The 288358-nt window shown below is 43.8% G+C and overlaps 1 protein-coding gene, 2 long non-coding RNA genes, 1 other non-coding gene and 1 pseudogene across 7 annotated transcripts; 3 read left to right on the top strand and 2 right to left on the bottom strand.

Annotated features, from left to right (window-relative positions):
* Positions 1-87020: 87020 nt before the first annotated feature.
* Positions 87021-205682, bottom strand: Sgk1 (serum/glucocorticoid regulated kinase 1). Of its 4 annotated transcripts, XM_021640308.2 has the most exons (14): positions 205162-205682; positions 162343-162555; positions 118199-118274; positions 92005-92080; positions 91511-91586; positions 91200-91304; positions 91009-91092; positions 90763-90894; positions 90416-90528; positions 89983-90106; positions 89598-89693; positions 88946-89101; positions 88757-88846; positions 87021-88205 (listed from the first exon to the last, which is right to left on the bottom strand). In XM_021640308.2, exons 1-14 carry the CDS (start codon positions 205228-205230, stop codon positions 88038-88040), a joined length of 1578 nt encoding a protein of 525 aa, XP_021495983.1. In that variant the 5' UTR covers positions 205231-205682; the 3' UTR covers positions 87021-88037. The 4 variants fall into 4 exon arrangements, with proteins under 4 accessions (XP_021495983.1, XP_060229563.1, XP_021495981.1 ...); XM_060373580.1 differs by lacking the exons at positions 118199-118274; positions 162343-162555; positions 205162-205682 and adding an exon at positions 94604-94774; XM_021640306.2 differs by lacking the exons at positions 118199-118274; positions 162343-162555; positions 205162-205682 and adding an exon at positions 92879-93170.
* LOC110550415 (inorganic pyrophosphatase-like) lies at positions 142915-143887 on the bottom strand (annotated as a pseudogene).
* LOC132649550 (uncharacterized) lies at positions 189098-192308 on the top strand. Its single transcript, XR_009588050.1, has 3 exons — positions 189098-189360; positions 190147-190306; positions 192169-192308. It is a non-coding gene; the product is annotated as an uncharacterized LOC132649550 (long non-coding RNA).
* A 2182-nt stretch (positions 205683-207864) lies between the features above and the next one.
* On the top strand, positions 207865-213867 carry LOC132649544 (uncharacterized). Its single transcript, XR_009588041.1, has 3 exons — positions 207865-207985; positions 211905-212537; positions 213322-213867. It is a non-coding gene; the product is annotated as an uncharacterized LOC132649544 (long non-coding RNA).
* Positions 209187-209297, top strand: LOC132649613 (small nucleolar RNA SNORD23). The gene has a single exon (XR_009588103.1). It is a non-coding gene; the product is annotated as a small nucleolar RNA SNORD23 (small nucleolar RNA).
* Positions 213868-288358: the final 74491 nt, after the last annotated feature.

Genomic DNA, 288358 nt, shown 5'->3' with positions numbered 1-288358 from the left:
AGATTGATATCAAAAATATAGAAAGACTATAACACACACGCACACAAAAGAAATAACCCCAACCATAAATGGACAAATTAACTAGACAGGCAAGTCTCAAAAGAAGTACAAAATCTGAACAATAACTACACGAAAAATGTTCAACGTCATTACTCATCTAGAAGATGGAGTTCAAAACTGCATTGCAGGGAATGGAGCTGGCTCAGAGGTTAAGAGCATTGGCTGCTTACCCAGAAGACCCAGGGTTTGATTCCCAGTACTCACGTGGCAGCTCACAACCATCTGTAACTCCAGTTCTGGAGCACACAGTCAAATATGCACACAAACTATCCATTCATATAAAACAAACAAACAAGTAAACCTTTGGAAAAGAAATTCATTGCAATTTCACTTCAGAAGGGCAATCATCAAAAACAAAAAGTGAGAGATGATGGGCAGGTGGCAGTGTGGGAGGGGCCTTACACCATACATCAGAAAGTAAACTCATCCAGCCACCACAGAAGTTGCTACAGAGGCTTCTCAACTACAAATATGTACTTATTTCATTCCCATTTACATACCTGAAGGAATCTACTTAGCAAACCACAGAATTGCTGCCTTTAAATCATCAGTGAACTAAGGTTTACTGATGTGCTAGTTGTAACAGCAATCTATAGAACCAGCCTATATTCCCATCAGTGCATAAATGCATAGCGAATGGTGTGTCTATACAATGAAGCTTTATTCTGCTATCGAGAAGAACAAAAATCACATAATCTGCACAAAATGGGTGGAATAGAAGATTACCATGTTAAGTGAAATGATAAATAATTCCTGACCCAACAAGAGAAATATTTCACCTTTTTGCTACAATCCAAATCTAAAAAACCTACCTAAATATAAATATAGACGTTTTTTTTTTTTTAAAAAAAAACTACTTGGCAATAGTAGGGGAAATAATTGGGACCAGAAGAAAAAGGGGAGAGGAAACAAGAGAAGATAACAGGAAAATGAATGTGGTGAGTATGTTGTATTCATTTACAAAACTGTGATAATAAAGTCAATTTTTGAGCATACACTTTTTAATAAAAAAAAAATACTGGTGATGGAGAGATGTCTCAGAGATTAAGTGCACTGGCTGTTCTTCCAAATGTTCTGAGTTCAATTCCCAGCAACCACATGGTGGCTCATAACCATCTATAGTGAGATCTGGTGCCCTCTTCTGGCATGCAGGTGTACATGCAGATACTGTATAACTAACAGTCTTAAAAAACATACCAAGATGGGCTTCGTGATACATGACTGTAACAGTATCACCAATGATGCTAACACACATGAATTTTACTAGTTTGAGGCCAATCTGGGCTACATAGTGAGATGCAAAAGCAAAAGTAAAAAGAAGAAGAAACAAAAACATCTCAAGTGGAATTATCTTTGCCAACTCAATAGAAGAAAATCACATTTAGGATACTATTATGTAACCTAGTGACTGCAATTAATATATTATCTGTATTTATTTTTCTCCTTTCTTGCTTGTTTGCTTTCTGAGATAGGCTCTAATACAACTAGACTGGCTTCCAATAAGGTTCTTAGGTGGAGATGACCTTGAACCACCCGTTTCTTTTTTTTAAACAGGGTTTCCTATGCAGGCCTGCCTGGTTAGGAACTCACTACATAGACCAGGATGGCTTCAAACTGTCAGAGCTCCATCTGCCTTTGCCTTGTGAGTGCTAAGGCAAGGTGGGCACCATGAGCCTTGAGCTCAGTCCTTTGGCCTCCCCATCTCAGTGCTGAGATTACAGGCACACAGAGTCTGCATTCTTGAAAATCACTGAGAAAGTAGGTCTGTAGGGTTCTCACCACAAAAAAAAAAAAAATCAGAATGTGAGTTATCCACATACCAAATGATTTAGCCATTTTAACGCATTTGTGTGTTTCAAAACATCATGTGGTACATAGTAAAATGTACCATTTTATTTGTTCATTATAAGTGATTATGTGTTCCGCTTTCATTCCATTGCTCTGACAGATGCCATGACCAAAAACCATTTAGGTGAGGAAAGAGTTTATTTCGGCGTACAGGTCACAGATACTTGAGATCTTCTCAGATGGCTTTAGGCTGGGTCAAATTGACAGTTAAAGCTAATTAGAACAACATGTAAATAAATGAATAAATAAATTTGCAGACCCAGCTCATATTCAAAAGTGTTATATAAGAGTGTAACTACCAAGAAAGTAATAATTGGGACAGCACCCCAGAGCCTGTCCTTAAATCCCAAGTTACTTCCTCTCCCCTCAGCCTCTCTCCTACGCATACAGTTTTCTTTTCTAAAAAAATGTTTCTCCTGGGGTAGGCAAGAATGCTCAGTGGGTAAAAATGTTTGTTCCCAAGTCTGACAGTCTGAGTTCAACTCCTTGGATCCACATGATAGAAGAGAACTCACTCCCACAATCTATTCTCTGACCTCTACAATTGCTCCATACACATAAATCAATGTAGTAATTTTGTTATATTCCTTCTTCGTCCATATTCTGGAAAACTTCCTGTTCTTTTTCAGTAGTAGAAGAATGTCAACAGTGTGATATCCTGGGATGTGAAAAACGACACATTTCAAGGGGGGGGGGATGAAAAAAAGCATTAAAACTGCTGTATTTGATGAATGGGGTTGAGGGGGAAGGCAAGAAAGATGAGGACTGAGATTTCACCACTGGATTTAGTAGCATGGGATCATTGTGACTATGTAAAGTGTGATGATTCCTTATCTTTGTCAACTTGACAGATCCTAGATGCAACATGGAAACACACCTCTATATGTATCTATGTGTGTGATTCCAGAAACATTTAAATGAGGAGACAAATCTGACCGTAAATGTGGTGACACTATCCCATGGGCTAGGTCCTTTACTGAATAAAAAGGGGAAAAGCTAAGAACCAGCATTCATCTCTCTCTAGTTCTTGCTGCGGGTGTCATGGACCAGTGATTACAAACCCCTTCTTTGCTGTGATAGACAGTAAGTCAAACTGTGAGGCAAAACAAACCCTTCCTCCCTTAAGTTACCTTTGATGGGTACTTTGCCAAAGCCAGGGGAAGATTAACTAATGTGGGCAAGGATTTCTACTGTACTTTTCAAGCCTAGTTTGGGTGTGATCAATAGAAAAAGATGAGAGAGAAACAGCGTGGGAAATTACAGATAATCCTATGAAGTTGTCCTACTAAGAAAAACAAGAAATGGGATAAGAGTTGGGTGCAGAATGAAGGAAAGGATTATTTTAGCTGGGAGAAACTATTGCTTCCTGGCGTTCTGGAGGGTGTGGAACTGGGAGAGAAAGGGGACAAAAAACATAGCCTTGACCTTCAATAACTAAGAGAGGAAGGATAGAGTTCGGTGCACAAATGGAGAAACTGGCCACATACAAATTATTGTTTCTATTCAGCTAATTTACTATCTAGTTTTATTTTTTATTTGTTTATTTTTGCTTTGTCTTCAGCAATCCTCTATGACAAACCAACTAACTCGATGTTCTACAGGTCAACCCAACATCTTCCTGTGGTTGGGTGTGGCCCCCACAGCTGGAGGGCTCAGTCCCATCCTGTTACCCTGTCATTTCTTCTCTGTACCTCTCCATCACTGCTGTGAAATGGTTCCCATGACTCCCTCTGCTGGTTTGATTCTTTGCCAGAACAGCTCAGCGAACCAAGAGAAACAATTTACTTAGTAGATTATTACTAGTTTGTTTTTAAAAGGAAACAATTTGAGAATAGTCTAATGGAAGAAATGAGCCAGTCACAGTATATGGGAAGGCACTACCAGGTCCTCAGAGAGCAAACCACAGGCCTCCAGCATTAACATGTGCTTGGCAAAACCCTTCCTTTGGAGTTTTATGGAGGCTTTATGACATAGTATGATTACAAAAAAACACTGCCCAGGTTATTAAGTCAGTATCCACCGGCCCTATTTCATTTCCTATTAGAGTTAAGCTCAAAGTTATCTTCTGCGGTGTTATCCTCTTCAGGGTCCCATCAAGGTTTTGCAAAAATCACCTCACTAGTTTAAACTCAGACATGTTTGGTAGGGTTTTACGGTGGTGTCTTAATTATCACTGTGATAAAGACCGTGACCCAAGAGCAATTCAGGAAGGGAATGGTTTATTTTGCTTGCAGGGTACACTTCATCACCAGGTGAAGCCAAGGCAGGGATCAAAACAGAAACCTGAAGGCAGGAACTGAAGTAGAGACTACAGGGGAAACTTCTTACTATCCTGCTCCCTATGTCTTACTCATCCTGCGTTTTTATATATCCCAGAACCATCTGTCCCAGGGTAACATTTCCCACAGAGAGATGGGCCATCCACACACCAATCATCGACCAAGAAAATGTGCCATTAACTTCCCTACATACAGTCAATGCTACATAATGGAAACATTCTCTCCACTGAGCTTCCCTCTCCCCGGATGACCCTAGGTTGTGTCAAGCTGACAAAAAATGAACCATCACAGGTGGATAAAGAAGGATAAAGATCAAACTACATGTTTCTTATATCACAATGTTTTCACAGCCCAGAGGATTCCATTCTCCCTCCTTTTGACAGGTATATTAAGGCTATATTACAGCAAAGCTGAAAATGAGTACAAAGAAGAAGGTAGGAGATCCAAGATGTCGGCAAACAGCACACACATAACTGAGAGGGGGAGGATCTGACACTCTGAAATTGGTGAGTGGAGGGGCAGCTGAAGCCAGAACATCACCATTGAGGCTTCCTGGGCAAGAGGGGACAACATGTATGCTGAGACCATTTAGATCCAGGTCACTCATGGACTTCTCTGGGGACAGAAAGTGGCAAACATTCGATCTCCCTGCACTTACCCTTGTCAGGCCTCCCTCTTCCTCAGCAGAGGCGGCCCACAGTGCCTGTGGCTCAAAGCACAGATGCTCTGCCTGCTCCGAGACTGAGAGAGCAGAGGTTGGCCACCTCGATCCTCTGCTGCGGCTGCCAGCTGTACCAGCCTTCTGGATCCTGGGTCCATGAGCAACTGTACAGCTCCACAGGGCCTCCCAGTCAGCCACTGTACTGCCCACCCAGTACCTCAGTGGTGGGCAGTCTGCGGTTCAGGCCACCCAGGTCCACCAGGCTACCCAGATTCATGGACCACTGCAGGCCCAAATATGAGAGTAGAAAACAGGGGGTACCCATGTCCTTTCCAATTAGACCTGCTAGAGAGTGAGTGCACCTTCAAGTGAGTGCCTGCAGAGCTCCAGATCCAGGGTCCCTCTATACTAGCAGCCAGACATCAGATCCCTCCCACCCCGACCCCCACTGTGGGCAACATAGGGATCCTTGGGACAGCGTCCTCAACATTGAAGCCCCTGTCCTGTGGGTCTACCAGTCTATTCCAGGCAAACAACTCCTGGAGTCCACACAGAGCTGAATGCCAGTGGCCTGTAGGCCACCGAGGTATTCAGGGAATCTGTACATATGCATTGCACCTGAAAACAGCACCTGTGCCCACAACCCCTCCTGTGCCTGCACCACTCCCTGCCCCACGTTCCAAGCATCTACACTCTCTAGCACCCTGTCCTTTAAGGCACACTTACACACACACACACACACATGCTTGCTTGCCTGCATTTGTGCTTCTGCCTGAAGATCTTCCTCTCTTAGGTACAGCTGAAACACCAATGGACACTCCCAAACCAGTGGACCTCTTTCATCTTCCTGAAGAATACTCCAGACACCAGAAAAAGATGGACCCAGTCTGAACTACAGACTCCGTGAACAAACAGTGAAGGTTACGGATAAATAGATGGTCAGAGGTTAGCATAAGAACACATCCAACAAAAATAAGGACATTATGGCTTCACCAGCAATCCCCCAAATCAATGGATACTCCAATTCATCGGAAACACAGGAAAATGATTTTAAAGATATGCCTATCCAGTTATTAGAGGCACATGAGAGGAAACGAACACATCTCTCAAAGAAATAGCCACACAAATGGAGGCTAATAAAGAGGAAATGAACAAAGCTCTCAAAGAAATAGCCACATAAATGGAGGCACAATAAGAGGTACAATTAGTGACATATAGAGAGGAAATGAACCAAAAAATAGAGACCATCATGAAAAGACAGGAATCCACATTCAAACAGATGAAGGAAATGGTGCAAGGTATGAAAACAGAATTAGAATCAAGAAAGAAAACACAAAGAAAGAAAACCATGGAGCTGGAGAACTTAGAGAAAAGATTAGGAACCACAAAGTTAAGCATCATCAATTAAATACAAGAGATGGAAGAGAATCTCGGTTGCTGAAGATACACTTTGAGAAACCAAAGGATTAAAAATTAGTGGGTATTGTTTAAAGTTTAAAGCATGAGCCTGAACAGAGGCCAGAAAATGGAGATATTTCCAGCAGCCTGTGGGGAAAAAAAAGTCATCCTTAATGCATTCTTTCCCCGCCCACAAATTATACAGTTGCTAGGAAACTGGCCCATATGACCAGGCCAGAACTGTTTGTGGTCTTGGCACCTAAAGTGGACCAATCATTTCAAAAGTCAATTTCCCTTACCCAATCATGTAATGTCAAAGCATGCAAGGCCCTGCTTGTGGTTGTGCCTTATAAAAACCTTGTTTCCCCTAGACTGCAGGGCCGAATTCCTTTCCTGTTTCCACAGGGGGGTTGTGTCTAGTGTTCAAACACATATACAATTAAAAAAAAAAAACTCATGTGTTTACAGCAGAGTCTATTCCTGGTCTTTTAGGGTTTGCAAACTGGGTATAACATTTTTGGGGGCTCGTCTGGGATCTTGACCTGTAAGTTGCTGCCTGGGATCTTGACCTGGAAGTGTTTATGCCAGCGGTGTTGAGTCTACGTGTCTCTGTGCAGTGTCCCTGTGTGCATGCACCTTCTGACCTCTGAAATTCCCAGGGGTGTCTGTATCTGGGCAGCATGTGATTTAGGCAGCATATGTGCTGTAGAATCACAGTCGCCGAAGTCAGAAAGACATTTCTGGCTTCACCAGTATCCTCTGGAGCTTCTGAGGCAGGGAACCAGAGCAGGAATCGAAAGAAATCTCTTCGGGTCAAAATCCCAGACGAGCTCCCGTTGTGCCTTTCCTGTTAAAGAAATCCGTCTCCGAGCGCATTTGTCTGTCCATTTTGTTTCTGTCCGTTTTCTTCCCTTCCCTTCCCTTCCCTTCCCTTCCCTTCCCTTCCCTTCCCTTCCCTTCCCTTCCCTTCCCTTCCCTTCCCCTTCCCCTTCCCCTTCCCCTTCCCCTTCCTCTTCCCCTTCCCCTTCCCCTTCCCACTAACCACCCAGGCAGGTGGGAGCTATGGGAGCTTGGAGGCACAGGCGGGGGCGTGTGCTCCTCTTCCCTTGGGGCTCCAATCAATGGCTCGAATTCTGTGTCAGGTCCCACTTGCAGGGGCCTAGCTGTGGGGAAGCTGGCTGGCAATGCATGCAGCCACGATGGAGCAGCTGCAGGACTGGCCGCCTGGCGTCCCGTTGGCCAGTTTGCCATAGTGCCATTCCCCAGTGTGCTCACCACCAGGCAGAACATTTGGGCCGAGGAGCATGCATGGGGACTGGGAACGAGGGGCATGAGCTCTGGAACTGTGGCTGCAGGAGCAGTGGGCCACTTTTGGCTTTGGCCAAAAAGCCATGTGGAACGACTCCTGGCTAGCTAGAATCCGTGGCTGAGTAAAAAAAAAAAAAAAAAAAGACTGCTTGAAATTCCAACTGGATGCAGTAAGAAAAGTTTTGTCTGTATGGTCATTATATGTTTGTTTTTGATCAATCTTAAATGGTTAATATGCTCTGTACGTCTTGGTTGTAGATTAAGAGTTATTGGATATGTTTAAAGGTTAAATTCAAACTCTTGTTCAGAACAAATATGTGTGCCTATGTGTTTATAGTATCTATGAGAGCATAGAGGTGTTTAAATAGCAACTGTGTGGCTCACCGTGCCATGTGATGTGACTCTGCCATCTTTGCCATGTGGTATGTGTGGGGCAGAGCAAAGAAAGATTATAGAACCTCTTAGTCGAAACGAATATTGTTTCCTTTTAGACTGAGAAGACAAGTCTCATTTTAAATTGGTAGTGGTTTTAGAGATCGGATTGTTTGCACTGGTGAATTATGGTTTTAAAATTTGATTTTGACTTTAAAAATTATGTTTATGCTTTATGACTTCACTCCTAAAAAGGTACTTTGTTTTGATATCGCAAAAACAGGTTTTGGAGAATATTTAAATGTTTAAGGGTATAAAACATTTTAAAGTCTATCAATCATTTTAAATAATGACCTTGGGCAGTCTAACAAAGAGCTTGGAATAGTTTCTCAATCCTTTGGGGGAGGAGAAAAGACTTTGGTATTTACTTTATTAATTTTACCAAATGAAACCAAGCCGTACTGTTTCAGCCAATTGAAAAAATGCAGTTTTAACAGTGTATCATGTGGAGAGCTGCTTTGTTTAACAAAAAAAACATGTTTTCACCCTGGCCTTCACCTTGAGATGGAGAAAAGAGAAAGTTTTGCCAAGTTCCTTAAAACTTGTTCCAAGTTCCTTAAAGCTTCTTTGTATGACCTTGGACCATATCTGCTATAGGGAAGAAATTTTTAAAAAGTTTGGCAGTTTCATGAACTTCTTTTTGTATTGATGTGACTTATTTTTTCTTTGCCTATAAAAAATGAATCATGGAATAAACCCATGAGGGGCTCTGGCAGTATCATGTCAGGACAAAAAAAGTTTTTGATGGGAGTTTTTATGGTGTCTGAAAAGCAAGAAAAAAAGCAACAGACTGGGGGAAAAAAAAAGAGGAAAGAATAGCTTGTCTAAAGTGAGATTGTCTGGTTAAACCAGAAGAACAGAGCCAGGAAAAGCCTAACCTGAAGGTATATAGAATGTTAAGGAATATTGAACTGACCTCCAGTTCCTGATTGAACAGATTAATGCTGTTTCTTTCTGGCCGAAAGGTTTGATACGGCCAGAATAGTCTAAGAACAGTTTTAAAATTGTTCTATACTGTTCTGTTATGCAGTTGGTTCTCAAGCTTATTTGATGACAATGTTAGAACTTTTGGTTATGGGAAATTATGAATGTTCCACAGAACTTGCTGTACCACGAGAGGTAGCAATGCCATCAGTGACACCTAATGGCTATGTTTTAAATTGCTGGCCACAGCCTCTAGCAACATGTGTCTAGCCACCATGTTGGTTCAGAGATAAAGAGGGTGAAGCCATGATTTTATCACTGTCTTTGTTTAGGGCTGTCAGCTATGTTTAGTTCTTCGTTTAGTGCTAAGTAAAACTTTTGTCCCTTAAGCTTTTTGCTGTTCAGTTTTAATGCAATATGGTAGGAGCAACAAGGTTTGCTAGCCCCTTTATGTGCTGTATCTGATTGAAAGTTTTGCTTTGATTTTAGTTTGGAAAGACACTTAAAGTTATGCTAACGACTGCAGTTGGTTACAATGTTGAACTTTACTAGTCTTTCATTTATATTTTTAAGGTTAAGCCTGGGATAGGTAACTATGAAGTTTGCCTATGTACTTGAAATATAGTCCTAAAACACACTTCTAAGGAATATGCCAGAATTAGAGATTATAGCATTCTGTTTTATAGAATGCAGATTACAGCAGATGATAAAGATAAAAAAAGAGTAACTCATATGCTGGCCCTCAAGCTTGTCAGAGATCTGATGAATATGGCATTTTAATATGTATAAGCTTATTATGATAGAGAGTCCCAAAATCCTGGCAGTAGCTCCCTCAAGATCTTTGAGAAGATTTGGGCACAACGACAGATGACTGCGGCTCTGGATTGTGGTATGCTAACCACTGGGCAAGACCAACTGGACCACTGCTAGGACCCAGCCTAAACTATAGACAAAACTGTGGACACACGGAGAGTCATTGTTTCACATTGCTGGAGGCAAGGTGAAGTCAATCTCTTTCTCCACAGAAACAGTCTCTCATCTTCTGTGCCTGGTGACTGGACTGCCTCTGCTCATGGTGCCATGAGATCACAGGAACCAGGGACACTGCCTAGGTGATGGATTAACTAGTCATCTCTGTCATTTTGATTGGTACATTTATTTGGCTTTTATTTATCCTCAGATCTCTGATCACACTGATGGCTAAGCTAAGCTAATAGTAACTTTGCAGCTAAAGAGCAGACAATTAGATCCACTATTAGGTCATCGGTCAGTTCATTAGCTAGTTAGAACTACTAGGAATGAGATCTTTTACTTAGAAAGGCAAACAGGTTTGCCTTGCTCACATGCTTCATCTTGGTTGCCCGTGTCTTATGATAAATAACTGGATAGAAAGATGTGGAATTTATGTAGGGTCTGAGGATATAGGAGTTTAGGTTGTGAAATAGATTAGGTTGTGAGAATGTTGTTTAATGGTCTGGGAAAATGTTTTAGGGTTGATAAATGCAAGAAAGATTAGAGGGTCTAAGTAGGTGTTTTAAGGTATGTAAATGTGAGTTGTGATAACATAGGAAAGTAATTTAAGGCATATTGAAAATGGGAGATATTTCAGATTTCTCCCTCCTCTCTGCTATGTTGTTATAAGATTTCAGAAGTTCAGAGTTTTGACATTGATCAATAGAGTTCTGATAAGCTGATGGAGCGCTGGCTGCTTATTATTCAGTCACAAGCTTGAGATTTTAATTACATCCAAGAAACACACCTCTGCAACAAAGATAAACACTACCTCAGAGTAAAGGGCTGGAAAAATATTTTTCAAGCAAACAGACCCAAAAAACAAGCTGGGGTAATTATCCTAATAACTAATAAAGTAGACTTTCAACCAAAATTAATCAAAAAAAGATGAGGAGGGGTACTTCATTCTCATCAAAGAAAAAATCCACCAGGAGGACATCACAATTCTGAACATCTATGCCCCAAATACAAGAGCACCTACATTTATAAATAAAATATTATTAAAGCTGAAATCACACATCGATCCCAACACTGTAATAGAGGGAGACTTCAATCCTCCACTCTCACGAAGGGCTAGATCATCCAGACAGAAGCTAAACAGGGCAATAAGGGCACTTACAGAGGCCCTAAATCAAATGGACCCTATAGATGTCTACAGAACTTTTCACCCAAAATCAAAAAAGTATACCTTTTCAGCACCTCATGGAACCTTCTCCAAAATAGACCATATACTTGATCACAAAACAAGCCTCAACAGATACAAGAAGATTGAAATAATCCCTTGTATCCTATATGACCACCATGAACTAAAGCTGGACTTCAACAACAACGGAAATAGCAAAAGCCTACACACACTTAGAAACTGAACCACTCGATACTCAGTGACAGCTGGGTTAAGGAAGAAATAAAGAAAGAAATTATAGACTTCCTAGAATTCAATGAAAAGGAAAGCACAACATATCCAAACTTATGGGACACAATGAAAGCAGTGCTAAGAGGAAAATTCATAGCACTAAGTACCTTCAAGAAGAAACTTGAAACATCTCATACAAGCAACTTAATGGCTCACCTGAAAACCATAGAAAAAAAAATAAGTAGACACACCCAAGAGGAATAGATGGCTGGAAATACTCAAGCTCAGGGATGAAAAAAATAAGTTAGAAACAAATAAAACAATTCAGAGAATCAATGAAATCAAGAGCTGGTTCTTTGAGAAAATCAACAAGACAGACAAACCCTTAAACAAACTAACTAAAAGGCAGAAAGAAACTATCCAAATCAGCAAAATCAGAAACGAAAAGGGAGACATAACAACAGATACTGAGGAAATCCAAACAATCATTAGGTCTTACTACAAATGCCTATATGCCACAAATTTGAAAATCTAAGTGAAATGTACAATTTTCTTGATAGATACCATTTGCCAAAATTATATCAAGATCAGGTTAATAGATTGAATAGTCCTATATCCCCCGAGGAAATAGAAGCAGTCATCAAAAGTCTCCCTTCCAAAAAAAGCCCAGGGCCAGATGGTTTCAGCACAGAATTCTACCAGACCTTCAAAGAAGAGCTAACTCCAATTCTTTTCAAACTGTTCCACAAAACAGAAATAGAAGGATCATTACCAAACTCATTCTATGAAGCCACAGTCACCTTGATACCTAAACCTCACAAAGACCCAACAACAACAACAAAAAAAAGAGAACGTCAGATCTGTCTCTCTTATGAACATTGATACAAGAATACTTAATAAAATACTTGCAAACTGAATCCAAAAACATATAAAAGATATCATCCACCATGACCAAGTAGGCTTCATCCCAGGCATGCAGGGGTGGTTCAATATATGGAAATCCATCAATGTAATCCACAATATAAAAAATCTGAAGGAGAAAAACCACATGATCATCTCTTTAGATGCTGAAAAAACATTTGACAAAATCCAACCACCCATTCATGTTTAAAGTGTTGGAAAAATCAGGGATATAAGGCACATACCTAAACATAGTAAAGACAACATACAGCAAGCCTATAGCCAACATCAAACTAAACAGAGAAAAACTTAAATCAATTCCACTGAAATCAGGGACAATACAAGGCTACCCACTCTCTTCATATCTCTTCAACATAGTATTTGAAGTCCTAGCTAGAACAATAAGACAACTAAAGGAGATCGAGGGGATACAAATCAGAGAAGAAGAAGTCAAAGTATCACTATTCACAGATGATATGACAGTATACATGACTGACCCCAAAAATTCAACCAGAGAACTCCTTCAGCTGAGAAACACCTTCAGCAAAGTGGCTGGATCCAAAATTAACTCACAAAAAAAAAAAAAAAAAAGAAAAAGAAAAATCAGGCCCTCCTGTATAGCAAAGACAAAAGAAAGGGCTGGAAAGAAATTAGGTGAACAACACCCTTCACAATAGCCACTAATAACATAAAGTATCTTCGGGGTGACTCTAACCAAGCAAGTGAAAGACCTGTTTGAAAAAAAACTTCAAGTCTCTGAAGAAAGAAATTGAAGAAGATATCAGAAGATGGAAAGATCTTCTATGCTCATGGATCAGTAGGATTAACAAAGTGAAAATGGCCATCCTGCCAAAAGCAATCTGCAGAGTCAAAGCAATTCCCATCAAAATGCCAACACAATTCTTTACAGAACTTCAAAGAACAATTCTCAATTTTATATGAAAAAAAAACAAAAAACAAAACCCAGAATTGTCAAAAGGATCCTGTACAACAACAGATCATCTGGAGGTATCTCCATCCCTGATCTCAAGCTATACTATAGAGCAATAGTAATAAAAAGTGCGTGGTACTGGCATAGAAACAGAATGGTGGATCAATGGAATCAAATAGAAGATCCAGAAATAAAACCACACACTTACGGATACTTGATTTTTGACAAAGAAGCCAAAACCATATTATGGAAAAAAGACAGCATCTTCAACAAATGGTGCTGGTCTAACTGGATGTCTACATGCAGGAAAATGCAAATAGATCCATATTTATCACCCTGCACAAAACTAAAGTCTAAGCGGATCAAAGACCTCAACATAAAACCAGACACACCAAACCTGTTAGAAGAAAAATTGGGGAAGACCCTAGAACTCATTGGCACAGGAGACAACTTCCTCAACAGAACACCAACAGCACAGGCTCTAAGATCAACAATTAATAAATAGGACCTCATGAAACTGAAAAGCTTCTGTAAAGCAAAGAACACTGTTGTCAGAACAAAACGACAGCCTACAGACTGGGAAAGGATCTTCGCCAACCCACATCTGACATAGGGCTAATATCCAGAATATATAAAGAACTACAAGAAGTTAAACAACAACAAATCAAATATTCCAATTTAAAGATGGGGGTACAGAGCTAAACAGAGAATTCTCAATTGAGCAATATCATATGGCAGAGAAACACTTAAAGACATGCTCAAAGTCCTGAGTCATCAGGGAAATGTAAATCAAAATGACCCTGAGATTCCACCTTACACCCATCAGAATGGCTAAGATAAAAAACTCAAATGACAACACATGCTGGAGAGGATGTGGAGAAAGGTGAACCCTCCTCCATTGCTAGTGAGAATGTAAACTTGTACAACCACTTTGGAAATCAATCTGGTGCTTTCTTAGACAATTAGGAATAGCGCTTCCTCAAGATCCAGCCATGCCACTCCTAGGCATATATCCAAAATATGTTCAAGTACACAACAAGGACATTTGCTCAACTATGTTTGTAGCAGCTTTATTTGTAATAGCCAGAATCTAGAAACAACCCAGATGTCCCTCAACTGAGGAATGGATACAGAAATTGTGGTATATGTACACAATGGAATACTACTCAGCAATTAGAAACAAGGAAATCATGAAATTTGCAGGCAAATGGTAGGAACTAGAAAAGATCATCCTGAGTGAGGTGTCCCAGAAGGAGAAAGACACACATGGTATATACTCACTTATAAGTGGATATTAGACATACAATATAGGATAATCATACTAAAATCTGTACACCTAAAGAAGCTAATCAAGAAAGAAGACCCTGTGTAAGATGATCAATCCTCACACAGAAAGACAAATGGGATGGACATCAGGAGAGAAAGAAAACAGGGAACAGGACAGGAGCCTACCACAGAGGGCCTCTGAAAGATTCTATCTAGCAGGGTATCAAAGCAGATGTTTAGACTCATAGCCAAACTTTGGGTGGAGTGCAGGGAATCCTTTTTTGATATATTTTTTATTTTTTATATTAATTACAGGTTATTTACTTTGTATGCCAGCTATAGCCCTTTCCCTCATTCCCTCACAATCCCACCCTCTCTTCCTCATCTCCTCCCTGCCCCTTTCTATGTCCACTGATAGGGGAGGTCCTTCTCCCCTTCCATCTGACCCTAGTTTCTCAGGTCTCTTCAGGACGGCTGCATTGTCCTCCCCTGTGGCCTAGCAAGGCTGCTCCTCCCTCGGGGGGGGGGGTTGGGGAGGGTGGTCAAAGAGCCTACCACTGGAGTTCATGTCAGAGATAATCCCTGTTTCCCTTACTAGTGGAACCCACTTGGATGCTGAGCTGCCATGGGCTACATCCGAGCAGTGGATCTAGGTTATCTCCATGCACGGTCCTTGGTTGGAGAATCAGTCTCAGAAAAGACCCCTGTGCCCAGACATATTTGGTCCTGTGGCACTCCCGTCCTCTCCAGGTCTTACTAACTCCCCCTTCTTTCATATAATTCCCTACACTCTGCTCAAGGATTGGTTATGAGTCTTAGCATCTGTTCTGATAACACTGCTAGGTAGTCTTTCAGAGGCCCTCTATGATAGTCTCCTGTCCTGTTTCTTATTTTCTCCTACTTCCAATGTCCATCCCATTTGTCTTTCTAAATGAGGCTTGATCATCTTACCCCAGAACCTCCTTCTTGTTTAGCTTCTTTAGGTGTACAGATTTTAGTATGTTTATCCTATATTAATAGGTCTAGTATCCACTTATAAGTGAGTATGTACCATGTGTGTCTTTCTCCTTCTGAGACACCTCACTCAGGATGATCTTTTGAGTGCAGGGAATCTTATGAGAGAAGAGGGAGATAAAAAGACCTGGAGGGGACTGGAGCTCCACAAGGAGAGCAATAGAACCAAAAAATCTGGGCCCAGGTGTCTTTTCTGAGACTGATACTCCAACCAAGGACTATTCATGGAGATAACCTAGAACCCCTGCACAGATGTAGCCCATGGCACCTCAGTATCCAAGTGTGTTCCCTAGTAATGGGAACAGGGACTGTCTCTGATATCAACTCAGTGGCTGCTCTTTGATCACCTCCCCCTGAGGGGGAGCAGCCTTACCAGACCACAGAGGAAGACAATGCAACCAGTCCTTATGAGACCTGATAGGCTAGGGTCAGATGGAAGGGGAGGAGGACCTCCCCATCAATGGACTGGGGGAGAGGCATGGGTGGAGAAGAGGGAGGGACGGTGAGATTGGGAGGGGATGAGGGAAGGGGCTACAGCTGGGATACAGAGTGAAAAAATTGTAAGAAATTAAAAAAATTTAAAAAGATAAAAAGAAAGTGGAGGCTGAGAAGCCTGTGCTTCTCCCAGGAGAAATTCCACCTCTGCACCCAGTTGTCTGTGATCTCTGATTGTCCGTGGTTGTGTCTGAGCAGCACTGAGTGACAGCTATGACTCGTGTGCTCTTCTCTGGCAGTTCAGCCCTTTTCCTGCACCGGGTGAGTGGGCAGCATGACTGGGGAAGGGGTGTGTGCCCAGCATCTCCTTGACGTTCGCTGTTGTTAATTCTCTTTCGCTCCCTGAGAAAATATCGATGTCTCCGGAATTAGTCATTCGGTCTATTCCTCCTGGTCCGTCTCAGTCGTTCTCTAATTTGGGAAGACAGTTCTTGGTAACTTGGCAACCAGCTAGCTGGGACTGTTGGCCCAGACGTCCTAGAAGAGTCTGAGTATTTCCCATGAAATCAAGAGCTCCACTCAAGATTGAATACCAGTTTAACCTCCCACGGTAGCAGGACCTCTCGCGTAATCCAGATGTGGCTAGCTGGCATTTCCCATGAGGTTGCTGGCACCTGAACTCAGATGCCCTGGCGACCAAAGGCCAATGTCTACTTTCATATTCAGGCTTCCTGTATAGGAACATTGAGCAACAGGAACTCAGAGTCACCCCTGTGCCACTGTGCTCACTTCCGCACGCACACATTGAACACACCCTCTGTAGGGTGTGAGCCACTGGGCCACCGGGGTCCCGAATATTCTCTGACCTCGACTTTTACCGTTTGTGTGGTGTGTGTGTCAGGGGTGGGGGGTGCTGGTGTTTGCCTCTCAGCCAATGGTGAGGTGATCTTTAATTGTCCTTTTCTTTCTCCCTGAAGGGCTAGATCAACTAATGAATGCAAGAGGCTGACATTTTTTCCAAAGCAACTTTGAGGTCTGTGCCACCAACCTAGCTTTTCCTGAGACAGGCTTGCTGTCTGGAAGGTGTGATGTACACAGGAGAGAAATACGCTAACTGTGGGCAGGGAACAGAGGCCGGTTTTGTTGATTAAAAGCCTAGGGGTTTGCTCTGGTATGGCCGCGTCTACTATCAGCTCATCAGCCAAGTATGACAGGTACTTGGATTCCTCCAGAGACCAAGTCTCCCTGGGGACTCTTCTCCAGGTCTAAACACACCACTGGCCATGTGGTCAGCACAGGGTGAGGAAATGCAAATGAGAAGATAGCCACTATTGCTGCCGATTGATAAAAATCTGTTCTAACAAATGCTTGCTTCCCCCATCGTGTGAAGTGGAGAGCCGAGCACACCCCTTCCTGCTGTCTTTCCCTGAGGCTTGTTCACCACACTTAACTACCACTGTGGTAGTTAAGTGTCGGTGGAAATCTGCTGCCCTCTTCTTGTCTGCGTTGGAGACAGGAGTGAACTCAAGGATGCTTGACCATGTGTTGGAGCAACAGGCCATGATCGTGACTGCTCCACTGACTAGGAACCCTACCTGGAAGCAGTGAAGTGCGGGGATTTTGTCGGAACACAGGGACACCTGGCTGCAGAGGTGAGTGTGCCCTGTGACTCCAGCAGAAGCGTATCACCCATGGGAGGGCCCTTCCCATCAGAGGAAGGCTTCAGCGAGGACAGCTTTCCTCTCCCTAGGAATCACTCAGGAACACCAAACACACCGGTCTGCTGGAGAGTCCCAGGGCAGCTGGGGAGACATTTAAGGAAACCCTCCAGGCTCTCTTTTCCATGGCTACTCTCTAGACCAAAGGAGGCCTGGCTGGATGAAGAAGTCTCCAAGTTTTACTTTCCATGGAAATAGTTATTTTAATGAATGAGATAAACCTGACCAGAAATAACTCCACCATATGGAAAGGCTTTTATGCAGCATTTATTTTCCATACAGAGGAAAGTTTCTTGAGGTTTATCTCAGAGTCTGTCCAGCTGACATAGGAGGATTCTCTCACAGGCGGGTAAGGAAGAGGAAGAATACAGGTACAGCATTCCGCTAGAAGCCCTGCTCCCACTCTGGGCTCCATTCTGCTTACTCACATCCAGCTGTGAAGGAGAAAAGGTGAATATGAATTATAGGGAGCAAAGACGAATGAGTCAGAGCCTAGACTCTAAGAGTGCTGCCCAAGCTGGGCAGTGGTGGCAGAGGCAGGCGGATCTCTGTGAATTTGAGGTCAGCCTGGTCTACAGAAAGAGTTCCAGGACTGCCAGGGTTGCACAAAGAAACCTTGTCTCAAAAACAAACAAACAAACAAACAAAACAAAACAAAAAACAGAAACAACAACAGCAAATAAAGAATGCTGACCTATCCATGATACGCATTTAGTCAGCATTAACGAGTCAAAAATAAATTGCTTGGAGCCAGGCACGGTGATGCTTACCTATCATCTGAGCACTGGAAGGGAGAGGCAGGAAGATCAGAGAAATTCAAAATCAGCCTCAGCTAGGTAGTGAGTTCAAGGCCAGCCTGGGTTACAGGTTCTTTCTCTCTTTAAAAGAAAAAGAAGAGGAGGAGGAAGACAGACAGACAGATGACAGATAAAAAAGTTCTTTGCTACTGTGTGCTGTGCCTGACGTGGGCATGACAGATGTGAATGAGAGAACCCATGCTGTCCAAATCAGTCTGGCAGAGAGTGCGGCAATGAGGAGACAAACCACAGGCCACGTCACAGTGGAGTGGAACACACAGAACCAAAATGAAGCATTTCCACACCTCATTTGTTCAAAGTGCATTTCCTTAAATTAGAGCGGACATTGCTATGCCTAGTTCAGAGGTTCCTACGGGAGAGACAAGTAGATCATGACGGGATGCGGTCTCGGCGAGGGGCCTAGGCTGTAAGTCTGAGTCTGATCCACCCAAAGCCAACTTACCTGTCATCCAGAGCTGCTGACAAGAAATGAGCTTTGCAATGGTTTTCATGTAAATTATATTCAACATTCAGTGATTAAAGCACAGTAAAAAAAAAAAAAAAAAAAAAAAAAAAAAAAAAAAAAAAAAAAAATTGGCACAGCAGTAGACTACAGCTATTCTCACGGTACCTTCAAATATGGCAAACATCACAGCAAATGGGAAGAAACCAAAACAGTTTCCACATGCTCTTTGGCCATCTACGTCATAACTGTGAGCTGACACTGAGGATGATAGAGGCTTGGTCTCTTTTCCCTCAGGGTTTTTGAAATCACCGAGGTACGAGGTGCAGGGCTGCAAATCACCCTCCCCAGCACCGTCTTCATCTCTTGTAACCAGACTTCGTGTTCATTGTTATTTTGTCATATTAGGCAGCATTACCCTTCCTACAGATAGGGCCATTTGGGGACACTTCACATCTGACACAATTCCATCAACATATTTGTATCCCTCTCCAGAATAATTTTAAGAATACTTTATAGAGAGAACAGAAAGTCACATTTTAGGCTTCCATTTAGTTGAAAAAAAAAATACTGTTTTCTTCATGGTGAACAGAATTTATTCAGGGTTAGGATTTCCTTCCATATGATAGAGCAATTCTGTGCAGAAAAAGAAAGATGGGTGTTTACATTGTTCTGCTGTTTCAGGGAAAGCCTCTCTTTCTTTCTTACTCCACCTTCTACATCCTTCATTTAGTTGACAATTACTCCTTCAAAATAAATTTAAGTTGTTAGCAGCAGCCATGAACTTGATGTACATGAGAAATGTCTCATTGCCTACTCTAAAGGAAACAAATCAGTCATGTTTGCAGGGAATCATGAAGGATCTGAGACTGTCCCCCATTGTCCCTGTGTATAGCATAGGACCTGGTGATAGTTACTCAGATGGTAACACAGATAAAGTGAGGAAGCGAAGGCAAACATTCATCTCTCTATACTTCCTGACTGTGAACAAAGTGTGACCAGCTGTACCACATCCTCATTCTAACGCCTTTACTGCCAGGGTGGGTTATAGTCCTTCCTAGCTAGCATGATGGCATACTCCTGTAACCCCAGACAGGAGAGGAGACAGAGGCAGGTGGATGTCTGTGAATTTGAGGCCAGCCTGGTCTACAAAGAGAGTCCAGGACAGCCAAGGCTACACAGAGAAACCCTGTCCCAAAAAAACAAACAGCAATAATAACAATAATTCTTCCTTTTTTAAAGTTGCTTTTGTCACAGCACAGGTATTCTGACACATCAGTGGAAAAAGTGAATAAGGCTTTTGATGCCGATGTAGTTACATTTGTTTGTGATGGTAGACCAGCTCACCCACTCTGTCTGAGCTGGCGGCCACCTAAGAGAAGACTGGGGTAAAAGATGGCCAGAGACATGGGGCTGTGAGGCTCAAACAATGTCCCATGCCCCGCAGCACTGGCAGTGGTGGGTAAAGAGAGGTCAGGCACATGGTGTCATCTACCTACCTGGGAGGAAAGGGGAATGCCTGCCTGTGAGACATACCATCGCCAGTCATGAGCCACTTCATAGTAGAGGTCTGTCTTCTTAGGATACAAACCCTTGCCTTACACCCCATCACCTCCTGAGGCATTAGCCACCACCCCTGCGTTCTTGCTCCTTCAGTTTCTCCGCCCCTCCACTCACGCCATCCCCTTTTCCTCCGCAGAGCGATTTTCAGAGCACAAAAGCTGAGCATGATATTTGTGGCACAAAGAAACGCTTATTTTGAGCAGCCTCCGGGTGTCTTCTTTTCTGGAACCCCACACAGTGCGTCTGAATTTGGTTTTGCAGGTATGAACGGAGAAAGGACAACTCCGTTTGTTTTATTTTGTCTACAGAATTAGGAATACAATGCTACCATTCCAATAATTTATTCTGATTCCCTTGTTAAAATTGCATTTGTGATTCAAATGATTGGGTTTGTAGTGGATTGCTTTGCAATTCGACATTGATAAGGGAGAGGAAAGACAACATAGATTTTATCTCTTCTTTTCATGCTTCCTCAACTTAGCACCAGAGCTCAGTATCTACACCATGGCAATGTCTTGGAAAGGTGGTATTCCAGCCAGTTATGAAATAGTTGGTCTACCCAACAGAGCCAACTAACCAGGGCCCAGAGGGGCTTCCTGGAACTAGAGCATCAACCAAGCATGAACTGGACCTAGGCCCCCTATACAGATGCAGCAGATGAGCAGCCTAGGCCTCATCTGGGTCCCCTAGTAAGGGAAGTGGGGACTGCATTGGACAAGGACTCACTTGCCAGCTTTTTGATTACTTTACCCTGGTGGCACTGCCTTGCCATGCCACAGGGGAAGAGGGCGGGTTCAATCCTGATGCAACTTGATGAGCTGGGGTGGATGGGAAAGGGAGCTCTCCTTTTTTGAGGAAAAGGGGAGGGAGGAGGGAAAGAGGATGGGCCTGGGAAGGGAGGAGGTATGGGGCTACAACAAGGATGTAAAATGAATAAAACAAAATCGAGCAGGACACCAATGACCCTACCAAGCTGGAAGAAATAAAGAGGTCTATGGAAAAGAAGAAGGAGGAGGAGAAGGAGAAGGAAAAGAAGAAATAGTTGGTCTGGACAGGAAAGATAGCTCATTGGCCATGAGAAGGTACTAGTCCTCCAGAGGTCCTGAGTCCATTCTCAGCACCAAGTCGCATGCTCATGCTAGCCCTGCAACCCCAGCTACAGAGGATTCAATGCTTTTTGGTCTCAGCAAGCACCAACATTCATGTGCACATACCTCACACAAACACGCATATTCACACATACACACACACTGCACATATACACATAAATTTTTATACAGTGCAAATATTAAAATAAAGTTTAAAATATTCCCTGTGAATGGGAGTCCTCTGCCGGCATAAGCAACTACCTCCTGAAAGATGCCTGGCAATACGATTTTAGACCAAAAATCTAAATCTAAATCTAAATCTAAATCTAAATCATGTTCTCTATCATGGCTGGCTAGAAGATCTAGATCACCTGTCATCCCAGCATTCAGGAGGTAGAGTCAGGAGGAAAGCAAGTTCAAGACCAGCCTCAGCTTCATGGTGAAATCATGTTTCAAAAAATGGGGGGAGGATATTCATTGGTAAAGCACTTTACCAGTATGCACAAGGCCCTGGGTTCGTTATAGCATTGGGGAAAAAAACCCTTCTTACCAGAAAGGCCAGCATCACCAATATAGAGTTATAAATATGACTTTGGACAGATGGTCAGGCTAGACTAATTCCCTGGATAAGGAAATGAGTTACACAGATATTGTTTCCCATAACCTTTTTATATCAAGGTGGGGAGAAAGATTTATGCAGTTCGAACAAGTGACAAAGGCTTTATTTGGTGGGAGTGATGGCTCACATCGGCAATCCTATACTTGGGAGATGATGGCAGGAATGCAAAGTGATTATCAACTCTATTTAGAATTTGAGGCCAGCTGGGCATACGTGAGATCTAGTTTCAAAGAACAAAACGAGGCCGAGATGCAGCTCAGTTGGTGGAGCACTTGCCTAGTGAGCACAGCAGCTCTGGATGCAATGCCCAGAACCACATAAGCCATGGTTGTACAGGCCTCTAATACCAGAACTCAGGAAGACGAGGCAGCATATCAGAAGTTTAAGGTCATCCTTTGCTACCTAAAAAATGAGAAGGCAGGATTCCGTGAGCTACAGGAGTAAGATACAGATCTTAGGACCTACTACAACAGGCTTCCAGACGTGCTTTCTGTTGTCAGAGTAGTAGAACTATTTTATGTCATGTCATAGAAGAAAAAAAATAAAGAAGAAATCTAATGTTTAATGTCTGCTGTGCATTAATTCACTGCATTCCCATTCTACAAAGGGGGGGTGTGAGTATTTGAAGAGATACCGGGAGCCCGGAGCTCACAAAAACGAGATCTTGTTCATAAAGAACTTACTTAGAGGCATGGTGAGAAGGGAAGGCAGAGGAGGAGGGTGAACTCACAAGACCACACAATTGGTGGGCATCTTATACCCAGGCAGCTGTAAAATAGAAGGAATCCAAAGCTGTGAGGACCTGAAAATGATTTCAAGCTCACACTAGCGACACACTTTGTGGAAATGCTGAAAACATGAGGAAAAGAAAAGAGAAGAGGAGAGGGGAGGAGAGCAGGGGAGGGGAGGGGAGGAGAGAAGAGGGGAGAGAAAAAAGAAAAGAGAAGAAGAGAAGAGAATAAGAGAAGAGAAGAGAAGAGAAGAGAAAAGAAAAGAAAAGAAAAGAAAAGAAAAGAAAAGAAAAGAAAAGAAAAGAAAAGAAAAGAAAAGAAAAGAAAAGGTACTCATCACAGTAGTTCATGCCTATAATCACAGCACTGGAAACTGAGGCAAGATGACAAAAGTGAATTTGAGCCTGGGCTACACAGTGAAATCCAGGCTATCCTGGGTGACAGAGCATGGACCTTTCTCAGTTTTTTTCTCTCTCTCCCTCTCTCTCTCGCTCTCTCTCTCACACATACACAAACCCCATAAATGTAATTTCCTCTAGAAACGGTTATGTTTTCTTTAATCTTAACCTTTGCCATTGTTCATAAAAATGTCAGCATCTCTCATAATCAAAACAGACAATTCCTGTCAGAAATTTTAGTTTTGAGGATAAGGAGAGATAAGTAGATTGCTTACCTATCATCCATAAAACCATAGATTCAACGTTTATTGCAAGAAAAGAGACCATGTTTTTATCTAATGGATAGTTGATGCAATTACCATTAAAGTAAAACTCAACCCCCTCACGCCCCGTTTAAGCTGGATATGTATGTTATTTGGTCCCTGGAATGTCTGGATTTTGGTGCCACGTTAAATGTTTGTTAACAGCGACTCCACTCAGAATCTCTCCGGTGGCCCCTTGTAGAGCACTGGAGAGCAGCTGTGCCTGGTAGTTCAGGGTCACTGGGCATTCCCAGTTCTAACCAGCCACTCCATGAACAGGTCTCTGCCTTGACGCTGAATGGCCTGCCCTCAGCCTTCCTTCTCCACTAAACTCCAAAATTGAACACCTCATCTCTTTTGAAAGTACATTTCCTAGTTTATCTCCCTAGTGGTGAGGTGAAGTTGGCATTTGTTCTAAAGACACGGGAAAGAACTTCACGCTGCACCGTGGAGGTTTGTATGAGTGCATTTGGCAACTGTTCTAGTTTGCCTTGTTGCTGGGATAAAACACGGCTAAAAGCAGCCTGGGGAGGAAGGGTTTATTTCTTCTTACACTTCCAGAGAACAGTTGTCTATCACTGAGGGAAATCAAGGCAGGCACCTGGAGCCAGGAGCCTGAAGGCAGGAGTTAAAGTGGACGCCATGGAGGAATTCTCTTTATCAACTTGCTCTTTATACAACCGGAGACCACCTGCTCAGGGGTGGCCCTGCCCACAGTGGGCTGGACATCCTCATGTGAATCACTAATCAGGACGATGTTCCCGCAGTCTTGACTGCAGGTCGTTCTGAATGAGGCACTTTCTCTTAGGTTTCCTCTTCCCAGACGACCCTAGCTGCTGTCAGCCAGCACAACATTGAAAGAGTTCAAGCACAGAAATACAGACAGCAGTCTCTGAGGCAGCATTCCAGCAAGGGTGTCCATCTGGCATGTACACTTATGACCCTGTGCTTTGCTGTCCCCTGCCTGGATTATGGTGGGTGGCTGGGAATAAGGAAGGCAAGTCATAGAGCTGAAAGCAGGGCTAGCTCGGGACATCAATTAGTCCTTATTTTTGTTAGCACCGGTAGCTAGTACTCATTACCAAACGTCACTTTTCTATTGAATGAAAACAATCTCACAGAGTAAACATGGCAGAGTAAAGAAGCCATCCTGTGAATAGGACGGACCATGACAAATACATCACACACACACACATGACACAGGAGTTGTGTGGCTAAGGGCTAGGAGCTTCCAGAAGAGACAAGAAAGACCTGAAACCATTTCTTCCCTCTAGGGCTTTTGGAGGGGGCCTGGCTTCTCTGGTACATGCTTCACTAGCATGCTGCAAATGCTGGGTTGGACCCCCAACACTGCATCAGACAGACATGGTGGTAAATGCCAGTAACCCTAGAAGGGTCAGGGGTTCAAGGTCATCCTTGGCTATAGGATGAACTTGGTTAAAGGCCAGCCTGGAATCTGTGAGAATCTTTCCACTGAAAACAACGAACAAGGAAATAAGAAGGAGAGTGACCCAGCAGATACCTGAACTGAAACTGGACTTCTAGCTTCTAGAAATGTTTGCCAATAAATAGCTGGGGACCAAGCATTTTTTTTAACCATCTAAAAAGCAGGGAATGACTGTTGTTCTGCTGACATCAATTCCAGGGAAAAGGTATTCTTGCTTGAACTCTCTGTGAAATCACTTGACTCTGACACAGGTCATTTGAGACCCCCTCAGTCTCTAACTGACCTGCCCTCACAGTTCTACCAGGAGCCTGGTGAGTAAAACCACATTTGTTTAATCAATAAATGTATCCCTGGTTGCCTTGGTTAAAGCACAATGACATAATTTGAAACATTTTTTTCAATAACATGTATTTTTCTTTTAAACAATTGTCTTCAGGAAATGGTAGAGATCATATCTTGAAAGTTTGTTCCTGTATATGATCTCTTCTTTATCAAATGGCTTCTAAACCACACTGGCTAGATTTTTACAGAAGTGACAGACCACTCTCCATGACTCTGTGTCAGTTTTTACCCTCATTTCTTCATTCTTTCACTCTTTATTTCATTTGGTCTTAATTATCTTCCTACTTTCATTGTTTATTATAATTATTCAGTGAATTTGGGCCTTTTCCCTGATGACTTTCTACTCTAATTTCACATAGCCAATGTAATCTGAGTCTTTTCTTTTCCTTCCTTCCTTTTTCTTTTTTTTAAGACAGGGTTTCTCTGTGTAGCCCCTAGCTGTCCTGAAACTCCATTTGTAGACCAGGCTGGCCTCAAACTGACAGAGATCTGCCTCCCTCTGCCTCCTGAGATTAAATGTGCACCCCACACCTGGCTGTGATCTAAGTCTTATTTAAAAAATCAAAGAGGGCTGGAGATGGCTCAGCAGATGAAAGTATTAGGTATGCAAGCTTGATGATCCATTGTGGTCTCTGGAACCCACAGGGAAGGCCAGAAGAGTTTCACACAGCTGTAATCTCAGCGCTTGGAATCATGAGACAGGAGGTAGAGACAGCAGGATCTCCCAAGAACCTCTGGGCCATCTATCGTGGAGGAGGCAGCAGAGAAGCAGAGAGGGACAGGGGAGACCTTGCCTCAAAAAAGGGGAAGGCCAGAACCAACTCCCATAACTTACCCTCTGACATCATGTATATGCAGTCCATATCCATATATATGTGTGTGCGTGTGTGTATGTGTGTATATATATATAAATAAGTTTGATAAATAATTTTTAGGATTTTCTTGTTTTGTTTGTTTGGGTTTTCAATATCCTGAGTCCCTCGCTCTGGTCCACATCATTTTTGCTGGCATATATAGTAAACTATGTTATTATAAACATATATTGCCTCGTGGGGGGGCAGCTATGCTTTACTGATTTCAGCCTGGGTCAGCCAGTCCCTCGCTGACCTTGGAAGCCAATGCTGACCGTGACAATGTCACTAGGTTTTGTGGTTGTTCTTTACGGGTGAGTTGCTAATGGTAAACAAGTTTTCACTCCCTTGTTCATTCACAGTCCAATGAGACTGCGAGTAAGTCTCTAGAGCCCAAATTTGTCAAAAAGGACCAACAGAGACATCGACTTCCCTTGGTCACAATTGGGGGCTGGTGGGTTGGTGTATTCATCTGCTACCCCAAATTCTGGTGACTACCACATATTTTCATCTGTGGCACCGGCAGAGAGAAGCCTAGGTGTTTGCTCTGTTTCTGCGCGAGGAACACAGGCTTGGGGGCATCCGGGCTGTTCAGTGTCCCTTCTCACTTCAGGGGCAGGACTTGTCACTGACAGGAAAGTTCTCTTTCCTTCTGGCCTATCCATCGTCTTGAGTGTGTGTTTCTTATGAGAAGGGATTCATTCTACAGATCTTAGTGATTACAGCATAGTGTTTTAGAGTGTATTCCTGGACACAGCACCATGCTCTCAGCTCTTCAGTAAACTCACTGTAACGGGCGGAATCATTTTGGTCTAAGCTGTTGGCAACCCCTCATGATCCAAATGATATTTCTTGGCAACGAAGAAAGAAATGTCACATCATCCCCAAGGGCAAGCCATCCCGCTGCTAAGATCCTGAGCCAAGCCTCCACTCACTTGATTAAACCAGCACCAACCTCATGACCTCACTGTGAAGATGAAGTAAGTGTCCCTCACAGCGGTCGGCACAGTGCCAGGGCGACAGCCCCCTGTCCGGAGGGTCGCTCACATTCGAGCTTGTGCTACAAGCTATGCAGAATGAAGGGGTTTGTTTGTTTGTTTGTTTTTGTTTTTGTTTTTAGTAGGGTTTTAACATTTTTCTTCATCCTATCTTGTTACTATCCAGGGACTTAAACAGACAATTATTAAATGAACACGTGAAGTAATGAATAAATAAATTTAGGCACGCCTAAAGCGGCTCACCGACTCTTTCTACCTGTATTACAAATTAGCTACAAACAAGCTTGTCATTTGCTGGCATCAACATAAGTCATGATGAAAGAGCCCAGAATGATTTGTCTAAAAGCAGGCGCAATTGATAAGAAATGTCATCAAGGCACTGGGTTTTTCCTTGTCCTCTCCTGCGGCGTTGACAGCTAGCCAGTGATAGCACGCTCTGTGTTTAAGCCCTAAATAAAACTGCCGAGGATCATGTCCTTCGATTGCGGTGCAGTGTCTCCTGAAATATTCAATATTTATGGCATATATTGATATTTGTTTATTATAAAGGGCTTTTAGCTACTTTTAGTGGGAAATATAGGTTGAATAAAATTGGACACCTCAGGAAAATGAGGAAAATAAAAACCTGTGAGCAATATTTAGATAAATGACGTAAAAGGGTTTGTTACACTTCCTTATTTGATTTCATCCTGCTTCTATAAATTCAGTCGATCTGCAATATGAGGTTTAAAGAGTTAAATTTACTCACGGGTTATTTCAGGCTTTGGAAGTGGCATGTAAGTGATTTCGATTCTCGTTAGTAACACAAGGGAAAACATTTTGTGTGATTTGTGTGCGTATGTCCTAACTGCTGGGCGCCTCACAGCACTCGACCTCTGAGAAAACGAGTCTAACAAGAGTGACTTTCAGATTGCTGAACTTTGTTGCTGGGTTTTTTTTGTTTGTTTGTTTGTTTTGTTTTTTGCTTCATTTCTAACTTTAATGTTTTAAGACAGAAAAGAAATAACAAAGTTGTAAGCAACAGCATAACTAGAAGCAAAATCTCTCTTTTTCAAAGGGTCGCAAACAGTCCTCCTCGCTCCAGTAGCAGGATGTTCTGAGGAGCTGGCGCGGGTGTGGCCTGCTTTTCTGAGCCAACACTGCCATCTAGTGGTGAGGTCAGCACAGTGCTCTAGAAAATGAAGTTGGGGATAAGTGAATCCGGAAACCTTCGGCTTGGCTTTGGTTTGCTTTTGGGTCTTTTTACTTTTTTAGGAGCTCTGCTTACGGCTACAAGTGTTTCACCTGCGTGCATGTGTGCGCACCACGTGTGTGCCTGGTTCCCGAAGAGGTCAGAAGATCCCTTGGACCAGGAGTAGTGAGTCACCCACAGTGGGACCTGGGGACCGAACCTGGCTTGGCCACAAGAGCGCCAAGAAGCCACTCACTGTTCTAGTCCTAAGTTTCACCATCTAAAAAAAGAAGAAAAGAAAAACTTACACAGAATATTTGTTGTTGTTTGTTTTCCTTCTGAAAAATTTTACGACGCGGTGCAGTGACTCAGAACCCTGATGCTCCCCAGTGCTCCTTTTTCCCCGTGTGATTTTGGGGGTCGCTTACGCTCTCTGTGCCCTGGTTGCCTCACGCGTAAGACGGACAGTCTTATATGCACTTAGCAAATATTTGCCCGTGTCGTTGTTATCATTACCACTATTGTGAGTTCCTTCTCGAGGCAGATCTGAAAGCACATTGATTATTGTCTGGAAGGGTCGCTGAGAGCTAAGATAGTCACTGTTTTCATTTGCTTAATAATTTTACAGTGGGATGCGAATGAAGAGTCTAAAATTTCACTAACGGCCTTTTAAAAAGCTCCACCTCTTGAAATTATTCAGAGACCTTAGCATATATGAAACTGAATGTCATGTCATGTTTTTTGAAGGGACATGTTTTTATTTGGAATTTTTGCATTTTTCAATACACGGGATTTATTAAGGTGATATAATTTTTTTAAAGGCGATTGTAATGAAATAAAAATAAATATGCTTCTGGAAGTGCAGCGCAGATCTTGTTAAAGGTTCCTAGAACAAGGACGAGAAGACTGCCTCTCTGTGGTCTTGGGTTTGCTAGTCACTCAAACCGTGGAAATTGGCCTTTTCTGGGGTCTAACAGACTTTACTGAAGGCTAGCGGGGCCTCCTGACTCTCCTCTGTCATCTAAGCATTCCAGAGCTAGAGGCAAAAGGATCTATTCAAATGGAGGCCAGCCTGTGCTACGGAGACTCTAGAGAAGACGCTAAGAAAACAAAACGAACCTCAAAACAAAAGCCCCAGGAGTATAGGAGAGCCCTCCACAGCCTCAGAAACTTCTGCAAGTTGGGGAGCAGCCGCTCCTGTTGTCTGCGCCCCAGTGTCCACACACTGTAGAAATCACAACAGGTGCGGTTCAAATAACGACCCATCTCCTTCCCCTGGAGGCTTAATCCCGCTCAGGTCCAGTTCTCTGGTCATTTTATTTCCGCATCGCCTTTATGGGAGTTGAACTCAGGTCCTTTGTAAGATCAGTACCTGTGCTCAGTTTCGGAGCCATCACTCCAGCTGCTCTTACCGGATCAGTGAGGCCATTTTCTTGCAAACCTTTTCTTCTATGCCAATTGCAGGGGGCTCCTTCGGCAGTGTGAAGCCGCTGCCTGTGTTTCCCGACCCCTCAACCCCCCAACGCCGCCGCCCTAGTCTTCTTCTTCCTGTCAGGGATGGGCAGACTTCCCATCTCATCAAGGAGGTCCTTAACAGATGGTGTGGCCTTTCATCCCACCGACCAGGGTCAAAACCAGGAGACAAGGTCTCACACCTCGAATTCAGCCCCACAGACAACGAATCCGCTGTCCTTTAAAGGGTCCTTTCTTTATCCTTCCTTTCGGCCCACCCTCATGGGGCCCTTTAACACCCCCAACCCACCCGGTGCCCCACTTTCTTCCTGCCACGCCTCTTCTGGAACTGCGGAAACGCCATCCGACATTTCCTTGGAAATGCAAGCCAGATCCAGACCCTTCTTTGTCATCAGCCCTTACAGCGGCTCCCAGACTGCCCAGAGGGGGCCACGGCCTCTTTCTTCCCTCTTTTGCCTTCCGGGGGGCTCCCTGGCCATTTCAGAAGCCTTCCCCTTCGCCTCCGTGGCTGTGTCCACCTAGACTCCCTCCACTCGGGGTGAGCGAGGACTTGTATCTCGTGTCCTTTCAACCCCCACTCAACGTGATTCCCACGGAGAAGCCCCGCACCTCAAACAAGCCAACTAAAGCGCCTGCCCCTTCCGGGTCTGAGCCGGTTCTTTTTCCTAAAGCACCTGTATGTTTACCTTTACTGAGATCACGCCCCTGCGTGGGGCTGCACATGCTCTTCATCCAGTCGGTCATCTTTGCTACTCCACCCTCTCACCTTGGAGCGTCTGCTTCCTTCTTACGAAAGTAAAGACGGAGCGAGCAGAGGCTGGGAAGATGGTGCAGACATTGAATGGTGACCTGAGTTTGCCGCCAAGTGGCGGTGTGTGCTTCTACTCCAAGCACTGAGGAGGCAAAGAAAGCCAGAGAGCTGGGGCTCCCTGGCCAGTCAGCCAAACCTTATCCATGAACCCCACGTCCTAGTGAGATGACATCTCGGATAACAAGGTGGACGGATCCCGAGGAATGACCTGTGGAAAGTAAAAGTTATCTGTTCAGATCGTGCTATAAGGAGGCTTCCACCAACACGTACAACTTGGGCTTTGTACTGGAAACCAGGGAAGGCTTTCAGTACGTCCTGGTTAGATGTAGGTGACTTGGGGGGAGGGTGAGAAGTGGGACCCGTCCTGGACATGATGCTTCAGGGTGTGAGAGTTTTACCTTTGACTAAGGCTGGTTGCTCTGTGTAGACTCAGTGTCCTGGAGCCGGCAGAGAGTGGATCAGGAGGGCTACCAGATCTGAGCCTTTACCAGCTTAGCACCCCCTGAGGCTATGGATGGGGGAACCACCAGACACCCCAAGAAGAACACACTCTTCTCTGCCGATTTTGTCTCTCTTGTCCATGTCTATTTTGGTTTGCAGGTTCCCTTCACTGTGCATTTTGCCAGTAAATGCCCATCTGTCACTCTCTTAGGAATCCTCTGAAATGTCTGTCCCATGGGTGGCACCATTCTTTGGCTACCTTGTTAGCGCTTTTCTATCCTGTTGATAATATTTGACAGGAAAAATGGCTTGAACAGTTTTGCTGCAGCGGGGAAAAACAGAAAAAACACAAACCAAAAAGGACATCAAGTGAAGTTCATATTTCTGGCATTGAAATATGTATACATAATTCTTCATTTGATTGTAAGAGTTCGTCTATGAAGCATCTTTTGTATATAAGTTGATGCGCATGTGTAACGGAATCATCGACGTCATCATCCACCTGCTTGGTTACTCTATTTCTGCCTCTGGGACACCTGAAACGGGTGCCCTTGGGCAATGGCCAGAGTGAGGCACCCCCATACTCTTTACATTAGGGATGGGTGGGTTGTCTATTTACACCTAGCAGTGAACCACACCGTTCCAGGCCCTCAGGTCGTACTGCACAGACATCAAGTTTAACAGGGTGAGTGTATTTTTGTAGTTGGGTTATGAAGATCAGTTACCATGACTGGTTGGGGAGCAGAATATGTTTTCGTGGTCAGTGCCACGCTAAAGTCACTGACCCTGGTACTTGAGCAGGTTTTCTTGCTCATAAATACTTTGTGTGTGTTCTAGCAGCTCACTATGTCTCCTCAGATGAGAAAGGACTCAGCCCTTCCTGGCCTCTCTCTTTCCTACCTCTCTGTGTCCTCTGTGTTCACTGCAGTAAGAAACCTTAAATACGAATATATGTAGTGAAAAATAATATTCTTTTTTATATTGTCCTTGAAACACTCATGTTTTTATAAATCAGTTTAGTTTAATATATATATACCAGTATAATCAAAGTCTTATGAAAAAAAATTTCAGTTTCAGTTTTTTATTTCTGGTGTTTCAAGACAGTTTGTGTGTGTCTGTGTGTGTGTGTGTGTGTGTGTGTGTGTGTGGCTCCGGATGTTCTAGAACTAGCTCTGTAGACTAGGCCAGCCTTGAACTCAGAGAGATCCACCTGCATCTGCCTCCTAAGTGCTGGGGTTTCATGCCCAGCTAGATTTCTTTTCTATTGCTGGGAAACAAATACAGCAGACTTCCTGACATTCTGTAGGTCAGTCAGGTGTCCAGGCACAGCCCAGGAGGCCCTTCCCATCCAGGGTGTCTCTATTATATGAATTCAACCTACCCCAGATCAAAGGCAGAAAAAAAATGTCATGTGAAGGTTTTTAACATGAATAGATTTTTGTTGTCATTGTTCTATAAATAATACAACACAAAAGACATTTATCCTGCATTAGGAATTATAACCAAGCTGGAGCTAACTTAGAATTCATAGGTGAAGCCCAAATTCCAGGCTGGAATACACAAATGACTTCAGCATCCTTCGATTTTGACATCCAAGCTCCTTGGACCAAACTCCTGCATTTGCCCATGGCTGATGTACAACTGAGCTCTCTACTCCAGTTCCCACAAGGCTGGAGTCCGGACCCCATCTGGGTGGGTAGTCCCCTGAGGCTTACTGTGTCCTTTCAACTTGGCTTGTATCAGATTTCAATCCCTTTTATTTATAAGACTGAGGTCTTCCGTGAGTGCTCCCCAGCATCCTGAACACTGGGCGTGTTACCACCCCAACACTTGAGGTAGGAGCAGAACAGTCAGAAGTTCAAGGTCATCCTTGACTACATAATGATTTCAAGGCCACAGGAGCTTCTGAAAACGAGTAATTAACAAAAACCAGGGTGCCTGCTCGGTGGCTGGCTGTCAATCAAGGGCACATGTGGCCTCTCGGGGTCACTCTCGGTACCTCCATTGCCCTGTTGCTTCCTTGGCCTTTAAAGAGCCACGGAACTGTGTTTTCAAATGGTTGTGAGTCCCTGGTCTTATGGAAAAGCAAGTGCTTTAAACCACTAAGCCATCTCTCCAAGGCCACCAAAAATATCAATCTTTAAAGAAACGGGATAGCAATAAGAAGTGACTATAATGCAGTTTATTAGCAAATAAAAATGATGCAATCATTGATCTTTAATTTTTCACTAAATTTCCTTTGCTCATTGTTAATAATCAATAATTCACCTTTCTCACCACTCATGATGAAAATACTTGTATGTTTAGAAAGAACTCAGCAATGAAATTTTGGAACAGCAAACAATAGCAGATTCTATGGATTCCATGATGAAATGACAAAGTTAGCTTATATATGAGTCTAGGGTTATAGCTCATCCTCTTTTTTTTTCCCAGCATATTTTTATTGACTGTATGGGAATTGCCCACAATGACATAATGCACTCCATCACATTCACTTCCCAGTCCTCCGACGTCCACTCCCCAACCTTTGTGCCCTCCCCCAAGAAAAAGAACAGAAGAAAAAATAGAGCGGGGGGGGACCTCAAGGCCAATTTGGGTTGCCTGTATACTCACGGAGCATGCTCAAACTCCCAGCGGCCGGCCCCTTAAAGAAAACCGAGTCCTTCCCCGCTCCCATCTCTGCCAGAAGCCGTCAGCTTTAAAAGGCTACGCTTCAGCCTTCCTGTCTATACTGTTGCTTTTGTCGGGGGGGTGGGGGGAAGGGGGTGCCACAGAAGCCTTCTATGCCTCTTATTCTCAACTGTGAATCTGCAGCAAGAGAAGCTTCCTTGCCCTTTACAGTCGGTAGCAGCACGGCTGCTGGACGTCTGCCGGCCTCAGAGTCATCCTGGACCGCCGACCTCAGCACAGCCTGCAAACATCAACGTGGCCTCCTGAGGGAGCGCGACCATGAGCCTGTGCGCAGCCTCTGGCAGCAGCAAGGACCACGGCCGTCGGTGGTAACAGGCGCCATGGACATCAACAGGACCGACCCCCAACTGCAGTAGGACCATGGCCCCAGACATGGCTTCAGACATGGCCCTCGGAGGCAGCCCGCCCCCCCCCCCCCCATCAACGTGGCCTCCAGCAGTAGCACGGACCACGGACATGCACGTGGCCTCTGGTGCAAGGTTTCTGGTTTCTGAAGCATCATAAATGCCGGTGGCGCTCTCCTGTGACCCCAGCACTCTGGGAGGCAGAAGCAGGCGGATCTCTGTGAGTTCGAGGCCAGCCTGGTCCACAAAGCGAGTCCAGGAGAGCCAAGGCTACACAGAGAGACCCTGTCTCGGGGAAAAAAATTACTGGACCATAGCCGAGGCTTGTCTTCCTATCTTGTTGTTACCCAAAGTCAGGGTGACTTTGCAGCTAGGCAGGGCATCCAGGGGCAGGATCCCTGCTCGCTTCGGGCAGGGCAAGCAGTGTGGGCTGCAGCTGTGGGCGCTCTGTGCTGCAGGCCGGCCTGCAAGCTCTGTTCAGTACATTCTGCTCCTTTGTCCTCTGCGGCGTTCCCACATCGCTCCCGTACCCTTCGCCACCACTGAGCCTCCACTATGACAGCTGCAGGGCTGACAGTGGGGTGGGATGGGGCACCCCCGCCACAGCGGGACCTGGCCCAGCATGTCCTCTGCGGGTGGTCAGCTGCGGCCTGGTGCGGGATACCCAGAAGTATAAAATTATTTTACAGAGGGTCATCATAGCATCAGCTGACGGAAAGAGGGTGACACCTCACAGACGCACTGGCATTTTAATATTGCTCAGTGAGCGAGGTCAAATGGTGACCGCCTCTCTGAGTCCCAGGGTCTGTCCCTTGCTCACTGCATTCCCAGGGTCTCTTCCTTAAGCCTCCATTACCACCTGCGTTTCTCCGGTGACCTCTCACTGGGACATCTTCGGGCTCCAGTCTACCTTAAATATCGTCGTCAGTTTAATTTTCCTAAAGCCAAGTTCTGATCTTGTCACCCATAAGTCAAAGCTTTTTAATGAGCTTCCAGGCTGCAGCTCGCAAATGTTGCCGAGCGCTGGAATCGATGGGAGAGCTTTCCACAATTCATCTTTTAGAAATACTAATGCCAGAGCCTCACTCCAGCTTAATTAAATCACGAGTGTGGGCTTGGGTGGAGTGGATGGGATGAGGGCCAGGCGTCAGTAGTTTTAATTCTTTCCAGATGAGGCACATGCAAAGTTGAGGTTGGGGAGCTCGCCTGAGAGGAACATTAACCCCATCTGTGCCTCTGTAGGTGGCTGGGAGAAAGGCTGCTTCCGCTTGCCTCTTGTCCAGAGCCGAGCCGGGAGACAATGGGTCTTACAGGCCGCAGCTCGGCAGGGAGTCATGTCCTATACCTACAATGAAGCACTCGGGCAGTGGAGGAAGAAGAATCAGGAGTTCAAGGTCGCCTTCTCCTACCCTGAGTCTCAAGCTAGCCTGGGCAATATGTGAGCCAGACACCAGCTGATATAAACAGACAGGCGCAATAAACAGACAGAGGAGCACAGGACTTTGGGATGCCTTCCGGTGACCTCTAACCCACACTGATTAAAAACAGCAGAATTCAATAAAGATACAGCGCTTTTTGGCTGTGGCAACATAGTCAGCAGTGAACCAGGAACAAATGAAAAAACAACAGACACTATCATTAACATTGATGCCCTTACTTTTAGAAACCCAGGCAAAACCAGCCCTGCCCTAAGCTTCCCAGATGATCATAATTTCCTTCACTCCCTGTCTAGGTAGCATTGGAGCCCCTCCCCCGCAACCCCAAGTAAGATGCACAGCCTTCTTTTCCACACCCTGGGGAGATGGGTCCATCTCAGAAGACCCGCCACAGCAGGTAACTCACTCAGCACTGCTTCCTCACAGAGCAGGGCAGTGTTCGCTTCGAAGCGTATTGAAAAGTATACTCAAAAGTTACTTGATGAGTGAGGAGATGCAATTTCTAGTCAGTCACCTGTCTTCAAAGACGAGGAGGAGCTGGCCACTCCTACATCCTTCCTCTCACTGATGTCCTTGTTTAGCACAGGCCCTGCATTAGAGCCCACAGTGTTATGGCCTGAGGCATGCTGTTAAGAAGTACCCCTCTGCAGGCCATGGCTGTGCCCCAACTTTCCTAGGGCAGCCATTAAAATGGACCACAAACTCAGTGGTTTATGGAAGCAGAAAGTTATTCTCACAGATCTAGAGGCTAAGCTTCTGAAACCCAGATAGTGACAGACCAGGTTTCCTCTGGTTTCTGAGGAACAACTTGTCCCACGCCTGGGCACTCCTTGGCTTGTGATGGTGAAACTCTAGTCTTTACATGTCAGGGTTCCTCACTTGAACCTATGTACCTGTGTTCTGCCGAGTCAGATCAGGAGCCTGCCCTACCCAGCATGACTTCAAGTGATTACCTATGGAGCCACTCCATTAACTAATAAGGTCCTGTGTTGTGGAGTGAGGTGTGAGAACTTGAGTTGATCTTGGGGTGATACAATGCAACTCACACAGGCTCTGAGGAGCATCCTAGGGCCATTCTTGTTCTGTTAAACATCCTAAAGTCCAGAGCGGCTGCCATGCCAAAGCTGAGCCACAGCTCTCGGTCCCACTGCTGACACTAGGCAAAGCTTTCCCCCAAACACTTGTTCCTATGCAGGACCCTTGGCAACCTTCCCATGCCAGGAGATCACCTTGAGAAACAGCCTTAACTTACAGTCTGACTAGAGGGAGCTGTCATCCTTTATTTTTCTTTCTGGAGCCCTCGATATCCTTTTGCAAATTGTTCCATTTGCTGTGGATGAAGTACCTGACAGGTAAACATCCCAGTCATGGTACTGTGAAAAATTGCTTGCTGCCGAGCCAGAAGTTCAAGTGAGCCAGAGCTGGTTTGAATTTGGGCAAGAGATAGTGTCTCCTTTCTCTGACCCCAAGGTTCAGGGTATTTAAACTACACATGGAACATCTCTGCATACCAGTAATGTCCTGGGGCTGGAGAAATCGCCCAGCAGTTAAGGGCACTGGCTGCTCTTCCAGAGGACCTGGGTCCCTGCTCTCGGCACCCACATGGTGGCTCCAAAGCATGTTCTAAGGAACCTGCTGCCCTCTTCTGGCAGCTACAGGAACTGCATGCACATGGTACACAGACACACATATAGGCCGTGTAAAAATAAATTTAAAATTAGAAAAAAGAACTATGTCAACATAGCTAGAAGCAGAGAACAGGGTTAGAAAAAGTCTGAGCCTTTGGGCATTTTGTTTTAAACCTCTCGAGCAAAGCTGCCTGACCACCTTTCTGGGTAATAGCCATGTTTGTTTTCTTTGATCTCCCTCCTAGTTAAAACTATTTTGTATTTGATTTCTAAGGACACTTGAAAGAATGACAGTGGACTGGTGAATTCCTGGCAACCGGGGAGATCTCTCACCTCCTAACTTCCCTTCTCTTGGCTTCTATCTTAAGTGCTCCTGAAAGGATGATATAATCTGTTTGGTTGGCATTTCTGTGGAAAAACTAGTCTCTCTCATCCAGTCGGGAAGTGTTGGCATTCCAAAGTGCTGAGGAGTCTTGTGGACACGAAGAACAGCATGAAAGGCTGAGAGGCCTTTAAAGCTAGCAGAAAATGCTTATGCGCAACGCGTAAAATTGACAAGAGATTTTTTCCTGGAAATATTCACTTGTCTTAAAATGGTTAAACAGATTGGAGTATAGAAGAAGATAAAATTGATTATGAGTGGGTATTTTTTTTTTTTGTCTTACTATATTGCCTTGGCTGGCCTGGAACTCACTATGTAGACCAGGTTTACCTCAAACTCACTTCCTGCCTCACCTCCCAAGTGCTGGGATTAAATGTGTGCTCTACCATACCCAGCCTCTAAAGTCCCTTTTTATTGTTCATCAGGTTTTGTGTCGCCTGAATGGTCTTGAACTCTTGACTCTCCTGCCTCCTCCCAAATGTTCACTACCATGAAGAGCTAAAATCTTAATTGAGAAATAAAAATGGCTCACCAAGAACAAATCTGTTGACTGTTATTAAACAGATTTAAATGGGAGTCAGAAAACTCCCATTTAAAATGACAGCACTAGGGAATCATAAGAAAGAAAGTGGAGTGAGTAAGACCTGGAGAGGGCAGGAGCTCCACAAGAACCAAATATATCTGGGTACAGGGATCTTTTATGAGAATGAGTCTCCAACCAAGGACCATGAATGGATATAACCTAGAACCCCTGCCCAGATATAGCCCATTGCAGCTCAGTATCCAAGTGGGTTCCCTATTTAGGGGAACAGGGACTGTCTGACATGAACTCAATGGCTGGCTCTTTGACCCTCCCCCCCAGGGAAGAGCAGCCTTGCTAGGCCACAGAAGAGGACACTGTGGCCAGCCCTGAAGAGACCTGATAAGCTACGGTCAGATGGAAGGGGAGGAGGACCTCCCCCATCAGTGGGCTTAGAGAGAGGCAGGAAGGAGATGAGGGAGGGAGGGTGGGATTGGGAGGAATGAGGGAGGGGCTACAGCTGGGATACAAAGTAAATAAACTGTAATTAATATAAAAAATAATGAAGAAAAAACACTAAAAATACTAAAGTACTTTAAATCTTTGTAACTCTGCATTAATTTTTCAAAAAAGTACCCAAAAACCACACACACACACAAAATGACAGCACTGCTTATTTTAAAAAATTATTTTAAAAAATGCCCCTACTCAGATCTCAGGAGGAATCAGAGAAAGAAGAAAGTAAACAGGAGAAGCTGGAAATATGAAACTTCAAAGCCACGGTGACAGAGGGCGCTCTCGAGCTTTGCCATGAGAACTGAGTTGAAATTTTAGTTCCATGAACTTAAGCCAACTATTTAATCTTTTGGAGACACTCTTCACCAGCAAAGGCCTTTTATTTATTTCGGTTATGGCAATGAAAGACGAACACATTTGAAGTGTGCAGTGTAGTGGGTACACAATTGAAGACAGTGGGCTCTGGGGGCTGGAGAGGTGGCTCAGCAAGTAATAGCACCTGCTGCTCTTGTAGAGAAACCACACAGCCACAGTAACTCCAGATCCACGATTCAGGAAGGATGAGTAGGTTCTAGTCTCTGGCTTCCCCAGGCACCTGCACCCATGTCCTTGTGGCCACCCACAGGGAACACGTGCATACATGATTTAGAAAAAAGTCTTTAAAAAGCATCGCTTTTAACAAAGACTGGATAGGATGCTCATATTGAAACATAACACGTAAAGTTGTAAATCTATACAATATGGATCGAGTCAGTACAGAATTCCACTAAAGACCCTTAGCGTAAAGTCATTTCTTTCTGCACTCCCAGCACCGGGGCCTCACACAGCAGCTGTAATCACTCAGTCTGCTTCACAGGAACCCTGAACGGGCAGAACTCCCAGAGATGGCAGCTTACATAATCAGCCTTCCTTTGAGGGTTCCTGAACCGGAGGTATTCAGGAACGGACACTGTAATGACACAGAAGTTGGGAGGTACAGGAGGATTTGCTGGAAGGAGAAACCAAGAGGCTGAGAGCACGGGAGTAGAAAGACTCTGGCTTCTCAGAAGCGGTAGGGCACGTCAGAAACTGAAAGCGCTGAGATGATGCTGACACCAAAGGCCAGGCTGGATGCAGCTGACTCCTGCCCCTGGCTGGGCATCTTCCGTGCTTTCAGTCTTTGATCACAAAGACTGCCTGGCCTCTGCAGCTCTGCTCCGTGCTTCTGATGGTTTTTCTCTTTTTGGCTGTGTAACTCTTACAACACATACTTTCTGTCTGCCTCTCTGTCTCGGTATGTCTCTGTCCTGAAAACTTAAGAGTTGAGACTTTTTTTCAGTGTGCCTCTGGCTCTAACATAGTGGAAGGGTGTTATACATTCTCCCATGAGCATCAGGGAAAGAGAAAGGGAGCTGTTTAGGTGAAATGATGTAGGTACATTCACTCCTCTTCTTTGTAAACACAGGCTCAGCAGCCTCAACCAAACGCTGCTCCAGACAAGCACCCCAAGTCCCACCACTCGCGTTTCCCACTACTGCTAAGCAGCATCCCCTGATGTAACAATACAGTTTGGTGACAAACTGCTTCTACAGTCCTGATTATGTTTAGTTTTCATGATTATTTTGAAAAATTCTGGGGAGTACTAATCTTACACCTATTGCCCCAGTAGTTGAGAGGCAGAGACAGGAGGATCAGGGCAGGTTCAAGGCCAGCTTGATCTACACTGTGAGCTCCAGGTTATAACCCAACTCAAAACAGCAACAAATTTGAGGAACAAAGCAATGAGCAGTTCCCCTGACTGAGGTATGACTGGTGATGTGACCAAGGCCAGACTTACCATTTCCTAAGCTGTGTAGTCTAGTAAACACTCGAAGGTGGAAAAAAAACAAATACCAAGCAGGAGGACCTGGAGGGTGGAGCAACCAACTAAAGATGTCGGCTGAGGGTGACAAAGTCTCAGCCCCAAAGTGTGTCTTTGTCTCTGGTTGCCAGATCTCATCAATAATAGCTTCTCGCCCCAGTCATTTCATGAGCATGTGAAACCCATGGATTTAGAGGTCGTGTGATGAAAGTATAACATCCAATGAAAGGTAAAGTGCTGTGGTTTATTAATGTTTACTGTTGATATGTCTTTTAGTTAAGCAGCGGTTATTCCTAAACCAGCTGTATACCCAAATCACAGCACAGAATCTAAGATTTATTTAATTAACCTAGAGCACAATGCTGGACAATGATTACTCCATCCTAAACCTCCAAGCCCACATAGTTTCCTACCATTCAGATTCACCTATTATACTTGCTTTTAGTGATATCTTAGGTCTGGTTCATTTCATCAGGTGGTTCCAAGACCTCCCTTCCAGATTTTCCTCCTCCCCTCTCTCCCACTCGCTACCTTCTCCTCCCCTCTCCAGGCCAGGATGTCCCACCCTATATTCTCCATTGTGCAGCATTGGCTGGTTGGATGTTTAATTGACAGAGAACAAATGGTGGCATGTTTACACAAACTTGAGACAAGTGATGCTTGTCTCAAAAAGCATCACAATGCAAGGTCCTGATTGAAAGCAGTTAGTAGGATAGAGAAATCAGCATTTGAATGAACAAGGGTAAATTGTATACATTCCAACATTATACCAACATTTCCCCCTTTAAGTCCAATGAAAGGCTCCTTTTCTTTCAATACAATAATAATTATAAAATTATGAAAACTATTAGGTAAAATCTACATGTACAATGTCCAGTCAATGTGTATTTAGGAACTTAGGGGGAAGTATCTGATTATCCTATCTATCTTGACAAGTTTAGAGTTCTATACCTAAATTAACTTTTATCTTTATTGGTATTATCTACATGAAAGCATTTTCTTAAATTTTAAACAACTTAAGCTTAATTGTGGAACTATAACTATTCAGTCTTCAACCCCATCAGAGACTTGAAAAGAAATAAAATTAGTTACTGGAGTAAATAGTAAGTGTATGTTAGCAGTTTCCAAAAAATAAAAAAATTGACAGGGACAGTTTGCTGCCTGAACAGTTACCCATAACTCTCTATAACGTTGGAGCATCATCTTCAGCCTTCTGGCTCAGAATATTTGACAGACATAAATGTGAAGCAGGAACTATTTAGGACTTGCTTACCCTGTCTTGGCAGAGTTCAGCAGTCAACTTGTCCTGCATTTAAGCTTGCCCATTTTAGGCAGAATTTGTCTGTCGTGAAGCTAAGGTTTTTTTCTTTACCCGAGTGGCTCATTTGCCACATTTGAAGCCATCTCCATGTGGAGGTTGTTTGATGCTCATTATCTTCTTTGAGGTAGGCAGGGTGCTGCCAGGAGATGACCTGTCTCATTGTCAAAGAATCTTTAAAATAATAAAGACATTTTTAAATGTTATATTCTGTAGGTCTCTGAAGATTTTGAAGACTACCTATCTTTATGTAATTGATCTTTCTACAAAATCGTATCTATCTGTTAAACCTAGGATGTATACTCCTGTGATAAATTAGACTAGTGTCTGACATGACTATGAGTTGATTAACTAGCAATTAACTTGCATTACCTAATATCCTAACTAGTTTTTAATAACAGTTTAAAAATATTGGAGGTAACCTTGAATTTGTATCAATATACTAAAGTTTATATCAATGTATCAAAAATAGATTTAACTTTTGTATCAATATACAAAATCCTATCAGAGTTAAAATTAACCTTATTTGAGAATAAGTTGAATAGATTTAATAATCTACCTTTTGTCTTATTGTTCCTATAAGATATCCCTGTATTCCCCTTTCTTTCTTTTCAACCCCTTTTCTCCTTATCTAAGAAAGAGAAAAGAAAAAGGAAGAGAGAGAAATCCCAGAGTCTAACCTTGTTTCACTGAATAAGACCATTAATAATTTATAAACATCTCCCAATGACAATAAACATTCATAGCCACAGAAAACAACCAAAACCCCACCCATCCCCCCTTAAGGAAAATTGGACGTCGTTCTCATGGATTTCTTCTAGCTGACATTTTGGACACGCAGAATTCCTGTTGGGGGGGGCAAAGAAAATTGGGGAAAAATGGTTAATTAAGGAAGCATTAACATTTATGGTCCAGTCTTTGAATGTTGAGAAATTTCAGGCTTAATAGAAGTCCTGTTTGGAACCGTCTAAAATGCTGGACCAGTTGAGATTAGCAGCTTTCTTCAAAGCACTTTGGGAGCAGGCTTTGATGAGAACTAGCAATTGAAGCAGTTGAGGCAGGAACAAGCAGAATGCTGGAAAACACAAGATGCTGGAACAGATGTGTCAATGTCTCAGCATGCTGGAAGGATGAATTCTGTCAGGTTTGAGCCAGTGTCTCTGGTGTCCAGTCCTTTTGTTCTGAAAACATAAAACTTCTCACAAGCATTATATAGTTCTAAAGTTATAAACCTATGAGATGTTCAGGGTGAAACTAAACCACAAACCAATTTTATCTATGCCAACCAAAAAAATGGCATAATAAATTTTGAGGATATTGTAGCCAAGGATTTATTGGCATGTATTGTTTGAGTTCTGGCTGAAGACATATTTTGTGTCTCAGTCAGTTGTAGAATTACTTCCATGTAAAGGGATCAGCAATATAAGTTATCATTATTATTGAACATACAATCATCATGTTGAAATCAAAACAAGTTTGTACAGATCAAAATATCTTTTTTGGGCTCTTGCACACCTGTTGTATAGGCCACACTGCTATCTATCTCCTGAGAGAAAGCCTCCCATTAGCGAGACAAGCTGGTTTCCTTGAGCAACAGAAAAGGTGTATTTTAAGTAAACTTTATATAAACTCCTTTTTAATTTAGAATTTAAGCATACCCTAGGCATTTTGTACCTGTTTTAGAGGTTTAAGCCTAGGTTATTGTATATGTTGTAGCTATTTTTGTCCTATCCTCTTTTTTATACAGAATGGGCAGTTATGCCTTTATAGCCAAATTTTATCTAAACTCTCTTTTACTTTTAGCATTTAAGCAACCTTATGCATCTTGTACCTGGGTTTTTCAATTGTTTTGGCTATCTTTGGCTTGCCCCCTTTTTGATATGGGATGGACAATTTGTCTATTTAACATATGAATTATAATTTTGAGTTTTTAGGACTTATTTAGGCTGATGTGTACTTTGCCACCTGTAAGCCTCCTTTGACTTTTTTGCATCAGGCATGACCAATATTTGTCCCCTGTGAAAGTGTCTCACGTTCAATAGGATAAGCCAGCTTCCAGAGCAGTGTGACATCATCTCTCTCTACATAAACCTAAAAACTGATGTGAATCCAACCTTTAGATCAGTAAGGACATAACATTTATTATTAAGAAAAAAGAATACATATGGTAACCTTAAGGAAAATTTTGTCATTTTGAATCTTAGACTAACTTTACAAGTGAGGTTGCTATCCTGGCTTTTATTATGTAAATTAGGTTAATGGGGGAACTTAGAGATTTGCCTGTTTTGTTTGTGTGTGTGTGTGTGTGTGTTGGGATTAAAGGCATCTGCCTTCACCAACTTGTTCAAAATTTTTTTTCCTCAAATCCATATTATTGTAACTCAAAGCCTTTAAATGAAAATCAAGCAATGAGACAAGAAAATTTTAAGTTTTGGGTCAGTTGTGCCAATTTATGCTGTAACAAGCAAAGCCCAGTTGGTTATTTTTTGGAATTTAGTTAATGTTTTACTGAATTGGCGGACCCTCATCAGAAAAGAGCTGACAAGTATCTTGCAGCCAGACAGCTTTGCCTTTTAGCCGTTATTAATCTAATTATTAGGAAGAGAGCCCTTTTTATTGTCTGTAACTTAGTATTCCAATCCTTGGCTTTTTCTCCATTTTCTCCTTGAACTTTCTTGGAGAAGTATGGAGAAGAGCCATCACCATTAACCATGTTGTAACTGGATCCATGACTATGACACCAAAACAAAGCCAAAAGGGATTAAAACACCCTCTGCCATGGCATTTTTTACTTTAGAGGCACTTTTATGCCAAGCTCTGTCTAGAGGTCTGTCTGCCTCCAGGTCCTGTCTTTCCTGCCATGGCTGTTGAGCTGAGCCAACCACAGTATAAGGTTGCTCCTGTACCTCTCCAGTTAGACTGTAGTGGCAGACAGTTTTGTTATGTTAAATTTCAGGTCTGCCCACAGTAAGCTGACTTCCCCTCCTGGGCCTGTTTAAGAGTCTCTCTTAAAGAGACAGTAACTGACCTGAGGAGTTTTTAGGTTTTAAGTTTGGGTTGTTTCACTGGGAGCTTACTCCCCTACCACCCACCAAATTATGTTTTAAAGGGTGTGGATACATAGATTAGTTGGGTACCATTTGTTGTGGGTAATTAATATTTATTATTGACTTATCTTTTAATTAGGCAGCGGTTATTCCTAAACCAGCTGTATATCCAAGTCACCACACAGAGACTAGGATTTATTTAACTAACCTAGAGCACAATGTTGGACAATAGTTACTCCATCCTAAACCTCCAAGCCCACATAGTTTCCTACCATTCAGATTCACCTATTATACTTGCTTTTAGTGATATCTTAGGTCTGGTTCATTTCATCAGGTGGTTCCAAGACCTCCCTTCCAGATTTTCCTCCTCCCCTCTCTCCCACTCGCTACCTTCTCCTCCCCTCTCCAGGCCAGGATGTCCCACCCTATATTCTCCATTGTGCAGCATTGGCTGGTTGGATGTTTAATTGACAGAGAACAAATGGTGGCATGTTTACACAAACTTGAGACAAGTGATGCTTGTCTCAAAAAGCATCACAATGCAAGGTCCTGATTGAAAGCAGTTAGTAGGATAGAGAAATCAGCATTTGAATGAACAAGGGTAAATTGTATACATTCCAACATTATACCAACATTTCCCCCTTTAAGTCCAATGAAAGGCTCCTTTTCTTTCAATACAATAATAATTATAAAATTATGAAAACTATTAGGTAAAATCTACATGTACAATGTCCAGTCAATGTGTATTTAGGAACTTAGGGGGAAGTATCTGATTATCCTATCTATCTTGACAAGTTTAGAGTTCTATACCTAAATTAACTTTTATCTTTATTGGTATTATCTACATGAAAGCATTTTCTTAAATTTTAAACAACTTAAGCTTAATTGTGGAACTATAACTATTCAGTCTTCAACCCCATCAGAGACTTGAAAAGAAATAAAATTAGTTACTGGAGTAAATAGTAAGTGTATGTTAGCAGTTTCCAAAAAATAAAAAAATTGACAGGGACAGTTTGCTGCCTGAACAGTTACCCATAACTCTCTATAACGTTGGAGCATCATCTTCAGCCTTCTGGCTCAGAATATTTGACAGACATAAATGTGAAGCAGGAACTATTTAGGACTTGCTTACCCTGTCTTGGCAGAGTTCAGCAGTCAACTTGTCCTGCATTTAAGCTTGCCCATTTTAGGCAGAATTTGTCTGTCGTGAAGCTAAGGTTTTTTTCTTTACCCGAGTGGCTCATTTGCCACATTTGAAGCCATCTCCATGTGGAGGTTGTTTGATGCTCATTATCTTCTTTGAGGTAGGCAGGGTGCTGCCAGGAGATGACCTGTCTCATTGTCAAAGAATCTTTAAAATAATAAAGACATTTTTAAATGTTATATTCTGTAGGTCTCTGAAGATTTTGAAGACTACCTATCTTTATGTAATTGATCTTTCTACAAAATCGTATCTATCTGTTAAACCTAGGATGTATACTCCTGTGATAAATTAGACTAGTGTCTGACATGACTATGAGTTGATTAACTAGCAATTAACTTGCATTACCTAATATCCTAACTAGTTTTTAATAACAGTTTAAAAATATTGGAGGTAACCTTGAATTTGTATCAATATACTAAAGTTTATATCAATGTATCAAAAATAGATTTAACTTTTGTATCAATATACAAAATCCTATCAGAGTTAAAATTAACCTTATTTGAGAATAAGTTGAATAGATTTAATAATCTACCTTTTGTCTTATTGTTCCTATAAGATATCCCTGTATTCCCCTTTCTTTCTTTTCAACCCCTTTTCTCCTTATCTAAGAAAGAGAAAAGAAAAAGGAAGAGAGAGAAATCCCAGAGTCTAACCTTGTTTCACTGAATAAGACCATTAATAATTTATAAACATCTCCCAATGACAATAAACATTCATAGCCACAGAAAACAACCAAAACCCCACCCATCCCCCCTTAAGGAAAATTGGACGTCGTTCTCATGGATTTCTTCTAGCTGACATTTTGGACACGCAGAATTCCTGTTGGGGGGGGCAAAGAAAATTGGGGAAAAATGGTTAATTAAGGAAGCATTAACATTTATGGTCCAGTCTTTGAATGTTGAGAAATTTCAGGCTTAATAGAAGTCCTGTTTGGAACCGTCTAAAATGCTGGACCAGTTGAGATTAGCAGCTTTCTTCAAAGCACTTTGGGAGCAGGCTTTGATGAGAACTAGCAATTGAAGCAGTTGAGGCAGGAACAAGCAGAATGCTGGAAAACACAAGATGCTGGAACAGATGTGTCAATGTCTCAGCATGCTGGAAGGATGAATTCTGTCAGGTTTGAGCCAGTGTCTCTGGTGTCCAGTCCTTTTGTTCTGAAAACATAAAACTTCTCACAAGCATTATATAGTTCTAAAGTTATAAACCTATGAGATGTTCAGGGTGAAACTAAACCACAAACCAATTTTATCTATGCCAACCAAAAAAATGGCATAATAAATTTTGAGGATATTGTAGCCAAGGATTTATTGGCATGTATTGTTTGAGTTCTGGCTGAAGACATATTTTGTGTCTCAGTCAGTTGTAGAATTACTTCCATGTAAAGGGATCAGCAATATAAGTTATCATTATTATTGAACATACAATCATCATGTTGAAATCAAAACAAGTTTGTACAGATCAAAATATCTTTTTTGGGCTCTTGCACACCTGTTGTATAGGCCACACTGCTATCTATCTCCTGAGAGAAAGCCTCCCATTAGCGAGACAAGCTGGTTTCCTTGAGCAACAGAAAAGGTGTATTTTAAGTAAACTTTATATAAACTCCTTTTTAATTTAGAATTTAAGCATACCCTAGGCATTTTGTACCTGTTTTAGAGGTTTAAGCCTAGGTTATTGTATATGTTGTAGCTATTTTTGTCCTATCCTCTTTTTTATACAGAATGGGCAGTTATGCCTTTATAGCCAAATTTTATCTAAACTCTCTTTTACTTTTAGCATTTAAGCAACCTTATGCATCTTGTACCTGGGTTTTTCAATTGTTTTGGCTATCTTTGGCTTGCCCCCTTTTTGATATGGGATGGACAATTTGTCTATTTAACATATGAATTATAATTTTGAGTTTTTAGGACTTATTTAGGCTGATGTGTACTTTGCCACCTGTAAGCCTCCTTTGACTTTTTTGCATCAGGCATGACCAATATTTGTCCCCTGTGAAAGTGTCTCACGTTCAATAGGATAAGCCAGCTTCCAGAGCAGTGTGACATCATCTCTCTCTACATAAACCTAAAAACTGATGTGAATCCAACCTTTAGATCAGTAAGGACATAACATTTATTATTAAGAAAAAAGAATACATATGGTAACCTTAAGGAAAATTTTGTCATTTTGAATCTTAGACTAACTTTACAAGTGAGGTTGCTATCCTGGCTTTTATTATGTAAATTAGGTTAATGGGGGAACTTAGAGATTTGCCTGTTTTGTTTGTGTGTGTGTGTGTGTGTGTTGGGATTAAAGGCATCTGCCTTCACCAACTTGTTCAAAATTTTTTTTCCTCAAATCCATATTATTGTAACTCAAAGCCTTTAAATGAAAATCAAGCAATGAGACAAGAAAATTTTAAGTTTTGGGTCAGTTGTGCCAATTTATGCTGTAACAAGCAAAGCCCAGTTGGTTATTTTTTGGAATTTAGTTAATGTTTTACTGAATTGGCGGACCCTCATCAGAAAAGAGCTGACAAGTATCTTGCAGCCAGACAGCTTTGCCTTTTAGCCGTTATTAATCTAATTATTAGGAAGAGAGCCCTTTTTATTGTCTGTAACTTAGTATTCCAATCCTTGGCTTTTTCTCCATTTTCTCCTTGAACTTTCTTGGAGAAGTATGGAGAAGAGCCATCACCATTAACCATGTTGTAACTGGATCCATGACTATGACACCAAAACAAAGCCAAAAGGGATTAAAACACCCTCTGCCATGGCATTTTTTACTTTAGAGGCACTTTTATGCCAAGCTCTGTCTAGAGGTCTGTCTGCCTCCAGGTCCTGTCTTTCCTGCCATGGCTGTTGAGCTGAGCCAACCACAGTATAAGGTTGCTCCTGTACCTCTCCAGTTAGACTGTAGTGGCAGACAGTTTTGTTATGTTAAATTTCAGGTCTGCCCACAGTAAGCTGACTTCCCCTCCTGGGCCTGTTTAAGAGTCTCTCTTAAAGAGACAGTAACTGACCTGAGGAGTTTTTAGGTTTTAAGTTTGGGTTGTTTCACTGGGAGCTTACTCCCCTACCACCCACCAAATTATGTTTTAAAGGGTGTGGATACATAGATTAGTTGGGTACCATTTGTTGTGGGTAATTAATATTTATTATTGACTTATCTTTTAATTAGGCAGCGGTTATTCCTAAACCAGCTGTATATCCAAGTCACCACACAGAGACTAGGATTTATTTAACTAACCTAGAGCACAATGTTGGACAATAGTTACTCCATCCTAAACCTCCAAGCCCACATAGTTTCCTACCATTCAGATTCACCTATTATACTTGCTTAGGTCTGGTTCATTTCTCCACATGGTTCTAAGACCTCTCTTCCAGATTCTTCTCCTCTCCTGTCCAGACTAGGATGTCTCACTATATATTCTCCATTGTGCAGCATTGGCTGGTTGGTTGTTTAACTGACAGAGAAAAAATGGTGGCATGTTTACACAAACTTGAGACAGGTGATGCTTAGAATAAACATCAAAATACAATGTCCAGATTCAACCCAGGTAGTGGGGGAGAGAAATCAGCATTTGAATGAACAAGGCTAAATTGTATACATTCCAAAAGAACATTAAACCAACACTAAAGGCTAAGATTTGAATAGGTCTCCAAAAGTCAGGCTTTAACCATGAAGTGTCTACAATAACTGTGAAAGGACTGAGTTTGTGTCTGACTGGCTGAGTATTGATGTTTTTAACAAAAGCTCAACCCATGAAGACTGAAGAGCCAAAGCTGGGTGAAAGTCTGATAGCTCAGAAAGACAGAGAAAGCACCCAGCTGACCTTCCTCCTCAGCCAATGTCCTGACGCCTCCTACCCCACACCATCTTCAAAAACCCTCAAACTGAATGTCCCTCCCTTCTACTTCCTGTGTCTCTCTTTATCCATCCTCCTGACTTCCTCTTACTCTCTATGTTGTTGTTTTTTTTCCTATGTTCACTCCCTGGTTGCTTGCTCTGCCTCTTGACCTATGGTTGATTTTATTTAATTGAAGCAGAAAGCTCTTTGATTAAAGGTGAGTGAGGGCTGAGCCACACTGCAACGAGAAACAGGTTTTTCCAGTAAACAACACAATTCTGGGGTTCACAGTGTGATCAAATCACCTGTAACAGTATTTACAGGTTTTAAAAGATGGAACACCAGGAGGGGCACAGAAGCCCCCACCCCCAATGCTGAGTTCTGTGCATCTCTTCCATGGGGCTGCTCATCTGTACCCTTTTGTACCATCCTTTATGACAGTGGGTAATTGTGAGTGAATGATTCCTGGAAGATCTATAGGGAGCCCTAAGAAATTAGTCAAACCCAAGGGAAGCACTGGGAGAATCTAGGTATATCATCAATTGGTCAGAAGTACAGGCAGCATCTTGGAGCCTGTGGTTAGCATCTGAAGTGGCAGAAAGGCTTGAGATCAGAGGGTTCAGCATGTGGGGTCTAACGATGCCACCGGTAGATAGAACAAGAGCAGCACTGAATGGTGGAACTCCCTGCCGAGGTCTGTGGTGCACGCCTGACGTTAGTGCAACAGTGGTTCTCAAGCTTTCTAATTCTGTAACTCTAAGTTCTGCATGTTGTGGTGACCCCAACCATCAAACTGTTTTGGTTGCTATTTCATAACTGTAATTTTGCTATCATTGTGAACCATAATGTAAATATCTGTGCTTTCCAAATCCTGTTTTAGTTGACCCCCCCCCCCCGAAAGGGTCATTTCATCCCTCAAAGAGGTCATGATGGACAGGTTGAGAACCACTGTGTTTTGAGAACCACGTAGAGGCATTCTGGATTACAAGAGTGTAATAGGGAATTGTCACTTTTAGATAAAAATGTTTCTGTTTAGTGTCTTTATATTTTCTCTTTTTGTGGCTACTTTGTTTGTAGATTCCTTGTGGGCTCTTCTCCTAACTCTCTCCCTAACAGCATCTTCCTTGTCTCAGCTTAGCTTCTCCTGGATCAACTGTCTTCTCACTCTGCTAGCTCAATCCACTCTCACCTGTCTCTAATCTTTCTTCTGCTCAATCTCTTTTCTTCTTCTGTCTAGCCCTGCTCAGTCTTCTTTCTTGCATCAACTGCCTTCACTGACCCCACTTTTCTGTCTCTAGAAACCTACTCCTGTCTTTTTCTCTCTCTCTTTCTTTCCATTTTCAGCCCTTCTGGCTTTCTTATCCTTTCCTGTTCCCAGAACTCCCAAGAACCAACTGACACTGAAGGGCATAGGGTCATTTAAAGGGCCAGGCACATAAAATACTTCATACTATGCTCAGGAAGCTGAAGCAGGCAGATCTCTATGAGTTTGAGGCCAGCCTGGTTTACAGAGAAACTTGTCTCAAAAAAAAAAAAAAAAGTTGCTTTTGGTCACTGTGTTTTATCACAGCAACAGAAAAATAATTAAGATGGGGGTCAATCTTTTATAGCTACATAAAATTCAACTAAGCTACATGAAATTAAACATTATCAACAAAGCATCTTTATTAAAACTAAACATTATGCATACATACACATAAGTACGTCAGAACTGTTTGACTGATTTAAGAAGAAAACCTGTTACACTGAGTACCTTTGAGGTTAGAACCTGAAGGGTCAGGAAAGGAAGAGCTTCTCAATGCTATCATTATTAGTCAACAGAGAAACACAAATAGAAACACTGACATTTGGACTTTATGCTTCCTAAAGTGACTAAAAGAAAAATACGGATAACAATCACCAAGAATATGGGAAAAATAAACTCCAAAACATCGCTGGTGCAAAGGCAAAATGTTGCAGCTCTTGCGGAAAACAATTCAACAGGTCCTTAAAAGAGTCACAGGGTTATTATACGAGCCAACGATTCCTCGATGCATACTTACCAAGAAAACCCTTCTGTCTTTGGTATTGCTCCTGCTGTTGGAATAAGGTACAACAAGGAACAACTTCAGGGAGTGAGGGCTCATTTCCACCCTAGTTGGAGAGGATACATTCATTGTGGCAGAAAGGCTCTGCAGCAAAAGCAGGAGGCAGCTTACCACACTTGCCAGTGGGAAGGCGGCAGTGATGAATGCTAGTGCTCAGCTGGCTAACTTTCCCTTTTGTATTTGGTCCTAGCTGGGATAGCTCTTCAATTAACCTGAGCTAGAAAATCCAATATGGACATGCCTAAGCGATTGGTCTCTAAATAAGGTGGCTATAAATCTCATTGAGTTGACAAGATTAAGCAGACTGTGCCAATTCAATGACCCGTAAGTGTTATTACTTAAAGAAACATTTTTTTTTATAACAGCTGCAGATGAAATAGGAGCAACCAGAAGTCTATCTAAGCAGGGGATGACTCCACAGGAAAACAGCATCTCTGGAGCCCAGCCCAGGACTGGCCAGGACAGGGAAGCATCCCCGCTTTCTGGAATTAAGACTCCTCATCCATGAGCCTACCTGTGGGCCCACTAACTGTCTTTGCCTCTGCTTATCAATAGGCTTGGCTCCTCCTGGAATGAGCCTTTCTGCCAGTAATTAAAAGTCTGCCTCTCCTGGACTAAGCCCTGAAAATATAGTTGCTACAGAGTAGCCATTTTTTTTTCCCCTGCAGAACATCTTGTAAAACTGTGTATTATGTAAGCATTTCATTCTCTTCTTGGTGTTAATTATAGTTAATAACAAATGCATGTCACTAGATAATTTGTAATTAAAAATCAGTTTTAAAATAACACAGGAAGTAAAAATAATAAAATGCCCATCAACTGTTGAACAGTTACAGAAACTGTGCCTCCGCAGAGTGGTACAAGAGTGGAGTCTTGCCAGGAAAGGAATGAAATACTAGCCAGGGTACGTGGGAGAGCTTTGAAAACATGATAAATGAGGGAAGTTTGCCACAAGGGATTGGGTAATGTATGGTGTCATTTACCGGAAAATGCTGGCAATATGCAAATGCATTGAGTCAGAAATCAAGTTAGTGGCTGCCAGGGTCTAGCAAAAAGCAATGGGGACTGACTTTTGATGGATGGAATTTCTTCCCTAGGGGATTGGAAAGAAATTTAAATTAGGCTGTGGTGACCGTGGCACAACTTGGTAAATAAATTAAAACCTGAGTTGCTCCCTTTAAATGGCTGTGAAATACTTAACGATATGTATGTAAATCCCATTAAAGAAAAGGCCACAGGGCTGGGAATATACCTCAGGTGACAGAGTGCTTTCCCGATACAAACAAACCCTAGGTTCCAACACACCATAAACTATATGTGGTGGCACACTCCCATAATGCATTGCAACCACAACACCCAGGATGTGGAAGCAGGAAGTACAAGGACATCATTGGCTATAAAATCAATTTCTAGCCAGCCTAAGCTCCACCAGACCTTAGCTCATCAACAAGAAAAGAAAAATTCCAATTTTTTTTTTCAAAGAGCATGTTTGGAACTGGAGAGATGGCTCAGCAAGTTCAGAGCCCTGGCTGCTCTTTCAGAGAACCTGGGTTCAATTCCCATTACCCATGTGTAACTCCAGTTCCAGGGGATCAGATACCTCCCACAGACATAAATGCAGGTAAAACACCAATGCATATAAAATGAAAAATACGGATAAATAGATCATTTAAAATTTATTTGTTAAAAGGAGCATGTTTGCTCACAAACCACATTTTTAAAAAATTTATTTATTTATTTATTTATTTATTTATTTATTTATTTATTTGCCTATGTGTCCACAGAGACTGAAAAAAAGATCCAAGGGAACTGGAGTTACAGGTGGTGGTGAGCCATCTGACTTGGATGCTGAGATCCAAACTCCAGTTACCATGAGAACGTAGTGTGTACCCCTAAACACTGAGCCATCTGCCCAGCCCCACAAACAACATTTATAAAAATCGGAACCTTAATCTAAGATGGGCAAATTAACTTCATCCTCTTTCCCTTTTGTATCCCTTTCTCTCATTTTGCTCTCCTGAGAGCTTGGAGATTATGAGGGGATCAGTCTCTCAGTTTTTATTTCTCCAAGATGTATTTACATTTATAAGTATTCTCTGGTTAAACTACAGAAAAGAGTCAAGCAACAAGACCCAAACAAAGTTAGGATGGAAAAGAACCTGCTGTCTCAACTGGTCCTCAGGACCAGATTCTTGCTGCAAAACTGGTTCTTTCTGTGGCATTGAAGCCATTACTCTCTCCTCCAATGTGACTGAGGAGCTGACATGAAGCTTTTGAATGGACGTTCTGTCTGTTTGTGCTCATCAGCTCTCTTCCATTCTTGGAAATGTATTTTTTTTTTCCTTTTTGGTTTGTCAAGACAGGTTTCTCTGTGTAGCCTTGGCCATCCTGGAAGATCAGGAGACAGAGGCACGTGGAACTCTGCGAGTTTGAGGCCATCAGGTCTATACGGCAAGTTCTAGCCTAGCCCATTGTACAGAGTGAGACTCTGCCTCAAAATACAAAACCAAACAAACATGGAACACGATGCCCTTCTCTCTACAATGGACCCTTTGAGAGTCACGTGTCTAAAGAGTGATGACGGTATAGTGTCACCTGTGCTGCCAAGAGCAAGGCGAGAATGAATGTGTGAAGAGAGCATTGCTTTAGAAATTGACAGTGTGCACCCGAACGGAATAGATACAGACCTTATGCTCCAGAAGTGACCAAAACTGTTCACACACAAATGTAAGCTACGCATATGTTCTCCACATGGGCAGCAATTCCATTGTAAGTGCATAGCCATGAAAAATGAGGACAAACGAACAACAACAACAAAAACATTCAGGGCAGCTTGAGCTGGAAATGACAGCAATATCTACCGATATCCCGCTGGAGGAGTAAGCTGAGCAGAAAGATGCATTGCATTAGTATTCAGAAATAAAATGGGCTGTACAGATGGCTCAGTGGTTAAGAGCACTGTCTGCTCTTCCAGGGGTCCTGAGTCCGATTCCCAGCAACCACATGGTGGCTCATAACCGTCTATACTGGGATCTGATGCCCTCTTCTGGTGTACAGGAGTACATGCAGATAGAGCACTCATTACATAAATAAAATAAGTAAATCTTTAAAGAAAGAAAGAAAAAGATAAGACCGTGTTATTATGTGCAACATTGATGAACCTCATAGAAATAATACTGAATGAAGCAAGCCAGGTAGAGAGAACCTTAGTTGTTGGGACTCAGTGATCAGTAACACTGGCTGTTTTTACAAAAGACCAGGGTTTGGTTCCCAGCACCTACCTGGCAGCTCCCAACCATCTGTGTCCCCTGCTCCTGAAAACCTGATGCCTTCTTCTGGGCTCTGCAGGCACAAGGCATATATGTACATGGTGCACATACATACATGTAGGCATGAAACTCATTCACATAAAATAAATAAATCTTAAAATGAAAAAGAAGAGCACATATCTTGGGTTGTGGTTTCCTATCAGCAGACAAAACAAAACAAAAACCAACAAAAACCCTAAACAACAACAACCACAAAAACCAGGGGTAGAGGTGAGTCTCAGTGGAAGAAGAAAAAAAAAAAAAAGGAACTGATCATAATTGTTCATGCCCCAACACTTAGCAAAGGAATACCAGACTGGTTCACAGACACCCAAAAGACATGAGAAATCTTCAGAGCATTTGGGAAAGAAAACCCCCAGGCTAGGTTGACTAATTAAACAGGTCAAAACCCAAAGTGTCAGGGTTTGCCCTCAGTATTGATGCCAACTGACCTCATTTGTAGAAACTTGCCAGTCATAGATCTATCTGAGTCAATTGAGGATTAGAACCATGTTGGAATGTATCCAGCTTAGAGTAGAACTATCTCATGCCTTACTGATCTCTGTCTCTGTCTTTTCTGTGTCTGTCTGTCTGTCTGTCTCTCCCTCTTTCTTTTGAGACAGGGTTTCTTAGTGTAGCCCTAGCTAACTCTCTTTGTAGACCAGGCTGGCTTCAAACTCAGAGAGCCACCTGCCTCTATCTCTCAAGTGCTGGGATTAAGTGGCCATCCTTGCCTGGCCACTTTCCTGGCTTCTGAAAAGCTTTAAGAGGACTTACAGGCCAAATGCTTTCCCATGCTCAGAAAAACTGACAGAGAAATAGTTTGATTTGTGTGTCCCGTAAAATGTGTTATGTCTGCCTCTGATTGGTCTTTTATGTGTACCTCATGTTGTTGTGACCACCAAAGACACTCAGGTTTGAAGCCAATGAGCTTAATTAAAAGGGTATCATAAATGAATTATGGTGGCTCACACCTATAATCCCAGCACTTGGAAGACAGAATTCAGAGGATTGCTGGGAGCCTGAGTCCAGCCCAGGATGGACTATATCATGAGTTCTGAGCCAGCCTGGACTACAGAGTTCAACAGTCTTAGCCCAACTGTGTTGCTTTTGATGAAATGCTTCTGCATTTTCTAATAACACATCTGTACCTACAGCTGCTAGGGGCTTTGTCGTCTTTAATGTATAGAAACTGGTTGACCTTAACCATCCATGGAATAAAAACAGTAACCGCCACTTTAGCTGCAAAGGGTTATCTTCAAAGTGTCATTTAAGGAAGCAAGGCTTGCTCTTCTAGGGAAGGACATAGCTTCCAAATCTATGCATTCCAGTTTCGGGTCCACCATGGATTTGTTGGTTGTATGGCCTTGAGCAAATCACTAAATTTCCTCAGCCTCTTTCTTTTCATCTTTAAAGTGAAGACATCCCAGCCAGCAAGGGTGTTATGAGCTGGAAACACCTTCACACTGTGGGAAAGTCTGCAGTGTAGCTGGCAACAAACAGAAGGCCACTGGGACATGTTTCCTTTTCAGGCGACATGCAGTGTTTCACCGTGTCTTTCACGGGGTGACCTCAGATCCTTTCAGGCTCCTGTGAACTCCTGCACAGGTGTGTGTTTGTCCTTACGTGAACTTGCACATGGACTCCTTACAACCAGCTTGTAGAGCAAAGTGATTAAACTCCTAAAACTAATTTATTGTCTCAGACCTCATTGTTTTATAACTTAGTTGGAGAACAAAAATGTGGAGATAAGGAAATCTATCTGTAGACAAAAAGGGATGGGTTCTTTTAAATAATATACTTGAAATAGATAAAAAGCACCTGACCAAAAGGTGCGATACTAGTTCTGAAAAGGTCACCATTGATTTTTGGTAGTCCATTCGTGAATGAAAAGAAAAGTAAAGGACATTTACAAACTGCTAGACATTCATCTCTGTATGTGAAGACAAAGTAAAAAGTTATTTTTAAGGTTTCAGGAAATAGCCTTCTACATATGAAGAACTGGCTCTATCACTCCCCCTCTTTCTCATCTATCTATCTATCTATCTATCTATCTATCTATCTATCTATCATCCATCATGTCTCTCTCTATATATATCCATCATCTATCTATAAAGCTATCATCTATCATCCATCTATCATATATATATCTATCCATCTATCAATCATCTATCTATCATGCATCTCTACCTATCATGTATCAATCGATCTATCATCTATCTACTATGGGCTCAAAGGTTTCTTCAACTTTACTTTGGGTCCCATTTAAAGCAAGACTCATAGCATTTTACTATCCCCAGTGGCCACTGTGACCTGAACTCAGGTAGGTGGCAGCCACTCTCCTTCCTCCACCACATCACCCTCTGGTCTTCTTCCCAATCCTGTAGCAGACTGCTTGCAGAGGCCTCTCCTCCCCTCCTCCATTCCCTGGGGGGCTCCACAAAAATCAGTGTACCCAGCTTTCCTCGTTCTGCCCAATCCTATGTGTCAGACACCTGTACCTAAAAACACTCTGCACCTGAAGCCCCCTACTAGACTCGGCAGAGACTTGGGTAGGTGAGTCACATTAGCCTTCTGTCCTCCTTTATAATTCTGTCCTCCTCTATTCTCACCCAGTGTCTACAACAGGCTGTTTACAGGACCCTCCCTTCCACCTCAGCTCCATTCACTCAAGACTCTTGGTTCAGATATAGGGTCCCCTTAGGCCTTTTATTCTTATCTCTCCAGACAATTAATTCGTTGCCTTACTGCAATCTACTTGCAGGCTCCCCTCTTCCTGTCACACCCCAACCCACCCCGATGTATGGCAGGATCCTCTTAGCTCTGTCCATCTCTGCTCTGCTACCCATCTGCAGAAGCTCTCCCTACCAAGCAACCCACAGCAACCACACTTTCTTATGCTCAGAGAAAGCAATAGAAAACAAGGACTGGAACACCCACCCAAAAAGCAAAACCAGATATGGACAACTAGAATCACTTCAATCTCCTGAACCCCTAATGCTGAGAAACCAGTGTAAAGATATAGTCATTAATGGCAAGGACAATGTCTCCTCCAGGACCCAGTGACCATGCTATAATAGACCCTTAGGAATGTAATAACTGAAGCACAAGACAAGGATTTAAAAATAGCAATTATATTTGTTCAAAGAACTTAAAGAGGGCATGAATAAATCCCTTAATAAAGTATGTGAAAATACAAACAGTGAAATAAAATGATGGAAACCATTCAAAACATGGAAATAGAAATAGAAACACTAAGAAAAACCCAAAATGAGATTAAAACAAGAAATTAAAAATTTAGGAAGTCAAACAAACAAACAAACAAACAAAACCCACAGAACTAAGACTCACCAACAAGACCTGAAAGAGAGAATCTCAGGTACTGAAGACAAGGTAGAAGAAAATGGATACCCAAGTTAGAGAAAATGCCAAATCTCTAAAAAAAATAATAAAAAATTTAGACACAAAACATCCAGGAAATCTCGGACACCATGAAAAGACCAAATTTATAAATACTAGAAATATTGGAGGAAGAAACCCAGGTCAGAGTCACAGAAAGTATTCTCAACGAAATCATAGGAGAAAATTTCCCTAACCTAGAGAGGGAGGTAGCTCTCAAAGTATAAGAAGCATACAGAATACCAAATAGCCAGGATCAGAAAAGAAATTCCCCCAACAAATGATAATCGAAGCAATAAATGTACAGAATGAAGAAAGTATTAAAAGCTGTAGGAGGGAAAGACCAAGTACCATACAAAGGCGGACTCGTTTGAATAACACTCACCTTCTCAGTGGAAACTATAGAAGCCAGCAGGGCTTGAACAGATGTCCTACAAACTCTAGGAGACCACAGATGCCAATCTAGACTATATCCAGCAGAACTATCAGTGATAATAGATGGAGAAAGAAAAACCAAATTAAACACTATCTGCCTATCAGTCCAGCTCAACAGAAGGCTCTAGAAGGAAAATTTCAATCTGAAGAGGTTAATCAAACCCAAATAAAACAAACAAATAATCCCGGGCCAGCAAATCCAAAGAGGGGAAAAAAAACCCAAACCATAATAACAAAATTAACAGGAATCAATAAACACCACTCATTGATAACACACAATATTATTAGCCTCAATTTCCTAGTAAAATGACACAAACTAATAGATTGAAGTAAGAAACAGGATCTATCTTTCTGCTGCATCTAAGAAACAGATCTTAACAGCAAGGATAGATATCATCTCAGGGTAAAAGGGTAGAAAATAATATTCTAAGCAAATGGACGTAAGAAGTAAGCTGCAGCCATTTTAATACCAGTGAAAACAGATTTCAAACAAACAAACAAAAAAAACTAATGAAAAACAGAAGGAAGACTGTCTTTCTCTGATCAGCAGGGACCTGGATTCTGGCTGGGGTGCTGGAGTTTGGCTTCTGTTTCTCTCAGGGGTATTAGAGCACCTTGGGGTGAAGTCAGAGAGCTCTAATCCAGGGTGTGGAAAAGGTTTCCCAGAGTGTTACAGTTTAGCTCTTTTAGCATGAGATCGCTGATGGCAATGGAAGTTTAGGTGTTCCAAAGCCTCTGGCAATACCAAAATATTACAGCTCTTGATCAAGCTGCTGTGCTGAACACGGCACATGGGCCAGCCAAGGCCCATTGCCTGCTTGGCTTGCAGCCAAGACACAGGCTGGGCAGGGCCCAGTCCCAGTGGCTGGTGGGCAGGCCCCAAGATGTGGCCCGACCCAGTAGGAGATAACCTCAGACAGTCTTGAAGTGAGAAAGATCAAACCTTTTCCTGTGAAATCAAGGCCAATATAAACCTTGGGCAGAGGGAGGGATTTCAAGGATGAATGTGTTTGATTTGCTGGAGTCAGGGATACTTTTTGGTCCTAACACAGGAAGGAAAATATAGTACTTAATTATCCTATGGGGTGGAAGGTAGGGGGAATCTCCAAGTACAATTGAAAGTCACTGCTAGACCAAGATCCTTAGCAGGGTGGGAGTTTCCTTATCAGGGAAGGATCTGGCCTGTATCTGCTATGAGACTCTCCTTATAAGAACTGGGGTCACCCAGATCAGGGGAACTCCACTGAGAAAAGGGAGTCTTATCATTATAGACTGTTAGTGTATAGGCAGCCTGCTTCTGGGTTGCCTGGTCACCTATGATGTCATCATGCATTCTTGTGTGCCACACCAAGTGTGTGGCAGGTGCTGTCAGCTGGGCATGTACGAGCTATGGACCAACCTGCCCCTTTGTCTCTCTCTTACCTTCCTCGCTTTCCTTCCTTCCTTGTTTTTTCCACCTCGACTTCTTTCCTGCCTCCCCACATCTCTCTCTTTCCTTTTTCTCTCTTTCTCTCCACCTCCATCCAATAATCTTTCATATAATATCTTGTATATACATAATATTCTGTAGAGTATTTATTTTAAAATAAATACTAACATAGACTGAGCACAAATAATGGGCTATCCAGAGATAACCAACTTCAACCGTATCCAGCAGTCACCCCTCCCCCTCAAGAAACAACACATCCATTAAAGGATACAAAACATCCAGAGAGAATATTGCAGTTCTAAACATTTATGCACTGTCTAACTCACTGTTCTGTTGCTGTAAAGAGACACCATGGCCAATTAATTGCTTTTGATAAAAATCTAACATTCCTTCATGATAAAAGTGCCAGAGAGACTAGAGATACAAGGGGCACGAACACAATACAGGCAATTTAGAGCAAGTTCACAGCTAACATCAACCGAAATGGAGAGAAACTCAAGCCTTTCCAGTAAAATCAGGAACAAGTCAGGGAAGTCTAATTTCTCCATATCTACTCAGTATCGTACTTGAAGTCTTAGCTAGAGCTATAAGGCAGGAGTATTGTGTTCACTTAAAGGAGTTCAAGGGGATAAAAATAGTGTCTTAGTTAAGGTTTACGATTGCCACGATGAAACACCATGACTAGAAAGCAAGCTGGGGAGGAAAGGGTTTATTTGGCTTACACTTCCAGATCATAGTCCATCACTGGAGAAAGTCAGGACAGAGCTTAAGCAGGGTAGGCTCCTGGAGGCAGAAGCTGATGCAGAGGTCATGGAGGGGCACTGCTTACTGGCTTGCTTTCCATGGTTTTCTTTTTTATTATTATTAATAATTTTTTATATTAAGCACAGGTTATTTACTGTAACCCAGCTGTAGCCCCCTCCTTCATTCCCTCTCAATCCCACCCTCCCTTCCTCATCTCCTCCCTGCCCCTTTCCAAGTCCACTGCTAGGGGAGGTCCTCCTCCCCTTCCATCTGACCCTAGCTTATTAGGTATCTTCAGGACTGGCTGCAATGTCCTCCTCTGTGGCCTAGCAAGACTCTTCCTCCCTGGGGGTGGAGGGGAGGTAAAGGAGCCAGTCGTTGGGTTCATGTCAGAAATAGTTGCTGTTCTGCTTACTAGGGAAACCCATTTGGTTACTGAGCTACCATGGGCTACATCCGAGCAGGGATTTCTCCATGGTTTTCTCAACCTGCTTTCTTATAGAACCCAGGATCACTAGCCCAGGGTTGGCTACACTCACAACGGGCTGGGTCCTCCCCAACTGACCACTAATTGAGAAAATACCTTACAGCTGGATCTCATGGAGACATTTCCTCAACTGAGGCTCCTTTCTCACTGATGACTTGAACTCATAGAGGTCCACCTGATTCTGCCTCCCAAGTGCTGGGATTAAAGGCATGCACCACCACGGCTCGGTGGGCTGATATCTTGTTAATCACAGCTGATTCTTCAGCCCCAGCTAACCAGAACCACAGAAACTTAAAACAGTAATGCCCCGTTAGAGTCTTTAATCTTCTCTCTGAAATTTCACAAGTCAGCCCTCCATCCTCTGCATTGCTCTCAATGTTCTTATATTCCAAGCTTACACAGAACATTGCACTGAGCTCTCAACACTCAGTGGCTTTTCTAGCCCAAAGTTCCTAAATCCTTCCACAATCCTCCCCCAGACATGGTCAGGTCTGTCACAGCAGTACCCCACTGTGCTCGAACCAACTTGTCTTAGTCAGGGTTTCTATTGCTGTGACAAAACACCATGAGCAATGAGCAAGTTGGAAGGAAGAGAGGTTATTTGGCTTACAGTTCCACATCATGGTCCATCATTGGAGGAAGTCAGGACAGGAACTCAAGCAGGGCTGGCACCTGAAAACACGAGCTAATGCAAAGGCTGTGGAGGGGTGCTGCTTTGCTTCTACGTGGCTTGCTCAGCTTGCTTTCTTATAGAATCCAGGTCTCCCTGCCCAGGGATGGCACCACCCACCATGGGGCCCTTCCTCATTGATCACTAATTGAGAAAACACCTTACAGCTGGATCTCATGGAGGCATTTCTTCAACCGAGGCTCCTTCCTCTCTGATGTTACACACAAAACCAGTCAGTACAAATAGGAAAGAAAGAAATCAAAATATCTTTAGTTGCAGATGATACAATTTTACACATAATGACTCTTAAAAACTCCACCAAGAACCTTTTATAGCTGATAAACACTTCCAGCAAAGCAACAGAATACAAAATTAATCACAAAACTTAGTAGCTCTTTTATATGAAAATTACAAATGGACTGAGAAAGAAATCAGAGAAACAATACCTTCCATGATATTCTTAAATATTCTATCTCAGGAGCAACTCTAAACAAGCAAGTGAAAGAATTGTATGTTAAAAACTTTAAGACATTGAGAAAGAAATCAAAGAAGATGTCAGAAGATGAAAAGATCTCCCACGCTCAGAGATTGATAGGGTTAATACAGTAAGAATGGTCATTCTACCCAACGCAACTTACAAATTCAAAGTAAGCACCATCAAAATACCAACACAATTCTTCACAGATCTTGAGAGCACATTTTTTTTTGCCTTCAAGTGGAAACATATTAAAAAGAGAGGATAGCTGAAACGACCTTGAATAATAAAAGATGTACTATAGGTGTCACCATCTATTGCATGGTATTGGTATGCATAAAATATTGAGTTATCACCTCAAATTGTATAACAGAGCTAGAGTAATAAAAATTGCATTGCAGAGCTGGAGAAATGGTTAATTGGTTAAGAGCACTGCCTGTTCTTCCAGAGGTCCTGAGTTCAATTCCTAGCAGCCAAATGGTGGTTCACAACTCACTATACTGAGATCTGATGCCCTCTTCTGGCATGCAGGTGTACATGCAGACAGAGCATTCATAGACATAAATAGATAGATAGATAGATAGATAGATAATTCGATAAAAAATAGCATTGTATGGCATGAAAACAGACATATTGATCAATGGAATAAAACTGAAGACCCAAACATAAACCCACACACTGTGGACACCTAATTTTTTTTTTTAATAAAGAAGCTAAAAATATACATTGGGAAAAAAAAAAGACAGCCACTTCAACAAATAGTTCTGGTCAAACTAGATGTCTACATGTAGAAGAAACCAGAAGATCCATACTTACCCACCCTGCACAAAACTCAACTCCAAATGGATCAAAGACCTCTACAAAAGGCAACGTAACCTGAATTTGGTTGAGAAAAAGTAGGAAACAGTCTTGAACTTCTTAGCACAGGACAAAGACTTTCTGAACAGAACACTGATCACACAGGCATGAAGATCAACAATTAATAAACGGGACCTCATGAAACTGAAAAGCTTCTTATGACAAAGGACAACATCATTTGGACAAAGTATTGGGCTGCAGAATGGGGAAAGAATTTAACCAATTACATTAGATATAGGACACACACATAGATAAAGAACTTAAAAAAAAAAAACAACTCAAAACTGGATATCAAGAAAACAGACAACCCAATTTTTAAAATGGGGTATGAAAACCAAATAATGGCTGAGAAACACTTAAAGAAATGTTCAGCATCCTTAGCCACCAGGGAACTGAAAATCAAAACTACTTTGGGATGTCATCTTGTACCCATCAGAATGGCCAATAAAGCGGTTCCTTATGTTTGTTTGTTTGTCCATTTTGTTTTATTCTGGTTTGTCTTTTTTTTCTGCTTGTTTCTTTCGGAGAGAAAGAAGGCCTGGAGTTGGAAAAGTGGCAATGTGGGGACGACCTAGGAGGAGATGAGGGAGGGGAAACAGTGATTAGAATATATTGTATGAAAATAACTTTATTTTCAGTAAAACCAAGTTTAAAAATAATACAAATATACTGTTTTTTAAAAGCAAAAATAAAATAAGCAAAAAAAATCACTAGGGGCCTGGTTCTGTTAGGGGACCCAGCAGGTCTCTCTAAAAGCAGATGAGTCCACTTGCCAGTGGAAGTTTCCACAGCAGTCTCCTGCTGCAGCTCTCTCGCAGACAAAGGTCACATTCTTTTCTGCCTGGTAGAACAGGGCAATAGCCTAAAAGGGAAATCTAAGCGGATTTAGATGAATTATGTGGACTTCTCCAAGTGCAAAAGTCAAATCCTCTTAGAACAGCTGAATCATCTCACGGGAAAGTTACTGCCACCTTTGTTACTGTAGGGAATATGAAAGCTTGCCGGGGCGGGGCGGGGGGGGGAGCTCTGCAGAGGCCAGGGACAGACCGAGGGACGTGAAAATGCCCTGCGTGTTGGAATGAAGCCCTGGAAACATTCCAACCGGCGGCAGGTACTCAGGATGAGAAGGAACAAGTGAACTTGAACACGCTCACAGAAAGTGCGACTTGAGCAGAGCAGCAGTCGCTGGATGCAAGAGAGCACACACCTTCCCCTCCACCTTCCCCGAGGTGCAGCCGTCCTCCTCTGTCCAGCAGGGCCTTAGCCACCCCGTTTCCCTTCTTCTTTCTCTGCCCCGCCTCAATACTGACACACACATCAGCCCTTCACAGAGAAAGTGATTCCCGAGCTAATCGTTTCCAAAGCATGGCGCTCTTCTAATAGCCTCCTCCGCACCCTGAGATTTCTGTTCTCCACCACCACTGAGCCCTGCACAGATTCCTGTCTGCACCTGAGAGCCTTCGCGCTTCCTCCCGGTCCAGATGAGACTCTCCGCTTCCACAGGCTCCAGTTGCTTTAACAGACTCAGTCCTTGGCCACGGTCTTGGTTTTAAGAAAAGCAACAGCAAGTGACGTGAAAATCCCCTGCGTTTCTGTCTGGTTTTCTGTTCTTCTGTAGACATGAGTATTTCCGGCGTGGAGGAAAAACCCAGTTCTCTGTTTCTACCAGAAGCTGCTCATTCGTGTCTCGGGCTGAGCGCTCCCAGTGATGATCAGCGTAACTCAAACGCAGGCCGAAGGCTCCAAGCTGAGCACTCCGTGACTGGTTGTCAGCCCTCACACCTGCCTGCTCCCTTGTGCTGTGGATTCTAGGCAGACACTGACCTGAGCTGATAGATGGCTTCTCTGCAAGAAGGTGAAAGATGTCCAGCCTGTCTGAGACCGTCTCTCACTTATGAAGAGTGTCTAGATGACTCTCCTGCCCACCAGCCAATTAGGGGTATGAATGACCTACATTTTCTCAGTCATCCCCAAACCACTGCAATTGGCTTTAAAAAAAAACATTAATGAAAAAAAAATCAAAATATACAAACTAGAAATGATTCCTAAGTAAATAGAGCCATCTGAATGTGCTAACATAGCCTGCATTTCTTTGCACTTGAGAGATGGAGGCAGGAGAATCAAGAGTTCAAGATCACCCTGGGCTACTTGGTAATTCCAAAGCCAGCCTGGGCTCTATAGTGAGTTCAAGACTATCCTGGGGAGCACAGTGAGTTCCCGACCAGCTTGGGATGCACACACAGGCCCTATCTTAAAAGCGAGCAAACGAAGCAAGCAAGCAGACAGACAAAGACAAGGTGAGAGGAGGCAGGGATGGTCCTGGAGGATGACTACTCGAGGAATAGGTGAGTTGGTGTGGATTTTGAGGTGAGCTGCTGTGGATTTTGCAGCCTATGTGAGGGACAAGATTGTCTTGTAGGGAGACAGCCAGCTTGAGTATGGAGCTTGAGGAAGGTGGGAATCCCGCCCACAGAGAGGAGGGGTGATGGGAACAGGACATGAGCCACAGAGAGGATGCTTCATCAGACAGCTGAGTAAGGGAAAAACAGCAGGTTTCCCATTGCTGGGAAAGGAGTTTAAGTTACAGATGTGGATAAAGCAAGAGTGAATTGAATTAGGCACTTGGGGGCTGGAGAAATGGCTCAGCCATCAAGAGCATTGATTGTTCTTCCAGAGGACCAGGGTTCAATTCCCAGAACCCACATGGCAGTTCACAAGTTTAAAGTTCATGAGGGAGGGAAGAGAGAGAGAAAGAAAAAGACAGGGAGGGAGGAAGAGATGGGGGAGAGAATTTGGGGGACACTCTCATTGTAGTCACGAGCAAATGATGGACTCAGTAGCTCACATAGACCCAATCTTGGTCTTTAAATTCTCCTCACCACTGAAAGGAACCAGTGCTTCTTGAAGAAATGTTGGATTCCAAGTCTAGGTTTGTTTATTATTTATTTATGTATTTATTTATATTTTTACCAGAAAGTAAAAAAAATCATTAAAGACTGAGGAGGTATTTCAAAAATATATACATCAAATGGCCTCAAGTATACCCATTTATTTATTAACGGGGTAATTCAAGCAAATGAATAGATAATGATAACAGATTAATACTTAGCAAATGAAATAGGATGATGAATATAGGTTAAAATTAGTGAATGGATATATTGGAAGTTGGAAGAGAAACGGGGGTAATTCATAATCTCAACCTCTCCCCCCATACTTGTCAAGTATAAGGAACAAAGAAGAATGATTTTATAGTCAGGAATCCTACTGGACCTCCTAACAAGGACCACAGTCATGGTAGCAGGTGCCATTACAGGCCAGAAGAGTACATCCGATCCCCTGGAGCTGGAGTTACGGGCAGTTGTGAGCCATTGACATAGGTGCTGAAAACTTATCTTCAGGTACTGTATGTATGTGCTCTTAACCACTGAGCCATCTTTCCAGTCCCTAAAAACATTTTCTTCAAGACAGGACCTTGTGCAGCTGCTGCTGGACATGAATTATATAGCTGATCATGACCTCTTGATCCTCCTGCCTCCACTTCCCAAGTGTTGGAGCTACAGACATATACCCTCACACCTGATGAGTACCTGGTTTTAAAAGCTGCTTGGCAATCAGGGGTAACAGAGCTTGCTCAGTGTCTGGCTTGTCTTGGGCTCCTGTCTCTGCAAAGTTTTTCAAGTTTTTGTCTCCTTACTGTGTTCTGTTTCATGCTGGTGACAGTAATGGAACTGCTTCTCTTCCCTTTCCTTTGTAACACTATGACAGCTGCTTTGTCAAGGTTGGACTGTGACCACTAATTAGTCTGTAACACTATGAACTCTGCTCTGTCAAGGTCAGGCTCTGACCACACTAATTAACATGGAAATCACTTTTCTTTTTATTTTCTTTTTTTCTTTTTTAAAGATTTATTTATTTATTATGTATACAATGTTCTGTCTGCATGTACACCTGCATGCCCAAAGAGGGCACCAGATCTCATTATAGGTGGTTGGGAGCCACCATGTGGTTGCTGGGACTCAGGACCTCTGAAAGAGCAGTCGTTGCTCTTAACCTCTGAGCCATCTCTTCATAGGTAACAAGGACAAATAGGTTTCCAAAGAATGAAGACCATGAGACAGACACTGGTGTGTCAGGGCCAAGAAAGGGCCCAGAGAGTAGAAGAAAACCTTCAGAGAGGGAGAGAGAGAGCTCTCTCTCCTGGCTCTGCCCCTTTCTAGCTCGTGTCCTGGGGCACATACTCTACTTGTTTCAGCATTTCTCATTTTTTAAACAGGTATAAAGGCTTAAAGCCAGGTGTCCTAGCACATGCTGGTACTCACAGGACCTGGGATGCAGGCAGGAGGATTGCAATTTTGAAGATAGGCTGGCCCACACACTGACTTCCAGTCCAGGCTGTGTGACATAGTAAGACTATGTCTTTTTTAAAAAAAGTCAAACTTGAAAGTGCTTAAAGTAGCTCTGGAGGGCTGGCCAGATGTCTCAGTAGTGCACCTCTGGTCAAGCCTGAGGACCTGAGTTCCATCCCTGGGACCTATGTGCTAGAAAGAGAGAACCAAACAAACGAAAGTTTGACCTCTGAATGCCCTGGTATGCCCATGCGTGTCACATGTGTGTGCACACACACACACATGCATAATTTAATAAAATAGATTAATAAAATATTTTTTAAAACAGCTCTGGAGACATGGCTGTTTTTGTTTTGCTTTGGTTAAATACACACTGAACTTACAAAGGACCTGAGCTCAGTTTCTAGTGTCCTCACTCAGGACCTCCCAACCTCCTCTAACTCCAGCTCCAGTGAATCCAGTGCCCTCTTCTGGACTCCACTGGTACCTGCACTCATGTGCCTGGTCATTACACATAGACACATACATACAAAGTTTAAAAAGCAATAAAGATAAATATTACCAGCTGCAACGTCATTTTCCTTTTCTACTGGAAAGACAAGGAGTGATTTTTGTTTCTGCGAAGCAGAAAGGCAAGTTGGCATACAAATTGTGATAGAATTTATGTAGAAAAGTATACAAAAAACTATTGCATTTATTTTGACGACTTCACGAAAATACATGTAATGCTTATAAAAAGTATCTGGAAAACTAAACAAACAGAGAGAATGGTTATCACTAGTTACCTTTGGGAGAAGCGTGGGCACGCTTTGGGGGGCTACTTTATTAGGCTTTTATATCTACTACCCTCCCAACCCTTATTCCACCCTAAAGCCCCCAACACTAGGTAGTAGAGAAAAGTTAGAGGAGAAAGGTGGGGTGAACCCCTTTAGATTGCTTCCTGCTGGTTAGGTGCATCGAGTTCCTTGGGGCAAGTCCAATCTTCGTTATCAGGATTTCCAGTTCTGATCTCTTTGCTCACGGCTACTTGACAAACTGCAGCAGCAGGGGCAGCAAGGCCAGCAGGAGCTGCCACAGGCCCTCACGGGACTCCCCAACTCAAGAGTGCGCAGAGTTCCAAACATAAACTATCTGCAGCTGGCAACATTTCGTCCCTCTGAGAGCACAAGACAAGCCGTAGTTAGCAGCTGTGGACAATCTGAAGCAGCCCCATATCCTACACCTGGGACTGTAACAAAAACATTTTCACATAGGGCTGCAGAGATGGCTCAGCAGGTAAGAGGGCAGGCTGCCCTTTCAGAGGATCCCGGTTCAATTCTCAGCACCCACATGGCAGCTCACAACAGCCTGTAGCTGCTGTTCTAGGGGATCTGACACCTTCACACACAGACATAACAACAATACATGCAAAAAAAAAAAAAAAAGAAGAAATAAATCATTAAAAAATCTACATAATGATACCGGGTTTTTACAGAACCCAAAATTCTCACTACAAAGAAGGGATAGGCTAGACATAGCCTGTCATCTCTCCACAATGAAAGATTTGTAGTAAAGATAGTAAAAGCCATGTTGAAGTATGTCCATGCTGTCTATATGACTTTTAGAAGATTATTTTATTTTACTTTATTTTATACGTGTGTTTTGCTTGCACATGGATGTGAGCTCTGCGTGCCTGCCTGATGCTCTCAGAGGTCAGGGAAGGCACCAGTTCTCCTCGAACTAGAGTTACAGGGCAGATGTGAGCCATCATTTGGGTGCTGGGAACCAAGCCTAGGTCCTTTGCAAGGTCGGTGAGTTTTTGTTGTTTTGCTTGTTTGTTTGTTTGTTTTAATCACAGAGCCAGCTCTGAAGCCTCCAGCCTCAATATAAAAAATTTGAGGACAGTTAATTTTTGGTGAGTGTCAGAAAAGAGAAAAAAAATGCTTCAATTCAAAATAATTGAGTTAGATGGGAAATTCACATTTTATTTTACTTTATTTTATTTTTTTCCAGACAAGGTTTCTTTGTTTAGCCTTGGCTGTCCTGGAGTTACTTTATGGACCAGGCTGGCCTTGAACTCATAGTGATCCACCTGCCTCTGCCTCCTGGAGGGCTGGGACTACAAGAATGTGCCACCATGCCCTGGTCACACTTTATTTTGGGAATTAGTGCTCAGCTTTCTGCTTATAAAGACTACGGCTACACTGCCCTGAACTTGTCGAGTCTTGGGACCTAAAGTCAGGCCTCGTTGCTACTTGGCTTGGAAACCAAGGTTAACAGCTATCTTCCTTGACTAACCACAAGCCCATTGATGAACTCTGTCACTGCTGGGATCTGATACTAATCTAGAGGGTGACAGGTGTGTTCCACTCATCTATAGGATATGGCTGAAAGGTCGCAGTGTCATTCTCGGGCCCTGTCCCACCACCTAGGGAGCACACAGCAGCCTGCCTTTTTTTTTTTTAAGATATACAGTTTTCTGCCTGTAAGCCAGAAGAGGACACCAGATCTCATTATAAATGGTTGTGAGCCACCACATAGTTGCTGGAATTGAACTCAGGACCATTGGAAGAACAGCCAGTGCTCTTAACCTCTGAGCCATCTCTCCAGCTCCGAGCAGCCTGCCTTTTGCAAGACCTTCTACTACAGAAGCTCAGTGTCCTATAGGTAGGCCACACAGAGCCACACACTGAAAGGCCTCACATCCTGGAACCGCCAGGAATGGAAGCAAATGCCTGTATTCCTACCATTTAGGAGGCTGAGACAGGATGATTACCATAAATTCTAGGCTGGCCTGGGCTATGCATAGTAACATACTGTCTCGGTGGGGAAAAAAATTCTGGTTGAGAGATATTTTTCCCATTACTCCCATTACTGTCACTATCTCCCTTACTTGTGAAATAAGAATGAAGACAGCACCAGAGACTGGAACACAATGCCACAGCAACACAGCGACAGAGAAAAGAAAAGAAAAAAAGAACAAAAAACGCTTTAGACAGTGTTTCTACTTTATTCATAGGATAATGGGCCAGGACTGGATTCCTCTGGAAAACTTAATAGCATCTTTACTGGTTACTCAAAATCTGTGCCAAGTGCAATGGCCAAAGCACAGTTTTATACACTGCTTACATTTTTATTTCAGAAGTCAAACTGCTTCCTATTTTTGGAGATGGAGGAGAGAAACATAAAAGGGTTGTTGAGGCCGCTGGGGAGATGGCTCGGAAGATAAAATGCTTGATTCATAAGTACAAGGGCCTAAGTTTGAAGCCCCAGCAGTCATGTAAAAGCCAGGCATTGTACTGAGTATCTGCAGCCCCAGCCCTGGGAGACAGAGACAGAGACACAGATGGATCATGGAGGCTGCCTGGCCAGTCAAGACAAAAAGGCACATTCTAGGTTTAGTGACAGACCCTTTCTCAAAAAAAAAAAAAAAAAAAAAAAATCAGGTGGAGACTGATAGAACAGGACATTTGTAAGTCAGCCTCTGGCCCCCACATGCCCCTGCCACTGCACATGTGACCCCCAAAAAAACAGACATACACCCCCTCAAGCACCCTAAAGGAACACTGGTTTAAAGGACTTGAAGTTAAGTAATTGACAGAGAGCTGGGAATGTCAGAATTCCTGGTGGGCTGCAGGAAGAAATAGATGAAGAAGCCAGAGCTAAGGCTTCCATGTGAATAAGACAGGATCCGGTCCACTGCACTCTCAGATTCAGCTGGGGGTGGGAGCAGGGCTCAACGATGGTCTGAACTTCTCTATGTAAGAGCTGCTGGCCCTGCCTGGCCCCAGGAAATTATTCTAGACTCCTTGGAGTTCCCAATGGAAGTGTGCTCCAGATTGGAGTTTGAAAGTTTCATCAGCTAAGAGTTACAAATGGCTGTCTTTTTCATCCCTAGGATTTTGGGTGTACCCCATCTGTAGCTTATATGCCTTATATGCCTTATATACAAAGCTGTGTATTTGGCGTGCATTCCTCCGAGGACCTGGCCTCCACTGAGTCTAGGACAAGTCTAGGAGCTACTGCATCTCAGCTGCAGCAAAGATTTGCAACCACAATGATTCCTTTTTGTGACAGAATGACCCTGCACTTTCGTATTGTTTTGTTTTGTTTTTCAAGACAGGGTTTCAAGCCTGGTAGCCCTGGCTGTCATGGGTGAACTGGATGGTTTTATGTCTGTGTGACATAAGCAGAGTCATCAGAGAGGAAGGAGCCTCAGCTGAGAAAATCCCTCTATATGGTTGGGCTGTGGGCAAGCCTGTTAGGCATTTTCTTAATTAGTGATTGATGAGAGAGGGTGCAGCCCATTGTGGATGGAGCATTCCCGGGCCGGTGGTCCTGGGCTTTCTAAGAAAGCAGGCTGAGCGAGCCATGGGGAGCAAGCCAGTAAGCAGCAGCCCGCCATGGCTTCTGTCTCCAGGTTCCTGCTCTGCTTGAGTTCCTGTCCTAACTTCCTTTGATGACGAACTGTGATGTGGAAGTGTAAGCCAAATAAACCCTTTCCTCCTCAGGTTGCTTTTGTCATGGTGCTTCATCGCTGCAATAGTAACCAAGCTAAGACAGTAGGACTATGCCACCTTACAGCCCATAGCAAGTAACCATTACACTCCATGTCTTCCATCCTTTCTCTGGCTAGATGTCACCCCAAACTCCCCTCCCTTCTTCAGACCAGACAGCCATACTTTCTGCCTTTGGAATGTGGCTTCAGAACCTTTCTCGTTCATCTCATTTTAATCGGAATGGCCTTTATCAAGTATCGGGTACGGAGGGAGGTGGGTGGCACTGGGAAGATGGCTCAGTGGTTAAGAGTACTTGTTCCCACCATCAGTGGAGGAGGGGGTCCCGTTTCTCCACATCCTCTCTGGCATGTGTTGTCAGTTGAGCTTTTGATCTTAGCTATTCTGATGGATGTAAGGTGAGATCTCAGGGTCATTTTGATTTGCATTTCCCTGATGACTAAGGACACTGAGTATTTCTTTAAGTGTTTCCTCTGCCGTTCCATATTCCTCTATTGAAAATTCTCTCTTTAGCTCTGTACCCCATTTTTTAACTGGATTACTTGATTTGTTGCTTTTAAACTTCTTCAGTTCTTTATATATTCTGGTATTAGCCCTCTGTCAGGTATAAAGTTGGTAAAGATCCTTTCCCTGTCTGTAGGCTGCCCTTTTGTTCTGATAACAGTGTCCTTTGATTTACAGAAGCTTTTCGGTTTCATGAGGTCCCATTTATTAATTGTTGATCTTAGAGCCTGTGCTGTTGGTGTTCTGTTCAGGAAGTTGTCTCCTGTGCCAATGAGTTCAAGGGTCTTCCCCACTTTTTATTCTAACAGATTTAGTGTATCTAGTTTTATGTTAAGGGGGATATAAAAGACCTGGAGGGGACAGGAGTTCCACAAGGAGAGTAACAGAACCAAAAAATCTGGCCACAAGGGTCTTTTCTGAGACTGATATTCCAACCAAGGACCATTCATGGAGATAACCTAGAACCCCTGCACGAATGTAGCCCATGGCAGTTCAATCTCCAAGTGGGTTCCCTAGTAAGGGGAACAGGGACTGTCTCTGACATGAACTCAGTGACCTGCTCTTTGATCACCTCAGGAGCAGCCTGCCCAGGCCACAGAAGATGACAATGCAGCTACTCCTGATGAGACCTGATAGGGTAGGGTCAGATGGAAGGGGAGGAAGACCTCCTCTATCAGTGGACTAGGGGAGGGGAATATGAGGAGAAGAGGAAGGGAGAGGGAGATTGGGTAGGGACAAGGGAAGGGGCTACAGCTGGGATAAAAGTGAATAAATTGAATAAATTTTAAAAAGTTAAAAAAAGAAAGAGTACTTGTGCCTGCAGAGGACCTGGGTTGGGTTCCCAACACCTATAAGGTGAATAACAGCTATCAGTCCTAGGGGATCCCACCCATTTTTTGGCTTCTGTAGGCAAGTGGAGTACATATATACATGAAAAACCCACACACAATATAAATAAATTTCTTTTAAAATGTGGGGTTTTGTCAGGTTTGCTGGTACATGCTTTTAATCCCAGCACCCAGGAAGCAGAGGCAGGTGGATCTCTGTGAGTTCCAGGCTAGTCTGGTCTACATAGTGAGTTCCAGGACACCCAGAACTGCACAGTGAGACTCTGTCTCCAAAAACAGAAACAAAAGAAAACATTGTTGTGGTACTGAGGATCCTTTAACTGTAGATCCCCACCCCCTGAGCAGCCTGCCAGGAACTGAGCCTTGATCTGTTGGCATGACCTCAGTAGGAATGTGGTCCTGTTTGCTTTGGGCAGAGCAGTCAGGTTAAGAGCTCATAAGATTTTTGGAAAGTATTTGTTACTGTTGTATATAGTTGCTTGAGACAAAGCCTCATGTAGCTTAGGCTGGCTTTGCACTCAGTGTGTAGCCTGGTCTTAAATGATTAGTGGAAACTTCATTTGTTCTCCACTCACAGTGAGATGGTAATTTTATGGTATAATTTTCTTTCATGCTGTTAACCCCAACATTGTAAAGCTGTGAAGGTGATTGTCTGGACTTTGAAAGCCATATTTATTATCAATTTTCATGTGTTTCATATTTATTTGCCAGTGTTCATGTGTTTGTGTCTCTCAATTATCTCTGGATCCTGGCTCTGTTGTGTGTCATAATACAGCCCTTGTTTTCCAGTGTTCTGTCTGCATGTACACCTGCATACCAGAAGAGGGCATCAGATCTCATTATAGATGGTTGGGAGCCACCATGTAGTTTCTGGGAATTGAAGTCAGACCTCTAGAAGAGCAGCCCGTGCTCTTAACCTCTGAGCCATCTCTTCAGCCCCCTTGTTTTCTTTTTAAAAACGTCTCAGGTTTTTATGTCAATCTATTGAGAGTTTCTTCCCCATTGATTGCTAATTGAGAAAATGCCTTACAGCTGGATCTCATGGAGGAATTTTTCAACTGAGGCTCCTTCCTCTCTGATGATTCTAACTTGTGTCGAGTTGACACACAAAACCACCCAGTATGCTGACTTGGTGCCCTAATAGAGCCCAGAGAGAAAGATGCCTTCTGGAGTCCCAAGGCAGCACATCTAGAGACAGAGAGCCTTTAACAGACCAGTAAATTTGCATTGATTGTCCTCACACACATATACCAAGTCACACACATACATATGTGTCAGTCAGAGGACAACTTACAGAACTTGATTGTGAGACACCAGCAAGCACCTTTACCCACTGAATCACCTTGCTGGCCCAAGACTTTCATTTTAAAGGGCCCAGAGCCAGGAATCACAAGCTGGGTAATCAGGGACATTGGTCTCAGATCTATACCCCACTGTGGACACTAAATCCACAAGCTCCATCCGTTATATAAAATGGCATAACAGTTGCAGATGACGTGTGCACATTTCTCATGTACTATAAGCATCTGTGGCTAACTTGGAATGTCTAGTACGAGTAACGGCTATGAGAGTGGCAGGCACACTATATTCATTTGTTAGAAACAAATCTATCCATGCAAATCCAACACAGGCACAGAATTTTTCCTCAGAAATATTTCCAATCCCTGATTGTTGATGCAGAATCCAAGGCTGTGATTCTGACTGTTGTCCCTTCCGAAGGGTCCCAGTTGCGGCAGGGGCTCCACGTTGTCGCTGGATATGAGCACGTGAGCCACGCGCTTGGCCCCAAATGGCATTTCCCTGCTAGCCTTGCCTCCAATTTTCAATCTCCTAATGTCACACATCCTCTGGAAATCAGATCTTCCTTCTAGTGACAGGTGCCTCTTACTCTGGCGTGCACGTTTGTTCCCTCTGTCCTAAAGCCTATTTATGAGCAGCCAGCCAAGGAGGAGGCGCCCAGTGGGCCCCCTGCGAAGTCCCTGGTGTGGAGAGAGAAAAGGAAAGTGACAAGCCCACAGCCAGGTTAAGTAGAGAGAAATAACAGTACAAGCATAGTGCTCAGGCACTTCCCCAGGGTAGACAATGTTAACAGGCCTGCTTAGATTCAAGGAGGAGCCTGAGGAGAACACTCACCCTTGCAGCCTTACTGTAGCGGAAATCTGAGGCCAGCAGCCTCTGTCTTTAAGCGCTTGGGACAAGCACTTACCTGTCTCACCGTCGTTGTCCCCTGTACCACCCCCAGGTGGCAGCCCTCCAGGACCTACTGCTTGAGTGCGGCCGAAGCCATGAAGCGCTTTAACCTCGCTGTTCCTTCTGGGATATTTTGGGCTGTATGTGTAAACCTGTATAAGCTTAATTTAAAAACCAAATAAACAAACTCTATTATAAGGATTGGGGGTGTGAATCATTTGGTAGACTACTTTCTTGGAAGGCGTGAAGCTAAAGACTCCGGTAGAGCCAAGCAGGTAGGGGAGGGGAAGTCAGGACTGCAAGGTCATACATAGTCAGCTACGTAGAGAGTTCAAGGCCAGCCTAGGCTGCATGAGACCCTGTTTTAAAAAGCAAAACAAGGGGTTGGGGATTTAGCTCAGTGGTAGAGCGCTTGCCTAGCAAGCGCAAGGCCCTGGGTTCGGTCCTCAGCTCTGGAAAAAAAAAAAAAAAAAAAAGACAAAATAACAAAAAGACCAAAAAAAAAAAAAAACAAGGTAACTAAAAAGCAAAACAAAAACAAAGAGCCCAAACACACACGCACAGCCAGAAAACCATATACATGCTCCTATTTGCACATACATTCACACACATAGTTAATAGGCTTTCGCACACATACACTCTCACATAGTCACACTCACAGCCACTCACATTCACAACACAGTCTTAGAAATTCTCACTCACCCCCCCAACACACACACAGTCAACTTGCTCACACTCATGCTGGCTCTCGCACACTCATATACACTCATGCTCTCATAACACACACATGACTGGAACAATATTTGGCACATTCCCTCTTCTCAGAGGAAGACAGGAAAGTGATCTGAAAGTCTGTGTGGCAAGACAGGATGAGTCTGAAGTGTGCGTGAGTCTGAAGTGGACCAGTTTAGACAGAGGTCAAGTCCAGGTTCATGTCCCCTGCTAAGAGCACTAACCTACATTTCTTCCCACAGCTGAACAACAGATTTTATAACGTTTGCCTCAGCTCAGCTGCTGGGGCCACTGAACACTTAGTTGTAGTCACAGAGCACCTTCTAAAAGCAAGTAACTTGTGTTTGTATTCGAAGGCAAGGCTCAGGAGATGGCTCAGTGAACAGAGTGTTTGCATGCAAGCCTGAGGTCCAGAGTTCGATCCCTGGAACCCACATAAATGCCAGGTGAGTGCTGTGGGCTGCCTGCAGTTTTAGCACAAAGACCTCAGAGCAACTGACCAGATTAGTCAGTGTGAGCGAGCTCTAATTCAGTTGGCAGATCCTGCCTCCAAAAATAAGCTTGAGAGCAACTGAGAAAGATCTCCAGTGTCAACCTCAGGCCTTCACATTTGCATTCATACATGTTGTTATGCTATATATTACATACATGTAAACTCACACATACATACATATAAGAAAACCCCAACTATATACTATACTCTCAAGATTTCTATGTAGTATTAATATTAATTTTAAGTTTTTATTCATTTTTCTATTTTTATAATCATTTTCAACTTTTATATACAGTTGGAGAGGTAAACTAAATATCATGTGGTCTTGGATCCTTTAGGAAAAATATTTACTTATTTAGTTGGTACACATGATGTGATATGACAGTTGTCTCTGGGCGTTCCTCTTCAGAACAGTTACAATATTTACATTTCACAGAAAATAGCGGCATTGGGGAGAGAATTGTGTTACTTGTCATAAAACAGCAAGTGGCCACAGGCTTTAGACCTGGGTGTTTTAGGTTCTGAACTCCTGTTTCTCCTGTAAAACGGCAATGGTGGGGTGGAGACCCTCTCTCCTTCTGGTGCTGATTTCAACAGGAGCGCTTCCAGCTTTTACAGCCTCAGCTGCCCTCAGCAGTGTGCACAGGGGGAGTTAGACTTCCGCGGCGTTGCAGGAGACAAAGTATTCTCATTTCCGGATCCAAGTGAGGCAAGGACATTGCTGTGCTCACTTGATTTCCACTCTTCTCTCTGGCTGGACCAAAGCGTCTCTGAAGATGCATCTCACACTCCGTTTTACACAGTATTGTGTTCCTAGCCACATGGCAGGATCCGTCCTTCAAAGGCACTCACTAGACTTATTTTGATATTGATCTGGAAAGAACAGGAGAGGCTTCAAGCGTGGGAGTGGTGATCTGAGTACCCTCAAAAAAGATCGAGAGGTAAACAGAGATCTTCAAGTATTAAATGTTAGATGATCTATAACACTAAACCCCCAAATTGAAATTCATATAGAGTAAGCTAGGCTTTCGATAGCATGGACAGGCTAGGCTAGGCTAGGATGGATAGGACAGGATAGGAGGCAGGAAAGGGGAGGAGAGGGAGAGGTGAGGAGAGGAGGATGGAATAGATGAAGCATTCCAGGTAGAATATGGATTCTTGTTATAAAATTGTCTTCTGCCTTTGGGTCATGCCTTACAAAAATAACAGCAATATTGAAAATGGTTTTGTGCATAAAAAAACTTATATTTGTGCGGACAAAAACATATATAATAGTGTCTACATATGTGCCCAATTGAACCTAAGATTATACCTCTTTGTTCAGTAGGTGGCGCTGAAGACTGACTGGTAACCAATTTAATTCCCCAATGTTGCCAAAATAACTTAAAACAGTTATTCTGTTTAGTTATTTGTTCATTCATTTGAATTTTTATTAGAAGATTTAAACTAAACACTAATTCTTCCCATGTGAAGGTTGTTATTTCATTTGATTTCATCTTGTTTCTTTGACACAGGGTCACAGTGATGTGACCAGCTAAATGCCAGCTAGGTATACAATTGGTGCATCCAGGAGGGGATTTCCTGCACATCAAACAATATCAGGGGCTGAGAAAATCCCTCAGGTGAATTCCATGGTTGCAGCATTGAATTGTGGGAAGAATTTTAGGGAGCCCAGAGGAGGCTGTCAAGGAGGAAAGGTGATGTCCAATAACTCATGATATGGAGACCCGGCTGGATTCGACCTTGCCACTCTCCTCCTTAATGGAGACTCGGTCTCCTGAATAGTAGGATTACAGCCCAGTGCTACCATGCCAACCCCATCTGATTCTTATAGCAGCCGTGTGTGAAATGCTGTGTGTGTTCCTAACCCTTAAAGACAGACCTTGAACACCATCAAACAGTAGAAGCTAAGTCCCTGGAGATTCGCAGCAAGCCTTAATAGTGCTGTTCACTTTGAAATGGCCCGTTCATGCCTGAGCTACAAGCTCTAACGTTACTAACTCCCGACCTTTGGTTCCTTTCTCAGGTTTCAAGATTCCGCCTCATAAAAAGGCAATCTCTGTGGCAGGGAGCCTAAAACAGTCAGTGGCTTGATAGCCTCTGCTCACTGCTCAGTAATGCTCGAGCCGTGCCATGCCAAGAGAAAGACTTAGAAACTTGACCACCCCCTCACACATTCCCTAAAACCCTTCCCATCATCCAGTGCTCCAACCGTGGGGCTCATCCAGAGGATGTTCTCAGTTCCTGATATGGGTGGCTGTATGAAAAAGTACCCCTCAACTTGATGTACCCATTGGGCACCTTACTAGCAACGAACCGATCATAGGACTTGGATCACATACTTAGTATTCTTGAGCGTTTTTGTTTGTTTGTTTTTCTACTCAAATCACATTTCACTCTGCCTACTCAGGGCTTCCATTATCTAGTGTTTATTTTAAAATGTAAACATTTTGAAATAAAGATTCGACTTGCTAGTCCTCACTTCCAAAGATTTTTTTTTTTTTTAAATAATCCACTTACTTACTCGATGTGGAATTAGACTATGCTCATAGTTCACCGATTGCTTGATTCGATGACCTTGAATATCTGCTCTTTCTGCTTCTACCTCCCACATGCTGGTACTACAGGCCTGTGGCACCACCGCAGGCTCAGAGATAAGTGCTACATGAAATACTGGTGCGTGGCACTCCTTCATAAGTACTTGATTGTTGGTTTTTTTATCAATTCCCTTCAAAAGTCCATTTAGGGTTTTCATGGGAAATTTACAGAAACCAGTAGAAAACCGTTTGAAAACTTGGGTCTATGAAAGTTTTGACACCTTAGTACATGTTTTTGTAACATAGCTTCCACTTGTTTATTTCCAGACAAGGTCTCATAAGCCTAGGCTGGCCTCTTGCTACATGGCGGAGAATGACTCCAAGTACCGAGATTACAAGCCTAAGCAACCAAGACAACATCCCTAGCCTGGTCCTCATTAGGTCAGCTTCAGAATGTTTGTGTGTGCTAGGTTAATCTCCTGACACTTTATATTCCTGATGTATCTATAAACAAATTGTTTTCCATCTTCCACCTACACTCTCATAAACAAGCTTATTGGGTCTTACACACACAGAGTAGGGGTTGGGGGTAGGAGAGAGAGAGAAACAGGAGGGTCTAGTTGGGAAGAAAGGTCTAACAAGGAGAGGGGGACAAGAAAGACTAAGGAAAATAATATGGTCAAAATCGATTGTGTACTTGTGTGAAAATGATATAATGAACCCCATTATTACATACAACTAACATAGGCCAGTAAACACAATGATGTTTTCACACTCTTCCTTTTTTAACTGCTGCTTAGAGGGGCGCTATTGGATCTTGGTGGTAGACAATGTAGGAGTCTCCCCTGCTAAACCCCTTCATTTAGGACTTAAATCTTTTTTTTTTTTTTTTTTTTTTTTTCATTTCACCTTTGAGACAAAGTCTCATGGAATCTAGGATGGCTTGGAGCTGCTTGTGTAGCTAAGGGTGACCTTGAACTCCCAATCTCCTGTACCTCTCAAATGCTTGGATTACAGGCACATGTCATTTGGTCCACCTGTCTTGGTTTCTGATACTGTGTTTCCATATACATGAATCATGTGACCTGCCCCAATGACAAATTTGTCTCTACTCATAAAAATTTTATGATCTCTTAAAATTTTATGATCTCTCTTTAGTTTTTGAGATCTTAGATCTTATGATCTCAAAAACTAAAACAGCAATGTGCTGCCTGTCTTTTGTTGAAAGAAAGGCAAACTTGTCTGTGACTTTGTCTTATTCTGATGTGACTTAGAAGGCATTATTATTATCCCTGGACCACTAGATCTCCCATTTTGACATTTTTATGGTTCCATGTAGTTGAAAAGGACAGGACAATTTGGACAGTGACTCATGGGAATATAGACATGATTGGGAGGAAGAAGATTCCTTAATTAGGACGATTTGCATGTTGGAGGATGAGGTGTTGTCCAACTGCAGAGAGCTACCCTGTAAGCCAATATTCACATCTCAGGGCATCTACGACTTTTATTCATCTCTTTTCTTTTAGCAGAAAGTCCAGCTCTCTGCTCTTACATTCAGCTGAGAGAGAAAGAGAGATGTTTATAAAACCAGCACCCAAATTCCACCATGTTGTTATTTAACATGGATGTACTTTCTATGTATAAACTTTAAAAATAAAACAGCTCATTAACACCCTCTCCCCCTAGCTCATCTTTTGTTTTGCTCTATGTTTTTATAATAACATGTAGTTTTGATCTGAAGAAAGACGTTTTCTCTTATTTCCCCAAAGTGTTCACTATCAGGAAAGTTATAATTTAATTTAAGTGTGAGGTAATTTCGGTTTGTCTCCTTTTCTGATGATCTTTCAGAAGAAGACACAATCATTGCTTTTCCAATTTTGATCCCAAGTCATTTTGAGCTAAGTTCCAGTTTATCCAGTGAAATCAACTGTAGGTTGATTCTTGCCCACATGATAGACTGGTGCAGGCCATGCTAACAACACTGCCATGCACCCAGAATCTGGTGCTGTAGGTTAAGATTAGCTTGTGACTTTGGCCTCTAGAATTCTACGGTAAGAGTCATAAATGACTAAGGAAAAACAACAGCAGGAGAACCCCTACCTATCTGAGAAGCTATTAGCGGCTGCAGAGGTTAGGGGTCACAGCCACCAGCAGGCTCATGTTCCAGATGATGGCCACGTGACCACACTCATATAGACAGCTATAATTGGACTCAGGGCCTTATTAATAACAGTAAGAGGACAAGCATTTGGGAGGAAGATGGGATGGTTGTGCTTGGGCAAGGTAGAGAGAGATGGTGTTGGATGGACACAATCAACACTGTGACATTGTATATTTCCAAAGAATCAATAACATCATTTAAAAGACAGAAAAATAGCATTTATCAGAAACCACTTTAAAATCCAGATATGAGGAACCAACTGGCAGCCACTCACCCTTTCTATTAAAAAAAAAAAAAAAAAGTGTACGTGCAATGCCCTGCCTTCAGGCCCGTGACCCTTGGCCTACGCATCACAAAAACTTCCCGTCTGCATTTATGTCTTCTAGTGAACAGACTGTACTTTGTTTATTGTCAAGATACATCACCAAGCCTGCCAGAACAAACCAGGTGGGGCTCAGGACAGAGGACACAGAAGAAAGGAAAGCGAGAACCCTGCCCATCAGACACTGTGGTTTCCAAGGTGTCCAGATACACAGACATCTGCCTGAACACTATGTAACAGATAAACCTTAGTAAATACTGACATTACTCCCCGGCTTGTGCAGGCATGGAAAGCAGGGTCTCATGTGCAAGTTAGCAATCTAAAGACTGTGTCGTGGCCACATTACCCATGCACAGAACACGTTGAAGCCACAATAGAGTCCAAACAATTGCTTGGTTTGGGGTTTAGATAACTAGTTAACAATTTTCCTGCAGGCCAGACCATGGCCACTTTAATAATCTATCAGATCGGGCTAAACAGATCCCAGTTTCTTTTATTGTTCTGATAATCTCCTGAAAATATGTGACCATCATTATGTCCCCCCACCCAAAAAAAAAATTTCACTCTGGATACAAAAGATTTTTAGGGACTTTTGGTTGAAGACAACCAGGGTAAGGTAGAGATAGACTGCATTGTAACCTTTTTCCTTTTTTCCAATAACTTGATTGGTTATTGATCAGCTGGGTGGCACATTTCATTCAGGAAATAATAAATATGTTTTGCTTTGGAGTCATCCTTCTCCCTCTGTCTCCAAGGCTCCTGTTGATTTGGGACCTTCAGGATATCTGTTCTTTTTTGTTTCAGTCTCCACCATCACTGAGATGGCTGTGTCAAGGCTCCACGTGGCTTCCATTAGAGCATCGTCCTCTACCTCTCCCTTCAGTTATCTTCCTCTTAGCAAGAAGCATCTTCCCCCCCCCCCCCACTTCCCTCGAGGTAAAGCTGTACTCTCCTTTGCTCCCTCTGGAATCCCAGCTTCTCCTTCATGTACTTTCCAAGAACACAAAGGATACAGTCCACGTCCTGGTGGAAACTTATTTCCTATTACTTTTAGATCCTCCCCTAAATTCTCACAAAGAGGGAAAATTGGAAAAGGCAATGGTGGAGAGGGTGACCGACAGAACCCTGATCCCTCCTGGCCTTACCTTCCTCCACAGCACAGCTGCATTTCCCTTCCTGGAAAAGCAAGTTAGAAGAGGTTGACCCCAGTTGCTGCTTGCCTCGAGATAGGAAGCTGGCCAGTAGAACAGATTAGGATCCGGCTCTGCCAGAGTTCCTTCCCCTGGCAAAGGTCCTGATGATTCTACTCAGCACCACCTACCATCACCACCACCCCTGTCAGCACTGCTAGCCAGCACCCAGAATGCCCTTCTTTCTGCCTCACTTTCACAAGCTCCCCTGCCTCAAGTTCCCACTGAGCCTCCAGTGTTCCAAGCCTCAGGTTCCTGAAGAGTCTGAATTTAACCCCAAGGCCTGACCCCTGGATTGGGTAAGGTGTCCTAACAGCTCTTTTCCTGTCTTATTAACATCTTTGTTGTTATATAGCAGATGCAAAGGAAAGTGTGTGGTGGTGCACTCCTATAATTCCAGCACTTGGGAAGCTAAGACAGGAGAATTGCCGCGAGGTCAAGGCCAGCCTAGGCTATATAGTGAATTCCAGAACACTTGTGGTGCAGATTGGAACTCCGTCCCAAAAAAACAAACAACTAACTAACCAATCAATCAAACAAACAAACATGTGTGTGGCAGGGCTGAGAGATGGCACAGTGGTTAAGAACGTTGGCTGATCTTCCAGAGAACCCAGGTTCAATTCCCAGCATCCACATGGCAGCTTATAACTGACTGTAATTTCAGCCCCAGGGGATCTGATACCCTCCTTTGGCCTCCATTCTTACTAGCAATGCACATGGTCCACAGGCATATATACAGGGGATCTCCTGTACACATAAAATAACAGAAAGTGCACATGCTAGAAGTATACAGCCTGACCTTGACAAAATACCAATAGCAAAGCCATCCTGCAGATTGAGGAATTAGTGGTCCCCAAAGACTGTCCTCAGTCAATAGATGCTTTCTCCAAGAATGATCACATCCTCACTTCCAAGTCAATTCACCTTGTTTTCCTGTGTATATAAAATTTTATAAATGTTGGATGAACGAATCTAAGCTCGCACAGGGTCAGAGTTCAGTGGAACTAGCATGTGGCTAGTACTATCTCACCCCAAACCCCACATCCCAGGAAAGTCTCCAGAACCAGTGTCGGTTAGTAAGACTCTTAGGGAGCCCCTGGTTCCAGAGTCCACAGGGGCCTCTGGACTTCCACAATTCCCTTGACCCCACACCCACCACCTCTCATATATCTTTATGGGCAAATGTCAAGGAGCACTCTCTTCATGGTAGTGGAGGATTAATTCACATTGAAGCTTAGCGGGTCAGCTGAATACATTGCCCCAAATCCACAGCTGAGCAGACACATAGCTGAGGTGCTCTGAAGAGGTAAGTTGTCCCCCCTGCTCCTTCCTTTCCTTTACTGCATCCTCCATTCTCTCTTGAAACATGGCATCTCCGTCTCCGTAGCCCAGATTCCTTTCTCCTGCCTCCAGAGCACTAGGATGAGGAGCTTGTTCTGCCACGCCCCGAACTAGCTGTCCCCTTTCTACCTCAGCAGCTGGGCCTCTGGGAACATGTTGGCAGGGACATGCCCCACTCCCTTAGATAAGGGAGACCTCGGCACATGTGTAATTTGGCATCACAGTACTTAGCAAATATTTGCCATTCGTCTATTGATCTCTTGTTTCTTCTTGACTGCCTTGCTCCTGTCTTGTTCCCTTCCTACACGATTGTGCTGATCCAGTCTCTCGCTTGAGTCTCCTCTGGTACCAGTAAGTTTCTGATAAATTCGTATCTCTACGAAGTATTTGACTATCTCCCCCCCCCCCCAAAAAAATATCAGATTTCCAACTAAAGAAAACGAAAGAAAACAAAATAACCCAAAAGACAACCAAAACCCCTGCAAGTCAGGCATGATGCCACAGACCTATAACCCCAGCACTCAAGTGGTGGAGACAGAAGGATCAAGGTCATCCTCAGCAAATGTCCTGTTTGAGTCCATCATGGACTATGTAAGGTCTCATCTTTCAAAAGGCAAGAGAGGCCAGGCTTTCTGGAGCAGGCCTTTAATCCCAGCACTCAGAGACATGTTTGGATCTCTGTGAGTTGGAGGCCAGCTTGGTCCATGTAGAAAGTTCCGGAGCAGCCAGGGTTACAGACCTTATTTCAGAATCAAACAGAAAATAAAAACCAAATGCCAAAAACAAAGTAAAACACCCAAGCAAAAGACACTCTCTAATTCACAACTTAGCCCTCTGGGAAACCTGTGAGATTATAGATGTTGGCTCCTGAGGAAAGTATAATCATTTTTGTTGTCGCCAGGGAGAATGAGTGAGCCGGCTGCCCACCAAAGCAGAGTCTAGGATTCTTGTTGTTTGGGTTTGGTAGGGAATTTAATAGGTAGCTAGTGCCTAGTACTACTGCACTAGTATAGGTAGTGCCATAATCTGTGGGCACTGGGAGCTGGGGGGCCATCTTCTCATTTTAATCCTTCAGTGCACTCCATGAAAAAAATATACATGACGGATAGCAAATTTAGAAGCCTAGAAGCCTTCTAGACTCTAGAAATGCTGTGGGGGTGGGGGTGGGGAGGAGGCAGGGGCCAAGTGGAGGCCTTCAGAGTCAGAAGGGAAATGGCACAGCTTCCCCTGTGAGAACCATATGCAAATGGATTTGGATGGAGCCTAGTTTTTAATGGAAAGGTGCAGCTAGATCCACTGGGGATCCCTGGCATGCTAGGGATTTGTGTTAAGTGTTGAAAAGTCCAGAGGATTGGAGCTTGAGGCTCCCCTAACAGTGTAATTCCCAATGGCACAGACCTCAGAGGAGGGTTCTGCTGGGCAGAACCCACAGCCAGCCACCCTGAAGATGACAACTCCCACTGATTTAAACAGGAACTGTGTTTTTTCTCCGAAGCTGCTCCGGGTACTCCTGAGGAAGTAGGATAGCTTGTTGGGAACATGGGCATCTGTTAACATGAATATGCGATTGCTGGTGGCACTCTCAGACTGTCATCCCGGTTACGCCTTTCAGCAAACAGCAGACAATGACCTGTCTTGCTCACAATACCTCTAGCACTCAGACTAGATAGAGCCCAACCCAAGTACTCCAGTTTGTTAAAAGAATTACCTGTCACTTAAGATAAGGCAAATGTGAGGACAAGCAGTCCACAGGACTTCATGGGACAGTCAATCAACACAGGGAACATTACTTTATATACAAAGTTATTTTATAGCATCGTTTGGATGGATTAATGACCAGCAGCACAAAATACTGGGAATATAGGTTCTCAGTGTTGGAGGTTCAACCCAGGCCTTCACATGTTACGGAAAGTCCTGCACCAGAAGCTGTGACAGTAGCCTCAGTAAACTACAGCCTCGCCTTGGCGGCCCTTAACACCCGATCCTCCCTGAGTAAAAGGAAGCAAATTGTCTTACTTTTTTGCCAGGCTGACAGTAATCCTCTTACCTCAGCCTCCAAGTACTGGTGTATTCCATTGAGTTTACCCAAGTATTTTTAAACTGCTCCATTATCCCCCCTCCCCCGGCCAAGTCCAGTTTATCAAAATACACAAACACATGACACCATTTATGCAAATGTTTTTCAAGATTTTTATTGCAAACCAAAATTGGTTTATCGCACACAAAAAAAGTTGTGTGGTAGGGAGAAGGAATTATACATATTATAACCATGTTAATTACAGTACATCAAAATGATGGTTTACAAATAAGCCTGTAAGTTTTAAATATACTAGTGTCGTAACTCAATGTACAGACTGTCTTTACACAATACATAATCAGGAATGCAAAAGGAAACAAAAACATAAATAATGCCCATTTTACAGGTGACATTTTAAACAATGAAAACACCAGCGGCATTGACTGACAACTGGGGCATTGGTCCATAAAAACCCTTTCTGAAAATAGAAATATTTGTAGCAGCAATGCTTTCATTAAGCATCTGGATGCCTGTCATCGCAAGACCGTGTCAAGAGATTTTAGTTATTAACTATATCTTACAAAGAACAGTCTACACGTAAATTTATCTTCCAAATATGGAAGAAACAAACAATGTCCCACATTGTAGCGTCCTGCAAGTGTCACATTGATGCTTATAACAAAACCATCTGTGATCGGGCTCAGCACACTCACACCACACCGTTCACATGGGGAACCCACAAGGTAAAAACAAAACAAAACAACAACAACAACAAATAGAACTGAACACTCTGCGATGATGGGAAAAGCTTTGGAGCTAACACGATCTCAGAAAAGGCACGTTGCAGAATATTCGCGATCACAGCTCAGACAGACCTGCAGAGATCCCTCTCAGACCTGCATCTTCCTCCTAACGGGCCCGAGGTGTCTGTCTAAGGCGGCCCTCTGATGCTCCGTTAGAGCTAGCACCACGTTGGAAGGAAGGAAGAAAATGGAAACCTCACGAGCTCACTGAGAGGAGGCTGTGCTCTTCGGAAAGCGTCCATCAAGCAGTGTGCACTGGGGCTGCCCAGCTTCCAGGTGTGCAAATTCTCTCTTCGGAAGTGCTGTCAGCTGGCAACACCACCAAAGGCTAACCCAAACACTTTAGAAAACACTAAGGGAATCCCACGAGCGCTCAGAGGAAAGAGTCCATGGGAGGCGCATAGGAGAAGCCCAGGAAGGCCTCTGCAGCCTCCTTCACGCTGGCCGTGACAAGTATGCTGTCAGGGGACCTGCCGATGGAGCTGGGGACAGGCTCTTCAGTAAACTCAGGATCAAAGTGCCGAAGGTCACTGGGTCCACTCTGTTACAAGAAGAGGAAACACACTCAGCACACGGGGCAAAGGGCAGAGAATGCTTAAGCCTAAAGGCTCCAAAGTTGAGGAGGTCATCTTTGATTACAAGGTATCACTATGCAGCCTAGCCTGGCCTCAAACCCCATCCTGCTTTAGTCTCCTGAGACTTTGCTGGGATTAAAAACAAAAAGAACCAAATCCCAAAATTTTTCCCCTGGGATAATGAGTCTGTGGATAGTATCTGCTATTTACTTCTTTAAGATTTTGATGTAAAAGAAACCTTCCAGGTCTCACTTATATTAAAGTTAAATTAATTTATTTATTCATTTAATGTGCACAGATGTTTTGCCTGTATAAACCTGTATAAACTGTCTACGTAAGGATGTTGTATCCCTCTCAAATTGGAGTTAGACAGCTGTGAGCTGCCATGTTCGTGCTGGGAATTGAACCCAGCTCCTCTGGAAGAGCAGCCAGTGCTCCTAACCGCTGAGCCATCTTATCACTCCAGCCCCTGACTCTTCTCACTGTTCTTAGAGACCATAAACACAGAGATACTTACCACATTTGGGTTAAATGGGGGTGTAATCTTCTTATTAATGAGATCATCCCAGTTAATTAGAGAGAAGAAAATATGATTCTTAATCTCCATCTGTTGGAAATAAACGGAGATTCATTTAGACGGGCAGAGCTCAACGTGAGGCCGTGAACTCAGTGCTCCTCCCCAAGGTCCCAGGAGAGCAAGACTCACAAAGTCATCCTTGGCTCCCAGCCTCTTTGTCCGGTCCTTCTGCAGGAGGCCCTCCAGGAGGTGCCTTGCTGAGTTTGTGATATTTGGTTTCAACTGGAGGGGCTTGTTCAGAATATTGTCGTACATCTCAGCTGTGTTCCGGCTGTAAAACGGAGGCTGGAAAAGGAAGGGAATTCCTTCAGAGTCAACTCAAGTTTTAGCTAGCACACATTAGATATAAAGAAAGTGATGAACTTGAGATGGTCCCATCCCTGGGTGCTGAAATATCTGTAATTTAAATGTCTATTTTACAACCCCTACTGGGGTGTGAGCATGTGGTGTGTGTGTGTGTGTGTGTGTGTGTGTGTGTGTGTGATGGGGCTTAGGCTAGGACTACACAGGTCAAGCGTAGTCCTCCATAGTAAACTGTATAAAAGAAACTAAACACTTGGGGGCGCTGCTCAGTATAAAACCTTCAGTACCCTGCCTTAAGATTCAAGCATAACTACTGAAGAAAATAATGCCCAGAAGACACTGCACACGTAAGACAGCCAGTGTCCCCTTCACTAGCTTCCTGCCACTGGTAAGGATGGGCTGTGGCAGAGTCACCCACACCCGAGGGCATCCACAAATGCTTTCCAGTGACATGAGCATGATTCTGTGGGTCACTCACCAGGCCATAGAGCATCTCGTAGAGGACAGCCCCGAGGCACCACCAGTCCACTGTCCTGTCGTACGGCTGCTTGTGGAGCACCTCCGGTGCCAGATACTGAAATGACACCAGGGAGAGAGGTTAACTCTCAAAACCAGGCAATCCTGATAGCAAGCATCCTCTGCACTTTCTGAGGCTAACTGGTCTCCTGTGTGTACACATATATTTAGGGAGCAAGCTGGTACCTACTGGTACCATGAGGCTCTCTTATGACGTTTGTATTTGACTTGCACTGAACTGTGCTTTTAAGTGAGGAACTGCTCCCTCCCTCCCTCCGCCTTCATATTTAAAAGCGTCGCTGCATGTGTCTCCTGAGTAGATCAGGCGCCAGGCCAAGAGCACCCACCTCAGGTGTGCCACAGAAGGTGGATGTCGTGCCGTTGGGCTCAATGTTCTCCTTGCAGAGGCCAAAGTCGGTGAGGACAATGTGTCCCTGGGAGTCCAGGAGGATATTCTCCGGTTTTAAGTCTCTGTGGGGAAAATGAATAGTTGCAGAGGTTAATTTCACTTCGGGACAAATCCTCTGTGAAGACCGCTGGCGGTATTAGCGATTTTAATCCTTTTCTGTTCCATAGCCAATCACAGAAAGGAGTCTTTGTTGGGCCATTCGGGATTAGGCACAAAGTCTGACATGCTGGGGAACTTTTAGAAGTGACCGAATTGCACAAAATACCACCTAATGTTATGCCTCTGAATGTTGGGCCTGGCCTCCCTCCTTTCCCTGAGTGCTGGGCCTGGCCTCCCTCCTTCCCAGCAAGGAGGCGCTGACTCTGACTCACCTATAAACGATGTTCAGGGAGTGCAGATAACCCAAGGCACTAGCTATTTCAGCAGCGTAGAAGCGAGCCCGCGGTTCCAGGAAGCAGCGCTCCCTCTGGAGATGGTAGAACAGCTACAAGAGGGAAAACAAAGCAAGGCTGAGTTGGTACCATTTAATCAGGCCTGAAGAGAAAGGTTGCAGAAAGGGTCCTGAAACAGGTTAACTCTGAAAGCTGGCAAGTTCGTGAAAGTCCTAATTCCGGCAACTCCCCACCCCCTTAAATCTTAACACTCATCTCAAGCCCCAAACAAGCAAGCTAAGCAGAGAAACCGCACCACCACCAAGAGGTTCCCCCACCCAGCTCACCTCTCCACCGTTAATGTAGTCGAGGACAAAGTACAGCTTGTCGGCAGTCTGGAAGGAGAAGTGAAGGCCCACCAGGAAAGGGTGCTTCACATTCTTCAGTAGAACATTTCTCTCTGACATAATGTGCTTCTCCTAACAAAAAAAGGTGAGATTCAGCGGCAAGGTCAGATTTCAACCTGGCACCAAATCACAGGGTAAAACTTAATTCGCTAGGCCCGAGCCCCCGCCAGCAGGTGGCGCTCGTACCTCCTTCTTTTTCAGGATAGCTTTCTTCTGTAAAACTTTGACTGCATAGAACGCTTCCTCTGCCTTGTGTCTTGCAAGCAGAACCTGAAATGTCAATCAAACGGTCAACTCTTTAAATCTTCATCCAGGGGGAATATAAAAATGAACACACGAAAGAGCATAAAACTCTAAATTTTCAGGTTAGAAATTACCTTTCCAAAACTGCCCTTGCCAATCACTTTCAAGAAGTGAAAGTCAGACGGCTTGGCATGAGGGTTGGAGGATGGACCAAGGTTGATTTGCTGAGAAGGACTCGGCTAGAAAACAGAACATCGTCTTTTAAGGCGCTGGCTGCACACAGCCTTGCTGCTACCAGATAAAAGTTAGGAGGTACGCCGTCAAGACATTCCAGTGACTCAATACTGATGCCACTTGGGATGTTTTGAACAGTCATTCCTCACTTGATCATCATTTTACACCGAATCATTTACGATTTTCTTTTTACAGCCAAGAGGGTGCTTACCGGAGGAGAGGGGTTGGCGTTCATAAGCTCGGGCTCCTGAGGCTGGGAGATTTTCAAAATGGACTGCACCTCAGGGCTGCGGAGATTAAAGAGCCGGTTTAGAAACTCTTAACTCGCCAGAGGGCACACAGACATAAGCTCTGTTTCTGACTCAACCGTTCCGGCATTTAAACCGAAAACACCCCAACGAATTACAGAAACGGTAGGTCAAGAAAACAAACCCGGTTAAGTACAAATTAAGATCTGTCCACCGAGAGGGGACGTCTATTTGGTAAACACGAGAATTAATCTTACATATCCAGGCCAAGCTCGAGCCATAATTAACGTTTAAAATGTTTCAAATAAGCCAAACACTCCAAGACAAGGAGAGACCTCTCTACCCCAGAGGAAAAAAAAAAAAACTTCAGCTTCCCCGGATGAACAAGTAGTAATAAGCCTTGAATGCCGGTAGATTTAAACGATTCTTTTTATTTCCCCCAATAACCCAAACTTACTGTTTGCATGCATAGGAGTTGTTGGCAATCTTCTGAATAAAATCGTTCAGGCCCATCCTTCTCTGTTTCATGAAAGCTGTAAATCAAAAGGGGAGAGAGAAAAAAAAAATAGGTTTAGGCGGCTCGGTAACGTCCAACGCCACACGCTAATCTGATCCTCGCTCCTTCAAAACCCTCGAACGGATCCACGCCGTCTCTGCCCGACAAGTCCGTGCTTTTCCAGCACTCACCGATGAGAATCGCCACCATTCCCCTCATCCTGGAGTAGGTGAGGGTGCTTCGAGCAGCCTCGGTTTTCACAGTCATCGCCCCAAAAAAGCCCAGGGAGACACAAGTAGGAGCAGCGAGAGCGACTCAGCCAACTACTGCGCGCCCGCTCCGGCCGCGCGGGCGGCTTTATAAGTCCTGAGCCGCCGGGGGCGTGGCCGGAGGGGCGGGGAGGAGCCGTTCGCCCCGCCCACCGCGAGGCCACGCCCCCGGCCGCCGCTCCCGCTGCAGACTGAGCTGCAGGCGGATGCGGGCTGCCGGCGGCCGGGTCCGGGCGAGCTAGGCCGGCCGCCCCGGGGCAGGGCCGAGGGTTCCGGGGGCTGTGCGAGCAGGACCCCGCGCGGGGCTGCCCTCGGCCTCCGGTCGGCCGGCCCGGAGGAGGGGACCGCGGGGGCGCAGAGCCCCGGGGACTCTCCTTTTCCTCTCCGGGACCGCTCGAGCGGAGGAGCACCGCGTCCACCGCGCGCACCGCCCAGCGAGCTCCCGGCCCCGGCCCGCCACGCAGCCGCCGGGTCCCCGCGCCGCACCCGGTCGCCACCCGCCCTCCACCCCCACCCAGGCCCCTCCGGAGCCCAGGGTCCCCGCGGGGCCGGGCGGCGGCGCTTACCCAGGCCGCTCAGCAGGACCGACTCGCTCCTTTTCTGCGCCTCCGCCCGCTTCTTGTGGCGGGGCCGGAGCAGGGACTCGAGCCGGGCCCGAGCCAGCGCGCCCTGCATCTCCCCCATGGCCGCGGAGCGAGGGGCGCGCAGCGGGCGACGGCGACCGGCGAACACTGATGTTTCCCTGAAGGAGCCGCCGTGACTCAGGCCGGCTAGATTTCCTGCCCCGGGTCCCAAAACAAACAAATGGCCCTTGTGCACGGCCGAGTCGCTTCCGAAAACGCCTTTTTTGTGCTTTTAGCCAAAACCAAGCAAGGCTGAAAAATCCCAGAACTTGGAAGAGGAGGAAGGAAGGAAAGAGCGGGGGGGGGGGTCGGGGGGGGGGTCAGGAATGTGTAGGGGAGGGGGAGGAAATAAGTCTGCGCTACAAGAAAAAAAAAAAGTACAATCTTCATTTCACTTTTTTTTTTCCCCAACTAATCTCCGAGAACATTCTGTCCTTTCCGCCTATAAATTTGGAGCCTTGCAAATTTTAATCCTAGCCATGCCGAGAACACGTGAGGAGGTGGCACAGCAGGGGGAGCAGGGGTTTCTCCCCGGGGCCGACCCGGAGTGACCCCAGCCTTGGCGCCTGCCCCTCTCACAAGAAAACTGCAAGAGTGCGTTGCATTGACTTCGACCCCGTTTTTCCTCATCTCCCCCATTCCTTACCTCGTGGCTGGCTGGGGTAGTCTTAATTTTGTCACCTCCTTTTTTTTTTTTTTTTTTTTTTTTTTTTGCAAGTTCACATATACCTGAAACCCGTTAACTGCTTAAATATTAGTGAGAACCTCGTCCCTGAAGGCTGGGTACGGAGCGACGAGGTGCCTTACGGTAACCCCGCCGCTGGGGGATGCCTGGCGCTGTAGCTCGACCGCCGAGGCGGGGACGCGCGCCAGCGCTGGCTAGGAAGCCCGGAGCACCCGGGCTGGGCCAGGGGCGGGAAGGCGGCTGCAAGGAAGCAGGGCCAGAACCTGGCGCTGGCTGGTGCGGTCTGCGGTGACTGCCCTGCCGTGACCCCTCGCTGCCAAGGCCTAGCATTTTAGAGCTGACACACTCCAAAATACCAGTTGTCAGGTCAGGAAAGGCATGCGAGGCGCTCTTCCCTCCGTCTTGGGCAGGAGTTTGTTTTGCAGCTGCGGCTACCGCGAGTCACCTAACGTGATCTCTAAGACACAGCTGCTCCTTGATTTGCTCACTTTGGACAGGCAGAGACCAGGGAGAAGGGGACGCACGCTTTCTCTCTGGAGGCAGAATTTTGCAATTCAAAATGCACCTAGGGCGCCTGGGGTTGGCACTCCGAACTAAAACAAGGTGTGGGCGAGTCCAAATCACAGCAGCCAGCGCGCGCTGCTTTTCTGTGCTTGAATTCTGCATAAACTACGGAATGTTACTGCCAGTGAGTGCCAGTGCCCCCACAAACCATGTGGCACCCATCATTTATTTAGCCTAGTCCCGCCCTGTCCCCCCCCCCCACACCTGCCTGCCAACTTGCCCTCTAGAAAACGTTTGCTAAGAAAAGCCAATCTCCACAAAGATGTTTGCTTACTTGTTTTAAAACATTAAATCGGGATGCCTACCGTCAGAAACCCTCTCCAGTATGTCACCTAACGTTCCGGCTTCCCCAAGCCTCTCCCAGGTATTTATTTTACCTTTATCCATCCCATCCAACCTATGGTACTCAAAACACGAACCTTTCCAAGGGGATCTTAAGGCCTCCTCTTTCATTCTTCACTGTGCTGGGGTGTGAAGGCTGGGATGCAGGAGGTCGGAGAAAGAGCTAGCTACCGGCGGAGTTAGCCTCTAGGCTATGAGCTAGCGAAGCACTGGATGACAAGGGAGCGACGGCCAGAGGCTGCTGCCGCTGTTCTGAGCCCCACTTTATATCTAAAGGGAATTTACATACAGGAAGGGAGCTAGCTGCAAAGTTCAACACTGGGCTATTTATTCCGCCGTTGCAACATCATCCAGAAAATTACAGTCATCAGCGTCCTAGGCTTATTTCACCAGCAAGACACACAAGAAATGTAACTTAACTGATTATCACCACCAATCAGTGCAGGGGAAAAATTCGAAACACACGCACGGGGTTTGGTCTCTCAGGGAAGCTCTCTGGGGTGCATTCCAGAAGGAACAAGGAATTCAAGCAAGGGGCCTCCGAGTGCAGCAGAGAAAAGACACAACCATATATTTGTGGTTGGAAGAGAAAAGGGCCGCCTTGGATGTGCCCCTTTCTCCCCCTGCCCGGAATAGTCAGCGATTGGAGACGGTCGGTCTGCTAACCTTATCATTTAACAGAGGGGGAGTCAAGTTGTTGAGACTGGCTTTTCTTCCAACCGGATACCTGATGGGTGGAGCAGGCGCCCCCACTTCTGTCCCAGCAACCTACTAAGACTTCCGAACAGGAAGGTGACACACGGCCCTGGAGGGAGGAGGGAGACTGGGGGACTGTGCGATGCTCCCGCTAACGGCGCACAGGCTTGAGGCTGCCCCGTGGCAGCTATTCAGTTACTTGATCTATTCTTCCTTCCTTGGTCCAGACAGTCCTCCTGCGAGGAGGTTGCCCTCCCCCTTCACAGTTCCTCCGTGGTTGCTTAGCTGCCAGCCTTGCCAGAAAGAAAGACTCAGCTGATGACTGCAGCCTAGAGGGCGATCGAGTTCTCCCCGAGAACTCCAGAAGGTCGGATTGCTTCATTTACCCTGAAATTCCTCCTGCAGCCACAAAGAACAGAGCTTTGATGGGTGACTGGTTAATTACCTAATCTACACTCCCCAAGCCAATGGTCTCACAAGTCTGCGTCAGTATGGATAAAAAAACCAAAACTCTAATGGAAGTGGTCTACCAAGATGTAAACTGAAGCAAAACATCTTCCGGTGCACATGCCTGTTACTACTTTAGCAAACTGCTTTGTTCTTATTGCTGCTGAGAAAATGGACTAGTTGCTGCAGAGATGGCTCATTGCTCTTCCAAAGGACCTAGGTTCAATTCCCAGCACCTACATGGCAATTCACAACTGTCTTTAACTCCATTTCCAAGGGATCTGACATCTTCACACTAATGCACATAAAATAAAATTATAAAAAGAAATAAAAGTGGACCATCCAAACACTGAAACATGACCGTTTAAAATAACTTACCACTTAATTCAAAGCCTCACAAATGAGGCTTTCTCCATGTATTAGAGGAAATGGTTTGAAATGCCACATCTACTCTTAGACTCCCTTAGGTCAACTCTGTTAGTCTTGACTACCTAGATATTTCATTGATAACAAGAAAACATTTTGTGTTGTTCAAGGTGTTATAAACTCCAGAACAAACATGTGTGTGGTATAAGCTCCCCCTCTCCACAACCCCCCCGTGCCTTTTTTATACTCAAAGCGGTGTAGGTATAAACCTTTCCTTGGGGCATCCTCAAAACACACAGAAATACCAGAAAATGCAATTATTACTGTAGAGAGCAACTGGATTGATGAGTTTCTGCTGGAGGCTGTCACTAAGAATATGTCTTTTTATTAAAATAGTAATCCCAAGAGAAAATAATGACAAATGAGTTGATTCATGACAGCTATTATGGACAAGTGGTGGCTAAGCATCTATTTTTGGAGCACAGTTTCCATCATAATTATTACCATACATATTTGTAACTGTCAAGAGTGACGTGCATAAAGATGAGAGCGATAAAGCAGGAAACTAAGAAGTATACATTATCCACAATAATGTTGTTAAGAGTCATCAAAACCTACACTGCCACATGCTTTATTTATTATGGAGCTCCTCGCCCCAAGAAATGACACCAATGTTCTACAAACATTCTTTCCTGCAAGAGGAGTTTTAAATGTTAATTAAGGAAGACAGTGGAAGAATGAAAATCTAGATAGCAACAAGCAGGTAAGTCTGTGACAGGCTGAAAACTCATCTTCACTCCATCTTTGGAATGTTGCCGGGGACTGATTTAGCATCGTACAATGAACAAATAAAAAGCTTAAAAAACATCAACAGCTTACCAGCCAGACTACGTGTTTGACAGCCTTGTGTTTAACTCTTTAGATTTAGCTGATTAAATACTGTGTATGACCTAACATCAAGAGGACAGAGGCCTCAAGGAAAGCCTTACGCACTGTTGACATAGCTTGATGGCCATTCATTTACATTTTAAAAGGCCATTTATTATCTCATACAAACTAAATCCAAATGATGAACTGTGTTGAGGAGCCCATGCTCCGTGCCCCCTCCCTCTTGAATTGCTCCAGGGTGAATGCACTTGAGCAGTTCTACAGCCCTTCAAATCTCAAAACCTGGTCTTGGGCACCAGGAGCACACAGAGCCTGGTGCTTCTTTTGCAGGTGCACTCCTTGAGACCTGCTTATGAAAGTTAGAACCAAGAGGGAGATGGTAAAAAAAAAAGGGGGGGCTCTTTTTTTTATTACCCCTCTTGATTTGCAAAGTGCTCATAGAAAGAAAATACCCCTCAATTTCTGACAGATATATCTGTCTGTCAAACTGAAGTGAAACCTAGAAGCCTTAATGGCTCAGTAGAAGTCTCTCTTCAAATATTTCCCATTCCGACTCTGTAACTGCTCTAGGAAGAAGCTAGAACAGTTGAAGCCACCCGTACGGACGGTGCTCTACAAATCCTAACCACGGACAGCCGAAAGAAGCCAGCATAATAATAATTAGTATTGTAGGCGTAGGGAGGGCTGGAGAATTGGTTAGTGTCTTTTCGTGTGCTCAGAACAACCCTTTTATCCTGACCCTTCATATTTTTTGTCATTTTCACCAGCTCAGGTGTGACAGTGCCTGCTTCCATACTTGGCTCTGCTCTATCTGCATGAATTTACACAAGGCGTTCTCCACACCTTAATCTTGTCATCTGTAGAGCAAGGTTACTAATATTTCCATCCCATATATTATGAAAATAAAGAACTTATTATGTGCCTCTCTCAAGGTGGGCTTTCATATGAAAAATATGATTATCTCTGTTGGCTATATTCACACCCTATAGCCATTACAACTTCATATAAAAGGCATCAAAGGGTTAATCCGTGGGTGTATTGTGGTTTAACCATTTGCACAGTGGAAGTCCCTTCATCTGGGCCCTGCGTGGTAGGAAGTCCATGATAAAGAGCTGAACGATTGTCTGCTTTGTTCTCTACCTTCCCCTTTCACGGCTGTCCCACCCACACAATGCTCCCAAAGACGTCTTATCAAGGAACTGAATGAATGCCTGGATAACTGCTTATATACTTATTTACCAAGTGTTTGAAGTAAAGGCTGCAGCTGAGAGTCCAAATGCAGAGTAAGTGAAAAGTGAGGCAGAGGGGGTTTTAATTGTTCACTGTGGTTGAGGTAGACTGAATGCCAATAGAGACCTGCTGGGTGGGGCGGAGTCTGGAAGGTCAAGGAAGGCCTGTGTGTCCCCAGGAGCTCTTATAGATCATTCCCACTGCTCTGCATTTTCAGTGGCACTGAAAACAGGTTTAATGTAATAACACACATGCAGGACAGCATTGCTGCACACAAGGAGGCCACGAACGGTAGTTTGTTAACTTGAATACCACTTATCCAAATGCTTAGGAGAATTTCCAGGTCTAGCTATGCTTTTTAAGACCCAGCTTTACCCTGATGTCACTAAAATATGACCCGATAAGAGGTCTGACCCTTAGAAATATCTACTTTTCTTTCTGCCTTTCTTTCTTCTTCTTTTGGGACAGGGTCTCATGTAGCCCCTCCTGGCTAACTTAGTGTTAGCCAAGAATGACTTTGAACTTCTGGTCCTTTTGTTTCCACTGCCTAAATTCTGAGATTGCAAGGGCGTACCATCATGTTTGGTGCTGGGATCAAACACAAGCAATCTCGATTTATGACATCAAAGACAAGAACTGAATGGTATAGATGGGTGGGGGGTATAAATGAGATTCACCTTTTCTCTTTGTTTTCTTCAGGCCCCCAGCCCACAACAGGTAGACACACTCCTCACTCACATGCCATCTCTTGAAATTTCTCTCTCTCACACACACACCAGCCCTTTAGCTACGCCTTCATTCAGAGAATGTGGTAACTCCAATTAACCATAAGAAATCAACCTGTTGTCAACCTAAAGACTACACCGAGCTCTTTAAACTATGCTTAATTTCCAAATTAAAGACAACATGATATATCTATCCTGCGCCTAACCAAAAATGCAGTAACCCCTTCTCCGAGAGGAATGCTCTCTACTCTTCCTGATAGCTCAAGTCTTAAATAAGAGATGAAGTGAATACATCTTAGGTTACCTGAAGATGGAATAAGGAGGGGCAAAAACAGCCTTTGGTCAACATGCCCACTGTATATGCACAGGGGTAGTTTTAATAAAACGTAAAGATTACTTCACAGCAACAGCTCTTTCTGCAACTGCTCACAGAAGTATAGCTGGAGTGTACAACCACTTTCAGATCCCCGATCTATATTCCTCCTTTCCGCAGTAAACTCTAAACTAGGTTGTTTGTTCTTTAAACTGGGAGGGTGAGACAGCCTTCACTACTGAAGGGTCTAAGCCCTTCATATTCCCCCTGAATTGGGTTCTTGTGATTTCCTATTGACTTGAACCAGGAAATAAAACACAGAGAGGTAGGAGCTCCTTCCTGTACAAAGATACATGCTTCCATGCCTCCTGTGGAGTACCAGTCCAGTTTCCCCTTGTTGGGCCAGATCAGTCACCCCCATCAATACTGTAACCCTCTCCTTACCATGTCGATTTAGACACATGATGGGTCCAAAGTGGTCAACCATCTGTTTTAACTCCCAGTTCAATGGAATTTTTTATTGTGTCTCCTGGTGAAAACATTTTCCCTCTGGAACTAACATATCTAGGCCAACAGAGCATGAAGTTATAGAGGCGAGAAGTAAAACTTTTGTTAGTTGAGTCATTAGGGATATAATGAGTGGTGCCATTTCCACTTCCAACCCTTCATCCCTTGGGCAGATAACCATGAACTCTGGCTATGGGGGGAAATCATATGGGAGAAAATGCACAAGATGTCTATTCCAAACACTCATAGTGTCTTAATCTTCTGTTGCTGTGAGGAGACACCATGGCCAAGCCAATCTATAAAATAAAACATTTCTCTGGGGGCTGGCTTACAGTATCAGAGGGCCAGGCCATGAACATTATGACAGGAAGCAGGCAGGCAGGTAGGCAGGCATGCCACTGAAACAGTAGCTGAGAGCTTTATATTCTGGTCTGCAAGGAGGAGAGGGAGAGAGAGAGACAGAGAGAGAACCTGGGCCCAAACCTCAAAGCCAATACGGAGAGACAGACTACATCCAAGAAGGTCACACTTTTTAATCTTCCCTAAACAGTTTCACTAACTGGGGACCAAGCATTCAAACCTATGAGCCTATGGGGGCCATTCTCATTCTAACTACCACACACAGCCATCCGAAGAAGCTTGCTCCAGCCTGCTGAGCATTGTCAGTGTAACTGAGATTTCAGAAGGAGTGTTCTGTGACTAAATCATCTGCCACAGGGTGATGGGAAACACAGGAAGGTCACTAGATCCCATACACACAAGCTCAGTGTTGTAGCTCTTCAGCTATGATGTGACGTTCCCGGGCAGATGAGCAGGACAGCGCGTACGGTGTTGTGTGATCTGTATTGTGGAGCATTAGCAGAAGCAGCATGTGAAAGGATGCACCCAGAATGACTGTTCCAACTAGGACAAAACACCGCCTTGTCTACGGGAAAAGTGATCAAATAGCATCGACTTGCTGGATTATTATTATAGAAAATGGTGTCATGTCGGGGATTCAATTTGGTCTTTTCTGCTGATACTCTACCATCATAGACAATAGTGAGCAATGTCAGAGACTTTGGTGAGTAAAAACTTACAATGTTAGCTCATTATACAATCTCTTGGTTTGAATAAGGGTGGCTTATATAGGTTTATGTAGTATATTTGAATACTCAGTCCCCTATTGATAGAACTGTTTGGGAAGGATTAAGCAGCCAAGGGGATGCCTTTAATCCCAGAACTCAGAAGGCAGAGGAGGACAAATCTGAGTCCGAGGCCAGTCTGGTCTACAGAACAAGTTCCAGAAAACAGCCAAGGCTATATAGAAAGACCATGTCGGAAAATGAACAACAACAATGAAGTCTTGCTGGCCTTGTTAGAGGTTTGTCGGTGGAAGTAGGCTTTAGGATGTTAAAAGCCCAGGTCATTGCCGGTTAAGCTCCTCCACCCCCAACCCCTGCTTTGTGCCCATGGGTCAGAACGAAAGCCCTCAGCTACCAGTCCGGGGCCATGCCTGTTGCCACGCTTCCTGCCATGATGACTGGCCATGGACTCACCCTCGGAAACTGTAGGTCCCCCCTGCACTTTCTTGTGGAAGTTGACTTGGTCACGGTATCTTAACACAGCAAAAGAAATGCATCCAAGACAACCCCCACGCCTGCAACCACGGCCACTTTGTTTATAACTCCACCGAAAACTGAGCAAAGCATGGAACAGCCTTGGCTGAGTGCCATCTGTCTACCTAATGAGTCATCTTATCCACTCACTCTTTTTTTTTGAGAGTCTCAAGGTAGCCTTGAACTTCTGATCCTACTACCCCCTTGCTCCAAGCACTAGGACTATAAGAATATACCATCAACCCACTGAAGTTTTAAAGGCCTTCTCTGCTGAGACCACCTTTTGTTTAGCCTTCACAGGGCACGTGAAAATATCTTCCCATCTTTTGCCAAGTCCAGAGACACTCTCAGCCTACGTACCTCTTCCCCACATTTCCCTGTTACCCTATTGCTGACTGTGTCCCTTCCAGTATGTCCACTCCCTGACCCAGCGGCCACAGCCCATGCATTGATACACAGGAATACTTCTGGCCATTTTGCTTACAATCAGTGTGTGGGGCCAGATGCCCCCTCTTAAGTTCTGTCCACTGAGAAGTCTCTTCACTACTGTCCTTTCGAGATATCCTGTAGGACACAGCGCTGTGGGGAATCTATTCATTTCTGTGACCGTACATACTTGAATGACAGTATCAGTGACGTGTTGGTGTTACCCACAGGCTTCATATCACAGATATGAAAATGCAATATAGCCCTGGTTTCCTACTGAGCAATTAAAAACATGAGATGTTGTATGCTGAGACTGGGGTATTAGGGTTCAGCATTTTCGGAACGTTTCCTACCTAGTGTTGGTACAGGATGTCTGTCCATCCAATAGGACTGTCTATCCAGTCAGTCAATATGTGTGAAAATGTCAGTGACTGAAAGTACAAACGCTACTTCACCCCAGTTTTGTGCCTCACAAGCATTCCCATGACCTGGGAGATCAAGAGTCTCTGGATGCCAGGGCACAGCTACTTAATTCCCATGACCAAAAATCTCTGAAAAGCTGTGGCTTGTGGCTTCTTCATCCTTTGTAGGAGATGCTCATTAATGCTTCTGGAATGGGCTACCCTGTATCTACAGGAGATGTGTAAGGCTGCCTGCCCATTTCCCACAGTTTTTGTTTTTAATGACTTGAAATACACCTTGTTCGCTTGCCTCCAGTCAACTGAAGCGGGAGGTTAGGAATACATACATGTTTACATTTCGCTAACATTCTGAAACACAATAAAAGCAGATTGTCTAGTCAATTGCTTTCCCCACCTACGTATGCCTTTCACTAAGTGATGCCGAATAAATACTGGCGGTGTCTAATGAACAAGTCTCTTCTCTCCCAGGCCCACCAAAATTTCTCCTACTCATCTCTATTTCTTAAGTTTTAAAAGTCTAAGACAAATTTTGATGGGAATTATTTATTATGGAAGAGTTCCTGAGGGTAAGCTGATTGTTTTTACCTTTATATCTATGTAAGTTTTTATAATCACCAGAACTTCCACGCTAAAGCTTCATAGCCTAACTGTAAGAGCACATCTACGTAAGATCAAGGGTTTAAATATCTGGGTTTTTTTTTTTTTTGTTTTGTTTGTTTGTTTGTTTAATTTGATTTTTAAGACAGGCTGCCATGCAGCACAGGCTAGCCCAGAATTCCCCAACGTAGCTGAGGTCACCTTGAAGTCATCTTTCTGCCTGAACCATCCAATTGCTGAGATTATAAGCAAACAACCTCATGCCTGGCCTCAATAAATAAATTTTTTATCATAAATAATTAAAGGGCAGAAATGTAAACGACAAGCATAGTTTTTATATAACTCCTACTTGATATCCCTACATCCCGTGGTCTTAAATTTTTCAATTCTTGGAGATTACAGGTTTCTAAAAGTTTGAAAGGGACTATTATTCCCTCCTATCTCTTTTAAAAACAGCATTATAGCTGGGCAGGGATGGCACAAGTGTTTAATCCCAGACTCGGGAGGCAGAGGCAGGTGAATCTCCATGAGCTCAAAATTAGCCTGGTATACAAAGCAAGTTCCAGGACGGCCAGGGCTACACAGTGAAACCTTGTCTTGAAAACCCAACCAACCAACCAATCAAACTAACAAACAAAAACAAAACCCCCAAATAATCAAACAAACAAAACAACCCACCAGCATTATAGAATTATTTTTAACTTTTTGTTGATTCTTTGTAAATTTCACACCGTGCACCCCAATCCTACTCATCTCCCAGTCCCTTGATATCTACCTCCTTCCCTTAAACCCCAAAACAAAAAAATAAATTAAAATTAAAAAATAATGAAAAAAAAATCTTGCTGTAGTATGTCACAGGGTGTCACACGTGTACCCTTTTGCCCAAACAGCTTTACTTGCAAATGCTCATTGCAATGAATCATTAGGCTCATTCAAGGTCTCTGGCTTCTGCCATATAGGACTCCTCTCAGATATCCTGTTGATGCCCTGTGTCATGGAGATCCCGTAGCTTTGGCTCTGCAGGACTGGCCCCTTCATGTGCCCCAGCTCATAAAAGGGATAGATGTTGGGATGGGCCAACTCACTCAGGTGAGCCTTGGCTCTTGGCCTGGGTGGTAGCTGAGTTGATCAATCTTCTAGCTCTTCCTCATTCAAGCCTCCAGGGCAAGCTCTCCTGCTTATAAGAGGGACAGGACCAGGTCTTCCTAAGGCCACAGAGTAGCCTTAGGTACACAGCAAGGTAGCAGAGTTGGTCCTCATAGCATTAATATTATGTTCTTATAAGGCTGTTGTAGCCATGTGTGATGTTAATTATAACTCTAGCTATTTGTAAAGGTTTTGTCTAATTTTTCTCATTTTTAAGATTTTTATTGTATGGGTGTTTTACCTTCATATGTGTCTATGAACTAAGTGTATGCCTTGTGCCTAAGGAAGCCAGATGTCAAACCTCCCAAAACTGGAGTTACATATGATTGTGAGCCACCATGTGGGTACTGGGACCCAAACCCCAAGACCTCTGGGAGAGTAGCCAGAGCTCTCAACCACTGAGACATCTCTCTCCAGCCTTATCTTATCTGATTTCCCTTGGAGTAATCTTCATTCCAAAAGCCTGTCTCCACCCTAATCAGCTGGCACCAAGTGTTCTTTGTTAGGCCAGGCTCTACTATCCTTATGTAGGTTATCAAGGGAAAGCTCTTCTTCACGTTCTAAGGTCCTAAGGAGGCTAAGGATGTACTGATATGCGGAAATGAAGTGATTCTCTCTGTAGCTTCTGCAGTTTCACCGTCCATTGTAAGTGCATTTGTTGAATGGCTTTTAATAAGTGCCAGACACTATGCAGAACATGCTCTATGCGATTCCTCACGCAATTCCCATGACTGAAAAACTGTTTACTCCTATCTCTTGAGATCTGCAACTTTCGGACAGAGCCAGAAAGCAAATCTAGATGCTCCTGATGCTAAAAGCCCAGTTTTAAACCAATAAACATAATTCCAACACTCGTGGTGGTAGAGGTAAGGTAGAAGGAACTTGAATTTCAGGGCAGCACAGGATAGCTAGTGAGACTCTGTTTCAACAGAATGATACGAAACACAAAAGCTATGGAAAACATCTAAGCTATGGGACATCCCTGCTGAGTCCATTTTACCTTAAACATACTCAAGCTACATCGACCCACAGTGGGGCATCACGGACAGCAGCCTATCTCTTGACTCACAGAGATTATCTGTAGTCTAAACCCTTATCTGACCCTTACAGCCCTTCAACTATGCATAGATAGCCGTAACTATTTTAAACATGCATTTTCAGCATTTTATTCATATTACAGTTCTACCCATGTTTTTACAGGCTGAGCTTTCCAGGGTGTAAACTTGTCTGTTTCTCCAAAGAACTCCGGACAGCACTGGGCTGACAACACATTTCATCCTGCACTTTGGCTCTGGCTTCTGTCGCCAGTTCCTTGGGTTTACTGGCAAGATTACATCTTAGTTTGAATTGTCCTTTCCCCAAACACCTGTGTGCGTGTTCAGGCTTCTGCCACAGTTCTGCCATTGCTGAAGCAGTAAAGCAGAGCTGGCAGGGTATCCAGAAACTCTGGCACTCCAGTTCTGTTCAGCATTTAGGATTCCTCATTAGGCTGAGGAAAGTCCTTCACAGTTAACAGCCATTTTGCCAACCCCAGGGATGATGGGAGAGACAGATGAGATTAGGCAGGTGAACAATCTGAGGACTCAAGTAGGTTACGCCATTTAATATTCACAAGGACAGTACAACCACGCTATTAGCACAAAATTCTCCCCTAAGCAACTAAACTCTCATCAGTGGAAACAGCTGATGGCCATGCATTTCTGAAAACGGAAGATTAGGGAGTCACATGGTTCATGGATCCATATTCCAGGGCCCCGAAGCCACCCCGAGACTATCTTTTCCTAAGTCTTCTTGCATTTTCTATTTTCTGTCAGTCAACACCATAAAAAAACCCAGAGTTTTAACTGGGAGCAATGTTTTGTTTTGTATGAATTCTCTTCGCTAATGTCTAATTCTATTCTCATTTCTAATTTCCCCTATTGTACACACCTCCAACCCATTCTCTCCATTCATTTTATTAAGAAGCAAAGTCCACATCTGGCTGTGGTGGCACATGCCTTTAATCTCAGTACTTGGAAGGCACAACTGAGTTCAAGGCTACCCTGGTCTACAAAGTGAGTTCAAGGACAGCCAGAGTTACACCTTGTAAACAAACTAACTTGGAAAAAGCTCTGTCCTTACCTGCCCTTTAATGAACCATTTTCATTCCTGGGATAACTATTGGTTATTGGCTAACTTCCCTCGTATGTACAGTTTTTTAAAGTTACAAAATAGTTTTTAAATGTTGAAAGTGTATTTTGCCACATGTGCCATTACATGCTTGTAATTCCAACACTTTGGAGGAAAGGGCAGAAGAAACAAGAGTTCATGGTCAGTGGTGACACACACCCTTAATTCCAGCACTTGGGAGGCAAAGGCAGGAGGCAGGTAGATCTCAGCATTCAAGGCCAGCCTGGTCTACAGTGAGTTCCAGGACAGGTGAGGCTGCAAAGAAACCCTGGCTCAAACAACTTGAGAAGAAAAAAAAAAAGAAAGAAAGAAAGAGAGAGAGAGAGAGAGAGAGAGAGAGAGAGAGAAAGGAAGGAAGGAAGGAAGGAAGGAAGGAAGGAAGGAAGGAAGGAAGGAAAGAGTTCATGGTCATCATGGCTACATTATAAATTCCATACCATCCTGAAATATAGGATATCTTGTCTCAAAAATCTGTATTTTATCTAACAAAATATAGTACTGTTATTAAGGACAAAAACTGCGAAAACCATTTCTTCATTAAATTTTTCTTATATTGCCTTATATATTTATATTTGTAATGTATGTATATGTCAGCACAAATATACACATATACATATGGAGCAGATAATTTGAATCAAAATAGCTCCTCACCCAAATGCTTCTTTTGCCCAAAATAGTTCTGTCTTGTGTAGCCCTGGCTGTCCTGGAACTAGCTTTGAAGATCAGCATCGCCATGAACTCAAGAGATCCACCTGCCTCTACCTCCTGAGTGCTGGGCATGCACCATCACTAATCAGTAATAAATCTCTTTTCTAATTAGGTCTGTCATTTTGTTTGTGACCTGGTTCCACTATGTAGCACAGGGTGGCCTTGAACTCATGACCTTCTTTTCCTTTACCTCCCTAATGCCCATCATAGGCTTGCCCACCATTCCTGATCCTGAATCTCCTTTGATTCTGAAAAGCTTAGAAGATTATAGAATCTTTTGCTTGACCTAAGGCCAGTTAATTTCGGAGTTTGAGGCCAGCCTGGTCTACAATGTTCAAGGACAGCTGGGTTACACTGAGCAAACACTGTCCTGAAAAACAAACAAACAAAAAATAATCCTTTACTTGAGTAAATCCAAATTGAATTTGCTGAAAGCTCCCCTCTGAATGATTTCTATATATTAGGTATTATAAAATATCCTTCTTGAGCAAAAAGAAAGCTACCAGAGATTGATATTTCAGCACATTAATCAAATACATTAGAACTTTAAAAAAGAAAAGAAAAAAGAACTTAAAAATAAGATCCTAGGGCTGGATGTGGTGGTGCATTGGCATGTCTTTATCCCCAGCACGCCTGAGGCAGAGGCAGGTAGATCTCTGTCAGTTCAAGGCCACTCTGGTCTTGAACAGCCAGGACTCTATTAAACAGAGAAACCTTGTCCCAAAAAATTAATAATAGTAATGACAAATAAAATAAGATCTAGGCTGGCTTCAGATTTATTTGTTGCAGATTGACCTTTCGCTGCTCTGTGGCTGAGTGTGCCCTTGAGCTCCTGACCCCTTATCTTTACTGCCCAAGAGGTGGCTTATATGGTACTGGGGATGGAGCCCAGGGCTTTGAGCATGTAAGGTACAGTCACCCCACCTCCTGAACTGTAGCCCCAGCACATTAGAACATTTTCACATTAGCTGCAACTAACATCACTAGGTAGTTTTGAACCATTATCTTGAGATAAAAAAATAAAGTGAGGGAAAATTTGTTGAAATAGGAGAAAGGTAACTTTCCTAAAAGCATGAATTGCCTTCAATCCATTTATCTTTCATTTTTTTAAATGACAAAATGTATTATTCAGGTTTCTCTAGAACAGCACTTTTCAACCTGCGGGTCATGACCCCCCTTGAAGGAACATATCTGCTCTCCTGCATACCAAATACTTCATTATGATTTGCGGCAGTTATGAAAGTAGCAACAAAAGTAATTTTGTGGTTGGGGGTCACCACACAACTGTATTAAAGGGTTGCGGTCTTAGGAAGGTGGAGAACAAGTGCTCTAGAGTAAAAACAGAACTTACAGAATGAGTCTCTTTATAGACAGAAAGGAGACTTATTGGAATGACTTACAGGCTGCAGCCCAGCTAGTCCAACAACAGCTGGCTGTGGATGGAAAGTCCAAGAACACTGTAGTTGCTTGCCCGGGAGGCTGGGTATGTCAGCTGCTGGAATCCCAGAGAAGGAGGCTCTACTTCGAGGGAGGGAATGGACTTGGTAGCAAGGTGAGGACAGGCAGGCAAAGAGCAAAAGCACCCTTCTTGCATGTTCTTATATAGACTTCACTTCCAGCAGAAGGTGTGGCCCCGATTAAAGGTGTGTCCTCCCACCTCAAGATCTGAGTTAAAGGCATATCTCCTTCCAGTTCAAATAATCTGGATTAAAGATTATTATGGTCATCATGGCTACATTATAAATTCCATACCATCCTGAAATATAGGATATCTTGTCTCAAAAATCTGTATTTTATCTAACAAAATATAGTACTGTTATTAAGGACAAAAATTGCGAAAACCATTTCTTCATCAAATTTTTCTTATATTGCCTTATATATTTATATTTGTAATGTGTGTATATGTCAGCACAAATATACACATATACATATGGAGCAGATAATTTGAATCAAAATAGCTCCTCGCCCAAATGCTTCTTTTGCCCAAAATAGTTCTGTCTTGTGTAGCCCTGGCTGTCCTGGAACTAGCTTTGAAGATCAGCATCGCCATGAACTCAAGAGATCCACCTGCCTCTACCTCCTGAGTGCTTCCTGTCTCAAGATCTGGGTTAGAAGTGGATCTTCCTGCTCCAAAAGAAGCAAAGCTTCCTCACAGGTGTGCCCTCCATTTTTGGGTTTTGTTCTGGATGTAGTCAAGGGGGCAAGCAAGCACAGCCATCCTCATTCAAAATTTCCTGATATAATTTTAGCAGAGAAAAAAACAAAAACAAAAACAAAACTCTCCTAATGCTATGAAAACCAAGTGCCTGTCATTCTAGCACTCCAGAGGCAGAAGCAGAGGCAGGAAGATCTGCACAAGTTCAACAACAGCCTGGTCTTCAATGTGAGTTCCAGGCCAGTCCCTATTTCAAACAGGATGGCAGACAGACAGACAGACAGACAGAAAAAGACTTTGAAAAAGTTCTTAAGTGTGAAATAAGTAATTTGAATAAGATAGGCACAAGGAGGTAGAAAGGGTGACTAATTTACAATTGTCCAATTTACAGGTTTTTAAAAAAAAATAGTTCAGTGGGTTTTATTACCTTGTTTGGTGTGTGTGTGTGTGTGTGTGTGTGTGTGTGTCTGTGAGTGTGTGTACACGTGCAGGGGGTGGGTAGGTCACAATGTGAATGTGCAGCTCAGAGGTCAGTTCGAGGAACTCGATTTTTCTCCTTCCACCACGGCGATCCTGGGGCCAGCAGCCAGGTTGGTGGCAAGCAACCTTTTACCTACTGAGCCTTCGTAAGCACAGGAGAGCGCTGGGGTTTTTGATGTGATTGTGCTAGAGTAATGTGTCTTCCACAGAGGTTGCACCTTCTAAAAAGCTTGATCGGTGATATACGGGCAGATTCTTCCTCACAGCAGTCTACTGTGGGCGTGGGCGGACGGGAATGTCCCGAGCAAAAACTAAGCTATCACGTTCGGTGGGTTGCGTGTGCTAAACGCTTTTTCGGCTGTATGTTTTCACATTGCCACGAGTTTGGTGGGATATAAATTCATTGCAAGTGGAATAGCATCTGCCCGATGTGAAGACGTTCGCAGAGAATCCTGGGAACCAGGAAAACCAGACGGTGTAGAATACTCTCAGTTTATCCTCCAGTCAAATGGCAGAAATGAGAGGTCATTTTAGTCAGAACAAGGAGGAAGCTACGTTTCTGAGCCTCGCAAAGGCAGAGACAGATCTCGCTCCATTTGTAAAGCCGCAGAAGGCCCAACCCTTAATTTACTGGGCACGAGGGGCTCCTCCCTGATGAGCTAAATTGGGTCTGTGGTCACACACGCATTTGACGGAGGGACAGTCATGAGGCGGGGACTTGACAAACCCTGGTGCCAAACATAACTCAAATGCTACGTAAGCGTGGCTCTTTGCATGTCCCAGCACAGGGGTCTCAAAGGACAGTCACTGCTGCCTCCATTTACCACTGCTGTAAATGCCGTGGGTGCTGAAACACAGCAAATTTTTCCTGTGTCCCTGGCTCTTCTGAGATAGGGTCTCACAGAGCCCAGGCTGCTCTCAAGCCCACTCTATAGGATAGGATGGTTTTGACCTCCTGCTCTTGCTGCTTTCGCCTTCCCAGCGCTAGGAAAACACAAACACGCCACCGCGTCTAGAAGAGAATTCAACGCTCTCTGTTTAGGATTCTATAGATTCAAGAAAAACTTGCTTCTCTCTTTCTCTCTTTAGCCGAGACTAAACGGAAGCACACAGAATAAAGCCCACGGAGAAGAATAATGTGGACAAGTTTGTTTCGGCCCAAAGAAAGACCTGAAATCTCTTTACAACCTTACCTTGTCAGTCACCTGCTAAACAGCTTAAAGATTAAAGGCAGTTAAGAGCCAAAACAAGAAATAAAGGGAGCTATTTAATCTAAACGAGCAGGCAATGCCTTGTGTTATCTCCGGCTGCAGGAGGCCGAGGCCATAGTGTGCAGGAAGCCTGTCAGTCTTGGTCTGGGCCCTAGATAATAAGGTTCAATAAATGATGCGGCTTTAAAGTTCAGGGAAAATGGAAGCTGCCAAAGGTCCAGCAAGGCACAAAATAGTAAAAGTAATAATAAACCAAAACATGCTGTTCCTTCAACCCACAGCAAATGTAAATGTGTAAAATGTCCTATAAAAACAGAATTCTTCCTCCAAAAAGAGCTAACACACACTGCCCACTAACAACATGTTACACCAATAACTCGGCTGCATTATCTCCTTGAACACAAACGGAAGCTCGCGCTGTGTTATTATGGTTCCATTTGTGCTGGTGGAAGAAATGAAGTCACCCTGGGGGAACGTCGTTCGCAGGAAGCCACGGCAGCTAGTGTCCTGACACCTGCTGCAGACACAGGAGTCCTCACTCTTAGTTCGCCACACTAACCACAGCAGACTGCCAAGCTGGGCAGCTCCCCACTACCCCAGACACGACCCACTGAGAAAGACATGGTTCCGGAAACAGAGAGTGCCTGTGGCCAGCAGGTTCTGGGTGCAGGTATGGTAGCTCGTGACTGTAACCCCAGTACTTGGAAGACTGGGGCAGGAGATTGACATGAGTTTGGCTCAGTCTGAGACCTTAGGTCACAGTGGGACCTTGTCTTAAACACACACACACACACACACACACACACACACACGGACATGACCACACACGTACACACAAGTTTGAGTCATAGAAATAGATGCAGTAGGAAGTAGTAAATGAGGCAGAAAACACCTCTGTCCTTCTGATGGGTTTTCTTCCATAAAACCTTCGAAATGGAACACACTCCACCTTTAAGTTTTGGTGAGAGCTAATTATACTCATTTGTCCAACACATGTTTAACTGTGCCTGTGCCATATGAAAGGACTTTGAGGAACCGAATGTCCTGGGAATTATTTTAAGGAGCTGTGTGAGATGGCTAAGGACTTGGTGGTTCCAACTTACGGTGTCCATTTTTCCTGTCCTGGTTTTTCACGGTGATGGTTATGCTTTGTTGTACTTGGCAAAGGGAAAACTGAGTTCACAAGAAGCCTGTCCTTTGTCAATGTAAAGGACTGTGTGTGTGTGTGACCCAATAAGCTAATCAGTCAAGAGTATCAGCAGCTATTGTCACACCAAGGTCACCAGCGATCAAATTTCAACTTCTAAAAAGCTAGATGGTCTGAATCCAGAGTTGACAGCAGAACTGATTGCAGAAGCCGCTCCGCCTCCTTTGACAAGGCGTTGACAGGTCCCAGAGTGTGGCCCTCATACAGGAAATCACACCTGCTGAGAGCTCTAGGGTGCCACAGCCATGTCGTGGCAGAGTTCCACACTGCTGCCCGCCCCACCTTTCTCTGATCTTACCTGCTTTCTGCCCCATCTTCTACAAGGTTCCTTGAACGGTGAGGGGAATGTTGGAGATAGCCCATTTACGACTGGGCAGCCAACACTCATCTATTACATGTACTTTGACCAGTTACAAGTCTTTGCAGTCGCTGCAGCTCACTGCACAATGAAGCCTCGCTGAGCAAAGCTGATGGAATGCAGCAGCGTTCAATGGATGTAAACAGTTATTTAGAAGGTAATTTGGTGGTCACATCATGTCCACTTAGAAAAAAAAAAAAACTATAGAAACTTTCTCACTAGGGCACATGATCTCAACAGCCACAGGCTTTTGGCTCGGTTTACAATACTGGAGGATAATTTTCTCTTATGGATCCAGCACCAAATCCAATCAGAGAGTGGTTGGTTGCCCCCATAACAAGTTTGTCAAATTGTGCCAGAAGGCTCACCTTGAACAACATGTCCACAGCTGAGTAAGACTTAATGAGAATTCTCCCTAAGCAGCCTACATAGCACCTTCTGGAATTCCCAGGGCTGGCCAACAAGGAGAAAGCTTCCACTCCAGTTCCAGCTTTGAACTTCCTCTGTCCTGTGACCAAGGCATGTGGTACTTTCATCCATAGGGTCTTACCATGTAGTTCTGGTGGGCAGATAACAGCTTGGACAGTTGCCTACATTATTGTGGGCTCTGCAAGATCCTCCCTAGCTAACAACCTATAGAGAGGGAGCCCATACCTGGCCCTAAGAATTTGATTTAATAGTACATGACTTTTTATCCATCTATCCAAAGTAACTCCATCCTTTCTTTCTAAAAACTTCATTATTTGATTATCTTACCAAGCGTATTTCCTCTTTTACACATCACTACGGCAGATGATTGATGCTATTCGCTGCATTCCTCCCCATCCCCATCTCCTTGGATCACCTTCCCCACGTGTTCCTTTCCTCCCCGGTGTTCCCCCTTCCACTTTCATGTCACATTTATTCTACAACAAACACACACAAATACAGACATACACACACACCATCACACATATTAACATACATACACAATCTAGAGAAGACACACAGGCATAGAAACACACACAAACTATACACACAAAAATCTGAGACATGGAGGGTGTTAACTTGTCTCCTCAGGGGAAAAAATGACTTCGGTTGTGATTATGGCTCTCTAATTTTCCCCTCAGAATAATCTAGTTGGGCCTGGTAGTTTATGCCCCTAACCCCAGAGGCTGGGAATCGACGACAGGAGAAATGCCAAGAGTTTGAAAGTAGCCTGGATTACACAGCCCGACTGTCTGGAAAGGGAAACAAATGATCAAACAGAACTAAGCCTAGACATTTTGACAATGTAGGGGTTAAAGTAACTTGAGATATAAGCAGACTTGAAGAAATCCAGGAAGAGCTTCAAGGAGCCATTCTCTTACCTGGCAGGCAAGTGCCTGGATAAAACAATGGCCCTCAAGAGAAATCTGTTGTTGGACCACTCACCACCTGGCCTCTTTTGCCAGAGAATGGTACTGCCAGTAACAGCAATGGGAAAAACACACGGTGAAAGTGTGAGGAGACTCATTCTATGGTCAAATTCTAATTTAAAGGATATTTCAGGACAACACAGGGCCAGCAGCTGCAAACAAAGCTGTATGAAGAGCCAACAGCTCACATTTCAGCCTGAAAGGATAGCAGAAATGAGCTTGCACTTGCCTGGCCTGTTTGCGTAGTGTCTGAGTGCACGCTGGGAAAGCCCAGGAGACTCTAACTCCAGTGAGAAGGATAGACTTGAAAACGGGCTGATTAGTTTTCATCTTTTATTTTACTCTTCTCTCTCCCTCTCCGTACCACTATCTTCTTCCCTTCCTTCCTTCATCTTTCTGCCTGAGATGATTTGGTCTTACTGTGTGCTCAGGCTGCTCTCAAACTGTAGTGATTGGTCCTCTTGCCTGCTGGGACTACGTACATGCCCATCAAAACCTGCTTCTCTTCCTTACACTCCATGTTAAGCATCAGGAACCCTTACACTTATTTTAAACCCTAAATGTGAAAACGAGACCTAATAACACATTTTGTGTCTCTACCAGCATCTGTGTATAGCAGGTGAGCTTGCCGGCCTTCCTATCGCAAAGGACAATGGGAATGAAAATCTTACCAGACTGCAGGGGGAACTGATCTTCAGAACTTCCTTATTCTTAATAAAATAATATTTGGCTGAGTGTGGTGGTGCATGCCTTTAATACCAGCACTCAGGAGGCAGAGTCAGATGGATCTCTGAGTTGGAAGTAAGCCTGGTCTACAGAGCCATTTCCAGGGCAGCCAGGGCTATGCAGAGAAACTCTGTCTGGATGAACCAACAAAAGACTGTATAGTCTACTTAGGCTTATTGTATTTGTGATGGCTATTCTTGGTTGTCAACTTGACTACATCTGAAATGAACTGTGATCCAGAAATGGAGGGCACACTAGTGAAATATTGTTGCTTGGTTTGAAGTGGTTGGCTCAACTTCTTGTCTGGACCTTTGAGGTGAGAAAACACACACCTTTTGTCCAGATCTTGAGGCCAGAAGGCACATCTGGACCACATCTTCTGCTAGGAGCCTATATAAAGACATGGAAAAAAAAGGCAGCTTTTGCTCTTTGCCTGTTTGCTCCTGCCTTTCTAGCAAGCCCATTCCTTCACTGGCATTAGAGTCTACTTCTTTGAGATTCCAGCATCTCCGGAAAAACAGCTGAGACATCCAGCCTCGTGGGCTGAGCAATTTCTGGGTTCTTGGATTTCCTGCTCACTAGTTCTGCTGTTGTACAGCATCCTGACTAACACAGTACTGGGAGAAATATAAAGATCAAAAATAAGTAGGTGAATAAATAAATAAATATCACTGGGGATATGATGTAAGAACATTTAAGGGGCATACACAAGGCACTAAAGTTCAGTCCCTAGCATTGGGAGAGAGAAAGAAAGAGAGAGAGAGAGAGAGAGAGAGAAACTAGTTAAAATGGTTGTCAGACATGGTAGTTCATACCTTTAATTCTAGCACTCAGGAGGTAGAAGCAGGTGGGTCTCTGTGAGCTCAAGGCCAGCCTGGTCTACAAGGTGAGGCCTGGACAGCCAAGGTTACACAGAGAAACCCTGTCTTGAAAAACAAAACAAACAAAACAAAACAAAACACATGGCATTCAGAAGACTTGAACTCTGCTGAAGACACAGTGAAAGTGATGGAAGATACTACTACCAAGACCAGCTGTCTACAAGAACAAAATGAGCCAGATGTGGTCAACAGTACCTGAGATCCTAGCCCTTGGCTGAACAGAAACAGGAGGAACAACCATGAGTTCATGGCCATCCTGAATTCATACTGAATTCGAGGCCACTTAGTGAGATCCTGTCTCAGACACACACACACACACATACACACAGCACTTGGGGAGGCAGAGGCAGGATTGCTGTGAGGTCAAAGCCATCCTGGTCTACAAAGTCAGTTGAGGACAGCCAAGGCTACACAGAGAAATCCTGTCTCCTGTCTTGAAAACACTAAAATTAATTAATTAATTAATTAAAATAAAATTTAAAAAACAAAACAAAGAAATTTAAAAAAACAAAAGAAAGAAAAGTCATGTGGTGTCTCATATCTGTAATCTCAGTATCCTGGAAGCTGAGGCAGGAGGTTTTCTACTAGCTGGCGACTAGACTCTATAGATAGTCCTAGGCCAGCTTGAGCTACAGAACAAGGTTTTCATTCTCTCCCTCTCCATAAATAAATAAATAAATAAATCACTACAATCACACACACACACACAAAATCTATGTCCCTAACAACAAAACTTTAAAATACATGTGGCAAGGAGTCAGGGGAGATACTCAGTTGGCAAAGGGTGTGCCTTGTGGGCATGAGGATGTGCTGTCAGTCCTTGGGATTCACACTGAAGCCAAGTGTGGTGCTGATGTCCTTGTGAACCCACTGTGAGGGACTCAGACAGGTGGATGGATCCTTGGTTACCCTGCCAACCCTCCTTGATAAATTCTAGGCCACAGAGAGACCTTGTCTCAAGAAAAATTTGGATGGTGTCTGAGGAATGTCACCCAATGTATCATCTGTACTCAGAAAGCACCCAAATATACATGCCTGACACACATAAGCACATACGTGTATGTGTGACAAAAACTGACTGACTGGGACATTGATGGAACAATCCCACCACTAGACATGAAGATTTTAAAGCAGTAATTGGGTGAATAACCACACCAGGAAGGGGAAGGTACTGTAAGAGGGATCCCGTTATAACCCCAAAATCACAAACATCTTTTCCAAGTGAGTAGATGTGACAGACTTCTGTTTTTATCACTATACATTTAATTTTTGACACAGAGCCTAACCCTGTAGACCCCAGCTTACACAATTCCCCTGTCTCAGAGATGTTCTGCCTTCAGTGTTCTTAATTTCTCTACCTCCTAAAAGCACCCCAAGCTCTTCAGGCCTGTCCAGGTAAGGTCTCTTCTCATGCCATTCTCTTTACATCACATCAAAAATTGTCCCCTCTCCAGGCTTCCTTCTGCCTTGTTCCTTCATGATTTGTGCTGTAGATCTTAGCAGTCTGAGCCAGCAGATTGCTTGTTTATTGAGGCATTGTTCTGCTAATGGACTGAAATGATGGCATAAATAGGCCACAGCACTTTCATGTTTCCTCATCTTTCTTCAGAAGACATATATAATGCAAAACAGAAAAAAAAATGGTAGATAAAATTAAGAAGTTTAGACTGTAAACTTGTTCTTTCGAACAAAAGAAACCTCTCCGAGAGTTTTACACACACACACACACACACACACCCTTCCCAAGTCCTGGCTTCTGTTAGTACACACGGTCTTTTACTCTGTTTTATGAAGAAAAGACTGAGGCAGGCTGTTAGCCCCCGCTGCTCCTCATGAGATAGCTGCTCTCCCCGGGTAGTGGAGTACAGCAGCTGTGCTGGCCTCTGCCTTGGGCTGTTCTGGCCTTGGGCTTTGGATGATATCAGACTCCTGTTCCATCCTGTCACCTTTTTTCCAGTCTCCTGGGGTTAGATGGCCCCTCCTATTTCACAGGCCTGCTGTAGACACTGAATTAAATTTCCGTGAGCACACTTCATAAATGTGTGAGGCAAACATACATATTAAGGATGGGTGCGGGTTTTCTATTTAATTAGACCCTCCTTAATGAGAGAAGGTGAAAGGCCCCACTTTCACCACTCTCCTCCTTGTTTTGGCTCCTTCCTGCTTCAGCCCTGCCCCTTGCCTTTTCTAGTGTCTACTTGGTGCTTTTTGGCTTTATGACTCATAGAAAAAGTCTTCTCTCTCCTAGAACACACTTTACCCTCTGTCTGATTTTGTTCTCAATCCTACACATTGAACCTAGGCCTGAAATATGATCGGTAAACCTTCTACCACAGAACGTCAATCCCAGCCCAAATCCAAGGGCTCCTTCATTTTGCTTAGCTTTTGATTTATTTTCAGTGCTGGGAAACAAGCCCAGGACCATGAACACTCCAGGTATGTTCTGCCTGTGTGTTCTGTCCCCGACTGATAGTGTATGAGTCAGAGCATAGTGTCTCATCTCCCAGAGCAGTGTCCATAGCGTCTGACCATTGAATCTTATAGCACAGCCGTTGTCTGTTCTCCCATTAGGAGTTTAATATATGGCTTATTTTAGGTCTTTAGGTTCTTTGAATATCTTTTCCTTTCCATATAGCCCAGGCTGGCCTTAAACTCTTGGCCTTGATCATGTTGGCTCAGCCTCCTGAGTGCTGAGAACAGAAATATGAACCATCATGTTCCCTAAGAAATTTGAGCTAACGTACTTGCCTAAGTCATTCCTCTGTCTCCTCATCACTCTAAGAAATAGACCCACCCTCAGTTCCCCAGCACTGGAAGATACCTTGAAATCCACAAAGCTATACCATACGGAGTATATACCTCAGATACGGAAGCAGAGAAATAAAATGAAAAGATGTTTATGAAAATAAAATTGATGGCGAACTGTGTTCATGTGTTAGGCTAGGCACAAGCAAGCAATTAAACAGTGCATAATGTACCCAGCATGCCCCAGGACCCAAGTACATGGATCTAATAATACCTGAATCATCATTAGTCCAGAAGGTTCTTGGATCTGGCTTGGTCAGGATGTTGGCATGGTTACACGATTCTTTTGCCTTGAAAACATAAGGGGAAAACAACTGATGTAAAAATAAAGTCACCGTGTCACTGGTGCCAGGCCTACTGTCCTAGAGTAGGGATCACAGAGTTAAGGCTTATACATACAGCGTGCTATGCCCTAAACACATACTGGGGTGTTTAGGACTGCTGGTTACCCCAGGCCTAGAGGTGATAGTTCTAGGCTATCAGGCTGATAGCTATGTAAGCAATTGGGGGATAGAGTTTAATTTTTTCTCTCTCCCTCTGCCAGTACTATGCACAACTGTTGCAGCGGACCATAATGATGACATAAAAACTGCTTAAGATCTTTGCATAACAGAAATCATAATTTTAGTAAACACTGCCTGTGAAAATGAGTATTAATGAGAACTTCAAAAGAAATTCTTCTAGCCTAGCATGGTGGCACATGCTTTTAATCAAAGCACTCAGGAGGCAGAAGTAGGAGGATCTCTGTGAGTCTGAAGCCAGCTTGGTCTACATAGTGAATTCCAGGCTAGGCAGGAGTACACAGTGAGACACTGTCTTTAACAATAATTAGTAAACAACAATAAAATGAAAGAATTCTTCTTTTGTAATTTGTGAATGTTAACCTTAGATGTTCCTTTGGTGACTAGAATCAGCTGGGAGATGAGCCTCTGAGAATACTTGCCAGGATATCTCTATTCAGTTTCTTGAAGTGTGAAGATCTGCCCACTGTGGGTAGGGTCATCCCCAGGGTTGGGATTCTGGTCTTCCAAAAACGAGAAAGTGAGCACAGGCAATTTTTTTGTCTCTGCTTCTCCACTGGATACAATGTGGCCAGCTGCCCTCAACTGGATACAGTGTGACCAACTGTTCCTGCTGCTCTGGTTTTCCCACCGTGCTGGACTATTCTTTCAAACTCTGAGCCTAAATAATCCCTTCCTCTCCCAAACAGCTTTTGTCTGACACTTTCTTATAGTAACAACAACAAAGAGTAACTAAGACATAATTGCAGTAGAATCTTTGTATCCTTAAGTGATTTGTATTGGTATATGTAATGCCTGCTATTTAATTTAGAGACTCTAGTACCGATTGGATTAATATAATCCTAAATGTTTCCAAGTCTGTTTTTTTTTTGAGACAGAGACTCACTAGTAGCTCACCCTTGCAGTTATCCTTCTGCCTTGGTTCTCCATTGCTTACAATATTTTCCAAGGAGCAGCAGTGATGCATTTTCGGAAGCAATTTCATCCTATCACGATGTGTAGATTTCAAATGTGTTTTTCCTTAATGGGATAGATCTTAATGGTAAAATCAACTTTCCACTTCTATGTATTTTGTAGTGTGGTCATCTAATTGCCACGGGAAGTCTCTAGCCTCATTAAATACCCAACAGACAGATTGGTTCCATTGCAATAATAAAGTTCTCAGCAGTGTCACTGAGGATATTGTTCAATTCTTCAGACTTTTTTCTGTAAGAAGAGTTACTTGGGTCAGCAAGATGGCTCCGTGGGCCCCCGGATGCACAAACCACACAGTGTAAGAAGAAAGCTGGCTCCTGGAAGTTGTCCTCTCATCTCTAAGAAGGGATGCAGCATGTGCACACACACTCACATATGCATCATCCTAATAAATAAATATTTAAAAAGAAGGTTCTTTGATGAAGGAGGCGATATACTAATGTGTCATGTAGAGCGCGTTCCTTCTCGGAGGACTCACAGTAAGTCGCATGGAAATCAGGATGTGGGAGTCTTTGTGCTCTGCCCTCTGTCACTGCAACACTTCACGGCAGTCAAGGTGGCAAATAAACCCAGTGTCTGTGAATGGATGAATGGATAAAGGGCACGGAGTGTATACTTACAATGGGATATTATTTGGCCTTTGAAAACAAGGAAATCCTGTCAGAGGCAACACTATAAATGAGCCTTAAGGACTTTGTGCTGAGTGAAATAAGGCTCAGAAGTGCACCCTGTTCATAAACCTGCTTCTATGAGGTGACCACATTGTGAGTCAAACACACAGAATCAGGGAGCAGAATTGTGGTTTCTGAGGCTGGGGAGATTGGGAAACAAGGGATGCAAACTTTCAGCTGTTCAAGATGGTTAGATTTTAGAGAACTTTTGTAGCACACTATGCTTGCAGTTAATATTGCTGTATTATTGTACACCGCACACTTAAATATCTCTCTTATTACAGTTTTCAAAAGTCTGAAAAATCCAGTACAGCCAGAACTACACAGAAAAACCCTGTCTCAAAAAGCCAAAAAAAAAAAAAAATCTGAAAAAAGATTACTATGCTATATCTCTGAACATATCAGATATGATGCATATTTGATTTATTTGATGGATAAGTATTCTAAATAAAGGTATGGAAATACCCAGTAACTGTAATACAGTTTTTCATTTTTAGGAAACATGATCTTAGATATGAAAATGTTATTAAAATTTAAACAGTGAGACTCGGGGGTCCAGGGCCTGACTAAAATGTCGCATGAGATGCTAGGATTAAGCTTCAGTACTGAATGAGGGAGGAACAATTTCAAGAAAAAGAAGAAAGCATGGACTAGAACCTTCCCATGCCCACATTTTGAGGTGCATACAACATCCCTCACATAAAGCAAACTGTTCCTTGTGAGAGGCTTCCTACCTTTAGAGCACTCTTTACAGGGTGCACTGAGATCTGGGGCTTCGAAGATTTGCTTCCCGGTTCAGATCACAGTTCTTTGCTTTGTTTGTTTGTGTCAGCCTCTTGCTGTGTTGCTCAGGCTGGCCTTGAACTCCTGCCTCCACCTCTTTAAAGTGCTTGGGTTACGGGTGCACACTGCCCACACCACAGCCTGTGTCCCCCTGAGCTGCACAGCATCTACTTCTTTCTCTTCCATGTAGCAAACACCTCCAATATTTGAAATTCATTGTTCTACCCCATGATAGCCTAATGTTTCCGGGTTGATAGGCCCTCTTCCTTTCATAGCTCCCAGTAAATGGTGCTAAGTCCCTTAGTGAGGTCACTGCCTTAGAAGATATCCTTTCTGCAGTATGAACTTGTCCTTGAGAGCACCCGATTAAGGGCCAAATAGTCCCTGAAATAAGGTGGTTAATTTTGAAGGAAAGCTCTCAGGTAAGACCACCTACATTCTATCTGTCCATGAGTAATTAAAATAGTCTAATGGACAGATAAACTTTAAAAGAGTAAAGAAAAATAGTCTATGATTTTTGCCACCTTTTATACCTTTTAATTGTAAAAAGTTCTCATTCTTTAAAAAAACTATATCATGATGAAAAAATACCATATACACACTGTCTTTCTACGCTGAAACTTATGCCTACCTGTGGCCTGGGCGACCTTTATACAAGAATGCAACTCTTTGGGAGCTCACTTGCTTATGAGCGAGCGACTCCACATCACTATTTGCTTTTATGTGGGAGCACTTCCTGTTCGTGTCAGAGCCATCAAGATTCCCTTGTTCTTGTGGTTGGCCCGTGAGTGTGAGGGGCCATTCTTCAGGACGCCTACTAGTGCTGTGTAAGGATGAATTCATGAATCATTACAGCCTCTGTCAGGGTTAACCGGCCGTGCTCTGCGGCTGTAGATCCTTCACAGAGGTGAGAGAGTTCTTTATTGTGGATCCTGCTGAGTGTTCCCAGGATACCTGTCTCTGAAGTCAAGTCAAAACCAAAGACATGCACAGTGCCTGGGACTTCAGTCCTCTAAGGGGCAATTTGGTTCTTTTGAATAAATATTTAAGAAGATTTCCTCAGTAAGATTTCCACTCTGAGGGTGGCAAAGAGGGGAATATTACTACAGCATAGAATTCTTCAATGTGCTATTGAGAAAACTTGCAAAGATATCTCTACATTAGTTTTCTAACCCCGTATTTACCAACCACCCAGTTTAAACAGTTATCAACACCTAGCCATCGATGTAATCTCTGCTGCCAGTTATTTATCCAGTCGGTTAGTTGTTAATTAGTTGTTGTATAGCCCAAGCTGTCCTTGAACTCATGATCCTCTTCTCGAGGCCTGGGACTGCCTGCAACCATGCCCAGTTGATGTGGTGCTAGGAATCAAACCAAAGATCTCAAAGCATGCTAGGTAGGCCTTCTGCCGGCTGAGTTATAACCTAGAAACCCAGACTTCCTGTCTCTTTATTTCATTTTATTTTTTGTACCAAGAACTGTGAGAACTGAACGCACAGCTTCGCAGAAGGAAGATGGGCTACAACACTGAGCTAGACTCCCACGCCTGTTTCTAAAACACATGTTTTGTTTTAGGACAGAGTCATGCTAAGATGACAAGGCTGGCCTTGAACCAGTCCTGTAACTCAGGTAGGATAAATTTTTTAATGTTTAGTACCACAGATTTGAAGCCTCCATGCATCACTTTGGTATTTATACATTAGAAGAAGAAGGACATCAGAGCATCGTATTTCAGGAGAGGTCAGTGTCTAAAATTCTTAAAAAAAAAAAAAAAACTCTCGGAAGTAAACCTGGGAATATATTGTTACTAGAACTACTGACAGGACAAAAGGTCAATTCTGTAAAATGCCCCGAGTCAATGCAATGTTCAGAGGAGGAGAGAATGTGGGAAAGAAAGTCATTATGGTCATTTTTCTCTTTATCTGTACTTGAAGAACATTGGTCCAAAAAGATATATATGTGTGTGTGTGTAATGTTATAAATCACTCATGATGTTGATATGTAAAAAGCTAAGTAGGATTATCCCAATTTTATTCATGACTTGCTCATAATTATTCCATAAATATGGAATTTTTAGATTTTTTTAATTTTTGAATAATTTGTTATTATTCAATAAATAGGAAGAGTTCTAGAGCTTTCCATAAATCAGTTAAGTAGCTTCTACTAAAATCATTATTTTTGTCTTAATCTATGACAGAGGTTTCCAAAATACTTGTCTAAATATCTAGAGATGTTTTCTTCTACTTCAAGGTCCATGATCAATGCTGTAAATGAACCAGGCTGCACTTTAATCCCAGAACTTGAGAGGCAGAGGAAGGGCAGTCTCTGTGTGTTCAAGGCCAGCCTGGTCTTCAGAGCTAGTTCAGGACAGCCAGGGCTACACAGAGAGACCCTGTCTTGAAAAAACAAAACAAAAAACCAACCAACCAAATGAATAAAATAAAGGTGTAAAGATTCATTGACTAGCCAGGCGCAATCATGCATGTTTGTGATCAGAGGCAGGTGGATCTCTGTGAGTTCGAGGCCAGCCTGGTCTCCAAAGTGAGTCCAGGACAACCAAGGCTATAAAGAGAGCACTGTCTTGAAAAACCAAAAAAGAAAGAAGAAAAAGAAAATTCATTGACCTAGTTCTTTATGTTCTGACTAGGGTACAAAATGTAGACACCCACAATACAGATACAGACCTCTTTAAGTTCCTCTAAGTTTTCTAGCTTTTAAGTTGTGTCAGAGCTTGAAGGTGGAAGTAACAATGTGGGGAACGCTGCTGATGAATTCTTAAAGGAAGGAATGATGGGGTTCTCGAACGTCTAGAAGAGTTGGAACGTGAGGAGGTGGTCTGCAGTGAGGTGCTCGTGGTGGGTGGCCACCACACAAACTAAGGCGTGAGTGTCAAACTGCACCAGTCATGTTTGGGGCAACAGTTGGGAGAAAAAGAAAAAACAAACAAACAAAAAAAAACCTCATGAGACCAGAAGACCCATGGGAAAAAGAATGGGAAGCTAGCTTGAAGGTTTTAAATGTCAGTGTTTCCTGTATGCTGTGGGAATTCTGGGTCCTTGTCAGTCTGTGTCAAAGGCCAGGGGTGGAAGAGTTTAGGAGCTGAGTTGATGCAGCAACTGATGACCCCGGGGACCCCAATCCATGATGAGGCTGTGGACCAGTGGAGACAGAACAGAACGGCTATGAAAGGTCATTAGAAGAAGGATGTGTCAGGACCTTGAAGGACAGGAAACAAAGGAAGATGGGCATCCCAGATAGTCTGACCTTTGGAAGTCAGTGACCAACCAGGATGGTCGCCTACGGTCAAACTTGTCCTAGTCTTTGGCTGTTTAGTGTGGCAGGCCTGGGAACACAGGGGAACCCTCTTCTAGTGCCTGGCTACAGTCATGTTGAGGTTATCCTCACTCTAGTTCTCAGCCACTGGGCCACTTTGGTGTTTAGCATTGGGATCCCACTTCTCTCACAGTTGACTGGGTTTCTCCTGGCAATAAGCCTTTATGTCACAGCAGCAGCAGCGGAGTGTGGTTGTGCCCATGCTGTGGCACTACAGCAAACATGCCCCAGAGTGTGTGCATTTGCCATTACCAGCCTCCACTGGAACAGAGATGGTATTTAGAAAAGGACAGCAGGAGTCTGGTGGGGGATGAGTGTAGAGCCAGCAATAGGGCCTATGGCTTTGATCTCTGTGATTGGGTGATTTATCCCCATTCAGTTGCCTAATGCTAATTACACCCATATATTGTGGGACACAGAACCATTCTTGACCCTTGAAGAGACCGTGATACCAAGCAACTAGACAAATCTTCCTCCTCCTGTGGTTTTCTTTTGTTTGCATTCTTACTGGTTTCAATATTTTTCCACTTGGCCCTTGTGAATGTAAATTGGTAAAGCAGTTTACCACCCAACCCTTCTTTCAACTCTGGACTCATAAAGTCAAGACATCCAGCTTGAACGTCTCTTTATTGAAAAAAAAAAAAAAGGGTGGAGGGGCCCTGCTGAGGACCCTTACAGGGCTTCACATAAGCCAGGTGTCTCAGTTAGGGCTTCTATGACTTGGGGGACTCTTCTAAAGGCAAACATTTAACTCACTCTGGCTTGCAGTTTAGTTCATTATCATGGCAGGAAGCATGGCGGCATGTAGGCAGACATGGTCCTGGAGCAGCCAAGAGTTCCACATCTTCACCAATTTTCAGCTTTTGATGATTTCCTTTACTGCCTAAGCTTGGCTGTCCTGGAACTGGCTCTGTAGACTGGCTTTTTTTTTTTTTTTTTTTTTTCAGTCTTCTCATTTGTTTGTTTGTTTTCAAGACAGGGTTTCTTTGTGTGGCCTTGGGTGTCCTGGACTCCCTTTGTAGATCAGGTTGACCTTGAGCTCACAGAGATACAACTGTCCTGCCTCCCTGAGCAATGGGATCCAAGGCCTGGCTTGTGGACTGACCTTGAACTCAGAGATCTGCATGCTTCTGTCTCTTGGGTACTAGGATTAAAAGTGTGTGCCACCACACCTGGACCTAAGTGTTTTTTTGTTTTTGATTTTTTAACTTCTTTTTACAAGATCTTTATACTCAAGGCCACTGTGCCTCAAAAGGTGAATTAAAGGTCTGTATCATCCCACCTCCATATCAAAAGCCCGTGTCCTCCAGCCTCAGGATTCAGATCACAGGTGTGCCCTCCATTTCCGGGTTGTAGTTATTCCAGGAATAGCCATGTTGCCAACCAAGAACAGCCAGCACACCAGGCAAGGGCTCCATTCCTGAGTCCCACCCCAGCCCAAATCAAATGTGTTCTGAATTGGGTACCAGTAAATAGAGTTTTAGGATCAGATTTCAGAAGAAGGAAGGGAGCTTTCTTCACTGCTTTCTTACTTTATGGTTAAGGAAACTGAGGACTGGGGTTAATGTAACAGTATTAAGCAAGTGCGAGCCAGAGTCCAAGTCTACCATTACCATTACTGTTAATTATCATTACTATTATCATCTGTCCAGCCCTGAAGTATCATTCTTTGTTTTCAGTGCTGAGGACTGAACTGTGCTCTGCCTCTATGCTACACGTCAGTCCTCAGAGCTCAGGTCTTGACCGGATATTTCAGGCTGTCATGTAAGAACTTTGGAGTCTTAAGGCCCGGTTATCTACTCAACTCAGTTGCTCAGGACTCCATCTCTGTGGATAACTGGCAGGATGTGAGAACAGTCCTGGAGCCACAGCGCCAGTGAGGGCGGAGGAGCAAGCCCTGCTCCCAGGAGTTTATTCCCCGATGCTCTTGATTGAAGCACAGATGGGGTGGCCAGTTAGGCAGTCGGGTGATACCTTTCTTGATTCTCTAAAAAAAAAGCTTGTTTTCTTAAGTATGTGTTTTCAGTAGTATCACTGGGATCAATGATTGCATATCTGCACTTGTGAGTTTCAAAGTTTCAATCATAGCAGAACAGGAAGGCAGCATTTCTTTCTTCTTCCTCTTTTATTTTCTTTTTTGGTCTTTTGAGACAGGCTTTCTCTGTGTATCCCGGGCTGTCCTGTCATATGCCACTACGCCCGACTTATTCTTTATTTTTTAAAAGTGTCTTACACTGTAGCTCAAGCTAGCCTGGAACTCACTTTGTACCCATGCTGGCCTCAACCCCTCTGGTGAACTGTAGACAGGAGCCACCATGCCTGGCTTTTAACAGCAAAGTTCTTCAATCAAAAGTTTCTAGCTCTTCACGTCCTCCAGCCTCCTGGTTCTCCCTAACCTGTAGACATGTCTGACGGTCTGAACACGGATGATAATAACCCTGCCAATCACTCATATTTACAACCTAGCCCTACGCTTAATCCTGCCTCTTAACTTTGCCATCCTTTCCGGGAGTGAGGATGAGATTCAGTCCCTTCCTCTACACTTACTTAAGTGTAGGACAGACTTCAATGCAAGGAGCTTCTCTTACCCACCAAACTGCATGGCCAAAACCACCTACCTCCCACCTACCCTACCGGTATCTCCAGTGAAGACTGAAGAAGTCTCTTCAGTCTCTTCAGGGTCTCTCTCCACCTATTGATTACGAAGACTCAACTAAATTACCTGTCAAATACTTTCTAGTGATTCTCTGAAGCGTTAACTTTAGTGGCTCTAACATACTTCGAGTCCCACCAAATCAATGATTTGGTCGATAAACACATTGATTGCCATTTCTCTGAGTCAGACACAGTCGGCAAACACCGCGCCACAAGGAAATTTTACTTAAGAATTTAATCAAGTGTTATGGCGTAGAATAGACAGAAGTTTGGTCCAGATACCTTGGCCTCCTGTCGACTCTCGGCGGTAACTGAAATGCCTGCAGGACTGGGTAGGGAATTTAAGCGGGTGAAATGGAATGGGTGTATACATTCGGCTTGTGCCAAGCACATGTTTTAGACATCTTGAAAAGCTGTCTGCTGCCGATGTGGTGGCACATGCCTGTTATCCCAGCACTCAGGGAGGTAGAGGCAGGCGAATCTCTGTGAGTTTGAGGCCAGCCTGGTCTACAAAACGATTCCAGGACAGCCAGGGCTACCCAGAGAAACCCAGTCTCGAAACAAAGCAAAACAAAACAAAACAAAACAAAAAAGCAAGAAAGAATAAACTTTGCTGTTTATTAAATAAACTATACATGATTAAGGCAGCCAGACTTCTTTACAGGATTGTGTGTACTAATTTCCTAGAATTTTCCCATTCAGGTATGCACACACTCATAACTCCTACATATGGGCTCAGATGTCACCTTTTAGTTGATCTTTTCTGGATGCTTTTTTTTTTGATCCATGGTAGTGATTATCTACTTATATACAACTTTCTCATTTGTTTTCTTTGTGGTATTTTATAAATATTAAATACTTAAAGGGGGTTACTTGACACACAGTAGACATTCATAAGTATTTGCTGAATGAACAAATTATAATTCCTAAACCACTAAAATGAGAACCAGAGCCAGGCATATTGATACAACACTTGTAAGGCACTTGGAGGGCTGAGACAGGAGGATTACCATGAGTTCAAAGCCACTTGAGGCTACACTGTGCGATCCTGGCTCCAAAGCCAAAATAAAGATGAATAAAACAAGAGGCTAAATCTCATTCAGCTTGAGCGCTTGGAATTAAAGGACATGCCAGTTACGCCAAGATGCGGTTTAGCACATTTTTTTTTTGTCTTTTCTGCTGTGCCAGGCCTCCTGGAGTTATGGCAATGAATGTTACAGGGTGGGGTTAATTTGGGGTAGCTGGTGCCTGCATCAATCACCAGCAGTGACAGGAAAGACTCCCCACCTTCTATTCGCCTCCAACACTGCAATTCTGTTTTTTGTTTGGTTTGGCTTTTTTTCTTCATCTTCTTTGCAAAAACAAAACTGAGGGGAAAAAAAAACGCAGAAAACTTTTAGGCCTCAGTCTATCCACTACTAGATACAATGATATATCTAGCCGTAGCATCTCACATATCATTTTCCATGACATAACGTACTAGGTCTGAAAAAACAAACACAACCAAAAAGCCCAACACCCTTAAAACTGTTTACAGAAGTTTAAGTATAATTCACTAAGTTATTAGCATTTAAGCCCCCCTCTCTCCACACACACACAATAAAAACTGCAGTGCGGTTTCTTCTGCCCCACCTAAGGCACATTTTTTTTCCTAATTGATTTGATTCAGGCTACATCGAGGATGGACAACCACGCCAGGGTTCCATCCAAAAGGAGTGGTGGGCTTAAGGTATTGGTATATTTTAGGCACCATGACTGGTGTTGGCCGAAAGGAAATGACAGCCGGGAAAGTGTGTGTCGGATGCTAAGCAGCTTTGAGTCACTGTTCAGCAAAAGCATGATATGAGGAGTGAACCCCATCCTGGGTGAAACCAGAAACAAGTGTCCGCTTCTCAGCCCCCGAGAAGAAAATGTTTTTACTGTCTCCTGTTGCAAGCGAGATTGCATTCCTTAGTGCTTGTCTCCATGAGCCTTTGTCCAAAATGACAGTTAATAAAGGCGTGGGGAGCGGGGCAAGAATGTGGGGCTGGGTTTTATGTGGCACTGGAGGAGAACATTTTTCTGCTTCCCTACAGGGGAGTTGTGTCGGGTTCGAAGCCAATGTGATTCTCCTGCTTTCTCTGTGCTACAATTTATCATGCTTAGCTTTCTTTTGGAAAGAAAAAGCCTGATCTTCAGTCTTCCATTCACAGACACAAGGTCGGGCTGGCCAAATACAACTGTCAACAAATGGTTTTTTCCTTCCTGTGATAAATGGAACTAAATATTTGCTGCTTTCCCCCTGTATTAGGCTAACTGTACAGTACCTGATGGTGTGCAGATCTAAAAGATTTCCCAAATCCCTTAGCTTGCATTTAAAAAAAAAAAAAAATGCTTCTGCAAGATTGGTTCATATTCTGGCCATCCCAAGAGTCCAGAATGTTGAGTTAATTTTTCACAGTGACTCCCGGACGTTCAGGCAGTTAATCATAGAGGAGCCTGCCAATATTTTTTTTTTTTAAGATTTCCATTGACCTTTCTTGTATTTGATATGAAGCACATGTTAAAGGCAATACCTGGGAAATGCAGAGTGAGCTTTTCTGCATAAGTAGACATACCACAAATATATCTTTTACAGAGTTTTGAGTAACCAGGGATGTAAGCTTTTCATTTCGAAACTGGGCTAGCAGTTAGCCAAATCAGTCATCTATCTCCACAAGGCTTCTTCATTCGGCATCTCTTTCATACTCCGTGGGCAGGTCATTAAGCTCGTGAAGAAATAAGTGGGAGAAAGTGGAGGGAATGGAAAATGTCTATCCAACATATGGCGAGGTATATACCCAATTTTAAGAGTTACAGTACTGATCCCAGTTGGACCACTTCAGAGCTCACTTCTGGGAAGGGAAACAGTGTTGGTCCAAAAGGAATTGCTTCCCCACGCAGGTTATTTTCCATGACTTCTCCAGGAGTTTTATGGAGGTGTTCTGGCAGGAGATCACCTGGAGCTTTATGTTTGGCTCTTTGTCTGCATTTCTTTTTGTTTTATCTGGTACAGGCCACTGGAGAGGCCCCACCCGCTCTGTGAGTCCCTTGTCCTTATAGGAATTTAATGTGTGTTCTCTCTTTCTTTTTGTTCAAATATAGCTTTAGAAATCCCATCTTTGTAAATATAATTGTAGATCTAGGCTGATCAAAGATGACATAGGCATTTCAGGTGTTCGAGGTAGAGAGCCTGCCCCTGAATGGATGATGCTTTCTGTTTCAAAACAGCCTGATGAGGTGGCTTTCTAGGAAGTAAAACATTAAGGATTTCAAGTGATACATAATAAGGACTACTGCTTTCTCTCTCTTTTTTTTTGTTTCTTTCTGTCTTTCTTCCTCCTCCTCTTTCTCCTCCTTCTTTTCTTTTCTCTTTTCTTTTCTTTTTGAGCCAGAGTCTTATGTATCCCAGGACTTCTCAGAGTTTATTATAGCCAATTATATCCTTGAGCTTCTGGTCCTCCTGCTGCATATTTCTTGAGTACTGGGATTACAGGAAACCAGACCACACTGGAATCCACGGTAGCAAAGATAGACACCAGGGCTTTGTGTAGAAACTCTATCAACTGGTTAACCTTCTTAGCCCTCTAATATTATTGTTTTATGATATACTGACAACGAGCCAGGCACATTTAGTATCTCATTTTCTCTGTTCATCCGCGGAACAAATAAACACATTCATTTGTCCCATTTTGAGGAAAGGAGGAATCAGGGTCAAGTGAACTTTTATAACCTCGCTGAGGAGCCTGAGAGAGCAAGGTTGATAAAGAGCTTGTGCTGCAAGCATGAAGACCTGCGTTTGATCCCTAGAACCCGCAAAAGCCAGGTGTGCTGACACACTTATCATTCAAGGCCAGGGTGGTACAGACAGGCAGCTCTGTGGAGCTCAGAGGGCCAGTTAGCCTGACTTACTCGGTGAGCATTAGGCCAGTCAGAGACCTTGTCTCAGAGCAAACAAACACACACACACACACACACACACACACACACACACGAAAGATACAGCCTGGAGAGAGAGAGCTCAGTGCTTAAGAACACTTACTGCTCTTTCAGAGAACCTGACTTCAACTGTGAGCACCCACAGCTCACAAATGCCTGTAATTCCAGAGACAGTGCCTCTGGCCTCTGTGGGCACTGTGCTCATGCACAAACCTCGACACAGACACACAGACGCATAATTAAAAATAATAAATGGTACTTAAAAACAAAATAAGATAAGCAGCCCCTGAGAAATGACACTTGGAGTGACCTTCTGGCCTACACACACACACACATACACCTTAGCCAGGGAGGTCTGACCAAGATTGTGAGTAAGCAGCTCTTTGCCCTACCCCTCCTAGGAAACAAGCAGAACCTGTGAGGAACAAGAAAAACTGTTAAAAGTCTAGAAAACAGCCAAAGGTTTATAACCACTTTGCAGACATGCCCCGCCCCAAAGAAAGCATCCCAGACATGGTAGGAATGCTTCCCAGGGATCTCTGACTTGCTCTGTTTTGGCAGGTCTCTCCCCAGTTCAATGGCCCCCTCAGGAGTCAGCCCTCATTATCCAATCTACCTGGAAACTATCTGAAGGATGGGTTAAGGCACGTGTTGCTGACTAAGGCTGGAAAAGAGGAAGGCATTTCTAGAAAACCTTGAAAAACAACTGTAGCTGCAGAACAGTGTCCCTAAGCCAAGAAGGAAGAGCATACTGTTTGCTGTGCTTTGTGGATTTGTTTTATACTGACACTGTCTCCATGATGATTAGATTATACTGTTGTCTGACTTGAGGAGACAAAGCAAAGGTAAGCACATTTTCTCCTCTTCCTTCAAGATTAATTATGGTTGTTGTGATTGTTATTATTATTGCTATTATGTTGTAGTTTATGAAGATTGAACAAGCCTAGGATATTTCATTATTATTATTATTATTATTATTATTATTATTTACTTTTTTTTTTAACACAGGTAACCCAGTCCCTGCGGTCCACTCTAGTACTTAGTAGCTGAGGAGAATCTCCGATTTAACCTCTCTTTTTTTTTCTTCGAGATAGGGTTTCTCTGTGTAGCCCTACCTGTCCTGGAACTCACTGTGTAGACCAGGCTGGCCTCGAACTCACAGGCCTCTGCCTCTCAAGTGCTGAGATTACAGGCATGCACCACTGCACCAGGCAACCCTGACCTCTTATCTTCCTACCTTCACCTAATTTCCCAAAGGGCTGGGATTACAAATGTGTGCCACCAGCCTGACAGGAATTCACTCTCATTAGAATAAGTATTTACTCTCTTCCTAGATGATACAAAATAGATTAAGATCAGTCTCCGGTGGGAGAAATAATAATGATAAAACACAATGTTTTGTTTTCCCCCCACAAAGCTATGTTTAAAAAATAATTAAGGTCAAGTCTCCGTTTCTAGTACATAGAAATAAAAACAGTGGGGGAGAGAAAGCAAAAATTACACGCTTCTTGAATAGAACAAAGGATTGTTATTGCTTATTATTTGTCATTTAGATACTGCCAGAGTGTTCACTGTGCAGAGGCCGCACCCAGGATTATTCAGAAACCAGTCCCAGTGTCCAAGCATAGAATCTACAGACAGGGAACACGGACAGTCGACTGATGGATTGCCACGGAGTGAGCGAATGATAAAGTGGGCTTGGTGGGAGGGGGAGGGAGAGAGAGAGAGAGAAAGTGTGTGTCAGAGTGTGTTTGGGATGAGCCTGGGGAAAGAGAAGCTTTGTCTCAAAAAAGTAAAAAAATAAGCAAATAAATAAAGCTTAGGCGATAAGCATGTGTTTTGCTTGCACGCATGTCTTATGAGCAGCCTCTAAGCCCACGAGTCACTCGGTATAAACAGACAGGAGGATGTTTGTGCTACCCTGTTTTTAGCATACTGGGGGGGCGGGGTGGGGTGCAGAAGAGGGATAAGAGGGGCGTCTGTGGCAAAGCGTTGTCTCCCATCGCTGTGCTCAGCAGTCGCCTCACCTTCTTCTGCCCACCTGCCTTATCCTTCCTGTTGACTCCGGGAAGCCTGTAGCATTGAAAATAAATCGGACCCGCCTCCTGCTTAACCACCTGCCGGAGCCTTTGTATCCTGCTGCCTTCTCTGTGTGACTGCACAAAAGTCTCCATTCCCTTTAGATATCTCACCGATGCTTGGTTTCCGAAAGAAAATAGATTTCTCTCTCTTCAAAACATGAGTGAAAGTGATCCAGTCTTACGCTAACGTGATTTTCAGGGGGAAAAGTAGCTCCTACCAGAAGATGAGGGCAGACAAGAAAGACAAGCTGTTTCCCTGTGTCTTTTGACCTCGGGAAGTTTCTGCTGACTTCTCTCAGGAAAATGTCAGTCCATGTGTATATCCGAATATACATTAGCAAGCATTTCCACTTGGTATGGGTAGGTGTGGGCACGTTCATACCGGGGAGCTTTGTTCTTTGTGGACAGCAGGAATGAGGCCTCAAGGCCAGGAATGGAAAATTAGGTTTTAAATGAAAATGGAAAAAAAAAACAAAAACAACAACAACAAAAAACTTCATTAAAATCTTTGGGCCCAGCAGGTTAAGGCACTTGTTGCCAAGCCTGATGACTGGGGTTCAAATCCGCCATATGTTATAAGAAGAAAACTACTATAAATTGTCCTCTGACCTCCTCACATGACAACTGTGGTGTACATACAATAAACAAATAAAAAATGTAATTTTTTAAATCTTTGGATTTTCTTTCATGAGTTAGGCACTTTTTTTTCTTCCCAATGTTCAGTTCCTTCAGTTAAAACTATTGAAATATCAGCTAGGCACAGTGGTGCATGCCTTATAATCCCAGCACTCAAGTAGGCAGAGGTAGGTGGATCACTGTGAGTTCAAGGCCAGCCTGGTCTACAAATCGAGTCCAGGACAGCCAAGGCTATACAGAGAAACCCTGTCTCCAGGAAAACAACAACAGCAACCTATTTAAATATCTAAATGCAAAAAAAAAAAAAGGAAAGAAAAGAAAAGAAATAGACAAATAAAACAAGATGCCCTTCAGGATGTGAACCTGATGACTGAGAGATTTGACCTTGCAATAATCGGAAGCTGAGGAAGATGGGGAGACCTAAACTCGGGCACACAGCAGTGTGTGTAACTCCACTGTAAATGAGTCAAGCTTCAGCCCTGGATACTATGGAAAATCTGACTCAAAGGTTGCTGATGCAGATCAAAAATTAGCGCTCGGATGGATTCATCATCACGCGCCCCGCACCGCCAGGCTATGCACAGAAAAGCCAGAGGGGAAAATGCTGAATCCATTGATTGCAAATACTGCACATTCATCTTTCTTTCCCATGTAAAGACATGGGGCTAGCAATAATGATACTTAATTAGGCTGTCTTTATTTGGAAAGAAAATAATGTCCGATAATATACAGACCTAAATTTTAAAATAGCAACATTGGGGTGCAGCTATTTCAAAACCCAGCGTTCTCATGGACTGTTTAACATTAATTTTTTAATACTCTTTTGAAAGCCATTATATTTCCAGAGCTTTAAGATGTTCAAGAATCTTACCCTACTCAGTAACATGTCCTAGGTAAATAATTCATAAATCTAAAAAAAAAAGATTTTTTTTTTTATAAAGCTAGCTGGGCTAAGTGGTACTCACCTGTAATCCTAGTACTCAGAAAGCTGAGGCAGGAGGATCACAGGCTCAAGGCCAGCCCCAAATCAAAAACAAATAAACAAACAAACAAACAAACCGGAACACAGCAACAACAAACTGCTGGAAGACACTTGACCTGACACTTCGTGGAGAAATGTGCAATGTAAGAATTCACATGCTGCCTGCAAACTGTCCTCTGTTAGTCTGGCGGTGCTGTTTTTGTTTTGAGACAGAATTTCTCGGTGTGGCTCCGGCTGTCCTGGAACTCACTCTGTAGACCAAGCTGGCCTGGAATCTGAATGCCTCTGCCTCTCAAGTGCTGGCATTCAAGGCCTGCGTTACCCATTCCTGTTTTGAGATACCATGGCTGTATGTAACTCAGGTTGGCCTCCACTCCATGCCTACCTTCCTCGCCTCTCTTGTACTGAGATTAAAGTTATGGACCACCACACTTGGCTATGACTTTATTATTTTAACAATATGAAGAAGTATTATCTGTATTGTGTTAAATGAAAAGGATCATCACATAAAGTTGTGTTTCAATTGTGTTTTGAAGAAAAGATGAATATATAAATCAATGCTTATTGTGTTCATTTGGATGCTTGTCTTTTGTTTCCAAGTTTCTCAAATTATTTTTCTACTAAGAGAGCGTCTCATGTAGCCAAGACTGGTTTCAAACTCATTATGAGGCCTTGAACTCTTGATCTCCCTGCCTCCCCAACCCAGACTCTGGGATTACAAGCATGAACCCCAGGCCCTAGCACCTCAATTAAAAAACAAGCAGCTGGCATGGTGGTGTAGGAATAAATGCCTTCAATCTCAGCATTTGGGAGGCAGAGGCAGGTGGATCTCTGTGAATTTCAGGACAGCCAGGGCTACATACAGAGAAACCTTGTCTCAAAACAAAAACAACAAACTAAAAAAAAAAAAAAGACAAAATAAACAAATGGAAAACAAACAAAGCAAAAACCCCAAACTAAACAAACCAAAAAGAAAACACAAACAAAAGATCAGGGACAGATGAGATCTACAGATAAGCATCCAATGGAATCCTGGAAACCTCCATTTCCAGAACCCATGTAAAAGTAGACAGAAAATTGTACTCTGGCTTCTGTATATGTTTGCACACACCAGCTCACATGCACACAATTTAAAAAAAAATACTTTATGTATATATATCTTTCTAATTTAAAAACTGTCCATTATCTATTTTTGTGACTTTCCCTCTCACCTATTACTGACTTATTTGTCTGTCTTTCATGTTTTATTGCAAACAGAACAGATATGTCAGACTGGGAGGTCAGCTCTCTTGGTCGATTGCCTGTCTAGCATACAGAAATCCTTGGGCACCAGATAAAACATGCAGAGTGGCAAACACCTACAGTTCTGGCTTTCCTGGGGAGGAGACAGGATCAGAACAAGTTCCAAGTTGGCTTAAGTCAAATGAGACCCTATCTCCACAAACTAGACAAAGAAACAAAAATTAAGTGGCAGTTAGGTGGAGAAAAATGAAAGCCGCTATGGGGGGGGGGGGAAGCTATGATATAAATCAGCATTGTAAGTAAGAGAAGTGCAGTTGAGGGAGAAGCTTTAGAGTTCACCCAGCATCACCTGTTGGGCAACCCTGGATGCAGTCTTCAGTTCTAACTTGGAGCTGCACTTTCTCTGGACTTGTACTCAAGTAAGGCTGTGCGATACTTAACCCTCAGTCCACTCTGTGTCATCAGGAAAAAGGGGACAGAGAGTCTAACATTCCACTGTGATGATTTCCTTTAAGTCTCCTTGGGCTTCAATCACTGCTTTTGTTGACTAATTTTGTCTGGATTCTTTCCCAAGGTAAACCCACACCCCAGGGAAGTGCATTCTGAGCTAACGCTGAGCACACCAGGCAAGGTTACTGCAGCTACTGTTCTAAAGGCCTCAACTTCCAGAGGATGAATGAACTCCAAAAGGCACACTTGTATATGTTGTCACTTTCAGCCGGCTTTCCAGAAACAAAAAAGAGAAAGATGGGGAGGAGATAAAAAAAAAAAAAGATGCTGGACTTAAATGCCCCTAAAATTATTTATAATTCTACCAATGGCAAGTGAAATTGGCGTTGTTGCCTTACAAGTAGTTTCTGATTTAAAAAAAAAAATATTTTGACCAGGATTTTTTCTAAAAAAGCCACAAAACTAGAAATTTACCTAAGAAGGAGTAAAGGAAAAATTTTAGAAAAAGTAATAGAGGAAGAAAACCCTTGATTTTATGATGTAGGGGTAATTTCTATATAGCCTCCATGTTCTATCAATATTCTTATCATTTACAGTAAAACAGAATTTCTAAATTTAAACAAATTATGAGCTTAATAAGAAACTTCAAAGGATCAAAACAAAAATTCATAATTGTAGGGCTGAGGGTCTATGTAGCTATGAAACTGGCTTTGAAGGCCTGAAACTCACAGAGATCTGCCTGCTTTTGCCTCCCAGGTGCTAGAGAACTTTTTAGTGAGAAATGCTTGGTTATTTTCAGAGTCTAACAAAACAGTCAAGGCCTGAAGCATGAGCTAAACAGTCATACTAACAAAATTACACAATGAAGTACAGGTTTAGGTTCTGGAATGTTGTCTTGAGCTGTGGCAAATAAGATAGCATCTCCCTCATGTGACTGACCTAAGGGATAAGGGATGTGTCATGTGGCTTTCAGGGCTAAAGTGAAGGTCCTTGAACAACTTCCTGCAGTCAAGGCGCTCAGACCAACTCTGAAGGAGGATGAGGAGCAAAAGGAAAGACCAAAACACACACACACACACAAACAAAGGGGATTGCTTTAAAATAATGGCTCTCAGGATAAAAGCCTTACAGGAGATTTAACCTGAAGAAGTATACGTATATATTTAAAAGAAAAACAAGATCAAGCAATTCACTTAATCAAGGATGCTATTGCTTTATTTTTTAAAACATTTACTTTATTATTACACAGATTTTTGCCGGCCTGTGTCTCTGTGCGCCTCGGGAGAGCCTGTGCCTGAGGTCAAGGATGTTGGCTCCCTTGGGACTGGTGGTACAGACTGGGCGTGTCAGTTCTGAGAGTCAAGTCTGGGTCCACTGAAGGGCACATGGTACTGCTCTCGACCACCGACCCATCTCTCTGGCCCTGGATTATTTGTAATCAATTAATGTTTTCCAAACAGAGCAACAGGACTTTAAAACTTGAGGGTTTGGGCAATCTTACTTTAAGAGACCCTTAGTGTTATCTGGCCCTTCTGTGTACATTTTAAAATACTCCTGTGTTTGAGAACTGTGTAAGTGTGTTTGTGTGGGTATGCCTGTGTGTAGAGGCCAGAGGTTGGCATTAGGCACCTTCCTCAATGTCTCTCTATTTTTTTTTATTTTTGATTCAGGGTCTCTCATTGAACCTGGATTTCATCAATGTAGCTGGACTGCTGGCCAATGAACTCCAAGGATCCCCCTGTCTCTGCTCTTTGTCACTGGGATAACCAGATTTTTAAGCGGACACTGGAGACCCAAACTCCAAGTTTCTCTTCTTCATACAGCAAGCACTTTGCTGACTTAGCCATCTCCCTAGACCTTTATAGAGATTTAATGTACAGGGATTGTCATAACAGCAGGTTTGTCCCCAAACAAAATCAGTATGGGAAGAGGAATTCCGGAAACTAAAATTTAAGAGCAAAGTTTAAAAAAAAAAAAGTAACAGCTGGGTGTAATGGCATATATCTGTCACCTTAGTTCTCTGCATGCTGAGACAGGAGGACTGCTACAAGATTGAGGCCAGCATGATTGCAGTGTAACCTTGTGTTTAAAAAAAAAAAAAAGACATGCAATTTTGTTCCATTACATCTTACATAACATGAAGCAATTTCTTCTCCTAGAATTGCATTTTCTTCATGTGTTGTTTCCAACAACACATGGGATATCTTGCCAACAACTCTGATTCCTAAAATAGCATTATTCTAAATATTGAATAGAATAGTTTTTTGAGACAGGGTTACTCTGTGTCGCCTTGGCTTTCCTGGACTCATGTTGTAGACCAGGCTGGCTTTGAACTCACAGAGATCTGCCTGCCTCTGCCTCGCTCAGGTTCTTCTCAAAACTCAGAAGGCGGCTGACTCCCCAGTGCTCATGAGATGCAGGGAGAAGCCATCAAGCATATTTTCAATTCCTCCATTCCTTCCATGCCTTCCACCACTGGGGCAATAAGTCATTGGCCATAACTGTTCCAAAGGCTGCGGCCACTGTATTGCTTAGGAATGAGCTCACTGCTCAGTGAATGCTTTCCAGTTCAGGAATGTCCCCAGCTTCAGTTCCATACACTAAAGTAAATTTCATTTATATGCCTTTTTTAAGGAAAGTTGCTCTTACGGTAGCGTTGTTTTCCGAGCCCTTACCCTATCACCTGCCCCCACTGAAACAGCTTTCTACCCAAATTTTCTCTCCTTTCAAGCAATGGATATCATAAAGGAGAAATGAAGGATCTGCTTGCAAACTCATTTAAATGAGAACAAACTTGTTATTGAGAATAATATAACACAACTCACATATCCACAACAGTGAACAGTGTTATCTTTTTTTTTTTTTTTTTTTTTTGAGACAGGGTTTTTTTGTGTGTAGCTGTGGCTGTCCTGAACTCCCTGTCTAGACCAGGCTGGCCTTGAACTCACAGAGATCTGCCTGCCTCTGCCTCCCTGAGTGCTGGGGCTAAAGGCATGCACTCCCACACCCAGCTTTTTCTGGAAAATTTTAATGAAGATTCTTTTCACACTTCTCTGGGAAAAGATTATCTTCTGTCTGGGAAGAACATCTTTGCATTCTTCCCCCTTTTTACATCAGAAAAGTAAGTAACTGCTTCCTGCCCGCACAGACCTGGACTATTCCCAATGAGAACAAGAGCTAAGGTTGACTCAGAAAGTGGCTGTTATGTCCTAGAGAATAACAGATCTTGAGAATACTCTGAACTCTCTTATAGATGTGATAAGGAATAGATATGGGAACCTCATTTGAAAGCTTGTTAGCAGCAGGATTGGGGTATGTCCCTTTTAGAAACAAGTGCAGCCATGCTGTGAAAACCCAGGGGCTCGGATGACCCTTCCTTCAGGGCAGAGTCCCAGAACCGGCGAGAAACCCTAGGGGTTTCAGCACCATCTAATAAACTTACATAAAACATTTAAAAGTGAGACTAATTCCCCAAATCAGTCTTTCTAAAAATTTTGATTGCTTCAAAAACTTTCATGCATGGAAGGATGGTCTTGGGATACTAGCATGGAAATAATTAGTACTTTTAATTGGTCCAACTGGGAAATAAGGCAGACCAGACTTAATAAGCATCTCCAATCTGGAGCACATTAAAGTGAATGCATGGGTTTTTTTTTTCCCCCCTAATATCAAAGTGCATTGTACTTACTAATGAACAAAATGAATTATTTTGCCAATTGGAAAGAGTGTAATTGGACTCAGGACAAGTTCGATGAGTTAGGAAAGGAGAAACTGTGAGCCCTGGGACCCAGGAGTGAGGCCGCGACAGGTGTTCATCACTAAGCTATCCACAGAGCAGGGCTTCGTCTACGTAAAAGCTTAAGTGTTTTAAAACGTCACACATTTTGCAGATCAAGATCAGGACTGACCAATGATCAGATATCTTAGAAGTGCGCCTACCCACAGTTCTGACTGTACCTCACGGGTGACTCGGCAACGAGGGAGCTGCTTCCTCCTAACCGCTGAACCTCAGAAAGGGAGCACATCTGGATTCCGAATGATACCGGCAGCTTTGGGTTTCGGGAGACGGCCATCTGGTACAAAGGAAATCTGGACAGAGTGTCCCACCCATCAGAAAGCACCGCATTGTGCCAGTGGACTTCCCTCGGGTAAAACATCAGCTTCTCAGCTGGTCAAAGATCCGGAGAAGTGTAGGGAAAAGTGCTCGCTGGCTGACCAGCCGCCAAGCCCAGCACCAGCCTGCAGATGAGAAACATGAAGCCAATTGCTTTCCGAATCAGCCTGGGAACACCCTGCTGCCTTTATTGGCTCTTTTTATAGTTCCTATTCGCCATGAGTGCCTCCTGAACTCAGGTGTCTGGTTGGTTTTTAATCTAAAATGAAAAGGCTGGACAACTTGAAAAGCTTGGGCCCGTCCTCGTCCGAACATCTCATCTGTTTGCAATTTTACAGAGTATGTTATGAGGCTTGGCTGACAGCTCAGTAAGAGAGCGCTTGCCTTGTGAGCATGGGGAACTGAGTGGAGCCTCCCCACCCCCAGAAGCCTGTGAAAAAGCTGGGTGTGCTAGTGGCTGCCTTCCAGGGAAACAGGCAGATCTTTGGGGCTGAGCGGCCAGCACAGGGTACTTGTGAGTTGTAGGCCATTCAGATGCCCTGTCTCAACAACAACAACAAAACAACAACAACAACAAAAAAACCCAAGGAATGTCAGCACCTATGGAATGTCAGTCAAGGCTGTGCATTGGCTTCCACACACATGCACACACTTATGAACATGGAATGATTCTCGTGTCTTTTTTTTTTTTCCGACAAAGTCTCACTGCGGCTCAGACTAGCTTCAAACCCACAACTCCACAATCTGAACCTTGTGAGTGCTGGATTACAGGCACGCACCCCGCCACTCCCCACTCGATTCCGGTATCTTTCAAATAAAAATGCTTAAGTACAATATATACAATTCCACACATGGTGCATTCATACAGTGAAAATGTAAAAACTAATATATAGGAATACAATAGTTTTCCACTGCTGATATTTTACTTTTTAAAGAGCTTTTAGTTTTTATATTTGGATAGGAGAAACATAGAACTGACAATGATGGACTAAAGAGAAAATAATAGACAGTGGTACATTCCTGTAATCCCGGTACTTGGAAGTAAAGTCAGTTCAAAGCTATTGACGCCTAGGCCTGCCTGAGCTACATGAGACCACCCCTCAGGAATCCCTCCAAAATGTTAAATATAATTTTTAATTCTATGAAGATTAAATCTTATTTCTAAATTATCTTATTTATATTAAAAATAAATGATTAAATTATAATCAGCACAATTCATTATGAAACTTGGGAACATTTTCATGGTGCCTTATAGTTTTATAGCATGATCCTTGCAGAAATCAAATTATCAGTGATTTTCCCATCTGTACTGTTCATTCCTCCTGACCTAATGAATGATACAAACTATCTTGTTCTCAGAAAGTTCAGCAAACGGAGGTATGATATCATACATCTGTAATTCCAGAACTGGAGACAGGCAGGAGGATCAACATTCAAGGCCATCCTCTTCTAAGTAGAGAGTTCAAAGCTTACTTAGTCTGTATGAAACCCTACTGCAAAACATCAAAAAAAATGTTAAGATAGTCTCATTAATCTATAAGTGACAAGTATTTTTAAAACCCCAGTGCACATTTACCTACACATGTGAATGTAAGGAAAGTACATTTGAGACAGTGTGCTGGCTGGTTTAGCTTGACAAAGGAGCTATTTGAAAGGAGGAAACCTCAACTGAGAAGATCTCTCTATTAAGATCCCACTGTAAGGCATTTTCTTAATTAGTTATCAATGGGATGGGGGGGGACCATCACATCTTAGGTGGTGCCACCCCTTGATGGTCCTGGGTTCTGTAAGAAAGGATGAGTAAGTCATGGGGAGCAAGCCAGTAAGCAGCACCCCTCCATGGCCTTTGCATCAGCTCCTGCCTCCAGGTTCCTGCCCTGTTTTGAGTTCGTGTCCTGACTTCCTTCAGTGATAAACAGCCATTTGGAAGTATGAGCTGAATAAACCCTTTCCTCCCCAACTTGCTTCTCGGCTGTGCTGTTTTGTCGAATCAATAGAAACCCTGGCTAAGACAAATTGGTACTATGGGCTGACCAGCGAGAAGAGCAACAGCAGTGGCGTGAGCCAGCCTGAGCCTAGGAGATAAGCCCTGTGTGCTGCACAGGGAAGGGCTGGAGAAATGACCCAAGCAGTTTGGAGGAACCCAGAAGTTCATGAGTGAATCCAGATAATTGGACACTGAGTTATTTATACTGTTGGAGTTTGGTTTTACTTGGTTCAGATTGTGAATGTGCCCTGGTTCTTTCCTCTTGAAAAAGGTAATTAATTAATTAATTCACTTCTTTCCCCCCCTCCCCGAGACAGGGTTTTGCTGTGTAGCCTTGGCTGTGTTGGACTTGCTTTGTAGACCAAGCTGGCCTCAAACTCACATAGATCCACCTGCGTCTACCTCCTGAGTGCTGGGATTACAGACAGGCATGCGCCACCACAGCCAGCTGAACATATTTAATTTAATTTTGATTTTTACAGGTGCCCAAAGCTGAAAGCTACTCTGCTTTTGCATCTCCTGCTTCTGGGTAGACAGAGCTCAGGAGTTTCAGCTTGTATTCCAGGGGAATCTTATCAGATTTTCCGGGGATGGTATCATTTATCTGTCAGTAGTGAGCAGGCAGAGTCACACAGTGGTGTCAAAGCATCCGCTATGGCAACGGCAGCTTCGGAGTTACACTGAAAGGGGCTCTCCCACACTGCCATGTTCGTGCAACTGGTTCCGTTTCCCTCTGTTCTCTTAGTCACTAATGCTTTCCAGTAATCATGAGTACTTTAGTAATGTCAGTTACAAAACTTTGTGTCTTTACAGTCTACACTGAATGAAAGGTCATTTTCTGGTTTTCCATCAGGGATCTTATACCCTCTAAAGCAGCTTTAAAGTAGCCAGGACATCAAGAATGTCCCTGTAAGTGGCTGCATCTGGGTCATCCACATTAATGGCAATGATGGTCCACTTAGTTTTGCCTTCATCAATCATAGCCAACACACCCAGAACTTTCATTCTCATTATTTCACCTCCTTCATACACCTTGCTTCCAATTCCACAAACATCAGTTGGGTCATTGTCATTCTGTCCTGGGTCTTCCTGTCTGAGGGATGGCACCATAGTTCCAGATGTATTCCTTATAAAAGAGCAAATTTGAAACATGATGAAGTTTATATTCCTGAACTGAACTGAAAGTGTTCTTTGAAGCAATCTCCAGTTTTGCACTTGACCAGTGTTGAACCTCAACCACCATGTGGAATACATCCTTATCTGCATAAATCGGAATATCACGAGATGGAGAAATACACTGTCCTTTCTTGTTTTGGAGAAAGGTGTGGTACTTGAGGGCGAAGGGCACAGTGTTCTGGTTGCTGAAGGTTCTCATGGTGTCTGAGGACAAGTCCCTGCCGCTGCCGGGCCACCTAGGCACACAGCCCCGCTGCAGGGCCATGAGGCAAGAGGAGGAAATGAGAGATTGGATATTTTAAAGCTGCTGAAGTTTTTCTTTTAATGTGTTTGAATTTGTAAAGCCTGTGAGACTTTTAAAGCTATGTATGTTTTTAATAGATACATATTGTGAGAGCTTGGGGATGAATATGAAATCAACAGTGTGGATACTAGGTAAAGTATCCAATGCAGGCAACATATCCAGTCCAGTGAGGAGGCAGGCTGGTCAAAGTCGTGTTGCCCTGCCTAATCCTCTGTCACTGCCCCAGTATAGCCCTTCCTCGCCCTGTAGAGTCACTAGGACAAGATAACTTTTTGAGAACATTGGTTATTGTAAGGTGTGAAAAATAAGGAAACAAAGTCTCCAGAGCAGAGGGGAAATCCCTCTTTTGATGAAGCAACCTGTGTGGCAATTAAGAAGCGTGGATTTCCCCCTCAAAAACTACAGCTGCTCATCAAATCATCCCCTCCCCCCATTCAAAGTTACAGGGTTCACCAGCTTCTGTGAAATCAGCTCCTACAGAGCCATAATTTCAGGACTCTCGGCATTCATCACTTCTGAGACACTGAGCAGAAAAGGGCCTGGTCCATATCACGAGGAGGAAGTAGGCCCCACTAGCCTCAGTGGTTGGTTTTCATGCCTGAGATTAGTAATGCAGTTATTTGTGTTTCGATAAGACTATATGTAGTTCAACTGATTGGACAGCAGGCGCTACACAGACATAGGATGTAGAAAACTCCTGAGTCATGTCCCTGACCTACACTTCATCCTGACCAGCAGAGACATCAGAGCCAAGGTCGTGTCATACAGTTCAATCCAGCATTGAAATTTCAGATACTTTCAGCCTTCACATTTGTAAAGGGTCCCAGGCTCTTTAGTTTGTTAGTGTATTTATCCTTGGTATTTCTCACTTATCTTAATATTGTCATCCATAGTAACCATGACCCATGCGTTACAAGACTTCATGGCAGACATGAAGCTCAGGCTCCGTCTATGAAATGGGCCCATGACCTCTGCAGGCATCTTTGATGAAATGAGTCCTCAGAACTGCTAGGATTTCAACTTTGAAGAAAATGAGAAGCAAATGTTCTAAGAGTTGCTCAGGGGGAGGGGAAAGAGGCCACTTCTTCCATTGCTGCCGAGTTTTGTCCTTTGTGTGTCTCAGGAGCCATGGATCTGATTAGCACAGTTGATTAAGTCACTGTGCTCCCAGCCAGGGCAGGCAATGGCTCCCAGCCAGGGCAGGCAGGTTCTTTCAACCTTCCAAGCCTACTGCAAATCCCTCCTGTTCATCTTCAGGGAGGGTAGCTGAAGGGCTAATCACATTTGTCCAGACCCAGTCATTACTGCTAGTGCATTCAAGTTTTTGGTTGTTATTGCTTGTATTTTCTTTACTATTTATTTAGTATGTGTGTGTGTGTGTGTGTGTGTGTGTGTGTGTGTGTAAGAGAACAACTTTTGGAAGTCAGTTCTCTCTTTCCACCAGGGATTGAACAAAGGATTCAACCCGGGTTTTCTGGTTTGGAAGCAAATGTCCTTACCACTAAGCCATATTGGGTTTTTTTTGTTTGTTTGTTTGTTTTGTTTTTTAAAGGTTTTTCAAGGGAGGGTTTCTCTGTGTAGTCCTGGCTGTCCTGAAACTCTCTCTGTAGACCAGGCTGGCCTCAAACTCACAGCAATCTGCCTGCCTCTGCCTCCTGAGTGCTGGGAATAAAGGTGTGTGTCACCATCAGGGTCTGTCAAGTTTTTAGTGTGTTTGTTTGTTTGTGGGTTTTGTTTTGTTTTTGTTTTTTTATTTTGTTTGTTTGTTTGTTTGTTTTTTTGAGACACGGTTTCTCTGGGTATCTCCTAATAGTTATGGCTGTTCTGAAACTTGTTCTTGTAGACTGGGCTGGCCTCAAACTCAGAGATCCTCCCTGCCTCTTCAATTTGGCTTTTGACACAGTTTTTGCTTTGTAGTCTAGGGCAGCCTGGGACTCACCATGTGGCCCAGGCTGTCCTGGGCCTTGCCATACTCTTCCTCTCAGTTTCTTGAATGCTGGGATTACAGACACAAACCACCCACCTGGACATATTCAACCCTGAAAATGAGTCAAAACCATAGCAGTTAGGGCTGAAGATGTGCCTCAGGCCCTAGAAGTACTTTAGCCACTGTAAACAAAGACCGGGAACCTAGCACCACGCAAACTGCATGTGCTCGTTCTTGCCATGATCCCAGCACTATAGAGGTAGAGCCAGAAGATCAGGAGTTCAAGGACAGCCTTGGCTATATAGTAAATTTGAGGTCAGCCCAGGAACAAGTGATACCTTGTCTCAAAACTAAAGGAGCTGGGGGTGATGGCACACACCTGTAATCCTAGCACTCCGGAGGCAGATGCAGGCAGATATTTGTGAGTTCTAGGACAGCCAGGGCTACATAAAGAAATTCTGTCTCCAAAAGGGGGCAGGGAGGGGCTGGAGGAATGTCTAGGCAGCACTGTTCTTCCAAAGAACCCAAGTTAAGTTCCCAGTCAAATAGCCTCCGCACGATTGCCCGTCACTGCAGTTCTAGGGGAATCCAGTGTCTCCACCTTCCAGAGGTACATATGCATAGCGCTCTCTCTCTCTCTCTCTCTCTCTCTCTCTAAAATGAAATCTTAAGCCAGGCACGGTGGCATGCACCTTTAATCCCAGCACTCAGGAGGCAGACTCAGTCAGATCTCTGTGAGTTTGAGGCCAGCCTGGTCTACAAAGTGAGTCCAGGACAACCAGGACTACAGAAAACAAAACAAAACAAAAACAACAAAAAAACCTGTCTCAACTCCCCCCAAAACAAACAAACATAAATAGTCAGTAACTACAATAAAAACAGAAGTATCTTGGGTACATCTGTTGTTGCCTTCTTGTTATTCGTAGGCAGCTAACTTCAGCACAGAGAATTCAAGAGCTCTGGTCAAAGCAACTCCCCCACCTCTTGATTTTACCTGCTCCTTCTGTTATGACATATGAACAAATTTGTTTTTAAAAGTTTGTTCATGCTTCACACTCATCTTTGTAATTCCTTGTGCTGCTTTGGGACTGGGAACTCTAGTCATTGTTACAAGCACTAAACCTTATGGCCTGAGCCCAGGAAGAGAAAACAGACTCCCAAAAAAGTTGTCCTCTGACTTCTATCCAAAAAGTCCCTAGCAAGGACATACCCTCACCCCTACCCCAGATAAATGTAATTTCAAAAATCAAAGACCATTTCAATATGTCTGTAAAAAGAACAGCAACAAAAAGTTACCTCTCTTAAAGCTGGAATCTTTGTCTCTCTTTGCAAAGCAAGAACCCACCTTATTGTAATAAATCTCCAGAATAAGTTATCTCATGGTTATAAACCTTAATCCAAAGCCAGAGGCCTCCAGTGGAGAAATGCCAGGAATTCATCTCTTCCTCTTTCTCTTTTTTATTCCTACACGTGTATCGTTTCTGTGACTGAATCACTAAGTGGATCCCCATTTCCTGAGGATGGAAGAATTATGTAAGATGCCTTTCAAAAACCCTTAGTGATATGAATTCCATTTCCCCCTGAGCTACACGTTACTTGGTTCCAATCACCATATTATTCCAGATCCCCAGGCCCTGGCTCATGTGACCCATCTGTGAGGTTTTCTTCTTCACTCTTCTCTAGTTTAGTAACTCCCACTTCTTAGCTTAGATTCCTGTTCTTCCGGGAAGACTGTGGGTCCCCCCAAAAAATAAGCTGTAGGATTCTCGTCTGCATTATCGGAACCTTCCCCTGTGTACCACTTACACAGCCTATACGGCTATGTGTGAGCACCTGTTTACTGGCCAGTAAAGCTCCTTCTTTCTAGGAAGCACCGCACGGTGGTACTTCACTGCCAAGCCGACACCAGAAACTTTCAAGTATTTTTTAAGAACTATAGAGAGGTTCCTTGGAGGGCTGGAGAGAGACCCCAGTTTCTGGTCCCAGTGTGTATATGTACAGGGGATCTCTACCTGAGAGGTTTGGCTTCATGCTGAGATGAGAGTCACTTGTTTTAAAAATAACTCAGGGCTGCTGATTCATGCAGTTCTAAGCCAAGAAGCAAACTGTCATCAATTTCTTTCCTTTTTTTTTTTTTTTTTTTTTTTGGCTCTGATCCTCCCAAGCTAATACGCTTATCATTTTCTAGCCTGCAAAGACCTCTAACCTGTATTACTGAGGTAGAGAGCCACCTATTTACCGCTTATCTCTCCCTGCCAAGGTGCTGAGCTCTTGCATTCTTCTTCACACAGAAACCTAGGGAACCTCCTGGAATAGTCATTTAAACATCAACCTGTGAGGAAAATAACAGGAAATACCTATGGGGAAAAAAGGCACATGTTTATTGAGGTTAACTTGTGTATTTATAGCTATCAAGGTTGATGGACATTGGAAAAGTAAACTAAAATTATAGATAACAGGCCGTGGAATTTGGCTGGACTTAAAAGAGAGTTTTCAGATATTCTTATATGAATGGCTAAAAGTCTACCTCAGTAAGGGAATTTGATTTTCTCATAGAAGAGAGCTGAGCCGCTTCCATGGCATCAATGTATTTCTGATTTCAGATGATGCTTCTAAAGTGGTGGTTCTAGACCTGTGGGTCTCAACCCTTTTGGGTGTTGAATAACCTTTCATAGCAGTCACCTAAGTCATCTGAAAACACAGATATCTACATTTACAATTCATAACAGCGGCAAAATTACAGCTATGAAGTAACAAGGACATAACTTTATGGTTGGGGGTCACCACACAGGAGGAACTGTTTCAAGGGATGGCAGTGTTGGGAAGGTTTCGAACCACAGCTCTAAGAGATGATGTCATACAGGCTGAAGTTCGCTAGGACACTGCCTAGAAACATTTTCATCTCATTTAAAGACAAAGTGACCTGATATGTGTGACCAATGAAAATTGGATGATTGATTTACTCTGGGCAACCTCGGCTGATAGGTGTTTCAGAAAAAATTAGGAGCTCTTCAAGATTTTCTGTAGAAGCAGAATGAATGAAAGGCACATCTTTCCCCAAATTCCTGTTAGTTTTCCTAAAACTTTTTCTCCATAGAATAGTTTCTAGAGAGGCTCCTTGCCCCTTGATAAATTAAACTTTTTAAAATTTAGTTACCTTTTATTTTATGTGCATTGGTGTTTTGCCTGCATGTATGTCTATGTGAGTGTCAGATCTTGGAGTTCTGGACAAAGCCATGTGGGTGCTGGGATTGTGAACCTGGGTCCTCTCGGAAGAGCAGTCAGTCCTTAACAGCTGAGCTAATTTCTCCAGCCCCAACAAATTAACTTTTATCTCTTTAGTAAGCGGTCCAAGTAAACACTCTAAGCTTTGAGGATAGGGAGAAACAATGTCAAAAAAACCAAAGCAAACCAAAACCGAACCAAACCAAAAAAAAAAAAAAAAAAACAAAAAACAAAACAACCAATTGGCATAAAATTACACTCAGCTCAAACCCTTAAATTCTTTAACACTTTTAATGATCTCAAAATTACTTATTACTAAGTAACATTGCCAAAGCAATATTGTTATAGTGGGAAAAGGCCATGTAACTTCAGGGAAGGACTACCCTAAGATGAATAAATTCCGTTACAAGTAGGAAAGACTGGGTTACGCATGACCCAAGGTACAACATCTCAGCCCAAGATTAACTGCTGGCTAATAGTGTGCAGAAGAGAGTGATGTGTGGGGGCAGGCGAGTGGGGAGGTGGGGGGAGGAGGAGGGGCAGCTAGAGGATTTCTGAGCAGTCCAGATAGATTTCTGAGCATTTCCAGACTCATCGCTGAAGCGCTGGCCTGCTGGTCAGATTGAACTTACAGAAGTTATCTGTGGTACAAACCTGAGTGTGTTTCACCCCAATGAATGTCCTGCCATTCATTCCTCTGATCACAGTCCATCCTGCGTGGTTGGCAAAGCAAAGGTTTGTTTGGTGGTTAAGGAGATGAGAGTGACCTGGATCCTGCTCCCTCTTCCCCATTCTGGAAGAACTGTCTAGATCCTCACCTCTGACCTGTGAGAAGGGCAGAGTTGGATCTGAAAGAGTTGATCTTCAGGGACCAAGTGGGGGGAAACTTGGGATGCTGGGAAAGAGGGCCCAGTGTCCTGGTTATCTGGTAGGTCACAAAACGTGCCTGTGGGGCAGACAGAAAGCCGGGTAGACTAGAATCCTTTTCTGTGCTTTGTGTTGGGAGCAGGGACTTTCTTGGTATATCTGTGTGGGAAGCACAACACCCTTAATTTAGCTTTCCACTAATGGATGTTTCTCCTCTGTTAGAAAGAGAAAAGAAAATACAGTTCATCTTGTGAGTTTTATAACCAAGACTCATAGTAAGAAAAAGATTGCAATAGATAAGATTGAAAGAGATTTTAGATCTTTGTGAAAACAATGCATTTTACATTGCTAAGAGTGAATACAGAGTTCAAACACATGGGAAGAGATAGAAACAGTTGCTACAAGGAAACACAACAAATTTAAAATGGAAAAAAATGTTAACATTTTTGATAATAATAAAAAAAAAAAAGCCAGGTGTGGTGGTTCACACCTATAACACCAACACAAGTGGGAGACTGAGGCAGGAGTTTTGCCATGAGTATGAAGCCAGTTTAGGCTACATAGTGAGTTCTGTGCTAGACTGAGCAAAGAACAACATTTTATCTTTTTAAAAAAAATTAAATCAAATCAATGCTGTATCATTTAATTCAATTGACATAGAATTAAGCATGGCCTTCAAGGAAGGTGGGAGAGGTTTACTTCTATAGTGTGGGTAGTTTCTTGGGTTTCTACTCCCCCCTCTCTTTTATTGATTCAACTCTTTCTAAATTGGTCTGGAAAGGCTTATGAAACCATCATCATTATTTTCAAACCACCAGATTCTTGGGAATTTATACAAAGGTTCAATTTATCCCAAGATAATTCCAAGTGAGAAACACCCCATAATTTTCAGCCTTATTCAAAAAAGAAACAGAAAGAAAGTGCTAATCCTAGGGTCGCTGGTTATACAACATAACTGTCTGGTAGAATATTACCCATAATGCTAATCATCAGACTTATATTGCAACATAGGAATGTGTCAAATGTTAAGTGAAGAAAAGAATAAGTTATTACATAACATATTCAGTCATGTGCAAAATGAATATACACATGAAATATGGAGAGAATATACACACAAGTAAAAGCAATTGAAATACAAAGAAAATTAGATTGTTTTTAAAGTTCTCATTAATTTAATTATAAAAAATATTACACTTTTTTTTCATTTGGTTTTTTGAGACAGGGTTTCTTCGTGTAGTCTTGGCTTTCCTGGACTCACTTTGTAGACCAGGCTGGCCTCACACTCACAGCTGGCCTCAAACTGGCCCCTGCCTCCCGAGTGCTGGGATTACAGGTGTGTGCCACCAAGTCCGGCTTAAAATCTTACACATTTGTAAATTATGGGAAAGGTAAAAAAGAACTGTTATTACATAAATAAGGTGAATATATATTAGATGACATATGAAATCTGACAGTGGAAACTGTAGCTTCCCACCAGCTCATAGCAGGATATCCAGATGCAAGGATAATCTTTTTTCTGGTTCTTATCCCCAAAAAAGTGCTTAATGATACTTAGGCCATTTCAGGTTACTTTAAACCAAAGGAGAAAATATACAAAACTTCAGAGAGAAAAGAGTAGAGTTTCTTACTTGAGACACATCTCACTGGAATAAATGTTTTAAAAATTCTGTTTTTCCAGAGTTACAAATTGTTAAGTCTGTCCTTCGTGAGGTAACACAGACCCAGAAAGACACAAATGGTATGTACTCACTTACAAGTGGATTTTAGTCACATAGTACAGGATAGACATACTACAATGTACAGACCCCCAGAAAGATAAGTAACAAGGAGGACCCTAGGGAGGACGTGTAAATCTCAATCAGATGGGAAATAGAATAGACAGAGGTAATGGCGGAAGAGTGGGAACAAGGACCATCAGAGCCAATTGTCCAGGGCCCAGAGGGGCCTTCAGCATCCAAAGCACCAACATCAATGCATAGTCTGGTCCTAGGTCTTCTACTTATGATTACCTGATGGGCATCTAAGGCTTCCTGTGGGCCTGATAGTCAGGGGAGTGGGTGATACCTCTGACATGGACTATGCTGCCTGCTTTTTGATCCCTTACAGGACTGCCCAACCAGGCCACAGGGGAGGAAGACAACTCAGTCCTCATGGGAACAGATGAGCTGGGGTGTCTGGATGGGGGGGGTCCCCTATTCTGAGGAATAGGAGGAGGGAGGATTCAGGAAGGTGGGTGGGGCTGGGAGAAGAGGAGGGCAGGGCCTATGACAGAGATGTAAGTTGAATTAATTAATTAAAAAATTAAAAATAAAAATAACAATACAACAACTTTTATAAAATAACAACAACAACAACAAAAAAGAATCATTAAGTCAGCTGGGCATGGTGGAGCACATCTGTGTTCCCAGCACTGGGGGAGACAGAGGCAGGTGGATCTCTGTGAGTTCAAGGCCAGCCAAGGCTACATAGAGAAACCACGTCTTGAAAAACTAAAACTAATAATAATAATAATAAAATGATAATGATAATAATAATAATAATTAAGAGAGCTGGTGTGGCTAGAATTGTGACTGAGATAGTAGGCTGTGTAAACAGCATTCTTGAAGCCCTAGGTTCAGTTTCCAGCACCATGCAAAACCTGGCTTGATGGCCATGCCTGCAATCCCATAATTAAAAATGTGGAGAAAGGGGGATTCGAAGATCAAAGTCACCCTCAGCTATATAAGTGGGTTCAAGACCAGACTGGGCTACAGGAGACCCTGTCTTCAAATGAACTAGTAAGCAATGAACACCAGCACCAAAAGCTTGGAGATGGGAAGCCTTTGTTTAAAAGGTTTTTCTTGTTCTGACCATTTTTAACTCCTGCTACCTTGCGTGTATTAGTCAATTAGCGATACCATAATAGGTTTTACAGGTTTCCTTCACGTTCCCCGTGTTGACGGGAATCCTCTCAGCAGCCCTTCAGGATGAGCATTGCTGCTTATTCTTCTCAACTTCCAGATGACCCTGCATAGGTCAGGGACCATGTGTTAGGTCACATGCCCTGCTAGTGACTGAGCTCGGTGTAAAAACCAGGTTTTCTGGATCTGTCCATCTAGAATGCTTCATCTGTTTGGCCACAGTCTAGCTATCAACAATGAAGAAATTCTGCTTGTTCAAGAATTTTGTTTTCTTTGACAAGAGCTTTCTCAGGAAAAATAAGGGCTAGAAACTTGGTGAAGATCAATGACAATCATAGGTGACAAACTTAGAACCTCCGGACCCCCACTTCCATGGAGATTCTGTCATATCAAAAGCAGAAAATTAGGGAAGAGGACAACTCTTAAATCCATAAAAGCCTTCATAAAAATACGATATAAATTAAAGGAAACCAAAACCATTCAAAACCATCTGGCTGATTTTAATGTATTTTTTTAATAGTATTTTTTGAAGAAAGATCAGAAAAACTCACCATGTTCATAAAAGATGGAAACTTTTGTAGCAGACCTTTTCCCTTCCACACTTGCTGGGCTCCGAAGCTCAGTAATTCAGAGACAATCTAAAGGACACCAGGCATCTTTGTAAGCACAGGTGTCCTGGATCATGAAGATGAAGACCAGCAAGCAGGAGTGCTTAGAGGCCAGCCCTGGACTGTGTTAAATGCAATCGATTAATTAATTAATTAATTAAAGAGGTTCTTTGCCTTCCCCTCCCTCAAGACAGGGTATTTCTGGGTAGCCTTGGGTGTCGTGGACTCACTTAATAGACCAGGCTGGCCTCCATCCCACAGTGATTCATTGGCCTCTGCCTCCCCGAGTGCTGGGATTAAAGGCCTGCACTACTGAGCCTGGCTAAAGAGGGGCTGAGGAGGAAGAGACTGGGACCTCACACAGAACCACGTCAAAGCCTTAGCGCTAGTTCTTCTGTTTGTAGCGACATGGCATGAGTCCTTCCAAAGGAGTGGATTCATTAGGCCTTAAAGAAAGGAAGAAACACTGCATACAGCCCTTGCCTGCTGACTCAGCACTTTCCAAGCCGACTGAGTGGAAAGATGGACAGAAGACTCAGAGTCTGGGGAAATCCTCACTCAGCCAAATCTATCCCATATGAGAGGGTAGACTTAATGAGAATCAGCTCTGAGCCTTTGGCAGGCAGCTGCGGGAATGCAGGGGATTTACAGCCTGGGCTGAGCTGGTTTTTTTTTTTTTTTTTTTTTTTTTTTTTTTGCTTTGCCTTTCCGTTCAGTATTACAAAATTTTGCATGAACAAAATTTCAGCTTCAACTAATAAAGGCAAAGGGGGAGACATAAAAAAAAAGGCACATAGCAACTGTATCACAGGTTTGCAAGGCCCTGGAGGACATAAGGGCTTTGAGAAGATGAATACTTTGGGTTCTATGATTGCTAGGACACCGTTTCTCCAGAGACTTCCTTGGCAGGGATAGAATGGCTCCGTGATGGAAGACCACAGTGATGCCTGATTTCTTACCCCCAGGATGGAGCTGCAACTGTTTCCTTCCATAATTGGGTTCCTCGGTAGCTGTGGTGTTTACCACACTCACAGGTAACATATTAATATGGTCTTGAAACTGCAGATAATGTAGGTAAAGCCAAAGTCCTTGACTGATCCCTTTTAATCCCCCGGAGGCAGTTATCACCATACCCTGGGGATGGATGTTTACATTTCCTGTTCTTTTATCTCTTTTTAAACAGGGAAGTAGCCCAGTGTACTGGCAGACCTTAATCTCAGCCCGTGGGGAGGTAGAGATTAGATGTTTGGGGGGGGGGGTTCCTCGGTTACATATTCAAGGCCCACCTGGCCCTCTGTGACTACATCTCAAAACCATTAACTCACTGAGAGTTACAATGTTACAGGTCCAACGCTACATTGAGCAATTGTCCCTAGTTCGCTTCCCTGTTGTTTCCTGTAGTAAACACCAAAACCAAAACCAACTTCAGGAAAGAAAGGGTTTATTTGACTTTGTGCTTCTCGTTAATAAATAGTCCATCCATAAGGGAAGTCAGGAGAGGAATCTGGAGAAGAAACCATGGAGGAAGTCTGCATACTGACTTGTCTCCTGGCTTAAGGAGGCAAGGGAGGCAGGTGGGGGGAGTGGGGGTGTCTCTGTGTAGGATTTAATAGGATTAACTTTGAGGAGGTCTATAGCAACCTTATGAAGACTACCTTGACTGGGTGCCTTCCCCACAAGCTCCCTTCTCTGACTCCTTCTTACCATCACCTTTTCTATTTACCTCCATCCTTTCTCTCAATAATTCCAATTCAAATAGATTTCAAAACTCTTTCTGATGTTTCTGACCTATGTTTGAGATTGTTCTTTTAATAATTGTTTTGATTCTAGATTCGTAGACAGGCCCCTTGTTAATCTGCATACTGGTTCATTTCATCCAGAATACTGTCCAGCAGGCTGCTTGGGCCCTGTGACATCCTCCAGACACATGAGAGCAGATACCAGACACCTGGACCATGCATCTGACCGTTTGCTGTAGACGAGAACCCAGCCTAATCCCACACTGTTTAGAATTCAGACTGCGTGGAAGCCGCTCTCTCTTGGGTCTCTTCTTCTTCCCATTCCAGTAAAATCACTCCTCTGTTCCTTTTTAATATATAAACAAAATCTGGAAATGTAGGAGTGTAGCGCTAGAATCCAGCTGTTGATCAGGCCGGAACACCGGCGGCACACTCTCCCATCCCACATATACTGACAGATGCTGGAACTCGTTCTCTGTGAATCTCTTGCAAACAGAGTTCCAGGTGGCAGGGTTTCTCACCTGGGAAAGCGATTTTACATCAAAGAGGAAACTGGCGGTCACATATCCTGCTCCCGGCTCCCTGCTCCCACCGGCCTGGGAATCAGAGAGGCCAGCTAGAGCCTGTGCTGAGAAACTGCTCTCAGGCAACCACTTTGAAGAGACTCCCCACCCCCATCTCTGCCACTCCGCTCTTCAGAGCCTCTACCATGCTGTCTGTCCCTAGAGCCGGCCCCTGAACCCTCCTCAGACCCCCCCACCAACAGTCTTGTCTGCCTCTCTATCTGTGGCCTTAATAACTCCTAATATACTCTTTACCTGACCCCACCACCACCAATGAACCAAACCCAAACAAAATAATCTATCAACTCGTTTTTCTAATTTTATATATACCCCAGGACATGTCAGGATGTTCACCCTCCCCCTCCTACCACCGCCCCCTTTGTTTTGAGACAGTCTCATGTGTCTTAGGCTAGATTCAAACTTGCTATATAGCTGACGAGAATGACCTTAATAAGCTTGAAGTCCTAATCCTTCTGCACCCCGCCCCACCCCCAAGTGCTGGAATGTGGTTTACACCACCGTGCTCTGTTCACCTTCTGCATGGAGTCTATAGCAGGGAGGAGCCATAACTAATTTCCCATGGGTTCACAATTCTGCTAGCCATTTATATTTTCATCCTCCCCTCCCCCCATTTTCACTATTGTATCTGACACCACTATCACAGGAACAAATAGTTAGGGCTAATACAGACACCTGACATGCTACATCAGAATGTGGCCATTTTAAACAGAGGAACACTGCCACAAGCCTTTTCCACTAACAATGGTTATTTTAGTTTTCTTCTAATAATATTTTTACCAACACAATGTTATCATTGAACTTTTAATAGTCTTGATGGGGGGAGGGTGCAGCTCAGTGATAGAGCGCATGCCTAGCAAGCCCAACATTGTCGGTTCAATCCCCAATACTGCCAAAGATTATTTTTAAAGAAAGAAATGGGAGGATTTGATGCATATTCCTTGGTGGTATTATAACGGCTTAAAATAGCTCTGAGTTTCCTGCACTTCCGATCCTCTCAGAGCTGATAGGAAGTACGATTGTGAATTGCAGGTGGGTGAATTGGCTGGAGGTGGTGGTTAGCCCCCATACTGTTCCCAGTTTCTAATTTTATCAAATTGCATGATTTGTTTTTGGAGGAATTTGATGATGTAATTTTTGGCCTGATTTTTGTAACTGTTCCATGAAGGGCTCAAATATTTTTATTATTATTTTTTTCATATATGCAAACATCTACATAAATCACAGTTAATTGTTTGCTTCTGTGTTTATTTTGAAACAGTTATTGCACTGTAATGCAGGACGACTTTGAACTAATGATCCTGTCACCTCCCAGGCAGTAGGATTACAGGCCTGCACAACTACCACCCAGCTTTGTTCTGGTGACATCCTCTCTACATTTTTCAGTAGTTACTTTTCTTTTTTTAGTCTTGGGTATTGAACCCAAGGCCTCACACATGCTAGGCACTACCACTGAGCTGCACTCCCGGACATCTCTTGAAGTCGATGTCCCCTGTATAACCTGACTTTGCCAGGCGTTTGTATGTTTGGTTGGTTTTCATTTTTATCAGTTTTTCTTCTATATGTTTTCCAATGTTTTATGTCCCTAGTAAACAGCTTTCATCAATATGAACTATCCTCATTTGATTCTTCCAGCTTTTTGGTTTTATATTGTTTTTCACTTGCCACTGCCACCATTAAGCTCCCTTTCCTGTATTACAGACTTTGCCTGGACTATCTCTGTTCCCTCCCCTCTGACTTCCTGGTCCCACTGAATATGCAAACATGCACCTTCCTCCATTTTGGTATTTCACTGCTGCCATCATGATGAACTATGCTTTCCTAGCTGCCTGCTGATGGTTACGCATTTCAACCAACCTCTTACACCGCGGCGCTGCTTGTTTCAGAACAGAGTTACAACAGAAAGGAGTGTTTTCTGTCTTCTAGGGAAGGAGGGAGCAGTGACATTGCCCATTTAGGCTGCAGTCATGATTCAGTCCTCTGCTTTCTGCAGGGTTCCTTCCCCACCCCTCCAAAGTACTCTGTCCTCCGGCTCCAGAGAGGATGCTATGGGCGCTGCAGGTGCCTTGGGAGACATGGTACAAGCAGAGCTGGTGAATGTATTTAGTAGTGTACCTTCATGGAAAAAAACACCTGGATGCCAGTTGTGGTGGCCTATGCCATTAAAGCCTGGTTTGGAGAGGCAGGGGCAGGTGAATCTGTGAGTCTGAAGGCAGCCTGTTGTACATAGTGAGTTTCAGGACAACCAGGGCTACATAGAGGGGCCCTGTCTCAAAACACACACACACACACACACACACACACACACACACACACTCACGTTTGCACACAAGCATGTGCACACTTATGGTGTCGCCACCAACAAAACCCACTTGGCTTTCTACCTCTTCGAGGCTGATGCTGTGGCCAGCGTTCATCAATTAGTGAGTAACAGCTTATCATCTTTCCCTGCCTCATCCGAGGAAAGATCTATTTAATTTCCAAACAGTCCCCTTTACACATTGGTTCCAGCTACATCACAGCATTGTTATTCTTGGGTGATTTACTGGTAACAGGAAACTCCAGTCTCTTCCATGAGAAAACACATGTAAAGGCCACCAAGTTGCACAGCATGAGTCGGTCGTAGTGACGGGACACAAAAGGCAGTGTTTGGAATGTAGGCTTTTTTTTTTTTTCAAGTCAGGGGGAAAAAATCACTATTCATAAAGGAATTTAAAACTATTTTTGCATTCTTATTTTATTTAAAACATTCTCACCTCTTCCCCCATGTTTTTTAAAAACACATCAAAGGGAGTTTATTTTCATTTGCAGGTGATTAAATTCCCACTGTAGGATCCGAGACTTTAAAGGGCTTAGCTTAGACTTCTCACATGATGTTTGCAAGGCTGTCATTAGCCCAAGTTGATCTACTGACCTACGCCAGAACACGCATAGGGATATAGGTCTCTAAAAGCATGTGCAGATAGATTTACAGTTACATCTACAGGGAAACCCTGTCTCGAAAAAACAGGAAAAAAATTACATTTACAAAAGATTAAAAAAAAAAATCCTATCCCAGCGGCAGTAGGCAGAGGTAAGCAGATCTGTGAGTTCCAGGCCAGCTTCAGAAAGAAGCTGAAAGGTAAGCCTGCACTGTTTTAATTTTTACAGGTGAGTATTAAGCAGGTAAATTAATGATTCACTTAAAATAGCCCACACAGAAGATCTGAGAATGACTTACTGACTGTCCTTGAGCAGCACCGTCGCCATGGCAATTCTCCAGCTTCCTACCTGAGGTAAGATGGCTCGTCAGGTAAAGGTGATGATCACCTTTGGTCCCTAGAACCCACAGGGTAGAAGGAAAGAACCAACAACCAAGTTGCCCTCTGAATCTGACCTCCACATACACTTGCTGGAATGTGTGCGCATGTGTGGACATACACACAGGTGCACATACAATGCCTGAATTAAAAAAAGTAACAAATTTTTTTTCAAAGGACAGAGTTGCCTTTTCAAGGAACTATTTCACTTTTTATCTCTAAAGGGATACAAACTATAACTATTGTGTCTTAATTTTTAAAAGTATCTTTCTGACTGAGAACCAGGTGGTGAATGTACTGTAAATTAGAGACTGGTGTACCATTAGTTCCGAGCAGAGTAAAGGCATGACAAGGCTGCCTTAAATTCCTTCCAGTCCTTTGTTTATTGTTGCCTCTTGTGAGTCCATGGATAGGTTAATCTAGCTCTCAGTGATGTGGCTAGATAACAGGTTCTGAAGAAGATACTTAGAGGAGGCCTTTGTGGTCTCTGTAGGGCGTGCAGAGCCCCCTCTTTAGACTCTGATGAATTGCTAAGCTGTTTCCAATTCCAGGAACCTGCAGATTCTGGCCAGTGGACTAGCTGAGAGTCTGTCAATGGAAGACTGTCGGAACAACAGCCAGGCCTGTTGTTTCCTATGTCATCCAGTGACCGCTTTCTCTACGGGCAGAATTGCCTGAGCATGCCACAGACTGTGATGGTGAAACCCAAAACATTCAGTATCAGAAAAAAAGGAAAAAAAAATCTGCTAAGCTCTGTACTTACCATCTACTTACTGCCTTTTGTGGCCAAGCGGGATCTGAGCCGGGTTCTGATTCCCAGGATTAGTCGGCTGGTAAGTCAGCTAAAACAGCACCAACAGCAGGCAGACTGTGGGGTGTTTCCTATGTGCGTCTGGCCCCTTCTCGAAAGTGGCCGGTTTTTCCACTAAGAAAAACATTACTTGATGTCCCCAGGTCAAAAACTGAGAGTCCAGGTTTTCAATCTTTCAATATCTAGAACAAGCCCTTTATCTCTGGAAAATGCTTATCATCTTCAAAAGAGGGTGCCAGCAACTGCTGCAGGAAGCATCTGGTGGTGCGCTGGCTTGGGGGATCTGTAGTTGCACTTTAAAATAATGTTAGGTTTTCTAGACTGTGTTTAGTTATTGTTACCATTTATTTATTTATTTTAATTTTTTCCCAAACAGGGCTTCTCTTTCTGTAGGCCTGGCTGTCCTGGAAGTCACTCTATAGATCAGGCTGGCCTCCACTTGCCTCTGCCTCCCAGAGCTTATGATCATTATAAACTGCGTGTGAAAAAACACAGTTTACTCTGCAGGGCAGTGGTGCCTCACAACTTTAATTCCAGCCCTTAGGAGGCAGATCTGTGAGGTCAAGGGCAGCCTGATCTAGAGTTCCAGGACAGACAGTGCTATATAAAGGAAATCCTGCCTCAAAAGCAAACAGAAAAAGAAAGATGCCTGTAATCCCAGCACTCAGGGAGTCAGTGTCCGGTGACTCTCTGTGAGTTCGAGGCCAGCCTGGTCTACAAAGTGAGTCTAGGACAGCCAGTAATACACAGAGAAACTCTTTCTAGAAAAATCAACAAAACAAAAAACAAAACCAAAAAACCAAAAAGAAAGAAAAAAAGATATTAAAAGTAACACATATTCTTTTCTTTCTTTTTTCTGTTTTAGTTTTGGCTGTTCTGGACTCACTCTGTAGATCATGCTGGCCTTGAACTCACAGAGATACATCTGCCTCTGCCTCCCAAGGGCTGGAATAAAAGCCATGCACTGCCAGCACCTGGCTATAAATTTTATTTAAGTTTTACAAAAAAAAAAAAAAATGAGACTAATTAAATTACAAGTTAGAAATATAACCTCACCTTAATCCTCAGACCTTAAGTAAAACTCCTTAATTTTTAAAATTTTAGAAGATGTGTGAGGTTTGTTACCTGGTTTTCCTTAAAATAATAAAAAATTTAAAAACCAAAAAACATCTGGGCAGATCTCTGTGATTTTGAGTCCAGCCTTGTTTACAGTGTGAGATCCAGGACAGCCAAGGCTACACAGCGAAACCCTGCCTCAGAACAAACAAACAACCCCTGAATCTTTTAGAGTAGCAGGGAAAAGTTGTGAACGGGTCAGATTGTGTTGAACTAAATATTGTCAGTAGCATCAAGTGCATCGATGATGATGAGAACCAGGTTTGTGCATCATTTAAAACTCGATCTTCTGTATGAGCAAACACTGACCGCATTCCTAGGTGACCGGTCACTGATGGACCAGTAGTCCACAGAAGCTAACACAATGTTCCAGAAGGTTCAACTCCCTCGCACTCCGGGAAAGGCAAACCCATGAGACGGTACAAAGATCAGTGGCTTCCAGGCCTGGGAGGATTAAGTGGTCTATGGGGGATTTTTTACTACAGTAATGATACTTACTGCACAGGACGGCACATGGCTGCCTGGACATCACTGCACAATTGCCAAAGCACCAAGAATGAACTAAAGTCGGTATGGGGGCACATGGATCTGAGCCCAACACTTGGAACGCTGAGGAAGGAGGATGGAGAAATTTAAGGCCAGCCTAAGATATGTAATGAGTCCCTGTCTCAAACCAACAACCATGGCGACAGATTAGCCCCACTGTAAACTACAATGCTGAGTGATACTGTATCTGGTGGGGGATATTGATCCCGGAGGAAACTATGCATTGGCAGGGAGATGTAAATTATACAAAATCTTTGTCCATTCTGCACAATACTCCTACAGTCCCAAACTGATATTAAAATGTTGATTTTTTTTTTTTCAAATCAGAAAACCTAGCAAGAGGAGGGAGAGGCAGCTTTGTGGGTTAAGGCCCGTTCATCCAAGACCAATGACCTGAGTCCTCAGGACCCACATAGCAGAGGAGAGAAGGAAACTTCAGTAAGTTGCCCTGGGACTTCCACATGTGTGTGAAGGTACATTCACACACACACATACACACATACACGCACACATGTAATAAATGTAATTTTTGAAGCAGAAACACAATAGGTGTGTGGTTCAGGCCTTCAGTACTATCCTTGAGGCAGAGGGAGGAACACTGTAAATTTGAGGCCAAGTTCCAGACAAGACCAGCATTACATATTGAGAAGCTAATTCAAGAAAAAAAGGAAGAAAGGAGGAAGAGAAGAAAGAAGAAGGAAATAAAGGAAAAGAACTCTCTAACAAAACCTACCATTCAATTTCCTCCTTACAAGTGTTATGAATATATGGGTTTTTTGTTTCTGTTTTTAAAGTTGGCACCTCTGGCACAAATGTAAGAAAGTTTCCAATCCTTCCAGAAGAACGAGCCCTAAGCGAAATAAAGAACTTACTTCACACCCAGGTTGGATTTCCCAGGTACAGGGTTCTTCCGGAGGGAGCATCCCCCTTTGGAAAGCGTGGTCACCCAGGCATGACTGACACAGAGCAGACTCAAAGTCTGGCTCCCCGTGAGGAAGGTGCACCCCAGAAGGGCCAGTGTACTTCAAGTTGGGGCTCTGATGCTTGTCCACACTGACCATGGGGCTCTTGATCCATCTTCGTACCTGAGAGCAAAAGGAGAGAAGAGAGATGCTTTGGATATGGGTGTCATTTAGAGGGTGCTCGTGGGAATATGGTGAGGCAGAGACCGATACAAGGCTCCAAAGTTAGGAGTTTGTACTGTTTGTGCAGAAAATCTGAGTTCAGATCCCTGCTCCCACACAGAGCAGTTCACAACTGCCTGTACCTCCAGATCCAGGGATCCTCAGGCCTCCCCCAGCACCTCGATAACATACCCATGCTCTGCGCCCACCACACACACAACACTAAGAAATAAAAATAAATCTTTAACACCTTAAAGTTTCCGGGCGTGATTGTGCACACCTTTAATTCCAGCACTCAGGGAAGAAGACAAGAATAAGTATATATGTCACTATTGTAAAACCTTTTTGTTTTTATTGTTGGTCATGGTGGCACAAGTCTTTAATCCCAGCACTCATGGGAGGCAGAGGCTGGGTAGGAGGGTTCCTGTGAGTTTAAGAAGAGTCTGATCTACAAAGTTCAGGACAGCCAAGGCTACACAGAGAAACTTTCTTTCTTTCTTTCTTTCTTCCTTCCTTCCTTCCTTCCTTCCTTCCTTCCTTCCTTCCTTCCTTCCTTCCTTTCCTTCCTTCCTTCCTTCCTTCCTTCCTTCCTTCCTTCCTTCCTTCCTTTCTTTCTTCTTCTTCTTCTTCTTTCAGTGAAGTTGCAGTCAGGAATGGTGGCATATACCTCTAATTCCAGAACCCAGGTAGCACAGTTTAGAGACTGCTGTGAGTTCAAGGCTCTGCTTGTCTGTCCAGTTGAGTTCTAAGCCAGACAAGACTGGAATGAGAGCTTGGCTTTAAAAAAGGACAGAAAAAGAATTGTAGCCAGGCTTGCTACTTGAGAAACTGAGTCAGGAAGAAGAAAAGTTCAAAGCCAGCTTGAGCTACTGCAGATTCCCAGTCTGCTTCTTGAGGTGTTGGGAAACAAACCCGTGACCTTTCACACAGTAGTGCTCCGTCACTGAGCGATATCCCGTGCCCCTGTATTCTTTCCAATATCCGTTCAAAGAATCTTCTTTTGGAGTCTAAGTAGGGTATGGGTGCCTATAATCTCAGTACTTGGGAGGTAGAGGCAGGAAGAGCAAGAGTTTAACGGGGTCAACTTTGGCTGCATAAGATCATGTTTCAAAAGTGTGTGTGTGTGTTGTAAAACCATAAAAATAGATCAGTATTCTTGTGAACTTCTTAGGATGATGTTTGAAAGGTGGGTTGTTCCATCAGTATTCTTCGTACTGCCAGGATACTATAAGCGAGTCAGCAGGTGTGTTCAAGGGCACTCATCCTGGACTGGGAAGGTGGCTCAGTGGATAGTGCGCATGTTTTGAAGCCGTGAGGACTTTGACAGCCCAGATCCCATGTGTAGCTAGGTGGAGAGTATGTGTCTTGATCCCAGGGATTCCAATAATGCAAGAAGTCCACACAGGAGACGCCCCAGATGCTGTAAGCACCAGGCAGCCCCAAACAACAGAAAGAACCTGAGGCCAGCAAGGTGGAAGGAGAGGATCTGGGGCCGAAGATATCCCCTAACAGGGGTGCTTTGTCACGCACGTGCCCACGTTCACCCAGCACACTCACACAGGGGTGCCCACACAGGCGAACCCACACAGGCACACACAGAGAGAAATAAAAAAGTTTAATGAAAGTGCCCGAGTGCTTACCCACCTCGTAAGGCTTGGTCCCCAACATCATAAAGGAAAAAGTTTTGTCTGCTCCACGAGTGGCAAGCAACCTACGTTAACCTAAGATTCTGAGCTGGAATTTCTCTTCTTGATGCTGGTCTCAGATTTGTTCATGTTTGGAGTGTGAGGCAGTGGTGGGGGCTGGATTGAATCTGTGGCCCCCTGAATGCCGAGCAAATGCTCCACCGCCTAGCTACATCTCAGCCTTCCAAATGTGTTTCTGATCAACCTAGACATAACCAAGTTTTATTTCAGATGGAAAGTATTTTTTATTATTATTCTTATTCAGAGAGTTCTGAGCTTGAAGCTGGTAATGGTTCTTGCTTTATTTCCAAACTTGAATTTAAAATTAATCTTTTTACTCTGGCTTTCTTTCCATCTCTTTTGCCAAGTCGATTTAGCTTCGGAGTGACTAGGAACAGGATGTGAACAGGTCCGTCTTCCATTTTATTCACAAGCTGCAGGGCCTGGCTGAGATTATTCTTGGTATCTGAAAGTGTGACTCTACCTTGCCTCTGTGGACAGTGATTTATAACTGGAGGTGCACACTTATTTATTAGAGGGACGTGATATTTCTCTTCTAAAATGAGTGAACTTAGGTACATAGGGCAGAAAGTGAAGCAGGGCAATGTGAGTGGGCTCTTCGAGCCTTGAAGACCCCTGTCTCCATCATCCTAAGGAAAGCAACGGGCAGTAAAGGCGGACTTGTGGCTAACAGATGTCACGTGAGCAGGCGCATCCCCAGGTCTGCATTTCAGGGGAAAGCCAGGCAGCAAATGCAAACTTCAGATGGAAAATCACAGCTCTCCAGGAAAGTGAACCGAAGCAATGGCTTTTGGAGATTTATCTGGACAGTGGGCGTGGAGGTGTTCATCCTTCATTTCCCGGGCCTAGATGCTTTGAATCGATTGCTCGTCTTTTTATGATGCATATGGAAATCTTCGATTTGCTCATGTGCCAAGCGTGGATGTGTCTGGTGTTTTAAATCAGTCGGATGGGGGCACGGTGAGGCTAGGTGGGGGAGTTAACTTCTCAGAAAGGCCCAGGGTGCCAAGACACTCCTGACAAACCAGCCCGTTCTGACCCTTAGACGATGGTCGCCTCGCACAGAGAGTGTAGCTAGGGAAGGAAGTAATCTATTTCTTCAGAAGTATCACGGAAAGGCATCAGGAAAGCGACAGAGCAGGACATTTTCTAACAGGGATGGAGGTGGTTGTGCGTCCCTTCCCCTTCCCCGTTACTTGCTGACAGTTTTCACTAGCTCTGTAGCTTCACACGTGGTTTTTATGGGGCCTTAATTAAGGACAGGGTTTATGGTATTTACTTGGGTGGCGGAAATCCCTGGAGAGTGGCTGGGGTGTGAGAAGTGGGCACGCGCGGAGACTCCTGGGCAAGGTGCCCCCTAGAACTGCTGAGAGAGCATCCCTCCAGCCCTCAGAGGATGGAAGCTGCAGCCCGCCCCTGGTGCTCCTTCAGGAGTTGAATTGCTGGGTTAGAGGGGACTGTGAGCGGCCTTGGGAGCCCTCGGAGACCAGTCACAATGTCTCTGAGCTGGAGGCAGCTGCCTGAGTGAGTATCATGAATGCCTGGAATCAGAAGCAGCTCGGGCTCCAGGGCCACCTGGGCCCAGTTTTATTCAGGGCGCCACAACCTTGTGAAGAGCATTGTAAACAGACTTAGGGGAGACACCCTCCCCATCTCAAACAAAGCCAGAGTTCTCTCACTGGGGGGCTTAGAGGAGTCTTATTTCCAAATTGAACCAGGCTTGGGAAGCAGCTATCTTGGAGCCTGGAGTTAAAGAGTAAGACCATGCTTCTAATTACATGTTCTGAGCAATGCCTAGGTAAAACACTAAACGAAATTTTTTACTAAATCTAGGCTGCCTTGGTTTTATTAATTTATTCGAAAAAAAAAAAAGCTCTTCAGAAAACATAATCCTGTTGACTAGAGGGTTGCCAGATATGATTCAGGGATTGGCCAGATTTTAGGGATTTTCCACTTGTGGTTCCTTTTCCTATTATGTAATAGTAAACAGATATTACTCTTAATATAAAATGGCTTAGTTGATAATGATATCAACTGATGTGGAAAAATGATAGCTCACCGGCACTTCTGTGTGAACCAGCTGGCAGAGCCTCTGTCTCCTGGCTCTCTTTGTTTTGGGAGAGAGAGCTGCCTTATTCTCAAAAGCCATGGGGACCAGAGGTGAGGCACACTTTCATCCTGGAAAACCCACTGTTTATATAATGCCATAGTAACTTTCAGTTCTCCCAGGTTGGATAGTGCCTGAGTCCCCAGCACTTGGGAGGTTAAGGCAGGGGGATTACAAGGCGTAGAAGGCCACCCTAGGCTGCTATAGTGAGTGCCAGACTCCAACAAGAAGAAAAGAAAGAAAGAAAAGAAAAAAACATTAAAAAACAAAGTCTTTTAATCCTGACATAAGGCAGTTTTCCAATGAAAATGTTCAGAAAATTATTAAAAGACGCACTGTCTCCTCCAAATAGCTATGCCTTGCTGACTGGGTACCTGATGGCAGATGGGGTACAATAGATATGGGGTTCCTCACATATCCATGGCCAGGGCCCTTCCATGGTCTCCCAGACACTGACAATACAGTCACATGACCTTGATCTTTTTACCTCAGAACACCACTGATCATACAACTCTTTCTTTCTGAACATCTGCATTGCTTATTGCTTATACAAATATCACATGATTTAATTTTCTTAAAACTTCTTCTGTGTCTGTGGACTGTAAGGATAAGATTAACTGTTTAGACCCGTTTAAGGAATAAGCAATAGTAGTTACTCTGTTGTTTTTTTAAGAAAATTATATCTGTTTATGAATATCCACAGGCTTTGCTAAGATCCCCTACAAAGGTAAGAAATATGCTATATTTAGTTACTTCCCTTATATAGCCATACCTGCCCTGAACCAGCACCCTGACAATGCTGAGCCATCTCTGGAATTCCCCAGCTTTCCATGCCTTTGGGATTTCCCAGTCCTTTCCATGCATCCTGTTCTGGATTCCCAAGGTCTAACTTTGTATTTCTCCAGGCCTGGTTTGGGGCATGGAGGGGGAGGGACCCTCAGGAAGGGAACTGCAGGGGTGAGACGGGTATCTCTCTGCGCCCTCTGTGCTGTAGCTCACGAGAGGCACCGCTCTCAGCATCACCCAGGGTGTGAGACAGCACATTCTTAGCCTGAACTCCAGGCTCAGTAACTTAACGGTCCCTTTTCTACTCCACCAAAATATCACCACCAATCAATGGCAGGCAGAACTCAGGGATTCACTTAAAGGAGTGTTTGGGAATGGAGATAAAGATTTTGGTCCTTTTTGGTTTTTTATTTCTTAAAATTGTAGCACCGATCCTTTGTTTTGAATTAGCCTGTCTTGGACAGAGATATGAAGGTGAGGAAGAGGAAGTGAAGGGTGAGAGGAAGGAGGAAAAGAAGGGAAAGAACAGAAAATTCTTTTGACTACTATCTGTAAGAGTTACTGTGCACTATTTGCTTTGGGGGTTAGAAAGCAAATAGAGACTCAAGAAGAAAGAAACAATCTGGGCAACAACCTGGGGTTCTTGTCTCCAGGAATCCACAAGTTTTCAACACTTCCTCCCCTATCACCTCCAAGAAATTCCTTTCCCAGCAGATTTAGCTTCTTTCCCCTTTAGGCTCTCAACTCTTAACATATTAAACATGTTCATCTTGCACTATCTGCACTATCTCTAAAAGTGAGTAAACTGAAAGCAGGTCAGTTATACCCACAGACTCTGCCTCGTCCCAGCTTCCCTGTGCCCCCCCCACACACACCACTTTTTCTCTCTTTAGCCAAGATTCATGGAAAAACCATCTTCATTTCCTTAGCTCACACTCTCTCATGCCAGTGCTGGGGTTACAAACATGTGTTGGCACGCTTGGCTTCCTGCAGAGCTAGGGATCTAGGCATACATGTACCAACTTTACATCATCTCTGACCCTCATTGCAATGTATTCATTAAGTGACATCAATGAATTACTTAGTATTTGCTGGGGACTGAAGAGCCTCATCCTATGAAACAAGATGTCAATAGATCCATTACCAAATTTAATGGACCCCTCTCTGTGTTATGTCTCAGCTTCCAGTGGATTCACTTTACAGAAACATGTCTCAAGCTCAGAGTAATATTAACATTGAATGTACTTCAAGCACTCCAGAGCTCAGAGGTGTTGCTGCCGCCATGTTGTTACTCCCTTTGTGATTATGGAAGAGTTGTTGCTTCAGCAGTCCATCGAGCATCATCAGAGAGGATCTGAAGAAGTTGGGCCCAGGAAAGGGCCCAAACTGTGAGCTAGAAATACCCTGCCAGCTGTACTGGTCAGTTCTTTAATGATAGTACTTGGGAGGCTCAGGCATACTGATTATGAGTTCTGGGGCCAGCCAGATATACATAGCAAGTTCTAGGCCAGCCTGAGCTTCACAGTGAGGCCCTATCCCCCAAAATCAAAAGCTATCAGCAGCAAAGCCCAAAAGACACAAAGCTTCAAGTATCCAAGTTTCAACTGAATGTACATTGACTTTGACTGCAGTAAGCTGCCAAGTCTAGCCATCCTGAGTCAGCACAGTCTATCCTCTGTGCTATGTTGAGGTTTCAGTGGAGTTGGATGGGTGCGGTGCCTCATGCTTATGAGCCCAGCTCTTGGGAAATAGAGGCAAAGTTTGGCACCAGCCTGGAATACGAAGCAAAGCTCTATCACACACACACACACACACACACACACACACACATGCATGGACATGGACATGGACATGAACACATACACATGCAGATCAAATCAACCCAAACCAAAGATACAAAAACAAAAGACAAAGCTCAGAGTATCTAATTTTGTACTAAAAGCACATTGCTTTTGTACCATGGTAAATTCGAAAATCCATAGTCTACACCATTTTAAAAATGGGCCGTCTTTCTCTTGCAGCATTTGAAGAGTTCAACAGAACTCAGCTCGTATCATTTATTTGTTATCCCAGCGCTTCAGAAGCTGAAGCAGGAGGCCCAGGAGATCAAAACTGTCTTTGCTACACAGTGAGCTTCAGGCCAGCCTGGGATACATGGGTGCTTGTAACAGAAACACACAACAAAATAAACAGCAACTTTTTGTAAGGGGAGGGAGCCATTTCAGCAAGAGCTGGTCGTGCTGCTGCTATGAGAGGTGCAGAAGGAAACGTGTTGCCCTTTAAGAGAGGCTGCTGGCCTGTGTTTCAGATGGGATTGACAAGAGCCAGTGTTTCCTTATGCAGCAAACACTGAACAAGTCAACTCAGAAGAAACTCTTGGTCTGAAAAGCCCAAAGCCAGAACGTGGAACTCAGAGCCTAGAACTCAGTCCCCACCTTTATAAGACTAAGAAACTTAATTTCACTCATCTCAGGGGATTGTATTAAATGAGACAAGCATGGCAGGCCGGCACTTTTCTCTGATGGTCACAGTATATGGTTGATGTTCACTATTCTGACTGTAGCTTTATCTCGTGGGAGTTTTAGATGGAGAGAAATGATAGCAGGTATCAAACCCCAGCTGGGAGAAATCAGGGAAGGCCTCTTGAAGGACGTGGTGATTAAACTAAATCTTTGAGGTCAAGTAAAACAAAGTGAAAAGAGAATGGGAAGGCATTTCCAGTTCAGGGGTCAGCAGAGGCAGCCATCTATATGGGGTATTGGAAAGACAAGTCCCGGAAATGAAAGTCAAAACAAATGAATCCTGTTTTGCTCATTTTTTAAAAATCTTTTTGCTACATTTATTTTGCATATGTGTGTGGATGTGCTCCTGTCATGTGTGTTATTTGTGAGGTCAAGGGGTTGGTTGTCTCCTAGCTTTTGGGTCCTGAGGCTTGAACTCATGTTGTCAGCCTTGGCCAGAGGGAAAGCGCCTTTCCCTGCCCAGCAGAGGAACTAAAGATAGAAACAAGGAGTGAGTCATGAGGCAGCGAGGTGCCTGCGAAGTGCTGCAGCAGAACAGGGTTATTAGATAACGATGGATGTGGTGCAGGCTTTGGGGGATGTGAGCAGCTGAGTCAGAAAAGAGATGAGGTCCAAGCAAGAGGCGTGGGATGGAAGCGGGTCATCAAAGCTGTCCCTGGTTCCTCAAGTCTCAGCGCTCTCCCATCCGGGTTTCACTATCGATCCATCCTGTCTTTCCAAAGCTTCCGTGAAATGGTGGCTCTAACTTGTTCTGCTAGAACTGCAGCCTCTGTCTTGATGCAAGATGCCACCTGCCACTAGCTGGCGAGGACAGCGTCAGCATTCAGTGTGTTTCATTTTGTTTCAAATCTGTGCTTGTGTGCACATGCATGGCACGCTGGGCACGTAGAGGCCCAAAGACAGCATCACCTGTTGGTCTTCTCTGCCTTATTTGGGACAGGGTCTCTGGATCGCTACTGCCTGCACAAGACTGGCTGGCCTGTGAGTTTCTGAGGAGGTGAGTCCCCACTCTCTGCCTCCCACCTCCCGGCTGACTTGCTGGGATTTCAGGTGTGCACGCCTGACTGTGCTCCTGTGCTCCGCTTTCAGTGCATGCTGAGAACCCAAACTTGGGTCCTCAGGATTGTGTGGCCACCAACCATTTTGCCCGCTGAGCCATCTGCTCAGCCTCTCATACCTGTTTTGTAGGGAATGATGCCCTATAAGAAAGTCCAGGCAGCTGTGACGGAAACAGTCGCTGCCCACCCTGCCAAGCAACATTTTTCTTTCGTTTTCAGTGCGACACGTGTTGGCATTCCGTGTCCAAGCCAGTCTTTGAAGATGCCGATTGCAGTCAGCTGACGGGGTCTCATGTCACACGGATGGAAATGCTCGTGTCAGTGGGAAAACCTGGATGTGATGGTCTGGGATACCAAGTCTGCTAGCTTCTCGACTCCCCATGCCCTCCTGATCTCGGATCTTCAGTTTGAATCCTCTCCCCAGCCCCCTGTCTACCTGGGAACACTGCTCAGTCACACGCTTAGGACAGTTGCCCAGTCTCCAGCCTCTCATCAGCACTAGATGCAGTTGCAGTTTATTTGTTGGGATGAAGAAACAGCCTTCCTCGTGCGTTGCTTGTCTGTCTCCCCCCTGAGTGGGTGAACTCCGTGGGATGGCCACGCTGCTGCATCTCTCTGTTGGGACACTTACAAAGCTCCTTCTCCATGTGAACTCCCAGGCCTGCTTCCTGTCTGCCCTCATGTTCAGTCACTCACAGGAAAGAGCCACCTTCTGACCAGAGCTTAACTATGCTTCTGAGGGGGTTGGGAGGATAAAGGCATGCTCTACCCAGGAAGGGCTGACCTTGTGTGTGTGCGTGTGAGGAGACAGAGGCAGTGAGGGTTGAGTTGGCAATGAGGCTTGAGCACTGTAATTCTGAGCTACTACCTCAGCTGGTTTTGTTCTGGGCTCTGGGGGAATTAGAAAGGGGCCCTGCCAAGACCTCGGAACAAGCATTGTCTAAATACAGGGTTTCTGAATTCTCTTTAGGCACCTCCAAACCTGGACTTTCCAAGGGAGCTTTAAAAAAAAAATCAGGTACATTTGGGTTGAGGTGTAGCTCAGTTGGTAGAGGGCTTGCCTGGCATGCAAAATACCCCAGGGTAGATCCCTGGCACCACATAAACCAGCCATGGTGGTAAATCCCTGTCCTGGGACTTGAGGGGTAGAGACAGGATGACCAGAAGTTCAAGGCTAGCCTCAGCCTTCAAGACTGGAGTGAGATCTTGTCTCAAAATAACAGTGAAGCATTGAGCACACACCTTTTATTCCAGCCTATGGAAGGCGGATCTTTGAATTCAAGGCTAGCCTGGTCTACAGAACAAGTTTCAGGATCTCCAGAGCTATACAGAGAAACCCTGTCAGAAACTCAAACAACACCCAAAAGCCAAACCAAACCAAAACAATGAAACAACCACAGTAAAGTAAGAAGCAATACAAAAACAAACAAACAAACAAAAGGATCTTCTGCAGTGATGAACTGAATTAAGAGGATTGAATTTAGGGGCTGGAGATGCTACCCCATGGTTCAGAGCCCTGGCTGCTGCTTCACAGTTCACAGCATCCGTACAGAGGCTCACAACCATCTGTAACTCTACTTCTAGGGGATCCTATACCCTCTTCTGGTCTTTGCAGGCACTAGGCACACTAAGCATGGCAGGGACACAGACATAGGCACATTCTAGCTGTAGCTTTTCGATGGCCATGAGCGAAATGCTCATGCTTCTGAAATGTTTTCAGTGTAGTTATGCCTACCGTGGAGGTTCTGGAGCAGGTAAGGCCATGTCACAGACTCAAGAATATTCACTGGAATATTCATCTCCTCATTTCTAGGGTACAGGGCACTCAGTTTACATTTATTGAACAAATGCATGCATGATCAAAAGAAATTTGCTCTACCCAGAACATTTTCTTCCTGCCTGGTTTCCCCATCACATTCTTCCACAATTCACAAGTTCCTCTATTTAGCTTACATTAAAGAAAATAAATAAATAAGAAATCCAAAGGTTTTAAAAATCATCTCTTTGTAGTAAGGGCAGTTATTAGAAAAGCCATTTCAATTGCAAAGATAAAGACCAAATGAAAGTCTTATTATTAGAACTGTGTACATTACTTAATTAAATTGAAGGTGGAAAATAAAAGGACAGAAGATTAACATCCAGAGGCCTCGCTGCTGCTCCCTGACAGCTCTGCTCATCTGTGGAGCCTCTTGTACAAACTGCACGCGCACTCAGTTTTAGTTTTATACAAAAACAGCTTTCCCCAAATTATCCCTGTGCTGTCTTGGTAATGGTTTCTATTTCTGTATTCTATTTTTTCCCTTTGCTTCATGTTTTATAAATGAAGAAATGGTTAGGTTTAATTGTTCCCTGAAAGCACGAACAGAGTCAAAACTAAAAAAAAAAAAAAAAAATATGGACTGAAAACCTACTATGTCCAAGAGTTGTGCTCAGTACTGGAAGGCAGAAACTAGGAGTCTGCATTCACAATGGCACAGTTGTTTAGAGATATTATATGGATATTTCTGAAATTGGGAAATTCACTATGTTTAATGGTTACACGGGCCTGCTAATGCCCAGCAGGACATTGATCAGAAGTTCAAGGTCAGAGCTTGGGATACAACTTGACTGGCAGAATGCTTGCCCACCATGCACGAGGCTGGATTCAGTAGCCCAGTCCCATGGGCCTCGGGCACAGTGAGTTCAGCACTTGGTGGGTAGGGCAGGAAGATCAGAAATGAAATGTCCTCCTCTGTAACCCACAGAGCAGCATGGTTTGGCTCTGGTGTGTGGTTAGCCAGCTTTACGGCAGTAACTCTGACCACTGGCATACTTCTTACACAGCCCAGGTCACGTGCCCAGGGATGGCACTGCCCGCAGTGGATAGAGCCTTTCCACAATTAGCAGTCCCGGAGATGCTCCTTGCACACGCTCACATGGCAGTCTGCTGGAGGCAATCCCTTAGCTCAGACTCCTTGAATCCCTCTGGGCTATGTTAGGTTGACAGCTGAAACTGACTGGGGAGGGAAACAGAAATTGTCATCCGCTGCTATGTACTACCTCTGAGGCTAGCCTGGGATACATGGTGAAAACAACACAGCATGAAACAAAGCAAAACAAAAACCAACCGAAAAAACAAACAAACAAACAAACAAAACCCCACCATGAAATAAACAAAAAGGAAAATCCACCATGCTCTTAGGATAATTAAAACAGAGGGGTATGACTGTTAACACAAGTCAGTGTAAATGGAGAGGGAAAGAAAGGGGGAGGGGTCAAGTCAGAGGCATTAAATAATTGCAATAATTATAAAATTATGGGGTTAGAATCAAAGAAAGATTTCCCAGAATAATTCATCTTACTGGGCAGCACAGAGAGAGAGACAAACAGACAGAGGCAGAGAGAGAGAAAGAGAGAATATGGGTCCATCATCCCTGAGCATGCATTTAACACAACACATTTACGTAGCACCATTGGTGAACTTTCCCACAGGTTAGAAGTTGATAGGAAATGTGGCAGGAAAATGATTTGTGGATGCTCCTGATCGTTAATACTCGTCGCCCATCTCTCGCTATAAAATGAAATAAATCAGCTACGGAGGCTACACACGTGTGTATTAGCAGATGCTGTCATCACTGTATGGCAATCTGGCAAGGAAAATGTAAACACTTGCTTAGCTTTGCTGGGGAAACCTAGCGTTGAGAAAATTCATTATTTTGTGTTTTAGCATCCTGGTGTCTCCACTAATTTCCCCACTCACTTTCACACACACACACACACACACACACACACAGCCTGCATGGTTATTTTCTTTCTTTCTTTCTTTCTTTCTTTCTTTCTTTCTTTCTTTCTTTCTTTCTTTCTTTCTTTCTTTCTTTCTTTCTTTCTTTCTTTCTTTCTTTCTGGGATGACTGTGTGGATCAAACAAAAAACATTCCTGACACTCCGCTCCACTACACGGCCATGCTGGCTCATCAGTCCAAGTGTTGGCATGCTCTCCCTATCTCTGCCTCTGTCTGTCTGTCTGTCTGTCTCTCTGTGTGTGTGTGTGTGTGTGTGTGTGTGTGTGTGTGTGTGAACTTAGCAGATTCACCATATAGCCTGGGTCACCCTGGAATTCATGGAAATCCTCCACCTTTCTCTATCAGATGGCACATGTGTAGGGTATGCTTACGTACCCTGATGGGACAGCAGCTGCTGTATCCTGGGGCACATGGAGAGGCTTAAGATAAAGGTACGCCTAATGAGAAACAGTGAGAAGCACGCTCCCACTGTGCCCAGATCTAGAGTATGCAATTTAAAATTCGCACCTTCAAGTTGCTAGGTACAGGAATGAAAGTACAAGGGAAGAAAGTCACTTCCTGGGTCAGTGGCAGGGACACTGAGCACAGATGTTGGCCATGTGATCCAAGCATTTTGTTGTTGTTGTTGTTATTGTTCTCGTTGTTTGGGGATTATTATTATTATTATTATTTTTAGGGCTCCTGAGGTGCCATGCTTCATCCCTTTTTGGTTGAACTGTGGAGGTTATTGAGCCATCCTCTGGGGCAGGCAGGATCAGGCAGGTCTGTTGGGGCAGGCACTTAGAAGCGTATAGTAGTGACACTTTTCTACCCTTTATTAAAATATTTCAATATTTTGAAACCAACATGGACCTGCCAGCAAACACATACCAAACATCAGGCCTGGTCTGAGGAAAGAGGATGAATTGGAGTTTTCTCTGTGTGGAAATGACAGTGCACATTGTATCACGTGGGCTGGACATGACAATAATAATTGTCAAGTTGTTAAAACTCACTGAATGGTTCAGTACTTGTAGTCTGGATTATAACTCAGTTGATCCCACCTGTGGTTTAAATTTATCTTCTACAATCTTGTGGCCCATGAGTGTTGTACTAAGTACCAAAAGATAACAAAGGGTTTTATTGATTGTTTTGAAACAGGAATTCCTATAACCCAGGTGGGGCCTCAAGTGCTGTATGTAGTGTGTCTGTGTGTGTGTGTGTGTGTGTGTGTGTGGTGGAAGGACTGTGACACTGAATTGCTAACCCTTCTGTGGTGTCTACCTCCCAAAGGCTGCCACTGTGCTTGGACAAAAGACCAAGGATTTATTTATTTTGTCTTAAATCACTTGTCAATATCTAGTGTTAATAAAATTAGCACTTTTTTTTTTTTTTTAAGAAACAAAGAGCAAATTATCTGAGTACAGAGAAGGTATTAACCAATGGAAAGATAAGGAAGAGTATCTCGGAAATGCGGAATGAAAGTTCCTGGGTCAACAGATTTTTACCTGTAAAGTCACTAATCAGTGATGAAAACAGGAAGGGAAGCCAGAGAGTAGAAGCAGTGGCGTGCTGACAGTGACCACGAAAGGAATGCTGCCAGCTAGGGTGAGGCAGGCTGCATGGGGCCATCTGTACTCTTAGCACTTGAGGGTGCAGACGCAGGAGAATTAGGAGTTCAAGGCCAGCCTCAGCTACATAGTGACTTTGAGGCCAGCCTGGGCAACATAAGACCTTGTCTCAGAAGAGGACAAGTCTGTCGGCCAGCAAGTGCCAGGCTTAGGTGGGCCTCTCTCATTCCCATGAAAAGTCTCTTGGGGAGCTCAAGGAGGCCATCTTAAGCGATGGCCAAACACCTTGACAGCAGCCTGCTCGCTCACTTCTTTCTTCCATCCCGTTCTAGTCTACTCTCCACCTTGTTCCTGGATCTACCTTCCCAGGACACAGTTTCAATTCTATTATTTCCCTGCCTTTCACCTTCAAAGGCTTCCTAGTCTCCTGAATAAGATTCAAGTCTCTGTGGTTAGCATTTCATCCTGTCTCCATCTATATTTCAAGGTCCATGAATGTGGGTAAGATCCGTTGTATTTATGTGCTTATTTAGTCATTCTTGTAGTGCTGGAAGAGGGGAGGTGGAACCTAGGCCTTGCTCTTGTCACACAAATAACTGAGCTACATTTCCTAGCCTTTGAATTTATCTATCTATCTATTTATTTTGAGGGAATGAGTCTCACTGCTTAGCCAGGCTAGCTTCCAACTCTCTACATAACCCAAGTTGGCCTCAAACTCATGATCCTGCTGCCTCAATCTCCTGAGTGCTGAGATCACAGGTGTATACAACCATGCTCAGCTAAGAGCAAGATCATGATGGGTAGTAAGTATATGTGTCAACTGTATGGATTGCTGGGAAGGTGTAGTAGTTTAAAGGAGAATGGCCCCATAGGCCCCGTATTTTTCCATACCTAGTTCCCAGTTCCCGAACTGTTTGGGAAGGATTAGGAGGTGTGTTGCTGGACTAGCTGTGTAACTGCAGGTGGACTTTGAAGTTTCAAAAACCTATGCCAGACCCAGTCTTGCTTCCTCCATCTTCTCTCCCTCCTCCTCCTTTTCCCTCCCCCTCCCCCTCTCTTCCTCTCTCTCTCTCTCTCTCTCTCTCTCTCTCTCTCTCTCTCTCTCTCTGCTGTGTATGGAGCAGGATGTAGCTCTCAGCTACTATTCCAGTGCCTGTCTGCCACTATGCTTCCCGCCATGATGATAATGGACTAATCCTCGGCAACTGTAAGTCAGCCCCCAATTAAATGCTTTCTATTATAAGAGTTACCTTGGCCATGGTGCCTCTTCACAGCCATTGAACGAAAACTAAGAAGATATCTGTGGTATAATTAACATCTACAACCAGTTGATATTAGACAACTTTATCTTTAATTAGCACGGTGGGCTTCATTCTATCAGTTGAAAGACCTGAAAAGCAAAACTAAAATATTCTTGAGAAAAAAAAAAAAAAAAAAGAAATTCCTCCTAATGATCACAGCATCAATATCCAGCCTGCCCTGCAGAGTCCACCAGTGGCATGACCAGATCCACTCTCTTTATAGCTACTTCCTTACTGTTACCTTTCTCTAGAGAACCCCTACAGACACAGAGATCAAACAAGGGCAAAGATGAAAAGGAAGCCAGGAGGACTAGGGCCAGGGTTTTCCAGTGTTTGGGCAGTTGTGCTGTGAAAAATGGTGTGGGGGAATAGCACAGGAGGATGTGGGGGCACAGGAGGATGTGAAGGGCACAGGAGGATGTGGGGGCCCAGGAGGAGGATGTGGGGGCACAGGAGGAGGATGTGGGGGCAGAGGAGGATGTGGGGGCACAGGAGGATGTAGGGGCACAGGAGGATGTGGGGGCACAGGAGGAGGATGTGGGGGCCCAGGAGGAGGATGTGGGGGCACAGGAGGATGTGGGGGGCCCAGGAGGAGGATGTGGGGGCCCAGGAGGATGTGGGGGCCCAGGAGGAGGATGTGGGGGCACAGGAGGATGTGGGGGCCCAGGAGGAGGATGTGGGGGCACAGGAGGATGTAGGGGCACAGGAGGATGTGGGGGCAGAGGAGGATGTGGGGGCACAGGAGGAGGATGTGGGGGCACAGGAGGATGTAGGGGCACAGGAGGATGTGGGGGCAGAGGAGGATGTGGGGGCACAGGAGGAGGATGTGGGGGCCCAGGAGGAGGATGTGGGGGCCCAGGAGGATGTGGGGGCCCAGGAGGATGTGGGGGCCCAGGAGGAGGATGTGGGGGCACAGGAGGATGTGGGGGCCCAGGAGGATGTAGGGGCACAGGAGGATGTGGGGGCACAGGAGGATGTAGGGGCACAGGAGGATGTGGGGGCACAGGAGGAGGATGTGGGGGCCCAGGAGGATGTAGGGGCACAGGAGGAGGATGTGGGGGCACAGGAGGATGTAGGGGCACAGGAGGATGTGGGGGCACAGGAGGATGTGGGGGCACAGGAGGATGTGGGGGCACAGGAGGATGGCGTGGAGGAAGGAGACACAGGAAGACATGTGTCGGCTCCCCACATACCTAACTTAATGGGAGCCTTCTTGTAAAGGACATAGCTGCCTTGCAGAGCCCACATCAAAGAGCATGGCTGATGAGCCTCAGCTCTCTGAAGTGTCAAAAATCGTGCAGTTTGGATTCCAGGCATCAACCGAATCCCTTCCTTACAGCCCTTTTATAGCTCTTTAGATTTTATTTGCTCTCATAACCCTTTCTCCCCAGAACTTCACCATGGCCTACATAAATATAAAATATAATAACCAGGATGGTCTCTGCAAGCTCTTGGTCACATGAGCAGCCAGCACAGCTGCTCACATGGCTCTCATCCTGTGGACTATAAAGCTGAGGCTTTTCTGGATGGATCTAGGCACTCTGTGGCAGACCACGACTTTCATTTGGTTAGCAAGTCTGTAAACTTTCTGCTAATGTTTTTCTTCCTTAAATTAAAAAAAAAATTTATTTTATGTGTATGAATGTTTTGCCTCTATGCATGTCTGTACACCACATGCTTGCCTGGTGCCTGTTAGAGGCCAGAGGAGGATATCAGAACTCCTATTACAGATGGTTGTGAACTGCCATTTGGGGGTCTGGGACTAGAACCTGGGTCCTCTGGCAGAACAGCATAAGCTCTTGATCACAGAGCCATCTCTCTAAGCTCCTGCGAATGTTTTTCTTTCTAAACTGGACAAATGCTTTTAGTCCTGTTTTAGTTTTATAAGTCTTTTGTTTGTTTTTCTTTTTTCTTCTTCTTTAGGTTTTTTTTTTTTTTAATTGTTTTTCAAGACAGGATTTCTCTGTGTAGTCCTCCTGGCTGTACTAGAACTAATTCTGTAGACCAGGCTGGTCTCGAACTCAGAGATTACCCTGCCTCTGCCTCTCAAGTGCTGAGATCAAAGGTGTGTGTCACCAATAGTCGGGCTATTGGTTTTCTATGGGAAGATACTCAGGAAAACAGTTTCTTTACCACATACACATAAAATCAAGATCTTCCTGCTCTTTGTCACAGGGATTCACAACTGGTGTTAAACTCAGCATATAACAGGGGGAGACCTCAGACTTCTAACCCTCTTACCTCCACCTCCTTAGAGCTGAGATGACAGGCCTGGACCATCAACTCTAGCATGAAATTTTATCTGAGACAAGATCACTTTCCAGGCTAGCCTCAAATATGCCATCCTTATGTCCTAGCCTCCAGACCACTGGGGATACTGAGCCAGCACTCCTAGTGTGAAAAATAGATTTTTAAAACATCTTTGAAACCTACGGGTCGTATTAACTATTCTTTTGCAATGCCTATTGCTCTTTTCATCTTACAAAACTATTGAGTGAATGTTAGGAAAATGACTTCAAAGCTGAGAGGTGAATTCCTATGAAATGCCTGTTGTAAGCGTGTGTGCACCGTACCCTTTATGCCAGAAAGCAGGCACCCACTCCCATTGGGGTGCCTTCCTCTCCCGAGCTGTATGTTCTCCATACCCACTGTGTAGGAAAACTCACTACAGTTTTCTTCCTACCTGAAAGCAACTCTGACTGAAATACAGAGCCAATATAAAACATAATTACATCATCACAATAATCCCTTGGCACTGGAGAGGAAAATAATGGATTTCCTTATTGGAAATGAGACACCTTTTTACTAGAATCATTAATGCCTAGATGGGAATTATGCACGTTTTTAACTCCCTAGGTCTAGTCACCTTGAAGGATATTGTGTGTGTGTGTTCTGGTACTGGTTAACATAATTTCATTCTACTTTCCTTTATTCCATTAAATTATATACAATTATATTAGCTCAGTGAGATGCAGACTTTGAAATGTTTTTAAAATGAATTTCTAAAAGGGGAAAAGTACTGTTCTGCATTGCTTGGAAGAGAGCTAATAAAGCTTGGGTTTGACTATATTTTCACCATTTTTCAGCTCTGAAAATATCCACAGTGTTCTTAGCTATCTGCTCCTTCCCACCTACCTGGGGGGGGGGGGGGAAGACACTTTAAACAAACTTATTTAGTATTTTCCAGAGCTACAGTGTTGTAGAAATATTTTTAGCTACTGGTTAGAAGTCAAGCTTATTTGTTTGGAAGTTGAGGTCATTTTAAAATTGCAAGCTCACCCACATTCATCTAGTTAACATGGGTTTCAGACCTTTTCCCACAATCTTCCATAGAGTGGCCTATGAAAGAATTCACATCTTAGGATTCTTGACAAAATGATCAATCCGGGTCAAAAGATACAAAGAGGCAAGCAGGAAAACATGAACTATTCTTTATACTGCATAGCAATGTCAATTTTCTTTTTTTAATAATTAATTTAATTTTATGTACATTAGTGTGAAGGTGTCAGATTCCTCGGAACTGAAGTTACAGACAGTTGTGAACTGCCATGTGGGTGCTGGAAATTGAACCTGGGTCCTTTGCAAGAGCAGACAGTGCTCTTAACCACTGAGTCACCTGTCCAGCTCTCAATGTCAATTTTCATAGACTCTGTTCTTGAGACCGGTCTTGGTAGTCTAGACTAGCCTCTAACTCACATGCTCCCGCCTCCACCTCCAGCGTGAGCTACTGAGCCACTCAAAGGCTAGAAGACATCTAAGAAAAACAATATACTTCTTCCTCAGCATATCAGAAGCTATTTGAAGTAGGACCCCAACTTGCCCCTGATATTGGAGGTACGGCCAAGAGTAGCAAGAGAGAACTGAAATGGCCACACCACTCCACCCTATTGCCAAGAGCCCAGTCCCACCCTAAAATAGCATCCACAGTTAGCATGATAGCATGAGCCCTGGAAACTGGCAGGAAATCCCAGGGGACAGTGAGAACATGGCCTTAGAGATAAAGGCTTTGGGGGAGACGTGATCTGCAGGGGCTACCGATGGGGTAAGCATGGAGTTGGCTCCTCATACATGGTTCATAAGAATGATGGACACTATCGTGCATGGACAAGGTGGAAAGAGAGGGAGGCATTGTGTAAATGGAGTCTATCGGGACTCCTGTGGCCCTGGTCCTAGGAACAGTGCTGACTCTGACAGGCTTTCTCCCACTTCACAGACCACCTTCAGCGCTCTCAATATCTACAAAGTCACTCTGGTTCTCAAAACCAAGCTTTCCCCGGAGATACAGTGAGTTGTGGGGAGTGAGACAACTAGGCCTGCAGAGTCTCACAGAGCGAACATGGCAGATCCCTGTTGGACCCGTCAATCACCAGAACTTCCCGTTCCAGTAGGTGGGGTTAGAGCTTGGAACTGAATCTCCGCGATATTTCCTGGGGAAGGGACCACGCCTTCGAGAGCCACCAAAAGGTCTGTCCTTGGTTCCATCTGTGCCTCTCCCTGCTCAGCTAAAACCGAGTTTTGGTGTGGTTTAGTATTTTTTACAGTTCTGATAAGCTGTTTCTCCAACTGAGCATCTGTTCTTTCTTCCCCACAGGGCTAAGTTGTCAGGTGACTATTTGCTAATCTGATTAACTCCTCTGAATGTGTCCCAGACCTTGGAGGCCAATTGGTGAAAGGAGGTCAGTTCAAATCCAGCCTGTCAGTGGCCCCATAGATCCCATATGGGTATCTAATGCATATGGTGCCCCAGGTAACCACTTTTGGACCTCTAACCCCACTCCTGTTATGTTGCTGTGCACAGCCATCATTGCTTATCTAGTGGTTCTCAAAGGCTCTATCTCCAAGTACATTTATTACCAGGGAACACGGAGATTGTTTCCAACACAGGATCCCAGGGAGATGCATTTGAACCTTAGCCTTCTGAGAACACTTTGAGAGGAGTTTGGCTATGAGACAGTCAGCTGAGCCCTTGGACAGGAGATCCTCGGAGGCTGACGGGAGCTGGAGGAAGCAAAGTTGGTACTTGAGAAAGAAGTAGAAAATGAGCCTGTTGAAAGAAGAAACCAAACCCCATTTTCTGGAGTAAAACCTATGAGATTAGGTTATGTAAATGGCAAAGAGGTGCTTCTAACATTTTGTGGTAAGGACTTGGGCAGTTCACCTTCAAGGTCCCTTACACAAAACGGACAAAATAGAGTTATTGGGGGAAGGACTGATGGGCCATAAGGGTAACCACGAACCAAGGGAAGGAAGTCTATGATGACAAGTCAGAAGGTGTGCTGAAAAGCACTAAGCATTTTTTTTCTCTCTCTCATACCATAAAAGCTTGGTGTAGGGGCTGGAGAGATGGCTCAGTGGTTAAGGGCACTGACTGCGCTTCCACAGGACCAGGGTTCGAATCGCAGCAAGCACATGGCAGCTCACAACTGTCTGTAACTCCAAGCTACGACACTTTCACATAGACATACATGCAGGCAAAACACCATTTGCCTAGCGTGCATGAAATCCTGGGCTTGATCCACAGTACTGCATAAAACAGAGTATTGTAGCACATGTCTGTAATCCTAGGGAAGTGGACCAGATCTTTAGTTACAGAGTTCAAGGCCAGCCCAAAATATGTGAGATCTGTCTCAGAAAATTCACAACAACGAAAGAAGTTTAAAAAGAGAGAAAAGAAAGTATGCACTCTTATACGTAGATAGATGACTTTTTGTCATGTTGTAGACAAAGAGAGTGAGACCCAGAAAAGTTGCTTTTATAAAACCTAAAGCAGTGATTCTTAACCTTCCTAACACTGCAACCCTTCAATGCAGCTCCTCAGGTTGTAGGGACCCTCCAACCATAGAATTATTCCATTGCTGCTTCATTTTTGCTGGTGTTATGAATCATAATGCAAAGATCTATGTTTTCCAATGGTTTTAGGTGGCGTGACACCTGTGAAAGGGTCCTTTGACCCCTAAAGAGGTCATGACACACAGGTTGAAAACTGCTGCCTTGAAGAGTTCATTACTTTGCACAAATAGATGTCTCCATGAAAATGAAGCCGCTCCCTCCCCCTGCGGAGGCTTCTGTATTATAGGAGACTCATTTCACAAACATTAAGTTAAATTACGTAAATGTAGAAAAGTGAGAAGAAATGATAGAAAGAAAGAAAGAAAGAAAGGAAGGAAGGAAGGAAGGAAGGAAGGAAGGAAGGAAGACAAAACAAAAGGCAACATACAAGGGCTGTTGAAATGGCCCAGTGAGTAGAAGGTGCTTGATGGAAAGGCTGAAGATCTGAATTTGATTCCTGGGACCCTCATGGTGGGAGGAGAAGGTTGACTTCTAAAAAGTTCTGGGCTTTGTTTGGTTTGGTCTTTCGAGACAGGATTTCTCTATGTACCCATCACTGTCCTGGACTTACTTTGTAGACCAGGCTGGCCTCGAATTCACAGAGCTCCACTGGCTTTTCCCAGTGCTGGGACTACAGGCATGCGCCACCACACCTGACTGCCTATAAAACGTTTTCACACTGGCTACGACAGACATTGAAACACTTAAGGTGGTCACTTATGCATTCAAGTGCTATGACTTAGCTCTCACTTGAACATTCCCATTTTTAAAGCGAACGTTAGAAGTGCTTGTAATACAAGGCTCCATGCTGTAAATCAGCACGTAGCAGGCAGTTGACCAGGAGTTCAATGTTACCTTCAGCAATAGAACATCAAGTGTTGGCTAATGTGATCCCGTATCCACTTTTCCATCCTCCCCACAAACAGAAAGAAAATGGGGGAGGGGGTTCTACCAATAACTCTTCATGAAGGTAAAATGTTGAAGGGTTCCTGTCTGACTGGAGAGCCTTGGGTTGGGGAGAGATCGCAATCATGGGAAGGTAGTCTCTAAGTCACGTGTCCTCCTCAGAGTTGGTTCATTGTGTTTTCATCCAAGCACCCTGTTTTTGTCTGGGTGCCTCAAAAGAGTTTGAGCAGAAGGAGAAAGTATGTTTGATTTGGACGTATTAGACTCTGGTGATCTACACTTAAGGATCTAATATGGAAGGTGACTCTAATCCGGCAGTTTCTGATGAGTAGGACAAGACTCACTATCACATGAACAGGGCTTCGCACTTAGAGAGCCTTCGGGTTACTACTGTGCTGACGATACCATCCATCAGGGGAGGGCATAAGACCGGATGTCCCATAAGGTTTTGCTTAAAGACCAGTATCTCAGCATGGAGAAAGCTTCAGGCTAGAGCGAAACAGGAGGACTAGAAGATCTCCACTTATTGGGGAAACTAAAAATGCAAATAGATTAGGCTGTAGTCAGCCATTTGGATACTGTGCAAATCAAATCCTTCAATCTGCTGATATGAGAATATTCACTTTAATCAGAATTCCTATTTGTGTGTCAAAGAGAACAGGAGGCAAGCCACTTACAAAACATGACAGTTAGCCTTGAAATTAAAGTTATCTTTTGTGAATGAATAGAAACTAAATAAAGCCAAACTCAAGGAAGCATGGATATTAAAGTGATTTATGGAGACACTGAAAATAGAAATCAGTTATCGCTGTCTGATATCTGATAAAAGCTGGCCATTGTACCTCCTCATACAGTCTTATAATTCCCGGATGACAGAATAATGCTTAAACCAAATGTGGTCATGAAAAGATAAAGCTAGGCCTGGGGAACAGTTTGAAGTCTGCTGTTGTGCCTCTTGAGTTTTTTACTTATGTGTCCAAGGGTTGGGGACACGGACAGCGTTTGGGCGCTAAGAGCTGAATACTGCATGTTACAAAGCCGTGCTGTCTACTGATGATCCCATGACGATTCATGTCACGCTTTTTCTTTGCAGCATGTGGTTGTATTTACTGTAGTTCGGTGCTGGAGCAGTAGCAGCTGGTGAGAATCCCAGGTCTACCGTGACTTCTGAGACCCCCATCCTCCTCACTCCCCCTTCCAGCTTTATTTTTCTCTAGCATAGGTCTCCTATCCTAATATCACACTTTAAATGTTTCATTGTCTGATGTGACACGGGCAATCATGACTTTGAACTCCTGATTTTCCTAACTCCACTTCCCAAGTGCTGGAATTACAAATGTAAAGCCAGCACAGCTGGCCAAAAGTCAACATTTTAAACAGTTTAAAAGTCTGCTGTTGGTTGGCACAAATTACCTGCGTAGCATCATGTAAACGTTGCCATGCCCACTCCTTCGCACAGTGAAACTCTGTCAAACAGCAACTTCTCAGCTCTATCCCTACCCCTGTGTCCTGTTCTACCTACCCCCCTCTCTTTCCATTTTTTTGAGAGTCTAACATAGCCAAGGATGACTTTGAGTTACTGATCTTGCTGATCCCACCTCCCAAGCTCTGAGATTACAGATATGTACTACCAGACCAGGCTGTCCCTCTAACTTTCCATCATCGAACATGAATCTTTTTTTTTTTTTTAACTCATGTAAATGATGGAAGGAGGGAGCTAAATTCGAAAATTTGTCCTCCGGCCTCTTCTTGTGTCCCCCAACAAGTGACTAAATATAACAAACACAAAAACTCATATAAGGAAGCTTCTTTTCGCAGTGGGCATCAGTTAGTGCAGAGATTATAACCGGCTAAACTAATGAGAAAAATCTACTGTTGAGTGCTCAGCCCTAAGGACATCTGTATCAAGCCTCCTCCTCCCCCATCCCTGCAGGTCTTAGAGAACATTATGGAGGAGGCCGCAGAAAGAACGTAAGAGCGTTCTTCTTGCGCACAGGACGGGAGAAATGCTATGGAATGCTCTCTTCCAGACATAACCCTGCTGTGCACTCGTGAACTCAGGGTGGCTGTAGTTACCTCCACAAGACCAACCCAGCCATCATCCAGCATGCACGAGAGAAAGTCTCCTGAAATCCCAACTCTATCTGAGCGACTAGCCAATGACAGATGCTGGGGGAAGTATCAGAGGGAGTCTGGGGGAAGTGGTAAAGGATTTATGTCCAGTATAACCAAGATATCTTCTATCCGTATATGAAATTGTCAAAGAATAAATAACAATATTCTCTAAAAAGCCTCATGGAAGTAGAACCAAGAACAAAATCCATTTGCGACTTTGTTGTTTTATGTATTGACTAAGTAATTTCTTGACAATGTTAATGTCCAGGAAGGCCGGTTCTGTTGATTCTTCTCTGGCATGCTCCCATGGATAAGGCAGATCCATAGACCTAAGAAAGATTCATATGAATGAATGAATGAATGAATGAATGAATGGTTCAGGATGGGGTACTATGGTCTAGAGTGACAGACTGGGCAGAGGGCTCCTGAGCATCCTCGTGTGTGGGTGTGTGGAGTACCATGATTGATAAAGTGGCAAGGTCACAGGACTTCCTGAAGGAGCCTGTTCCTGTGCCAGAGACAGAGGGAAGGTACCGGTGCCACAGTGAAATCAGTGCCACATGGAGAAAGGTCATCGCTAAGGAAGCAGACAGGAATGGAATCAGGGTTTGAAGGGTCAGAAACAGGACTTTCAAAGGCACACCTCTAAAGGAGCCTCAAGAGATAAATGGGCGTTGGCCATGTCAAGGGCATAGAGTTCAAGGTCAGAAGATATTTCTTAAGGCAAATTCTTCTAACAAGTCTGGTGAAGGGTAAGGGCCCCTTCCTAGAATAAGAGTTCAGTGATTACGGTAAAATTCATTAGGATCAGAAAGACCATTAGATCAAACTACAGTTGGCAAATTTTAGTTTTTCCCCTTGTTTTGTTTTGTCTTTGTTCTTTGATATAGGCCGGTTCTGTCTATTCCTGTTCCTCCGTAGCCTTGCACTCCAGATGCCACCGCTTGGGACACAGCCTGTCCTAAGTGCTGGGACTATAAGCTGTGTAGAAGAAGATGCTACTAAACCCAGCTGACAGAATATGTTTATTATTTATTTATTTATTTATTTATTTATTTATTTTGTTGTTTCAAGACAGGGTTTTTCTGTGTAGTGTTGGCTGTCCTGGATTCAGTTTGCCATCGAACTCCCAGAAATCCATCTGCCTCTGCGTCCCAGAGTGCTGGGATTACAGGGATGCGCCACCACAGCCCGCTGACAAAATATATATTTTTTTAAATCTGCATACATCTTTAGGCTCCTTATTACATGATCTTTGTTATGTAAACAAGCCAGCCTAGAGAAATTCTCAGTTATTAGAGGCATTAATTAAAATTTAAATCTACCTAAAATAACTGTCACATGATATGAAAATACCTATAATTTTTCCAAATGACAGAACTGCAGGCCTGCCAGGCGGTGGTGGCACACGTCTTTAATCCCAGCACTCGGGAGGCAGGGGCAAGTGGATTTTGTGAGTTTGAGGACAGCCTCATCTGTGAGTTGCCGAACAGCCATGGCTACACAGAGAAACCCTGTCTCAAAATACCTCCCACAAAAACGAAACAAAAGAAATTTGCAGGTCCCTGCCAATACTGCTATTGGTTGTGTTCATAACTAGAGAAGACACTAGTTTTCAGTTACCAGGTAATGAAAACAAGTACATTTTTTTTTCAGGTAAGGCCTTAATTTCACCCACAGACATCTCCAAGAGTTCCATGAACTCTGGGACCGTGGGTAAATGGCAGGAAGACTCAGATGGAAGAGAGTAAGCTACTCAGTAGGTGTGGAGAATGGAGCTGAGTGAGCAGAGAAGCACCGACAAGGCTGTGGGCCAGAGGATTGTGCCTTCTGCAGAGTCAAAAAACAGGACTTTGAGATGCATACTGATCAGACTTTTACATTTATTTTTTTATTATCACAAATGTATAATAAATTACCCTTATTTGTGTATTATGTGTAGGAGGGCAGGGGCATCGTGGTTCATGTGGAGGTCAGGGAACAACAGATAAGGAATCCACCCTCTCTCACTGCCATGTGGGTTCCGGGAATTAAACTCATCATCAGGCCTGGCAGTAAGTGCCTCCTGAGACATCTCACTGATCCACACCGATGGATTCTTGTTGTCCTGGAGATTGAACCCGGGGCCTCACACATGCTCACAGAAGTGTTTCAAATGCCAAATTCTGACCTGTGTTTCAAGAAATAGAGTTGGCTAGATTCCACAGGGTTTGACTGGCAGCAGGAGGCCAGTTAGAAGGTGGCAGGCTGCTGGGTGCAGTGTTGCCTACCTTTAATTCTAGCACTCGGGAGGCAGAGGCAGGCAGATTGCTGTGAGTTCAAGACCAGCCTGGTCTACAAAGCAAGTGTAGGACAGCTAAGGCTACGTAGAGAAACCCTATCTCAAAAGGCAAAAAACTAAAAAAGGTGGCAGCCATTTTGCAGGGAAAGATCATGATGTAATGCGGGGAAATGGTAGTGCAGGCTGTCAGAAGATGGGAGTGAGGATCAGGAGCCACTTGGGAGGGAAGAAGGACCTAGCAATGCAGGCCTGAGGACAAAGAATTCCATTTCAATTTTCGTACATTCAAAAGGTAACAGATACCCAGGCAAGGCCAGGATGGCTCAGTCCCAGCGCTCAGGAGGCTGAGCCAGGAAAACCAGCCTTTGAGGCCATCCGGCTCCACTGTGAGTCCCAGGCTAGTAAGCATGACAAAGGGACACCCTTCCTTAAAAAACAGTCAAACGAATAAAACTAGCAAACATCAGCAAAAGCACAGTGAAAAGCCAGGGAAGTGCTGTGACGTAATGAAGAGCCGCTTGCCGTCAGCTGACTTGAGTCTTCTCTGTGTGTGGGGAATTTCCTGAGTATCCTGATGCTGTACCTCCCTACTGCCTCGGCAAGCCTAAGGGTTCTGAATCACAAGGGAGAATCACTGAAGACTTCGCAAATGAAGCGCTAAGGAAATGCTACCTGAATGAAGGGCAGCTCTCGCCACCAACGAGAGCTCAGGGTCGAGGAGGAATCAGTCAGCAGCGCACACAGCTCGCGCTTGGGAAAATGAATCTCCGGCATCCACGGCCGGCTCTGAAACCGTAGAGAGCTTAGCTGAGTGAGGAGTCGGGTAAGTGTCAGAAGCGAAACAATAGCTTTTAGGTAGAAAAGGAAAACTGACAAATGGGGCGCAAGGAGCTGGAGACCCGTGTGCACCCCGGTGACTACAGAGGTGCGGTCACACTGAGGAGGATGGGGAACAGGTGCCTATGTGGGAGGGACTTTGAAAAACACACAGCGGGGCATGGTGGCGGCCCTCGGGCGCCTGAGGCAGAAGGATCTAGAGTTTGAAGCTAACTTGGAGTTCACCAGGACATTCTGCTACAGAAGAGTGAGAGGAGGGAGCCAGAAGTAGGGTACACACTTGTGATCCTAGGACCTGCCTGACTACATAGTGACCTTCAGGCTAAACACGAGACTCTGATAATACAGAGATAATGTAAAAAACTTCTTGCTATACAATAACACTTACGGAAAGCATGGTTCCTACATCACAGTGTCATTATGTAGTCTGCCTTAGGAAGCCACTTGGGGAAAAAAAAAACCTGTTTTGTTTTTGGTTTTTGTTTCCTGAGACAGGGTTTCTCTGCATAGCCCTGGCTATCCTGGAACTCTGTAGCCCAGGCTGGCCCCAAACTTATAGAGATCTGCCTGCCTCTGCCTCCTGAGTGCTGGGATTACAGGTGTGCACCACTGCGCCTGGGTAAGCGAGCATTTTATTACTGAGCCTAAAATGCATTTTTAACTTAAAAAATAAAAAAGGACAAACTACAGTAGGTATGCAAATATCTGTAAAATACATCCTTAACACGTGTTTACAGAAAGGACTTTCTTCCCCCATGCTCTGTGTCCTCAGGAACGCCTCACTGCTGTTACTTCTTTATCCACAAGCTAAAGGGAAGAATAGAGAGGAGAGTCAGGGCAAAGACTCCACCAGAGAGCCCAGCTCCGAAGGGCAAGACCACGTCCTGAGGCGTAGGTGCTGCCAAGGGAGACTTAAAAAATATGTCTCAGAGGTAAACTCCAAACAGTATGTGTTCTGATGAATTACCGTTGGTTTTGGAAGAAAAAGATATTAATGGGATAATTTCTACACTTCTGGTTCTAACAACTGAAGAAGGGAAAATCGAAGAAGGAACAAAATCAGGCAGAAGGAAAATCAAGATTCAGTTTTAAGCCCGAGTGATGCATTTTAAGTAGAGGTATTAAGGAGACAACAGGGAAAAGGAGCCGGTATTCAGGGAACTGACATGCTTGTGAAAGATGCATGGTAACAGTTACATATATATCAGGAATGAACGGATTTAGGGGTGGGTGTGGCAGGGGCAGAGGAGGTAGGGGAGTGGATGAAAGGGGAAAGAAAGTGAGAAGGAGGAAGAAAAAAGGGAAGAAAGACATGGAGGGAGCTGGCTTAGGCTAAGCCTCAGCAGTGTGGACTAGAGAGTCTTCGTGAATGAAGGAATGATTTGTTTTCTGGATGGAACACTGTAAATCAGTGTGAGATTTCATCTTGTTATTCATGCAATTCAAAGCTTACGAGTTATTATTTCTGGAATCTTATTTATTTATTTATTTTTGTACTATAGTTGGCTAAAGGAAGCAAATTTCAGAAAAATAAAACCACAAATAAAGGTGGGACTGCTGTAACTTTCAAGATCTGTGATTTGTTCGCCTAAGATATGATATTGGCCAGGCTGGCCTTGAACTTGCAGTGATATGCTTGCTTCAGCCATTTGAAACCACAATTCTATAGAAAGATCAAGTTATACAGTGAGGTAAAAAGACCCAGAGAGAAATTTTGGCTATCAAACATGGAAATGAAGCTTTCTTACACTTTCTGGCCTAGACCACACACTGTCTCAGTGAAGTCAAGAGAAGCCCCAGCCAATACAGAAAGAATTTATCCAAAGGAAGCCAACCAAGTCCTAATCCAGAGAATTTAAAAGAAATAAATGGTGGTTACATTTAATCACCAGGTTTGGGGTAGTTTATTATGCAATAATAAATAATATAAATTTAGTACAGTCGGGGCTGGAGAGATGGTTCGTTGGTTAAGAGTACATGCTGGCCTTCCAGAACCTGAGTTCAGTTCCCAGCACCCACATCAGCTGGTTCCCAATCATATGTGACTCCCGCTGCAGGGGAACCAGTCTGGGCTCCTCAGACATGTGCGCCCACAGGCACACACCCACACAAGGCACATACTCGGACATAGGTACACACCCACACACAAAGGCACACACCCACACATGCACAGTCACTCATCTACACGCAAATACAAATGTTCATACACAGATATACCTCCCACAGGCACGCATTCACACACATGTACATACCCACACACATGTGCATACACTTCCACATGCAGGCGCATACCTACCTACACGGGCACAGGCTCACACACGTACATACTCCTTCACACACATGCACATACCCCCCCCCACAGCCACATACTCACACAGAGGCACATACCCACCTACAGGCACACACCTACACACACATGCAAATAGTCACACACAAGGATATACCATTCCCCGCACACAGGCACATACACACATGCACATACCCTCCCCCCACATATGTGCAAATATTCACACACAGGCACATGCTATGTGATCCAGTGGTTAATTTCAACAGGCATCATGAGTATTTTCTTTATAACACTTCCTCCCTCCCTCCCTTTCTCCCTTGTGACAGGCTGTCACTTAAACTCAGTGATCTGCGCCGTCATGCCCAGCCTGCCTCTGCCTTTTGAAGAATGGGACTAAAGCCCTGGGCTACCACTTCTGGCTATGAAAGCATCGCCCAAATAGAAAACCAGAAGAGCACTGCATGACCGAGAACTGCATTTCTAAGCATAGACATTCTCTGTTTCCAGATCAACCAGGATGTGAGCAAGCAGACAGGAGCTAGTCCACAGGCCTCCCTGCAACGGCGGACTCTATCCATGACTCAGTAGACCCAAACAGACTTCATCAAAGACAAGATCAAGGGCAAGTAAAAATGTAAAAGATGAAAAACAGCTAAAATGTCGTCTGCGAGTGCAAGTTATCAGTTAACATTATGGAGATACACGAATAAAATCAGGTTCTATTTTTAATGTTTGAAACTAGTCTTGATAATTGCTTGATATTTGTTCTATCAAATGCCCTCTCCTTTTACTTTCAGTGGCCTCCGAGGAAGTTTACAGTGAGAGATGTATAACCGGGAGTAAAAATAAAAAAAATTGAGGGTCAGTCAGCATCAGCATCTGCACACAAAGTTTCTGTAAAGGTTCATTGAATTTGTTCATTGAAATTTGCGTTTAAATGTAGCCCCGAGTTTCCTGGCAACTGGGGCAAACCGAGGAATTGTTTCATGCTAAATGTATTTCTTTTCAAAAAAAGAAACCCCTCTATTCTACTGCTGCATTTTGAGAGCATGATCCCTCCACAGGGGCTTGTAAATGACAGACGAGACCATCTCTTCAAAGGAGATGCTATTTAGAATGCAAACGTGTCACAAGCAGAAGTTAACGCAAACCAGCTTTAATTTTTGTATAGGTTTTAAATTCACTCTTCTCTTTCATCACTTTTTATTCTTTTTGTTTCAGCAAGTGTTTATTGATAAATCTCCTATAACCAGGACCTGAAACAAGATTCCTGCTTTCATACAAATTCTAGTTTGGAGGGTATGTTAATTACTGATGAGGACATCAGTTAAAAAAAGACAGTGGCTCGCTGACGTAGTCAGGGTTTCTATTGCAGTGGCAAAACACCAAGACCAAAAGGCAGGTTGGGGAGGAAAAGGGTTATTTCGCTTATACTTCCAGATCATAGTCCATCATTGGAGAAAGTTGAGACAGGAACTCAAGCAGGGCAGAATCCTAGAGGCAGGAGCTGGTGCAGAGGCCATGGAGGGGTGCTGCTTACTGGCTTACTTTCCATGGCTTGTTCATGTTGCTTTCTTATAGAAGCCAGGACCACCAACTCAGGGATAATACCACCCACCATGGGCTGGGCCTTCCCCATTGATCACTAATAGAAAAAAAGCCTTAGAGCTGGATCTCATGGAGGCATTTCCTCAACTGAGGCTCCTTCCTCTCTGATGACTCTAGCTTGTGTCAAGTTGACAAACAAAACTACCCTCACAATCCTCTGTGATTCAACTTCCAGGGGATCTGATCTCCACAGGCACCAGACACACATGTGACAAATTTATGTAGGTGCAGACCAAACACATAAAATAGCCTGGTGGTGGTAGTGGTGGTGGTGGTGGCTGTGGCACACCTTTATTTCCAGCACTCAAGAGGCAGTGGCATGTAGATCTCTGAGTTCTGAGTTCGAAGCCAGCCTGGTCTACAGAGGAAGTTCCAGGACGGCTAAGGCTATACAGAGAAACCCTGCCTTGAAAAACAACAGAAAATATTAAGTTAAATAAAATTTAATTTAATAAAAGATTTAAATAAAAGATACAATAATAGTGATAAAATGGCAGGTGCCACAAAAAAGCTCAAAGAGCTGTAACGAGTACACATCGAAAGGAGACAGCCCAGGATTCTGAAGGACAAGGGTGGGGAGGTGAAGGACACTTAGAAGAGATTGCTGACATCTTTACTAGTGCAGTCCCTGACAGATTCTGAATTCCTGTTGGCTGATGATGAGATTATCAAGAACAAGAAACCAAAAACTTAAAAATACTTTTTAAAGGAGAGGAAATCTGAACCTTCCTTCTTGAGTAGACTCTGAATCCCTCCATTGAGAGGTGAAGGCTTGAGGAAGGAGAACACACAGGATGGTGGATTTCTGAGTCAGGGCTGCAGCTTAACTCTTGGCTAGCGTGTGCAAAGCCCTGGGTCTGATCTTCAGCGTTGGGGACGATGGATTTAACGAATTTATTTTATGCCTGGCACCTGATTATTGGGCGTGGTTTCCTTATCGATGGAGAGAAGGTTCAGGTCGTTTTGTGTAAATGTTGGCTAAACCCACAAGTAAGTCAGGTATGGCTGCCCTGCCAGAGCCGGTAACTACAGACATGTGTACAACAACATCCATTTGTTGCAGCCTAACAGTTAATATTTGAGGTCAAGTGGTTGAGAGGGAAGGTTATCATATTAACTTTCTTTCGTTTACCATTTACTCTAATTTATTTAGGTGTAAGTTTTCAAATACCCGGGTAGGTACCTCTAAACCAGCTAGCCCCATGAGCTTTATTGTAATAGCCTTTAACAACGCCCCTCTCACTTATCACTCAATTCATTTAGTGGTGTGGGGCACAGACAGGGTCTCATTATGTAGCTCCTGGAATTCTCTACAAAGAGCAGAGTAGTGTCAAACTCACAAAGATCTGCCTGCCTCTGCCTCCTAAGGCCACAGCACCAGCTAAATTTCACACAGGGCCCCCCGTTACCGCTAAATCCAGGTCCCGTATGGATGCTAGATTCTATAGATATCCTAGATACATTTTAACTGATTCGGTGGTCTTGATATTTCCAGAAACTAAAGTCTCTTGGTTATCAAGGGATTCCACTTCCGAGATGGCTGACCTCAATCAGATATCCTTGTTCTCTGTGTCTCTGGAGCCTCAGTCTATGTGTGTCACTTCTGTGATTTCCTTGCCTTGCCTTGCTGTTAGCTAATTCTATATGGAGAGGAAGGGAGGGAGAAATGGAGGAAGGGACGGAGGGAGAGGGGAGGAGAAAGAGAGACAGACAGACACAAACACAGAGAGGGAGAGACAAAGAAACAGAGAGAGACAGATGCAGACACAGAGACAGAGGGAGAGACAGAGAGAGAGACAGAGAGAGAGAGGGGGGACTAATATTTTCTCAAGCACATTTGTGTGAATGTCCTGACCTAGGGGGGGAAATAAAGAGGCAAGAGAGAGCTCAGAAGTGGGCTGTTGGCAGGAAAGATGTCCCAGCAGGCTCTAGAAAGCAATCAGAATAATATCTGACAGCTTGCAATAGAGAGGGAAGACCCTCCTACTGCTCTCTGCGTCTGAGTTCATTCATCCCGTAAAGACTCGGTCATTTCAGAATGCTGCAAAGCAATAGGTGTAAGAGTAAACAAGCTACGTGATAATCATGTAAACAGCAGCACCCCTGGGCCCGCCTGACTGTGGGTTCTGTTCTTCCCCCCTTTCTCTCTCCACACATTCCTCCTCGTTCTTCTCTCCCTGTCCTCCTCCTGTCACAAGCAATGGTTTAGGAACTTGCCAGCATCATGGAGTGCAGTCGGCCATCAGGTCTGGCCACTCACTGACTACACCTGCTCTCAGGCCCCGTAACAAGGTCATCATGTCCTTATTTCCACAGTGAAAAGAAGCACCGAGGTTGAGGTCTGAGCAGGCTGCTGTGTGCGCTGCAGGGAAACAGACCTTAGAGGGACAGTGAATCTAGTCCTTCAGCTAAGGCACTGGGGGAAACGCATTATCCTGTGAGACCCCATGGAATGGACCCATCCTCAACCTCACAAGAAAGCCAGGGCCCCACACCTAGAGCTGCTGACAAGTGAGGCATTCTGGCGTTTGTCAGCAGGTAGGAAGAACTCCTTTGCTGGTATATCTACAGTCTGACTTTTGGCCTTCTGATTCATGGGTTTTTTAAAATACCTTGCTAAAATATGCTCTAATGAGCTCTTTCATTAGCAATTAGTAATTTAGATTGGCCTAAATTACTAATTAAGCTTTTCTTCTTGTAAGACAGGGTCTCACGCAGGCCATGCTATATAGCTGAGGATAGCTTTGAATTCCCAATCCTTCTAAGCGTTGGGATCCTTTTATTCACATGTTTTGTCTGAGGGTGAGTACATGCACATGGGCACAGTTTCCCGAGGAGGCAGGAGGCTGTATGTCTATCCCCTGGAGCCGCAGTTACAGGTGGCTGGGACCCCTGTGTGGTTGCTGGGAAGCGGACTTGAGCCTTCTGCAAAAGCATTGCTTACCTGCTGAGCCACCTCTCCAATCCCCTTTTTGTTGTACTAAACTCTATTGGTGACAGAAAAATAATGTGTCAAGTACAAAGATGGGACAGAATGGGCTGGAGCTATGGTGCAATGGTTCTCAGCACCCGTGTTGGGCAGCTCACAACCAACTAACTGTAACCCCAGCTCTAGGGGGATTTGATACCCCTGGCCTCAGTGAATACATCCTCCAAGGTGCACATACCCATATTCACAGGTGCATGCACGCACAATTAAAATAATAAATCTTAAAAAACAGATACAATTCAGAGCTTCAGCCTACCTACTTTCTCCGTAGATCTTCTGTCTAAAAGAATAATATTTCATTATCAAGATTGCCACTATGGGCTGGAGAGATGGCTCAGCGGTTAAGAGCACTGGCTGCTCTTCCAGAGGTCCTGAGTTTGATTCAGAGCAAGCATGTGGTGGCTCACAGCCATCTGTAATGAAATCTGATTCACCCTTCCGGTGTGCATGAAAACAAAGCACTGACATACATGAAATAAATAAATTAATCAGAGAATAACTTTTAAAATGATTGTTCTCGTTTGATATTTTTTTTCTCTCTCCCTCTCTCTCTGAATCCCTTGACACTTTGATCATTGTGCAAAGGAATTGATAGTAAGTACTTGTTTTTGGACACAGGCTCATCTGTCCCAGACTACTGGTGCAGATGATCTTGAATTTTTGACCTCCCGCCCTGCTTCCACCTTTTCCCCTCCCACTGCCTGACCTTGCAAAGCACTTTCAAGGGAGTGGGAGCGAACATCTCTCCCCCAACTCCCCTCCCCAGTGTGAACCTCACACCTCATGTCTTGAACACATTCCCTAGTACCTGAGGGCCATCCCTCCCCTCTTCCCACAGCATAGCCTAACCCAGCGACTCTGTTCTGCCCTGTTCCAGGTCCAAACTGTTAGCTTTCGGGGGTCGCTGTGAGAAACACGTTTTCAGTTCAATCATTTCTAAACACCGAAGCTCCTAACACATTAAAACAGAGGAGGAGTAAATCGGGGTAGCTCACTGGTAGAGTAAACATAAGAATGTGCCCGAAGCCCTGGCCTCCACCCCCAGTGCCAAAATAATTCACTATAATCATCGGAAAACTATCTTTATGCTTGAGGTGGGAGAATGCATAATGCCAACACTTACAATGCTGGAAACAGTAATTTATATTAGTGCAAAATAAAGAGATGGGTGAATAACCACAGTGCCCGACTCTGTTTCTCTCTAGGGCTGGAGGTCAGACCCAGAGCCTCATTCATTCTAGGCAAGTGCTTTTCTACTGAGCAGGAGTTTCATTTGCCTTTGTCTGTCTTACTGTGACAGGAACGCTCCACGGACTAGAAGTTGCAGTATGGACAATGGGGTCAGTGAGGAGACGATTGTCAAATTCCCCTACGCGGCTGCCAGCTGCTAAGGGGCAGCAGTAATTTGCTTTTTGAGGCAGATCTAAGTTCTGTTCCAGTTTTACTGGATCTAATCCGTAGCCAAGCATGAAACAAAGGTGCGCTAGGTTCCTAAACCAGCCACCCATTTAAAGAAGGGAAACAGCCAGTGGTTTAGGGACAAACAGCTCACTCATTCAACCTTTCGCTCAACGCAGGTGCTGTGAAAAACACCCCAAATGCCTTCATTCCCGGCAGCATCTTCAGAAGTGTTTGCAGGGGGGCAAGGGGCTATGGGCTGTTTGGGACTGTGGGAAACACCCAGAAGGGACCTGAGACTTTTTCCAGCAGTTCAGATTTTAGATACACAGATTTGGGCCTGAAGGTGGGGGTGGGGTTGAGACTGTCTCACTAAGTGCTTTGGTGGGCTCACTATGGAGAAAAGGCTAGACTCAAACTCATAGAGCCCTGCCTGCCTCCGCTAGAGCTCCGTCAGTGATGGGATTACAGGCAAGCGGCAGCACACCTGACTTAGCTACCTTTGAAGAGGCTCCGTGAAAGCCACTGGCGGCTCTAAGTTCAGATTTGTGTCACAGGAACCTAAGACAGATTTGTGATCAGCTGGGATTCCTTCTGCTTGCCCTTGGAAGTCACCTGGAAAACCTACCTCTCCTGTAACTAGGGGGAGGAAATCTTTGGGACTTATTTGCAAGCCCAGTGCCATGGCTAGACAGATCTAAGACCAGCACTAGATTCTTGCCCTGGTCTATCTCCACCTGCTTTAATCGGACCGCACCTCTTCTTAGCTGTGTGCATTTCAATACATTCCTGGGCTACAAGATGGGTCTGGAGTGTTTTGCAAAACACCTGGCCGACACCAAGTGCTCAGCACAGGTTCTCTAAGGGAACTTTGAGGGTTTCCACTGGCAGAGAGTCTTTGTTGTTTTTTATTTGGAGGGTCCAAGCCTCCACTTAGAATAGAGAAAGGAAGTGATGAGTGAAAAGATGCCCTTTATGGGACCTTTGTAAAACATTTCCATTTCAGAGAAGTGGCTTTCACCTCTTAACAGTGCTAAGCCCATTAGGTAAAGGCGTTTCCTTTGTTCCTCTTCCCGTAGCAGTCCCGCAGGAAAGAGGAAGTAGGGGGGCACACCTTTCACTTCTCCGGTCACACCCCAGTTTGCTGCTGCAGAGATTAAGATGGATAAAGGACCTGGGTTTTGGAAAGTGGAACTTGGGCCCAAATCTTGACCTTGTCACTAACTAGCTGTGTCTGTCTCAGGACAAAGGAACAACTCTCTCAATCCGGGAAACTGAAATAAGACTAAAACCCTCCTTGGGGTTTCTACAGGTAAGAATTTAAATATGTAATACGCTCAGAACTCTTGGACCGGTGCCCAGCAAGACTGAGGTGGGCTAGAAGGACAAGGAAAAATCAACCCGGTGCCGTGGCACAAACTGCAACCCCAGCATGCCAGGGGCGGGAGTAGGAGGATTTGGGGGTTAATCCGAGCTACGCTCTGAACCCCATGCCAGCCTCCCATGCAGAGTGAGATATTGCCTCAGAGAGGGGTGGTCGGGTAGGTGTGAGGGTTACTAAGGAGGTAGGAAGGGGAAGGGGTAGCTGAGAATGAAGAAGCCTTCGCCTCAGAATGGTGGGTTAGGTCCATCTGTAATCCTAGCACTCCAGAGGCAGGACTGGAAGCAATGCTACAAATTTGGGGGAAGATGCTCCTTTGGGGTTTTGGGCATGTGTTCATGTGTGTTGGTGCATGTGTTGGGGGTGGGGCAGGGTTAAGTCAAACCCTCACAAGTGAGATTACTGATCATAGTTACAGTCCAAAGGCAGCCCTTAGCTTCTTTGTGCCCTGCTTAGAGTAAGAAGGTTTTTGTCTTGTGGTCTGTTTATCACATCAGCCTATAAACTGTATAAAGCATCTTAAAAATGGTCTCATGATTTCATTCACCAAAGAAATGCTTTCCAGATAAAAATAAGTATCCCTAACATTTTTATCTAACTTGTTAAGCCCTTTGAGAAACAAAACTTCAGAAGCCACAAAAATAGCTTCTATAGCTGTTGCTGGCTGGCTAAAATTGGAATCTCTTTCTTGAGCGCTCCATGTCCGCCACCTTCACCAGGTGTGTTTTTCCTAAGCACCTTCTCTCCTTTAATATCCATGTTTAAATCTGTATTAAATTTCTTTTCCTTCTTTCTTTCTTTCTTTCTTTCTTTCTTTCTTTCTTTCTTTCTTTCTTTCTTTCTTTCTTTTCTTTCTCTCATTTTTCCTCCCTTCCTCCGTCCCTCCCTTCCTTCTTCCTCCCTCCTCTTCTTCTTTTTGGAGACAAGTCTACTATGTTGCCTTGCCCAGTCTGAAGTTCTCCATGCAGAGCATGCTGGCCTCCAGCTCACAGAGATGACAATGATTCAGGTCATCACGCTCCGCTGATGGACCTTTTTCTTAAGAAACTCCAGTCTATGGACATACCACATAGAATCTCTGATCAGGGATGGTAAGCAGGGCTGATTTGGTTAGTACCTTGATAGCAGAACCTCAAGTTTTCTCCATCGGGGTGACTCACCTCCCTGCTCTCAACACCTGGGAAGCTGTGGCAAGTAGTTTGAGGCCAGCCTGAACTACACAGAGAGCCCCAGCTTATCCTGAGACCACAGGATGAGATCACGTCTCAACAAGACAACAGACAAACAAACTAACAAAAACAATAAGCTCCAACTTCACTTCATACTGATTTATCACGAAATTGCTTTTGGCTGTGTTGTGAAGAATCAGGGTTTCACCAGAGCAGACAGGCTGCTTTCTGAGAGGGTATACCGCTCCGCATCTTCTGCTGCTTCTGAGATCAGTGTCATATTAGTGACAGTTTTTGTAAAAGCTATTGTTACTAAAAAACAATAGAAGGGATTGCTCAAATTCACACAGTCGTAAAACACCCAGGCAAGATACAAGCTTCTTGTCTAAGTTGATGAGCAGTCTGCGACTGACTCCATGAAGACAAAACAGCAGAATTAACAACCAAGTTTGTCCCTACTGTGTTGAAAAGGGGGTACGTGAGACAGGACTAGTTTTATAGCACAACGAAGAAGTCATTCTAGGTCTGCAAGGAAAAGCTTTGAACATAAAGCTAGCTTAACGCCATTCTAATCTAATAGTTAGTTAATATCCTTACGATTGATTTTCTCATCTTTAATACAGGGAGGTCTATGAAAGGATGATGCCTGCAGTTCATTGCTTTGTGTGTGTGTGTGTGTGTGTGTGTGTGTGTGTGTGTGTGTGTGTGCGTGCACATGTTTTCTTTGAGTCAGGGTATTACTAGGTTAGCCCAGGCTGGCTTCTAACCCAAGGTGATTCTACCAAATACTAGGGTTATAGCTACCATCCCTGTGGCTTGTGGCTCCTGGCTCCTGGCTCCAAAGGTGAAATTCTATCTGTCAGACGCCTTTGAAATTTGATAAAAGGTAATAACGGCAGCATGACTGTTATCGGGTTTCTTTCGCATACCTGGTGTATTTCCACTAAGGATTATCAAATTCGAAGCAATATCGTTTGTTTATGTTTTCTGGGTCATTCTGTAGGAATCCAAGTCAGGGGGAATCTTTAAAGCCTCGGAAGAGGATTACCTTTATCAGAACTGATAGATTTTACAGCTCTCGGATTTTCACATGAAAAGCAAGAAGGATATATTTTCCATTCATCTTAACTAAAATTCTGGAGGCTCTCAGAATAACATATAACCTGTACACATCCAGCGCTAATTTGTCATTTACACATAGAGTGAGAGTCTTAGTAGTTTAGCTTTGCAATTGTCAGCTGAGTGAAATTAAGCTGATTTAGTCAAGCTTTTAAGACAAGAGGGTGAAAGGCATTAGCCCAGAGGATCGTGAAAAAGCATGGGACCTGGCTTTGTTTGGAGGTTGCTCGTCCAGCGACTGTTGCCCCTGAGGGGAGCCTCGGGAGCCATGGGAACTTCGTCTTCTGAGGCTGGGCTTTGGACATTGGCTGGTGACATGTGGGGGCAGAGGAGAGTCTGATATGAAACAAAGAAAAGAAAGAGGAGAGGGGAATGGTATGAGGCAAAAAAAAAAAAAAAAATACCAGACTCGGAACTAGGCATGGTGGTATGCCTCTCCCCATCACCTCAGCACTTGAGAGGCAGAGCAAAGAAGGCAGGAGTTTGAGGCCAGCCTCAGCCTTATATTGAGTTGAGGCCAGCCTGCCCCAGCTCAGGAACAATAACAAAACCCAGACTTGATGTTTTGTTTTGTTTTGTTTTTTTTTTTTGGTTTCTTGAAACAGGGTTTCCCTGTGTAGTCCTTGCTCTCCTGGAACTCTGGAGACCAGCTGTCCTCAGAAATCTGCCTGCCTCTGTGTCCCAGAGTGGTAGTACGCATCCCAGAGATGAGTACTACCACTGCTCCGCCAGACTTGATCTTTGTATAAACAAGATACAAGTTTTAGCGCTACTATTTTTAGTATATGTGACCTTGGGCAATTGTTCAATCTCTCTAAGTCACACCTTGTGCAGCTAATAATTTTTCTTCTGTGGGCTGCTGTGAGGATTAATGAGATGATCTATGTAAAACATGTGTCTTGTGTTTATAACTGTAACATGTAACCAAAACTAACAGTTTATAACCATAACTAATAAATGGCTACTGGTAGGCAGCCACAGGGTACATTAGCTAAACTCCCTTCTGGGAGCTCCTTGGATTTCCACTTGATGGCTGAGTCATGTAGGAAGCAGCCTTCATCCTTCTGCATTCAAAAATTGGGATCAGGACTCAGCTGTCTTTTTGAGTGAGTGCATGTTCACCCTCTACCATCATCATCCAAAACCCAGAACCCAGTTCTGGTCACAGTTCAATGTGAGCATCAAACAATAGTTTGCTTTGTAGGTCTGTCTAGCTGGGCTAAAAGTAAAATATGCAGAAATGTGTGGAACTTCAACAATAGAACATAAGGAAACAGATTATTCTTGCTGAAAACAAAGACTTTATAGAATATGAATTTGTAAGTGAAGAACATAGAGAAGTTTGGTGAAGTACCAACATCCACGTGACAATAGTTACTTCTGAGGGGGGAAGGAAGAGCTCCAGAAAGGGGAGACAAACTTCTCTACTGCCTTCAAATTTTACACATTTATTTTCTTATTATCTGCATAGTAATGATAATAATAAATTAATCTAAAAAGCATGTATGGTGAGGCTCTGATCCAACACCCAGGAGTGAGAGGCAAGATGATCAGGAGTTCAAGGTCATCCATTGTTGGAGGCCAATGTGGGCTTGAAGAGAGAGAGAGAGAGAGAGAGAGAGAGAGAGAGACCCTGTCTCAAATGAATCAACCAAAACCACGAAAACAAAACAAAACAAAACAAAAAGACAAAGACAAGGTCACAGGACCAGCAGTGAGCATTGAAAACACAAAATAAATCAGATCTGTAATAAAACAAAGCAGACAGGAATCAAGGAGCCTCTCCCCAGCGCTGTCAATGACTTGATGCAAAGTCACATTCTACTCAGCTAGGACAGTATCCTTGAGGAGTGAGGAGAGTGGAGGGGAAGGGGAGGTTTCTGACCCAATCTCCAGCAGAGAAGCCCAGTGAAACTGCATGCTGGATCTGATGGTGTAAATTTCTTTCTCTCAGCAAGTTTTGAAAAGACATCTGTACCCTGTCTCACTCTTTCCAAAATCCATGGTCTGCAGAAACACTCACCGAAATGCATTGGTAAATTATGCTCTTAAGCAAAATGCAACCAGATGGCAAACTAGTATTTCTAGTAGTACATTTTGATGGCAGAGAAAAATAAGAGACCATTGCTTACATAAATAAATATATACAAATTTTGAAAGTAGGTCACAGACACTTGCTGGATTAAGGACACCCAGATGAAAGGGTTCTAAACTCCCCAGGTCTGGCAGTGTAGTTCACTAGGGTGTGGGGAGGGAACTTGCATGCTTGAGGCCCTCTGTAAAAGAAATTGCCCTCAATAGCACCAGGTAAGTGTCTTAAGATAGGCATGATGACTTATGCCCACAGTTCTAGTACTCAAGAGACAGGGTTGGAGGACCACCTCAGCCCAGGCCTTCAAGAAGTCTGGTCATTGTGGCTAGACTTCAGGTCAAAAACCAGACTTTGGCTAGTTAGTGGGAAGTGAGTAACGATGTGAGTACTGAATGCAAGGGCTCTTCCCTTGGAAGGACATCTTTTGACATAAGTAGCACCTGAGGGCTGTGAAGCCGCCCTGACTGGCTTTCCTCTAGGTTGTGGCCTTTACAGGGGAAAGTCCTGACGAGTTAGCTTTACTCTGGGTTCAAGGCATATCTTCTGGCCTTGGACTTTGGGAGCTCTCAGGATGTGTGAGCTTCGGCTGGCACTTACAGGCTGCCTCTCTGTAGACTGGGCTTTCCAGCTTGACCCTGCAGGGCCAGGAGGCAGTCCAGCCCAGCCGGCAATTCATTAGGTTCTGTTGCCATTTCAGGCACCACACGCACAAAAGGCCTGAATGGATGAGAAGGATGAATGGAAATAAGCATTTTGATAGAGCTGCCCCAGGATACTAAACAGCATGGGTCAGCTGGGTGCTGGAGGAGCCTTCTACTTCTTAAAAAATATTCCTCCCCAAAATGTCAATCATCAGTCTTCCAACAACCATTTCCTTCTTACCCCCGACTCATGCATACATTTGCAGAACCACAGACCTCCAGTGTGGCCATCGCAATGAACTGAGTTTATCTGTGAAACAGAAAAAGGTCTATTCATTTACAGCCCCGTGACATTACTAATACCATGAATGAAAGAACGAGGAATTTAAACAAATGTATACAGCAGCACAACCTCCTCCAGATTACACTTCGGGCTATAAAACAGGCTATCTCCTCTTCTTTTTGGTGAGGGGACAAGTGTTAAGCAAAACTGAGGCAATTTGAAATAGAGGGCTTGAAATGTTGGAGTCCATCATTTCTGTAAGAGGTCACTCTGGTCCCTTCCTATTTATACCAGAGATAGAGACACAGCAAATTACTGACGGAATGAATTTGAGGAGGCAAAGCTGCTTCTAAAGATTGAAGATGAAAACGCAGCAGTCCTTGAGAGGAAAGGTGTGGAAAAGTTGAACCCTTCAAAGATAAGAGAGAGGGAGCTATTTAATTAGCCCCGACTAAATTGCTTGCTGTTAACTGCGTTCGGGCCAGCTCTCTTTGAAACTGCCTTGTAATCTTGGGCATGGCTTTGATTGAGAAATCTGAGTTCCCATCTTAAACCCGTTTGAAGGCATCTCAGCCCAACCCCCTCCTTCCACTGCAACTCCTCTGAGCCCACCGCCCCCACCCCCCTTCCATCAGCGTCCTCCCACCCCCAACAAATCTGAATCACCGCAGGGTCAGCGCTCACCTTGACCACTGACACCAGAAGCTCTGGCTTTCACGAAGGGCTGAGGAACAAAACCCGAGGCTCAACCTAGGCAAGCACCCTCAAGCCTCTGAGGGAAGCGTGGAAAACAAAAGCAACAAGCATAACCTGTCCTTACCCGCTTCTTAAAAAACTGGAAGGCTGAGCATTTCTTGACCGGGAATCCATTCATGTCTTTGTTTACCATCTTCCACAGCAGAGACTTCACAGTTACAGATCCAGGGTGGCACCCGCCTGCTTACCGCATCTGGCTCCCCGATTCACGTCCTGGAGGCGGTGAATGAAGACCGAGCGGGATGGAGAGGCTAACGGGGCTCAGTTCTTCACTCGCGTATTCTGCTGCAGCAGCTGCTGCAGCAACTCGCCCCACTTTCAGACGACACCAGCAGCGGCTCTTCTCTCTCCATCATTGCTTTGAAAACGTAAGCATTCCCGCAGCAGGACCCCGGGGCCGGATGGCGGGACGCGGCAAATCTCTGGAGATGCTCTGGCTGCCGCTCAGGCGGGAGCGGGGTACCGTCCCCGCCCCCCCAGCTACCTAGCTGCTCAGCCGCTGTGCAGGGAGCCGGTCGCTCTGCTCTAGGTGATGCGCTCCCGGAGGCTGCTGAAGGAGAGCTGTTTTTGATTGTGTAGGTTCCAGTGGGAGCTGTAGTTAAGCAGCTGGGGGAAGGAGTAAGAAAGAGCAGAAGCGGGAGGGAGGGAGAGCCTCCTCAGAAAGGCAAAGGGAAAGAGAAAGCAAGGCTGGAAGAAGCAGAGATGCATGCATGCATACGTGAGCAGGAGCAGGGCACGGACAGGAGCCCCAGACAGCACAGGAGAGCTGCTGGCTCCCTTGGGAGGGCCACTTGAATGGGTTTTTCTTTGCTAAGACTGTGGCAATCAGAGTTCCCTGTAAAACGCAGACCCAGTAAGGTAATGCTCAACGAAGCGCTTCGGATTCCAGTTCTGATACAAACATCGCGGAAGAAATGTCATCGATCGTGTTCCTGAACTATGTAAACCTTGAAAAATAAAATGACAAAATGCCTGCGCAGGTGTAGCAATGGAGGCTCTCTTACCCTTTTCTGACATCCTTGCTTCCGCTTTGAAAATATAAGGGAACAGCAGGGAAGGTAACTGTGCCCCTTTCGCCAGAGACACCCGACAATAAAAGAAAAAAAATGAACAGAAACAAAGTATGTAAAAGAAACACAAGGAGCCTTACAAAGATCTTTGCCAAAAATTCTTACTGAATCCATTCAATGCAAAGGGAGTCATGGTGAGCAAGGACCCTTACTTTAACATGCCGCAATTTACCCCTAAATCTCTGTATAGTGCATTCATTTAACAAAAACATTTAATTTGTGTAGCTCATTTTCACTTATACTCTTTGATGTTGATATTTTATGAGGATTTTGGGGTGGGGGAGGGTCGAATTCGCTATGGGTTGGATACTGCCTTCCTGTCAGTGTGAGGCTTTGCATCACACACTTCACTTCACTTTGCCTTTGGGATACTGCCTGGTCTAAGAGAAAGACATAACCATTCATTCACCCATTCATTCACTCAATCACGTGTTTGCCGTCTCCTTCCATTCATTTTAAAGGCCAAATCCAAATACAGCAAACGTTCACTGGCAGGAAATACAACCGAACTATCCTTAACAACAAGAGAAAGGTGCTGTGCCAGTTTGAAGACTCTAGTAGGCAGCACCTTGGTGAAACACACCTAAGGCTGAGGACTGTTGACAGAGAGCTTGCCTAGTCAGCAACCCATAAAACTGACATGGCGGGCAACACGGCATTAGAATCCCAGCAGTTGGGAGGTAGAGGCAGGAGGACCAGAAATCCAAAGTCATCCTCAGGAACTCATGAGACGCTGGCTCAAAAACAGTACCAAAACACAACAGTCCACACTGGTAAACCATCTACCTGGCAGGCTCTGAAGAGAAGGGAAACATACAGATTATGTTTGAGGAAGTCATGCCTGAGTTTCTTTGGAGTTTGTGTCTCAGTGCTTCTACATGAGATATAGGTTACGTTGTACAAGGATACATTATGTAATCTACAGCATCAATAGCCTGCGGTTTTCCTAAAGAGGCCATCCAAAAACGTGAGGACTCAAAGGGAATTACTTTGAGATGAAGGAAATATTCACATTGGGCTTATGGTAATGACTATAGTAAGAACCAAACTTTATGATGGAAATAAAAAGAATTGCTTTTTATTTATATATAATTTACTATTGTACTGCATAGTAAATTATGCCTCAGTGAATCTTACTAGAAAACCGTTGTGGGACTGGAGAGATGGCTCAGAGTTACGAGCACTGGCTGTTCTTTCAAAGTTCTGTTCCCAGCAACCACATGGTGACTCGCAACCATCTTATAATGAGATCTGGTGCCCTCTTCTGGCATTCAGGCACACATGCAAGCACAATACTGTATAAATAATCAATACATAAATCTTTAAAAAAGAAAAAAGTTGTGGGCTGGGCAGTGGTAGCTCACACCTTTAAATCCAGCACTGGGAAGGCAGAGGCAGGCAGAGGCAGGCAGATCTCTGTGAGTTCAAGGCCAGCCTGGTCTACAGGGAGAGAGTTCTAGCATAGCTAAGGCTACAGAGAAAAAATCCTGTCTTGAAAAAACCAAACAAGCAACAAACAGAAAAGGGTTGTGGCCATTCACCTTCATTTCTGTTCCTTTCATTGCCCTTCTCTGCAAAATTTTAAACAGACATTTGTTGAAATTGGGTGATATATACAAAGGGCTTTCTTAACAACATAGGGGAAAGGAGGTTCTGGGTCCTTCCTTTGACTTTCTGTTGTTCTACCGCACAGATTGCTTTAGGTGGATTCCCTATTGACCTGGGTGAAGAGGATATCTGACAGAGACTACAGGGGAGGAGGGAAAGACAACTAAAGACCTTCCTGTCTCCCAAATGCTGCCTCCAGATGCTGTCACTGTAAGCTAGCCTACCTAGACCTTATGCAAGAGTCTGAACGCAATGATGTGTGCTTTATGTCATGTAAGAAACATACATGTAGTGGTTTGAATGAGAATGTCCTTCATAGGCTCCTATAGTTGCAAGCTTATTCCCTGGTTGGTGAACTGTCTGGGAAACATCAGGAGGTGTGGCCTTGTTGGAGAAGGTGTTTCACTGAGAGTGGCCTTTGAGGCTTCAAAAGCCCAGGCCAGGCCAGGCCAAGTCAGTGTGTGTGTGTGTGTGTGTGTGTGTGTGTGTCTCCCCTTTCTCTCCTGCCTGCAGTTTGCAGATCAGGATGTAAAACTCCCCGCTACTTCTTTAGCACATGCCTGCCTGCCTCCCGCCATGATGGTCATAAACTAACCCTCTGAACCTATGAGCAAGCCCCCTCCCCACCCAAGTAAATGTTTTCTTTGATAAGATTCTCCTTGGTCGTAATAGTAATAGAACAATAACTAAGATAGTGTGTATACATGCATAAAAGCAATAGACCCATTCTGACTTACAGGCGAGCAGGGTAGGTAGAGAATGGTAGGTGAAGGCTGGAGAAGCTTAGCCCAGAGGAATGATGTTAGTGAGCAGACTGGAAAAAATGAGAGGGGGTCAGGTCAGATGGAGAAAAAGAAGCAGAGAGCAGGGGCTCTGAACAGGTAGAAGGATCCATAATTTAGGGTCGTAGTTTGGTCATGACAACAACAACAAAGTGTTTTAACTGCATTGTTATCTCTCTGGGAAAACAAAGCCTCTTTCATCTTGAGCTTGCCTTGTGGTCATAATGAAACTGTTAGCAGACAGACCCACAGCCACCTCTGTTTAGTAAGTGTCTCTCTTGACAGCCTCATGCAAATGCTTTAAGAAAGTACAGGATCACCCTTGTTTTACTTGTATATGTGAGCATTTCTTTATTTCTTTGGGTTTTAGAGACTGGAGGTGCCTCATGCACGCCAGACAAATGCTTCACCACTGAGCTGTATTTTGCCCCCCCTCCCCTTCCTCTTATTTGTTTTGAGGCAGTATCTCACTCCCACTAGTTGTCTCTGGCCTTTTAACTTGTTCTGTAGTCCAGGCAGGATTTGAATTTGAGATTTTCCTGTCTGAGCCTTCTAGACAGCTGGAATTAAAGGACTGTACTGCCAGGCCTGGAAGCTTTTTGGTTTTTGTCTTCTAAAGATTTAATTTTTGCCCAGTGATGATACTATCCTCATGCTCCTTGTGCATTTTGAGGCTGGGGGTGCCAATATGGCTGCCCTTGGGACAGGCCAGTTGGATCATTGCTTGGGGGCTGAGGGCATAGGGTACCGTGGTCTTTATCTTTTTATTTATGTCTGTCTGTGTTTATGTACGTTTGTATGTATATGCGTGTGTGCGTGTGTGAGAGAGAGAGAGAGAGAGAGAGGAGCTGGAGCTACTGGAGGTTGTAAGCCAGCCAATCCAGGCACTGGGAATTGAACTTGGGTCCTCTAGAAATGCTGTTAACTATTCAGCCATTGTCCCAGCCCTTCTTCCCTTTCTCTTCTTTTCTTCTTTCACAAAACAGAATAGATATAAATTTATTAAGGAAGACAGAGAAAGAGCCAAGAGGCTAAAGGAAGGATTGTTTTATATAGCAAAATAATCCTTGGTTTCATTAATTGATAAATTCATTTCCCTCTTTTTAATCACTAGATGCTGCTTAATCATTTTTTGTGATCTGAGACCCAGTGGAAATGGCTGGGTGTGGTAGGCAATGTTTTCTCTTTTTTTCTGGATTTTTGGAGACAGGGTTTCTCTGTGTAGCCTTGGCTATCCTGGACTCGCTTTGTAGACCAGGCTGTTTTCCAACACATAGAGATGTACCTGCCTCTGCCTTCCAGAGTGCTGGGACTACAGGCGTCAATGGTTTTTCAAACAAATTCAATGACAAGACACGTGAGCCAGAATCTGTGACCCTGGTTGTGGGCTGTTTGCAGGGATCATTAGATTCCTCTGAGCGTGTGGAACCATTGCATTAGCCCCCACCACAGGCTTTGTGCTGAGCTCTGGCACTCCTTTCAGCCCCAGTGACTCTGTTTCCCTTCCTTTCTAACTGAACATCTAATTGGTAACATCTAATTGGTAACATCTAATTGTTACAAAGACTACTTGGTCCCTCTAGCAGGTTCCTCTCTGCATTGTGTGTGTGTACATACACAAATGGTGTACATCACATGTCTTCCTCTACCTTAATCACGTCATTTTCTACCTTAATTTTAAAACACTTTAAATTTTAAAACACTCACTATCTCTGACTCCCAAAAATATTACCTCTCCCATCTTTGTTCCTGTCCACATTATTCTTGTTGTGATTTGTTTTACTACTATTACTTTAAGATAGAGTCTTACTATGTAGCCCTGGCTGGCCTGAAATTTGCTGTGTAGACAGAGATCTCCCAAGGGCTGGGGTAAATGTGTGCTCCCCTACCTGGCTTCTCCACCTGATTTCTTTGAGGCAGGGTCTCTTATCAAATCTGAAGCTCATCAGTTGGCTGGATTGGAAAGCCAGGGAGCCAATCCCTTATTTTTCTGACTCTGACTCTCTAGCCCTTACATTACTCACAAATGACACCGTGCTTGGCTTTCTCTGTGGATGCTAAGGATCTAAACTCAGGGGTTGAGGCTCACAAAGCAAGCACTTACCGAGTCATTTCCTTAGATTCCCATTTGATTTCTTGCAGTTTATCTCATCTCCCTGCTGATAATAGTATTTAAACTACAATGCAAATAATAAACAAAGGAGCTGTGTGGTACCCAGACTGATATGGATCGTGTGCAATCTTCCCTCAGCTTCGGAGCCCATTTTCTCACCTGTGGAAGAACAGGAATGAAATGCTTCTCCACCTGCCTCATAAGGAAACTGTCGGTATTAAATTATATGTGAAGGGCTTTGTCCCTGTTTGCAAAACTCTCAAAAAAGCTATCCCTTTGGTTTAATCAAGCAGGAGACATACACTGATATAGAAACTCCTTGTACAAGAGTGTTGGCATGTGATACATTTAAGTTTTGAATGGAACATGACTTTCCTATAGCACCTGGAAAACAGAAAAGATAATAAGAGAGTATCTGTTGAGGGACTGATATCCTGCAGAAGGAGGGACTACAAGCAGATCATGTCATAAGAAATATTTTATAATCTTCTTTGACATGGTGACTTGATTATATGGTCCAGCTTCTATGGGAGGGATGCAGGCAATCAGGGCTTAGGAAAACCCATCGGGGGATTGATTCTGTTTGTGTACACACCAAAGATTTCTCTTATTATATTTTGTTTCAAATTTGTAATCTTTTTATGTCATCAAATTGGATTTGTCTTGGGTTTGATTTTTTTTAAACTTTAAATATTTGCTGTATGAATGTGCGTGTGCGTGTGCGTGTGTGTGTGTGTGTGTGTGTGTGTGTGTGTGTGCACGCGCATGCGCCACTACCCAATGGCGCATCTTGTTTGTGTTCATTTTTGTTTGTTAAAACAGAGTCTTACACTGTAGATCAGGCTGGCCTCAAACTCAAAGCAATCCTCCTGCCTCCTGAGTACTGGGATTATAGGTGTGAACCACCGTAGGCAGCTCAGCAAGTTGGACCCTTTGCAGGAGAAGAAGTTATCAGATGAAAATTACAAAATCAATTCTACCCCAGGAAGAAATACCCAGACTTAAAACTCAGCCCATGGTGTTTTAATTTATTTATTTTATATTTTGCGACAGGGTCTCACTATGTAGCTCTGGTTAGCCCAGAACTTAGTATGCAGGTCAGGCTATCTCGAGAGCAGAGTCAGTCAGGTAGGTGCTGGGCCAGCCGGTGTGAGCCGCTGTGGCCAGCTGCCAAGTCCTATGCAATCATGCTATTCATATGTATCTTTTGTTTTGTTTTTGTTTTTCCATCTAGGAATATGGGCTTAGCCAGATCACCAAATGCACTCGGCCTTTCTTTATTCCTATCGCCCACAACATTTTCAGGTGGAATTATAAAATGTTCTTTAGCTGAGGTGGAGCTATAAGGGATGATTCAAGCCACACTCTCACCCCACCCCAGTTCTGTTCCTTGCTTTTTATCTGGCCTGCTTGCTCACCCAGGCAGGCACCCTCATGTACCTCTCTGCTTTTTCCCTCTTCGGTTCTTTCTCTCTGATAAAGTGTTGTCATATATATTTGTGGCACAGCTTTTTCTGTCACAAAGGCATGAAATCCTGTCCTTCTTGTGACAATACATAGCCCAAGAGACAAATCAGTTTGTTGGAAATTGCTCATTTGAATATCAGTGATAACTCATTTGACACTAAAATGAATTTTACAGCTTTCTAAGATCGTATATTCATGCAGTTATTTTATCCCCTTTTTAAAATCACATGAAAGGATTTAGAACCTGCAAAGATTGTTTATTTTAAAGAAAACCTGTTTTGGGGGGCTCCTTTTCTATCTCACCCCCCCCTTGTAAGAGCAAATCTCAGCCTCCCCAGACAGACAGGAAGACTTTGCCAGAGTATGAATCTCATCAACACAGACCCTGGAAACATCGCCGGTAAGCATTCCTCTTCAGAAACACCATCTTTGTACAAATTTTGTAAAAATCATGGAGTAGGTTAGCAGGGCATACTGGGAAGGTCATTATCACTTATGAATGGGATGGCCTTGTGACTTTGAGAAATTAAATAGAAATTGCAAGTGGTAATGGGTTTTTTAATACCTTTCTAATATGATGCTTTTACAAAATTGGTAATTATGCTTCTCTATTTGCTTTCAATGGTCAACCTTTGAGATCGGGTTGAAATGACCTCTTGGCTGATTGCGCAGAAGGTCACATCTTCAACTTGACTTGAACATGATCTATTTTCCATGTTTGGTTTAAAGGAGCCATGGAGTGAGATGGTTGCAGCAGGTGATCTAGAATAGCTTGTTGTGATGGGTATTGAGTAACAGACACTGCAGGGGAAAGAGAGGCCCCATTCTTGCCCTCTGGAGACAGTATCTCTGGCCATGTCTTTATGTGTGCCACAGAACACAGAGCTGAGTCAATTCCTCAGATAACTTGAATCAGCTGGTGCTTCTAGCAAATAAGAGTGACTGGACTGACGTGGTCAGCGATAGAAGAAGCCCAGAAAAGCAAACAAACAAACAAACAAAACACAAAGAAACACCCACCGGTTTCCATCCTATTAGTCTAGAAAAAAATGCCTTAGGATGGATGAGTCAATCTCTGAACATGATTGCTTTCCATTTGAAACTCAGTCTGCCAGGGTTGTTCTGATTTGTAAATTGTGTTTATTTAAATAATAATAAGTTTTTGGTTTTGTTTAATTTTCTAGGGAATCATTCATATTGATATCAACTCAAAATAATTGGAATTACAAGAGTGAACTCTAAAAAAAAAAAAAAATGGAGTATCCTTTCAAGTGGCTTTGTAGGATGAGCCCGGGAGTTGCTGTGAGGCCCTCGAGTCCTGCATTTGCTGCTGACTAGTCTGTGACCCTGAGCAAGCCAAAATTGCCCAAGAACACACCTCCTAGTTACTGGTTTGTTGCAAGAATTACAGAGACTTGAAGACAGACTTAATACTCACATGTGTGCACACATCTGTATTTACTTATGAGTATGTTTTTGAGTGTGACAAATTTAAAACGTGACTCTAGATTCTTCTGTTACATTCCTATTGACAGGGAAGAGCATCTTGTTCCATTGAATGTGTGTGGGTTTGGTTGGATCACCCCCTCTAGCATAGTGGACACAATGCTGTTTAACTTCTGCACCCTTCATTGAGACCTTCTCAATCTGGAGTCCTAAGCCACTGGGCAAAAGTTTGATTTTCTAGAGGCTACAATGGTGTGAGGAAGACCCTGTCACAGAAAGACAGAACCAGGCACTATAGTCAACGGTCTTAGCTACATGTGGCTTTTGGAGTATCCTAGCTCAGGTACCAAACACGTGAATGGGAAAATGTAGTAATAGTTTTAAAAGAAAATGAATAACTATAAGTAATCAGTAATTGGCAAAGGTGAATAATCCTGATGTCTCAATCTCTCTGTGTGTCTTTCTGTCTGTCTCTCTGTTTCTTCTCTTTTCTCCTTCTCTTCATCTTCTTCCTCTCTCTGGAACCTGCAGTCTTCCTAGCTCTGCCTTCAGAGTGTTGGAAGTCGGCCGCTGCACTCCACTAGCTAGCTTTTTTTAGACAGCATAATCTTTCGATTTGTGCATTGTTATCATGCTATCTTAGCCAGTTCAGGATGCTGTAACAAACTACTCTAGACTAGAATGCTTAAATGACAGAAATTTATTTCCTCACTGTTTTGAAGCTGAGAAATCCAATTTCAAGGTACTAGTGTGGTTGGTTTCTAGTGAGTCTGGTTTTCATGGTGTGTAGATGGCCCAGCTCCTTGTATCTTAACCTCACAGGGAGAGATGCTCTTCTCACCAATCAGAGCCCTTTACAACGACCTTCTCCTGCTGATGGCCTTGAAATACCTTTTGGAGTCTCACCTCCACACACTCCTATAGCAAGGACAATGTTCCAACACGTGGGTCCTGATGAGACACGGCTCAATTCACAGCAGCTCTCACATCATGCGATACTATTCCCAGTACTGATGTACTCCCAATCCAGGTGAAAATGAAAATTGTTATATTACTTGCTAAGTAATAGGTGGGGAGAGTTTTCAAAGTTCATGTTAATCCATCTGATGAAGCTGATAGAACTTCTACACCAAAGCTCTTGGAAATTATAAGAACAAACCCAATCCCTTAATAAAGAAATAATTTAGAACCCAGGCTGTGCTCAACATTGCTGCATAGCCCTGGCTAGCCTTGACCTCATGAGTTTCCTGACGCAGTCTCCTGAATGCTAGGATTACAGAGAACATCACTTTGTCCAGCTTTGGACAGATGACTTAATAGAAAAAGTTTATAGGATTTTTAAAAAATCAGAAGGACAAAAATATATTTGAATAAATATATGTACATGAGATACATTCAAAGCTAGAAAGTCTGAAGAAATAGTTACTTTTATATAGTTCAGGGGAATATGAATATTTATGAAAACAACTCAGCAATATTTATGCAAAATGAAAATATGCTTGTCTACTGACTCAGCAAGTTTCCTTCTTAAGCTAGGTATGACAGTGCATATAAGTAACTAAGGAGGCTAATACGGATTTCCAAGTGTCCCAAGGCCAGTCTGGGCTAGAGTGTGAGACCCTGTATTAACAAATACAAGCAAAGTAAAGCAACAACAACAACAAAAATAAGAGACTCTTACCTTTTAGAATAAGCTCTTTGAAAAGATATGCACTCATATGCATGATACTATACATATTTAGATACTTGCTGCAAGATCCGTTACACAGCATGAATTTGGGAGGACGGGGGCATGGTGAAATTAATGGTGCAACCATACTAAAATCAGTCTCTCTTTCTCCGTGTGTGTGTGTTTGTAGACAGAGACAGACGTAGCCCAGGTTGGTCTCAAACTTGCTGAGGATGTCTTTGAATTCCTAATCCTGCTGCCTCACTGTCCTCATGCTGGAATTACAGGGGTGGACCACTGCCCCTGCTCAGTATGTACAAATCTTAAAACTTTCATTATATATTGTTATATGGCTTGAAAATGCTCCCCCCCCCAGGGTGACACAAAATTGATTCCCACTGTGGGGAAGCCTTTAAAAGATACTTAAGATTTGACCTCACTGCTACAAATGGATTGGTGCTGTTCTCTTCAGGGTAAAGCAGTTCTTGTCATAGACAGCTGTTACAAAGTGAACCTGCCCCTTATTTTTTTGCCCTACCTGCTCACGTCCCAGCTTCCACCTTAATCCCTGTTATGATGAAGCACAAAGCCCATTCCAGATACCAAGCAGACTGCTGGAGCCATGCTCTTGACTTCCAGCTTCCAAAGCCATAAGCCAAAACAAACTATTCTGTACAGATCACTGGGACTCTAGTATTTTGTTATTGACAGGCTAAGAGTGTAGAATCCTAATATTTTCTAAGGAAAAAAAATAAATAAATCTATTTCATAAAATACATAGAGATGAGAATGAATGAAAAGTTATATACCCAAAGGTTAACTCAATTGTTTTAAGAGGTAAATGGAAGATTCTACAATGCCATACTTATTACAGGTATGTATTATTACAGAAATGACAAAGCACTGAATTTTTACATTTGGTATATATATATATGGTACATGTATGTGAGTTTCTATCTTCTAAACACACACGCTATATACATACATACATATATATGTATATATACACACATACATATATATGTATATATACACACATATGTATATATATATGTGTGATATATATATATATATATATATATATATATATATATATATATATAAAATCACACTATAGCCCAAGCTGCCTGAACTTGTGGCAGTCTTCCTGTTCCATCTGCTCAAATGCACCACAGCACCTGAGCGGCTCCTCTATTTGAAGCTTCCCAGTCATTCACGTCCGACCATGCGACCATGTTCTGGGAATCTTAGGCACCAAGTGTGGTGCCAGGACATCGACAGAGTGGGTAGCATTTAACAGCAGCTAGTGCCTGGAATTAGCAATGCTGGAAAGGAAGTCAGGATCGTCTGACTCCACCCTTCACCGTGTAGGCAGCAGAGACAGAGACCGGCTATGCAGTAGAGGAGGACCTCAGTCTCATTTGCCGCCTGAGTGCTATGATGGCCTGCTCCTGCTACCATGCTTTGAGATTTCTATGAGACTTCTTAGACATTTTGATACTAAATTTACAGTATATTTATGTCTTCATAATAAAGCAAACATTACATTTAATTAAATCTTTCTAAATCTTTATACATCCTATAAGCATGTACTGTGTACTAATCTATAACTTTAGACCGGGGGCATTTGATGCCTGCAGAGGTCTGAGGAAGCACTGAATGCTCCAGGACTGAAGTTATGGATGGTTGTGAGCCACCATGTGGGAACTAAACCAAATCCAGGTCTTCTTCAGTAGCAGCATGTGCTGTTTACTGTTAACGATGATGATGAGAAGGAGGATGAGAATGAGGATGACGATAATAATACTAATAATATAATTAGGGTTGGGCATACAGCTCAGCAGTAAAGAGATAAGAGGCACAGGGCCTCAGACTCAATCCCAACAAAACAAAAAGAAAAAAAAATAGGAAAACACTTTTATCTATCCATTTACCATCTATCTATCTATCTATCTATCTATCTATCTATCTATCTATCTATCTATCTATCTGTGCTAACATTCTGTGTATATATGAATATTCTGAAGAGAAGGGAGCTCTTTTGGACATTTTTGTGCAATCCCAAGACATCTGCATTGCAATCAGGTTGGATCTGAAAATGGTTACTCACATATTAGCACCCGTCCTTTTCATTTCATTTGCAGCCCTGCCCCATGCTCTCTTCTCATTGACTAAGAGCACAAAGATAGCACAACTCTCCTGTTTTCAAACACTCACTACTGGCTGGGGTGATGGCACAGACCTGTAATCCCAGGACTCTGAGAGGCAGAGGCAGGCAGATCTCTGAGAGGCCAGACTGGTTTACAAAGCCAGTCCAGGACAGCCAAGGCTATACAGAGAAGCCCTGTCTTGAAAAAACCAGCCAACCAACCAACCAAACAAACAAAAACAAAAACCCTACTCACTACTTATCAGTCCTGACACTTTCATCTTTAATTTCTTATATGGAGTTTACTAGAGAGCTTTGCCTAGAATTCCTTCTCATATTTAGCTGGACAGGATGCCAAAACCTTAGCCTTTTTTGGAAGAGTTTAAAATACACTTAGGGTAAGATACCCTTTTTAAGCTCTTCTATATCATGCGTGTGTGGGTATGCACAGGCATGTGTGTGTGGATGTACCTTGGTGCGTGTGAAGATCAGAGGAAAGCTCTGATCAGGTCAGGTCTCTCCTTTCACCTTTCTGTGGGTTCTGGGGATTGAATTCCAGTAGACATGTCTATAGACTCTGAGACATCCTGCCCCTCCTAAATCTATTCATTTGTTTTATATGTTTATGTTAAAGTTTATTTAATGTCTGGGGGTAGGTGCCCATGCAAACCAGAAGAGGGCTTCAGGATCCTTGAAGTTAGAGTTACATGCAGCTGTAAGCCACCCAAATGGGTGCTGGGAACCAATCTTTGACCCTCTGGAAAAGCACTCCTATGTTTTATTATTATTATTATTAATTAATTAACATTCCTATCAGAGTTTACCCTCCCTCCTCTCTTCCTAGTCCCCTCTTACATCCCTTCTCTTCATTCCTTCTTCCTTTCTCCTCTGAGGCCTCCAGATATGTTCTGTTTTATAATGAAATGGACCATTGAACGGTTTTCACAGTTTAATACACATTTATGCCTTATTGGAAGCCATTCTTTGTGGTGAGCAAACACGAAGCCTTCAGGAAAAAGAAAAGGTCTAAAATAAAACTTCCCTTTATTTTTAATGGCACATAAGCCAAGCTGCATTTACTCAGTTTGCTAGAAATATACCACTACTGTGTGGGTGAAGAAGGAGAAACAGTCTAAATAAGAGACAAGAATTTTAGCTCTTTATCTCAATGATCCATAGGCATATTTAAGCCAGCCTCATAATTATCATTAAACAGTGGGCTATCAGACTAGGGGCCATGCATATAGTCTAATAGCTAAGTGTGACAATACTCGGAGTCTGAGAATGTCCTCAGCAGAAGACTTTACGTATATGGCACATTGTTCAAGCCTTCCAAGTATGTTCTCCACCTTGAGAGATGAGATAATGGCTTGCCTATAACACATGACGCATTAGGCTCAATCTCCAGCCTCGAATACGCCAACTATGGAGTCACATATCTACGGCCTCAGCTCTTGGAAGGTGGAGGTGTGAAGGTCAAGAGAACATCCTCTACCATATAGTGAGTTTGAGGCTAGGCTGGCAACACAAAACTCTACATGAAAGAGAAGTTTAAGAGATAGATCAAACAGGTCCATGGTACCCTGCACGGCAGTTGCTGATATCTGAAAACACCTAGAGGAGCTGTTTGTTTACACCAGTGGCTCCAGAATAGCCCTGAAGGCTTAGATGGCAGGAAGGTCTTTGACTACCTCTAGGATGCTGGACAGAATGGTCATTGGGCTGTTGACCTAGTTTCCACAAGAACAGGAGGATGTTAAATTAAAGCGGCAAATCTGTATGTCAGATTTGCTTTATCTTAAGTTTTATCTTTTGAAACGTTAGTGCAAACTTTGAAGGCTCCAAAGGTTCACTCATGAGTGTTCACACTGGAGCGATATGTCTCCTTCACCTTGCACTCTAAGACATCGAATGTGGTTTCTGTTCCTGACGGTTGAGACCTACTTATTATTGCATGGATTCTGGCACTCTCCTGTTTGTGCCAGATGGACCTACACAGGTTAATGATGAGAGAAGAGCCATGTGCTCATGGCCTGAGGCAGGATTTTAACTTGGGTCTAGGAGCACCTTTATAAGGAGAGTATTAAATGAAATATGCAAGTGTCAAAATAGCACACACTCTACTGTGAGTCCCTTTCAGTGTCAGGCACTTCATAAGAATTTTCTCATTAAATCCCTGCATCTTTGAGAGCAGAATGCTATCTGTGTTTGTAGAGGGGAGTGTTGCTGTGGAAAGGCAAGTCCAGAGGCAGCAAGACTCTTCAATGGGCTGCTACAGTCTACAATTTTGAGAAGATAACCTTTGGCCAGAGGATACAGATATAAAAGTTCTAAAGCACTGCTTTTATCTTTTATGCAACAGTCACTTGGTGCTTGCTATACACTGCATGCTGGCTTCAGAGAGAGACAGGAAATTTACCTAGAAATTTCACAGCTGTGTGAAATAAATGACTGTCGTGGCAGTACACAGCGTGTTTGGGAGAGTCGCTAAAACCTTCAGCTTTCAGGATGCAGAATAATTTTACTAGATATGAATTGTTTTGTTTTTGAGAGAGGATTTTTCTGTGTAGCCCTGGCTGTCCTGGAACTCACTCTGTAGACCAGGTTGGCCTCAGACTCAGAGATCCACCAGCCTCTGCCCCCGGATATGAAATTTAGTTGGGGTTAAAAAAAAACAAAACAGAGATGAGGTCTCACTATGCTGCCCCAGCTAATCTCAATCTCCTAGGCTCAAGCAATCTTCCCACCTTAGCCTCCTCCATAGCTAGAGCTATAGACACAACCCAGTGTCTTAGGGTTTTATTGCTGTAAAGAGACCATGATAAAAGCAACTCTCATAAAGGAAAACATTTAACTGGGACAGACTGGATCACAGTTTCAGAGGTTTATTCCACTATCATCATGGTGGGAAGCTTGTCAGTGTGCAGACAGGTGCTGGAGAAGCTGAGAGGCCTACATCTTCATCCTCAGGAAGTGAGGAGGAAACTATGCGCCACACTGAGCTGAGCTTGAGCACACGTAAGACCTCAAAGCCCGCCTACATAGTGATGTACTTCCTCTAACAAGGCCACACCTCCTCCAACAAGGCCACACCTCCAAGTAGTGCTACTACCTGGCCTTCCTAGGACTAGTGAAAAGTTATGGAGGTAGAGTCTAGCTGGAGGAGGTAAACACCACTCCGCTGCTCTCTCTGTCTCCTCTAAACCAGGTAGGCAGCCTCTACCGCACATTCTGCTTCTATGATGATCTGCATCCCGTGGGGCTCAACATGGCTCCCGTCAACGTCAGAGTAAAAGCTCTGGACTGCCAGCCGGAATAAATCTTTCTTCCACTGAACTTGTTTTTTTTCAGGTATCTGTCACAGCAGTGGACAGCTGAAAAACATACTCTCTTAACAGTTCTGCAAGGAAGATGGAAATAGGTTAATATATGAATACTTAAATAATGGCCACTTCAAGGAAGCCCACTATAATAATTTGCTTATTGCTGTAGAAACTATAAAGAGAATATGGCTGTGAGTGCAAGTACATGAAATGCTGTAGCTGCCAAAGTTAAGGACAGCCACAGTGGCCAAGTAATTGACATTTTACATTATCGGTACGTGTGTGTGTGTGTGTGTGTGTGTGTGTGTGTGTGTGTGTAGATGGTCTGAGGCATCTGATCTGTCTGGAGCTCAAATTAGAGGCAGTTGTGGGTAGCTGATGTGGGTGCTGGAACTGAACTCAGTCCTCTGCAAGAGCAGCACCCCACACCCGCTTCCACTGAGACAGGCCTGCCACCCAGGTAACTGGTATTTTGAACTTTTGCTCACTTGATAGGTTTCTCATTCTTGCCCTACATTTCGTTAATGCTTCGACCGTGCAGTCAAAGGAAAGGAACTGAGGTGAAGGTGGTCATCTGGAAAGGAAGCCATCTCTTGCTCAGCTCCAGCCAGTTACTGTGCCAGCGCCAGGTTCCTGAGTTCCAAGAGAAGCTGCTAAACCTCATATGCTTATAAACATCCCAACTTTTGTAACTGCAAGATTAACCAAAGAGTGTATTTGATTTGTAGGTTGAATTTAGCCTTTGAAGTGTTCTTCTAGGCTCTGTACCAACTCTGGGGTGCTGATGAAGTACCTTTTTGTTTCACATTCCTCAGCAAAAAACATAAAAGAAAGAAAGAAATAATTGGAGTCTATAGAGGCAATTTCAGATAAGTTATAGCTTCCTCAAGTCCAGGCCCTTTTGATGATGAACAATAGCAGCTTTGCTATGTAGTGTAGCTTAGATCTGGGCATTCTGGGGCCTGGAAATCCGTGTGCATGCATATGTGTGAAGAAGTAAATGAAAAGTCCCACAGATGGTGACATTTACCACACTTCAAATGTCATGGGACAATTGGGAGCTGTTCCCCAAGTAAATGACTGTTTTCAGTACCATTCAGATTCTTATAGCTTCATACGCACATTCTATCTGTATATAAAAAGAGCCATATTTAGTTTTAAAGGCATGGCAGTTATCAGTAATAGCTGCCAAATATAACAGTTGAGGCTGTGGTTTCAGCATTCACTCAGAAATCGTTTGAGAGCATCAGCTCAGGCCGCTCTGTGGCTGCTCCTTCTCCTGGTCCTCCTGGTCACAGGGAATCGTTCGGTGTGATGTGCAGTAAGAGGCATCAGCAGGGATGTCAGGGGCGGGGTTGCACCTCTGTACAAACCTCCACACCTTTGTTACATGTGCTAATTGAAAAGGTTATTCACTTCCGACTTTTGGTTTTACTTTCATTTTTGAGAGTGTTATTTGCATTATATATGAATGTCTTCTGCATTCATGTAGGTTATATATGCTACTTAATATGAGGACTATATTAAGTCATTCATATAAAGAATTTAGAACACGCCTGATAGTCAAATCTCATCATCCATGTGAAATTTCTTCCAGAAATTTCCCTTCTTTGATTTTTAAAAAGTTGTGTGATTTCCTACTTGCCATTTTTTTCTTATTATTTTTTTTTAAATTTATCTGTTTTGTATTTGTTCATGTGTGTGCTTGCACAGGAGTACCACTACACACATGTGGAGGTCAGAGGTCAACCCGTGGGAGTGGTTATCTCCTTCCATCTTGAGGGTCCTGGGGACTGAAATTAAAGTCTTCAGATTTGGCAATAGGTGCCCTTACATGCAGAGCCCATCTTGATGGCCCATAAATTAGGATTTTTCAGTAATAATAAGGTGTGTATGTGTTTGGATATTAATTATTTTCCTATTGCTGTGATAAAACCTCATGATCAAGGCAACCTATAGAAAGAAGTTTTTGTTGTTGTTGTTGTTGGTGGTGGTGTGTGTGTGTTTTCTTATGGTTTCATAGGGATAAGCGTCAATCACCATCCTAGCAGGAATGTTTGGCAGCTGATAGGCATGGTAGCTGGAACAGCAATCTGAGAGCTCCAATCTGAAACCACAGGTAAGAAGCGGAGAGTTACCTAGTATGGAATATAGCTTTGAAACCTTAAAGCTCGACCAGTGACCTACTTCTTCCAGCAAGGCCACACATCCTAAAATCTACTCAACCAATGCTGCCAGCCAGTTGCATTTGAGTTATCAGTCGATAACTCAAATGTCTGAGCCTATGGAGGAACATCCCCATTCAAACTACCACAGTTTGTTTGGTATCAAGATCTTGCTGTGTAGCTCATGCTGGTCTCAAACTCACAATGTTCCTGCCTCAATCTCTGGATTGCTAGGATTATATCACACCAGACAGGACAAGGCTTTGAAATATCATTCAACATTAGGTTCCTCCAGGAAAAAAGAACAAATAGAAGATAGATGAAGAAAGAAACACACACACACACACACACACACACACACACACACACACACACCATCTTCCAGACACTAGGTAAGTGCTCTACCAATGAGCTATACTCAAACCCTCTATTTATTTTTGACTATGCTCTCACTAAGTCATCTAGGCTGGCCTTGGACTTACTCTGTAGTGCCGGGAGCCAAAGCTATCTACTGAAGCCAAAGTCAATTAGTGAGCCAAAGCTATCTAGTGAAGACAAAGGTATTTACTGAAGCCAAAGCCAAGTAGTGAGCAAAGGTCATTTAGTGGAGACCTAAAGCTATTTAGTGAAAGAGTTATCTAAGACCCTAAATCATGGGTGATAGATTGTGAGGACATCCGTCTGTCAGTTTTAGAGCATCCATAAGATATCTTGAGAAAACATCCTATGGTATCTTGCAGGGCAATATTTAAGCCATGAAAGCACTCTTCCTATCTCCTGCAGCAGTAACTAATCTTCCCACTTTCCTGCCTTCACCCTATATAAGTTGGGTAAAAATTTCTAATAAACGAGGCTTTGATCAGACAAACAGACTTGGCCTCATTCCTGTGTCTCTGTTCTTCCCCTCCCCAATTCCTTCCATTCTCCTACTTTAGGAACCCAGTTGAAGTCCTGAGGGTTGGGACACTGTAGTTCAAGCTAAAGTTGAACTTGGCGATCTTCCTACTCTAGTCTCTCAAATGGCTGATTCCAGGCCTGTGTCACCAGGCCCAGAAAGGTGTGTGGTGAGAAACTGGCTTACTTGGTTATGAGTCTAATAAGCTCAGGATCTACATCAGACAAACCAATGGCAACTGTGTCCTTCTACTCTGCATGCTGGACACCCATGGTCCAAGCAGACCTTTTGGGTTAGAAGGTAGCAAGACATAAGGAAATTAATTTTAAGAAGGGCATGGGTCTTTTCCTTGTGTGTCTTCCTGATTGTTTGAGATGGACTTTAGGATGTATTTACTATGTACTCTGGGAATCCTCCTGCCCCAGCCTCCTGAGGGTTAGCATCACAGGTATGTACTACTATGTACGGAACTTTTTGTCCTATTTGTGTCCTCATCTGAATGACTTATGTCCACCTCCACTGAAGAAGGCAATATGCTTTACTCAGCAGGAACACTGCCATGGACAAAACCTGCAATGTTCCCCCGGAGATCTGGCCCTCTGTTGCCTAGTTCAAGGGCCATACACAATATATACATAACTTTTATGCATTCTATTTAGCCAGTTTTCCTCTTTCCTTAGTCAGGGGCAAAGCATCTTTCTTCAGGATTCATCTAGAATGACAATCAATCTACCAAAAGGTTTTTCTTGTGTGTTCGGTAAATAGGCTGCAGCATATTTGATGGATAGTCTTTGTTCTGAGAGGGCCGATGAGAGTTAGAAGACAAAACAAAACTGAACTGAAGCTATATTAAAAGTCAATAAAACCCAAACCATAGTCAGTTTGGCTGGGAGTGAGCTTCAGCATGTGGAAATGAATGAATAGGTCCTTTCTGAGGCTCTGAGAAAATGGTTTCTGTTGGAGAAGGAGGAACAGGCCCCGTGGAGAAAGATGGTGTCTTTGTTAAGGTTTTTATTGCTGTGGCAAAACACCAGGACCAAAAAGGAAGTTGAGGAGGAAAGGGTTAACTGGGCTTATACTTCTACATTGCAGTCTATCACTGAAGGAAGTCAGGACAGGAATTCAAACAGGGCAGAAACCTGGAGCTCGGAGCTGATGCAGAGGCCACGGAGGGGTTCCATTTCCTGGCTTGCTCATTCTGTGTTCTTATAGACCTCAGGACCGACAGTCCAGGGATGGCACCACTCACAATGGGCTGAACCCACTCCCCACCAACCACCAATTAAGAAAATGCTCTACAGGCTGGTCCACAGATCAATCTTATAGAAGCATTTTCTCAATCAAGGTTTCCTTCTCTCAGATGACTATAGCTTCTGTCAAGTTAACATAAATCTAGTAGCACATATGATCTCAAGAGTAAGGATGTATAGGATTTCAATGGGCATGGGAAGGGTTACAGTTTGAAATATTTGTGTTCCTTGTTGTTGTTGTTTTGTTTGTCTGGTTTTTGAGACAGGACTTCTCTGTGTATCCTTGGCTGTCCTGGACTTGCTTTGTAGACCATGCTGGCCTCAAACTCACGCTGCCTGCCTCTGCCTCCCCAAGTGCTGGGATTACAGGTGTGTGCCAATTTCTGTTCTTTTTAAGTGCACGCTTCCCTCTGGCAATTTTCCACTCCTGCAGCCACCAAGAAGCAGAAGCGAAGACTTGTGAAAAGCTAATCCTAAGTGGAAGCCTTTTAGGATGCTTGGGGGAGCCTTTCATCTCACCCTTTACATAGACCTCAGGGTAGAAATGGGAGAGGAGAAAGCTGATGCTCATTAGAAGCATAGAAGGATGAGCAGGAGAGGCATTGGTAGGAGGAAGCTGAGTAGATAAAGATGTGACCGACCCGTATTGGTGTCCAGTGGGAACACCCAGGTGCCACTTACAATCCAGCATTATCTACGAAGTGAGGAGCCTTGAACAGGGTCTCGCCTTCCGTCACCATTGCACATGACTCACTACCTTTGGGAGGCGAACCCCCACTCATTTGCATCCTACCTGTACGAGTGGCTTATGAGAAGAGGGGCATCATGCAAGAGCCCCTGATAGGAGTGGGACCCCACAGTGCCAGCTGGAAATTCCTGCTTGAGTGAGGACATTGGTGGCCCAACCGTCCCTAGTACACAGAAAAGGACAGGTATGGAGGTCAGCATGGGCTGCAGTTGGGATGGGTAAATTTCCACTGGCTATCTTGTTTGTTTTTTAAGACAGGATCTTACTGTGTATCCCAGGCTGGCTCTGAATTCACACTCTGCCTGTCTACTCTTTTGTTTGTTTGTTTGATTGTTTGTTTGTTTGTTTGAGATAGTTTCAGAGACCCTATTGCCCAGCTAGTGTGGGACTCTTTGTTAAGCTCAGGCTGGCCTTGAGCTCATGGCAATTCTCCTGCCACAGCATCCAGAGGGCTGCGATTTCAGGTGCAAGCCACCAAGCCAAGCTCCACTGATAAAATAACTTTTGAAGATTTGTGTGGTGGTTTGAAAGAGACTGTCCTCCTCGAGGCTTATATGTTGAACTGCTTTGTCCCCAGCTGGTGGAGCTGTTAAGGATTAGGGGGTATGGCCTTGTTGGAGAAGATACATCACTGGGGGTAGGCTTTGAGGGTTCAAAACCCACGCCATACCTAGTTAGTGCATTCTCATTCACCTTGGTCACTCCACCTTGTGACTGTGGATCAGAAGAGAGTTCTTAGCTACTGTTTCAGTGCCATGCCTGTCTGCTCAACACTCCCTGCCAGGATGGTCATGGACTCACCCTCTGAACTGTAAGCAAGTCTCCAATTAAATGTCTTCAAGTCTTCAATGCTTTCTTCTATAGCATTGGTCATGGTGTCTCCGAACAGCAATAGGAAAGTAACTGAGACACTCTGTGTGTTTTATTGTTTTATATATGTGAATACTTTTCTAGCATATGTGTCTGTGCACCACATATATGCCTGATGCTTAAAAAGAACATCAAATTCCCTAAAACTGAAGTCCTAACAGTAGTTCTTAAGTGTTTAAGATGGCTCATTGGCAAACAGACTGTTGACCTGAATTCAAAGTTCAACCCATGAGGGCCAATTATTGTGCTGAGTCCCTTAGAAAATCTCAAGAAGCCACGTAGATACAGAGTCTGTGGCCATTTTCATCCCTTTAAGCCAAGCTAGAAAATTCTATTCTTTTAGATTGCTCCAAAGGATTTATAGATTCATTCTAGATAAATTAAAAAGTGTTGATATGTTTGATTCAACATTCCAGGAGACATGGTGGTGCTGGCCTGAGTAGGGGACAGTTTAACAACTGCCAAAACTAATCAGCTTACACTTTGTTTGCTTCTGAACGTGTATTGTCTGTGTCCGATTCTATCCGGCTTAGAGTTCATGGCACTGATGATCACCTATGTGTCTGTCTACCCTCCCAGGACACATGTACTGAATGATCACTGTATTACTTACTTTCCATGGTGTTGGGACCAACTACTTGACAAAAGAAAGTCAGAGTTTATTTTGGCTCATAAGTGAGTGGTACAGTCCATGAAAGTAGGGAAGCCATGTGGCCACAGGGCTCACAGGGCACCTGTGGTCAGGAATCAGAGAGGTGAATGCTGGGACTTCAGATTGCTTTCTCTTCCCACCTAGTTAATCTAGAAAATCCCTCACAGACATGCCCAGACCTTGTCTCCAAGGTGGCTGTAGATTCTGTCAAGATGGCAGTCTTTGTATTAGCTGCTCTCCAGGTTGTCACTGTCACTACCACTTACATACTAACAAGTTGTCTGAGAGTAGAATAACAGTAAGGGTGAGGAGGAAAGTCTCTCCTTTCATATTTATTATTTCAGTGCAAAGACACAGAACAAAATAATCAGGTACGAAACATAGTTGACGGTAGAGGAAAGGGGAGTGAGACAGGAACGGGGGAGGGGCTGTGCAGGTGGAGAGATCCACTCACTTTAAGGGGAATGGTCAGAGAAGGCTTCTCTGCAGAGGGGGATTTGAGTGAAGGCCTGAGGAGGACAGTGGAAGGAGTCACGTGGACAGCTGGGTGGGAAGAATGGCAGAGCAAAGGTGCCGGGCTGACTTATAAGAGGTTAAAGTCAGTGGCGTTAGCACAAGACAAGTCTGCAGCCTGGCGTGGTGGTGCACGCCTTTGATCCCAGCCCTCAGGAGGCAGAGGCAGGAGTATCTCTGTGAGTTGGAGTCCAGCCTGGCCTACAAAGTGAATTCCAGGACAGCCAACACTGTTACACAGAGAAATCCTGTCTTGAAAAACCAAACAAGACAAGACAAAACAACAACAACAGCAAAAACAAAACAAAACAAGATGAGCCTGGATCTACTGTACATTTAATATTATGTACTGAACTCACATTTGCAAGCACTTAGGAGGTTGGATCAAGGCTATTGTGACTTCCTGGCCAGCCTGGGCTACATAACAAGAATCTGGGGGTGGAAGGGAGGGGAGGTGGAGAGAGGAATAAACAAAAATGAGAACAGACAGTAAGTCTTCATCTGGGGCCATGTTCCTGTTCTTAGCACGAAACTGCATTTGAATGGTTTTAATTCAAAGAGTTAAAACTATCATTGTAGTCTGTGCTTAGAGCAAAGCAAAGAAAATCAAGGGAAAAAACCTGTCATCCTTGCTACAATACAATTTTATTTTATGCTCCCCCCCCAACACTGACCTCCCGTTTCCTTTCGCAAACTAAACTTTATCTTTCAGTTAAATTAGCAATCATGGTATCCAGTATATTTATTTTTAAACTTGGGTATTGTATTCTCAGGAATTGTATTCTTACCTGAAACTTTTTTTCCTTTCCTGTGTGTATCTGTGTGCCCTGGACAGATCTGAACCATGGACAGGAAAAAACTTCCTGCCCCTCTGCACCTCAATTTCCGCATCAGTAACTAGGAGGAGCTTCTTCTTAAAAAGGAGAGGATAAAGGGGTTGGTCTCTGTGAAAACCGGAAGAGCTCTTATTATTACCATGATTTTCTTTGTTTATTTTGGGATATCATCTGGAGGCCCTAGACTCAGACTTGTCAGGCCAAGGATGCCATGGACCTTCTGAGCATCCTCCTCCTTCCTCCTGAGTGCTGGGATTATCGGCATGCATTGCCATTCCCGCTTTTATGAGGTGCAAGGGACCCAATGCAGGCTCTTACACACGCAGAGAAAGCTTTCGACCAGATAAGCTGCGTGTCGAGCTACTATCATGGCAAATGAGGCTTGCAAGTCTTCAGTCAAAGGTTTTCATCCAACATGGCTAGTCATGTGATTTTTTTTTTCCTGGAAAACCTTGGTAGGGAGACTACTGACAGAACAAGCAATGATTTCATACAATTCCATCGTGTTAAACTGGTGAAATTATTGGTGTTACTTACTGGGGCATGGGCAACTCTAGGCAGCTCCTCCACTGTAGACTCCCTCCTCCCCACCAGCACGGAATTGGGGAAAGCTACACTACTGAGGACGTCCTTGAGCAACCCACAGGCAACTACACCACTGAAGAGTCCCAGACAGCCTCATGTAAAACTAGGGGGGACAGAGGGGCCTCCTTGGATCCCGTTGAACCTCTCTCCTCCTTGTGACTGACAGCGGAAGTCAGTGGGCCCAATCATCTGAGAGCTTTCTGCCAGTGAGAACTCCTTCATTCAAGATGGCAACAGTCCTGTTTGCCTCAGAAGAAATAACCACACAGTTGAGCTACACACCGTATTGGAGGCATTATTTCAAACAGACTACAGGTAGGAACTCCACACAGGGTAAGAAATGCTGGTCCTTTGCAGCTGTCAAGCATGTTGTCAGAGAACAATTGCTAAAGTTATTATAGGGCACAGGGGTGTGGCCTGTGTGCCGGGCTTAGGCAAGGCTACATCCAGAACCGACAGATCTGAAGCTGTGCCAAAGGCCTGGGACAGGCACAGCCGTGTCACAGCCTCCGGTCCCTAGGGGCTGTGGTGGGGCCTGGAATGGGCTGAGCATCCTGCTACAGTCCCACGCTGGTGTTGGCTGCCCTGCCCTTTCCAGGCTGGGTGCAGACATGCTGGCCTCTGTGCACTTAAGGGCAGGCGCCAGGGCGGAGCAGGAGAAGGGCTTCTTGGATGACTGACTCCTCCCTCAGAAACAAACTCCGGCGCCTAGATACAGATTTCATTCATCTTAACGAAGGACTGTGCCTGTTCAGCCTGATTCAGATAGGAAAGGAAAAGTTCTTGTTTGATACCAGAAGCTAAGGAAGGTCCTGCCTGGTTAGTACGAGTAGGAAGTGGCCCCACAGGTGAGAACTCCGGGAGTAACAGGTTTGCATGTGATGTCTGCAGTGCTGTCCTTTCTGCTAGTGGCCCGCTGCACAGGTCTGTGGTACCAGGATGCTTGTCCGTGGTAATCTCCTTGAAAGAGACACTGGGGTACCTCTTCCTTCCCTCCCCCAGCTGGTGGAGAGAAGCAATCAAACGCTTCTGAAGAATAAATGTCAACCAGCCAGAATGGCTCAAACAAGTAATCCCGAGGCCAGCCTGGGCTATCTAATGAGACCCATCTCAAGCAACAACAACGAAACCAAACTAAAATATGCTGAAGGGAACAGCAGGGTAACTGAGAACAGAGAAGAATACAGGCTGAGCACTGAAAGCAGCCTGCTCTGGGACAGGCTGAGCCAAACTGATGGGAGGATTAGGGAGTTCTGGAAGCAGGTGGACAGGAGTACCTGTTGATTGACATGTGGAAGAGTATTATGCCGGTGAGAAAACGGAAAAGGAGTGGGTGGGAACCTGGAGAGATGGCTCAGTGGTTGAGAGCATTGACTGCTCTTCCAGAGAGCCCTGGTTCAGTTCCCAGCAACTATGTAGCAGCTCACAACTGTCTGGTCAGCAATTCAAATTCTAGTGGATCCGACTTCCTCACACAAATGCCAAGTGTAAATAAAAATAAATAGATAAAAAAAGAAAAGGAGTGGGTGAGGGGTGTGTATATAGCTCATCTGGAAGAGACATTAGTGCTTGCCTGGTGTGTACAGGCTCTGGGTTTGAGCCCCAGTCTATGAACCGGCTGTGGTAGTACGGGTCTGAAATCTGCAATGGGGAGATGGAGGTAGTAAGAATGGCTGTCTGGTAGGAACTAGGTGAGATGCTGTTAGAGAAAAGATAAAGAAAAAGAAAATATTCCTGCAGAATACGGAGGAAGGTGAGTCAGGAAGGAGAGATAGGCCAAAGTGACTCCATGACATGGCTACACTATGCTAAGACATTTGGGTTTCCCCCTAAAACTGGGGAAAGTTGGCTTCTAAACACAGTCCCATCTCTGGTGTACCTAGGCATTGCTAGGGCAAAGCCCAGCAGGTGTCCAAGGTAGAGGAATATGGAAAGAGGCGCTACCCATGAAGACGGTGCTGCCAATGGGCCGCCTGTGGCAGCCAGACTCAGACCTTCTGCGTGAGCATCGTGGGGTGGTGACCTTCCCATGTTCCTTCATTCTTCTTTTCCTCTCAGAACCCCTCCCCCCACCATCTGAAGATTGAATCCTGGGCCGTATAAAAGCTAAGTTGATATTCCTAGTCTTCCTTTTTTCAAAATTATTAACATCTAGTGATTATATTGATTAATTGCTGGGCTGTGTTATTTGAACACAATACTGCCCAGTTTGGACAAGTTTCAGGTTAAATAGTGATGCCTACCACAGGGATGAGAGAATACAAAGCATCTCTTAGCTGAAGGAAACCCCATCTTTGTGGACACTCTTTATAGGTTGCAAGCAGAAGTACTGGAGGTGCCAGGGTGAAGGGGTGTCTTTATCTTGTGGGTACAAGCAGGACCTGTGTTGGGAAACTGTCTTAAACCTCTTCCAAGACTCTCTTATTCATGGAGTTTGGTGCTCAGTAAACAAGCATGCATTTCAATTGACACTTCTTTATTAAACGCTCACGGTGACAGGCCCTCGCCTTGCTCTCGGGGTATAACAGAGAGGAAGGTGGGTTGAGTTCCTGCCCTCAGATAATTGAGGAGGGTGGCTGGGGACCAAGAGTGCGGTGGGCTCATGTACACAGGAAGGAGTCACACAAGAGAAGACATTATTCTCTACACCAAATTCAAGCAGAGTAACCCTCACCTGGGAGTTAGAGAAGGCCTCTCTACAGGAAGTGATATTTAAGCTGAAAGTGGGAGAATTCATGCAAGTGAGCCAAACCAACAGAAGGAAGGAGAATGTTCCAGGCAGAAGGACAGCATGAGTAAGAGCCCCAAAGCAAGCGAGAACATGGCTTGTTGCAGGAATTCAAGGCGGCTGGAGAGCACCACGGGGGAGGAGCGAGCTGAGAGGCAAGGGCAGGGAGGGCAGCAGATGGAGGTTGGGGCAAGGAAGGACTCGGCAGACTCGTGAAGCAAGCTACGCAGATGGCTCTGACCACTCGGGGTTCTGAAACCCTTGTTTGTTCTTTTGAGAACAGCCTTGAGCAGAGAGGGAAAATGCCGTCTTACAATTGCCTTGGCTCTGGGTGGGCAGGATGGCTGGCTTGGTGGGATGAGAGCCCTTGCTGCTAAGCCTGAGGCTCTGAGTGTGACCAGACAGAGGAAGGGGATTATTGATCCTCACCGGTTACCCTGGGGCCTCCACATGCTCACCGTGGTGTATGCTCATATGTGGGCACATGCACATATACTTGTGCACACATACACACACATGTAAACAAATGTCAAAGAAATACCCCCCCCCCACACACACACACTGACAGAGTCACTTTGTCCTTTCTTGGACAAAGTCAGACCGGGCCACGGGGCATTGGGGTTTGGGAATGAGTTCGGGAAGTATCAGATACGAAGGAGGGGAAAAGAGCTTTTAGTAAAAGGTAATCATAAAGGGAAATGTGGCTCTCAGCCTTCCTAACGCTGCCACTCATGTGTGGTGACCCCCAACCATAAGATCACTTTCATTGCTACTGCATAACTATAATTGTGCTGTTATGAATCACGATGTAGCTGATATGCAGGATATCTATGTGACCCATGTGAAAGGGTCATCTATAGCCCATGGTAGTTCAGTATCCAAGTGGGTTCCCTAGTAAGGGGAACAGGAATTGTTTCTGACATGAACTCATGAGCTTCCCCTCCCCCCTGATGAAGGAGCAGCCTTGCTAGGCCACAGATAAGGACATTGCAACCATCCTGAAGATACCTGATAAGCTTGGGCCAGACAGAAGTAGAGGAGGACACCCCTTCTCAGTGGACTCAGAAGGGGGCAGGGAGGAGATGAGGGAGGAAGGGGAGGATTTGGAGGGAAAGAGGGAAAGGGCTACAGCTGGGATACAAGTGAATGTATAAAATTATTTAAAAATAAAAAAATATTAAAAAAAAGAGGGTTGCCCAGCCCCTCAAAGGGGTCGTAACCTATCGGCTGTAGCAGGTCTCGGGGTTACCACAGATAGGGGCTATGAACTGGAGCCTCCAGTTTCTGCCAGTGTCAGACTGAAGGCTACATAGAGGCAGGATGCTCCATTTCCAGCAAATCTGGTACATCAAGGGCAAATATGCATAACATGGGCATCAGGGAAAATAAGCAACAGAAGGACAAAGGGGGATGTGGAAGGCTGTTCATGCACCAGACTGGCCAGGTAAGGGGTCATGGGTCATGAGTCAGGCACAGAAATATCTGCTGCAGAGTTTTGCATCCAAGTTGAGCTCTTTAACCTTACTGAACTGGGTGGATTTGCCAAAGCAGAAGGACCCACACTTAAAACTAGCCGGTGCGATACAGTGATACCCATTTGTGAAAAAGCAAAACCAGCCAACAAAAACAACAAATAGAGGGTGCAGTTGTTGTATTCTATGCTCTAGAAGACCAACATGCAGGTCAATGCTAGGGCAATGCAGGGCTACCTTCCTTTGCTAAAGGGCTCTGAGCAACACTTGGACTCCGAGCAGCCGATTACCTCAACACCTTGAACAGAACACTACTCATTCTAGAAATAACAGGTGCCCATATTTTTCTTTACTCTGTACTCAGGAGATGCACTCACAGTGCCAACAACTAATTATCATACCAAGAAAACAAAAACTGTGAGTGAGAGCAGGGGCGGGCTGCCAACACTATGGAGTTGTACAAACGGTGACTCACTCTCGCTGGAGGCTGCCATATCTCCATGGCCTCTCTCTCTGTGAAGTACCAGAGTCCTTTAGCAAAGGAACGTAGACAGTGCAGTCTTTCTGCAGCCCTGAGCTGGAAGGGACCTCTTCTTCAACCTCTTGCATTCTTGGAGAGGCTTCAGGCCCCATCTCCCAGGGAACTTTCCTAGGAACCCTTGGTTTCCAAGTTGCTGTCCTGGCTTGTTCGTTACGCAGAAAATCTTTTCTATTGCGTATAAGGCAATTAAAGGATAAGCTCAGAGTCCTGGCATCTTTCTTTTAGAGCAAAAGCCAGGTGCACATGTTTAGCTAGAGGCAGCCTCCTGTAAAAACAACTCTTAGTAGTGATGACATAAGAGCCATTGAAACCATGTTAGCTCATGTGGATACAGCCCCATGACCTTCTGAGGCCCTTTCTTTGATATACAGTGGACAAACCTGTTCCTGCAGTGCCAGCATGGGGACCTCAGTACAAGAGACACCATAATTCTCTGAAGGGTAGCCGAATGCTCAGGACACAGGGAGGGGATAAGTTGGAAACGTGTTTACATCAGGTGTGCTTTTCCTTGCTGGCTGTAAAGCCAAGATTTTCCCATTGTTCCAAACGGCTACCCCAAACTTCACTTTTAATTATGTATTTTTCTAGGCTAATAGGTTTCCTGTTTCATCTTGTTTGAAAGGATTTTTAGAATATATAATGACCACTAACATCACAGAACTTAATTAACCAGATGATTTTAAAGAAAGATCCTCAAAAGGCAGACCCATGGGACTGGGGAGAAGGCCCAGTCAGTAAGCTACCTGTCATGCAAGCATGAAGATTTGAGTGTAGAAACCCAACCCCATGTAAATGCCAGGCACTCTGCCTAATGCCTATAACCCTTATCAGAGGAGGAAATCAAGGAAGTGGAGACAGGCATATCTCCAGATTTCATTAGCCAGGAAGCCTAGCCCAAGTTATGAGCTCCAGGTTGAGTGAGAAAGCCTGTTTCAAAGAATAAGATGGAAGAGTCATCAAAGAAGACAACACATGTCAATATCTGACCTCCACACACATGTGCATATAGGAATACCTACATACAATATGCACACATACACTCGCACAAATAAATAAATATCCAAGATCATGTCTGCCCAAAAAAACTTTTAGATAGGTAAAACTTGGAATGCTGTCACTCTCCTAAATCCACTTCATAATGTATGCTATGGGAAGGTGCTATGAGCATTAAAAAATACAATTTTCCCCTATCAGAAAAATTTCAAATTTAAACATGTTTACTATATTATTTGAGAAACAATGTATACGTCTTTGGACCATGTAGAACACACAGAAAAAAGATTTGAGAAATTATTACATTCTTATGAAAAAATGATGACTGCTATAGCTTCTATTTTCTTCTATTCTCTTGCTACCTCATGTCATTTTGTGATGACATGTTATGTAAATCCATGAATACACAAAATTTTACAGACATAGACATCTGCTGAAAGTCTTTTCATCTTTATGCCTGTGGTTTGAATGAGAATGGCCTCTTTAGGCTCATGTACCTGAATGCTTGGTCACCAGAGAGGGGAACTCTTTGAAGGGATTAGAAGGATTAGGAGGTGTGGCCTTGTTGGAGGAAGTGTGTCACTGGGGGTAGACTTTGAGACATACAGCCCAATCCAGGTCCAGGGTCTCTTTCTTGGCCTGTGGACCAGAATGTAGATCTCAGCTACCGCTCCAGCACCGTGTGTGCTGCCATGCTTCCTGCCATGATGATAATGGACTAAACCTCTGAAACTGTAAGTCAGCCTTTAATTTCATGCTTTCCTTTATAAGAGTTGCATTGGCCATGGTGTCTCTTCAAAGCAATGTCATGCTAAGACAACACCAGAATAAAAATAGTGTATTTTTGAAGGTTTATATTAAGAAAAAGAACAGTTATATTTGTTACATAACTTCCATCCTATAAAAAATCAGCTATTACTGTGTATCTTTCACTATTTTGAATCTGTGAGCATTTTTCTACATCAGGAGACACTTCAGAGTTATCTCCTGCTATCAAGTGCTAATATTTTTTTTTATTTAACAAAGTGATATTCCTTTATTTATTTATTTTGTTTAGTGAGAGACAAGGTCTTCTGTACCCAAACTAGAGTATATATGCTGTGAAGTCTTCCTTACCCTGAATTCCTGATCACCCTGCCTTGAAAGCCTTGTGACTTTATTCATTTATTTAAAATAATGCATTGATTATTAATGTAATTTGCAGATAGATATTGCAAATTACTGTTCACTCCCTGTCTTAAAATGAAAAAAAAAAAACTGGAAATATTACATAGTTACAGACAGCCTTGAAAACTATGACTGGGTTCAAAGTATGACTTCATTTCTCAGAGATGGCTTCGTGGACTGATTTATCTGAGTTGACTATGGTCCGATAGTTCAGTAGCCTCATGAGGTATTAAACATGCCACCCAGAGCACCCGGGATTGTGTTGGTTCTAAACATGCAATTGTAGGTTCCAATGTGAGTAGAGGGTCTCATAAAGGGACAGGAAATTGCCCAAAGAGGCCAATCTTAGGGTGACTGGGATTTAGTTCAGATGGCAGAGTGCTTGCCTAGCAGGCATTGAGCCTTGGGTTCAGTCTCCAGTACGGCATAAATAGGCTGTCATAGTGCATGCTTGCAATCCCAGCACTTGGGAAGTAAAGGCAGGAGGATCAGGTAAAGCCATCCCCAGCTACACATGGAGACTGAGGCTAGTCTGGGATATCAGGAAGACATCAATGGAGCTGGTGTGGAGAAGGACTGCAGTGGACCACAGGTATTTTGTGAGGAAGTGACCTCTCTAAGAATGGCTTGCCATGGGGCAAGTGTATTTCCTTTAAAAACAACAGTAGTAGATAGGTCCAGTGGAAGATTCCAGCTTTCAGAATCTGAAAACCCAGCATAGCAGGGTCTTTCACAGGTGGAAGGAATGACCTGCAAAGAGAAAATTTTTACTCTTCCTTTCCAGAATCCCTGCCCTTAGTGCAATTGCTTCTGAACTTGCATGAGGGCCTGTCTGCCCTTCTGAGTCCTGACTCAGGAAGGTATAACTTTCCCTTTTTCTGTTGTATGTTGGCCTGGGCCTAAGTGCGCGTCTACTGGTACATGGGACTTTTCACTCTTTCTCCAGTTCCCCTTCCTGTCACAGCATACATGGCTGCTTCTCCACCATGTGGCTGACCTCCATGCTAGTTTAATGGCATGGCCTTCTCTTTCCTTTCTTCGTCTTTCTGCTGTAGGTGGCTGCCAAGATAACAGCTTGCCTGCTCTGGGTTTTTTTCTTTTAAACACTGATAAAATTGTCTTTTGGTTTCCTTTTGAGCTTATTCTTAGGTTCCTCTGTTAATGAAGCTAAGAATTGCAAGAAGGGCCCCAATTTCGCTGCTAACATGTATCAACCCAGATGGGACTCTCCCAATTTCCTGGTAACATGAGTGTCAGTTCCTCAGGGGTTCCAGCCAACAGCCTTGTACCCTGAAGGGCATAATCTGGCCATCTTGTAGAGTGGCCTTTGACACCGAATGACAGACTGCATGACCACACTGGAGTCGGTCTCCCACAGGACTCCCACAGCAGACAGCCCAGAAGTACGTGCTCTTCTCCCAGTGCTCCAAAGACACTCATGGAATATGGGGGTGACCTGAAGGTCCCCACTGTTGTTCCGCTTCTCCGTGTGCTCAGACACAGCTTGGAATCGGCGTAAGAGTGTCTGGTTGGCATCTAGAAGTAGCATACGTATTTGATACCTGTAGCTGCCGCCATGCTGGGCTCCCCACCTGAAGGTAGTCACAAACCAGGTCTGAGAGGGTGTGGGTTTCTTCTTTTCCTCTACGGCATTGGTCTCTGCCATGCTGGATCTTTTGCATGGCCTCCCGTTAAATTAAAACGGCTTAACCTGTCTGGTCCCAGCACTGTGGAAGCCGAGGGAGCAAGGTGCTCTATGATTTCAATGGCAACAGTGTTACAGTGTTAGGCTCTGTCTCAAATACACAAATAGATAAACAAACAAACAATCAAATAAGCACCAAATAAGCAAAATGCTTCTGTCTAAGTTGTACTCTCCCTCTTTCTCTCTCTTCTTGAATCCTTAGTCTTTTTTAAAAATTTTTATATTAATTCCAGTTTATTCACTTTGCATCCCAGCTGTAGCCCCCTCCCTCATCTTCTCCTAACCCCACCCTTTCTCCCTCATCTCCTCCCATGTCCCTCTCCAAGTCCACTGATAGGGGAGGTCCTCCTCCCCTTCCATCTGACCCTAGCCTATCAGGTCTCATCAGGACTGTCTGTATTGTCTTCCTCTGTGGCCTGGTAAGGATGCTCCCCCCTCAGGGGGAGGTGATCAAAGAGCCAACCACTGAGTTCATATCAGAGACAGTCCCTGTTCCCCTTAACTAGGGTACCTACCTCTCTCTCTTTTTATGTCAGAGTCTCACTCTGTAATCCAGGCTGGGCTCAAACACATGGGAATCCTCCTGTCTAAGCCTCTCAAGTACTGGGACTAGACATGTTAGTTCCAAATCTAGCTATATTTCATTTCATAAAACTGGGTGGAAGTTTTGTTGTTGTTGTTGTTAGTACTTAAGCACCTGCTTCTGGGTTGCCTAGCAACCTATGATGTCATCATGTGTCACTGTCCAGGTGGCCACACCTTGAAGGTGTGGTTACCTTGCCCTTTAAAGGGAGCAACCCAACATGTGTTTTCTCTCTTCTCTCTTGCTCCTCTTCTCTTGCTCTCTTGCTCCCGCTCTTGCCCTCTTGGCCCTCTTTTCTTTCTCTGTTGGGGCACCCCTCTCTCTTTCCCCCATCATGTCCTGCTCTCCCTTCTCTCTCTCTTCATCTCCATCTAATAAACCTCTTTCATATAAAATCTGTTGTGTGCCTGACTGTCATTATTTAATATGTCCCATCAGTTGTTTTTTTTTTTAAGCCCAATACCCTAACTAAAGTAAATAAAATTAGGACCTTTTGACAGAGTTGCCAAATAAATATAGCTTTCTTAGTTAAATTTGAGCTTCAGATTAATGACAAGCTTTTAAAAAGTATAAACGTGTTGGCAAAGTTGCATGGGCTACATTTATATTAAAACATTATGTGTTATTTACCTGCAGTTCATGATTAACTGGTGTGTCGTCTTTGGTGTAGAGCCCTTCCTGTAAGTGGGATGAGAAAAAGGGAAGGAGATAGATTTGGTTTGTTTCATGCTTACTGATTTTCTTTTTCTTTTCTTTTCTTTTTTTTTTTAAGTTTTAACTTCTTAATAACACTCTACTAGTTGGTAAGGAATAGGCAGAAAGCAAGAGAGAGAAAAAAAAATGTAAGGACAGAAAAGGTGATAGTCTCCAAAAAGGAGAACGGAAGCAATTACATTGTGTGTAAAAGTCACTTCAGATAATGTAAAACCAGGGACACGGTTACCAGTGGCTACTCAGTTTACAGCTTGGAAGTCCTACAGGAAATTTGTCCTGAGCTTGCAGGTGATGCCTGGGAGTTTTCAGCCTTCCGCCCAGGAGGTGTTTACATGACACTCCCTGCCTGAAAGTCTCTTGGGAAAGTCGCTGAGGGTTCAGCCAGTGCCAAACCTCCTGCTGTCTAGAAAGGAGACTTCCTGGCAGGCGCACGTGCACAGGCCTCTCCCAAATGTCGTAAACCTGTGGGGTTTCCCTGAGGCTTTACAGAAGGTTTCCAGAACCTAACCCAAGCCCCTATTTTGTAAGAGAGAGTCAGACTCCCTGGAGCTGGAGTTACAGGTAGCTGTAAGCCACTCAGAGTGGGTGCTGGGACCTGAACCCGGGCTCTCAGCATGGACAGGCTGTCCTTGGAGAGCATGGCTCCTTAGGTGAAATGTTAATTGGGACGGCTGAAGCAGCCTGGGGAAACCTTCCTCCTGCCTCTCTGTGCTACTGCTGCTGACTGGAGAAATAAAAGACACCGGGAGTTAGCGTGGATGTGAAGAACCCCAGTAGACAGGCTGCCACTGGATGGCTCAGAACCATGCTTCTCAACCTGTGGGTCGCGGCCTGTCCCATACCAGATACCCCGCATATCAGACATTTATGTTACAATTCATCCCACCAGCAAAATTACAGTAACGAAGGAGCAACTAAGAGAGTTTTATGGTTGGGAATCACCACAACATGAAGAACCAATTGTGTTAAAGGGTCGCAGCATTAGGAAGGTTGAAAACTGCTGACCTACAAGATGGAAAAGATGTCGGGAAGAATCTCCCTTCTGTGGTGGTGCATGCCTTTGATTTCAGCTCTTAGGAGGCAGAGGCCAAACCTCTGAGATCAGCCTAGCCTATAGTGAGTTCCAAGACAGCCTGGGCTACACAGAGAAACCCTCTATCAAAGAAAGAAAAGAAACTCTCTTGATTAGTTTCTTTAGATATATAGATTTCAGTAGGTTCATCCTATATTCCATGTTTATATGAGTGAGTACATATTGTGTGTGTCCTTCTGGGACAGCTCACTCAGGATGATCCTTTCCAGGTCCCACCATTTACCTTGCAAATTTCATGATTTTCTTATTTTTCATTGCTGAGTAATATTTCATTGTGTAGATGTACCACAATTTCTGCATCCATTATTCAGTTGAGGGGCATCTGGGCTGTTTCCAGCTTCTGGCTATTACAAATAAAGCTGCTACAAACATGGTTGAGCAAATGTCCTTATTGTGTACTTGAGCCTCTAAGAAACTAATCATAAGAGAGGACCCTGACTAAAATGCTCAATCCCCATCCCGAAAGGCAAAGAGGAAGGACATCACAGGAGGAAGAAAACAGGAAACAGGCTGGGAACCTGCCACAGAGGGCCTCTGAAAGGCTCTATGCTTCAGACTATCAAAGCAGACGCTGAGAGGCCAACTGTTGGGCAGTGTGCATGGAATCTTATGTAAGAACTGGGAAATAGTAAGATCTGGAGAGGACAGGAACTCCACAAGGAGAGCAACAGAACCAGAAATTTGAACACAGGGGTCTTCCCAGAGACTCATACTCCAACCAAGTACCAGACATGGAGATAACCTAGAACCCCTGCACAGATGTAGCCCATGGCAGTTTAGTGTCCAAGTGGGTTCCATAGTAACGGGAGGAGGGACTGCCTCTGACATAATCTGATTGGCCTGCTCTTTGATCACCTCCCCCTGTTGGGGGAGCAGCCTTACCAGGCCACAGAAGATGACTATGCATCCACTCCTGATGTGATCTGATAGACTAAGATCAGAAGGAAGGAGAGGAGGACCTCCCCTATCAGTGTACTTGGGAAGGGGCATGCGTGAAGAAGGGGGAGGAAGGGTGGGTTCAGGAGGGGAGGAGGGGGGGGCTTATGGAAGGATTCAAAGTGAATAAAGTGTAATTAATAAAAAAATTAAAAAAAAGAAAGAAAGAAACAAACAAACGCTGAAGAGGATAAAATGAATCCTCCCTCCTCTCTTCTTCCCTTCTTTCTCAGGCCTCTATTTTTTTCTTTCTTCATCTCCTTTCCTCCTCTTTTTTTTTCTCTTCCCTCTCTCTGTCTTTTGACACAGAGTCTTTCTTTGTAGCCCAGGTTAGACTAAAATTCAGGATCCTCCTGCCTCGATATCCCTAGTGTTGGGATTTCGTATGTACTGGCCACACTTGGCTTGGTGGGAAGTGTTTCTAAGCAGGCTATGTAAACCATGCTGAGCCGCTGGTTCCTGTTTTGATTTTACCTAATGACAGCTCTCCACAACGCACACCTGACTGTGTTCTTCTGGAAACATGCCCCTAAGCACCAACTGCCCTCTGGATCAAGATAGGCCCTAGAGAGTGCATGTGAAACAGGTGGCCTGGGTCCACCTGCCCTCTCCACTGCAGGCAGCTCCTTGCCTCCTCTTATCTTTTCTTTGACCCTGACTTCATCTATCACGGGACTAGGTACTGTTTTGTCCTCCCATTACTTTGCACCCGGAGCTGTCTTTTTGGCCTCTGGGAATGCTGTTTCTTCCTCTCAATGCACTATCCTTTTCCCTCCTTTAAAAGCTGTCTGTGACCTCCTTCTCCTTCCTGCGCAGGCCTTGCTTTTTCAGGCCCTACTCTTGTTAGCTCCCTGGTTAGAAGTTCTCTCATTTTTCAGTTGCACACTCATGGAACGCTATTCGATGTTGCATCATTTGTCTGTCTTTCCTCTTCCTGAGCTGGCTGAGAGCCAGACCCTTTGTTTCTGCTTGTTTGTTTGTACTTTTCTTTCAACTAGACAGATTCTGGTACATCACAATCAGCAGTCAGGCAGAGCGGTACTGTAGCCCCAGCTACTCCTGAGTTAGCGTGGGAGGCTTGCTTACTCTTAAGTATGAAGCTTAGCAAGATCTTGTCTCAAAACCAAACATACAAAATTGTTTGGTAGATGAATCCTGAATCCTAGATTTTATGCTTGACAATTATTCAATATTTAATACACTTAAATTTCTTTCTTTGAAATAAATTCTGTTATCAATCATAAGTTCTTGGCCCCGGGGATATAGCTCAGTTGGTATAGCAAATGCCTAGCATGCATGACGTCATAGATCTCCCTCCCCACATAAACTGGGAATTTGTGATGAGGCTCTGTGATCCCAGCACTTGGGAGCTGGAGGCAGAAGGATTAGCAGTTTAAGGCAATCCTCACCTATTTAACTGGCTGGAGGCTGGCCTGGGATACATAGACCTTGTCTTGAAACAACAACTCGGATTCTGAACTGCTACTTCTGTATCACAGGGGAAACTTTGTAAATGGTGATGTTCTTTCTAAATCCATAGCTTTAAAACAGGGTTGGACACCTGAAGCTTGACCCTATCATTTAGGGTCGAATTCCCACTGCATTTCTGTTTTCAACTTTTAAGACAGTTTCACCACAATAGGACAAAAGAAACAAATCCACTGAAATCTGATTTTAACCCTATGGTCCAGCGGAGCTGTCAGTCTCATTAGGAGAGAGGTCACGTGACAAGCAAGACTCAGTAGGCTTAAACCCCTGAATGGTGGTAAGAGAAACAGGAAACCACCCTCCGAACAATCCAAGGCCTTGCCTAGCAGAGGACATCTGAATCTATCTGGTCCTTGGCTTTTGCTGACACTTTGACGAAAGGCTCCACTAGATGAACAACTGAAAAATTGCCTCTTCTCCTTTATCAACCCATAGCTCCACTAAATGAGAAATGAGCGAATTATATCTTTTCCTTTTTGAATCTATGAATAAAAAAAAAATTCCTGTGGAGCTGGAGGTGCTAATTGTTTGCCAGTACCCCTCAAAGGGGGGAGTGAGTCATTCCTCATGGCTCCAAACCTCTTTGACTAATCTCTCACTGAAGACATGCACATGACTAATAGGTGGGAAAGTTCACTGGAGAAAGTAACATGGTTGCTTGTGTGTTTTCTGAGCAGGGAGTCTCTGAGAGCTGCTTTTGAGTAGCTGTATTTTGCATGTGAGTCACACATTAACTCAAACATGCTTCAAAAGACACCCCCCCCCCCAAAAAAAAAAAGTATAGCTTGGCTCTTTCCCTACAGTTTTTAAGCAAGAATAAATTTTGAATAAGTTTTATGGATCAAAAGTATGAACTAAAATCCAGTACCTGTTAGGGGGGAGACTCGCCTTGAAGCAGCTTCGATGCTCTTGCCGAAGCCCCTAGGTTGCTGGGGTTTCAGACATGTGTCACTCAATCTACCTTTTACAAAAACATACTTATGACAAAAGTCTATCTTTGTCTGAGGACTCAGGATAAACCTTCAAAAATAATAATAATAAGTTTAAAAGTAGCCTGTCTATAAGCACCTTCCCCCCTGCCCCCCACCTGCATTTTCATACTTCTTTGATTCTTGGGTTTTATTCTAATCGCCATCATCTTTCCTACTTTGACAGTGGAAACCCTGATTGCTCACTGTCCCCACCACATCTACTTTCTGTTCAATCTTAGTACATACGTAGCCGTTTCAGAGCTCCTCACTGGTACCCACGAGTGGAGTATTTGTGCCTGACTCCTTAGTCTTTGGGTTTGTAGCCATGGTTTTATTTCCCGCACAGTTTCTGTTCCTCCCTGGTATGGTTTTCCACACAATGAGGTCCATCATTCCTGTTGCCTTTTCATTTTGCCCCACACCCCATCACCAGGCTTAGCAGGGTGGAGTTTATGACTGAGTGGTCCTGGCCACAGAATAAAGGGAGCCGAGCTGTGTGTGCCTTACCTCTTCTGTAACCTCATCTCTGGAGAGAAGGTTTCCCATGACAGCTGCAATCTACAGCAATATCAAAACTGCTTTCATCCCCTGCTCTTTACCTCAACCCACCCTACCTGTTTCCTGGACTTTCTAATTAAGAGAAAAACTGGTTTGAAAACCACTCCCTAATCCTTTTAATTTGGGAGGAGTTCGGCATGAATAAGCAGAAGTCTAAAAGGTCAGTCATCGAAGGGTGGAGGCACAACAGCCCGGAGGAGCAAGTGGATAATAGAGAGTTTAGTAGAATGGATGGTCAGGGGTAGTTACATTAATTAAGTAATAATATGAGCAAGAAATGGCATGCCCATCTTTGTCTCTAGCCGGCGTTGTTTGAAGGAGCAGTGTCTCAAAGCAAGATGCCATTAGGATTATCTGGCTCTTGTCCATGTGAGCCTGTGTGGTTGGCAGGACTTCAATGTCCACATTTGGCCCCTTCCTCCATGTCAATTACCTATTGATAGACATTGGACCTGGCCTCTTCTGCATGAAGAACTTAGAAGGAGATTTAGGATAGGTTGAAGGTTTCCAGTCACCATCACTGTTCCTGTGCCATTCCGAAAGGTTAAGGCGTCAACCGAAAAATATCTGAGAACTGCATTTATGGAAGTCTTGGAATTGTGCTCAGAACCAACCACAGAGAAAACATCAGGGCCTCCCATGGAGGAAAGTGTTCTGAAAATCTGATGCCACACACCCTGTTGCCACTTCTTTGGACCTGGGCACTAACAGCTCAGCCCGGGCTTGCCTGGGAATCAGTGTAAACAGATCTCCCAATGAAGGCAAGAAAACAGCCTTGGGTCAGTGTTGGGAACCTAAGGGTTGGTAGGCCCAGGGTAATTCACCAGGCAGGTCACAACATGGCCAAATCCAGATCTCACGTTGTTTGTTTCACCAGCTTAGTAAACATCACCACAAAATAATTATGTCAATAAAGATTTCAAAATTGCCCAAGGCAGAGAAACAAGAGCGAAAAGCGATCATAAAGTGGAACCAGAGATTTGAGAATAACCTGGTTGACTAGAGAATGATGCATACAGATGGCGTAACTTGTGTGCTTTGCGTATTTTATGAGTGGGCTTGTGGTTTTGGTGTAGATCAGGTAGTTTGCAGGAATAATCCCCTCTTTTTCCTGTTGGTTTTTTTTTCTTCTTTTCTCCCTTACACTGCTCTGGCAAAAGGAACTGTTGTTTTGCTTAACGTGGGAGCCAGAGATTAAGCAATATATTCGGTAATTCCTTCTCCCAAGAAACAAGGCTAGACTCTTCAGAGTTTTGTTGTTGTGTTTGTTTCTCTAAGTATCTTAGTCTTTTCTAGCTTTTAACAAAGTTGGTACTTAGAACTATGCTCTCTGTAGAAATGGTATTTTTTCCTCAGGGACTTGCATTAGGACACACACACATATGTCACTACAGTATCCATTTCAGTGTTGCATTGTGGGAAATTTGACATACTCCTCCCCACCCCCGACCCTGGCTAGGATGAAAGCTGTTTTTAAATGTCGGGGTCATGGTTGAGCATCACTGGAATCATCACAGAAGGCAACAGGTCTATGCACCGAGGTTGGCCAGCCACTGGGGAAGAGCTCCCCAAAGTTCCTTGGTGTTTCCTGCCCCTATCAGGGCCCAACTGTTGAAATAATAGCTTTCCTGGCTTCACTCGGGTACTTCTGCTTCAAGCCCAGGCCAGAATCAGGAAATGAAGAGGCGTGTGGGAAAAGGAAAACTACTGGGGTGGAGGTTTGGGAAAATTCCTCAATCTTTCATGACATCAAAACGTTCAACATGGGTAAGTCATCGGGGAAAAAAACCAAAAAACCTGCCCCTAGTGGAATTTACCACTGGTCGGTTCCCTCCTGAGCCTTCTGGCTCTGGTGCCCTGTAAACCGGCTGGGTAATGAGAGGCTGTAGTTTTCTCTGGCCAGGAGGCGACAAGCTTAGTTTTTTAGGCAGGTGTTGTGAAAGCTTTGGAAACCTGGAGATGATCTTCTTGCAAAGAACAAAACCAAACCAAAACAACAACAACAACAAAAATCCATCAAAACATGGAATGAAAGTCAGTAAGAGAGAGAAGCTGCAGAGGACGGCCTCAGAGTTTCTCTCAGACACAGTAACCAAGTCCAGCCAGACTGAAACACCATGCAACTTTTGTTTCATTGACTGCCCTCCCCCCCCCCCCCCCAACACACTAGAGAGCCAAGTCTGGCCTGGAACTTGTAATCCTCCTTCCTCAGCCTCATGAGTGCTTGAATTTTGGCCCTGACCTATAACACAGCTTTCTATTAAACAACTGTGTGTTCTGTAAGGCTCAGCATTCCTTTTTCATTTTTCAGACTATATACTTTGCAAAATGTTGACTATTCACATCCCCCCCCCCCCCGTTCTGATTGTTCTGTTGTTGTTGTTTATTTGTCTTTGTTTCTGGTTTCCAGGGCAGTTTTAGGTAGTTAGTGTGCTTGTTCTTTTTACGTTAGCCTCCCAAGGGCTGGAATTTTGTGCGTACCACCACGCCCACGCCCTCACATTTCTGTAACATTCCTTTTCCATGTTGCAGATCGAACATTCTTTACATGTAAAGACAATGATTACCTGTTGTCTAATACTTCTATAAAGAATGGGATGAAGAACTAGTACAAACTTGATCCTCTCCCGCTCCCCAGTCTCCTTTGACTCCAGTGTTGGTCCCTGAAGGACAGGAAGGGCTGTCGCCCTGCAGCGTGTGCAGAGAGAAGCCAGAGAAGGGGGCTAGAAGGAGAAGGGGGCTAGAAGCACACCTTTCAAAGCCATCCATGCTAAGAAATGTAGTAATATGTAGAGACTTTAGACCACAGTAAAATCACATACTTCCTCAAGTAAGCCCTTTGCTCACAGCTAGCCACTGTGAAGTCAAGTCTAAGGAGAGGGCAGTAGAGTGGAAAAAAAGGTTACACCGTGATTTAACCCCAAAGTGTGAAGAGTCTGTCCCACTTCCACTTATTTTACCTGTATGACCGGGTGAACACACCGTTGATCATTTTCCCATCCCAGGATGTTTGATGGAGACTATGGAAGACAAGAGCTACTGTTTCCCCTTCTTAAGTAAATTTGTCTGGGGTTCTGAGTGAGTCTGAACAAGCAATTCACTCTCCTGCCCCAGTTCATACTCCTATCTATTCTGCTGTATTCTTGTGAGGGTCAAAGAAGCACACCTGTATTTCTATGTGAGTTTGAACAAGTCACTCCATGAGCCTGTTTCCACTGGGTTCTCGTGAGAGTCAACACAGTTGCCCAAAAAGACAAACAGAACACAGGCTGTCTCTCTGTGTTACCCAGGCCTGACCCGGGCTGTGTAAAACATGGTCAAAAGGGTGAGTCACTGGAAGAGATCAGTGTAAAGAGGACTAACTCCTATGGGTATGCTTCCACTTTTGTCAACTAAGATTCATGTCTAGCAATTCATCAGCAGAGAACAGAAAGCTTGGAAGGAGCAGAGCTCCCACCGGAAGCCACATGGTCAGCAAGATCTAGAGCTGCCAAAACAGATGGCACAACTGGTAGAGAAAAGACTAAAGGACACAGGCTCCCCCCAAGTCTCTGGAAGTAAAGTTGAAAAATGTTTAACCGATTTTGACCATTAAATAGAAAGTGGATAAGATTTGACTACTTAAGAGATTTTAAATAGCCAAGCAGGAAAATGCAGCCAAAGAATAGAATAATTGGTCATGCCAAACAAAAAGAGGCTTTTTAAGGCTTCCCAGGCCTCCCTGTGAAACATTGGCATGCCAATAGGGCAGTGAAGGCTATCCCAGCTATGATAAGATTAAAGGACTCTCAAGCTCTTTCTAACCACCAATAAAATGCTGTCTGTATATTTGTGACAGTTCTTCTGATGTGTCCATTTCCTTTCCAGTAGCTACGTAATCGTATTGAGACTCTGCCAGACACCCCAATCCTTTTCGGTGAACAACTTCAATATCTGATTTTCATGGTGAAAATGGGTTGTATATATTAGGACCTTGGTGATGATCCTATTTCTCTTCAGACCTTGTGTGCTTAACATCATCCTCTATAGCGAGTTTACCTCCGAGCAATCCTGCAGCAATTTGATCTCCTCTATCTGGGTCCACTTCATAGTATTTCATGGCCTGAAAGTTAGCAATGAATGCTGCTCTGACCCATTTTAGCCAGAAATAGCCAGATCAACTCTATGCCTATCTCCTAAGTGATTTTAGAGTCTCAGCTCTAGAGAACATTAAATAGCTAGATAGGCACTATCAGGCTTAGAGAGAATTGTTAATGTAACCCTCCCTCGTAATCTGCTATGTCCCTATTCAAATACTTTATGAAAAGGAGGAGGGGTTTTGTTGAAGCCCTTAAAGGAAAAGCTATTTCTATAAACCCAAACACTATAATTTGAATTCTATCTCCAGCTTTGGGTGGAGCCATCCCATTCAAGAGCATCCAGAGCATAAGATTACTAACACATATGATTGTCCCCACCCTTTGGCATTAATCCAGTCGGGCCTGTTAATATCTGCCAGGAGACCAACCCTCAGGAAAGTGAATTCACCTGAAGACAAGCCAAGCATGTGTGAGAAATAATTGTCTCCCAATGAGATAATGCATCTACCCCAGGTGTCCCTCCTGCCACGCAATTGCTTACAGATTTCTCTGCCAATGTGTCTGCCTTTATGAGTTCTAACTCAAAAAGTGTAACTTTTCCTTTTCCACGTTTCGAAACAACCTTCTGAGAGTCAGTTCTAATCTTCTTTTCTACTGTGTAGATCCTGGGGATGCAACACAGGTTATCATGCCTCGCAGCAAGTGCCTTCGTGGCTGACTTCCCACCCTCCTTCCCTCCTTTCTGGTTCTTCTGTCCTGCCCCCCCATCCTAAGCATACTTGTCTTGATACCGGGACATTCTTACTACTCGACAGAGACTTTGCCTACTCCCATCCATGCTTGCTGACCTCCACTGCTGAACCTGCCAGACATCAGCTCAAAAGGCATGACTTCCCGTCCCTTGTCTCTTTCCTCCAAGCAGTTGCCAACTATTGCAGCTTGCCTGCCCGGTTGTTTTCTTTTTGTTGTTGTTGTTAAAGTTCTAATAAAATGCCTCCTGAGATTAAACAAACAAATAATCAAATTAACAAACTTACCTTGATTAGCTAAGAGACTAAAGAAACCAGTGAGGAAGTGGAGACTTGGTTCTAGTCTCTTGGGGTACCTGACTCCCTGCTCACCAGACCACATTGTGACCATGATCTTTTTGTGACTCCCATATCCCACCCTCATTCTCCACAATCTCTGGCTGCTACTCCTTTCCGTCCATCTCTCTGTTGAAGCCTTGAATCAAGTAGTCTTCCATCCCATCACGCTGCTCCATACCATTGCCCTTCTCTCTTGTCCTTCCTTTCTTCTACATCATCCATAAGAGCCCTTGCACCTTTTGCTTGGATGTTCTCAGCCTGAAGACCTCGCCCTGGATACCCTCACCACTGCCTATACATCCTTATCTCAGGAACAGCCTGCTGTGAGAGACAGCAGCCCACCATTTGCTCTGCATTCACAGCAGTGTTGTGACTGAAGGTCTCAGGTGGGCCTTAGCAGTGCCCAGAAATCCCAGTGAACTTCTGCGCTCACACCTTCAGAACAGCTGCTCTCACCTTTCTTCTTTTTGACCTTCTCACCTCTTTTCCCACACCTCCAAAGAGCTGATGGCCTGATTTAATTGATGAAGAGAACAGCAACTCCACCTCTGAATTTACGACATTACCAAACTGTCCCCACATCCTTACCTTTCAGCAGATGAAGGGACTCTCCTTGCCCTACCTAAGGCTGAGCACTTTTTTTTTTCCACCTCAGAATCTTATTCATGGCTTTTGCTCCAGGAAATGTTTTCTCCTGTTTCTTACATCATCAGTTAGCAGACACAAGCGCCAGGTGTCTGTAATCCCATGAGAAAAACAAGTACGTCCTGCGTCCTGTGTCTTATGGACTCTTGCTTCCAGGACATTTTAAGCAATTTCACAATGTTTTATAGTCAGTGCTGTTTATTCGTTCCCTTGTTTGTTCTTTTGTTTTTTGTTTGTTTGTTTGTTTGTTTGTTTCCTCCTCTTCCTTTGTTTCTCCTCACTGATCTTCTGTTCTTCTTTCTTGTCCCGTCCATCGGGAGTTCAATAGGTTCCTAAAGGGGGGGTGTATGTGAAAAGAAAAGGGGGTGCATGCTATGGGACAGAGATGTGAAGAAGGAGGCCAAAAGTCTGTTTGTCCGATCAAGATCTCGTTTATTAGAAATTTTACCCAACTTATATAGGGAGAAGGCAGGAAAGGGGGAAGGCTCCCGGCACTTTCTCAGGCTGTTTTGTTGTTATTGTTTTCTTTTTCTTCGATAAACTAGTGCAGATTATCCTCGTGATCACCCTTCCTTTGGTGTTAGGACAGCATGCCAGGCTTTATCATTTGAGTTTCTTCCTTGAGGCAAGGGTCTCGTTCTAATCCAGGCTGTCCTTTAATTCCTCATCCTCCTGCCTCCACCTGTGTTGGGATCACAGGCACATGCCACTCCATCATCTTACACCACCCGAACCAGGCATTTCTCCCGTCCTTCAACTGCAGTGGCTGGTTAGTTGCCAGCAAAGCCTGGACAAGCCCAGCGCTCATCCTTCACTCTCTTGATGCTGACTCTTGTTTCCTTAAATAGATTTTATTTATCATGGCTTCTGAAAGTCCACACTCCTGACTCTGTTTTCCGTTCTTTTTCATATTCCTAAGTAATAAGAATAATGTGTATATGTGTGTGCGCATACTTTGTGGCTCTTGTGAGAGAAGATGAGAGGGTGACCTGGGGAAGTTGGTTCTTTCCTTCCAACATGTGGACCACAGGGGTGGAACTCAGGTGCTCAGGCAGCAAGCACATTTGTCCCCTGAACCCTTTCAGCGGTCCCACTCTTTCATACTTTAATGGAATTTCCCAGCACCTAGCTTTAATCAATGCTGCTTTCTTCCTAGACCTACTGTTCACGTGGATTTACCCTGTATTTATGTGCTTCTGATGTAGAGATAGGTGGCTTCAGACTCGACTTTCTGCCAGAGCTCCAGATTTGCTGACTTTCTGTTTGAGATCTCTTTGGTGCCTCACAACGTAGTCTTCCTCCAAAAACCTGGTCCCACCACCTTAGATGCCATTCTGAGCTTCGCCACCCCTGTAAGCAGCACACTGCTCACCCACTTGCTTAACCCAGACTTACATGATTCAAGTCTTTGCCTTACCGTTCTTTTCATCCATTTTATCAAGCCCAACCACCCCACCTCCGGCCACTCTAATCCAGTGATCTCTGACTCTACACCTTCACTATTCTAGAACCATGCAATCAGATCCCTTGCTAATACTATGAAGTGTTTTACCTTTTTATTTGTTTTTGGTTTTGTGAGAGAGGGTGATAAGTAATCCAGACTGGAATCAAACTCACCAAGTAGCCAAGGCTAACCTTGAACTCTTGATCCTTCTCCTTCTGCCTCCCAAGTGTTGGATGACAGGGGAGGGGTCACCATTCCTGGCTATAAGATCTACACAAAAGCAGCCAGAGAGCAGTAACCAGTCACTGTCCCATACTACAATCCCAGCATTTGAGGCAGAAGCAGGAGGATGAGGTTCAAGGTCATGGAGCAGACTGGGTTGCATAAGACTCTATTTAAAGCAGCCGAAAGAAATGAATACATAAAAATATGAGAGCGGCTGCGGGCCAGCTGCTCCTTATTACCTAGATTTGTGCCTCTTGATCTGCAGCCTCCTCATGTCAAGACACCAGGCATCCTACCTCTCCCGGCACAGGTTTCCTGCACCCCCCGCCCCCCGTTCTTGTTTCTCTGTACTGAGTTCCTCACCACTGAACACCCAGTTTCTGCCCTTCAGCCAGACCTTATAGAGCAGCTCACATCTGATGCCCTTGATGATGCCTTTGCTGGCTGTTGAAGTCAAGCCAGCTTCCTTTTGGCTCTCATTGTACATGTTGGTGAATGCCTCCAGGCAGGAACGACCATAGGTTTTGACAATATGATGCAAACCTTAGTTTTTAACCTGCTCAGACAGCGTGAAGATACCCTTTGTGGCAGAGGCCATTTCTTAGTCTTTAAAATTTCTTTTAAATTATTTATTTTACTAAATGTGTTTGAGTGTTTTGCCTACATGTATGTATGTGTATTGCATGCATGCTTGGTGCCTATGGGAGGTCTAAAGGGGGCAATGGATCCCCTGGAAACCAGAGTTATAGACAGCTGTGAGCTGCCATGTGGGTGCTGGAAACTGAACCCAGGCCCTCTATGAGAATAATAAGTGCTCTTAACCACTGAGCCAGCTCTCCAGCCCCCTTATTATTATTTTTATATTGTCTACTATGGCTAGCCCTAGGCTGGCTACATGACTAAATCAATTTTTATTGATCTATTGGTAATGATCACACAGTAGTCAAGAGCAAAATGTTGAGCCTATTTTTTATTCTTAAAGATGACATGTGTTCATGCACACACACAAAAATGGAACATGATTTTATAACCACTGAAAATAAACAGCAAATAACTACTAAAATTACCTCCGCTGTTATTGAAAAGTCAATAAAAGCTTAGTTGGTGAGTTCTGACCCAGTTTCTGCATCCTTTGAGAGTGAAAGCAATGCTTCAGGGCAGGTCTCAGTGTGTGGTGAGTCCTCAGCTATGGGGATCAGAGGCCCCAGCACGCCCCTAGGGCAAGCTCTGGTTTTGACAGCTGCCAAGACCTCGGCCCTGCAGTGACCAATCTGGTCATCCTTCGTGAAACCTGTAGAATTAGAGCCACTTTCTGTTTCATAAGCTACATGACGTTGAAAGCAGTTCCTGTGTCTGGATTCGATTGCCCAAGGATTTTGAGGATCCTGTATCTGGATTAGATGGCCCAAGGATTTTGAGGAGACAGGCTGAATGGCAGCTAGAGGAACTGAGTCTCTCTGAAAGACAGGGTAATAATTAGAACCCATTAGACCTGGAGTCCTGAGGGACTGGCATTCAGAGCCGCTGCCTCTCTCTTGTTTTCTAAGCTTAGTGTGTGGGCAAGGCTGGGGAGTATATTCTATCGCCACTTGAGATTTTAAAAGCTGCTTTTTGGACTTCTTATTTTATATGAATGAATCTTTTGTATGAAGGCATGTATATATACCATATGTGTTCCTTATGCCCAGGGAGGTCAAGAAGAGTCTGAACACCTGGAGCTGGAGTGAAGGATGGCTGTGAGCTACCATATAGGTGCTGGGAACCCAACTCAGGTCCTTGGCGAGAGTAACAAGTGCTCTAAACTGCTGAGCCATCTCTCTAGTCCATCAACTGACTTTTTTTTTTTTGGTGAAGAATTATGTATTTATATTTCACTCAGGGTTTGTTGTTGTTGATTATTTTGTTCTGTTTTTGAGACCCAAGCTGGCCTCAAACTCCCAGAGACCTTCCTGCCTCAGCCTTCGACATCGGAAGTGCCCTGTGGTATTTGGCATAGCACTTCAATACAGGGATGCCAGCAGGAGCTCGGAGATCCCTCGCTTTATGGATCTAACAGATAAGGCTAGAACCAGTGGGCACGTTGCTGGGATCCTGAGCATGCTGCACCATGCTCAGCTAGGAATTATGCATTTGAAAATATACATGCCTGGTTGGCATGGTGGTGCATCCCTGCAATCCCAGCATTTAGGAGGTGAAGTCAGGAGAATCAGGAGTTCAAGGTCGCCCTTGGCAAGTATCGATTTCAGACTGTATGAGCCATTTTCTCAAAAAAAAAAAAAAATCAAACTAAACCAACCAACACCCTACCACCACCACAGGCACACACACACACACACACACACACACACACACACACACACACACGGCTGGAGATGTGGTTTAGTGACTAAGGGTTTTGCTGCTCTTGAAGAGGACCCCCTCAGGTTGTTTCCCAGCACCTGTATCAGGTGGCTCACAGGGCATCCGATGCCCTCTGACCCTCGCAGGCACCTGCATGTAGTCTACATAAAAACTCCTGCAGGCACACATGTATCTTTGTAGCAAAGCAATAAATCCTTAGCAAACAACAACAATGGCATTTAAGGCTGGTGCTGCAGCCCATGACAGTAATTCCAACAGGAAGGAAGGCAGAGGCAGGAGGATGGCTTCCTACAGAATACAGAACCCAATTAACAGTCACAAAAACGGGAGCAGGGACATGATGGGGCTGGGGGAATGTAAACTTTCTTGCCCAGACCTCCTCCAGCCCACATCTGTTTACATGTAATTGACCCCTTTAGCCCTTTAGCTTCATGGGAACACTTTGCCCATTCACATGTTCAGAGAAAGTAAAAATAGCTCCTGACAAAATGCTAACATAATAATTAAAGTAAGATCTGGTCAACAATACTCGTTTTAAACATTGTTTTGGAAGTTCAGGGATGGTTCAGTGAAATGCTTGTTGCCCTAGCACGAGGGTGTCCTGTCTGGTGTGACAGGAGTGTCTCTGATGGCAGTGTTTGATGGCAGTGGTTGGGGGTAGAGAGAGCCCCAGCGGAACTCACTGGCCAGACAGCATGACCAAAACAGCTCCAGGTCCAGTGAGACAGTCTGTCTCAAAAATGCAAAATAGAGAGAAATAAAGGAAGATATTGGATGCTGATGCATGGTCTACACACAAGCGAGATCATTTACACACACATATTAGCATGTAACACACGCAATAAATAAAAAGAAAATTTGTGTTTTAATATTCCAGAATGCTGGAATATCACTTGGGAGGAAGTTTATTACTTTGGTTTCTTTTTCTTTTGTTTTTTCCCTTTGTTTGTTTGTTTGTTTTGAGACAAGATTTCTCCATGCAGTGTCCATTGTCCTGGGATTCACTCTGTAGACCAGGCTGGGCTTGAGTTCTGCTATCTACTTGCCTCTGCCTTCTGAGTGCTGGGATAAAGCCTTGCATTGCCGGTTCCCAGCTCAATTTGAATTTTTTCTAATAAACATTTTTCCTCGCGATTGCTTCCAGCCTTGCCCACAAGATCCTCAAAGGCATCCATGTACGAGAGAGCTCTGGCTGCTGTAACAAAGGTCCTTAAACCTGGTGCCTTGGAGTACAGCCACTATCTCTCTGTTATGGCAGCCAGAGCTTGGCAGTGAAGGACTCTACTCCCTGCATGCAGGAGGCTGAGGCAGGAAGAGGAAGAATCCAGAGCAAGTTTAGGTTACATAAAAAGGTCCTATCTTAATTGAAAACAAGCACAAGAATAAAACTTAAGACATAAATGCAGAAAGGAGTACTAGTAAGGAAAAGGAGGGTGGCCTGAGGGAGGGAGAGATGAGTAAGGATAATGAGAGGATGAATATGGCCACAGGCTGTTGCACGCGTGTGTGTGTGTGGATGTCTTCATGAGACAGTTCACCAGGGCACTGTTCTGAAGCTTCTGTAGTGCAGCAGCTCTCAGATCTCATCAGAGAAGTTTCTTTGTGTAGGGGATGGCGATGCCTGCAAAGAACTCAAAACCCTTCACAGTGCAGAGAGTAAGCAGCTGTGAAATACTCAGCCGCAAATGGGACGTCTACCTTACATTCCCTTCACCAGGCTCAGGGACCACCACAGAGAAGTGCTGGGATGCTCAAGAGCCATAGGTCATGGAAGGCTGAAGCAAAATTGTCTCATGGACCGGACAAGACTTCCCCACACGTGAACGCACAGTAGCCATGCTGCCTGTACCAAATCTGCCCAAGAGCCTTCCAGTCAACCTTCTAGCGTGGAGTAGGAGGGGCTCATGAGTCCCCAGCCCCACCTAAGGAGCTATGGACGGAAAGTCAGTGTTCTTTAAGGGTGGCTCTTGGTAGGCTCCACAGTGCTCTGATAAACAGCCCACCCCCAGAATGCAGGCAACACAAACTGGATTGGTGGCTTATTGATTTATTTTTTATTATTTTTTTTTAGAACACATGAAGTTGAGGGTGTAGGGATATAGGGGAGGATGTGGGAGGAGATAAGGGGAGCATCTGGGCGTGAACATGATCAAATACATTGTGTGCAGTTCTCAACCAATTAAGAAAAATAGAAAAGAAGGAAATGTCATCAGGAAAAACCCATTGCTTTGTTTAGCCCGTATACGGTAGTAAAAAAATAAAATGAGCTGGGTGTGCAAGTGTTATACTCTTGATTCTCTTCAAACTTTGACTGCCGAGCATGTTGATCATAAGAACGCACATGGTAGTAGTGGAGAGATGCGTGCCACACAGAAGGCTTCTCTGTTCTGCTCCTTCGGAGTCTGCATTTGATCAGTTGCTCATTACTTATCTCTGCCTAAGGCATAGCAAACTGTCAGCATCCATTTAAATGACTGAACTACTAACAAACAGAATGCTGGGAACTGCATGATGACTCAGAGCATGTGGGGGTCAAGCAGGAGGATGCTATCATGGAAGAGCTGGCACTGGTCATGTCAGTCACAGTGTCGCAGGAGAACTCTCCCAACTTGGCTATGTTTGATATCTCTGAAGAAGTGTTAAGTAAAAGAAAAGCAAAAACAACTCCTTTAAATCATGGAGAGCTGGCTAAAACGAAACGAGCAAGGTCTGTTAGCACTCAATTCCTGTATAGAACACTAGGAATGAGAGGTCAGAGCTAGCGTTAACTGTCTTGGTGATGGCCGGGGTGAGCAAAGCATTCCCGATTCCTGTTTTGATGTCTGCTCCCTCGAGTTAAATTATCAGGAAGTGGTAAGCAGCTTTCTTTTGTTTTCTTTTCTTTTGTTTTGTTAAATTAATAGCTGCCAGATCCTACCAATCTGTACACTTAAAAATCCAACCTGTCACAATTTTTAAAGTTTCCACATTTATTTATACCCTAGGTATAAGGACAGATTTGGTAGCTGGGGTACGGTAAAATACATAGAAAATATGCATTTCTAATCTTTTTTTTCTTGTCTTTTTCTTGGTGCTAAAGCAGAGACTAGTTCAGCGTGATGCCTCCAGGGTCAGCTGGTCTACCTTATTAGGACTGCAGCTCAGCAGGCCTGTGGGCAGCTTCTCTGACGATTCCCTTCCTTATATCAGGTTCCCTACTTGTGACAATTTGTAGTAAGATCTCAATACATTTTGTTTCTCTCCTCACCCCTCTCCTTTCTCTCTCTGCCTTGTTTAATTTATCTCTTTTTTTTCCTTCTCATCTGCATCTCTCTATCTCTAACTCCATCTTCAAAGACTCTTTTCTCTCCACGCATGTCTTGAGAGATGAGGGACAGTCCTTCTCCTGTCCTGAGAGTGACCCTTGGGGCTTGCAGAATCTGTTCTTCCCTCCTCTTGCGTTGGAGAGCTGCCTTCTTTGTCTCTGGGGTGTCTTGAGTACCACATGTACCTCTTATCTACCTCACAAACAACTGCTTCCTGGGAAAACATCTTTACTATTGGAGGGAGGCTCCCCAAAGCTCGGGCCCATTCTATAATCTGGGAGGAAGTTTCAGTCTCTATAAGTCTTCTCAGAGATAGATTGAAATGTTTTGACAACAAATCAACATGTGTCTATACTAATGTTATCCAAAACTGCACTGCTTTTTACTCTATAAAACCAACATGTGAAGTCAATCATGATGTGTTTGTGTCTGTGTCTCCTGTGTATTTAATCAACCTCATTAAGTTAATCTGGTTTGTATGTAATAATGGGTTTTTTAAGTGCAAAGTACAAACTGTCTAAATAATGTGCTTATAATCCATCTGCCATTTAAAGAGATCAAAACTCTAAGAAAGCCGCATACTATGATAACATCTTCTCAGATAAGCCAAGTAGGGAGGCAGAATGCTTGAGTAGGATTTTGGAGGAAGTTGAGTCACACGAATAGGAGACTAGAGGACGGTGGAGAGGGAGGCTTGTAGGCATTTCTTGTTTGTTAGTTCTTAAGAAAGGGAAATGCTTTTAGGAGAAAATAATTCTAGAAAGACAAAAAAGAAAAAGAAAAAAAATGGCTGCCTCTTTAAAATTTGTTCAGACATCTTCAAAACTGGCTTTTCTTTTCAGCTAGAACTCTTTGAGAAAATCCATTAGAAACTAGTCTAGTTTTGACTCATTCTTTTAGGCAACCTAAAGAATCATGCACGTTAGGATGCTGAACTGCGCATGCCCAGAGCATCTACCTTTTTGAACATGTACTCCACGACCTTGAACTGCGCATGCCCAAAAACATAATTTTCCACCATCTTTCTTTTATACCCACATGATGTTCAATATTAAATTTCAAAATTTGCTGTCATCTTTCTGTTCTGAATATATGACCTCTGTGTGACCTGGAGTTGAGCATGCTCAGAAGTGTCCCCGCCCCTACCTGTACTTTCCTGTAAAGCTTATATTCAGGATCCCTACATAAAATCTCAAGGTGCCCTCTGACGGGAAAAGCATTGCTTGCCAATTGCCTCAGTATTGTCTTTGCCTAATGCAGTTTATAAGTCTTTCTGAACTCTTTTATCTTTTTGGTTTTGGCTTTGCACTCACAAGATTAAAAACCCATGCTAGGTCCTCAGGAGGCAGAGGCAGAAGCAGGGGGATCTCTGGGTTTGAGCCTAGCCTGGTCTACAAGTGAGTTCCAGGACAGCCAGGGCTACAGTGTCAGGGAAGTGTGCATGCATACGTGTGTTTCTCTGTGCCATGGAACATGTGAAGGTCACAAGAGAACTTCATGGAGTCAGTTCTTATCTTGTATCTTAGATGGATCACAGGCTTGCAAGACAGGCGTTTTCACTTTAGGAGCCATCTCACTCTCCCCACTCATGTTTTTTATTAATTATTTATCTTAAGCACTCCTCCCTTATCTTCCCTCCAACTTTTCTGTGGGACTTGATGTCTATTTTGTTATTGTTGTTATTAGCAACACTTTTTTATTTGTTGTTGTTGTTGTTTTGAGACAGGGTTTCTCTGTGTAACTTTGGCTGTCCTGGACTGACTTTGTAATCCAATCTGGACTCGAACTCACAGCTATCTGTCAACCTGTGCCTCCTGAGTGTTGGGATTAAAGGCGGAAACTGACCATGGGCATGAGGTCAGCCGCTGGTTCACAGGCAACCTACCAGCTCCCACATCCCCAAAGAAAAGTGATTCCTTTCTCTCAGCAGCCATCAACTATCAATAATGCTGGCTTCAGGAACGAGCTAAGTATCACTTTCAAAACTCCTAGTTTGCTTTAAGTACGGCCAAGGCTGAGATGCACTGCCAATAACTGTTTGATTGTTGTTGTTGCTTTGGGGACAGGGTCTGCCTGCATAGCACATGGCCGGGCTGGAGCTCCGTGTCTCCTGTAGTTTATAGATGCGTGCTATGATACCAAGTCTACACCAGAGCTAACAGCGAGTACCCCATCCACCAGATGCCAAAACTACTTGACCTAACGTTGAAGAGTTTATGGGAGCATCATTATTGTGATTTGTTCTTGTTGTTGGTACCGGGTCTAGAACACAACCTGGCGGGTGTGGTAGGTAGACACTGTACCGATGAGCTACAGCCCCAGCCTTAGGCATCACTTCGGAGCTGAGATATTCTGAGAATTTGACCACGCTATATAATTTAAGTATCACAACTGGGATTCAGGGCCCCCAAAAGGCAAAAGATTTTTTTTTTCATCAACATCGGTGAAATAGCAGTACTAATCCCCAAACTCACATTGTAAACCATTTCAAAAGCGGAAGCAAACAGAGTATATTTATTTTTTTCCACTTGTCACAAAATTTCTAGCTTCAAAGCTTTATAGAATCTAAGTCTTAAAATCCAATATGTCTAACAGAATCAGCTGGGATGTTTATGTGGTTCAGCTCCATCTCATTGATTTCAGGGACTTCAATCTACAGCAAATTGAGGCCCCAGATGCAACCGAAGCTGTGACACGCCATCTGGCCAGCGTCGTTTATCTCCTTTGATAAGCGAGGTTAGTAACGGTCAGGGGAGCAAGGACAGGCATTGATGACGAGACTGGCTTGGCCTTTTAGGGCAGTCGCTGCCTCAGTCAGTGATTCCACTGGGTTCATTCGGTGTGGAAGTACACAGATTCCCCCCCCCCCCCCCCGTCATCTGGCCTAGTGACTGCCCAAGCCAGCTCTCTGCAATGAGCTCCGTGAGTCCAGGTGGTAGGTCCCGGTGTGCAGGCTGTAAAGAGTTAATGAAAATAGGTTAGTGACCCCTTGGAAAGTCTGAGAAATAAAATGTGCACATCGTTTTGCTAGAATAAAAGAGAACAAAGAGACTCAGCATTTCGGAAGGCGTCTATTGAGTGGGGTCCTCTTCCTGTGACCCTGAGACACAGAGTGTCTCCCTGTGACCTTGCCCCGCACCATGGGAGGCTTTGCTTTAGGTGGTTGCGGTCACCCACACCGTTGGTGCACACTTCCCGGGGGAAGTGGGGGCAAGGAGCAGGAATTCAATGTGATCATTGCTAATATCCCTTTAAAGCCAAGTGCCCCAGGGAAAGTAATTAGATTTAATGGGCATAGACCTTTAGAGTGAAAGTGCATGGGATTTGATTTACTTAACTTAATTAGACCTATCCTTTAGGTTCTCTCATCTGAATTGTGTTTCCATTTCAGTATGGGCTCCTGGTGTTCTTCAGCAGGCCGAGTTTGCCTTGGATGGAGCAACACAGAGCTGCTCACTCCTCCTTCACAGCTCCCACGTTAGTGAGGACCCGCCGTCCCTGATGTTACACGGCGGCTTTGTGTAGCATGAGCACCTACAAAAATTTTTGGTTTTGTTTTTTGTTTATTTTCCTTTGACAGCGTTTCTCTGTGCTTCCCTGGATGTCCTAGGATTCACTCTGTAGGCCAGGCTAGCCTCCAACTCAGAGAGATCTTCCTGTTAAAGTTGCCACTGCCTGGTGCTCTCTCCAGCGGTTCTGAGCCTCCTCCTTCAGAGCCTCTGTTAGTGGTGCTACAAGATAAAACCTTTCAAGGACATCCAGTGTTCCCTCCCCAAGCATAAGCCTTCGGAAGCCTTAACACACCTGTGCTCTCTCCCTTTCTTAAAAGGATACCTGACATGTGGGAACTGGGCTCATCCTCATCCAATAGAGCTCATCTTAAGCAATTTTACCATTTAGGACCCTGTTTTCAAGTAAGGTTCTGGGTGGACATGCCATTTAATCCACCATGCCAACTAAGCAAGTAAGCACATCAGTTAAGCAAGATCCTGAATGTATGTTGGTATCAACTTAAGAAGTTACTTCCCTCCCTTTCTCCCTCCCTTCTTCCCTCCCTTTTCCTTTCTTGTTTAGACCTCCAGTTTCAGTGGACATTGAACCAAGTCTGCCTAGACCAGAGAATCCCGCAGTAGCCTCTGTGCACCCTGGGTCAGATCTGGCACAACCGATGAACTCTAAACACCTGGCTGTCTGGATCACCTGTTTCAAGCGTCACAGCCTCAGGCCCTATGTGGGTGTGCTGTGCCCTCAACCTCAGTCCTAACTGAGGTAATAAATAAATAAGTAACAATACTTCTCTTCTTAATAGCAGTATGGCCATGCACTCTGTCCAGCCTGATAAAAGGAGTTCTTATTCCATTCTTCTGCATCCAGCTGCCAGCTGCTGCTCAGCACACATGAGTAGGAGGTCTGTGTGGGATCCAAAGTTCTGTCTTCCCACTCTACCGCATCTGCTTCTCATGGCTTACTTTTGCAACACTGTGTCTGTCAAATTAAGAGCTGGGAAGAAAGACTTTTATATTAGTCAGTATTTCTCAAAATTTGCTCTTCGTTTCACTGGCAACTAAATATGGTGGAAGAAAGATCATTTGAGAGACACCTTTGAGGCACTGAGTCATGAACGCTTTTATGGATATGTTGAACATTTCCTGTATGACAGAGATTGTGCTCAGCGCCATCTCCTTATCATTCATCTTAAGCTTCCCTTGTAGAAAAACTGTACCATGTTTATCTACAAAGTAAAACACAGTCCCTTCCGATTACCACTTACATTTGCAAGGATCAAACGAAACAATGTAATGTATTAACACTTTTCACACAGTAGCCCGCCACCCGTCATTACCCTGATTAGCCAGAATTCACTAGTCACTGCCACTCTTAATTGCATGTGTTCCTAGCACCTGGAACTAGGAGTTTTTAGTGGAATATGATATATTTGGTTTAATTTTCAACTTACTTATTTGTTGTTTGTGTGGGGGTACCATGGTGCCTGTGGAGAGGTCATAGAACTGTTCGTGGCTTTTATTCTTCTCCCATGTGGATCACTGGGATCAGACTCAGCTCTACGGGGTCAGCAGCAAGCATGAGCTAGCAAGCTGAGCTAGCTCACCGGCCCTTTAATTTTTATTTTATTTTACTTTTTGGAACAGGTTCAGGAAGGTTCTACGTAACTCACCTTTTGCTCCAGTGCAGAGCTCCCCAAGTGCTGGGCCCTACAAATGTGCCTGGACACATCCAGCAGCTTCCATGCATTCTAACATCAAGGAATCGCCGTATCCTCCTGGAAAGGATTAGAGATTTAGTTTCTTCAAAGACACGGCAATTGTTAGAACACACTCCAGAGTGCAGACTGTGGTTGCTAGGGACTGCATAGAGAAGGGTAGAAAGTGGGCTGATGACAATTGTCAGTTTCTTTTCTTTTTTTGTCGTTGAGGGAGAGAAAGCAGTTTGGCAGATCTTTGCACCTATGTCTGAGACATCAGAGCAGTATTCTAAAAGGGAGTTAGTCAGCGGGATGATACCATGCCTGTCTGACTGGCTTCTAGTCTGTTATCCCAAGACCATGCTTTGCTATTGTTCAGGGAAACATGGGAACAAATTCCATTCTGAAGGAACCATGGTGGCACCCTGCAGGTTGAGGCAGGAAGATCGTGGATGACAAGTTCCAAGTCACACTCGAAGCCCGAGGCCAGCCTAATCTGCTCTGTCCCCTAGAGATTATAGCAAACAGCCCCTCTCAGGACCACAAGGAAGTGGTCTCAGTGTGATGGTTAATTGTCCAACCCCACAACGCACCAGGAGAGGCCACTTCAAAAGGCAATCTTGATAAAACCGGGCACTTTAGGGACCTGGTTTAGAGACCTGATCACGTGAGGGACTCCTCACAGAGGAGGATAAGGACCTCTAACTGTGGGGTTTTATTTGTAGAATTAATGTCATATGAGCATGTTCTATACAGGTTGAAGGGAGAAAAAAAAAATCAATTCTGAGCCTAACTATACTGTGCATGAAAAAAGTTAATCTTAACTGGGTGAGCACTCATCCGGGTCGTTTGCACAATGGCAAAGTTGCAAACAGACAAATGGAACTTGTCATCTCCATCGTTCAGGAGAAAGAAATGTGTGTCAATGGGTTGGTTTATTTAATTTTTTCCTACCCTGGGTTTTCACCTTTAAACAGACTTTGTGGAGACTTGCTGACTCATAGCTTCTGGAGTGGATCTTTCTTTTTATTTCTTTTCTTTTTTTGTCTTGTCTAGAAGGACCTAGAAGAGTGCCTTCAAGAGAGTGGACACATTAATGACATAAGTTATTTGTGTGCACACATACATCATCATATTAATTTATATCGATGAACACAGATCTATATAAGACCATTTCTAAACAATAACTATATCACACAAGAATGAGGGATTTTTGTTGTTGTTTGTTTGATACTGAACCAAAGCATAAGAGTCTTAGCTTTTGTCATGGAGCCGCGGCTGAGTCCCTGCTCTGTGTCTTAGGGGCCTGTTCTCAGACCTCCTGCAACCTTAGGTTTTCTATCTTTATGCTGGAACCACAATGCTCGGGTTCATTCCTCTCCCCAATCACAGGGTTAGACAGGGCCTGTCTAACCATTCATGGCTTTGGTAAGTCATCCACAGAAGCAGATGGAAGACTTTGTGTGTCTGGGTAAGGGGCAGGGCTCTGGTTTGGTCCTTTCCAGGGGACAGTTGGCTTTCTTCCCCAGCTACAGGAAACATCAGCCTCCTCTGTGAGAGATAAGCACAATCACTCTAATTGAGGCTAACCTGTGACATACAGTGGGAGGCCAGCCTTGGCTAGAAAGCGAGGCTTTGAGTATGCGTGTGTGTTCTTAAAGCAAGCCATGGTAGCGAACGCGCCTGCACTGCCAGCACTGTGAAGGGGAAGTTGGGAGAGTCCTTGCAAATTCCAGACCAGCATGCTCTACCTAACAAGTTCCGGGACAGCCAGGATCACAGAAAACCCATGTCATCTTCCTCACCCTCAGCACCGAAACAAGATTCACTTCCTTGTTTAGAACCTTCAGTGCATCCAAGGTTACTCGAGATAAAGGCCAAGTTCTCCCCTGCCAGCAAGACCCCACAAGAGGCAGCTCTTCCGCCATTTTCATCCTGTAGAGCCTCCTCCCTCTTGTGAGCTCTGTCTCTATTCATACTAGCTCTTCTTCAGCAATTGACAACAGACCACTCCTTGCCTCCTCAGAGACCTTGCCCTTGCTGGCGCTCCTGTCTAATCACTACAGCCTGGCACCGGCCCCTCTGCTGTAGCTGGCTGCAGATGTTCTTTGTTTGGCTAGACAAGAATTATTCAGTTTTAATTGGATGCCTAAAAGCTGGTAGACTCCCTCCAGTTGACCTTGGGCTATCAAATCTCTCGCAGTCTTGCCTGTTAGGTGAGCACACTGTGCTGCCCGCCTGATCCCTTGAAGGAATTTGGATTAAAATCCCTAGACTAATTAATTCCTACTAAATCACTTCCTGGAGGAAGCCCTCCTTTCATTCCTCCTCCCCCGACTCTCAAATCCCCCTCACCCCCATCTGTGCTTTCTCTTCAGGAAGGGGAAGCACCAGGTCTAGGCATGATCCCATAGTTCACTGCATCACTTGATGGGAAGTCTGTGCTCCTGGCTAGAAGGAACCATGCAAAGGGCAGCGCCTAGTGTTTGTGCTTCTCTGTGACCAGGGTGCTCTGTACACAGAAGGCGCTCAATGGGTGGACTGGTGTGGGGTAAAGGGAAAGCTTTCCAACCCTTAACTGTGTACATCATTCTCCCAAAAACGGATTACTGACAAATAGTTTTCTAGGCTTTTTAGAGTCTTGCCTTTCCAGTAGACACAAGGTGAGAGTGTTTGAAGCTTGAAGCTGCTTTCGTTCTGCTCGCTACCGTCCCACAGGACAGAAGGAAGGAACCTGGGCTCCAAGGGCTTGTCCAGCCCAGAGCAGCTCTACCCACAGCCCTCGGCTTTTGAAAGAGGGCCTTACTTTCTACCCTAGGTTGCTCTGAATTTCACCATGCCAACCAGGCTGCTCTCAGATTCACAGCAATCCTCCTGTCCCGGTGCCTAAGTGCTGGCTTTGTAGGAAAAATTACCACGCCCTGCATCTTCTCTCTTTCATAACCGGCTTTTGTACAGAGCTTTCTGAACAAAGCTTCCTCACGCTGGAGCGTGCCTGGCCTATTGATTACAGGATCGTGAGTCCCCAGTTTTGCACTTAGCTCTGAGTGTGTGATCAATAAGTGTTTGTTGAATAATGTCTTTGTGCTGTAGCCTGCTTGTAAGCGGACATGTTTTCAAAGACGGGCTTTCTGCAGCCCAGGATGCCTTCAGCTTGCAGTGTGGCATACATTGTCTTAACTCTGAATCTCCTCCCCAGGTGTGAGCCATGCCTGGCTCCCGTTTATCTTTTAAAATTAGGCTTTAAAAAACCCAAATTACTCGTGTTTGCCTTGTATACTAAAATACCTCATTTTATCTTACCAGCTTTTTATAGTGAGTTATACATATTATTATCCTCTGAAAAAAATAGGCGGTTGTTATTGTTTTTTTTTCCTTAGTGATTTATACTATCTCTGCTCATTAACAAATCTGCTTTAGAAAAGAAACAAAAGCAATAAGAATATAATGAGATAAATCTACTTTGATTTGCTTATTTTTTTATTTTATGTATTATTTATTCAACCACATTTTTTTAAAATCTCTCATGTCTCCCAAACATCAGGTACTCTATTACTTTTATTTTAATAAAAGTGTTACAGATTACCATGTACCATTATGGCTGGGGTTAGGAATAGCACATTGAATAGAGAACTTTTTGGAACAGCATTCTTCAATTTTTGGAGTAATTCTGAGAAATTATAGTTTCCCATGAGACCTTTTTAAGTTGCTATATTATCATGAAAATCAACATAGTAAAGAGTTGCAAAGAATCGAATTTCTACCATTTGTGACTGGGTTCCAAAGCGCTGGCTGTGGCACTAAAATTGAACTTTTTTCCTAACAAGCCCATCTAATGAACAGTTATTAATATCCCTATTTGATTAAAATGTAGTGAGATTTCCCTCTAAAAAAACCAGAGTTGACAGAGGGATGCTGACATCTTGTCACTCACCATCCTTCAAAAGTAGCTGAGTCATTTAAGGAACCTGGTAAGCGTGACAGCTTGAACTCAGCATCACAGGGTTTCACGTAGAAGTGGATAAATTAGAGATCCACCCACCCCTGCCTGAGAGTGCTGGAATTAGAGGCATGCTCCACCATGCTGGGCCTCAGGAACTTATTCTTAATTACAAGTAGAAAACTTAACCTTGCAAGGACTTAATACAGGGGGAAAAAAAGACTTAATTCTTTTAGTAATATTTAACAAATTCTTTAAGCAGGATTTAACAACAGGAACTTCTTAATTACAAATAGAAGCCTTAACTTGCAAGAACTTAACACACAGGACAAACAGGAATTTATTGTTAACCATCTTAACTGCAAACAGAACCCTTAACCCGCAAGGTGTATTTTCCTGTTTTGGTCTAACACATCTGTCCCAACCTCTTACTCTCCAAGAAAAAGGACAGAAACCCAGGGAGGCCAGCTCTTGTTTGAGTCACGCTACATGGCACAATGTTCGTACTCCTTGGTCAACATTTGACTGAAAGAAAAATAACGATTGGAAGCGCTGGGTGTGGTAGTGTATGTACCCTTTCAACCCCAGGATTTAGGAAGCAGAGGCAGGTGGATGCCTGTGAGTTCCAGGCTAGCAAGTTTCAAGCCCCCAACCAGGGCTGTGTAGAGAGGCCCTGTCTCAAAAAAGAAGGGGAGGAGGAGGAGGAGGAGGAGGAGGGGGAGGAAATGTTGAAAAAACAACAGCAGTAATAATAAATACCATATTTTACACATGCATGTCCCAAACGCACTAACTTATTTTCACTTAATCTCTTGTAGTTTTATCGTTTTATTTTCTCCACACCGTTTATACATTTTCTCTAAAGTTTTAAGTTAATTTTGTATTTTTATTAAGGACAAAGTCACCATCTCTCTGTTTGATTTGTACCTTCCATTTCACTGAGAAAGTAGATGTAAATTCAATTTTATTTTATAAAAATGAGAGCTGGAAGGATTCATTTCATCACTCAGCATTGCAGGTGATGGAGTCTGATGAGTGATGCAATCTTTTATAATAATTTTAGGTTACTCATTGAGGTATTCAATACCAGTTTAATCAGGAAGCTAGAAGATCTTGAGCCCCTGTTATAATAGCAAAATAATTTAATTCTGTGTAGCTTAATTATTCTCAATAATACGACAGCTCTTTGGTGTGGCTGAAAGTCAGTTTGGAAAGTAAAGTTTATAAGCAAGCCTGAGATCTGACAGGAATGCTTCAGAGAGAGTTTGTGAGGCTCTGCGGAGAGGAAGGAGGGAACAGAGAAACAGGGAGGGGGAAAGAGGAACTTCAGACATGTTTTAGTAACTGCTCCTATTTATGATACAATTTTCTAACAATAGGAACAAGGAAGTTGACAAAAGGAAGTAATTTACAGAATGGGGTATCACTTGTACTAAACTTCCCACTTTTTGTGCAGTCTTTGTAAAGGACTGGCTCTGCCACAAAAGATCAACAATTGTTCAGTGCTGCTTTTGCAGTATCGCTTTATGTCCCCCCAAAGGACAGGTGAACATTTAGTACACATGTCCACTGGGTCTTCAACAAGAGCACTCATGAAAATACAATGTGGAATCCAACCTCTATTGAGGGCTACTCACCAGAAGAAGACCCCAAAGAAAACCCAACCTAATACAGATTAGATATGCAGGTGAATTCACACAGCATCCTTTCACCATGGAATGATCTTCCAAATGTCATAAAAAGAATTTATTTTGAAAATCATCTTGTGCAAAATGCTGAACTTAAATGAGAGACTAACCATCAAATAACCAAAATGGGGGAGGGGTGTAAAATGGTTTTCTACATTTATGTTTATTTGTGTGTCTGTGTGCCTACAACACGGGTGTGGAGTCTAGAGGAAAACTTTGAGGAATCAGTTTTTTTTCTCCACTAGATGAGTCCAGGCCAAACTCAAGCTGTCAGGCTTAGTGTCAAGTGCTTCACCCACTGAGCCATATTCCCAGCTAAGCCCAATGACACTCTTGATTTTTGTTTTTGTTTTAGTTTATGTATTCTCTGATTGGTTTTTTGAGACAGGGTTTCCCTGTGTAGCCCTGCTGTCCTGGTCTCACTTTGTAGATCAGGCTGGCGTGGAACTCAAAGATCACCTGCCTCTGCCTCCCAAGTGCTGGGAATAAAGACGTGTGCCACCACTGCCCTGCATAGATTTTTAAAGATTAAGTAATCTCCTGCTTGTGTCTGGTCTGCAGCCTCTTCAAAACCCATCTTAATTAGTTGTTTTTTTTTTCCAGCACACCCCCAATCCCATTTCTCTGTAAATCAACAAAGATTTTCCACGTGCTCATCAAACAAAATTCTACGCGCATCTTTTTGTTATCAATATCTGAATAAAGGGCTCAGCTAAACCTAAGAACAGAGAATTTTCTGCTTTTGTTCTCTGCACCAAAATCCCACATGAAAATGGAGAGCTTTAATGTCACAGCTCTTTCATCAAAGTCACCCAATCCTAAAAAGTCTTCACACCCCTGAAAATCCTTACAGGCAGAAGATGAGCGTGTGTCCTTCCCTGAGAACTCTCCCTAGATTATAGTGAAAAGGTGCAAGCATTGGGGAAGTCAGGTCCACGTGAACTGTAAGCTTCTTTTTTTCATGTAAAAACCAATTATATCATGCTAATGTGCTATTTTAAAACCATTTTGTTCACTGATTTACACTATTCTGAGGCTGGTGTGACGGTTCAGTGGGTAAAGCCTTGGAAGATCGATGACCTGATCTTCTGAATCCATGTGACAGAAGATAAGAACGAGAGAGAACCACTTCCTGGTAGGTATTCTCTGACCTCCAAGAACACACACAGATGCACACACAGACACACATAGACACAGGTTCACACAAAATGATAGTGAAAAATAATGAATACACATGATAAAAAAATCTGTTATGACGGTGTATTCTGGTCTAACTCCTAGTCCAGGCTGGTGGGCTGAAACGTGCCATCACCCTTTGCCTAGAGCTGTCTTAGCACGGCTGGTTATTAATTCTCCATGAGTGCTGCAGCCCAGTTGCCCAACAATCATTATTAAAAATTAAATTGTAAAACAATAAACTTTAAATTACATTCGAGAAAGGTAACGTATTCCCAAACTTGACCACAACCCTTACTATCTGCGTGCTTGAAATCATCCATGTCGGCTGCCTAGACACTGGGATTTGCTAAATAAAGTCTGGAATGCCCAGTTAAATGAGGATTCCAAATAGTAAATAATATTTTGATACCGTTATTTTCAAACTATTGTATGGGGAAAAAAGCCGTTTACTAAGATTTGCTTACTAAAATCTAGTGTAGTTGCACTTTTGTTGTGAAATCTGGAAGACTCTGAGTGGAGGAAATTCCAGGTAATGGTATATTGCCACACGTCTCTCCCGAATGCTGTGTGCTGTGTGAAGTTACACGGGTCATTTTAAATCAGTCCTAGCGGGTGCCTGTGTCACAGAGAAATGAGTACATGCTACCCACCGGGGCTCTTGCCTTCTCTCTGTTGTTAGGTGTCTGTCTGAGCATTATTTCCATAGTGTTGAAGATACCTACAACCTACATGTTTACAATGGGTTGCTTCTTTGGTTATAAATTGGCTTATGTGTGCTCCTGTTATACTCCCTAGATGCTCACTACACTACCATCTATAGGCAATATTATTTGCAAGAAATTTCAGATGAGTACCCTTTCATGCTATCATCTGTCATTTACCAATCTATCACTATCTACTAAGTTTGAGGCAGGGTCTCATCACTCATCATGTAGTTCTGGCTGGTCATGGTCTTCCTGTCTCTGCCCATAAGTGGTGGGATTACAGATGTGCCCCCCGACTCCTTGCAATGTCATAGCAGCCCCCATGTTGTACTCTTATTCTACTCCACTGATGACTGTGATATATATTCAAAACATCATTCCCTGTGCAGAGACCCAGACAGCTCTCCACCAACATCTTTGGCACATGTGTACGCACGTGAACATGTGTATGTGTGTATAGATAGTTGGCTGAGGTTAGATTCGTGAGGAGGACTGAAGGGAAAGGCTTGAACATGGGCTAAGAAGGAATGTGAGGAAGAGGTTCAAGAACAGCTGCGGTTTCTTTGTGAACCCTCAGCTCTCCTGCCCACACTGACTACAGTTACTACACATTTTAGAGGACACAGGAAGCTGAACACAGATGTTTACAGGCCAATTCTTTCAGATGTTTTTATTCTTTCCCTGCTTCAGATTAAGTGTGTAAAATGAGAGAGGAGATCAATTAATCATGGTTGTTGCTAGGCCCTGAGAAATCGAGGCCGGTTGACCTCGGCAGGCTGATGAATGAATCTGATCCCAGGGGAGACGGGCAATGTCGGGCTTCTGGTTGCTTTGCTTCAATCATTTATGTGTGCCCTGTTATTCATAGAGAAGGATGTGGTAGGAGAGGCTTCACATTCAAGTTCATCAATATTACACAAGAAACAGAGCTGTTCCCAGAACAGCACTTGGTCAGCAGAGTGCTGAGTCACAGCAGCACTCAGAAAAGGGGGAAATCAACACAACCAGCCCTGAAATATGCAGCAGGCCCAGAAGGGCTGCCCAGGAGTAACTGCTGTTGGCATTTTCATCTAAATCTCATTCTAGACAAAGTTACAGTCCCTTCTGCTCCTTGCCTTCTGCCTCTCTTTCTACTTTTCCTTCATAAACTAGAAGTACAAGTGGTTGCTTTCTTTGCACAGGTTTAAGAGAAACATCTACCCGTGCTCCTACATACACCTTTTTTATAGTTGGGCTACTATTATCCAAGTCAATGAGAAATGCTGGGAGTTAGTTGTAAACACTGTGGAGTCTTCCTGCTCCCAGGGACGTCAATTTCAGGTAGATATTTATATCTCTTCTACCTGTATAACCATTTGATTCCCAGTTTGTTCTGACACTGTACTAATTAATTTTGATGATGTAAATAGGAAAAAAAATGTTCTTTATGCTTTAAACATGCTGGGATTACAAGTGTGGGCCATAATGCCCAGCTGATACTTATTTATTTGAAAGATTTGCTCAGTTTTTGTGTGTGTGTGTGAGTGCCTGCATGTGTGTATGTAGACTGTGTGTGCACCTGCTTCCCCAGAAAGCAAGGAGAGAGTGTTGGACTCTCTGGAAGTGGAGTCAGGGGCTATTGTGAGCCACTAGATGGACGCTGTGAACTGATCCCTGTTCTTCGGCAAGAGCAGCAAGTGCTCTTAGCTGCTGAGCCATCTCTCTGGCCTAGGTTCATGCTTTTAAACTGTGGCTCATTATTCTCTGCTTAAACCATCACACAGCCTCTCCTAACATTCTTCCCTGTTCTTCACGGCTGTTGGTTTTCCCGGAGTGTCTGGCATCATGTCAGGCACACATATTTTCGGGAGATCCTAAACGTCTTGTGAGTGAGTACATAGGAACACATACCACACACAGGGAACTTATTCTCAGACCACAGAACATATGAGACTGACCTTGGATGGGCACAGGAAGTGATGTGTGTCAGGAGACCATCTGCAGGGTCTACCTACCTCACTGCCTCTGAGGTTGCTTGTGTAGCAAGCAGGGTGTGTCCCTTTGCCATAGTTTTTCTTTTCTTTTCTTTTCTTTTCTTTTCTTTTCTTTTCTTTTCTTTTCTTTCCTTCCTTCCTTCCTTCCTTCCTTCCTTCCTTCCTTCCTTCCTTCCTTCCTTCCTTCCTTCCTTTCTTTCTTTCTTTCTTTCTTTCTTTCTTTCTTTCTTTCTTTCTTTCTTTCTTTCTTTCTTTCTTTCTGGCAACCTGAAAAGTCCAAAGTGAAGGACTCCTCAGGCCCCTTCCAGCTTGCAAATGCTACCACACACAATAGTGGTTCTAACATGAAATATAGCGTGCTCTTTGGCCTTGTCTTTGCAAAAGGAACACACCAAAATGTCCCCCACAGTTTTTATCCTGATAGTATGGCAGTGACAATGCAGTGTGATACGCTGATGTCGGCTCAGTTAACCACATAGGCAGAACTTTTTTCTAATTACCGAACAAACGGAAAAACAGACAGACCAAATCTTTAGAAACTGTTGTGATCTGGATGAGATACATGAATTGGATTCTGGAGAGGGCAACAATACCAAGTAGCTGGTTGATGCCCTTTAATTATGCATGCATATCTATAGACTGTGTGTGTGTGTGTGTGTGTGTGTGTGCACATTAGTGTTTAACAGACACTTAAATAAGGCATGGGTAAGTGGGACAACAAAAGGCTTTATTTGAGTCTGCTCTTGTTTTGTTTCTCTAAAGCCCAGTTAACTGTTATTGGAATGTTATTTGAAAATTATTACGCAGGGACAGAAATAGCAGGTCAGTCCCTTTAATTTATCTCAGTGGACCGGGTCACTGCACACAGAAGAGGAAATAGAACCTACTGATGGATTCAGCTGTCTGTGGGCTCATGTTCTGCTGTTTATCATTCCCGGATGAACATGTTTTGAGTGGTTTGCTGTTGGATTTGATTTTGATTTTCTTCTTCCTTCATGCTTTTAACCTGGAGTGATTTTCCAATAAATGTAGTTTTAATATGTATTAGATACATAAGAAACATATTTTCTAAGTGTTTTTTTTTAATAACAGGTGAGTATTTCCAAGTATTCATCTTCAAAAACAGCCCTGCTGTTAACAGAAGATGCAAACATGAAATAATCAACTAAGGTAATGCACAGTTTAATTGTCACTTAAAAAGTATCTGAAACTATCTGGGAAAGCTACTTTAAGTTAGCCTTTAGAATCAATGTATCAACATATTTTATAAGCTGCTGTTTCTCAATTCTCTTTGACTATATCTTGCAAAAAAGAAACACATGTTTCTCATTGTAACCCATGTTCTGTGGGCTCTGAACAAAAGTTTTACTGAATAAAATTATTTTTCTTGCAGTGAATGGAAAACTCATTAAAAAGAAAAAGAAAAAAAAAAAGTATTAGCTGCAACAGGGTCTGGTGGTGCACACTTGTAATACAAGCACATGGGACTAAGAGGCAGGAAGCTCACAAGTTCAAGGCCAGCCTGAGCTACACAGCAAGTTCCAGGTTAGGTTTGGTGCTAGAATGCGGCCCTATCCACATAACAGCAATAATGTCTGCAGTTCACTAAATTTATTCAGGACCTACTCACAGGTGCTGACCTTGTGACCTTGAAAAGTGCTGTTTGAAGTCACCAAAATCTACCAAGCCCGCATCTGCATGTGTCTGCTCACACTCCCACTTGGTCGTTGGGCTTCGAAGTAGATGTGATAAAGAAGCAACTCTACCGGGTCCCTGTTTAAAATTAGCAGCAGTATTGATCACTCTCACAATGTCGCTGAAGGCTGAGGTCAGGAGCTACTGCTGTCTCGGGGACACCATCTCCATCTCTAATACCAGAGCCTTTCTCAAGGCCCTAGTGTTTCCACTGAGGATGAGTGAAACGGATCTTGTCTGAGGGAAGGGGAACCCCCTCTTCATATGGGTTCTCCCACAGTGGGTTCTGGAGACTGAAACTTAGTAGGAAAGAGCCTTGGGAGGAAGGACACAGCTTCCTTGTCAGCAGCTGGTTGGCTTCAGCGAGCTGGAAGGAAGCCCTGGCATCCCTCTGTCCCATGGCTATCTTTCAGCTGAGTGTCTGATTGACGGCCCATTGGCAGACTCATCATCCATTGTTGGTCACTGATTTCCTAGGGTAGCCTCGGCTGTGTCAGCGATGACTGTGCTCAGCCATAGCCAGTGTTTTGTCTTCCTCTTGAGTGTGTATGTAGTGATATGATCTCCCCTGGCAGGTAGTATAATCCTGATTAAAGCCATGGGTATGTGTGAAGTGATGTGTGTTCCTTCCATGCTTGGTCCACAAACACCCCCCCCCAACACCATGGATCTTTTCCCACATGTGCTACAGACTTAATAGAGAGATCTCTGGTAGCTTAGAGGAGGGAGAATCTCCTATGATCCACATTGTGCCAAGATATAAGAATTCTACTCTTTTCCCTCCTCCCTTCTTCCCTCTCTCTCTCCTCACTCCCTTTGTCCTCTCTTCCCTCCCCCATCTTAGATGGATTCTCATTATATAACTCTAGTGGTCCCAGAATTCATTGTGGAGACCAGGCTGGTAGGATGGTGTCTTAGTCCTAGAGATCTGTCTGTCTCTACATCCTGAGATTAAAGGCCTGTGCCACCACACCATACCCAGAAGCATCTTTTTTTTTTAACTTATTTTTTTTTGAAACATATTCCTCAGCTATCTTCACTGCTGTTCTAGTCACAATAGCCAGGAATTGAGAATAAGCTAGTCACCCTTCAGCAGATTAATGGATAATGAAAATGCGGTATACAATGGAATCTACTCAGCTGTAAAGGAAAATGAAATGAAATTTTCAGGTAAGTGGATAGAACAAGAAAATATTATACTGCCCCAACCGCGGGGCTTCAACGGGGTTCCTAAGGAGGAGATTGCAAGGAATGGGGCGGGAAGGAACAAGAAGCACAAGAAATGAAGGCCAAGTCTGTTCGTCTGATCAAGGCTTCCGTTTATTAGAAATTTTTACCCAACTCATATAGGGAGAAGGCAGGAAAGGGGGAAGGTTAATCTACTGCTGCAGGATATAGGAAGAGTGCTTTCATGGGTTAACTATTGTACCTGAAAGATACCATAAGGATGTTTTCTTAAGATATCTTACGGATGCTCTAACAGACAGATGTCCTCACAATCTATCACCCATGATTTAGGGTCTTAGATAACTCTTTCACTAAATGGGCTTTAGGTCTCCACTAAATGACCTTTGCTCTCTACTTGGCTTTGGCTTCAGTAACTACCTTTGTCTCCACTAGATAGCTTTGGCTTTGGCCTCCGTAGACAGCTTTGGCTCCCGGCATTATACAAGGTTATCTAACACAGACCCAGGAAGATAAGTTCCACTCACGTGTTCTTTCTTATTCATGGATCCTCGTTCTGAATCTTTAGGGGTATGCAACCAACAGAAACCAGGAAAGCAGAAAGGGACCATGAGAGGAAAAATAGTAGGACACAGGTGCCATGACAGAGGAAAGGGGGAAAAATATAGATGCGGGCCTAACTTTGGAGAGGAGAAAAGGGACAATACAACGGGAGAGAGGAAGAAGAGATAAGACCAAGGACATTTGTAAAATCCAAGGGGAAATCTTAAAAATACCATCTATGTGTATACTGATACATAATAGTTTAAAGGGAGTTACACCACATGGGGTGATAATGCTCCTTCAAGAGCCATAAACTGGGGTTCTCACCCTTCCTACGCTGTGACCTTTTCATACATATCCTCATGTTGTGGTGATCTCCAAGCATAAAATTATTTTCATTGCTCCTCCATCACCGTAAGTTTGCTACTGGTATGAGTCATAATGTAAATATCTGTGTTTTGCAATGGTCCTAGGCTACCCTTGTGAAAGGGGTTGTGACCCGCAGGTTGAGAATCACTGCCATAGACTAAAAGAACCCTGGCCTCAGGTTGCTAGTCGGGCACAGAAAAAGGTAGCATGTTGGGGGCTGGTCCTGTGTTATGTATTTAATTGTTAATTACTGGCCCACTAAGATCTGGTTACACCCCAGATGAACACATTCTCACATTCAGAAGTGAAGCTGTATGCTATATAACCTCCCCTCCCCCCCCCCCAATTATCTCTGATTGGCTAATAAAGTTGTTGACAGCCTGGGCTGGGCAGAAGAGAGGGTAGGTGGGGTTTAGGTTCCCAACCTAGAAGATGTAGCAGGGGGAGATGAAGCCAGGGAGAAGGAAGTCATGCTGGGGCGGAATGGAGCATGAGCATGTGGCCATGAGGACAGATCAATGGGAACACAAGCAACCCAGACAGGATGACTTATTGGCAAGCAACTTGGTATGTGTAGCTGGGAGATAAGTATCTTAGAGGGTTGGTATCTGCCCAGCTCTAGTGCTTTAAGCTTATAAAATAAATTAGGATCTCTTTGTGTCAGTTATTTGGGAACTAGCTGGAGTAGAGAAAGCTTCCAGGATAATATCTTCCGTCTACAACTGTGGCAAGTTGGGCCATTGCCATTGCCCTTGGTTGCTTCTCAGACACTGTATCCTGAGGACTCAGGACTTTGAAGAGTGGAGCTGGCACTGATCTGGAAGCCCCCTCTCACAGGTCTGTGCACCTCTCACAGCATCCACAGGCACCATGAAAGCCGCCCAGTCTAGAATCCTTTTCATCCTGCTCCACACTGGGGAAGATGCCCCACGCCAGCGTGTAGATAGGATACTAGATGCTGCCCATGCAGCCCAGAGATGGATGAACTACACAAGGCAGCTAGGTCCTGAAAAGATAGTTAAGAGATACAGACATATGAACTATGTTTTCCAGATGTTTCTGCTGGGTGTGTATATTACATAACAGTCAGAGAGCTGCCTCACTCAGCTTAATGGTGGAACTGAATCCAGACTATGCCGGACACTGCTGAGCTCTATGCTCACCTCCAGCTGATTTTGCAAGTTGGGAGTAAAATGTAAGTCAGGAGCAGAGTTACTTTTAGTATTATATTTTAATTCCAAATCCTCACAGCAAAGGATGCCTAGACTGCCCTGTTTAGATGGGTCAGGGACTGATCAGGGCACTCTCCCCAGCTGACCAATCATGTGACATTGCTGATTCACCTTGCTCTTACATTTGTCTTGGTACATGGAGGTGAAGCTCAATGGTATACAAGTATTTCTGTTGTTAAAGAAACTAGGTCTAATATATATTACTATAGTACTTGAATACCTGTGTTTCACCTGAATATCATACTGAATTTCACTTGAATATCATACCTTCCACCCAGTGAAATCAAAGCCCTAGGCAGACATTAAACCTACTGAGCACATATGGGGGACACACATAGCCGGAAGAAATGTGCCCCAAATGTCACCTTGCAAAATCAAGAATCTTTGTGGTCCTTTAGTGGAGCCTGAGCAAGCGAGTCAAAGGAGGATGGAAAGGAGAACCAGTGGGAGCAAAGCCTTCATTTTCAGAGGATGGAGATTTGCAGTCTGACACTAGGCAGCTCGTTTTTAAAGAAGACCTAGCTTTGAGATGAATGGTAAAGACAAGCAGCAGCTTACCAGATGAAGGAAGACTCTGGGAAGGCAGCAGGGACAGAATGGGGGGACAGCTTGGGAGCATTAAAAGCAGTGATGTGGTGTTAGGAACGAATAAAACCCATCAGAGACATCTCTTCTTCTACACAAACATACCTTGTAACACTAGAACTTTTAGACCAGACACACAATCCTGAAAGTAGTGATTCTCAGCGTTCCTCATGCTGCAAACTTTTAAAACAGTTCCTCATGCTGCGGTGACCCGCAACCATAGAATTATTTCCTTTGCTACTTCAGTAATTTTCCTACTGTTATAAATTGCAATGTAAATATTTAATTAACTAAATCACCATCGCTTGGGAGCTTGATAAAAGTCCAGAATCTGGTTCCTGGGGATGTAGAGAGTTGATGGAGTACCTAGATATCATCCGCAAGGGAGCCCAGGTTCCGTCCCTACATACACACGTGGCACAGTAACACACAGCTGCAATCCGCTGTACGGGAGGGGAGACCGGAACAGCATTCTCAGTTCCACAGTGAGTTTGAGGACAGCTTGACATACTTTGAAGCCTATTGATAAAAATAATAATAATTATAATAAAAGAGAAAAGAAGTGACACAGAATCACAGGATCTGGAGATGAAGCTCAGTGAAGCAGAGTGTGAGGCTCCCGGGTTCCACTGCAAAACACAACAAAAGCAGGAGGGAGAATCAGGTTCTACTCCAGGCTGCTGCACACCACTCACCAGGGGTTCACGTGTGCCATGAGCATAGGGAAGTGTGGCTTCGGCCAGGAGCGAGGTCAAGGCCAGAAAACGCAAAAGCGATCTCTTTCTTCCTATTTATTTACAGACCACACAGATCGAAGACTATAAAGGGAACAATTCTTGACATGTATGATGCTTAGTGCTAATTGCTCACTTGACAGAATATATCCTTAACCTAGGAGATGGCCAGTGGGCCTGGGGGTGGTATCTTAAGTACTTTGGCTGTTGAAAAGCACAGCTGACTGTAGGGGGGACCACTCCATGGGGAGCAGCTCCTAGACTGTAAAATGGAGAGAGCCAGCCGTGCATGCCACTGTTCCTCTGTGTGCTGATTGCAGAAGCAGAATGGTTAGCAGCTTGAGCCTCCCGCCACACTGGCTTCCCTGTCCTGATGGCCTGTGCCATGGGCTGTGAGCCAGGATAACCTCTTCTCCCTCAGGTTGCTTTCTCCCCAGTATTCTATCACAGTGACAGGAAAGAAGACTACGGCATGTGGAGACGGGTGCCCCGTAGCAAATCATATAATCACTGTTAATTTTCCGGACTAAATTATTGTTTTGCTACATAAACCGAGACTTGGTTTGCCTTTAATTAAAACTTTTAGATCAGAGCTGGGGACATGGCTCAGCAGCTAAGTGTGGTTGCCAAGCAAGTGTGAGGACCCGGGTTCAAATGTCCAGTATCCAAAAGCTGGGTTTGGCTGCCCAGGTGCCTGCAATGCCAGTGCTTGGGGGGAAGGAGACAGGAGCTCCAGACTCAGCAGCAGACCTTGTTTCAAATGCGGAAGGTGGAGTGGGATAAGACCCTACCTCTGCCTCTGGCCTTGGTGGGTGTGTGAGGTATCTGTTCTCACACACATGCATAAAACAAACAAACACACATCCTAGCACAGGGTTAGCAGCTGTGATAAAGATCAGTTAGACACAGTCTTTCAAAAACTGGAGGCTGCTCTTGCCCTTTGAGCTCACAAACTAATAAAAGTAATAATTATCAGGTTACCATTACGGTTGTAAGTGTGCTTAATTTCTGCTTTATGGAAGTGTTAGCTTTCTTATTTCCTTGTACAGCGACGTAGGAAGGCGATAAATGGGCTGTTGGTAAGACAGGTATAATTACTGAGTGCTTACTGTTTGCCCTTGTGTTCTTCATCCATCCTTCACAGCAGCAGCCTGAACTTACTTAGCTGTAGGTTTTGTACTGCTTTTCTGAGGTTGGCATGCAAAGAATAGAGTTTCACCATGGAAATCTTCATATTCATGTGTGTCCCTACGCCCTGTCTTCAGTCACTTTCCTGTCACAGCCTTCTTTCCTGGTTTGTTCCTTGTCCTGTTGCCTCTGGTTCTTCTCCCGGTTAGCCCTGCTTCTGCCGATAACCATTGCCTTCTCTGCTTCCCCTCTGTAAGATCTGGTCTTCCCTCTCATGCTCCTTTTTCTAGTTTCATACACTTACATACACTTATCTTACAAAACACACTTATGTTTTATGTGTATATGTATATATACATATCTTATGTATATATATATATAAATACATACATATTAGATATATACATGATATAAAATAACTTTAAATTAGGCTCCACCTCTGAAAGAAAACAGGTAATATTTGTCTTTCTGAGTATGACATACTTTGCTTAATTTAATAATTTCCAGTTACATTCATTTTCCAGCAAACATCATGACTTCATTTTTCTTAATGGGAAGCAGCTTGAGTTTAGGCACGAGCTGACGGTCATTCACACACGTAGTTTGCATCATTAAATGCTCATGTTTTGATGCTTTCTCCCAGATGCTAGGGCTGTCTTGGGACGCGGTGGAGCCTTTAGGAGGCAGAAGTGGGTCACTAGGAGTCGGCTTTTAACAATCACGCGTGGTTGCTGGTTCCTGCCTCCCTTAGCTTCCCTGTCTGTGATAAAATGAACAGTGTCACACTCCAGACATCATGAGTTTGATCCCCTCTTCCACGATGGCTAAACCCTCCTGAAACCTTAAGCTAAAATAAATTGTTCCCCTCTTACCTTGTTGCCAGGGATTCGGATTATAGTGATGAAAAGTTACTAATCCAATAAATCTGAATGTGAGTTCCCCATTGTTTTGTTTTGTTTTGTTTTTGTTGGTTTTTTTTTTCTCTCTCTCTTGCAGATACATGGACTGAGACTTTTGTTCCTCTACAAACTGGGTGGTTTTTCTTTGGTCTCCTATCTTTTTTATTTCAAATTTATTAGCTAGAACCATTTCTAGAAATGCCAGCTAGATTTGTAATGTGTTTTGTTACATGAGGTCAGGTTCATGTGACTTATCTGGAAAATATGAAGTAACCCAGTAAAGCCAATGTCACTTATGATCCAAACAGCGCATACTTCTACTACTCTGAGACATCATTTTTAATATTTGCCCATGTGGCCCTTGATCATATATAAAGACAAGATAAATATAGATATGGATTCTTCTTTTCTTTCTTGTGTTTGGGACAAGACCTCTACCATTGAACCATACTCCCAGATCTTAGACACAAAACTTTAAAAATTAATGTTTTTTATATTATTTTATAATAGACTTTTATATATACAGATAGCTGTTGTTTCTGCAACATGATCTTATGTTCCCGTGGCATCCTATATTGAGATAATATAAAGTCAAGGCACGCCCCCACCACCTCACACATACTGTATAGCAGGAGGAGATGGCTTTATTGTTCCAGTTTTATATAGGAGAAGACCAAAGCCCACAGAGGCAATGTGGTATTATTCAATTTTGCTGATAACCATCAAATTAGCAGAACGGCAGCATAGTAGCAGAATGATAATGCCCCTGAACTTGTTAAGACTAACTGAACCTTTAGGGACCTGTTTTAAAATAAGAGCCGGTACCTATTAAATTCTTCACTACGTCGTCCCAGAGTTTGTACCACTGAAACAATGACAAAGCTCTCTTCACCGTCATCCTCCAGTTTCCTTCCTTTATTCCTAACACTAAACTGTCTTTGCCATCAGTCAAGATTGTACATGGAGATCTATACCTTTCTTTGTGTTCTCACTCCCCCCCCCTTTCTCTTCATTTCCTTCCATCTCTTCTTTCCTTCCTTTTCTAGAAAAGTATTGTTTTACTTTATTTGCATGATGGGTTAAAATACAGTTAGTATTTTAAGAGAAAAAAAAAAAAAAGAAACCTTGGTTTCCTGTTTTCAAATGAAGCCTCCAAGACTTTCAAAAGAATATAATTACAAAGATGAAGAAATGAAATGATGAGAATATATCAAGAAGATTCACAGGTATCTACTTTGTAATTTAAAGCACATCTTCAATTTTTAAAAGGGACGTTTTATTTTTAAAAAGTGTGTGTGTGGGGGTGTGCATGTTTGAATGCGTGCACACACAGAGGTATGTGCACATACCTGCAGGTGCCTGAAGAAGGGGACAGACATGTGGACTCTCATGGGCTCGACATAAGAGCCTTCATGAGTTAGCCAGGTGAGTGCAGGAAATTCAACTGCAGTCCTCTGGAAGAGCATGAAGTGTTTTTAACCCCTGAGCCCACATCTTTTGTTTTTGTTTGTTTGTTTGTATTTTGAAACAGTGTTTCTCTGTGTAGCCTCGGCTGTTCTGGACTCACTTTGTAGACCAGGCTGGCCCCCAACTCACAGGATCCACCTACCTCTGCCTCCCAGAGTGCTAGGATTACAAGCGTGTGCCATTGTACCGGACTCTGAGCCCACGTCTTTACTTTAAAAAGCGAAGTGTTATAACGCAAGTCGTCTCTGTACATATCCGTCGAAACCAAGAAACAATAAATCTTTGAAAAGGAACTTGGAATTCTTAAAATGTAAGTTGATGTTTTGTTTCCCAGAGCTGTTATTGAAACAATAAACCGCTAATGAAATCTGTGGGTGAAACTGAGAGGAGCAATAATGTTGCTGCTCTGACGTCAGCCTGGCTAGAAGCAGGAAGTAGACAGTTCGTCAATTGCACTGAGCACTGAAGCAGCTCATTGATCCCCGATGGGTGAATCTTACCAATCCGGCTGCTATGAGACTGCCCAACAAGCTGGCCGTGGCACAGTGGCACCAGAAGAAAAGACGCTCGTATCTTCCACCACCCAGGCCCTCCACAGACCTCTCTCAAAGGCTTTCTGGGTTCATCCTTGCATTTGTACATGGCAGCGCTGAGTTTTCAGTGAGAGTTCTTGCGAACTTGTCCCACTTTGCTCTATTGTGGCCCATGAGTAACCAAAGTGGAAAAATCGTTAAGACTAAAGAGCATTCGAATGACTTAGATCTGAGTCTTGGCTGTCTGTGCTGTGTGGATGTCTCAGGATTTCCCTGCCCAGCACCCATCCTCCAATTTCTGGAAACAACGCCTTTCTCTCCCTTAAGGGAACTACTTTGTTTTTATTTTGTGCCAGAAACCAAGATGCCTTCCTCCAGCAAGACAAAGGAAGGCATGCAATCTGAGCAAGGGCAGGAAGATTTGACGTCATACCCTGGAACTGTGAGTCACTTGGGTGGGAGGTGGCTGGAGCCTATCATCAATAGGGTGGTTTTTCTGAAGAAGCTGGTCCGCTCGTTCCTGAAAACTACACATTAGCAAGATTGTGCTTCTGACTCTTGTACTGGCTCAGCTGAGCATCTTTGGCTGTGTGAGCTCCCTCACGCCTCTCCGATACGTTTAATTTATGCTATCTAGAATCTTCTTCTCCTCTTCGTAGGAGTTAATACCATAAATCAGGGATTTTTGAACATTTTCACTCACAGCCAACCCCCTTTTGCTTGGATATGAAATTAGACGAAACGGGAGGACTGGCAGAGGGCTCAGTCAGTCAAGTGTTTGCATGCAGTGTGAGGATGTGATTTTGATCTCCAGGACACACCTGAAAGGTAGTGGTCGAATGCTTATCACCTCAGACAGGCAGATTTTTGAGGCTTGCTGGCCAACTGTCCTAGCCTAATCATCAGGTCCCAGGTCAAAGAGAAATTCTGTCTAAAAAACCAAGGTGGGGCCAGGTGTGGTGGTGCACCCATTGAGTCTCAGCTCTTGGGAGGCAGAGGCAGGTAGATGTCTGTGAGTTCCAGGCCAGCCATAGATACACAGCGAGAGCATGTCACAAAAACCAAAGCAAACCAACCAACCAAACCAACCCATCAACAAAATAACACCAAAGATCCAAGGTGGACCTATGGCGTTCAAACACATAGGTACATATATACACACATATGTATGCACACAAAACAGAAACATGCATCAACATTTATACATAATAAATCATTAAAAATTAAATTATAGGTTGGCAAGGTGGCTCAATGGGCAAGGACACTCTTAGCAACTCTCTCTTGAGAAGGCTGAACTCATGTCTTAGATATGAGATATGTCCAGGCCTTGTTAACTGCCTGTCTCTTTCTATTCATACATATACTTAAAAGCTTTTTCTTAATAAACTGTAAGTTTGCCCCATATTTTTTATTTTAAAACAATTATTTGACATATGTAAGATTTTGCCATTTGTTAAAAACAAAAATCAAGTTTGCACACTGGAAGGATGAATGTGCTTATTTATTTTGACATGAAGAATTAACTCCTGAGTGAATATTTGATTCTGCAGGACTTAGAATGTCTTCAACATTTTTCTGCGTTGATTGACATTCTGGTTTCTTTTTTTTTATCATCAATGCTGAGAATACTACTTTGCATGACTCTGTAGCCAAAGTAGTAGCTAGGACCATTTGAGGAACTGTTAGAAATTCTGTCCTAATCCCAAGTCAAAAGTTATTTAATGAAATTTTATGGAACTCAAGTCAGCAACCAAAACAGTAATTAAAAAAAAAAAATCAAACACCCTTACACACTACAATCCAAAGATACAGTAATTTGATTCTCACATGCTGAGAAATGACTGTAGGAAAATCCTGAAAGCCTCGGCTTCTCATAATTAAACCATTATGTGTCTGTAAGAACAGAGTCCTTTGTGTAAATAGTAAGTTCACTGCAATTCGTAACATAAAATAGTCTCAAATTTGTGGGCCGAGGTACCTCAGGCAGCGGCCATTGGTGCTCTATGGAGTGATGAGATGCACAGTACAGGGCGCATGCGCAACATGTTCTAAACTGAGGCTGCCGTGACGAAATACCACAGCAGGCAAGCGCTGCCGAAACCACTTCAGATTCATTGTGCGTTTGATTTTTAGATGGATTCTTGGTTGTTGCATGTTCAGATACTTTGTACTATGGCCAAAATTTCCACGACCCACTCATTCTCTTACATGACGTCACGTAGCGTCGTGGACCACAGTTGAAGACGCTGGGATGTGAACAATCCAAGAGGCCCGAATCTCTCTGATAGACATGAACCTCCTGAAGTGTAAGGTGGCTGTTTCAATCTATTATGGTTCTGTAATATTTTGCTTTATAAAGTTATCATCATCATCATCATCATCATCATCATCATCATCATCATCATCATCATCATTGAGACAGGGTTTCACTATGTAGCTCTGGCTGCCCTGGAACTCGCTATGCAGACCAGGCTGGTTTCGAACTTTCAGAGTTCCGTCTGCCTCTGCCTCCCCAGTGTTACATTTTTTTTTTCCTCTGTGTACAGTGTGTGTTTGTGCAGGTATAGGCTGTTTTTGAGTGTCTTATCACACTGCTCTTCATCCTTTTTTTTTATTATTATTATTCTTCAGCTCAGACAGCAAAAAAGATGTTTTATTGTACACGCGTTACACTTGGCCACAAGCGAACAGAACTAGTCCACAATGACAAAGGTCCAGGGCAGAGGGCCAGCGGGACTGTTCTGGTTGTAGGGAAGGCAGCCAGTTTCTCAGGTGGTCTGGGCAAGATGGTGTTCCACGATACTGCCGATAGCAGCATACAGTCCAACCACTGGCACCAGTGTCCTGGCCTTCAGGATCCCTCACTACTGCTCCTGCAGCCTTCTTGGAGCACAGGCTAATTTACTTGGACATCTGCCTCGTCTTCCTTCTCTTCCTCTTCAGCCTGAGCATTTGCTTCTTCCGCCACTTGGCTCTCATGGTGCAGGAGTTTCAAGGAAGGTGGCGATAAGGTCAATGGTCCATCTTAGTTTCTGAGAAAGGGTTTCTCACAGAACCCAGCATTTATGGATTGGCTAGACTGGTCCTTGAGTTCTTGGGATCCCCCCAGCACTAGGGTTTCACATGTGTGGTGCCAAAGTCAGTCTTCACCTGGGTTAGATATTCATTCTGAGTAACAAAGCGACTCAGTGTAAGGCACGTTGAAAAGAGGATCAGCCAGCTGGGCAGCCAGTGCCGTCCCACTTTATATGTATGCTAGCAGGAGTGCCCCTACAGACACACTGCAGAACCACTTGTAATTGTTCCTGAGACTCCAAGGACTATGGCCATGCAGGGGACTAAAACTGACTCTGAACTAATTCTGAACTGTCCTCGGCCATTTGCTTTAGTTGGCTGATGATTCCACAGATTTGTACATTTCTAGTTTCATTCTAGGAGGCTTTAGGCATAAAACTTCTTCATTCATAGTCTTTTCCACCTCAACAAAAGTCCATTCACTTTTGTTTGTTTGTTTTGTTTTGTTTCTGTTATCCAGTATGGAGAATTCATACAAGTGACATGTTTTTCCCAGAAACTTCTTCTTTTTCCATTTTTGATTTCTCAAGACAGGGTTTCTCCTTGTAGCCCTGGCAGTCCTGGAACTTTATTTGTAGACAAGGCTGGTGGCCTTGAACTTAGAGGTGCATGTACTTCTGCCTCCAGATTGCTGAGATTAAAGGCATTTGCCACTGCCGCCTTACCCCACAACCTTCTTAAGTTGATTCTTTTCCTTAGAAGAGAATCCCACTTTTATTCAGACCCCCAAATCCTTAGGTGGGAAGTGCCTTCTCTAATCCAGGGAATAGAATCCACAAGCTTTAGCCAACTTACTGCCAGCTCAGTTTCCCTCCACAAGCCCACTGCTCTGGGGAGGACACATAGGGAAGATGCTGTTCCTGGTTAGCCTTAGAGAAGCCTGTTGGTTCCCAAACCATTCTCCTCACTGTGCAACTAAGAGTAACGTGGTGACCACGTTGATCTCACCATGAGGTAAGATGACTGTATAAAAGGAAGATAAGGGCCAGAGAGATGACTTCTGCTGGCAAGGCTGAGGACCTGAGCTCAATCCCTGGGTCCCACATGGTAGAAATAAGTTACTCCTGCAAGTTGTCCTCTGACCTCGAAACATAGGATGTGTTCTGACCCCACACCCATAATAAATAAATGTGATAAGAAATTTTGAAAAGAATAGGAATGTTCTATTGTCACCTGGAGCTGTGATCTTTCTCCTTACAGCCTGAACCTTCCACCTTTAGAGCATTCATTGTCTGAGATAATCAAATGCCTTTATTATCTTGAAGGTGGAAGCCTTCCCTGGTCCGCTCAATATTTGGAATGTTGGTTGTCACCAGGTAATAAGGCTATCACCTCACAACAGGGTTTAGAGAAACAGGGACATTCCTGTGATAGTCATTCAGGGTTTTGCTGGAGCAGTGGTTCTGAACCTGTGGGTTGCAAACCCTGTGGGTGTGTCCAACAGCCCTTTCATGGGGTTCGCCTGGCCTAAGACCACTGGAAAACATGGGTGTTTACATTATGATTCACAACGGTAGCAAAATTACAGTTATGAGTGCGATGATTTTATGGCTGGGGTCACCAAACATGAGGAACTGTATTAAAGGGTTACAGGGTTAGGAAAGTGGAAAAGCACTGAGCTAGTACAGTATGCAGTTTGTGTGTGCTCGAACTGTGAGATCAGGTCTGTCTGTCCCATCTTCCAACCAATAGCAAGTCTGGCTGGCCTGGGCTGTTCTGTAGAAAGGACTAGTGAATGGACCCAGTGATGAGAGACTCCTTAGTCTCTGAGGGGAAAACTCTACAATCAAGACTGAGGAAGTTCCTGCTAGCCAAGGCTGGACCTCCGATCCTTTAGTATCTTCAGAGATTCAGAGACATTTGTTTGCATAGGAAGGAACACAACCCTGAAAATATAAGAGACACTGAAAATACATAAAAGAAACAAAATTTCTAGGCAAAGATACTTACTCTTTTATTGTGTGTGTGATACATTCTATTCTCACTGTTCTTTTCCATTTAAAAAGCATTGCTGGGTCTATTCTACTAAAATAATTCCACAACTCATTGATGGGTTACCACAAGCTTCTTAAAAGGCAATTGAAGGCTATGGTGGGCTTTGTTGTGGGCTACAGATTTTCTGAGTCAAGCTGATTTCAATAACATGGGAACATCTTACTTAGCGAGAATTCCAAGGCAGGGCAGGGTGTAGGCTTGCTTGCTGTCAGTCCTCCAGCTGCCTTGCCCTTGCTCTCACTCCACAGCACCAGATTCGCACCTGGGCTGGCTCCCCTGGTGGACTGGAGGCTGTGTGCTGCTCTCGGTTCATTTATTCCACCAGATCCACTCTCTGACCTTCTCTCGTTTTTTTCTGTGAACATAGAGAAGAACAGGAAGCTGGAGAACTTAATCACGTGGTTTCTGCCCCGGGAGTGTCCGTTGTGCTGGCCACTTTCCTCACCGAAGGTCATGGCTTCTCTCAAAGTGACCCTCTCTATGTGACTCTGTCTTGGGCACTGGTCCCCCTTCCCCTTGTCCCTGTAACTACGGGCATGATGATATGCTCCTTGTTCTATGGCGTACCATTATCTTGACCCCTTTGTCCTTGTGCTTCTGTGTGCTGGTACACAGTTTCCTTTAATTAAAGCATTCTTGTTCTACTTTGAGTGTGGCAATGGTACCTCGGTGAGGCCCTGACTGATGCCAGCTCCCCAGAACAACAGTGAAGCATCACTCCAGGACGGCAAGATTCGCCTCCTCATCGGAAGCTGAGCGAGGTTGTCTGCATTTCCCCTCGGCACAGATGGACCAGACCTGGCCATTTATGAACTGGTCAGTGGAGAGAGGAAAGAAACAGCCTTGTTAAGACTACAGCTCCCATCCAAGGAAAAGATACAGATCCATCACAATTAC

This window comes from Meriones unguiculatus, chromosome 20 (assembly GCF_030254825.1).
Source record: "Meriones unguiculatus strain TT.TT164.6M chromosome 20, Bangor_MerUng_6.1, whole genome shotgun sequence".
NCBI lineage: Eukaryota > Metazoa > Chordata > Mammalia > Rodentia > Muridae > Meriones > Meriones unguiculatus.
This window is presented reverse-complemented; position numbering and strand designations above follow the sequence as displayed.

Bases quoted from the DNA above. Each gene is read 5' to 3' on its own strand.
- Sgk1 (XM_021640308.2), bottom strand. From the start codon at position 205,230: ATGGTAAACAAAGACATGAATGGATTCCCGGTCAAGAAATGCTCAGCC. The intron at 162,556-205,161 runs GTAAGGACAGGT...TTTTGCTCTCAG, and splicing joins TCCAGTTTTTTAAGAAGCGG to GTACGAAGATGGATCAAGAG. The intron at 92,081-118,198 runs GTATTATTAGAT...TTTGATTTACAG, and splicing joins CTGGACTAATGATGATTCAG to CTTTCATGAAACAGAGAAGG.